Here is a 288,358-nt window from a genome sequence, read left to right on the forward strand (position 1 = left end):
ACAAAACAAAAAACCAAACAGCAACAAGAAAACAAACCAACCTCCAGATTTTTGCACAAACACAGCAGAGGAAAGCTATTTCTATTAAACAGAATTAAATTTATATATTCCTTAGTTTGGGCTTCAAATTAGCTTTGCTTCTGGTTTAAAACCAATTTAAAGACCGAATATGAATTTTTGCAACCATAGCTACTCAAAGATACTGAAGATCCAATATAATGTACCAATGCCAGTTCAAATTTTATTCCAGCACCAGAGCTCTGCTCAGATTTATAGTTCAGCTACACGGTGTTAGTACCAACCAACTCTCCCATGTGCTTGTTATATACTAGTTACAGGTTTCTTCAGTTTAAACCTGGAGAGAGAAGCGGACACAAAGGCAATGGAAATACACATGGCCGTTTTGTGTAAACTGATTTTTGTGCATCAGAGTTCCATGTTAAAAAACAAAAAGCCTCCTGTGTGCACGGGGATAGGTCACGCTTAGTGCTCAGGCCCAGACTTTCGTTCCCGCTTCACAGAAAGCCGCAATAAATTCCCTTTGTACTGAACCCATTGTCTCCTGGCAAGTGAATCCTCGCGTCAGAGAGAAGGGAGTTTGTAGGTAATACAGTATCACGTTATTCCTACGTGGAGCGGTGACTCTTTTCCCCCAACAGGAACAGCTTTATTTAGCCCCAAATTAATGGCATTTTCAGAATCAATTGGTTGATTCATAGGCCATAACGTGGGGCACTCTGTGGGGCGCGGGGAGCTGCAGCATGTCTGGCGAGGCTGCCCGCCGCCAGAGGAGAGGAGAGGAGAGAGCAGAGCTCCTCCCCAGAATCTTAATTAGTCTCCACAATTGCAAAGTTCTGTGGGCAAGCAGCTGGTAGGACTGGATCAGGCTTTACAAAAGTGGCCCTATGTGCTTGTGGGACTTGAATGAACGTTTCCCCCCGCCTCCCCCCAGCATTCTTGTAAACAGAGCACTTGTAAAACAAGATCACACTGTGTAGCAAACCAAGATGAAAGACATTCAGAGGCGAGTTGTCCTCTTGGTCCTTTTTATTGCCTCGAGAATTAAATTGAGGCTCTAATATTCGAGTTTCCTGCAACTTTCCCAAATGGATTTGAGTTTGTTAAGGTACTAAGAAATCTGTGTTGCATTCAGCAAACTCAGAACTACAAAGTGGAAGGTGCAGGCCTCAGAACTTTGCCTTGCGGCTTATTGCGCTACAATGTGGTTGGCAGGGGAAGGGGACAGCGGATCTGCAGTGTGGGAATACGTGAACACAAAACACTGAGGGCACCCAGACATCGCAGGTGTGATGGACAAGCATCACTTAGAAAATCCTCAGGAATTCAGGCCAGAGACCTGGAAGAAAGCCATGCTATCCAGAATTTTATTATTTTATTTTTATTTTATTTTGCTGTTGCTCTGTTTTCTCCTTATTTATTTACTTATTTGTTTGTTGTTATTTTCCACTTCACACAGTACAGATGAAGGCCTGGCTATGTTTTGTAAGAGTGAGTTGCTCTGTAAACAGGTGCAGTTCAAGTAACATTGCAAGGTGGCAGTGCCTGCCTTTCTCTGGACATCTCCAGAGCGACTTCTGTAGCACTTCAGCTCCTCAGTGATGAGCTAGTAGCCAGGTTCAGTTGACACAAACACCTGGGTGTTATGCTCCTTCAGTGTAATCATGAACGCACAGCTTGCATCTATGCAATCCAAACACTTGTTCTCAATTTGGCAGCATTGTTCTGGTGGCACTGAGTGACCCCTCCGAGATCTGAACCTTGTGCTACCAGATGCTGAAGAGCACAGGAGCCTTGGTTCTTACAGTCTCAGCATACCAGAAGAAAGAAATGTTTGAAGCTGTAAAGTGGTAGTATGCAAAAAAAAACCAAACCCCAAAGCTAAACTACCTCCACAACCAGTTTGGATTTGCATGTATGGTACAAATCTGCTCAGAATAGTTTAATTCAGAGGGTGAAAGGAACAGCTGTCCTCATAATAAATACCATAACTAAAAGCTGTAATTTTTTACATCAGGCATTGGAAGATAAATGTTAAACATTGATCAGTCTGTCTAGTTCATCATGTGCTGCAGCCAAATGGCTGGAATGAAAGCGCTGGCGGTGTGTTCCCGGGCTGCCCTGTGCCGCTGCTCTCTGCCTTCTCCTTACCAACACGGTGATTGGTGCTCACCTGGTGGTGGCTTCTCGACTTTCTGCGAGTGTCCTGCCTAGATATTTGTTCTGGTAAAAGGAGGAACCTAACCTAGAAACACAACTGAAAACTGCCTTTTTGTGAGAAAAACTTTCCATCAGCCTGGGCTGGGCAGAGCTTTATCTACAGGCACTTCTGCACGGTGCTGCCGTGGGGCCCGCCTGCCTGCTGCAGGGACACTCGCTGCAGAGATACCCCCACCTGGGACCGATCGAGAGCATCTTCTGTGGGTGCTGGCCTGAGCAAGGCCCCTGCCAACATGCCCGTGTGACCTACTCAACTTCACAGCTTTCTTCTGTGAAGAAAAGCTGAGACGTGGTTGTGCAAGAGGTAGAGTCTCTCCTCCGGCCCTCCCTTAAAGCACTAGGTACAAGGAAGGATGTCACTGTATTTCCCACTGTGAAATAGCTGTTTCACAGCTGAAGTGCTCTTCTTGCCGACATACTAGTCGTGCCCTAAGTTTTTCCTTTGAAGTTCTGAAGATAGACTTATTTTCCTATTAGTCTCTCCTTTTCCTGCGTCCGCCCACCTGCTGTTCCTGCTGCACTGAAGGTCAGTCCGACTCGGACCGTTTGCTTCCTTATTTGTACAACAGCCTGGAGCTCAGGGGCTGGAATGTGCTGGGATCTGCCCAGGGCGCTGCTTCGCCTGCGGAGGCTGAGGTGCGGGCTGCTCAGCCACAGACTCTTCATGAAAAAGCTGCCATCAGGGTTAACGCTAAACAGTAACACAAATGGAAAAAAAAAAACAAAAGCCACAGACTAGAATGAAAAAATGGTGCTTTCCAGGTAATGGTTAAAGCAGGCTGCGTGCTGCCTTCCTGTTTGCCAGTGTGCCTGTTCGTCGCCTGTATTGCAAAAATGTACATAAGTGAAGCAATTAGGTATTATATTTGGCTCAAGACTGAGACAAAGCAATGTAATTCCATGCAACCTTTAAATCCACATCCATATTGCTTGCGTAGGCTGAGTTGTGAGCTAGCTGTCAAGAGGACTGCACGATCTTTGGGTTTGTATTAAAACATTGCAGCTATATGCCTGGATCATACTTCTCCCCTTCTTCTGCCTGAGCTTCCCAGGCTGCCCCATTCAAATGCATGAAACTAAATAACTTTCTGTCCACCTTTCCTTTTCGTAGAGTACAGCAGCCCCATGCAGCAAGCGAAGTGCTTGTGCTGTCCAGGGGTACAGCTTCTTCCCCTATATGTACACAATTTAGTTAAGAGTGGGACAAGACAGTTTATTATAAACATTGAACAGTGGGTGGCATCATTAGCTCATAAAAATCATAACTAACTCCCCAGGTGGTTGTCCTAATGCCTTTTGAGCTTTCTTTGCATCTCTGAGATAAAAAGAAAGCTTGAGCACCGAAGGATGCAGTGCGATACAAATGCCGAGTGCCATTGCTGCTCACAAGGCAAGCTCCATTTTGCCAGGGTCAGCTTTGGATGCAGAAGCGATGCCCGTTCTGTGTGAGCCAGAGGTGGGGACTGGCATCTTTCCTTCCTTCCTGCTGCCCTTCTGATCTGCTGGGCCATGAGCTAAGGCTTGTGGCATGTTGCAGGCTAGACAGCACGACTGCAATGGTCCTCTCTGGTTTTAACGAATCAATGAATGAAGTTGGCATACAGCCTTCCATTCAGCCATTGCCTTCCTTGTTCCTACTTTGTCATTCATGCTCTATTGCAAATGAAAGCGCTTTTCCTGGGCAAAGCTTCATTCCCATTTCTCCCCTAAAGTAACACTGCTCAATGGAGCAAACCCGTCCCATCACCCACGGTGACACCTGCAGCTCCACTGTGCTGGAGCCTTCCTGGGGACTGGGATGGTGGTGGCAGTACCAGGTACTGCCACTGTTCCCGCTAGTGACCATGAGTTCAATGAAGTCCTGATGAAGTTTTCTTTCTGTGTTTTCATCCACAAAAGTTTCCCTCTTAAAAATCCTTTGCACCAGATAAGGAGAAATCCTCAAAGCCGTGAGCCGCTGCCAGGTGGTGTAAACACTTGGTTACTGCTGCTCGGCCACTGTGCAGCACAGCCAGGCACCAACAGGCCCCAGCAGCCCCACCAGCATGGTCCTGCAGCGGGACACGGCACCCAGCACCACAGCCCCTCCGCCAGCCCAGCCAAGAAACCTCTCAGCGAAAAGCAGGCAAGAGGCAGGAGCAGGCAGCCCGCAGAGCGCCCCGCGCTCCTGCCCGCCCGAGCCCGGCACAGCCAGCACGCCCTGGCTCAGCCAGCGGCACCGAAGGCAACTGCAGACACACAAGCCAGGGCTGGGTGACACAGAGCTGTGTCTCTCCCAGGCACAGCAGCAGTTTGGCTGCTGTCAAACACCTCCGCTGATGGAGACAGCACAGTCTCCCAAGCAGTCTTATCTAGCATGTAACTCTCTTTCAACTTAGAAAGTTTTTCTTTTTGCACATCTAAGTAGCCCTTGCTGCAGTTTGCTTTCATCTTTTCCCTTACTCTGTCCTTATCCATTGCTTTTATCCTATTCTGCAATGCAGAGCTATTTTTTCCTGCATCTCTACACACGCAATAACAGCCCATGAAACTCCAGGAAGTTACTGTGTCTCCGTTTTCCCTTCTCTAGACTAAGCAAACTCAATCCTCTTAATCTTTCCTTGGATGTCACACAACCGGCTGATTCAAGCATGGGACAGGGAAGCGCGAGTTCACATCCCCCTCGAGGAGATGACTTCAGCACTCGCCTATGAAATAAAAGCAAGTTGCAGAATATCCTTCACATCCTCTTAACTCTTTGATACCCCCCTCTAGACCACCCCCAGCCTTCGCTTTATAGACTTGCCCAACCCCACTGGTGTGCCCTGGAAACTCCCGCTGGCAGCTGCTGCAGAAACTCTGTCTAGGAATCCCAGAATCCATTCCCAAATCCCCGGTTTCCAGCCACTTCTGGAACTAGAGAGTTTACAAGCCCTGGAGCTATGCAGCAATCAAGGCACGTTTCTTCCTGAAGCAATCAGCCAGCACTTAGGCACCTATGCCCTGTTCCAGACACAGCAGAGGGGCTTAAGGTCAAGTGCTGTAGCTACCGTGCCTGAGCACTCCCCACATGCTGGAGGTCTGTGCCTGCCTTGATAAGGTTTTGAGGAAGAAGGTGTGCAAATCAGTCTGCTTGACAGCTGTAGGGACATGTCCTTGGAAGGCACAAAAACTCAGATTAAGAGCTGATACAGCAAAGTGCTCCAAAAATTACACATCTGCTCAGGAGTGTTGGCAAAGCAAGCTGGCATTAATTAACAGGGAGGAAAGTGAAAACCATCCTGGGCAGCTGCACTAGCACTGTGCAGCTGAGGTGTTTACACTTATTGCTTTCCAGAGAGACAGGTTTGGGTGATATCAACACCCAGGCAGCTGTGAGTCCTGCTGTCATGCAAACAAAAGTTTTGCTGAAGCACTAGGGACCAGCGCACTGGCAGAAAGTGCTGGTCCAAGGGCTGGGCTGAGGGTGATGGCGATGCAGCCTGAAGCGGCACTTGCAAGCTGCCTCCCTGCTCAAAGGGAACACACCAACCCCCCCAAACAGAGACTTTGGAAAGGGAAGAGGAAGAATTGCTTTCAGAAGCTGTCACCAAAAGCGGCAGCCCCTGCACAAACTGCTGCTGCTTCCCTAGGGCGCGTAGCAAAGCCTTACAAACATCCTGGGCAGGGCCAGTGCCACAAATTTGGCAAACCCCAGTGTTCCCCTCCCTTGCTATCCCTCTGTATCCCTCTGTGGCTCCTTCAGTGACTCCATGGTACGCTCAGCAGCTGCCACGTTCTCCTGGTTCTCCTGCCCTAACCTGTAGCTTCTGTCAGGCAGGTCTTCTGGGCAAGGGCGGCCCCCGCCAGCTGCAGACCAGGGAGACAGGGAAAAGCTGGAATTAAGCTTCTACTCGTGTCATGAAAGCCAACACTTGAAGGACAGTGCTGCTAGCTACGTTGTGGCAGCTGGAAGAGGTCTTTGGAGACTGAAATACCAAACACGTTTAGCTTGATTTTTATTTTCAAGACAAAGCTTGTTGTGACAATGAATTATTTAACTTGGGGAGGTTCCCAGCATCTTATAATTATGTACAAAAAAAATCAAGGCTCTGAACATTAAGAACCAAGAATAAAGAAAAAATAAGGTACTAGCATATTTGCCCTAGTCTAGCAGATTTGTCTGTCAAATTAGAAGTACGTACCTCTGTAGTACTATTTCACCTGAGCTGGTGATCAGCACTGCACCTGCATCAGAAAGAACGTGGTAAAGCCTGAATTTCCTTTCATTTCCAGGTATTCATGAAAAGGCTGCACACTACTGAAAAGCTGCAATTTAAATATTGTGAAGCCATGCAGTGGTAGTTCGGGGGCTAGTAGTGATCTTCCCCCCAGCGCGTTGCTGTGTGGAAGATGTGCCTGAATCCCCTTCCTGGCAGATAGCTCAAGGTCTGCAAAGCACGAAGTGCTCCCCAATCAAGCCACAAAACTCTGGATGAAGTTGGAAGAACTGGAAATTATAACCCAGGGCAGAGCAGATGGCGGAGTCACAGTGACTGAGTTACTGCTCCTTTGATACCGCCATCTGGGCCCCCTCCCACCTGCCCTGCAAACAAACCCTGGCAAAGTTTTTGTCCTCCCCCAAAGCCCTATTCCCCACCAAGCTGGCTGACAGCCTCCTTGCCCTATTGCACAAAGCCACTTTTTATACTTAAAGCACTGAAAAGAGAGGGAAGATGTAATTAGGAAGACTTTCGTTCTCTTTTTGCAACCTTAACCCTGCTCCAGCTCGACCCGGCAGAACAGCACTGTCACCTTCCCCCGGGATAATGAACTCAGGTCTGTCAGACTCTTTCCTAGGGAGGTGAAATATCTAACAAAATCTGGCCCCTGTTACCCATTAAGCACAAATCGCTTCAGAATTGCCTTGACCTGATTGCACGGGTTGTCCTTGGTCCTGATCATCATTCTCATCACCTCCTCTGCAGACCACGCTCAGGAATGCTCCCAGGCTGCAAAAACCCCCCTTCTTGTCCTGGAGCTGTACACTGGATGCAGCTCCACGAGGGCAGGAGGGCTCTGGCTCCTCACTGAGCCGGCCACGACAACCTGTGGCAAGGCTCCAGGAGTGGCCATGGCTCACCCCATCACGGCCACCCCGGCTCTGGGCACAAGTAGGAGGCAGCAGCCTGGGCCAAGGGCGGGCTGGAGCCTCTGGCTGAAAAGTGCCGTGGAGAAGATGCACAATGCTCGCCAGCCCAGGGACAGGTGGGTTTTCCAGGGAAATTTTGGCCAAGTCTTCACCTTGTTCAAGACCTCACATTCCTTTTCTATTTGTTCACCTGTCTTGCAGGGCTTATGGTCACAGCTTGGTCTGTTAAAAATACCCATCCAGTTATCTGTTGGGCCATGTTTATCCTTTTTTTTTTGCTGGCTGCAAACAGTCCTGGAAGGCACAGGACCACTCACCTCAATGAAGCCAGCTGGCCTGGGAATATGGTCCTTTTATTCTCACCTGCTTTCTCCCCAAAAGTGCCATGGAAGGGCTCTGATCTCCCTTTTAAAGGGGTTTCGTAGTCTTCCCTTTGAGAGTGCAGCAAGGTCCCCGTCATGCAGCAATCTGTTCACAGCATAATTATTCTCTGTTAAGGTCTCAGGGACTGCCAGGCTCCCGACATTTTTCATTGCCTGGAGAGGGGTAATTTTTCATTGCTTTCCTGAGGACTCTTGCTTTTCACAACAGTAATGGAGCATCCAGCTACACCAAACTGCAGCCCACAGTTTATTTTTATCTCTTGATAGATGTAAGCTGAAGGACTTACAGCTAAGATGGGGAAAATGGGGAGGTGTAAGCAAGGCTATTAAGCAAATTATTGCAGGAGCTCATAGCAAACCACGAAGTCTTTCATGGTGGATGTAATATGATTTTGAAACTGTACAATAATGAGATAGATATGCTTTACCAAATATTAAGATACAACTAGAAAGTAGCGGGAGGGAAGGGATCTCAAGTTACACTAAAATAAGTAAACTCTCAAATACAATCAGCAATATCATACATGCCTCTAACTTTATTTGCCTCCAGCTACGGCTCTAGAGACCAGATCCCCACTGCAGCTGGTATGTGATCATGTCAGCTGAGCTGCTGCTGGAGGAAAGACTTCACTTCATCTCTGGGATATACACTGAGAAAAACAGAGCCTAGAAACCCTACTTTGGCAGGATCTGCACATCTTCAGCTAGTTATTGCATTTTTTTCACATAGTCTGTTTAGAAGAAAGTAATTGTAACAGAAACTGCTCTTGCAAGCAGCTGGTAAACAGAGCAGAAAGGGTTGAAATTTCACTTTAGATTTGAAATGCTGTTGCATGCAAGAAGTGTTTTCACATACTTCTGAAACCTAACATCTAATTTAACTCACCAAAACAGATGAGCAACAACATACGAGCCTGAAAAATAAAAACATCTAAGTTTTGCCAGCCCTTCCCAGTGATCTGCCAAAGAAAAAGTATTTTAGTTTCAAGCTCTTAAAGGGAATTTGCTCTGAGAATGAAACTGGAAGGTAAAAAATAAATTATCTTTTCATTTATTTTTTCTGGTAGCATTCCCAATAGTGCTGAGGAAATGCAGGCAGGCTTGGCTGCCTTCTCCCCCTTATTAAGCGTACAGGGGGCTGGGAGGTACAAGCAGGGCTGGGGGACACTGCCCTGGGCAGGGCAAAGCCCGGCTCCCCACTCAACCAGACACCTCTCTGTTCCGCTGTTACTTCTTCCTTATGTTAGACAATATGCACTTAGGTTGCAGAGTAAAAGTCAGTCAATTTTCTTCAGCACAGTCTAGGGCAAAAATGAGTATAATGCTGCTTTGCTCCAGACAGGGGTCTTTTTTTCTTTTTAAACCCAACCCTAAAATTCAAATTAGCCTCCAGCTCAAAGCCTTTACCACCAGGGCATGAATGCTAAATAGCCTGCTCCCAGTCCAATCTGTTCACTGCCTGGCTAATGATTATTCTCCATAGAAACCCTACCAGAGTCAGTTATTATTCTCTCCTCATGCACTTGTATCTCTCTTGTATTTATATAAGATTAAGTAGCCCTGTTAGGTTTTTACCTCTCCGATTGGAGCTTATTTTAACCTCAATTAAGCCATCAGCCCAGCTTTCTGAAGGCAGAGCAGTAGCATAGCCATTATCATTCTCTCCACCTTTTGTATGAAAATGATGTTGAGGATTGGTTGCTTTGGGGATTGCTCGGTGGCAGGTAACCAACGCCGAGAGTCGGGGAGGATAAATGGTGCCAGACTCCCAGAGGTGCCGTGGCACTGTGTAATTATTGTTCCAGACAGCTGAAAGCAGCAGGGTTTCTGGTTCCCCTGCTTAGTTTCAGTCTGCCATGATTGCTGGCACAGAAAGATGCTGATTATAAGTAAACATTAATTATGCCCTGCTACCCCACTGCTAGCATCGCTGGGCTTGCAAGCAACAGAAGCACAGCACTGCACTCAGCTCCCACGGCTGAAAAGTCAACTATACAGATTTCAACATCCAGATTTTCAATGCTGTTGCTAAAATAATGACTCATGTACTTATTCTTTGAAGAAGGTGAGCTCAGGTGATGCAGCAAGCAATTCTGTTATCTGCTCCGAAGCAGAGGAATCGTTTTAGCACCTTTAAAGGAAAAAAAAAACAAACAAACAAACAAGGCAAAGAAAACTTATAAATCATCATATATGTCAAGGTGATTTTTTTCAGATGATGTGCTTTTTTAAAAATGGCAGCCTATTCCTTCCTCTTTTTTACGTGCCTTTGAGATTTCTTTTTTTTCTCTGCTAAAGGAGGCTTGAAAATGCAGAGCTCACAGCGTTGCAGAGGGCGTACAGAGCTCCTCGAGTCGTGTGGACAGTTACAAAGTGATTTCCATGGCACTCGAAATGCAGCCTCCGACGCTGATGGAATTTCACTGCACTGTGATTGCGCCGCACTGCAGTGAAATAGGTTCAATTTGATTATCTGGCTATTCCATTTCGCCTATATTTACAACCTGCCTGACCTCTGGGGGAAGGGGAGGACGGGCAGCCAATCATGCCGGAGACATTTCAAAAGGTCAAAGCAATACAGCGTTTACCACTATAATTCACAGGCTCTACAATTCGAAGACCATGCTCTCATGACAAAAATTGGCAGAAGAACATAGTTAATGTGATATATTTGTCCATTCCCAGAGCAAACACAAAAAATGGAGAATGTTTTAAAAATTCACCCCTTTCTCCTTTTGGCACATGAAGTGCAAGTGCATAAAAGCAGCACACAGGCAACATCACATTTTTTAAAAGTTATCTTGGCCAATGCTAAAAAGTTTGTGTTGGACTGGCTACTTGGGAGCTGCCACCTTGTGTGTAGCCTTAGCTCTGACATTAACACATTTACAGCTCCATGGGGATGATTTGAATGTGCTGCTGCCGCTGCCACCGCTCCCAGGTGGGTGTTCCACTCTGCACCTTGTCTCTGCCATCCCCAGTCAGCAGCGAGGCTGCGTTATCCCTCCTACATCACACCGGTGGCTTGGGGGGCTCAAGGGAAGAAAGAACTTCACAAATTTTAATTAATCTTCATATGCAGCCCTCCCATTCTGAAGTACAGGTTCATTAAGATCATAAACAACTACCACCCTTTCCAACTGGTTAGCTAATAAATGATAACTCCAAAGCATTATTTTAAAAAATCTTAGAATCTTAGAATCATTTAGGTTGGAAAGCACTTTTAAGATCATCGAGTCCAGCCATAAACCTAACACTGCCAACCTCACCACTAAGCCATGTTCCTAAGAACCTCATCTACACATCTTCTAAACACCTTCAGGGATGGTGACTCAACCACTTCCCTGGCAGTCTGTTCCAATGCTTGCTAACCCTTCTGGTAAAGAAATTTTTCCTTATATCCAGTCTTCTATATTTAAAAGAACTCAAAAGTCTGGAAGGAATAAAAGCAGCTTCAGGCTTCTACTAGTCAGTGCAGCTACCCAGTTCTGATTTTTCCATCTCTCACAAGTCTGGGTCCCAAGTCCGGGTGGCCACACAATCTGGACCCGCATTTTGCCTGTTTGCATTTAAACACTATTTAGTCTTAAATCCCTGCTGCAGTTAGGCTTGCCAGAGCTTTTAGGGCCAGAGGCAGTGTGAGTTATAACAGTTTCATTTTGAAACCAGACTGGTTTTTGTTTGTTTTAAAGTGAGCACTTTGTATGACATCTCCTGAGAACTCCCATCTATCATTTTACACGTTATTGGATTAATACAGGGGAGAGTGGAGTCCAAAAGGCAACTGTAAGACCTACTTCTTAGCGTCTTTTATCTTTGTGGGAAAGATCTATTTGAGGCAGCCTAACAGAGCAGACCTGCACCAGCTCTACAAGTCAGCAGATATCAGAAACATGAAGTGGTTCTTATTGCATTGAGATGCTGCATCAAGTTTGAAAAAGATTGTGCTGCCTCTCTCCATGGCTGCCACAAGTTTCTGCTCCTCTTCTGTGTCCCTGGCAGAGGTAACACTCCACCACTGCACAGAGCCAAGCAGATGAGGTTTCTGTCTGGGACTGGGTGAGCACCGGTTTGACTACTGCTACTTGGACTAATTCGAGGCAGAAAATACTTTGTTCGTGTAGCTCCCTTCACTCTAAAAGTCAGCAACACATCCCACCACCACTTTCTGCCCAGTCTAAATGGGGGTATTTGATAAGACACCAAAACAGTAGCAGCTTGCAGGGAGGGGAAGAAGAGGAAACAAGACCTACGTGCTTTTGAACGTAAATCAAAAGAGCAAGGAAACAAAAAGGAGCATGACAGCGATGCACACCATGCTTGTGAAGCATGTACACGTCTCACACACAGGTTATCTTCCCCGCATACCAGCTCACTCTCACAGAGGGCATTACCCAGCTTGGGCCAAGGTGCAGTTGTCTGGTTAGAGGGTGGTTGAAATGAGCTTTACACCAGAGGTCAATACTGCTTCAAGGTCACAGCACCTGGTGCCAGCTGGATGTGCTGCAAGACCAGGGAGCAGGACACAGGCAAGGTGCGCAGGGGTCTTCCAGCCAAGCTTAACCATTGGCACAGGTTTGGGGTTTTTCATACACTGAAAAGGTTACAATTTGCCTTCACCTTTAGTTCTGTTTAGCCATTCTTGGTTGTTTTCCATCTCCTTCCATTTATTTTTCCTCATGCTTCATTTTGTGTTTCCAAACCTCAGCAGGGATTGCTCATCTTCCCCCACCCCTTTCCCAAAGCATCTCAGTATTTATAACTATGAACAGTGGAGGCTGTCCAAAATTCTTTAATACAATACTATTTTGAAGTGGATTATAAAACCATCAAAAGCAGAAAAGTTCTGCAAGTTTTACTATGTGGTATTTCTGCTTTGGTTTGTAACCTTTGAGAGACACCATCACAAAACCTGCCCAGAGAAGCCTCAGTAGGAGCTCAGGGGAAGACCCTGAGGTAACAGACCCTTCATTAGGGAGCATTAGCACATCTGTTGTTCAAGACAGAAATTTAGAAAGTTGTTGAGAGATCATCCTCATGCTAGCGGTGGCCTTTGCCATCTCTTAGACATGACCAAATTTGGTCAATTTATGAGCATTTGAAAACTCTCAGACTGCACTCAGGCAATCAATGCTGGCTGAAGTTTGCCAGCTAAAATATCTCTGTGCTGAATGTGCTCTGGCTGAGGGGTGGTGAGAAGTGGACTGAGGTTTCCACAGCTCTCCTCGTGGGGCACAAGCAGTGGGGATAAAAATCTGTGGTGTCAGACCCGGGATGGGGACCAGGGGCAGGGCCGCAGTGCTCGGCTGGCGTCCCACAGAGCACTGGGATGAAACTGTCCGCTCAGGAGCATCTTTATTCATCAGTAGCACCTGTTTGTGCCCGGGGTTAATGGGTGATTGTACAAAAGAGGCATTATCATGCAGTTAGTAAGACTGGATTTGTCAGTAAGGGACCAAAGTAAAGTTGTTTTAGAAACCTTGATTTTAGAGTTCCTTTTCTTTTAATGCTCAACAAACCTACTCAAAGCTATGTGAACAGACAAGATAAAAACTCTCGCTGTAACTGGGCTATTGAGAAGTTAATATTCACTTGATTTAAAGTATGCAAAAATTAAGGCTTCTGTGAGAAACATGTTCATGGCACCATGAGTGTCAGAGACGTGTCTTTACTGTTCATCAAAATAGTTGTTTAATTATTTATAACTCCATACCACATTGCCAAGATTTACACACCTGTTCAAATAACAGACTTGCTTAAAAGACCAAGATGATGTATTTATAGAAAAAGCTTGTGTAATTGGCATAACCTCATCTTGGCTGGGCTCTATCATAGATTGTCCATAATATTAAATTACTGGGATACGAAGTAAAAAGGAGATAAGCCCAGCAGGGTAAGACTGGGGGTGGGGAAAGGGGAGAAGTATGGGAGACAGTGCCTGCTGAAGTGAGCTTTTCCCATGAGCAGCCTGGAAAGAAGGTTCAGCAAAAACCTTTGTAAAAGTGAAGCAAAGGATAAAAATAGCAAGGCAAAAAAAAAAAAAAAATGAAAACAAACCAAAAATACCCAGACCAGGAAAAAAACGCATCTCCAAGGCAGTATGAGAGAGTAACTCAGGAAATGTTTCTGCAGATAAGACAGCTCAGTAAAAAAAAAAAACCCGAACAAAACAACAACCAACCCTTCCACCCTGCAACTTGTGTATTGATCATGGGAGGATTGTGTTTACTGTGGTGTCAGCCACAGCAACCAAGGTGAAGGAAGGGCGCTGTGTTGCTTTTACAGCTTACAGAGACCACTGCTGCTGCAGAAACTGGCCTGGAAAAAAGAGTCAAAACGCACAAAACTACCAAAGCCATCACCTGAAGTGTCAGACACACGCGCATTGAGCAGAGCTGGCGAAAGGCGATGGAGGAACATCTGGCTGAGGTGGAGGCACAGCCTCCGGGTGCAAGGTGGCTGGCAGGAGCCGTCCGGGCCAGGTAAATAAATGCCCATATGCAACATGAAGAAATATTATACAAAGTTACTTATAGAAAGCCTACAAAAGAAAAAAATATCCTGTTGCACTTCTTGCTAGCACGCCCCCTTTCCTAATTTGTTTCTATTTAATTCCGACACTGAGCAGAAGAAAAAGCTTTAAGAAATAGGACAAACTTCTAACCCAGCACAGAGTCCTCCAGGCCATTTACAGCCTTCCAGACAACTACAGCTACACAGCCCTGACATTCCTGATCTTTTACAACAAACTGGGCATTGAAACAAGATTTTCCATGTTTGCTTTCTTCATGTTGCAAAAATTAGAAAGGAACAAAAAATTACAGGCTGCACCGAAACACACAGACCCAGAGGGACATTCCTGAGCGTCTGCCCTGCATCAAACCCTGAGCTGGCACATTTAACTCAAGCTGCTCTGGAAATCCCAGTCATGTTGACGACTATCACAAACCTTTCCTGCCATGGCTGTAATTTCAGCAGCAGGTTAGTGAAGAGCCATGGAAGCATTACAGGAGCCCTGTGGTCCAAATGGTCAGTCAGTGCCACCATCCCTCAGAGGCACTGGTGTCTGTGTCTCTAGGGTCCCTGGAGCTTTGCCCTACTGGAAACAGAGCCAGAATCACAGAATTACCAAAGTTTTGAGGTTGGAAGGGAGCTCTGGAGTTCATCTAGTCCACCCTCATGCTTAAGCAGGGACACCTGTAAGAGGCTGCTCAGGATTGTGTCCAGATGACATTTCAATATCTCCAAGGATGGAGACTTTACTACCTCCCTGGGCAACCTGTGCTGGTATTCAGTCACCCTCACACTGAAAAAGTGTTTCCTGATGTTCCAAGTGAACCTCCTATATTTCAGTCTGTGCCCATTGCCTCTGATCCTGTCACTGGGCACCACCGAAAAGAGCCTCGCTCCATCCTCTTTGCACTCTCCCTTCAAATATTTATATACATTGATAAGATCCCCCTGAGCCTTCTCTTCTCCAGGCTGAGCAGTTCCACCTCTCTCAGCCTTTTCTTGTGGGAGAGATGCTCTAATCCTGTAGTCATCTTCATGGTCCTTCACTGGACTGTCCCAGTATGTCCATGTCTCTCTTGCACTAAGGAGCTCAGAACTGGGTGCAGCACTCCAGGTTTAGCCTTTCTACTGCTAAGTAGAGGGGAAGGATCAACTCCCTCGACCTGCTGGGAGCGATAAGGCAGCCTGCAACACCATTGGCCTTCTTTGCTGCAAAGGTACATTGCTGACTCATGTTCAACTTTGGGTTGAAGCCAAGCTGCTTTCCTGCTGGGTGGCCCCCAGCACATACTGGTGCATGGGATCGTTCCTACCAGATGCAAGATTTTACATTTCTCCTTGTTGAACTTCATGACACCCCAGGCTGGCCTGAGCTGAACCCGTAGCCTTGCATAATCTGACCTGAAGTTTCAAATCTGGCATTCCTCCTCTCTACCTGCTACCTTGCAGAAATGTGATCTAGGAGACTTGCTCTGTACTCCGTTTAGACTGTGTTTGAAAGTCTCCTTTCCCACTAAATAAGCACTTCATGGCAGTATCAGTACTGCTGTTGCTTCCCTCCCGTTTCCCCAAGCTTCACCACCGGAGCACTCGCACAGCATGGATGAGCTCAGCATTCAGCTCCTTGCCTGGGTCAGAAGGTACCAGAGACCCCCACGCTGTGGATGCTCTCCACTCACTGATCATATGATGACCACAGCCACACGAGCAGCAGTTGTCCTCTATAACAGGCCACGCAGCCCAGCATCTGTGCTTGCTCATCATCCCTCCTCTAGATAACCACAGGGCTCTTCTTCTGGTGTTGAGGCACCTTGACAGGAGAGCACAGCCACACCGCTGGCTTGAGATGGACCAGAACTCAAGGGAGCAATAGTGGCCACACAAGGTGAGGGAAATTGTCATTCAAACCCCATTTCTTCAACTGGCATGATGCTGGAGCCATCCTGTCTTCCTCTGGCCAAGTGTGGAAAGAAAAGCCTTTACCCTCAGCCCATCATCAGTGACCACTTCAGGAAAAAGTCTCAGCAATGAACACCCCAAATAGCAGGACCCATGTCCCTAAGCACTTCACCTCCTGTATGCCAGGCCATGCAACCCCCCTTGGATTATCCTTTTCTCTGAGGACCACATACCCATCAAAGAGAAAGTACAGTTTCACATTACAGATTGCTAAAGACCGAGTGCTGCAAGGAGTGGCATTGCAGCAACCAAAAGTTTTTGAGCCCATAGGCCTTAGGTTCTTGCAAAGAATCAGCAGCAGAGGGGAATAAGACCCAACCTGCCAGGATTTCCTTGGTGGCTGGCAGGCAGCGAGTCTCCAGCCTCCTCCCTTCCCACCACAGGTTTATTGACTACTGGAATCATGGCTGCACTCACTGCCAAAACAAAATGAACATTCATGCTCAAATTGTTAACAGATGTCAGGACCATCTCAGAAAATACATAAAGCCCTAAATTGGTCTTTCACTAAGAGATTAATACTATAATGTCATCCCGGCGCAGTGCCGCTTACAGGAATCTGCCAAGTCAAAGAAAGTAACTAACACAGTTAAGACTGTGCTGTAAGTCCAAATAAGGGAAGAGGAAAATGGAAGTTTATCTTAAGCTATCCTTAGCTCACCTTACTGTGTCTAGATGTGGCAGGTTGTCAGAGAACTGTCTAAGCATCTTGGGGGCAGGTATGCAGCAGACAAAGTTCTTCAGCTCCTAGCTGAGCAAGACGTGTCTGATGCTTGCAGACTGGAGCTCACTGGGAACCTTGGCAAAGCACAGTTGGATTGTTTCTCAGTCTCCTGAACTATTGGGGCACAAGGTGAATTTGGAAACGAATCCAACATTGCAAGTCTTACGCAGAAAGTTGTGAAACTTTTGCTACTTTGTCACTGTGTCTTCTGGACATTTCAGAAGGGTCTGAAGAATGCCTCGCTAGAAAGACCTCCAAGAAGCATCCTATGGTATGTTAGCTGATTCATAAAATGCAGAGAGTTAAGTGTCAGCATAAGGGCAATACAAAAGCCATGAAATTTTGCATTGACTATGATCTAACACCACGGACCCCCTACATGTACACTCTGGAAGGAAGATCACATTGGTTGAGCGGAGGAAGATGGGTAGTAAGGCTGTGAATCCAATAGTTTTGAAAGGAAATTATCATACCCCAATAAAAGGGCTACTAACACTGAATTATTCAAATAAGAGTTTAGTCTGATGCGCTTGTGCTTTTTTGCTCATTGGTGCAAAAGAATTCCCTTGAGACACAGAGTTTTAAAGGAAGGCTTTGACATGTTTTGCCTTAGAAATTAGTACCTAAGATGCAGTGATAGAAGGAGATCAAGGTAAGCAAGATTTGGTTACAAAGAAGGAAAAAGACAAAAGGCAAATGGAGCTGGGAAGGGTCAATAAGCATGAGCAGAATGCAAAGCAGACTGTAGCAGTTACGTTGTCATCTTGCTCTTATGCCAGTACTGTGTTTTGAAAACAGTGTTTTTCTGTTCCCTGCGGCATAACCCACAAAGTTGCAGGCTTGCTGTGCCAAAAGCCTTCAAGTTAACATGCTGTATATTTACATCATTAAAGAAATAAGAGGCCACTTCATTCATGGTATTTAAGCCTATATATTTCAAGATCTAAATGGATTTTGAGTGACAAGGCTTAGTAAGGTTATTCCGTAATTACCTACTATGAAATTCCTCTAAAGCTTCTGACTGACTGCTGCTACAGGCACATACTGACTTAGCCAGTCTGCTCAGTACAGCAAATTCACCCTCCTGCAAGTCTCCGTATTGCACACATCCTTATGCTTACCCCATCCCTATCTCAGATCAAAGATGCCGCCGTGTCCTGGTTCATAGCATGGCAGGAGCTGAAACTGGAAGTGACATGTTTAGAGAGTGGTCATTTAGCACCAGCACAGTCTTCATGAGTTTCTACTCACCTTGGTATTAAACAGGTGTTAAACAGTAGGCAATTTTATAAGTTTCTTTTAACTGGAAACTGTCTTGAAAGCAACAAAAATCTCACAGAGCAGGTTTTGTGAAGTGTCAGAGGGAAACATCTGTTATTTGAAATCCTAATAGGAGGAAAGCACTTCAGGTAGAAACTTCTTTTTTGCACATTTTTCCCGTGCTGGAAAGCACTCCTCTGGGGCTCTCACTCTCACCTGCCTGCAGCTTTGCTGGCTGAAGGCTTGATTGCAAGAGTGCTAGGATCTGGAGCTGCTAGAGGTTCAGGCAGGACTCGAGCCACCAGAGAGCAGCCAGGGTGAGACAGCTCAGCATTACACAACCCTTTCCCGGCATGTGAGGCCTTGCAACAGCCTAGCACCTTTTCACCTCCCTAATTTGCTGCACTTCCAGTGAAACCTGACTTTTAAGCAACACTGAAGTTCATTAAATTGTGTTGCTTTCAGGAAAGAAGATTGTTTTAGGGCTTGTCCTTTATCTGAAGTTTACTGAGGACACCAAAGAGGACTCCAAATACAGGGAGTAACAGATAGGAATGAATGGCAAGTGCTTACAGTGTATGGGGATTTACGGAAGATTTGGCGAGGAGATTAGTTAAATGTAAATATGCTCAAGTGACTTGCACCTGTCTGTAGAAATAGGACATACATCACGCTAATTGTTTTACTGACCTCGTGTGTTTGACGAGTAGAACGTCTGTGTCAGATAACATAGGCCTGTGAGAAACTCTAGGCACCTTATCACTATGTCTGAGATTCCTGCTTTGCTGTGAGAAAGAGCGGGAGGCTGCGCCTGCCTGAAGCCTTGAAATACAGGCGAGCTCAGCAGGCCCAGTGATCTTCCAGCAGGGCTGAACTGACCAGCGCCTGCGTCCCCGCTGGTGTCACCTCTGCTGGGAGCTCAGGTGTGGATTTGGAGATCCCCCAGTAGAGAGGTAACTAAAATAAAACTTGCTCTTTGCAATGCATTCGTGGCCTCTGGCTCTTCTTGAGACGTGCCTGCGTATGTGTACACATACAGTGTAGACAGATTAATCATATTCCTCCTCTCAGCATCTACTATTGGCCACCAACCACAGGCAACTTAGACAGGCATTATCCTAAGGGATAAATTTGAGGTGGCTTCTGAAAAATGGTGTTTCAGTTGTGATGCAGCCCTGGCTGCTCTGCTGGGGCTCAGGGAAGGACAATGATACTTTTCAGGGCATTATGGAGCTGGTGTTTCAGCCTCCCCTGACATCCTGTCCTTTGCTGCCCCAACCTCAGGCACAAGGGTATTGTGGGTCTCCCGTTTCTCACCTCACAAACTCTTCACAAGAGCAGTTCAGTGGTGAAGCAGTGGCTCCTACGAGAGAGCAAAGGGGTTGCTTTTCTGTCTATACCTGGGGCTCGGGGTATGACCCAAGTCTGATTTACACCTTGATATTATTCTTATGCAAAACCGGGACATCTGAAGTAGATCAGCAGGACAAAATATACTCAGATTTTTGTTTCTACAATAATTTATTTATTCTCCAACTTGGCCTGAGAGCAGTAGGGGCTGGTATCCTCCCATATCAGGAGAGGGAGATATGTAAGAGGAGCCATCGATATTTTCCTCTCTGTCCCATGAACCGGTGATGATCAAAACAGAAAACAAACCCAGTTCTGGGGGATTCCTATTAGCTCTGTTCGCCTTAGGGCGAACTCTCAGAGCCAAAGACACTAGCTGTTTACTGTTATGCTGTCAGCTTTAAACTGCTCAGTGTGACCGTTTTGGGTAGAATAAATAGCTTTTGTTTCACGCCTCCACTGTCTTTGGCTCCTGCATGTACGGGTTTATTGGATTAAAATACACAGATTAAGGGGATAAGCTAATCAACAAACAGGCATTGAACTCCACAAGGCTGCAGCAGATGGTGGTGCAGTGACCCTGCCAGCTCAACCTACACACCTGGGAGCATCAGTCCTCCCAGGGCACACCACTGTTGATGTAGAGACGGGTTTGCCTTACCCATCATGGATGAGCACCATGGCACAGGCCCAGATGAGAAGTCACATCCACACCCTATTCATTTGGACCCACCTTCTTCTAGGTTTGCGTCGTCCCATTTGGTCTGTGTATCCACAGATCTCCTGGCATAATTTTAGACCCCAACCAAGTACTTGCAATGTCTGTCCTGTCAAAAACCTCAGGTGAACTCAGCCCATGGCCTGTGACATGAAAACCTATAAATAGGACATGTAGGCATTTGTTAATTACACATTTTCATGGGACCCTATTTAGCCAACAACAGACAACTGGCACAGGATGAAGGTTACGTATGCAGCAAACCCTTGCCAGGCATCCCTGCACTGGTTTACACAGCCACAGAGACCATGTGCTAGCATGTGGGCTGCTGGCAGGATCGGGGATGCCGGCTGACGCTCGTCTTTACAGTCTTCCAACCTTTAAACAACAACAACAACAACAACAACAAAGCCCCAAAACCTTTTGTTTTTTTTTGGGGAGTGGAAAGAGTGACACAAGTACACACATAGGCACTTTCTTCTCCAGGCAATGGCTCAGCCAGATATGGTCTTTTTGTTTTTCCTCTGAGTAATCTCTGGAGACACCACGCTTGAATTGTCCTGGCTCTTTGCACAGGCTGTTTGTTGCTGTGTCACATCCCCATGGTATTTGCTATAAGCTACGTTCCTAAAAGGCTTAGCATGAAGTCCCAAAGTTATTTGACATTCATCTGCTGCTCAGTTCCAGGGAAGGTTACCTTGAATAGGCTGCAAAGTTATGATGTAAATACATGTAGCTTTACATTACAGAGCTAAATCAGCCCTGCCTGGAGAACTCGCTGCTGAGCCTGTCAGGGAAACCCAGCAAATGCTTCTGCAACCCTCTTGCAAAGTGCTCTGTACTCCCCGGACACACAAGATTCCTCTTTTGGCAGGCCATCGAACCCCATGCCTCATGCTTCACAGGTGGTGCAGTACCACAGCCACCTCTTTGCTGCAAGGTACACAATCAACCACCTTTTCATGTGGCCATCGCAGTCACCCTCTCCTTTCCATCTGCTCCCTCGTGGTCCTATTTCCCATGTCCTCTCCGAAACCACAGTGGTTAGTGATACTGTTGTGTGTCCATCCATAATCCGTTCACATGCTGGTCATAGAAGAAGTACTTCTGATGCACAGCCATTGGCTCACAAGGTAGGCAGTGGCTTTGAGCACCATGGATTAACTTAATGAGTTACAAAATAAGAATAACCATCGTATTTTCGTTATTCTTCTAAAAATTCAGAGTAGAGCAGGAAACCAGACCTCAGTAATTGCCTTCTCTGCAGAAATAATATGAAATAAAAAGGAGACAGCTTCTCACCCAAAGGAATAGTTTTAATCTCCTATGAACCCATAAAGGTTTTGCAAAATGCCCATATTTTATCTCCAAAAATCATACTAGGCTGAAACAGCACAGGCTGACCCAGCTGGGCATGGGCTTTAAAAGCAAATAATATGCCCTGAAACACTATTTCAGCATGTGTTATGATTAGAAATATAACCAGAAGAGAAATCGTAGGCGAACAGATAGACAACCACTTCACGTTTCAGGGAAGTCAAGACTGCCCTTTCCGGTGCCACAGCCACTGCTGCACAGACTTTAAAGCCACAACCAATTCCCACCTGGGCTGTTCAAGCCACTTTCTCCAGCCTCTGTCCCACTTGTCTCCTTTCAATTGCTTTGATTTTGTGGACTGAAACATATGGATGCTTACTGTAGGAGCCTTTTCCCTTACAAAAACGCTAGTCTTGAGTAGTCATGAGCTTTGTGTGAATGCTTTAACCTTCACTAATTAGGAGCACTCTTTTTAAGGATATATTTTTTAGGCTATACTGACATCTGCAGGTGCACCATAATGGATTTTGGAAATTAGACATGCTATGGTTGAAAAATCAGCCTCCAGGTTTGCAAAGAAAATGATGATTGCACTGCTCTGAAGGGAGTAGAGGAGCGGTGCAAGCTCCCACGAGATGGTGCTGTGCAGTTCAGTGGCTGAATTCTGCTGCAAAACCTGCGCTGATGCCCTAAGAGCAGGCTTAATTACTTCTTGCTCATGAAATCGTTCTCAGGCCAGTAAATCACATCAAGCCAACACAGCAAGGCACCTGCGAGCTGCAGGTCCTCAGGATTAGCAGAGCTGCATTTAAGGATATTTTTACTGGTATTCAAACCTATGTTGACCAATGCTTGCCTTAATTTATTATTAAACTAAAGCCAGAGAAATCTACATTTAGAAAACCACAAAAGATTGTACATGAGGATGAGGATCAAGTTACCCTAGGTCATTGTTACTTGAACTTAGAAACACTCATCAAAACTGTATTCAGCCCAGAATACAATGTGCTTTACAAATGTTCCTGTTTTCTACAGTTCTGCTCTTATACCGAAGTATTACCTTTCTGCTTGCTTGCAAAACTGCAGCAATGTGTCATGTGTCAATGTGTCAGATTTGGAGTCTCTTGCCTTTAATGAAGCTGTATACAAAATACCCATGAGAGATGCAACTTGAAGCAGTTGAAAGATAAAAATGGAGCCCAGGTGCCAAGACAAGAGGGTATTTCTGTGGCCTAATGCATGCCTAGAAGTTCCAGAGCTGAAGAAAATTGACTGAAGCTTGACTACCCATGGCAGTAGTACAGTGTAACAGTTTTGCAAAGGTGAGTTGTTCTTAGATGATTTCCTCATAAAGTAAACACAGACACAGAACTATCCTCATTTTCCTATCAAAGACGTTGTTCTTAGACTATTTCCTCATAAAGTAAACACACACAGCACTATCCTAATTTTCCTATCAAAGACATTTCTGGCTTGTAAAAGGATTCTATTACCAATACAGGACTTTCTGCTTTATCTCATCATCAAAGTATTCCACAGCTGGACAGCCATTGAGTTACTTCTAGGTATTCTTGAAGTATCAAAAAATAATAAATCCATGAAAACAACACACAGGCCTTTTAAATAGAGAAACTTCCAGTATCTAAGCTGCGATTTATTTGTCTCACATCAGATTAAAATCCAGGCTCTTCACCCACTGCCTAATGGTCCTCGACAATCCCCCAGACCCTCATGAGCACAGGAGTCCCAAAGGAGAGGGCTGCAGGGAGACAACCTGTACCTTCTCCATCACAAACCACCCTGGTGCCGTCTGTGCTCAGAACCTGCGCCCCTGAGCCCATAGGGCACCTTGCAACTCATCCCTGAGGCAGGAGGGACTGATCCTGGAAGCTGTTATTTTTAAGGTGAGATTGGCGTGGTTTAGTAACCAGCTATAAGAAGAATTATGTGTCATGCAAATAAGCCCTGTCAGCCGACACACGGAACAGCAGGAGAAAGCTGGGGATTAAGACACCCCTCTTTCTTGTGTCAAAGGCCAGACTCTGCTCAGTTTGTGTTTCCAGATGCTCCTGCTGAAGTCAAAGGAGCTACTGGAGCAAGTACAGAGAAGGAACCTGGACTGTGTGTGTGTGGTAACGTTAGATCTTCTCCCCTCTCTCCAAGATACTACTTCCAAGTGTTGTCTTAGTGACCACACTGATACAGAGCTGCCTTTGCACCATTTCTGAGACCTGATCGATCTGGTGGGTACATGGAGCAAACAAGGTGCCTTCTCTCCTGTGAGCAGAATGGAAAAGGACTCAGGCAGCCTCCTCTTGTGTGGAGGGCTAATTATCCCTGTCACAGTGTACAAGAGGAGACAAGTCAGTTAACAGAGCTGTCCTCTGCACTGTGCCTGGAAGTAGCACCACAGAGAGGGCCTGATGCCTTGCAACAGCTCTCAAAAAATTGCAGCGGAGCTTAAATATGACCCCAGCATGTGTCAGTACAGGGGGTTGATCAGTTGTGGATCAGGAGCCTGTAAGCACAAGCAATGAACTCCTACCAAACCATGCACTCTATACATGCCTCTCAGGGCTAGATTAACAAAAAAGGGTTTTTGAGGTCTGAACTGTCAACTAGTATCCACCACCTTGAGTTACACACCTAAGCTTTCTGCACACTGTATGACTGCAAGGAGTCTATGTAGTGAGGAAAACCAGACTGCAGGGTGAGGAGTTAACCTGTACAGCAATTTGGAATTTGTAAACACTCAGGGCAGGTCTGTCTTGTGCACCTCCCTGGGTACCCAGAATAAGATATGTAAGTCCTGCAGTAAGAGTAGTGGTTTATCTTCCGCTGAGATTCACACCCTTGGAGCTATGGAGTCTATATCCCTCCAGGCACAGATGTCTGCAGCCTTTTATAAATCCTGTAATAGCTCGTTCTCTGATGAAGCAGGAGGCAGAAGTACAATGCAGAGGTACAGTTCTCCTCTGCTCCAGTGGCTTCGGGCATGCCCCTCCCAGCCCGTGATGATCCCACATGGGGGTCCGAGGTGGAAGCAATGTAGCTTTGCTAGCCTTGCTAGCAGGAGTCGTCCCTTTTGCAGCACAAGAACAGGACAAGGTTGCAGAGCTGGAGCCAGAGAGGATCAAAGAGATAGAAACTCCCTCAGCAAGTCAGGTACAGAAGTTTGCTGGAGGCTGCACTGAGCATGAACTGAGCTTCTCTTCTCCATCCATTTAACCACCACAATGAACTACCTCACCTGTGGAAAAACTGGTCCTTCTGATTTATCTGTGCTGGAGGGAGGATTTCAAACACCCTGTTAATAAGATGAAGGTCAAAACCACATGAATATGGACAGATCTTCATTGCCTTCTCTCATTTTATGCTGGGCATCTGGACAGAGATCTTGCCCTACATGTGACCAGCTCAGCAGCCCACAGGACGTGCCGCAGAAGTCCTCAGCAGCACAGCATCTCCCAGTTCATCACCTGGCCATAGCTTTGCTGTGTGGATGCTTGCATCCTTGTGGTCAAATTCAATGATACAACAAACCTACCCTCAAAGCAAACAAACTAGCCATGAACCCACCATTTCCATCACAGCTTTATACATCTAGAGAAAACCCAAATCTCCTTGTCTTTTCATTTCCACAAGAGAAGCCCTGGGACAGGTAAACCCTGCAGCACACCTGTCATACTGTGTGTGCAGCACAGCTGACTGCTACAAACAGGAGACATCCATGAAACAGATGAGGAGGAGAGGATGAGTCCAGTTCTTATACTGCCATCCCAGCAATAGTACAGACCTTCAAAAGCAATCCACAGGAGAAGAACACAAGTGCCAACTACTTTCTTCTCTATGTCAAGAGGATTGTAGTGCAAATCTCATAACAGATGGAAGCAAGGTCATAAAAACCATGGCCACAGGGTGAGCCTTCCTCTTCTTTTATGAAGATTGGACATTTAATAAAACAGGGAAAATTCACTGTGAGCAAGACCCACTGAAGTTCCTGTGCTGAGGACAGTGCTTACTTGCTGACATGACACAGTTTAGTGCAGCAAAGAGCAAAATGAAAGCAGATAAAATTCCCATACAGTCTTACTTGCCAAAAAGTGATGAGGAGAGTAGAAAGTAAAACAAACCTGAGTCAGGACCCAGAATGTATCTTTTGGTTTGTGTTTTATTGATGGTCTAAATCTAAAATCTGATCTCAGAGCTTCTGAAATGCAAGGAATTCAAATTCAGGTCCAGACTTCATATTTTAATCCAATCTAAATAAAACCAAAAAGGACAAAGTCTTCTGCTGTCTGAAGATTAGACACCTTTATCTGCCAAAATGTCTGTTACCAAGCATGAGTTTAGCACAATTAAAAACAAAACAAACTAAAAACTAACCAACCAACCAAACCCAGAGGGGCCAGTAGATTGCATTTATTTGATTTTTAAGCAGTGATCAAACAGTCTAGAATGGAAAATGTCACCTATGAGGAAATAGGACACTAGACCAGCTCTGAAACTGGGAGCTTTCCAAACTATTAAAAAAACATGTAACATGTTGTCAAAATAAGCTACAGGTAAACAAGCATACAACAAATGAAAAATGTGACTGCAAGGGGTGTGATGACAGTTCTGTTTGCACAATACATTAATTTCAAGGTACTTGAGCATCTGTTATGCATTTAGTTCCTTTCTGCTAAAGACAGTAAGGCAGATGAGCATCACTTACACCTAAAAGACCATATGTTTGTGAGATGCTGGGACGTGCACTCAGTAGAGAGAGAAATGCTTTCACTTCAGGGCAGAGCAAAGTAGACTGAATTTCCTCTTTGCACAAACTGCTCTTTATTATCATAAAGTTACTTATGCAAGTGATTTAAAATCATGTACACAGAATACAGAACCTGGGCTAAATGTCTCTTCTTCCTTGCTCTCCAGACATTAAACAAGAGTTTTCCTTTGGCTTTTGTGGACAAACAAAATACAGAAAGGAAAGTTAAAATTGGCTCCTTTCTTCCATCCTTTTTACTCCATCCTCTCCTAAATTGTCAGAAGGGGAAATTGGAAATGAAAAGGTGGCTTGCAGGCAGGTTTCTGCTGTTAAGGAGAAGCTCCCAGGTGCTTTGCTTAACCCCTCAGTTTGAGACAGGAAAGGAATAGGCAAATTTGTTTCTAAAATTACTGTTTGTGATGTTCCCATTCCCAGAAACACAATGATGGATGTTTTTACTCCCACTATTTGAGGTATGTTCTCATGTATTGAGGAAGCAATACCTGAGGAAAGCGGTGACACCCCTTTATCCAGCATGCGTGAGGCCACACTGGTGGTACCATGTCCAGTTTTGTACTCTCAAGTACAAGGTAGACATTGATATGGTGGCTCACATGCAATCGAGATGGTTGGAGGCTGGTGCACGTAATGCACCAGGAGAGGCTGAGAGGGCTGGCCTTGCCCAGCCTGGGGAGGGACTGCTGCCAGGGCTCCTGCAACTACCTGGTGGGAGAAAATAGAAGATGGACCCAGACTCTTCCTGGCAGCTCAAAGCAAGAGGCAATGAATACAAGCCAGCACATGAGTTAGCTAGTAATTTGGGAGTTACCTGCCGTGAGTGAGGTTTGGGTGAGATCTTCTCCCGAGGTTCCCTCCTATCTACATCATTCTGTGATTCTCCAGTTGGGTACTGCTCCATGAAGAAACAACCCACCTTCACACTTCAAGTTTTGATAGGATAAGCAACAAAAGAGAGAGAAACCATATAAAAGGGAAGATGCATTTTTACTTGACTACATGGCTTTCAGGACAATTCAGCCAGAAAAGCCCCAGCAGAGAAACTCCCCCACTTGTAACTGCAGCAAGGCGAAGTCCATTCCTCTCAAATAGTGAACGTATCCACTCTTTTTTGACCACTGCACTGCTGAGCCAGTCAGGCCTCACACTGGAGAAAGGTTATAAATGTAGAAACAAAATTTGGCTGCATGCACTAACTGACCAAATGCTTCAGTATTAGTGTAGGTGCAAAAGTAGAGCTTCAGAGGAATTTCACTGCAGCTGAGGAGGCTGGTCAAGTCACAACAGCAAAATCTTGCTAGCTGTGAAGACTGCTAAACTGCTTGCCGAAAGCATTTTGAAGTGCTTAGAAAACAAATAAAATGACACTTTTCCATGTGCTACACATGATTGTGCTACCAAGACACAAAAATTATCTCTGAAAGACATTGAGAGGGACTATGTATATATGTGTGTTCTAAAGTACAGAAGTGCAAGTGTTGTGGTGTAACCTTGCATTATAAGTTTGTGGAATGATAACAGAGGGGAAATTCTGCATGAAAAAAATCAATAGATTTACTGCTTGATTGTGTTTTCTTTACAAGTAAAGCACTGACATTCCAAATAGTACTTAAAGGGTTTTTAAAATATATTAAATATTTGTTTATTAGGGAACCATACAGCATTCTCTTGTTGATGTCAGTGGGGACTATTGACACCTTCAGTCAGTAACTAAGGTCCAAGTAGTGTTTTCTGGAAGAACAGAATTGAAGCCTTGGTTTCAGGAAAGGGTTAAACAGAGATTCCCAGTAAAGGTGAGCTGGATGGTTATACAGTAAGCAAACCTGCCAGTGTCTCAGGGCTGGTGATTTAGGGGTGCCCTTTTAGCATCCCCAGGCCATGGGGAACAAGAAGTGGTCAGGCCTGGGAGCCATTTTTCTGGGCCATGGGGGCTGGTCCCTGCCCGGGGCTCCTCACTTTCCCCTGTACCAGCGCTCCCAACAAAACAGCACTGGTGTCAGGGGGAGCAGCCCTGGGGGGACACATGGCCACTCAGTTGTTCTCCTTGGGCAGGACCCAGGGCTCCTGGAGTGACGTGTTTTGTTGGCCTGGGGCATTTGTTGGGGAGCAATGAAGCAGTATGGACTCCCCAGCAGAAAACCAGTGCTGTTCCCTCTCACTCTCCTGCTGTCTCCTCTCCAGAAGCCCAGAGCCCCCAGGGCCCACTGCCTGGCACTTATTTATTCCTCTTGTGAGTATGAGCTTGGAGCACTTCGCCCTCCAGCCCTTCCTGAGCCCTCAAGGGAGGAGCTAATGGAAGACCTGGCAGAAGATGCAGATGCTCATCAGCCCGGGGCCCCTGCACCGCCTTTGGAGATCGCCCTCCACCGGAGGCTCCAGCCCTGGGAGGAGATCACACCGGCATCAATAAACATTTGTCAGCAGTGCCATCATCAGTGCATATGCTTTTTAAAATAAAGGACGTGAACCTAAATAAAGCCAGGGAAAGTATATATATATAAATAGCAGGAAACACTGGAGACTTGGAGTAGCATCTTTCCTTCTGCATAAGCACAACAATAAACAATAAATGCTTCAACTAACAGCTATAAATAGCATATCATGTGCACACTCAGATGATTTACATGCTTGCCCTGGAGTGATTGGGCTGGAATGAATTGCAGCTTGTTCCTCTTCCTATGTGGCACGAGTTCTCCCATTACCTAAGCTTCATTGTTTTTACATGTTTTATTCGAGGGCTTCACGCATGACTTGTTTGCTGCTCAGTTCCTTCCCATGTCCAGCTTCCCTCCTTGCCAGCATTTCCAGCAACGGAGATGACACCTGACGGTGAGATGATCAATGGCTGGTTTCCTTCCTCCCAGCTCGCCCCATCCCACACACAACACAGCCCAGCAGCTTCCCAGATGTTCCCACTTGTTTTGTTTTCCTAGGATATGTGAAAATATTTCAAATCTACCAGTGGCTGGATGAAAATAATTCAGGCCTTAAGCAACTGCGCTAATTTTAATCATATGTGTTTCGTTGAAGAGAGGACTCACACACACATACTGTACACACTCTTGTCACGCATGAGCATCTATACATGTTTTCTTATGCAAATAACATGTTTCTTCTGTTGGTTATTCTTGGTATGAAACAGTATCTTTTGAGTCAAAAAATATCTCATGGAACCAAAAAGAAATTTGTATTATTTGGATTGTTATGGCAAAGGCACTAATGGAAATTTCCTTTGGAAAAATACATAGCACCTGAAATTTCTCCCTACATTCATGACCATATATAAATGAGTCTTGATTGTATGAACTGGTAATCAAGAAGATACAGTATAACTCCCCTTGCTATCCTGGCTTCATAGCTGTAGAATTGCATCTGTCTTCTTTAAAACTTTCCTGACACCTCCACTAAACAGAGGCCAGAAAAAGGGAACTCCCTTAGTAAAACATGCCTTCGTCCCAGAACAGGAGTTCACGGACTTTAATCCGATGTGCCAACTCTCAGTCTTTTGAACTGCAGCTCCACAGATGAATGCCATCTCCTCTGCAACCCACATGTTGCCGGAGGTGGTTCAAAGACATATGGGGAGTGAGAGGCTGTTAGAAGAAGACAGCACTGCTTCTGCTGGAGGCAGGAAACGAGCCAAAGGAGAGCTTGTGATGCACAGATGAAGTCAGGACTGTGCTTGCTTAGCCCACTGCTCTGTCAGCCTTGGCAGCTCCCACAGAAAACCACGGAGTCACAGCGATCGACTGAGAACTGTTGGCCTAGGAGAAGTCGTCTGCTGCTTCGATATTTCTTGTAGGGAGATGCAGGGGCAGACCTCCTGGTTTATCCCAGCCCCATGAAGATTCAAGTTTCTCAAGCAGCTGTAACATTTGTGAAGTGGATGTGTCTGTGCTGAGGCTCCACGCAGCTGCAGGGTGCCGCAGAAGGGCTGGAGGCACTCCCACTCATGACGGTTGTTCGCCTGCAGCTGGATTATGCACATGGTTGCTTACAATGTCCACAAAAGGTTGAAGAATGCAGAGAAATAATCTCAGGCAATTTTTTATTAGTGTTGAAAAAGGAAAAGAAAGAGACTCTCACAGTGGAGAGCATCAGTTCGTGGCCAAGCATGTGTCTTTGGGACTAGAATAAGTGGTGCCTCCACCAAAGGAGATGGAAGATTATATCTCCTGCCAGGCTGGGACATGACACCACCTTGTGCTTCTGCCTTACCACAAGTGACAGGACAGCGTCTCCTGGAGCTGAGGTCACCAAAATGAGGGTCTCAACCTCTTTGTCCATTTGTCAGTAGAGGGCAATGTAGTTACAAATAACTGACCTGCTCCAGGTCCCCACCCAGCAGAAGACATAGCCCTTACCTAGGATTTTATATTGCCATGTGTGACCTAACGGTGTATCCTGCCGTTATGTGCCGTGTTTAACATACCAGTAACACTATGTCATGCAGCTGACACTAGAATTAAGGTCTAGGGTATTTGTTTATGAAGGCAGGTTCCCTTGTGATCACTGCTATTTGTGTCAGGGGGCAAGGAGGGGACACAGCACTGGAATGGGTTTCCAGTAGGTGTTTGTTTACTGTATGTTCAGTGCACTGGTTTATCAGGCCACAGAATAAGTTATAGCTTCCCCGACTGCCTGTCTGGTTACAAATTCCAGTCTGTTCCCCCAAGCTGAATATAGAGAGCAGCTGGCTGAAGCTAAATGAATAACACTGCCTCACAAAACAATAGTGGTGGACTCAACATGTTGCACAGACACCTATTTTGAGTGTGGATATTTAAAGACTAAGGAGGCATGACAGGCACATTTGTGGGGCAGCAATTACCAGCAGCCTGCAGCCTGTGCCTTGGATGTGCACAGATTAACACCTTCCTCCCTGCGAGTGTCAAATACTCTAGTAAAGAGTTCACCTCAACAAAGAAAGTGTCTCTGAAGAGTTGACAAGTCCTTCCACCTCTTGTGCATCCAGCGTTTGCTCTCTTTCACCACCCGACTACAGCTATGTATCCGTGCATATACCTGTATTCCAGGAGACTGGATTTCTACTTTGAGTAGAACTTGCTAGCTTCTACTCATTACAGAGGAAGCTGAAAGTGTACAGAAAAGTTACTTGTATAACTTTGTAGCCTGAGCCTGCAAAGGATGTTTTGAAAAGTATGGCTCTCAGGACACTGTCAAGACAGATTGACCCAATCTCATGCAGAGCAGTCCTAGGACAAGGCCTTAAAATTGGCTTGTTTTCCAACTCAGTACTATAGAACCAGATACAAGTAGTCAAAGGAACTTGCCAGAGGTTTTATAAGCTTATGGTAGCTTCAGGCACTTGGAAGCTCCAAACTTTGACTATTGTCTTCAACAGGAAGGAAAAATACTCTCATTTAAATGGTGCTGAAGGGAAAAATTCAAGCTTTCTTAAAAAACTCACTGGCCAGTGGTCCTGGGCTTAGAGAAAACTCCCAGTCATAGCAGGAAGTGACACTTTAACCCACCTTTAGGGGCTGAGATACAAATGAACACAGGATAGGAAAGCTCCTGGTCCAGGCTTCAGCTAATTAGCAGTGTGGACTGGCTCACAGATAGCTTGTGCACTGATGCATTAGTAGTTTTATGACAAGTAACTCAAAATACCTAGCAAAAGATACTGGAACAGATTTAAGAAGAACACTAAGAAATTCAGAACAGCTATTCACATCAGCATTTGCTGTCTTTTTCTGCAGTTTTGAAAACAGCACTATCCTTGCATTTTACGTAGTTCTGCATGCAGTAAACAACTAGGACAGTGAAAACTAGCAGTGGACAGAAAATCCCAGTGAAAAATACAGTATGCCACACTTCTGACTTTTGTCTGAAGATGGCACATGATGCAAATGCTTCGGTTTCACCAATAATGTCCATATTAATGAAGCTGAGCATGTGATTAAATGCTTCACGATATTAACAGTATTTAGCTGAGGCTTTTGAAAAGCTTAAAAAAGAAGTGTATAATCATTTTGTAAGATACAAACAGATTAAGGCTCAGGTTGTGATTTCCGGAAAACTAGCACTAGCAGTGCAGCAAAATTAAAAATTCACAGCTGTATTTGTGTCATAAGGCTTACAGTAGATAATTAAGGATCATATTTCCACAATGCAACACTGCACACCTATTTACCTGGCTAATCTCTCTGATGTCTCAGTGAAGAATAAAAGGCTCCTTTATCGGATAAATCAAAGAACCTAACCTGGAACTGCGTTCTGGAGCACAGGCTTGAGGAAAGCAGATGGCCAGTTTCACCTGGGCAGTGCCTTAGAGCCACAGACTCATGTAGGTGGGAAGGGAACTCTGGAGGTCATCTTGCCCACCTGCTGCTCAGAAGAGGGTCAGCTACAGCAAGTTACTCAGGGTTTTGACCACCTGGGTTTTGAATATCTACAAGGATGGAGACCCTAGGAAACATGTTGCAGTGTCAGCACCTTCCCCCGTCCCACTGATGGAAAAGGTTTTCCCACTATCTAACTGGAATTTCCCATGTTCCAGTGGGTGCCTGTTGCCTATTGCCATGCACCACTGAAAAGCCTGGCTCCACCTGCCCTTTTGGGGAACCCCCTCCTGAAAACTTCCTTTCTCCATGCTGAACAAATGCAGGTGTCAGCCTCTCCTCGTGCATCATCTGCTCCAACCTCCTCACCATCTCTGTGGCTGTCTCTGGACTTGCTCCAGTTTGTTGATGTACTGTCTGAAAGTGGACACAGTTCCCCAGATGCAGTCTTATATCCCTCAGCCTACAACCTCTGCTCCCGCTCATACAGCTCAGCATGGAGCCAGCTGCCTTTGCTGCAAGGGCACGCTGCTGTCTCGTGTCACACATGCGGTCCATTGGGACTTCCATCTCCTTCTCTGGCAAACTGCTGTCTGTCCGCTTGGCCCCTGGCTGTCCTGCTGCCCGGGGTTGTTCCATGGCAGGTACAGGACTTGGTGTTTGCCTTTGTTGAGTTTCATGAGGTTTTTCTTAGTTCATTTCTCCAGCTTGTTAAGTTACCCCTGAACAGTGGCAACTCTGGTCTCCAGTATATAAATTATCCCCCCCATTTTGGTATCATCTGCAAACTGTAGGGTATAGGTATAGGAAACAATTAGTGGGAAGAGGTGCATCCAGATCCTCCAACCAAGCAGTGCTTGAAGTTTTCTCTGCACAAGACGCTATGGCAGCTGTCATGCAGAGCCCTCCTGGGAGTCATAGCAGGGACAGACGCTGAGTACCTGGCAGTGCAGGGTCCAACGGTGCAAACTCCTGCCACTTGCAGATGGTCTTTCTAGGTGCCTCTCATATTTCAGATAGGCAGAAGTGTGGGACTGCAGTGACTGAATGTCTAGGTTATGAGTCCTGCTCTATCCAAAGGATTTATTGTTGCAACAATGTAATATTAGGACAATAAGCAGGAGACCAAATGTCATTGTATTTGTTATCAATCCTTTTGCCACCAGCCTGCACTGCTAAATTTTTAACAACTAAGGGCATGGGAAGTAACTGAGAATCTCTAATTGAGCCAACAGTTTCCCCTGATTTCAGCAGTTCCCTATCCCACATCTCATCCCAATTTTAGAGGGCTTTTGCTGGGACCAGCTCTGTCCTCCAGTGACCAGGTTGCAGCTGGTTGAAATGCGGCAGGCTAAGTGCTCTGTTCCTATCTCTGATAATGTTTTACTGCTCTGGAAACTTTGCCAGAGCCGTGTCTCCAATTTGAATTTGATCTAATAAAAGTCACAGTGTCTAGACGGTGAGGCAAACTGCACGGGGAGTGCACCGAGTCCGACCTCCACTCACGGCCGCGGCAACGCAGCGCGGTGCCACACGGCTCCACGCCGTGGCCTCCTGCCCGGGTGGCTGGAGACGGCGCTTTGTGTCCGGTGGAAGATACCAAACCCTCTTCTGTATCAGGGAGAGTCCTCCAGCAAGAACAAACCACTTGTCCTTACCTCATGCAAATGTTATTCAGCACAAAAGGTTACGCTGTTTCCCAGGGATGTGATTACAAAGTGGAGGAGACACACTCGCGCTGCTTGTTGCTAACTGTTTGATTAGTTAGACGACTTAAATCTCCTCTCTGCGTGCTGAGTTTTGGCAGTGCCGGTCGTGCAGGGCCCCCAGCTTCTCCCTGCAGTGTGCACAGCGCATCCTGACTCCACACTAAATAAGCTCCCACCTGCTGCAAGACCTGAGGAATCACTTGGCATTGCTTACTTATAAATAGCATACACCTAATCCGAGTGCTAAATTAAATTAGACTTAAAATATTCACACGGTCTACACCTGGTTCCCGTGAATGGCAGCTAACGGCTACATTAGCAAATGCTCTTTTTCTGTAGCAAAGCTCTCCCCTCCCAGGCAGCTCTGGCAGAGCTGCTGGCTCTGAGGGAGCACAGCGGGGAGGAGGGATGCGCTGCCTCTGCCCCTCGCTGCTGCCACGTCTGCCGTCCAAGGGGCCACTCTTGAAGGCTGCTGCTGATTTTCCTCCCTTCCGAGATTTCCTAAGTTTGCTATTTTTATATCATGCACAAAGTACCAGCTCCTTTTTATTTTAAATATTGAAAAAACAGAGGAAAAAAAGACGTCTTGCATTTTCAGAGACGCTGAGAGAGTGTTTACTGGGCACCTCTGAAAACACAAGCCAATATTTATTCAAGGTATCTAATAAGTCTTTAGCTAAAATCTTTCATTTTCTCAGTGACACACTGCATACAGAGATCGATGACATGGCCTGACGGTTTAAGGATTGCTGCATAATTGTTTCCATATAATAATATGATAACAGTTGCTGTATTTTTAGTACCTAACTTTAGCTTAAATGGCAAATTGCCCTGCTAGACTTCCAAGGAACTACTGCAGGAGACAACAGCTGCTGCTGTGCAAGTGGTTCAGTCAGCAGAGCCTGTATCTGAGCAAGTTATACCCGGCCTGGGCCACCGTGCCTGTCTTTACTGAGCTGGATGGTCCAGAGATTTGCAGGGCAATCAAAGCTGTTAGCAGGTTTGAACAGTGGCCAGCCTGGGCCAAATCCCAACAAAAACCATCTCCCCAAAGAAAACCTTGAAACTTCTGTGGTTTTCAATTAAAAAAAAAAACAAAAAACAACCAAAAAAACCCCCAAAACACAAAACATTTTCATTTTTTATTTTAATATTGACTTATGTTTATCAGAACATAAGGAAAGGTAATTCAGAAAGAAAAAAACAGCACCTTTATCTCTGGCCTGAGGAAGGTATTTGGGGGTTCACTGTTTTGTAACAGTTTTGGCTGCCAGATTAAAAAAAAATAAAAAAAATCCATTATTCATACAGCTCTCTTCAGAATCCCTCAGCCTACATGTCTCATATGGCAATGTTTAGGCTTTGAAAAGTAGCAAATATCAGATATTTGATACAATTTTGGAGTGGGAAAAGGAGAGGACGACTAAGCAAATGTTTATAATGCAGGTTCTGCTTAACCCATGTTAAAAAAGGTCTTTGAAAACCACTACGGAGGCAGCGTTTAATGTGTTTAACTCAGGACTGTATCGCCTGGCAAGCTGGAACTGAGTGAAAGGCATTAAAAACAGCTTTCACAAGCTCTATAAAGCCCTCGTACACTTCCTTTCTGCTGGCAGTTAGGTGCCTTGTTCTTAGTGGTGTGGAAGCTGTCAAATGATGTGTCCCTGTAAACAGGACTTCTGACTTGATCACTTTGGGAATGATAAAATAGCAGTAATACTCAGGGCACCCAAGTAAATGACAGGCAAAGTTACAAATAATAGGTATAAAATATTAATCATTTGTAAATTGCCTATTATATGCTGAGTATTGTGTAAAAACAGAGACACTGCCTGTTCTGACAAGCATATAGACCTTGGTTTTTAACCAGTAACATGCAGCCAGACTGCTGTGGCTGAAGGGTGAACCACTGCTTTCATGTGCACTTTTCACCAGCAAATCTATGCATTAAAAGCTGCTGCCTAAACAGCAGAGCCACCCAGTAGGAAGGATGAAAGGGAAACCAGGATTTTGAAAATGGACTTTCTATTCCCTGCTTTACCTCAGATGCAGTGAGCAAGCCAAAGGCTCATGCTCCCCATATTTGAAAGACTGATGACAGCACTCCGCTACCCTGCAAGGATGGTGAATATATGTACTTTTAAGACTGAGACACTAAAAAGACAGAAATGTCCTAGACAGATACAGAGTAGACAGGCTGGCCTGGAAAGCCCCAAGTGAGGAATATGGCTCAATATTTGCAAATTATAGTTGACACTTGTTTTAGGACTTAGTATTTTCTGGCAATAATAACACTCTCAAAGGAACAGACCCACAGTCTCTTGCAAATCATGCACTAGAGCAGATGTCATACTTCTGATGCTTTGGTCCATTATATATATTTTTGGAACTCTAAAAACTCATAAATCCTCCAAATGTAGATTGAACACCCTATCTGTGTTGCAACATAAATATGCATAGCTGAAACCCTGGTTATGACTGTCGATACTAACCAGAGAACCCTAATGTGCTTAAATTTAAGCCCACTTAATTTGCAGAAAGCTATTCAGGTGCTGTCAATCAAGCTGGGAATTTGAAGAATATTTAAGTTGTTGATTAAGTACTTAACATTACAGGTTAATGCAAAATTGTCTGTCCTACTTTTCATGCGGTTATATGATGACCTGTATAAATACTGGAGTTCTGTCTCATTCCTTCCACTGCAATTAGATTCATGTCACTCTGAACAAGCTAGGATTAGCGGAGGTGCAAATGTGCATTTCCATGTCGGGCTGCCCACTAGTGACTCATTTGTGTTGCTCATTTGTCCTCACCAGAGAGATGCAGATGTTCCCCACTCATGCTTGTGAGACCCAAATAAAGTGGGAGGAAAAAGGTAGAATCTCCAGGGAGCTGCTCTTTCCAGACCTGTCATGAGGTTTCCTCCTGTGGGAAGGGAGAAGGACCGTGCCAGCAAAGGCCTGAATGGGAGCAGGTGGGCTCTTCCAAGAGCCTGGGCTTTATCAGGGCTCCAAAGGGCTCTGAGTCAAGGTGAAACTGGCAACACTAGATCCCTCTCTGCCCAAAACAGCTCTTGACTGAGAAAATCCCAACCCTGTTACCATTTTGCACAAGAAAGCAGGAAGGTGAAACTCTCTCCCATCTAGAGGCTGGGGATTTGTATGCAGGACAGCAGGTCAACATCACAGAGCAGAACAGAACATTTGCACTGCCGACACCAGAGCTTTCATGGTGAGGCTTTGATTTCTTTCTTCTTGAAGTCACAAACTCTGCAACAAGAGTTGCAGGATGTTTTCAGCATGAACCAAACAAAAATACACACAGAAACTCCCCACCAACTTTCTAATCCTTCATCCTTAAAGAGAAATGCCAGAAAAGATGACCAAATGCAATGTAAAGACCTTAAAATTCAGAAAGTCTCCAATCCTTCTTGTAGGCTATTGCAAAATCTTGTGATTTTAGGCAGATGGACACACTGAATGTTGAGGCTGCCAGCATTGCTTTGTTGAGCACCACGTAGGCCAGGGCAATTCTGTATTTCTGAACTTAGAGGTGGAACTGGCCCAGACAACAAAACAGAACTAAAACATACCCCTTACTACTGCAGGAGACCATATCTGTCCCTCCGGACACCGTGTTAGCAGTGCTGTGCTACAAAGCTTCTATGCAGGTGTATTTCTTTCTTGTGAACCTCATTTAGGGAAGAGGAAGCTGAAGACCTTACATGCCCTCTGTCCTCACAGGTGATACTCGACGTGTTTCAGACCAGGAACAGTTCACATTTACCTCCCCATGACGCTGTGTCAAGAGCTGAAAATATCCAGTGCGGGGGTTGAAACTCATTAACTGGTTGGGGAAGAGATCACCCAGTGGCAGTGTCCTCCACCTCCACATACATTCACAGAACCCACCTCATCTCCTTCAGCTACTGACATGCCATCCCCATAGCTGCTGCAATTACCTACTCTTCTATATGACACCGGGGAAGAGTATCATTGATTTCTTGCTTTTTTAAATGGAGTTTAGCAGATAGAAGGAAGGTGGAACAAATGCTGCATTGTCAGCCAGTTCCCACAAATAAGCACCAAATGGTTCTCAAACTGGGAAAGAAGCTGATAAAGATGGTATGCAGTGACATATATATGGACTCAATGTAATGAAGGAGTTCCTGGTACTATTCAAGCATTAGGATTTTTGGGGTTACCTACACAAACCTATATATTTACCTAGTCGGCTTCTCTGCAGTTACAGAAATCAGACTACCACCTGCCCATTTGACTACTAGACTGTAAGGATGCAGTGGGTAATTAAAATAATATATTCTTACAATGTGATACTCATGTTCATAAAAGGCCTAAAAATCTAGGTCTTGTCACAATGACACATGGAGTATGAGCCTTTGGGTTAGTTTAGTTCTAAATGTACACAAGAACTGAACCAGTATGTTGCTTAGTCCAGAGTTAAAGAAAAATGCTTGTGACTTATTTCTATGTGTTTATTTCAGTATGTTTTCACTTCCGTGGGAGCTGGTTTTTTTAACTGTATTCCCAGGGTAGTCAGGATGTTGGTAAATATTCATTGGCAAAAACATCCCCACATGACTGGAATTCACTCTCAGCAGGCATTAAATTGGAACAGAGGAACAAAGGATATGCCAGACTTGATCAGACCACTGGTCTGTCAAGCCTGGTACCCTGCCTCTGGCAGTGGCCCATTCTTTACGCTTCAGACAAAAAAAAAAAATAGGCACCTGTCTGGAAATGCATCACAGATACTTAACTCAGACTTACTACATCATCTTAAAGTAGCTGAGACTGGAGTTACAGAGAATAAAACAACTTCATACAGTATTGCAGGGAAAGATTGTATTCACTTAATTTTTGCTGCACTTTATTGATCATCTAATTAGGAGAGACCTTACTTGCAGAGACCTTGCAGCTTCTCAGTTTCCCTGGGCACTGGCTTCTCAGGGGTAATTCTGGCAGACGAGTGTCTCAGAAATTGGTCAGATTTGACTCTAGCAGTTTAATGCACAAAAACCGCCTTTCAATTACAGCTCGATAGCCCAAGCTCAGGAGAGCTGGGCAGCATTCTGAAGTCAGCACCTTGGGTGGCCTTTGCAGAAACTGATTGCAACAACTAGTATATGCTTTTATTACCATAGTTTATTCTATATTAAGGCTTTTCTATGCCGCCCTGCTCAGGACCCACAGTGGTGGCCCATGCACAAGCCTGTTTCAGATATGATGCTCCCTGCCTTCACAGACTTTAAGGTCCAGAGGATAAATTGTGAGTGAATGAAACTAGTAAGCCAGTAGGAAGGTGGAAAGTGAACTAGTATATTCATTAGGAGAAAGTTAACGTGTCTTTCCCACACTGATACAACGACAGATCTGCTCATTGAGTATGTGGTTTTATTGGTGGTATCAGCAGAAAAGCTGAGGTTTCAGTGACATGGAAACTGAGTGATGCTCTCAGCCCAGATGCATTGCCCTCTGGAGCAGGTCTGGGGCATGTTGATGAAGTAGGCAAATGCAGGCTCTCAGAAAGCCTTAGAGGCACCCAGTGCTGTGTTCTTCATGGGCAACACACAAATAATACAAGCATGCCATATCTTTGCATGCACATGTGCAGGTCAAGTCTCTTCAGGTCTGTAGGCAAGCAGAGCACTTCTGTTTCTAGGTGAGTAAAAAGGGTCTTCAGACACATTTTCTTCAGATTTTGAATCCCCCTGACTCAGGCCGGTCTTAAGCACTTCAGCTGAGAAACCTTTGATCCCCACTGCACTGTAAACACAAGGAGTCTGTGTCATTAAGGCTTTGCTTTTGATCCTAATAAATTGTAAGCACGTATGTTGTGTGTTGGTGCTGTGTGAAACTAGTGCGTGTGAAAAGTGATGCTCACAGAAGACGAATGCAATGAATGCCACTGGCAATAAATGACTGACTGCTGGGGAAGGTGGACACAGTGAAAGGGACCAGTGCCTTGACCTTAAAAGCTGTTCTGAGTACATCCAGTCTGTATGGAGAACTCAGTCAAGAATGGACATCTGTGTTTTCAGTCTGTTAACTTGTATTTGACAGCTTGGGTTTTGGCAGCCTGAAAAGATTAAAAAAAAAAAAAATGCAGCCCAGACGGGGCTACCCTTGCACTAACACAGATAGCTGCGAGAGGATTAGAGATGGAAGGGCAGCTGAGACGCCAGGCGCAGTGGTATTGGTGGACTCAAAGCTCTGTGAACAGCCACGGTGCTCGCTTTTCCTCAACTGGTAGGTATTTCTTTGAGGATCGGAGCTGCCTGGCCTCTGGGCAAGGGTTTGCAAAGTGTTTGCATGGAAAACATTTCCATCTGTGTTTCTGCATGCAGCTGTTGGAGGAGAGGAGCATGGCCTTGCAGTCCAGCAACGCTCTGCACACCCCTTCTCCCTCGGGCATACCCTGGCCTGAGCAGCTTTGCTGCTGATTTTGAGCTCTTCCCAGTGCTTTTAGAGCTGGTAGAGCTCTTCTCCTGGCTCTAAGGAGTGTCTGCTTGCTGAAGGTAATTAAAAAGAGGAGCTCACGTATCTGACTGTCATGGGGTATAAAACTGGATGAAAAATAAAAATGTTGGGCCACCAATGGGGAACATGAATGTCCACATCTGTAGCCGTGGTCTTATTGCTCAATAAAGTTTTTTTGTTTTGTTGCCTTAGGAAAGGAATCAAGATTTTCACCTGATTGAGCCCGTAACAGGACAGCAGATTTAGAGAAAGGGACTTGTCAACTTTTTGCTGCTAAGAGGCTAAGTGTCAAGAGAGATAGATGTATGCAATACTCATGGCAAGACATTTATTAACCCTTGCCACTGTTAGGACTGTGTCAGACCAAAATACCCTTCGTCACACTAAAGTGTCTAATGGTGATATGCTGATGATAATGATACGCTAATGACAAAAGATTTTTCAGGCGTTCTCCTTTCGCCAGCAGCAAGAACCAGGAGACTGCTCTGTTGATTGTAGAAATGCATATATCCTGATAAAGGTGTTCTTCTGTGCTCTGAGACAGGAGCTCAGAGTACTGTCAAATGTCATTCTGGAATAAGTCAATTTGGTGGAGGGGGCAACTGTTCTAAGACCCAGCAGTGCTGTTTTCTGCCAGTGTGGTGAAGGCAGGAGCCAGCTGGAAGGCAAGGGTCTGCAGGCTGCTCTGCTCCAGAAACTCACCCCATAGCTGAGCGGCAGCACTACCTGAACCTTCCAGACCTCTGAGAGCCTGTGACCATTCCATCTCAGCGTCATTTAGCAATAACGGCTGACAGAGAGAGCATTTCTTACAAGCAAACATGAGACTGCAGATGTTTTGAGGCTAAAAAATAATCCAGACAGTAGGCTGGCAATAGGAAATGCCAACCTGGCTGGCCATTGTAAGTAAATCGTTTATTTAAAGTTGTGACTGGTAAGAGGGCAGGATTACATTTCAAACATCTGTAATGTTTATAATGAAGTAAGGAACAGAAAAGCATCAGGAAAGCCCAGTTCTAGTCTCGGGCAAGGACAGAAACACTGACCGTTTGGAATTATTTTTGATTACTTCTCTAGAACAGCATGCACAGCCCTTATGGAGTGTCCAAGCTGCCATGTGGCTTGTTCAGAGGAGTCGCAAGTGTCTGAGCAGACATATGGTGAGGTGAAGAACCAGCTGGTGCAGGTTGACGCAGACACTGCCAGCTCACTTTCTGCCGCTGCTGGGCAATTAGGCACATCAGGACCTCAGTGATTTTTTTTTTCTCTCTGTGTTTGTAAGTGAAAAGACATAAAATGTCTGCATGGCTCACACACACTTTCCCTGCCATTGTCCTCATCTGTGTCCCCCTCCAGCAGTCACCAGAAAATAAGACAAAAATAACACTGTTTGAGCTGAATGTATCTCTGTGCAGAGGGATCGTATAATGCCCTCTGCAGTATTCAAGTCTTGCCTTGGGACTGCATGTGGCTCATGGGTGAAGCAGCTGCACAAAGAGAGTTGTTGTATTGAACAAGTTCCTTTGGCACAATAAAAGTCTCTGCCATAAGAATAAAGCTCCTTTGTGCAGGGAGCAAAGCATTTCCACTGTGCAGCGGCGGAAGGAACAACCCTGGAGACTGGGCAGCATCAGACACTTGCCATCATCCTTTCCCAGCATGAGGCAACTTTCTCTGATGCTGCCTTCTTGCAGCAAAACACACAGCAACACTGATTTCAAAGAAGAAAGCCACTGAAAGATGCCTTCTCCTGCATCTGCCTCTGACCCCAGGCAAAGAGGCCAGTGGTGGTCACACTGTGGTGGGGGGAGCTCGGAGGGTGCAGAGCTGAGATCTCGCTGCTGCACGGTAAGGGTGAGGGGCTGGGAATTGATACCGTTGAATATCTGGAACAACCTGGGATGTTCTGTCAAGGATGCCGGGCATGGCTGGGACACCAGGAGCTTGTCACCCCTTCTCCAGGGCCAGGTTTGCAAATTGTGTGCCAGCTGGAGCTGGAAAGCCCCAGACAAGTGCTTATACTCTGTGCAGAGACGCCCGTTCTTAAATGCTCTCCTGATGCTGTTCCAGATCCAGCTCGTGAGCTGAGGGAGGCCCTGCTGCTGCTCCTTCCCAGATGAAAAGCACTCTGTAAAGGCAGCGGCACTTGTGAGGCCTGTGCTCGAAACCACATCTAAAAACAGACCGTGTCAACAGAATATCAAACCAGACATCAGCTACCTCTAAAACCACATGCAAGGCCTGACTTTAAGCTGAATCTGCCAAATGTGCATGGCAGAAAGGCTGGTGTGACCACATTTCCTGTTGTCCCCAGGCCCAGGGCACCGCGGTGCTGTGAAGCGGAGCTTTCATCCCTGGCAGCGCTGGCTGGGGGACAGAGCGGACTCGTCCGCTTCAGTGCAAGTGCCCCCATCGCTGCTGGTGATCCCCAGCCCCGCAGCTGCTCCCTGACAGGGCATGGGCTGTCCCGGTCCTGGGATGCTGAGCTGGGACAGTCAGCATGACCCAGTTCCTGTCTGCCATCACAAGCGCAGGACACTTTGCTGGCTCCTAAGGCGGGAGGTGAAGAGGAGCGATCCTAAATGAGTGTGGTCTGCAGAGAAACAGGAGCTGCTGGGTGTTTACTGGCAGCCAGCCCTGTGCGCACCTCGGTTTCTCATTGAGCCACACAAATAAAGCTTTTGTCTGGGTCTCTTTGCAGCAGGACCTGTGCTGGGTAGAAGAACCTTTCAGAGAGGCCCGGGCGATGCAGTCAGAAGCTGTGGGTAGAAGCAAAAGGCTCTGGATTTCAGGCTTCTTGGTTTGGGGAAGTGATGCTGATGGTGGGAAAGCCAGGCTGAAGAGAGCTCTCAGCCCACCATGATCACTCCTATTGACACGGCATAAGATGCAGCCCAGTCTCCTCTCCTGGGCTGAGCAGAAGGCTGATGGCTCCCAAGTACCTCTGATGGTGACTGCCAGGACTTTGTCTGTGAGTGGTGGCAGCTCCACTCCACTGGAATGTCTGGGGAACTTGTGCCTTAAAACCCACCCTGGCTCCAGAGCAATCAAGTGCCAGGACGAGAGCAGCCAATTAGAGGGACCTGCGGAGAGTGGGAGAGGCTGCAACGCTGTTCACTCCTTGTCACTTCAAAACGGTTTTCTTTTCTGTATGCTTAATATGCAAATATCTAATGGGGTGTATTAGAGCATAACAGCCATAACTTGAGACCTTTCAGTCAAGATTAAACAGGTGCTGAATCTTTCTTTTCAAGGCCCAGCACAGCTGCGAGCCTGCCCTCCCTGGTATGTGATTATGGGATGCTGCTGGAGACTTTTCCATATCCCTCCCCCATGATGTCTCACTGGCTCCTGCAAAGACCCTTTTTTTGTCTTTCTACAAGAGACTGTCCTCACCGTTCAAATGGAGCAGGAAAAAAGAATTGTGATTTATTAGCTCTGGCGTAGAGGGCAAGGTTTTGACCTCAGGTGTGAATCTGAGAAAAATATTATTTTCCTGACAGCCAGTCCTCTTGGAGTGAATTAAAACTGCTATTGTGAGGAAATGGATTAAAGCCATTTCAGCTTTTATGACAATATCAAGGCGGTTACTTTTAGAGCATCTAGGATGTAGGCTCGCCCCAAGGTGCTTTATAATCATCGGTTTAAAGGGAGAGAATTTGCCTGCAGAGATGAATCAATGGGTGTATTTTATGAAACATTAATGACTGCTTTTGTAAATGTAAATTTGAGGGTATGCGACTGCATCTTTCCGTGCTGTCCTGCAGCTGCAACTTAAGCTCTTTTGCTGTTAGTGAGGATCATAATCCAGCAGCACAGTTTTGCTAGAGGAGCTTTACATCATCTTCTAATGTAAACAATATTGTAAGAGAGCCCGACAGCCCCGCAGGATTTTCATTGAGCTATGATTGATGTGGAAAGGGATGGAACTGCAGTGATTTTGCATCAGTCACAGCTCTCGCTTGGCTCTAAAACTGACCCTGTTAGCACAGTCTGACTTGGATCATTTGTCTCAGAAGTACCAAGGGATTTTAAAACAGCTGTGGATTCAACCATTTCAAATGGGAACATATTTTTGGTTTGTGGTAAGAACAACATAAACCGTATGTGTTTCAGAACTCAGGCCTCAACATTCCTGGTTTGTTTTGTCAGCGCATCTTTGCTCTTCCCAGCAGCATTCACACATGTGGGTCTGCAACGCCTTTTTTTTGGGTTTGTTTTTCCACTTCAGGTCTTCCTCCCTGTGTTTTTCCTCCTGTCCCCAAAGAAAGAAAGAAAGAAAATGCATTCACCTTTGCTTTTTACAGCTAGGCAAGGTTTAAGCTGCAGGAACGCTTTGGCAAAGGAAGTATTTGGTTTTTAGCCTGTGATGTATCCCCCATCTGATGTGTTTTCTCCCAGATGCTGTTGATTGTGCAAGTGCCCACTGGTAAAAGAAAGTACCAGACATCATGGCAGAGCCCTGTGCAGTAACTGTGCACCGCCAGCCCTCTCTCTGTGTCCAGCTGGGTATCCCATTTCGCTAATGCAAAATTACTCTGTTTTTTTTCTCTTCTCCCCAGTCCTTTCCATCACTCCTCCTTTCTTCTTCGGCAGGTTCCTTCCCCACTGACATCTGTTCCAAGGAATGATGAACCAAGCTTTGGAGCAATTACCACAGTTTGCATTTCCTGAACCAGCTTGCAGTGTGTGTATTAAAAACATCAGCACTAAAAGTCAACAGGGTGTAAAAGGTAACAGAATCTCCCACCTCAAAGCTAATGATGTTTTGCCATCTGAACAAGAGCTGTGGATCTTAATTTTCTGGCTCCTTTCTCATTTGTACAATTTTCAGCTGTTGCTTAATGAAGGCCGCCTGGTTCCCATAATGTGATATTATATTATCACAATGCTCGTGCTAAAGGCTTCATATTTCACCCCAAGCACCTGTGGCTGCTCAGCAAGGATGAAAGCTCTAATGTGCCAACTTGCATTCAGATTTTGCATCAGGAAAAGCCTGATTTTGGAAACGTACCTCTCCATTCCTTGTGGCTGAGCGCAGCGGGGGTTGGGGAGCCGGCGGGCTGCTTGGGGTGCCTGCTGTCCGAGGCAGACTCTGTGCTGCAGCCAGCGCCTGGGGATTAATATCACAGAGAGAGCGAGAGCCGAGTTATTTCCGCAATCTGTTCACATAATGGATGTGAATGTCAAGATGCCGCCATCTGAAGTATGAGCACCTTGGAACAAAACAAAAAATTACTGGCGGTGTCAGCTTTCAGGAATGCTTTTCAGAGGAGGTGGAAAGCTGCACACGCAGCACCAGCTCTCTTCAGCATCTTCCTTTCTGATAAAAGGGTGACCTCAGGCCCTCTCCCTCCACAGGCAGTCATACACAGATCTCTCATAAAGTAAACCCTGTTCACACACTACAATGCGAGCAGCTTTTTGGTAGGTGGTGTCTCAGGGTGGCACCCTGCTGGGGCTAGATTTGTTGCTCTAGTGTGTGTGGACTCTGCCAAAGGGCTGTGAACCACAGCATCTACGAACCCTGGCTGAGGTTTGATTCCCCTCTTTGCTGCAGACTGCCTGGAGCTCGTGTCGGACATGAGACATGGGCTGATTTGACAGTGTCCCCTGCACAAACACCGTGTCTGGATCTGGAGCTCTAGGACCAAACTGAAGCTGGAGAAGGGTTTAGTGCTAGCCAGGAGATGTCTGTAACCACCCCGGATCATCAGCTTCTTGGAGGGAGATTTAAGTACTCTCCACATCATCACCATCACTGCAGCTGGTCAGAATAACTATTCTGACTGTTAGCTCTGATTACACTGGAGAGCCATCTGCTCTCTAGCTGTTAAAATAGTTTTTGCTCAGTCTGGAGACATGACTAGAGAAAACTGAGTTGCTCACATGTTGGCCTTGGATCCCCAGCAAACCTCAGCCACAGGGCTGTAGCACTGCTATATGGCATTAGTAGGAAATTTCAACTTGTATTTCCTAGAAAAATGCTATTGACTTTGCAGTGGGTCAGTGTGTGGAAGAGTGTTGTTCCCCATTTGGAAGGATCCCAGCCCAAACCCTGTAAGAGCTTTGTAATAGGGCCATGGAGGGCGGAAAACAAGTTTTCCCAAGGGCTCCTAGCTGTTAAAATATTACTTTTCTCCTAATTAGGCACTCCTGCCCAAAAGGGCCACCCAAAAATTCTGTTGATGGACAGCTCTCAAAGCCTGGATGTCACTCCTTCCCTGCCCCAAGTCAGCTGCAAGGAGATCACCGATATTGACAATATTAGATGAAAAATAAGTATTAGACACCTAGATCTGATCCCACCCATGGCTTATCAGGGTACTTCAAGGGTCGAACAGTATTTCCAGTCTCCTGCCCCATGTCACCAACTTTTCCATCATGTAATGAAGTTTCATTTCTAGGAGAATGGGAGTGCTCTGGTATTCAGACCTGATTGCCTGATTTGAATTTAGATTATTCCATCAAGGTAATAGCAAGATCTGGGATCACAATCTCCTGGAATAATTTAGTAAGCCATACGAGGTCACTATTGCTTCTTACAAATATGGCTTAGACATAATTTACCTGGCAGTAACTTGACCTGGAAGAGAGAGGTTTATCTTCTTGGCATGCTGTGTCTGGGTAACTTGACAATCTCTACATAAATTTGAGATCTTTCATTCTCCAGCTGGTTGTTATTACTTATAATCTCTTAATGCAAAAAGTATTCCTTTCAGAGGCCCCTTTCCCTGCCTTTCATACTTTTTTTTTTTTTTTTAAAAAAAGGATTTTTTTAAAAAAAAAGGATTTATTGCATGTTGTTTTGTCCTAGGACCTCAGGTCCACGCCCTTGCAGCCATTATAATTTGGTAATTGCACTAAAAGCTTTTGTTACGTTTTAGGTGCCACTTCACTTTTAAATGTTAGGCTATATTATAACACAAAATTTCAGGAACCATTGATTAAAGGACCTGTGTGGAAAACCTTTCCTTGTGAATGCATCCTGTAGCATTGTTTAGAACCCCTTTTGTGGGGAGATTATAAACAGAACTGGGGAATTACAGGATTATGGTAGAAAAGGGAAGAACTGCTGCAGGGATTGCTGGGGGAGGCCTGACCCCAGTCTCTCTTGGGGCAGTACAGTGCAGATTGTACACATCCCGCTCCATCCCTCTCTCAGAATCTGAGACCAGCCGTGAGTCACTGCCTGCACCGTGCAAGTACACTGCCCTTTTCCATGCCTTGGGACACCCTTCCTATCCCTTGTGCCCTTCCTTGGTGCCAGCAGGGACTGAGTGACCCCTCGTCACTGACTCAGCCATCTGCCAGCTGCTCCCTTCTGATGTCTGCAGTGCTGCCCCTTCTCCCACACCTACTGCTGTTAGCTGAAGCACCGGGGGATTTCTGCTGCCCTTTGAACCTCTCTGGCTGCTGGAGCATGAAACACCCCCTCAGAATTTCCATGTTCTAGAAAGGGCAGTTTCACTTCCTTTTTGGGTTTTTGGGTTTTCGAACCCTGGGAGGGCAGCTCACTGCAGGCTGCACTTCTGTTCCTGTACCAGAAAGAACCAGCGTCAAAGAGCTGCCCCACCCTTATGACCAAGTGCTGTGGGATGTCCTGCGCTGTCTTCAGCTCCATAAAGGCAGTGGGGGAGAGAGAAAGCGCAACTAAAAGAGACTTGTGCCTCTGGTGTCTGCCCATTGCTGGCAAGATCCACTGTGTGAACTCACTGATGTGTCTCACCTTTGTCAATGAAGGGCCCACAAGCATGTGGTGACCACCCCTGTCTGTGCATCAAAGGCTTCCCCAGGGAACCCCGGAGGCCTGGCCCATGGCCAGGCGCACTCGGGGTGATTCCCATGGGACCAGGGTGCTGGGGAGCACTGTGGGGTCAGCCTGCCCTGCTGCACAGACACAGGCCCTGAGAGACGGAAGACAGCAGACCCTTGGTGTCCAGGCTCAGTGTCACTGCCAAGATAGAGGGTTGGTGCCTTGACAGGTCCAGCACCAGCACTGGGCCTAAAAGATTGGCACCAAAATGCAGTCACCTTAGAAGGCAAGAGGAAGTTCTCTGAAAACGATACTGTTCACTTTTCAGAACACATTGACCATCAATAAGCTATATTGTGATGCAACCATCCAGTTTGATATAGACATTATAGTTGTTGCCTGGGCCTATGCACTTCCTCTCAACAGTCTTTTATCTTTTCTGCTATGATTATCTGGACCTAAATCACTATCAGTGTCTCCTTCATTTTAGCAACATGATGAATAGTGGCAGCCTCAGAAATACCAGTTTTAAAGAGTAACTAAACCCTCACCCACACTTTTAAATTGGGGCAGCTGAGAAAGAGCTTTTATGTAAGATGATGCAGAGCACTACCGTGATGCCCATCAGGTTGGATTTTTTTTCCTCCTCCCTTGCCTCAAGACATTGCAATTTTAGCTTGTATTTGCTTTTTTTTTCCAGCTCATGACTCCACTTCTGACTGCAAGGCACAGCCTCTGAGCAGGGCTCTGCTGATGTCTGTAACATCGGTGCAAGGCTGTCAGGGAGCAGACAGCATGTGATCAGGAGAGGCTAAACTGGGACGCTGTAATTCAGATAACCAGCTTCCCTATTTCTGGCTCTGCTTTGAGGTCCTGGTTCTGCCACTCCTTGTCTCAGAGGCTGGGGTGCAGGGCCACAGCATCCTGCCATGGCCAGCAGCCAGTGCCCAGGACCATATAGAAGCAAAACGTGCACGAAGCAGAGCATCGGCTATGGAAAAGGAGCCAGCAAGAGGACCGGGCTGGAAATACCCCAAGGAACAAACATTTTTGTTAGTCCCGTTGCAGAACTTCCTGCTTCTCAGGTGGTGAGGAGCTCTTGGCCCCGTGCAAAGGAGCTGCTCTGTCCCCTCTGGCTCCTCTATCACTGCCCTTCCTGTGCATTTCTCAGCAACTCTCCCGACAGACTGTCACCCCCAGCTCTTCCTCCAGACACTTAGTCAAGTACCTGTGATGGATGGGAGGTAGAGGGGGGTGCTCCTTGGAAATTTATCCAGCAACCTTCAAACTATGCAAAACTGTACAACTTCAGCAAAATTTTAATAAGCCCCTGGAAACTGTAGGTTATTTTTTATTGAAAGAGAGTTTCAGTTGAAAATTCAGAGCTATGTCTCCTGTTGGACTATCACTTATGATGAGTGTAATCGCTTAAATCACCCCTACATTCATATGGTCCTAAAATTACATTTGGCCATTTGAAGGCAACAGAGAAGCTGATGTGGCCCCTGGTGAAAATGAGTTTGACTCCCCTGCCTTAAAGTGAACTTCACTTTTAAATTACGGGGCAGTGTCATAAGAAAGGAGCATAATTTAATTCCCGTAAGAATTGCCCACACTTATCTGAGAGAGACGCTCTTCCTGCACAGCCTGCCAGAGGCTTGTGTCTGAAGTGCACAAACCTACAAAGGGCAGAAAGCAGAAATGAAACCGTGACAGGCCTGAGCCATGACGGAGGTTGCAGGTGGCCGGTCCCTGTCCCAGCCAGCAAGCCTGTGACGCAGGCAGACTGTTGGGGCTCAACATCTGTGTGAGCTTCGCAGCTTCTTTGGCCCAAACCCTCAGCCTAAAACCTGTGCTCAAAGACCACCCCAGCCCTGTCTCTCTTCCTAGGCCCTTCTACCCACTGGCCTCAACCTGCTCCTGGCACAGGACCAGTTTTCTTTTGCCCTTGTTCACAATTTCTGTGATTTCTGTCTCCCATGCATCTCTCTTGCTGTCTGTGCCCTGCCAGATGTGTCTTCCTCACAGCAACTCTCTGCTTTCCTTCATCCCCTCCCTGCTTTTCTGTGCCCCAGGGAAATGCAGCTCACTGCAGCTGGGCTCCTTCATGCCTTTCCCATCATCTCTGCCCAACTTCTGTTGGTTCTTCCTTCTCACACCTCCTTGTGAACTCCTGCATTGAAGACCAGCTCCACCACTGCCTCTGGGTATCTCCATCTGCTTTAGAGAATCCTCCTGCTTCCTGAAGGAAGTATCAGACTCAAGAAGACCCAAAAAGCAAAGATTTGGGTATTCCTCCTCTATCAGCTGTTGGGAAGAAACTTCTTAGCTTGACCTGCGAGGACTCCTCTATTGTCTTCACCATGGGCATCTGCCCTAGCAGAAATGACTTTCTCTCCTGACTGCTTCTCCTTCCCACTCTCTTCTGCTGTGCTCTTTGACTGTGGGTTCTCATGTCCTTCCCCACCAACCCTTCACCTACCAGCCCTTTTCCCACTGACAGCCTCCTGTACCACTGTATGGTTTGATGGTAACAACATCAGGCGCACCTCCACCTCTCAGTTGCAGCCATGCTGTGCCATGTGTCCTCTGCACCTGCCCAGCGTCACCCCAGGCCTGACACACACACGTTTGCCTCCTGCTGCTGCTCTTTGACTCGGACCAGCCACTCACCAGGGTGGCAGGACACTGCCAGGAAAACATCCCCGGTCCCCACCTGGCCTCCTCTTTGCTAGGCTTTCCTTTTTCTCCACCTTCCCTCACTCCATCACAGATTTTGTGTGTTAATGTGCTCCGTTTTGATTTTTCAGTCCACTCTGAGAGGTAACAGTTCAGCCCTCTTCTTGATCAGGTCTCACTTTATTGAATTTTTGTTTCCTTCTTAGAAATCTTTCCCACTCTCTCCAGCTCATGTTTTTTTCTGTTGGTCCCTGCTCCTGCCTCTCAAATAAATCCTCCTCCTTTTTTTTTTTTTCTACCACCTCTTGCATCTTATGCTGAAAGGCATATTTAGATTGGAAGAGCTGGGGAAGCTTGTGCTTTCAAGTTTCAGCAATGCTCTGGTCTTGGCAGATTTCAGTGATGTTGTAACAGATTAATCTATTGCCCGGGAAACAGAAGCACCCCACCTGTGTCCTGCCCTGCCCTCGGCGGTGACAAGAACTTGGACTCGGCTGGGTTTGATGTAATTATTCCTCAATATGTCTCTCTGGGCTTGTTATTTATCCCATGTAAGATCCACTTTTACCTTTTCATTTCTGACACTGACCACATCTCTCCCGCTGTGCCCTCTCCCTTACTCTTATGTCAGCAGATCGTTTCAGTTCATTTCTTAGCAAAAATTATGTGTCTTCATAAGCCTCTACCACCACTCTTCTCTTTCCAGTCAAAAGAAAACAGAGGTGAAATGAAACTAAATTACTTTGGGTGTTTTCATCTGCATATATGTAATGTCATTCTGAAGAGCACTTCAAAAAAGTTACAGAAGAGCTTGTGATGACGAATACAATGCGGTCAAGCATTTAGTACCATACTCTTTGAATAACCTGTCATAGGAAAGAAATTACCATTATATCAAGAAAATTTATCAAATCCCCAAAAAAACTAACCATCCTGACATCAAGATATCAGTTGATTGTTTCAGTCACTCGCTGCCATATAACCTGGGTTATACACAGCAAGTCCACGTCTGAGCCCTTTTCTTCATTGGAAACAGTGGTTTGCCACACCATTCATCAAGAACAAGCCAGTCCAAGAGCTTTGCTCCAGCGATATTTGCTATTCGAAGTTTCAAAGGAATATCTAAGCTTCAATTGCATGAAATAAGGCAATTTTTTCCTGCCTCTACCTGGCAATGAAGTTATATGCTTAAGGAGAAAGGTTGCCTCTTGTGTAGTTTTACAGTCCCTAGCATAACAGCAGGTACAGATATTATTGTTAGCAGTACATCAACTCTATGCTACTGGTTTGACTGTTGAAAAAAACCACTAAAGCTTTATCTGAGTGGGAAGTTTTCCCTTGTCCCTGTGGTTTTGGGTGCTGTCTGTCTTTCATCTTACTCCATTTCCCCACACAGTGTGAGCCAGGGGTGAGCCGGGCACGTTCTGCCGTGCCTGCAGCACAGGAAAAGCATTTTTAATTCATTGTTCACCAGCATGGTGGTGAGGAGTCAGCTGAAACTGTATCAGGAATCACAGTGATTTTATGTGCCATAACTCCAGAGGAGAAACACATGCTGCAGCAAGTACATGGTCTAAAATAATAGACACTAGGGGGAAATAAAAGCATGTCAGTGGGTGGACTGTTAAGCCCACACAGCCAAATCCTGAGAGGTCTTAAGCCCTCACAAACAACTCCTGTTAGCTTCAAGAGGACTTCAGGTGCTCACCTGCCCTCAGGATCTGACTACAAGGCTTTTACTTAATGAAAAGGTCTCCACTGACTTGGTGGAGAATGAAAGGTTTTTGAGCAAAATAAAATTATTTTCCTGGATTTGTGGAGCAGGTGGCATGGATCGGGGTTTGTTACAGCAGTACCTCTTCCCCTGGAAATGGCTCCTGGTGTTGGGAATACATTGCTGCTCCTGGACTCCCTACAGTGAAACAGTGCATAAAATGGGGAACAGAAAGAGCCGCTGTCAGAAGGGCTCATAGGTAGCAGATGCCTGTGTGGCTCTCTGGAGGGAGGAAAGTCTTTTAATTCATACAGCTTTGGACTCATGACTCTCCTACAAACTGCATGTTGCACAAAACAAAACTTATATTTAAATGAAAGAGACTTCTTTTTTTCCACGTGGTGTGGAAGGATTCCCATATGACTCTTCCTAGAGATGCAAAGTGATTGCTAATAAAACAGTGCTTGTGCATTCCACAAGGGTCAAATCTTTACCATGAGACTGTCTTAATGTTATTACTAGTATTATTTAAAGACACTGAACAGAAGTGCACTAACTTGGAGTATTATTTTCAGTAGTTCCAACAATGTCTGCAGCACACCTGTTCTCCATGGTCATTTCAAGCAAGCTCTGGCTCTGTTGTTATTGGCTCCATATCAAGAGCCAGCAAAGCAAAAAATTTTTCACTTAAGCCCAGACTTACTGTTCTCCTGTCAGCTTCCCTATAATGTATTACTTCACCATGTCCTTTGACCTCTTGAATTTCTTTGTAGAGAAATGTAATTAATTGTGAGCCACAGCTTAGCTCCAGGGGTTCAAAACAGTTTCACGTGTTTACTCAAAACATTAACTTTTTTCCTTCTTTTTTAATTTCCAGGCAGAGAAGGTGATGAGGGTTAAACAAAGCATCGCTCCTTCCAAGAGCTCCAAACCCCAGCAGGGCTGGAAGGAGTTGATTGGAGAGAGGGGAGCAGGAGGGGTGGACAAGGGGCTTTCTCAGGCAGACCCCAGCAGCCAGAGCTGTGCCTCGGAGCTCAGGTGCAGGAAGGAATGAGGGACATCTCTACTGCATAAACAGCCTCAGCCTCAGGGCAATCAAAAGGAAAAGAAGATGATGTTCTAGAAAAAATACAAACGAAACTATGGTCATTGAGTACATAACTACCTAAGCTGTTAAAGATGTAGGGGTATGATGCTGCAGCCCTGTAAGAAGCTCTCACCACGCAGGATGGACAGTGTGGTCCGAGATCCCACCAAGAGAGCCAAGGGGGACCAGCCATGGTGTACAGCACCAGGCAGCCCTGAAAGCTCATGGTGTGGGTGTCTGGCAGCAGCAAATCTGTTGCCTGGGGTTCAGTGCCCAGCCCTTGACCTCAGGCAGAGGGTTGTGATCAGGAGACCCAAGACCAAGCTTGCAATGCAATAACCTTCAATATACTCAGCAACTGGGCTGTGAACACTATCCTGGGTTCCTGTGCTGGCCTGGGGCGCTGGCAGCTGGGGGCTGGGTCATGACCACTGCATCCTTCTCTTAGCACCATGGGGGTGTAGGTGATGGTGGATCTCTGCAGATCTTTCTGTGTTTTGAGGGAGTGTAATAAGTTACTGCTGCCAAAAGTAATGTCATCACTTGCACTTCTTGTGCAGGCTCCCTAGTGGGGAGAACTCACCTAATACAGTGATGTCCCAGGGAGCCAGGTCAACACCACTATCTTTCCTTCTTACTGGGAAACCAGGACACAGAGGAGGTGTTCAAGTGACCTGCCACTTTCCTTATTTGCACATTAATTCATGAGGATTGTCATACAACTGCTGACAAATCTAATCACTGGAGGAAGGTCTTATTCACTCGTCACACTAATAGCACCTCTGTAGCAACTCCATGATACTGTAGAAATCCTGCTTCATTTGTGACTTATTTTCAGAAGACCCAAGGTGTTTCTAGACACCCTGAAGGATGCAGTTAATCTACTTTCTCCATCCTCTTTCTGCTGCAGAATCGTTTCTTGTGTTGCAGAACATGGTCACAGCCCATGTGATGGCAGCTGCTGCAAATCCAAGATGTGGGTGCTGTTAATCCCACAGAAGTTCTCTTAGGAAATGGAAGAGGGGGGGCAGTTGTATGTAGATACAGGAATAAACAAAAAAACCCTCAGAAAGCTTCAGCACGTTTCTATTTTTCAGGCACCTAGAGCTATCCAGCACCATAAGCAACCAATAACTGGAGAGAGAGATATTCAGTAATAATTGGAGATGCGCTTGGGTTTATATTTTGAAAGGGATGTGAAGTTTCCAGTCCTTATGAACTTAGCAGAAGCCTCTGAGCTGATCCTCCACAGACAGCCTGATAAACCTTTGTGAGACCAGCTGGTACCTTTGTAGTCAGTGACAACATTGCCACAGTAAAAGCTTTAAAGAGCTATGTTGCCTCTTACGTTGCTGAAAGACCAACTATTTTGTACCACTCAGGTTCCTTGAACTAACACCTCTCCCCAAGCTTACAGCACCTGACACATCTGCCATCAAGCCTCTTCATTGCTTTCTTATTGCTTTTCCCAAGCAAACTCTCCTATAAATTCATTTTATAATTGACTTTAATTGGAAAAAAAATCTGTCTCCATAAGAAATCAAAGTTACTCCTGTAACTTTGCAGGAGTGTTATACAGTCTCCAGTCACTGGAGATCCATGTCTCTACACCCTTTTACTTTAATTCCATTTCCTCAAGTAGTCCTGAAAACACTCTTGCATGGAAATTAATGGGAAAAAGGTCTAGATCTAATATCAAGAAAAGTGCAAAACTAGTTGGAAAACAGACAGTGGGGTCTGTTTTTGTTTGGTTTTGTCTGTTTGCCTGTTTGTTTGTTTTTTAAAATCAAAATGTCATTGTCATATTGGGAAGATTAAGTAATGTTCCAACAAGGTTTGTCACAAATCTGGTGCAGAGTAGGCAAAGGCAGAGGACAAACGTTACTATAAAGACCGAATCTGGGATGTAAAGCTGTGCGTCAGCTAAGAAAACACAAAATCTCACAGCACAACTCTGATCTAATCGTGGGACATTTGACAGCTGGATGCCAGAAAGTTCTTTGCAGCTTACTTAATGGTGTGACGGAGTACCAAAATGTCAGGGTGACGCCTCGAGTCTACAGCACAAACCAAATGCTTGGTGTTAACTCATGATGCCTCCCAGAAGGAGGATGCAGTAACCTGTAGAAGTTTGCATACCCGGAGGTGCTCTTGCCTTGGTTGCTTTCTGTGCACACCATGAGAAGCAGAGTGCTCAGTCCTGGACACCAGATTAGATCCCAGTGCTCCGTGGCTGCTGCACACCACCCACCACACTGCCCCAGTAACCTGATCGGCAAACCCAGCACTGAACCAAGCTTCAAGGCCGTGTTACATCTGGTCCTTAGTGGAAGTGGATTAACAACCAGTTCTGGTGTAACGGTTGTAGTGAGGGCCAAGGAGAAGCAGCTCAGAAGGCAGTAAACAACCTGCACAATTTTTTTTTAAATCTGAGAACTGTCTGCTAAACATCCAAATAATTATGATATCTAATAGGAAGGGAAACCAATAGTAGTTTATCTGAAGCGTTATGGTCTTTCGAGTAAACTAATTCTCCCTGCCTCTCAAGCAGAAGTCCCTACAGCCAAAGCAGATTGGCTACTCTTTTAGTACCCAAACTAAGATAAATGATCCTCTTGTCCATGAGTCATCTATACCATTTCCAATATGAAGACAAGATTTGAATACAAATTGATCCTGAAAAGCCCAGAGGAACAGACAGAAATCAAATAGATGACAGAAAAAAGCACTTACGAGAGACATGTCAAATGCAAAAGTCCCCAACAAACAAGCCCAACCTGTGGCACCTGCCAGGCAGCAGGGTGCAGAGAGAGACCCACAGCCTTTAGAGATCCAGAAACCAGGGTAGTCCTTAGTCTTTTTTACCCACAACACAAAAAAAAAGGCAAATGTCATCCCCAGATGCACCTGCAAGAGTGTTTTATGTAAGACAGAAGAAATTATTGTGCTCTACTTGGCACTGGTGCTGTTCCAGCTGGAGTTTGGTGTCCAGTTCTCAGCACCATGCTTTAAGGAAAACAAGAGTTGGACAAGGTCCAAAGGAGCTCATATGAAAGACAAAAGGGTTAGAAAATGCAACCTGAGACAAAAAGGTGATGGAGTGGGTGTCTTCTGTGTGGAAATGGGAAGATGAGGGAAACCTCGAAACACTTAATGGTCAGGCAGAAACGTGACTTCTTTCTGCCTGATATAAACTGGGGATGTGAAGTGTGATGTCTACTGCTCTCTGCTTTTGTTTGGTGGGCTTGGTACACCAGGACTATTTTTGCAGAGCAAATTTAGACCACCTGTTAGAGCATTTTCAGGACTTTAATATGTCCTTAGAGGAACCAGACTTCCCTCAGATCAAAGTCCCTCAAGATTCCCCTCAGGATCTGGTTTTGTGGCCAGCGTTCATTACGAACAACTGCTTTTGAACACATCCAGTTGTCTGGGAGATTCTACGGCTTAGTCCTATGATTTAGCTGAGACAAGCTCTGGGACATGACAGTTCTTACTGCACAGTATCAGTCTTTCTAGTGACTTCTCAGTCTAGGAAACACAACCTGGGTAGACAGGGCTTGAGTCACTTCCAGTATGGGCATCTCCTGTGGTGCACCTGCCAGGGCTGGCAGGTACAAGGCAGAACCTACAGAAGACCTGCATGTTTCTGGAACAGCAGTTGGACTCAGGTGGCGTTTCCAAGAGGAAAATGACAACTAGCCTGTGCTCAAGCAGCTGAACTGTGCACACTGCCCAAGGAGGGCAAGCAGCATCGTAACATCAGTGTGTTCATTAAATCACATATAACAGGGGCACTCAGTGCATGGGTAAAGAATTACACCATGCTGCAGTGACACCACGGGGCAGGACATGGGTTTTCTGTCCATCCTACAACAGAGGCTCCCAAACTGAAGCCTGGAGCATCCACAAGCACAACTTGTCCAAAAACCAACTGTAATGTGGTGCCCAGCAGGGCTGACAGCGCAGTGCACGTGTGAAAGCCAAGGAAGGTGGCAGGACAAGGGGGCTGGCTGGGATAGCAGCTAGGTCCCAGCATGTCACTGCAGCCCCATACCCCTGCAGGCACTGCCTCCCCTGTCCTTGCTGGAGCCACCACTCCTAAACCCTCCGCTTACCCAGGGTACAGAGCTGGCACAGACCTGCATCGACCCCAGATCCTGTTTCTGGGCCATGCTGACCAAGAGTGCAATCATGCACACTTCCTTCCACATTTATGCAGAAAGCGTTCACCCCACATGCATTTCCACTGTATTTCAGGCCTTGTGTAGTCTTGGCAGAAGTGGATGGATTTTGCCCAGAATACACAATTTAGTGCTAATTATCTCTTCCTGCTGGGCTTCAGAGCACAGAGCTTTCAGCTCAAGAACAACAGCTACAAGAGCTAAGGGATTGCTCTGTTACCAGGAAGCAAACCCTTTGCAGAGCGTGGAGGATCCTGCTCCACTGCAGGTCCCAGGGAAACTCTGCAACAATAGCAGGATGGAATTTGTTAACTCTTCAGGGAAGGAGAGACCATGGCCAGAATCATAATCGCCTTCCGCTGATACTGCTGGGGGAAACACCCCAACACAAAAGAGCATCTCACCACTCCCAAGGCACAGCAAATTATGTTGCAAAAGTAAGAGAAGAAAACTTTCCTCATTGAGTCAGTGAGAGGCTGTAAAAGAGAAAAGGAAGGAAAAACTGTGGCTGAGATTCATTCCCTTCCATGTCACATACAGTAAAAATCCATATTTTTTGCTCTCATTTAGGGTGAGTATATAGCACATGGATTAAACTGTTGCTTTCTGAATCCCATTTCTCACATACATCTATCTAACATCTAGGCTGGCCTATGGCCTCTCTGCTAGGACTCCACTGACAAACCACTTCTTTTTTGGTGATGAAACTCCCTGAGACGAGAAAGAGCTTCCACCACACTGTTGGCAATTCGGCATATGGGAGTCACTCTTGGAGCCAATAATAATTTAATTCACCTGCACTGGCACTTAACCATCCAGCAATAACTACTGCAGATGTGCTCTCTGCACAGCTAATTTAGGAGCTTTATAGACCTACATGTGGTGATCATTGATTCTAGCACTGACATGTTACCTGAAGGAGAGTCCAAAGCACCTACTAGCATAGCGAGTATTTTGACTGGTGGTGACCACATCTTAGCTTCTCTTTCAAATGCAGTTTTTTAGGTGTAGATGCTCACCTACTTGAATATCCATACAAGTGTAAGAAATAAAATACTGAAATATAGAGCAGATGCTTCAGTACCTTGGACTAGATCCATTATTGACACAGGACCAACATCACACTCTTCTCAGAGACACTTTCTCACTTGTTCATATGGTGCACAGATGCAGGTTGCTGGCAGACATCTCTAAGGGAATGAGGGCAACTTCCAGATTTCCAGCTACCCTTTGTCTCCATTTCTTGTGCAAGATTCTGGACAGTATATTCTGGTTTGGGTCTCTGTGGTTCTCACACTAACCTCCCTGTTGCTGTATTTGACTCCCTCTTGAAAACAGGGTAAGGGAAACACCACTGGATGAATGGAACAACACTCAACAATGGAGGCAAGGAATGATGTCCGGCCCCGGCAGCGTTATCAAAGGCCACTGAGATAATTCTGTGACCTGACTTCCAACTTGCAGAGGTTTTAGTGGCAGCTCTTCTAGCAAGTCTGTTACTACCAGTAGCAAAGGTCTCCACAGTGTCAAATCACAACTACCAGCACCAAAAAGCAAAAGGCTGTAAGGAGTTGAGAATCCTTCTTTGTGAGTCAGTTGAGGAAACAGCTGGGCAATACCTGACGCCCCTTTGCCGAGGTGGTCGCAAGCATCCTCCATCACGTTCAGATGCAGTTTCATGTCTCTAGAACAAGTTGTCCAGCAGTGGCTCACTGGGAAACACCCGAAGAAAGAAAGAGAAATACCTGGTTTATTTCATGGAAGATTTTCATCTGTGAAACAAAGGTAAGTAATTCTGCTGCTTTATGACTGGTGGTTTTACTGTGAATTATTGCACAACAGGCCTAAATAATGCTGAACTACGACTGCAGCCAGTTTTATTTGGCTATAATGCTTCTCCTTAGCCCAGTGCATCTCAGAGAGGTTGGTTATGAAGAACAAAAGCCTTTCAGGATGCAGTCTGCTTGCACATGGACCCTTCCAGCTCAACCGCAGTAACAAGTATGTGAAGTACATATTGAAGTCATTCTTCAAAATGTTTTGTGTCATAACATTTCAAATTGAAGTAAGACTTTTGCTTTTACAAATAAATAGTGAGGTAATTGTATTAATAAACATAAGGCAAAACTGTATATTTTAGCCAAAAAAAAAAGGCAGAATGTGGTCTTCCTATCCTGCATGTGTACAGCTCCAGTTTCCAGTATGAGCAGGTCCACGGGGGACCGGTGTGGGCAGCTGCAGCAGAGGAAATCAAAGCAACTGGACACCCCAACCCCAAGGCCCTGGGAGCCCCATCCTCCGGCCTGCAGAGGCCCATCTCTGCCATGTCCCTGCCTGGCTGGCCTCTCCCTACTTCTGGCACATTTTTAAGAGAGTTTGCTCTGCTCCTTTTCTGTCCAGATGGTCTCTACCCTAGTACTGTCCCAAGAGACAGGAGTGATCCCACCTCAGCAAACCTGCTGCCCACTTGGTCCAGCAGAAAAAGAAGGAGTTGTGGCAATGCCCACCTTTGAAAGAAAAGCATTTATTTGCCTCTCCTCATGTAACACTGTTTTTCCACCAACACCTTCCCCTTCCATCTCCTCGAAGGACAAGTTGCTTGTTTTCTTTCCCTTCCTTCTTTTTTTTTTATTTTGGTTGTAAATGTTGAACAGGCCCAGAGTTTTACGTTTGCTTTTGTGACGTGCTTTCAAGCCCAGTGACCTGGGTGTGCTGCAACCATGGCAGAGTTGTATTGCATGCGTGGGTTTTAACTTGATGCACAAAAAGTGCAGGAAAGCCATGGCCTCCCTTCCCTTCAGAGATCTGAGCAGTGAGTACAGGACAGCCCATATTTCACAGGGCATCTGGTGACAGAACACCAGGCGGCCTCCATACTGCAGGTGATGCTCCAACCTCATCCGCATGGCTACAGCTCTGCTCTCCTGGAGCTCCTATGCTTCACCAGCTCAGCATTGGATGAAATTAGATCCCACAGCATGCCTGTGGATAATAATTTATACTTATATTTCCTCTAAAGATAGGCAAACTGGAGAAGAGACAAGAATTTTTTTCCTGCTGTAGAGATGTTTCAACTGTTTTCACCCTTGAATCTGATGTTTGTGATCCAGGATTTCTGCCTCCCTCCCCACTTATTCCTGCGCTGGGGTAGGATGTGGGCACCTGGCTGGCCCCTGTGGGTGGCTCTGCCATCTGGCTTTGACAGAGAGGGACAGTGTAAGGCAGGAACACCCCCTCTGATCCCTACAAAAAATATGTTGGGTTTTTTATTCAGTAGGGCAGTGCACAACTCACCTGGAGGCGGGAGGAATGAGGCTGATCTTTGGGAAGTTCTTCGAAGCTTTGCTGACCATCAGTGGATAGCTATAAAAGCACTTGTGTGGGGTCAACTCTGAAAACACTGCAGGGGTTTTGTATGGAGACTGGGTGAAAACCAGTGAGGCAATGGACATTGATGCATTTCTTTTTCATTGTCATGGCTGGCAGAACCAGCTGGTTTATTTATTTGCTGACATGACGTAGATAGCAAAAGTTAGGTCTAATGTAAGTGCCTGTAACAGCCCTTGGCCCCTCCAGCAGGCACCCAGAGGTCTGGGCTGCCTGGGCATCCAGGGCCACCCCAGTGCCACCAGGTCTGTTGTTTTTTCCTGCCCAAGGAAACAAGTTGAAGGACATCCAGTTTTTGGGAGGTCCCAAAATCTCACTAAGAGCCTGACCTGCTGGTTGTGCCCAGAGCCCATGTAATGAGAACTGGTGATTTCTGCCCTTATGAAACGCAGGCACAGCCGGTGTTTTCTTCTAAAGCTTGGGTGGAGGAGGCACCTGTTCCTTATCCAGCAGCTTGTAGTGAAAGCACTTGCCAAGAGTGCTGTATTGTGCTCAGGCTGGAGCTTCTTGTCTCCTGTTCCGTAATGGTGGCTGAATGTGCATGGGCATCTGTTCTGCCAAGGGACTGGTCTTCATATGGGATCAGAGACAGGTTCTCTCGGGTGCCTGTGCTTGTTTGTATATCTCCTTTCCCCATCTTCTCCTTTCAGCCAGGTCCCAAAATACTGTCTAAAAAGGAAAACATCCCCAGTAAAAGGAATGGGAGTGCCCCAGCCCTGTTCTGAAATAGCCTGTGTCCACTGTGTCACACTTCTCAGTCACTGAGGTAATGATGGGTGGATGAAATAGGGTATTGGGTTCCTCCTGCTGACATGAATAATTTTAGCTTTTGGACATGGGCAGGATTGGGGTTCGAAGTAGCGCAGTGAGCCCTGCCCAGCTCATGTCAAGGATAATGCAGATTCTCAGGGAGAAATCTGTGTTTTGGAGCATGCATGGACAGAAGGACCAAAGCGCATCCCTGAGCCAAGGCTGATTTGCATCACATTTTGGTGCACCCAGTTTTCCCTTTGCACTGTGTAGCTTCCCAAGAGAAATCCTTGGACTTTATTCCAGGGTCAGACCCTCAAGTCCTTTCTCATGTCTAGCCCATAGTCTCAGCGTGATGACATCCTGCTGCCAGTGGCTCATTTGTAAGCAAGGGAAAAACCAACCCATTCTAATTTTGAATATGCTAAATGACTAATAGAGCTAATTGTGGCCTCTGCTATTGTAACAACTTGAAAGTGAAAAAGAGGTATTGACGCAATAGGGCAAAGGACGTTTTCCATCTCTGGCAATAACTCAGCAGCCCTGTGCGAGAAGGCGCCGTGCTGCCAGCAGCCCGCTCTCGCTGGGGTCTTGCTCACCATTGTAATTTACTTTGGTTTTTGGCCATCAGTATGGTCTTAAATACCATCACTTTTGGCTTCATTCTGGCACCTACCAGAACATACAGAAACCCTGTGATGGATAAAGCAAACCCAGAAGAGTAGAATACTTGTAATCCAGGCTCTACTTGTTATTTTTACCAAAAGCAACAGCATGCAAAGCACAGACATAGGAGTGGGGAAGCACTGTTTTAAGTCAACCAGCACAGGAGGTTGTTCATAGCTCAAAACTAAAGAAGTTTTTAGTAATAGCTGAAAGCCAGTGCAGCCACATACACAGAGAGCAAAGAAGTTAGTTCACACAACACTGTTTACACTGCATTTCAGGGTAACAAATATGAGTGCAGAACTGAGAGCAGAGCAAACCCAGTAGTTTGGGTTTGACTGTGAGCTGTTACTGCTACAGATTGCAATGAGAGACTCTTTCCTAAATTGTTTCCCACCATTGATATTTGGGCATGTGTCTTGGCCAAATAAACTGCACAGGTTGTTGCTCTTCGGCAAACCAGCTTTAAATTCAAGTGGAGAGCATTTCAGAAGGGCAACGTCAAGGGTGTTAAGAAGACGATGAACCTTATCAGTAAGCATAGAACATCTTCAAAAAGCAGTTCAGCCAGATCCACTACCAGGACCAAATTGGTCCCCCTGAGCTAATTCTTACTTTCAGCAGTTGTCCATGACACTGTGGCCCTCAGAAGCGCCAGCCTGGCACTGCTGTCCTCCGGAGGCAGGGGTGCTCTGGGCAGCCCAGGCTGTAGCTGAGCACATGCTCAGCACCTGCTTTACAACCAGGGTAAAAGGAGCAACCCCACACCCACATCCTCCCTCTTGCCCCGGTAAAAGCTTTTGTGTTACTCAGTGAACTGATCCAGCTAAAAAATAACCCAAGAAAAATGACTGGTTACTTGTTAACTGGATCAGTCCTGATGTGGCTGTACCAGCCTGAGGGAGGGCAGAGGATGAACCAGATTCTCCCTTCCAGCAGCAGCAGCACTCGCTAATACTGATTGCAATGGCTGTTGAATTACAGGCTCAGTATTTGGAAAGAGAGTTCTTGGGAGGTTTAAACATATGCTTTTGGGCATTCCCAGATGTCCACCTGCATCAGTGTGCAGACTAATCTATCAGAGCCCACAGACCGAGTCTTCCTTCACCTGTATTGCTTGGGGAGTGTGGTGAAACAGGCTTAAACCCACTTAAACCATTTGCACTGAGCTGCACACTGGTGCAGGAATAACATGGACATAATCCTGGATTACCCTGTTACAGCACTCATGAGGGACATATGAAACTTGTGTTCAGCTTTTCCATCTAAAGGAGGAGGTTCAAAGGCAGAATGCTTTGTTCTGGCCCTCTTGGAAGACACAGACTCCATTATGGGTGAGTTCTACTTTGTGTGACAGAATTTCATATTTGCTTGGCTGGAGAGTAAACAAATAAATATGATTCTTAGCCTGTGACAGAGATGAGGGTGTCAGTCCTGTTGGCAGTGGCCCATGTAAATAACGGCCAGACACTGTATTTGGTACCATAATTCAAGTTTCCTTTTTAAAGGGAGTGCAATAGTCAACTACTAATTAGAAATTCATACTTACTTTTGTGTATTTTTTCTTTTCTCTTTTGTCCTCTCAAATAACAACACTAACAAGAGAGTAACCAAACTAACGAAATCCTATATCCCCTCCCCTACCTTTTTTGGCTAGACAAGCAGTGGCACATGCTATAAATGGTTCAAAACTGCACTTAGGATAGGAAGCGATTGAATAATACCTGTCCTCGCCTAGTGAGGATGTTAGTTTGGTCCTCTGCCCTAGGCAGCCAAGCTTCACAAGTCGTGCAAGGACTTCACATCTTTGACACATCATCTTTTCTGTCAAAGTTGCCCAGGAATAGCCATCAGGACAAAATATATTGTAAGACGAGAGAAGGGAACACATAGCACAGGCTCACAAATGCCATCGCTTAGGAGACCAAGACCAAAACCAAGATAGGTGGTTATAACAGATTAATAACAAGGGAATAGTATTTTGGAAGGATACTTAATTTATTACTGCCAGTTTTTGACTAAGAAGTCTACCATTATTCCAAATTCAGAGCACCCCAGACATTATACAGCAACATTCTTCCACCTCTTAACACTGCTGGGCATTCGGCAGAGCATCGCCGTGTGCTGCAGGACACTGCTGGCAACATGGACCTTTTTGAGGGAGCTCTGCTTTCCACAAGGACACCTGGGCCCTGCGTGCACTCAGACTCCACATCAGGTAACACCACGTGTCTAATCACCTAAGTAGGAAAGCGGGCAAAACACACTTCAGAGGCTACAGAAGACAGCTCATTTAGTAGAATTACAGGAGAAGCCAATTAGTGAAATATGAAGGCATTAACCATGAGAAATCCTACAGAAATTTAAAATTTCTGCTTAGACAGAAGTATATGATGAGATCACGGTTCAATGGTCTGGTTGACTGCATAAGCCAGTTCTGCTATAACAACGAAGCTCAGATGCCTCCTGTTTCGATGTTTTCAAATGCTTGTTTTTCCAGCAGTAGAGACAGTCACTGAAGCACAACCATGACATGAGATTAACCTTATTTACCTACAGCAGTCACAAGGGGTACACACAGGTTTGGGTGGATTTGGCGTATGGTGCAAAACTGAGAGCAGCTGGGTGGAAACCAGGTAGCAGGAGGAGCAGAAAATGAACTTGAACAGCACTTTTCAATATACAGTTTAAAAATTCAAGAACATAGATGGTCGTCAACATATACATGATTTTGGTCATGAAATATTTGCATTTTTGGCATCAAATATTCCAGATATTTTCAATTAGCTTTAAATACAGTGAGCTAAACAGATTCAGATTTCCCTGAACCAAATACATTCCCATTATCAGAGAGCAAGCAAATCAGCACTGCCATTCTTTAAACAGAGATGGCAGGGGCACAGTTAGGAACGAGATCAAATGCTCTAATAAACTACAGTTAAACATTATTTAAGTTTTTGTTTTCCTTAACATTAAAACCATCAGAATATTCTAACTGCAAAGCAGAAAAGACAGATCCTACAATGGTATTGCTTACAGAAATAATCACCAATTGAGCAATTTCTGTAAAGAAGAATTATTCATACATGGAACAATTTGCTGCAGTGAGGTGGGTTTTCCCCTCCAGTCCCCTGGGGGTTACAGTGGGGAGCCATCAGGACCCAGGCAACATGTCCCTGACAGGTGGCCTTCACAGAAAAACCTACAAGGAGCAAGATGATGTATCGGGCCAGCAGGTGCCATAGAGAATCAGCAAAGCTTTTATTCTTTCCCCTCCCCAAGAGCCGCCATCAGAACCTGAACCATCCCCAGACCAACAGCACACCCAGCACTGAGCCCATAGCAGGAGCCCTGCATCAGCCCATGAAGGGGGCAACGGCACTAAAACATTACTGCTTTCCAGGAACAGCTCTGCAAGTAAATTGCTGGTGGCAACCAACCACCAAGCCAAGTGTCCCACCAGCCCTTTTTTGGCATCTGCTGGCTGCGAGTAAGATGCTTTTATTGTATACAAAGTCTGAGTTTTTGCTGCTCGAGCTGAAAGAACAGGCCTTGTGACTGCAGTGTAAGAGGATAAGCTTCTCATGCAGTGGAGCTGCTAAAGTGTGAGGCCGCTAAAAATAGCAGAAATGCTTCATTTGCCATATTCCTTCAGAATAAAATGCAGGGTAAAGTAAAAGGCAGGTGGCTTAGCCACATTAGAGACCTTGGTTCTCTTCCCAAGTCTGCCTGAAAAACCTTGTGCAAGATATATTAATATTAATCAATTCATTTTTTCTTTTTTCTCTCCCCTAAGCCAAGAAAACTGGCCTCATAATCAGGATTGGGAAAGACACAGAAACTGTGAGAACACTCATCACAAGTGTAAATGCCAGAGTTCCTTGTTCCTTGGTTTATAAAGGGCCTCTCACTAAGCTTCAGGAAGTTTTAAGAGCACCTGACATAACAGATTGTCTCAAAGAAAAGAATGCCAATACAAAGAACTCTGATTAAAAAGATTTTAAGAGAGATTCTAAAGACAATGTCATGTTTTGGGGAACATGAGTCACCACTCTCAAGAATTTGTAATTTAGATGGAGGGCTGGCTGTTCTCCATCCTCAGGTGATGCAGGCCAGCAGCTCCTCCAAAGCACAGCTGCTGGCTCCTGCCAGAGGAATTCTTTGGAGCTGTCTAAATAGGGAAAAAAAAGGTGACTCGAGGTCAACTTAGTCAGCTCGTCTTGATTGAGGCCCCTGTTATCACTGCAACCCCAGCTGAGATCATTTGACCTGGTCGGCAGTAACCATGACCACTTCAAACCCTTGGTAGTTGTTAGCAGCAGCTCCACCCACCAGAAAGGTTAAACCTTCCTCCTCACTCCGACACTTACTGCTCATAAGGACTCCCAATGAAGTATGTGTAAGTGAGAGAGTTCTTCAGCTCCTGGTTTGGAGGAGACCAGTGAGAGCACCACATCCAGCTTGAGCAAAAGAAATCAAGGACTACTGTCCACATAAGTGATTTCCTGTTATTGGCTTGATTTGATTGAGGAATGGAAAAAAATTCCAAGTACCCTTTTTGTGTATAGCGATATGACTTTAGAAACCTGTTGAAAGCCCTTGCTATTTTCATAACTTTGCATGAGTTTCCAATGAACTTATTTCTTGAACAATTTGGTCCAACAGGTTTTATTCTTGCACAGTGAAAAGAGTGCAAAATGCTTCCTCTATACCTGTGCAATAGCTTACCTGTCATTAAAAATTCAGAAAGTGTCCTGGAATTCAAAGGTTCCAGTGATATTCATCGAGTCTGTAGGATTTGGCCTAAAGAAAGAGCTCCTGAGCAGTGAGGGATGGAAACAGGACCCAGTCTACAAAGTACAGTCAGACTTGTGGTCTGTATTTGGGCCCAGAATATGCTAAAAGTGAGCAGACTTTCCAGGTAAAAGAGGAACAGAAACTCACGGGGAACGACACAAACTTAGTGTAGGTGTTTTTCAGGCTTTTTACTGTATAACTCATTTGTTTCCTTAATTCTTGAATTAACACGCAATGCGAATCTTATGATTATTATACAAACCCCAATCCACACAAAGATGAGCAAAACCCAAGGAAAGTCCCCAATACAGAAAGGTTAAAAATCTAAAAGCAGAATCAGAGAACTTGAGACTCACCAGAAAACCAAAGCAAAGACCAAAATGGCCTACTCAGTATGTATAAAGATTGCTTCCCACTGTCCTCATAAGTTTTAAAGATCTTTTTTGGGATCTGCTAGGGTAGAGGTACAGCCTCAGAGGATTTTCCATAGTTGTAGATAAATCCTCCATGACTTTCACACTCTGCATGCCACTAGGACAAACTTTGCCATAAAAGTGCTCTTGACATCAGCACATTTCATGCTTAATCCCAACTCTCAGTTTATTTTCTAGGTACAGTTTAAAAGAAGAGCAGATCATTTTTTTTCATCAAGCAATGAAATAGATCATAATATATTGTTTCCCCTAGAGGCAACATATATAAAATGTGTATGACAGGCATAATAAACACAGTTAAGACTGTGTGACAGATTAGTGACCAGAGGTCATAAAGAAGAGAGAGATAAAACAGAAGTTGTAAATATTTGTTCACTTCTAGAGTTACTTTAATCATCAATGTTTTGTATTAATCTTTTTTGTGAAAACCAAACTGTGTTTGAATACCATTTGAACAAGAGTCCAAGAAGAAAACAAAGACTAAATAATAAAATACAGACACAAAAGATACTCTATTATTGAATTTCCATTATGAAATTTAGAGATTATTCTAAGCGACAAATCAACGAGCTGTTCTGCCGAGGAAAGAGAAAAAAAACCCAACAACTTCTGTATTTAAGTACCAGAACGTGAATTGCACAACATAAAACCTTTATCTGAGCATATATTTGTGCACAGACTTATAAGTTGACAGCAAATAAATTAAAAAGAACTCACTTCCATGAAGTGCTCAGGACAGCACAGATCAAGCTCTTTCCTCTCCTCTGCTGCTCACAACCCATCCTCCATCTTCACTACAGCCTCCACGAGCAAAACTGACTTTCCTTATCCTCTAATGGTCTTCTGTACACTAGGAAGTATTTTCATTTCTCCACTATAGATTTCTATGTTGGTTTGTAGTGTGAACTCCTGATCTTTTGTTGCTTTGATGACAAAAGCGCCAATGTAGCATTTTGCAGTGGCAAAAACTGTGCTTTTAGTATTGTGGTATTTTCTCTCTTGTAAATGGCTTTGCTTTCAAATTGCCACTCAGGCTGGTGGCCACCGCCATCCCAGGCACACTTTGTCAGCACAAACATCGCTAAAATGCTGCTTGTACAGACACTGACCAGGGGTTTACCTGTAATAATCGCATTAGAATAATTTTACCCAAGAGTGTGAACATAACACTTGGTGCCAATTTAAGACATTTTTACTCAATCTGTCTGGATAGTGCCTTTTAGGGTAACTGCACTGTATCTGGGTTGATATGCCATGGTACATTCTTCTACTAAAGTTCAAGATAGCTATTGAAACACACTGACACTCTGAGATTAGCCAAACTAGCAAAATTTCCCAATTTCTTTTTTTAGTATCTATTAATGTATGTGATTATTTCAAGCTCATACGTACAATACTGCTGAGCACTGCTATACTACCAATTACACATCCGGATAAGCTGCTCCAGACAACTAGCAAGTAGACAGTGACGTGGCTATGTAGAATTTGAGAGAATGTCACCAGAATCACCACTGGGATGCCACATGAATACTACTGAAAGAGGAGACAGCAGTTACTTCTCTTCAACATATCTTCTATTTTTCTTTGTAGCCTTAAGTCCCTCTTTCTGCTCCTGTTTGCTGAGGACCTCAGAAGTGTATTCCCCATCCCAGGGCAAGACACTTCATATTTACTGCTTCTGTAACGTTCTTCCTGTAGTTATTCTGTAATGTTTTTTCCTATTCTCAAATTACCTGGTAAAAGAGGACATACCATCATCACAAATTTGCGGCTGTAACCATGCTTTTGAAACACAGAAATTATTTATATTCTGGAGTCATAAAACGAATCAGAAGCAGACCAAACCCAGAACATCAGTCTCAGCTCAGTGCTCTGTCCCATGCCGCATTCAAAGGCCACTTTTCTCTTTGTCAGTCTTAGCTGGTGACCGTCCACCCTCACGTTTGCTCACCCAGGATGAGCCAGGCCTAGCATGAGGGAGCAGCAGGCACAGACAACAGCCTGGGCACACAGGGCGACTGACGCGCCTCACGTCTTCTGACCGAAGAAGAGGTCACAGGACAGCGAAGTTTTGTTAAAACTACATTCCACTTTTACAACTCTTTTCAACTTTTATCTTTAAAGGACAGAATATGAAGGCTTTACACTTTTGCTTTCACTTTATTTTCATGCGTGAAACTTATTCGCCTTGAAACTGCGTTGCCATTAACCTACAGCCAAGGTCCCCGTGGCCGCACCTGGGCTGCCCCTGGTACCGGGGTGGCCAGAGCAGACGGAGCCTGTGCCTGGAACGTCCCTGCACTGCATTAGCTCCGCACCAGCTCGGCTGGGGACAAAGCCTCCGCAGCGCCTCTTTGTGCCAGCTGGCTTCACTCTGCCAAATGAAGATGCATCACAGTTTTTGTGCTTTTCCAAATGGATAATAAATAATGTTGTAAGGTCGCAAACATCAGAGCCATCTCTGAGCTTAACAGATGCAAAATTCAATACACCAATTCATTTTGAAGAGGAAAAAAATGTTAATAATGGTTTCATAGTCTAAGTAATGGATATACATTTTCTCCCCCAAACTGAAGAAATTTTCTGAATCAAAACTGCTTGGACTTTGCTCTCTGTCCAAGCACAGGTTTCTCCTGCTTCTCTTCAAGTTCTGGAAACCGAAGTTACTGACCTCTCACGTGCAGCTGTCGCTTCCATGAGTAACCTTGGGTTTATTAAAATTCTTTGCTCTATTACTAAGGAGAGCAAAATATTATTTCCATCATATTTTCAACAAATGTTTCACTGGGTTTATTACTGTAGACAAGTAAGATGTTCCTGGATTATGAAAAATGTGAAAAATCTTAAAATAGTTCCAAAAAGGTGCATTTCATTACTGAGAACAGAGCACAGTCGGTTTTACCTGCAAGAATCCTGAACCGCCTGATTGATCCTGTTATGATATTAATTACGAGGCAACATTATCGATGCAATATAAATGGTTATTTTTTTCAAAACAGCTTTCTCATATCTACCTCAATGATATAATACTGAGTTAGGAGCTCACTCGACTTAAAAATGCAATATTTGTTATATTGTACAACAAACTATAGACAACGTAAAACAATATATGGGATAATTCTTTTATATGTATCAACACTGAGATAATATTCAGAATTATTCAAAACTTAGATATGCATATATAAAATAACATATGATAGTCGTGTCATAAAATATCAAAAATTATTAACTGAAATCTTCTTTTGGGAATCATTAAAGAACAGAACTTTGCTTGAAGAACAGTCTCAAAACTTTGCTTAAACTGCAAAACACTGTAAACAAGTACATATAATATAACTTTCAAGCCTTCACACCTACATGACTGAAATTATATATATCTGCAATGTTGATGCCATATCTTTGGTAAGTTCAACAGCGATATATACATGAAGTTTTGCACGAGCTTATTGCTAAATCAGGAAAACGGTTACAGACTTACTTCCCTGAAAAGCAGTCCTATTGAAAGGGAGGGTTAAACTGTGTGTTAGATAAAGGACAACAAAAATATCACAAAACCACATGGTTCATTTTGAAAACTCAGTTGTTCTACTAACGTTTGGTTTGTAGAATCAATAAACTCGTGTAAACTCACGAAAACGCTTTGCCTGCACGCAGTCAACCCTTCCACCGAGTTTCAACACTGAAGCAGGAACCGTGTCCGAATATCATCTTACAGAAATCATTTAAAACCATTTTCTAAATTACCAGAATAATGACAGTAAGTCAGACTTGTTGACGCATTTTATTGTGAGATGGGGAGTCTGGTAAAAAACTAGAAAATGACCATGATGTAACAAGGAACTTAAAAATGAAGTTTCGGATTTGTAACATACATACATGAATACAGGAACAAATTGGCACAAAAATGTTAAACATTGTTCCCAACACTGTTTATAAGATTATTCTATTTTGGCTTACTAAGGAAATGAGAGTTTTATGGTTAGACTAATCTCTTAATAAAACTGCAGAGCATCATGCTATTAGTCACACAGTGAATTTCAAAATTTAAGAGCTTTATATTAAAAACTGGGTAAAGGTAAAATGAATTGATTGCAATTGTAAAATTAATACATTCCCATTTTAATTCTTCTGTTCTACAGTCCAAGGCAAGTATAAATGTTAACATAACACTGTTAAATCAAATCTCAATGCAAGAGAACCGATTGCATCTCTACTTTAAATCTTATCAACTTTCCAAATTTTCATACTAAAATATATTATTGTATTAATACAAACTACAGTATTATACACTACACTGTGTAATAAATAAAGAAATATAAAAATAAGACACATAAATATAAAAGTTTTCTAAAACTAAAAAGGTACATATGTCAGTAAGAAGGGTATTAATACTGCCAGGTTTGAAGACATACAGTACAAAATGTTGCACAGATCTATAAACTAAAAGAAATAAAATAATACTGATAGGTAAAAATCAGCTAACATTGTTAATAAATGGGGTCCATAATAACTAACATTTGAAAATACTTATGAGCCAAATAACATGTCATGTATGTGTCTGAAATTAAAGTAAACCAATAAAGCAGATTAGAAAATTTCCCTTGTAATATTATTGTAGAGAAATTCTGCAAGTCAGGTATTAACCCAAAATACCACCAAATAATTAAATAATGAAATATACCAGTGTTCTTACTTCTCTGATGGCTGAGTGTTTTTTCCCCATGATTAGTTTGGAAGTTCGATACAAATCAACAAATGCTAGTTATTGTAGGCCACGCATTGGATAAAGGCTGCTCAGAGCCTTTACAATACTGATAAATGGCACTTACAGCACACAGGTCTTGCATAAGGCCAAAGGAGATACAAAGCTTCATATCATATCCTTCATATCGTTACTACATACTCAAAACACAAATACAAACACTGATTTTGACGACTCTGCTGTCCTTACCAGTATTAACACTGTTAGTCCCTGCAATCAGAACTCAACGACAATCTTTTCAACTACATTTTTCATCACATGAGTAAGAAACTTCAGTTCTTCTATCACCTGCTTTCTTAAGGCTAACAATACACTTTAAATGAGAATATGCTCTACTACAACATCTAAAGTCATAAACCGCTACCTTCTAGGTTGAATTTACAAAGGTAGCCAAGCACTGTTCGCAACTGCATTACAGGTTTCTGCAAAAGGGAATTTTGTAGTGCAGAAGTTCTCACATTTTAAAACATAAGAAAATACTGAAGTGGATTTAGGAAATGTTTTACCATTTAAAAAAAAAAAAAAAAAATCATATAAATCTCTCCCAATTGTACAGTTTAAAAATTAATCAACTTAAGAATGAAAATTAATACTGATAAAACAAATGATGCCAGATGCTTGTCTAATAAATCAGGTTTCCTACAACCTGTTGAATCTTTGCTTCCAGAGTCACTGTATTTTTCTAATCTGCTTCATGTTATAAACTTGTTCCTAACTTTGAAAACTGTGTGAAAAATTACTAAGTTTGAGGTTCAGGCACACCTGGATTTCTTTTTTTTTTTTTTTTTTCCTTTTTTTTATATATATATTTTTTTACACAGTAGTGAACAGAAATCACAGTATGCAGGCTACTGCGTTTCCATGAAAAGCATGTATAATATAGAACGAACTTCATTACCAACTTTTTTCCTTATAGAAAAAACTATCATTTAAGCTTTATTTGTTTTTTTCTTCTGACACCTGCCCATTATTCTGTATAACTTCTGGTTCTGCATTGCTTGCTTGATTTACAACTTCATCATTCTTGTTACCTTCAGTTTTCCCTTCTTCTTCTTCTTCTTCTTCATCACCCTCTACTTCTTGTAGTTTTCTACATTCCTTTTCTTCCTGAAGTCCTTCTACCTCCTTTTCTTCCTCCTCCTCTTCCTCCTTTTCGCTGTCTTCCTCTTCTTCCCTGGTGAGACTCTCCCTCTCATCCGAGTCGATCTGCGATGGAGATGCCCTGGCACCAGCGTGCTCATTGCCGAGGGCCTCCTGGCCCGTCTCCTCCTGCTCGGTGCCGTCACGCTCTTCTGCCTCTCTTTTGCAATAGGAGTAGCGATGATTCATGTGTTGAGAGTAAGATCCCGAGTGTGAAAACCGCTTTCCGCATTTGTCACATTGGTAGGGTTTTTCCCCAGAATGCAGTCGCATGTGTTCGATCAAATGGTGTTTGTGTTTAAAAGCTTTTTTACAGATTCCACACTCATGAGGTCTTTTACCTACAAAATAAAGAACAAACAATTGGACACCTTGTAGCTGAAGTTTTAAAAATGTATACTGTTGTTTTCATCGCAAAATACATGTTACCAACAAATAAGAACATTATTTAATGAGACGTTCTACTCCACACATTCTCAAGCTGTGTTTCTCACCTGAGCCCAAAGGGTGCAAGGGTATATTGTCACAATTACATGAGTCATTTCTAAGTTCTTCAGGAAAACTGAACACAGAATGACAAACAGATTCTCAGATGTAACTTTTACCATGAAAAAAGTGCTAATCTAGTATATTAGAAAAGGAAACATTTTTCTTGCATTAAACGTTATTTTTACTCAAAACCATTTTAACTTCCTGTATCAATGGCAACTTAAAATCAGCTAAGCTTTTAAGTTGGTTTTTGTGTATTAAGGCCTTCCATGTTACAGGTAAAAGGAAAACCATTCTAAAATCTAGGTTGGCACAGGTAAGTGCCTCAAGTACAAGATTTGCTGACTACATGTATATTAACAAAAAAAAAAAATCTGCTTTGTTTCACTTTGTTCTCTTTTTGCTCTGTTTTCTATCTTTTTACTTAGTTGCCTTGCTTTTAGCATTTCTTAGCATGAGCTTAGTAATGTCATTTGGATTTCAACACTCAATGTTGTTATGCAAAAGAACTTTGCATGGTCTTAGCCCAGACATAAAAGAAAGAGACAGTAAGACAGCAGTTTTCTGGTCACACTCTCCAGAAGGTCAACATCTCCGTGTCATCTTGTGCCACACAAACAGCGAGGTGAGTGCTGGTCTCTTCTCCCAGTAACAAGGGACAGGATGAGAGGAAATGGCCCCAGGTTGCACCAAGGGAGGTTTAGGTTGGATTTTAGGAAAAATTTCTTCACCAAAAGGGTTGTGAAGCATTGGAACAGGCTGCCCAGGGAAGTGGTGGAGTCACCATCCCTGGAGGTGTTTTAAAGATGTGTAGATGAGGCTCTTAGGGACATGGCTTAGTGGAGGAGTTGGCAGTGCTAAGTTAATGGTTGGACTCACTGATCTTAATGGTCTTTTCCAATCAAAACAGTACTATGATTCTGAGCACTGCACTTAAGAGCAGAATGGAAAGAACAATTGTGTTATGAAAAAGAGAAGTTAAAAGTCTCAGGACAGGAAAGGTATGAAAATAGATAGTCTTAAGAAATACAACCTGAGAAACTTGATCAAGTCGTAAAGACAAAGGGGAATTTTTAATATTTTTTAGTTCTACTTGTGAGATGAAATTAAAACATTAATATGCAGAATAAATAACAAAATCATTTTTAAATGCCTTTTTTTAAAGACATCACAGAAGAAATAGGAGACCAAGAGTTATTTAAAAAAAAAAAAGACAAAAGACACCAGAACTGGAGCCAAAATGAACACCTATGAGAAATCAAAAATAAATATTGAAGCCAAAACAGAGTTCTTTTGGACTTAGATTCCACGTCTAATGAATGGTTGTTAACTTCAGATAATTACAAATGTGGCTGAATTTGAAAATCCTTCATGCCTTTCACATAAGGTATCATTTACATACATGATCCTTTTTTCTTAATTTATAATTTTCATTTTTCTTAATTTATAGCCAGGCAAGGTAAATTAGAAGTAATACATTCTTGATTACAGGCTATGGCCAAGAAACTCCCTTTTTTGTATTCAGGGTTTAGTATTACTGTGCTTGCGTACACTTTCCAAGAACTGGATTCCAGTTGAGATGATCAGTTACACGCTACCAATGAAATAATGATCTGAAACTGCTTTTCCTAGTACATACCTGTGTGTTCATACTTATGTCTCAATAACGAGCTACTCTTCTGGAATATTTTGTCACATAAATCACATGCATACATCCCATTTTCCGTCTTTCTCATCTTTTTCTTTGGGGGTGTTGAATCAGAATCATTTTGATCTTCTACATTCGATACTCCTTCTGAGCTAGTGTCTTGCCTTTCATCCTTAAGAAAAATTACAAAAAAGGTTGAGTTCAATTAAAAAAAAAACACTGATGCAGCACACAATTTATGAAACATAAGCTGAAGCTGCACTGTTATTTCCATTCCGTTTTGTAAACAGTCAAACAAAATTGCTTAGACTTACATAGTGAAAGAAACCCTCTTTTGCTGCATTACTCTGCTTTGCAGTCCCTGCCACTAGACAGATGCAGAATTCTCACTGGGACTGACTTTAATCACATCCAAATGTGACTGTTGGCCAGGTTTAAGCTACACTGACACATCACGTTTTAGGGCCCATAAAATAAATGCAATGTTAGGAAGGAAAAGAACATTACAGATCTATGAAGTACCTCAGTAAGTTGGAAGAGAAAATTCAATATCTAAGTGCATTTTTCAACCAATGTTTGTCACCCACATTTTGCTACCTCATGGATTTCATGGACACGATGATTATTTTTAAATGAAGTTTTCACAAAAAGATATTCAAGTTATCATTTGACTTTGCGTATTTGATTACACTCTTCCTCATAAAACTACCACAATTCCTATTTAACCCCAAATTTGGGAGTCTTCAAATGTTTCATTAATAAAAAGTTTAAAAAATATCATAACTGTTGCCTATCTCTTAGCACTTCAAGCCCTGTAGCTCACCTGTAAAGAAGCACAGTATTTTCTACTGATATCAGCGGTATCACTACACACAGAATTAATTTCATCATAGAATATCAAAACTGAATATAAAAATGTATGCCAACCACCTCAAAAGTTGTCTGTCTCAAACTTTAACATATAAGCAACCATGTAATTCTTCAAGGCTCCTCAGTCTCTGTCTATACAGAATCCTGTATAAAGTGCTGAACAGCCAATTTCTAAGACTTAATTAGAAACGCCAAGTCTTTACAGGAGTCTGTTCTGCTCTGTCCCTACCTCAACCCACACAGGTGTTTCTCAGCAGGACTGACTTCCATAGATCACATCTGGATGCACCCAGGGAGGAATGGGGCAGGATGCAGGAACAGCAGATGAAGGTAAATACCTGCCTGACTTTCAACTGAGAATATATGTGAATTTAGTTTAAAGTGTTATCATGGTGTAGGATGAATTCAGCTACTCTGTTGAGTCAAGAAAGCAGAACAGTGTGAGGGGAGTAACCAGAAGTATCAAATAGTTTATATTCTGGATGTGGAGAAAGAGGAGATAAAGAGCCAGCAAGAAACACTAGCCGTGGCCTTACTTTGCTTTACGTTCAGAAGAATTAAACTCCCTTTAAAATACTGAGCACTAATGTCCTAGAAGACATTTCTGAATGATGGAATACGGTGAAGAACTGACTCATCTGTGCACATGTCAGCCTGGACTCCAGCTGCTGAGGTAGCTAGCTTTGCTGAGGTCTTAACAGTAACATTTATTACACAACAACAATCAAGCCAAATAAACCTGAGAGCTTATATTTACATTTAATTTAATTTATCTTGACAGTTTCCAGCTAGTTCAGCACAGATACAGAACAAATACGTCACACACAACATACAGGACTACAGGGACCGAAGTACCTGATTTCCATTGGCTTGGGTCTGGTTTTTTGGTGGTGTTTCTTGAACTGCAGGACTAACTGTAGTAGAGTATGTATAAGCCACCTGTGGAATCAAAATGGTTTGCTTATTGGCAGCAAGAGCTCTCAAGCATGGAACACTGTTCTGGTCAGCAATGGCAACAATTGTAGGTAACTGGGCAGTGACTGCAGGTATAGCAATATTTATGGGATTGGCACTTGGTGGGATTACATTTACAATAGGATCAGAGTCTGTAACACTGTTGTCCTTTTGTGGTTCTTTTTTTGCACAAGTTAAGTTCAAAGGTTCTTCCTGGACAGAATAAACACTGTTCTGGTAAACACTAGTTATGGTAGATCTTTCCAATAGCTCTCCATGTTGCTTTGGTAGTGAAAGGTCAAGAGGTTCAATTTGTGGCTCTTCTTGTACACCCTCTGCTGTGTACGTATAACCCTGTGAATTTCTTGATGAAGAAAGGTTTAGTGGCGATGGGGATGGCGTGCTGCTGCGTGAACCATTCAGAGTGGATCCCTCTGGTAAAGTCTGAGATTTTGTTGCATTGACAGGATTTTGTAAATTATCTGTGCTGCTCTGGGGTTCAGCCACATTTGTAGTTGCTGCTTGATCATCATTGTTTGTGGGACTGCTTGATTTAACTGGTTCAGGAGAAGACGGTCCAGAAGACTGCACAGAAATTTGTCCAGCTTGCATTTTTTCAAACCACTTTTTTACCACATCGAGTGGTAGGTTCACTGAATCAGCTATTTTTGAAAGCTCTTCTGCGCTTGGTTGTGCATTTAATGCATAATATGCTTTTAGGAGAGATAAAAGGTTCTTTAAAGGTGGCTGACCAGGAGATAAGTTGTTCTCCCCAGTTTCTGATGGGACAGGAGAGTTGGGCTTCTCAGCTTCTGTTCCACTGGGCTGAGGAAGCTGAGGAGGATTTTTCGTTTCATAGTGCTTTAATTCTTGAAGTGCATTAAGATCCCCTGGACAGTCATCACAAAGAAGACAAGTGCTATCATTGGTCTCTCCTTCACAGTTCTTATCTTTCTCAGACTTCACTGTAAGATCTTCCGGTGTTTTTTCATTTTTGCAACTATTTGGAGGAACAGAGTTTTCTTTTTTTAGATTTTGTGGAACAACCTGAAGCTGACTTGGCTGCTCCAAGCTGTAGTTGATGATAATTTTGGTTGTCCCATCTTGGTCAACCAAAGGAAGACTGATGGCTGAAATGAGGGAATGGCCAGCTTGCTGTATAGATGCATTGCTGATTGTTTCTTGTTCTTTGGACGCAAGATTAGCATGATTGTTTTCCAATACTTGCCTTATTACATTACCATCCACTGCCACTTTAAGTACATTTTGAATGTCACTTAAGTTGATGCTTATGGGAGACACCAGACCTACTGTTGGTAGAACAACAGCTTGCACCACACCCTGAGGAGAACTGGTTGCCTGCAATGGGCTACCACCACTAAAAACCCCATTCTGCAAAGGGGTCGAACAATTAATTCCTGAAGCAACCACTATGGGCTTGAATTCATAATCCACAGGTTCAGTTTTAATTTGGTTAACAGGAAGTTGCTCTTGCAAGGGTTTATTTTCTATCTTTTGTCGTATCTGTGGTCTTGCTGGGCTACCTGGTGATGCAGAAAGGGAAGGGGAGGAGCACTGAGACGTCTTGAGCCCTGACCGGGCCCGACCATTCACGGGCATCAAACCAATACACTTCTTACTGCTTATGTGTGAACTGTATGAACCAGAATGGGAAAAACGTTTCTTGCAGTTCGGGCACTCATATGGCTTCTCTCCTAAAGATTTAAAAAAAAAAAGAGAGAGAGAAAGAGAAGAAAAAAGGCATATGCAACAGTATACTAGGTTACAGTGTAACTTCATTAAGCAATAGTAACTAGAAAGGAATACTCCCAAATAACCTCTCAAATAATCCTAGGGAAAAGAAAATCTTACGCCGTGAACTGAACAGTAAAGAGTAATTATATCATCTATAGCTCTGATCCTAGGGCCCTTTAATAAGTTTGTGATCTAGTAGTAGATGTAGGATGGAGCCCACATGATCATGATTCAGTATTTACCAGTAATTGTCTACGTATCACATGAATGAGTCTATATGATACTGGCAGATTTCATTAAACTCCATTCAAGTAGTAGCACTGCTAACTTCAGAAGCTGCATAAACCACTTCAGAATGGAAAAAAAAATACAATTAACCAAAGAAAAAATACAAATGCCATAAATGCAAGTCATAATTATATAAGGAGCTAGGCACATTTTACTGTGGCAAACTCAAATACAACATATCCATATCTGCCTACAATATCTACCAGATGAATAAAAACAGGCAAAGTTTAAGTAAAGGGAAATGAGACACATGCAGAAGACAGATTTAAGTTTGCCTTCAGAGATGAATGTCAGGTTAAATTGTCAGGAAGATGCACACAACTATGTGATTGTTAGAGCCATAGTCAGAGTCAGCTTTTCAGGGGATCTGTACTACAGAGGGAAAGGAAAATCTGAAATAGCTGGCTTGGCTTGCTTCAGATGGAAAAGTACATTGACTGAAGCTTTCTCACTCACAGGCACAGTGCCACTACCCTATGGAAATGAAAGGAAGTCTGCTGAGGGAGGACTTCTACGTGAGGTTCTCTTAATTGCTATTATCATAGCTGAGCAACCGTTCAGAAAGACAAAGATCACCTAAACCTGGTTTTAAGATTTCCGTCAATGGGTAAATTCGAGTTAAAGACAGAAATTGAAAATCTCTTCTGAGTGACCACATCTTACTTATTATAATAGTTTAATATATAATATTATATTTCTTAAAAATGGATACTTTTCTTAGAAATGGAAACTTTTGTGATAGTATATCAATATTGCAGATCTGTGTCCTGAGGCCATTTTAATATGATATTTTAATAATGTCACATCCACAGACAGCAGGAAGCATAGTTCTTATGTCCCAATTATTATAAATCAAAATTTTCTAGCAAGGCTCCCAACATGCTGAGTGGTGTGCAAACACTGAGGGAAAAAAAACAGGTAAGTGAAGAAGGGCCAGAGGGATGCCCCATTTCTTCTGCCACAAGTGAAGTTTTCCTGAGCTGTCAGAGCTTAATCTGCAGCTGTAAATCCTCTTGAGTTATCCTGCGTGTTTCCCACACACTGCCAAAGGCTGCAGTCAGTGCTTACAGAGTCCCAGGGGAAGAAAAACACCAGTGTTCTAAGCTTAGAGTTACAAGACTGATTTCGCATCAAAGTTATAAAGAGTAGAAACGGCAACATTAGTACATAATTCAACACTCGATTTATTTACCACTGTGGATTCGTAGGTGCTCCTTTAGGTGATGTTTATATTTAAAAGCTTTTCCACATTCAGTGCACTTGAATTTCCGATTACCGCTGGACTGCGTCACATGTCTCTGTAAGAAAGAATTCGTAATTATTGCATAGGACAGCACGTTGGAAAAACCTCTTGTATTTTCACATTGTAACAGTGAAAATGAGATACAAAACTAAAAAGAATCAATCATAATTTTAAGAGACTGAAGGTGGTATGCGTTATGCATGAAAAAGAAACAAATTAGAAGTCAGGTTAAAACTGAGCCATATGTATCTTCTGAATAAATCTAGTACAGTAAAAAAGGAAAAAAAAAACCAAACCAAAATGTATTTGCCCCTTGTCCTAAGTCAGATGAAGCTTGCACTGACATGTTATGTGAGTAAGACGTTCCAGGATGCACACTAATTCTACTTGTGAAAGCAAAAAAAACCCAAGAAAAACCCCAAGCCCATCACCCACAGAATATGTAACACAGGACAGAGAAACATTAAAGCATATAAAAGCCTGTTTATTAAAGTTTAATCAGTTGACTTGATTTTTCCATTTACATGCTTCCAGCGCTTACTGTTGGCCTTGGATTCCTCTATGTAATGATGCCAAAGGATTGCTCAAGAGAAGATGGCTCAGTGACAACAAAGGCACTCTCAGTCACAATTAATTCTCAAAATAAATGCAAAAAAACTAAATTAAAACACATAACAATATGGAGGGATTCCCCAAGTACACAACATCAAACCTCTTCTCTATGTGCATTGAAGCTCTGTTGTTATTTTTGTTATATTTTGCCTTGTGAGAACATTTATTGTTAAACTCAAAGTTGAATTTAGCTTTATTGTTATACTACTATAAAAAAAAAAGCAAAAGGTAAGAAAGGTGTGTAAACATATGTAGTATATATGTCATATATACAAGATAAATAATTTAATTATAAATTGTATATATCTATGAATGTGTATTTTTAAAACCAAAAATTACATACATTTTTGAAGTTGAAGCAGCTTAATTACCAACATGAAGTTGAGGAATTAGAAGTTTTTATATTCAAACAAATTGTTTATTTAAAAAAGCAGAGCTCCTTTTGAAATACAGCTCACTTTGCAAAAAGAAACTCTACCACCATTTGGATGCAGCTGGACATTTTTGGTAACTGGGGCAAGTATTTCCATAAATCCAATAACAGGGCTATTCATGCTCTCTGGGGGCGCAGTATTGCGGATGGGCAGAGGAGTTTTCCCCCCAGGGTGAAGCGCGGTGGGGAGCCCCGCACCTCGTCCCGCTGCGCCGCGGCTGGCGATGCTGAGGATGCTCCCCCAGCGCGGACACGGCAGCTGGGGCTGAGATCCGCGCTGGAGAAGTGGGGATGGATCAAAAGGCAGGATGATGTTCCTGCTCTGATCTGTGCCTTTAGACCTGGCGAACCCACAGCCGTGCAGTTTGGTGGATGAAAGTCGGAGCGCTCTGCTATGAGATAGGCTGTCGGAATTATCAGCCCACCCTGTTCTACATCCCGTCCTCCTTCATACGATGCAGACGCTAACAGAAGCCGAATTGAAACAAGATAATCTAAATTGCTTCTAAGTACTCTAATTCGACAGTTCCCTTGGGATAAGCGTTTGGTTAAGCTGCAGTTTTCACCTCTCGCAGATCCTGCTCCCACCCTCCTGGGGTTGGCTCCTTCCCGCCTCCTCCCGGGCTCCTCCACCGGGAGGCCTCCACTCTGACTTATCCCCATTAGCACTTGACCCTTATTGCCGGGTTTGTCAGTTGTCTTTTGCTAGTCCAAACAACTTTTCAGTTTTGTTTAACTAAGTCCCCTGAAGATGATGTTCTAGGTGATTGTGCCTGACTCACTGCATTTCACTTTAATGATCCAACTTCACTGAGTCTAGAGGACCGTGTCAGGATTTACTTAAGCCTGCAGAGAATCAGTTACTACTGTTTGACTTGAGATTATACCAGTTAAAGGATCTCAGCACATATACAGCTACTGCAGATGCTGGACTACATAAATATTCATACTAAATATTAGTGCATGTATTCAACCTGTCAGAAATGTTTCTGCTCAAGTCTTTAAAATTCAATGTTCTGCTTCCAAGCCATGGAAGACCACATTTCTCATATCAATTTTTTAATGAGATTTCCTGCTTTCCTGGTCATAGCTACAAGCTGCTTTGAACTTTCTGCTAGGCAGTGTTTCCATCTATTATACTTTGCCTTGTTTTCTTATATTTTTAATACTTTTTTCAGCTTTCTTGCTGTCTGTCCTATACATTTTTTTTCAATAAATCTGGGACATCCTCACAGTTACTCTCCAGGACGTTCTTTAAAACTAACTGACGAATCATAACTCTTCTCTGAAGTACCATCTTTTACACACTTCCACCTTCATTTTCTTAGATTCAAACAGTTTTCCCCCTTTCAGTAGTGTTAAATCCACTTTGTGTGCCTCTGACATGTAATGTATTTCTTAATGCACTGTATGTAACTCCTGTTTTCTGATAATTAAAGAATTAACTGAAGCATTCAAAGAATCTCCTCTGAGTTCCTTTAAGGACTGAAAGAAGAAACATCAGCATTACGGTCTGTAACTAGCCACCAATACGTCCCTGCACCAAATATTTACAGTGCTTTGGACTACAGTTTACTGTTTTCACACTAGAGAACTAAAACTAATTCAAGGGAATCCTCAAAAATTATTTGGAAAACAGGAATTACAGGTACATCAGGATTTTTTCCATAGACGGTTTGACCACAGGCTTCAAGAACTGCTATTTCTCAGTGGCGCCAACGGCAATAGGAAATTTTAACAGACTACTTATGTGTGCTCTGTAAGTTGATGAGAAGAAAAATACATATAAGAAGGCCTTATTCATACTTTAATATCTTTTTTGGCGCTTCACAAGTGAAAGACACGATACAAACGCAGCCAGGGGAGCCATGAGAGACGGCAGGGACAGGGGACGCAGGAGAAGAGCAGCGATGGCTCTTGGTCTCTGCTGGAGCAGAAGGATCCACAGTTTGACATAATTTCCCCTTCCTCGGAGGGAGGCACAGTGCGCACATACATCTTCCGCTGCCTTTACTACACTAGTCATTATCTTTGCTCGTTTGTGACATGCTGAACACTAACCAGCTAACTAAGTTCTCCAAATAATAAGACATTAAGTTTGGAAGATGCAGCTGTTCAAGATCCACAACCAGGAGGTCTATGCTTTACTTCAGGAAAAAAACTGATTTTCCATGACACCAATGATGTAATCATTTACATGCACATGAAGCCAATTTTGAAGACACGACAACTTTGTAGACATGACAACTTTGTGACAGTAACATCAACAAATACACGTTTCAAATTTACCAAATATCTGAACTACTGTAGTTTTGATCCTGGCTATGGCTCTGGAGAAAAAAACCTATACTTAAATGGGTGTAGTATTGACTTCCGGATACTGCATAGGAACAACATTCATCAAATACAACTGTGCCTTCAAAAGTATAAGCCAATTAAAACATATCAGCAGGAATACAACTTAAGTTTCCCTTTATAGTAATTCTTCTGAGATTATTTACTTACATAGTACTTTTTCTCTTTTCATTCAAACTTCATGCAAATATGGGAAAGGCTTCCAGCCCTTCCAACTATGTTATTCTCTGCTTTTAGGCTTCTAGTTGGAAAAACTGAAAATAAATGTAGTAGCTCACAAAAAAGGGTTAAACAAAAAGCATTCATAGATTATATAGTTTGAAACATAAGCGGTATGGAAGATTTAAAGTCAAAGCCAAGCCAATAAGAGGGCAAGACAGAAATTAATTGTTCATGGGAAATATATTTGAATAAACAAGAACTGCCACCTCAGAATATGCTGGCGAGGTTGTTCCAAACCCTGTGAGACAGCAAAATCCTTGCAGCAGGATGGCTGATACTTGTAACAATTTTTCCTATTTAATTTACCCATGAATGTAAACACTCAGGTATATAAACCTATAGTAGATTTTTGAAGCCTGTTAATTCTTGGTGAAGAACAGAGGTTAAAAGGCAATGTTTAAAAAAGCATCTCCTTTCCTTTGTGTTACAGCCTTTCAGCTTAATGAAAGTTCTGTTGGTTTAGGGCTGCAAGAAATATTGAAGTGCCTTTCCCTTTACATTCTTGTCATTATTTACTGCTTCGCACCCCTCGATGCTGCTTTCTTTTCTCTCTCTGAAAAGTATCAACCTTTTTAGTTTGTCCTCGGATGGGAACACCTTCAAGCCCCTCTCCCTCTAACCTGGTGGCGGAAAATCTGTATATTTTTTTTCTTGGATAATTCCTGACTGTTTCACTGAGTTTCAGTTGGTTCCTGAGCCTCAGAGTGTCCTCTGATAAGCTATGGAAGCATGTAATTGGGAATGGATGACAGGAAATTATGGCGATAAAAGAAGAAAAGAAAGAGTGAAAGCAGAACAGAATCTCAGGACCTTCAGTAGTGATGAGATGGCTAACTCATGGAACACATTTCAAGGAACCATGCCCTCATGAACCATGGAAAACAAGCTCAGAGTACCTTTAGCTCTTTCTATTGCATTACTTAGTATTGAAACATTTTATTTTACGCACAAGTTATTTGAACATTTTCCAATAGCATGGATTGCATTTAAAAACTGCATCTCACAGTTCCAGCAAATGAATCAACACAATGATTCAGTTTTTAAGGGCAAAAATGGGTACAGTAAATTTTGAATTAGCCAAAGAGGATTTATGAGAGAAAAATCTACGTGTTTCTCTAGAGACCTATGATTAGATTTGAGTAATAATTTTTATGTAATATTAGCCAACGAACAGAAAAATAACCCCTATAAATGCAATAAAGCACTTTGGAAAACTATAATTTACACTCAACCATACTGCCTAGATGAATGAAAACACAGGAATTCAGATCTCACTCTTTGACAGCTATGGAAAAATTCTGACTTCTCAGCAAGTTTAAGTCCATGCCCCAGGACTGGGACTTCAGCATGTAGATAATCTCATGTGAACAACTGACTTGCTTTGTACATTTTTGCTCATAATAAATCACAGCTTGTTACAGTGGACAATAGATCCTTAATCCAAACGCCACTTACTTGATCTCTTCCTGATTTGTGTGATGTCATGTGGCGGTCGAGCTGCGTTCTGTACGCAAACGTGTAACTGCACAAGGAGCAACTAAAGTTATCTTCATTTTTTTCATGGCGATATTTAATGTGTTCCTTCAGAGAGGTAAAACGCTTGTACCCTCGATCACAATACGGGCAAGTAAGCAGTTGGGAAAATGCATCGGGCGTTCCTACACAGAAGAGACAATACACCATGTTTAAATAAATGTGTGCTCCAAACTTATTAACATCAACAAACATGCTTTACATTTACATATATTACTGTAAGAAAACATGCAGATGCTAGAAGCTCCATTTGTTTTAGAAAAGGAATAATGATAATTTTTTTTTTCCACAGGTATTACTGTTACTAACAACAGTATGGTACAGTTGCCCCAGTGTACACTGGAGACAGCACAGTATGATCACCCAAGATCTCACCTCTCACAGTGAGTCTGCTGGACTGCTCAAAATAGCACTAGGGCTTCTACATATATTTCTGTTTAAAAAGTGGTCTGAAAATTGTGAGACGTGGTTTAAGATTTAGTCATCTTGTAGATCTGGTTCGCTCAATCACAGGCTATCCTCAAATGCTCTTTATCAACTTAAGTCTATCACTGAAACATTTAATGGCCATCCTGTTTTCAGATCCTAAGGAATAAACAGTCTTTGCGAGCTACAGAGAGCATTTTTTTCTTTCTCTTTATGTAGCACGGAATGGTAAGTGAAAAGAGAACTGAAAATAAATTATTAGAAACATGGTTAATAATTTTTATACCTGGACCTGTTGGAGAGCGTCCATAGGAGGCCACCAAGATGATTAGAGGGCTGGAACAGCTCTGCTGTGAGGACAGGCCGAGAGAGTTGGGGTGGTTCAGCCCAGGGAGACCTTACGGTGGCCTTTCAGGGCTTAAAGGGGGCTTATAAGAAAGATGGGGACAGACTTTTTAATAGGGCTTGCAGCGATAAGACAAGGAGTGATGGTTTTGAACTAAAAGAGTGGAGATTCAGACTAGATATAAGACAGAAATTTTTTACAACGAGGGTGGTGAAACACTGGCCCAGGTTGCCCAGAGAGGTGGTAGATACCCCCTCCCTGGAGACATTCAAGGCCAGGCTGGACGGGGCTCTGAGCAACCTGATCTAGTTGAAGATGTCCCTGCTCACTGCAGGGGGCTTGGACTAGATGAGCTTTGAAGGTCCCTTCCAACCCAAGGCATTTTATGATTCTGTGATACACGGATATGTACCTGTTAGCAGGACGTACTGTCACCAGGACAGAAAGGAGAGAGGACACAGTGTCTGAGTGACAGGAATGAGATCAAATGTGAAGCCATTAATATGATTCTGATGTGATCAGTGGAATCTATTCTGTTGGCTTTCATGAAGTTATTTCTACCTGATTTCACTTTATGCTGTACTGATACAGAAACTGAATATTTCACAAATCCATTTCTGAGAAGTCACCATTTATGAAGGATTGAAAAAAAATTATAGATTGATAAAAGTATGTTTAAATAAATGCAGGGTTTGCTGTATTTCATCAAACTATCAACTTATAAGGTGTGATATCCTTCAGTGACAATACTACTCTTCCATGCTTCAAGGGAAATGGGAAGCAAATTTTGCAAGGATCTACCGACCCACTGTGCTGAGTGAGAGCAGGAGAGGAAGGTGGAAGGTCTTTGCTCTTAATCATTTTATGCTCCGAAGCATGAGGGGCAAATTTGTACATGCTGTCTTTTTAAGTTGCAGAAATATAAACATTATTAATACTCACAAAATTAACCGGTACTTTAGAAAGTACTTCTGAATTATTTATCTTCATGACCTCCTGCAGCAGTTAACAACATAGATTGATTATATGCTCCATACAGTAGCAATTCGTTCTGTTGTGTGGAATTCACTGACTTTATTTGTACTGAACATGCCATTGATCTTGCAACAGTGAAGAAGGAAAAGTCAGACCCATTTTCACTATTACTATAAGTCAACACCTTCTCTGTCATGTAGGTTCTTTTACACTCGTTACGGTAACAGACAAGGTAACGCTCATGTTGCGCTGGTTTTCCTGTTCTATTCCGTTCTGCTTTTCCTGGATTAGCTGGACTGTCCAAAAATGAACCTGTCCCCACACATATAGACACAGTATGCTTCCCTTCACTTCTCATTTTTCCACCTACAATTCAGTTCACCTGACATAAAGAATACTCCATCTCAGCACAAATGCAACTCAGTGGACATGTCACAGGCGCATTAACTTAAATTCTGTTTCCATTGGAGTAAATAGAGAAATGGCAATGGTTTCCCAAAGCCGCTAAAGACTCCAGCTCTCTGCCACTTCTCTTGTCCAGTCCCCCAGTTTGGAAGCATGTATCTGTACCTAATATCACTGTATTTTTTGGCATTTTCTATCCCAGGTGATTAAAGCTCTGAACATTATTGTTCAGCATTGTGATTTTCAGAATACTTCCCTGTGAACTTACTGGGCTAAGTTCAATTTAAATTATTCATACAAATGTGTATTTTTAATGATTACATGGAAGTCATATTTCAAGCCTGTAAAACTAACTTGACAATCCATGCCACTGCAACTACTGATTAAAACCTTAAATTAATTAAACTGTAATTTCTAAGATGCTACTGTTGAGCATGTATCATACTTGAATTTTGCAAAACTTGTAAATGAGAAAATATTAGTAATTCAGGTCCTATTTCTGTATATAAATAGGCATGCACAGAGTTGAAATTTCTCAGATATTTTAATTTACTTTCTTTTTTCTTTCTAAAATCTTTAATAAAGAAAAATCTCTGAAACAGCAGAACAATATCGTTAACATCCTCCTTTCTTTGGCCACTGTTAGACTCCAGTACAGTAACAGAGCTACCTGGGCATGTTTTGTTCAATTATGTACATTTTTTTTTAGTGACTGGAAGACAACAACTTTAACTTTTATGTAGGATGTTACTTTGTTTTGTAAATCTTAAATGCTTCAACAAAGGAACACAATCTGGTTGAAACTGCACTTTTCACAGGTTATGAAAGCTGAATGCTTCAGAAAGCACAGAATGCAAAAACAATCTGAACAGGTTTTGCCTTCAGATACTTCATGATAAGGATGCCTTCGATGTTTCCTGATGAAGAAATGAAGACAAAGTATGACTTCTCACTCCAAAGAACCTTTCTCATTTCATCATGAAACAATACTTTCGAAGTGTATTTGAAAGCCAAATAGTAATTCTTAATGGGCTTTCATTACAAATAATAACAACGTGTCATTAAGTTCTTTCAGAGAAACATTTTTGTATAAACAATGTTTCTTTTTTCTCCACTGCCATCTTTTCAGGAAAAAAGCCCTATACCTGTCATAGACTGGCTACCTAATAAAAGAACTTCTATCTATTATATTATTTTGAGGGTTTAATTTATAAATATTAAAAAAAATTGTGTTATAACTCCCCCTACATTATTCTTATGTAAAACTACACTCTCTTCCTTCAGTGCCATTATAAGTAATAAATGTTTGTTCTGTTCTTTTGTATAATGCCAGTGAATGAATTTATGAGAGCTTCAATTCTTGTTTCCAGTTACCGGATGTTACTATTCAGGTACCCACTTAACTGAATCCCAGGGCATGTTTTCTTCCACAAAATCAACTAACGGTGTTTTTTCCATGATGATCCCGTTCTCTTCTAATTATTTAATTAGGATTTCTTTTTTCCCCAAAGCTACACAGGTATGCATTGTTGTCTTCTAAAACACAACAGAACTTTTGGGTCAAGTAGTTAGCACAATGTATTTGGTAAGAACTGAACTGGTGGCATACTTACCATTTTCATCCTGACCACTCGCTTCTGGCGTGCCTTGTCTCTGGTCCTCCTCAGGTGCTTCAGGGTAGATAACAGCTGTATCTTCTTGTTGCAGGAATTCTTCAACATTAGGGTCATGGTTTTGTTCATTTTCTGCATCAGAATCACATTCATCTTCTTTTACTATGAGTGAAAAACAAGATACAAGATAGGAAACGAAGAGTTTAAAAAGAACACAAATGGGATTCAGTAATTCACATTTTCAAATCGCTCTCTATCCAAGGATTTCAAAACTTCTCAAAAAAACTTGTATAGGTCAAGCCCTTTAAGAGGCAGGAATATGCCAAGTTTTAAAACTGAGAAGTAGTGGCATAATGACATTTAAAAATTTGACTAAGACCACAGTTTGCTTCTTCAACTCAGTGTATTTTAGATTTAGCTGCTCCTCTCAACTTGCCTAAAAATCTTAAATGCAGTATTAATTATGATTTAGCCATTGTAGTTTGAAGGCCAGCTTACAGTGTTGGCTCCTATGTTTGCAAAAGTAAGTCAGTTGCCTTCAAGACATATTTTAAAGAAGATATTTAAACCCTGAATAACAGCCTGGTTGGCTGAAATGCAGCAAACTTGGAGTGGCTTGTTCTTCAGGGCTGGAAACGGCTATCAAAAAGGTTTCAAATCTAGCTAACATCCTTCAACATTTTCCACTTTAAAACTTAAAGAACAATCAATTAAAAACTATATTTCAAAGTTAGCAAATAATTAATTAAATATTTCACTTAAAGTTTGCACGATAAATATTTGCTACCAAGTATTTGCCTAAATACATTGCTGATAGAATTTACTTATAACATGGTGGAAAATTTTTTGAGAGCTCTGCCTGTGGCACACGAACCCATGACAGATCTTCTCCGCTATTAATAATGTGAGCTATATTTTTAATAGGAAGGAGAAGTTTTATGATTTGCATCTCACTGTGAAGTCACATATTCAATTTACAATTTGACGTAGTCTTTTTATGACATAAGACAGTGTTTCTCATATATAGACTGTAATTTAACACATAATGTAGTTCTTTGTACTTATTTGGGGAGACTTGACCTTAGAGCCACTGAAAGGAATGGATGTAGCTACACTTTTAACATACCTCTGTTTGGGTTTTTGTTTGTTTGTTTGTTTTTATTAATAAGGCTTATACCAATAGTATCTAACCATTTGGTGTTCAGGGCATTGAAAAATTACACACAAATATTTTAGAAAGTTGGATGGGCTATATGTTAATTTATCTTCTCAACCAAAGAAATAACAAAATAACAAAGCATCATGTGTTTTGGTTTGATTCTGAAACCAAAGATACACATTTTATTTGGCCTTCTCTATAATCGGTACAGAGAAGCTGATAATAAGATAGAGTATTTAGTTTATTTTGTAGTATTCATTATTAGTTTAAAACACTATCTATTGACATGCACTTGTATTCTATACAAGCATGTATAAGATCAGGGCTATTCTTTGTTTTGCTCTCGCTCCTAAGTCCTCGTGCGAGAGGACTGCTCGATGTCACTGGGCAGCTCCACCACCAGGCCCAGGGTGTCCGAATGGAACCCACACTGTTCTTCTTCAGCTAGAATAGTGTTCACAGTTTAAAACCCCTAGCACGGAATAGCAAAGCAGTTTGTAAAGAGAGGTGGGAGAACTTCAAAGGTTTCAGGATGCTCCCTAGCCAAAATTCAATAGCACTTTATGAATAAGGAACTCAAATTAACAAAGAAATACCTGTACATCCAACTTCATCTGTCTGAGCTTCAGGCCCCAGGATTTCCTTTGTTTCTCTTCCAGCTGAAATTGTACATTTCACAAAAAGAATATTTATAATCAAAACAAAACAAGCCACACACACAACGACAACTTAATATATTTGAGTTGTTTCTTCAGTCATTTTTTCAATTTCTGTATTGTTTAGAAACGCATTTAAACACAATGTTCTTTCAAAAAATATGAATTACACATTATTTCTGCAGGGTGTAACCAGTTGAACAACAAAGATCTTCCCTGGTTAAAGAAACAAAATCTTAAAAGGATGCAACACTAAACACAAACTATTATTTGAAGAAAGGCAAAACAGGGACAGTGTGTTTCTCCAGCAAATGTGTATTCAGCTATTTAAATAACCCTATCTATAAATGCAGCTGAAACACAAGAATAGTATTTGTGGAAGCCAGAATATCATAAAACAAACACATTTACATTATTTTCTCCAGTTAGCAGTTTTTGGAATTGGTTGATGATTTGCCGGTAATGTCTGCAAACAGCTACCTAATGTGTCGCCTTTCTTGTAAACTGTCTAGAAACCACCTAGAGGCTGCCACTGCTTAAGCAAACAAGGGTTTTAAACACATGCTGCCCACTTCAGATAAACCGTGCACTACAAAACCACTTCCCATATCAATTACAAACCCCAGTATGAGTTTGCAGGTACCAGATGTCCGCAGAACTAAGCTCATGGATCCCACCTGCCTGCAAAGCTCCACCAGCTCCTGCTGAGCTGCAGCATTCCAGGATGCTGCATGGAAGTTTTAACTCACTATAGATTGTTGGTTCAAATAAATACATGGCCCTAGTTGCTCCTAATTTACACTCGTTGGGTAGCCTGGGCTGGGAAGTTCCTACTGGAACGGCCACCGTTGCCATTTCTGTCAGTATCCAGCTTACGGCAGGAGGGCACGGGAAAGCTTTGTTGGTTGTTTTGCTCCTTTATCAGTAGTACGTACATTAATAGATGTGAAATCAAAGCATTATTTCATACTTTTATTAAGGAAAGCTTAGATGCTTCAGAGCTGCACTGCAGAAAAAGACTCTTGCGTGGCACAGGGGGTTAGACTGCACAACTGTTCCAATGGGAAATGGCAACGCTTATACTTCTATTTCCCTTACCTCACTCTACTTCAGTAAGGGGAAAAAGCCTTTGGTTGACAAGTCAAATCCCCAGAACATTCCAGCTTTTAAACTACAGGAGAAGCCAATTTCTCCTTTATATAGAAGACAATAAATTCTTGGTGAATGTAAAGTTCTCAGTTAATACCATGTTTCTCAAATGAAAAGATTGTTAATTCTATCTACTTTGACAAAATCCCACAGACCAATAATATCTGCAGATAGTCACAAACAAGAAATACACTTTAAAGGAAACAGTAAATCTTAGATCTTACTTTAATTGTCATCTAAAAAAAACCCCAAACAGTTTGCATTTTATTGGTCAATGGGGGGCTTAGAACTAATTATATTTTTGACTCATGATACTACAGACTTGGTTCAGAGTTTGTAAGACGGACGATTGCATGCAATGCAAATTTAATACCAAAATTTAATTGCTTAAAACCAATCGTGATGCAAACCCACTATTTTTCTTTAAAATGGCTTTGTGGTTTTTCTCCATTATGAAACAGGCTCTATGGAAGAGAGGAAATATCAGTAAGTTATTACTCATAGAAATTTAAATGACAGTGTCTCTAGCAAATTCCATTGGCTTCAGTACAAATAAAAGCTATGCTTCTCAAGGGAATGTCAAGGAATTTATGGCATAACAGATTAACCTCAGTGAAGTTAAAACCCTTTCAATTCTAATAATCACAACCTCTGTTTGGCACTATCTCTTCCCAATATCTAAAAGTGGGGTATCAGACAGGGAGGAGCCCTTATCCACATGGGATGACCTTCCTTAATGCTGTAGGAGTAATAATTTGAAAACTGTTAAGTAGAACTCCATCTTTATAGCTATGTATGGTCCACACAGGAAGACAACTTTACAATTATGCCCTCAGAACCCCCATTACCATGGTGAAAATACAGCTGCTGGGAAGCAACAGAAAGGGATGTGATGATGGAGGAACAGATCTTAGGACACTGTTCCACCAAGCAGAACTCACAGCTCCGAATTCCAGAAGAAATCTGAGCTACCTGCTGAATGACCGCTTAAATACAGGTCTCCACGAATAGCATCTAGGGTATGAATATCCATCTTGGCATTGCATTTGGACATAGCAGATAATTGTAAAACATGTTCTTGGACTACTGTATGTCATCGTCACTTATGAGCAGCTGCTTAGAGATACGCTGGGACTTCCAAGGGTTAAGCACTAATGATTTTCAGATCACAGGCAGCAGTGACACAATCACTGTGTCACAGGCTGACTGTAAAGGTCTCTGCATGGGTAAGATAACTGATCAAATTCAAACCACTAGGAAAATGGAAATTTTGGTTGTAGGCAGAAAGACAAACTTCACTGATATTTCCACTGCAGTCTTATCTTCAGAGAAGGGAATAACTTCCCAAGCCAATCAAAGAGTTTCTAATTTAAACTCTTTAGAGCCAATTTTCTGATATGCGTGTAGCAAGTGCTATTTACAACTTACAGTATTACCTGGTTCTTTGCTTCTGTGGGTAAAAACTTGATCAAAATAATGTCACACTTTTTTAGTCTCCCTTCCAAATGAAATCAATACAAAATAGTGCTGCAACCTTCCTCAGCAACCCACCACACTGAAAGAACACAAAGCATCTCACCGCACATAAACTGAACCTAAAATTTTATGAGTTAAATGAATATTTGACTTTCTGGAGGAGCTTAAACAGAAAACATAACTTCACTATTTTTTTGAAGTTATTTCAAGGTCTGGACGATTTTTAAAGTTTTCAGGTTTTCAAAGACACCTTAGTTCCAGTGTTCAGTTCTCTGGATTTGCTAAATATTTATAATACATAATAGTGCTTTTAAAGTCGATTAATATAATAAGTCATTAACTTTAACTTTTGCTTAAAAAAATAAGTAGTAGTGCAGGTTTTACCTTAAACTAAAGGAAAAAAGAAAAAAAATCATATTACAGAATCATTGCACATATGAATGCTGGCACACTGCCAACAACTTGTGCAGGATACACATGGTTCACTTTTTCAAACCCGTGTGACTGTTTCAGTTAAACCTCTAGAGATAGACACCTTATATTTAAAACACCTGTTCCGAAGGTCTTTTAGAAATTCTGTTAGAATGACTGGAAACGGAAGCAAACTAATCTGATAAATGTTACGTGTGTTGTTTCTATTCTTGGGCATTCGTGAACAGAATAAATACATAAAAAACTCATTCTGTCAGGTTCAACTAAACTCAGGAACTTTCAGTACTACTTTACCCGTGAAACACAACTTACTAAACTGCTGCAGTGTATGTTTTACAAAATAATCCCCAGTCCTGAAGATGGTATTAGTGTTGTATGGACACCTGCCTCAGTACCTTTCCCTGTATGAGAGAGATCACGTATTCAATCTTTAGATTTCTAATGTGCAACCAAGACTGACAATAGGATTTTCAGCTCACACCTTTCATTCTAGGAAAGCTGTTAAAAAGTAAATAGCACTTTGCGGTAGCAAATCAAAGCTCCATAAAACCTAATGTAGCCTTCATTCATCTCATGTAGCCATCACCAGAAATTCAAACAATTTATTAAAAAAAAATCCTTACTAGCAAATAAGAAACCCTCCAGGCTGCTACAAAAGAGGCTTCAGAATACATAATTTTTACAGAAGAAATTTATGGTAGTTTGAACAAGCCTGTATGGCAGTTGTTTAATCTTTTGTCTGTCTAAACACTGATGAAAGCCTGTCTTTGTCAGCAATGACCGACGCAGAGAAAATATTGCCTATATAGCGATTCTACAATCACAGCAGAATTTGGTTCAAACGCTTCATTTTAGCAAACAAATTTCAAAAGGTTAAAAATGGTGCATTTGAAATAAGGAGTCAAAACAGATACCACCACGTGTCTAGAGCCATAAAAAAGCCCAGAAGGTTGTCTGAGGCAAGACGCTGTGTAGTGACTACCTGTGGATACACCTCCAGGAAACCTCCAGCCCAAAGGATCTTGACCCAGCACCTCTGTGAGCCAGTGCTGCTCTTCTTCACTCCCCGCTTCAGGTTTCCTACACCTGTGCTTGATGGGTTCAAGAAACAGTCTACACACAGCCCATTTTATGTAACTGCAATTCCTGATAAATATAGCCTGCTGTAGAGCAAAGATACTATAGGAGAGCTAAGAAAATTACCAACTAATAATTTAGCTCCAAAATACTCATTTCCCTGCACAGCATACCTTGGCAACAGCAGCTATAGAAAACAGGCTGAGTTGATGCTATTCTTTGAACTCTCAGCTGTTCCCTCTCAGCTGGATCACAGTTAGGGACCATATGACTGCTTTCTGTTTATTTAGATGTGAACTCATGCAATTTGTCTTAAATGACCAGTTTTAACAAGGTGGATGCTAAAGGATTGTGGCTGGAGTTCAGACACAAACAGGGTTATGCTGGAAAACATTCTCTATCTTTTAGGGGATTAAGGCCAAATTCTGCAATAAATTCCACTAATTTATGCATTTATCCCAATTTGGCTCAAATGTAAGCACGCTGTGTGACATTATGAAACTCAATATCTTATTCCACAATAAAAAAGGTCGATTTCCTGATTGCTTCAAATTTTCAGCTTCCAAAAACTGCTACATAATACGTGCAACATTTACCTCCTTCCAGGGTTTTCAAACTACAGATTCACCATGAGTAAGATAGCCAATTCTAAAACTAATCACATAAAAATTGTTTTTTTCCGGCTATATTTTCCAAGAGAAATAGCAAAAGCAGCTCATAGGCAGAAATTTATATTGGAAAGTTATTTTGTTTCATGTTTTTTGTCTTACAACTAACTCCTCAAGCTGAGCAAACCTTGAACTTTACTGGGAGCTACAGCAGAGACCTGCCATGGAAAAAAGACTTGGAAAAACTAAAAGCAAGTAACTAGACTCTGATCACCCTTGAAAACGCTGCATCTACAGGTTTTAAGCTCCTTTATAACAATGCCAATGGAATGAATGCACATCCAAATTTGCCTCGAATATTAAATAAAGAACATAAAATATATGACAATAAATACGTTAGAAAATCTGTTTTTTGATTGTGAATATTAGACGTTATTTCGGTAAAATGTGACCAAAAAGTTGTATCAGATCTTTATTTAGAAACCTTCTTCTGCATAGCATCGTCAGTGAGAATGAACATACCTTCATCTTCCCAGCAACTGTTGGTACTCCCATCTCTTTCACTGCTTTCTGGTAATACTGTATGGTCTGTTGGCAAGTCATCATCTGGCACACTGGCATCACAGTCTGCTGCATCAGTTACACTTTCTTCTTCCACTATATGCAATTTATCTTCATCATCTGAATCTGAGTTTGCTTCTACGACGTTATTATAATTGGTGACTGTGGACAGACAAAAAGCAAAAGCCTCATCAATGTACTCGTAATTTACAGCTTGGAGGTCCAAAGCTTTCAGTACTGTGGCCAGATGCTACATCTGGGGCATCTCTATGGAGTCACATTATCGTTTCTTCTTTCCACATGGGGATGGCAGTGGCTTGTGAGCAACTTAGATGCAATGGTGGCACAACAAGGAGGCATCTGACAGCTGCTGGGCTTCCACCACTGCGAGGAACCACGATACCTCTCACTTCTGCACACCCAGCACAAGGCTGCACAAGAAAAGAGGGCGGACAACTCTGGAGTTGTCTTCTGGGCCACACCGAAGCATCAGGCTTCCAAAGCCAGCACTCTAATTCGGAAATCTTGCATAACGTTTCCCCCAGCTACCACAAAACGGTAATAACTCTACTTTTTCAGTCTGGAGAATGTATTTTGAGACTCTTATGGACAAAGAATTATACAACAATATATATGTTTCTGTCATACAGAAGTAGATTATTCTAAAAATAGTCTTCATTTGTAAGCACAGAAAATCAGTTACAGCCATTTCCATTTAAACCACAAGGATTACGTATTAAGAAAAAATTACTTTAATAATCTATTGATATGTCTTGTTACACCAAAGTTAAACTATTAAACACTTACACCTATATGTGTTCTTCACTGCCAACTTTCTTACTGAAATGTTTCAATATACAGTTTGGTAAACAGAATGAATTTATTGATGAAAAACTAGCAAGACTTGTCTTGGCTGTAGCACTCGTTCCGTGGTTATCAGAATCACACCTGGGAGGCACATCATCTTTACTTTATGATACCTGCATCCTGCCACTGTTAGCACATGAGAAGCCAGACTGATTCTTTCATGTGAAATCCTGCCTATTAAGGCAGAGAAATAGCAAACCAGACTCCTGCCCTTCTGAAGTAAGCTACTTTTTTTTTTTAAGTAGATATTCTAGTCATTTAAAAATGCATTTCAGCAGGGAAAGTGAGTAACATTATGAACTAACAGGCTACTATCTCATTTCCTTCCAATTCAAGAGAAAAATGTATCATCTAGAACAAGCATAAGCATGACAAAAGAGCCTTTTGAATTTAAAATAATCATTCCATGTTTTCATATTTCATACACATAGTGTCATTTGAAAAATGCAGTAACGCCCCACTATTCAGGCTATAGACCTCTTCTAAGACAACAAATTTAGGCAAATTGCCTAAGTACTAGTATCTGCTCCATTTCAATCAGTAAATTGATATTCCCTCTATATTCCATAACTGATTTTGTCAAGTAAAATCGGTACTGTAAGGCATGCTGTAATGTTGTGCAAAAGAGAAGACACTCATTTCCCTCACCAAAGCAGAGATTTATGAATTTATTTCCCTGAGAAATGGTAAATCCAACTTCAAAAAAAAAAGTGTAAGACCAGACATAAAAGAGACGGCCATGGAAAAATTATTTTAGCCTGTTGTTTTGACTGGGTTTTACTGTGGTGCTTAGATGTAGAGAATTATCAATATAAAACAACAATGTATTTACCTTTGCTGCACATAAAAGAGAACAATAAGACCAGGGATAAAAATTTATAGGCATAAATTCAGATTTCAGTAACATAGATAATGAATACTTGATTTTTTTAAAGTAGATGTTCCAAACTAAACAGGATATTAAGTGGAATCCCTTATATTAGATTTAGAGTGGTTTTTATGGAAAATTAAAATATAATCAGAAAGTTTGTCCTGAAGAATTACACTTATGGAGAAAAAACATCCCATCTTTTCCTCCTAACAGAGATTTTGATTTAAAATATAACCTATTCTTTATAACCTTAAACATTTTCATACACTCTCACTACACTCACTCATGTGCTAACTCCGCAAAACATATAAACAACTCTTTATCCATAAAAGGCAAAGAACAAAAAAAGTCTTTGGGATTTCAGTTCCCTCCACCAAAGATCAGTTGTCAACAAGGCAACACAACAAAATCAGCAAGAAATCTGGCTCTAACATTCCTGTTTTCCTCTTACAATGACCTTCGAGGGAAATAAACTGCCAAACCTGTCTCTAAAAAGGCCTTGGCACACGTGGGCTGGCCAGGCAACTCAGACACCAAACACAGCTCAACGTTGAGCACTTAAAACGACGGACACATCCATATATCTCAGTAAATGATCACACGCTGTTTCCCTCTACAGGATCCCTGCCTCGTCTAGTGCAGTGATGACAAATACACAGGGAACGCTCAGTTTTATGGAGTGAACTGAGTATTTGTAGGATCCTGCCTCATTTTTTCAGATTTCAAAGTGATTGCTCATTCTTTTTATCCCCATCAGCCAGCAGTGTTCCCAAACCCTCACATATATGATGTTAGCCAACAGGGGTTTCCTTGTTATATATTAAGTATCATATAAGATATTATAGATTTTATATATATATATATATATTTATATACAATATATCATAACTATATGTTACATGATTATATATAATTTCCCTACATGGGATTCAGCAGGAATGCTTCAAAACATATCATTAACTGAACCGTAGCAAGGAGATGGTATTTCCATTTTACAGAGAAGAAACAGGCTATTTAAAAAACAGAGGATTATTTTGCCAATCCTGGCATTGCCACATTGGTGTAAAGCAATTTAGGTCTTACTTTTCAGAGGATTTTGCATTTTTGCAGTGTTTTATACATTCAAAGCACACTTGCATTCATTCCAAATGCAGCTGTGCTGAGAGCCCAGGTACCTCAGCCTGTGTGCCACAAAACACAGAGATCACCTCCAAAGTAAGTGACCTTCCAGAATCACATAAAAACTCCTTGAAAGAGAAAGAATAAAATCTAGTCTTTCAGTAGAGCTTTCCAATGCCTCAGAGAGTGTGCTTTTGATTCCTGCAGCCCTCTACTTAAATTACTATGCTTTCCAGCAATTAAGGCAAGGGTTCTGGAGACAACAGCTTCCTTTAATAAACACCCTGATTCATTCTCCAGGCACCATTCCTCCTGTGAAAAAATTATGTGATCACATAATTAAAGATCTTATCGTTATGCATACATGCAAGGAACAAATTAAAACAGTTTGAACAATCTTCATTCTGACATTTTCCAACTTTTTTTGAATGCTCCACTTTCAAAGTCAAGTGTTTGATTTCAAAGAGTGTGTTAATATTCTTTAATAGAAACGATGGTTAAAAAACAATCAAACCCTGTAATTTACTGTATTTTTAGCTAATTAAAATTAAAATCCCATTACATGGTACCATACTGATGCCTGCATGGCTGCAAAGCTTAGCTTTAACAATATAGATCTGCTCCTGGTGCACTAGGAGACTAAGTGGTGGAAGTAGCAGACGTTTGCTTTTGACACGTTTTGGCTACACGTTTCACAGCTCTTTGAATACATTAAAGAAACCCTTGAAGTAGGGCACCCAGCATCCAAATTCCAGAGGTAATCATGTTCCTTGAGAGGGGTTCTCCTTCCCCTCTACTCTGCCCTGGTGAGACCGCATCTGGAATATTGTGTCTGGCCCCCTCAGTTCCAGAAGGACAGGGAACTGCTGGAGAGAGTCCAGCACAGGGCAACGAAGATGATTAAGGGAGTGGAGCATCTCCCTTATGAGGAAAGGCTGAGGGAGCTGGGTCTCTTTAGTTTGAAGGAGACTGAGGGCTGACCTCATTAATGTTTACAAATATATAAAGGGTGAGCGTCACAAGGATGGAGCCAGGCTCTTCTCGGTGACAACCAATGATAGGACAAGAGGTAATGGGTTCAAACTGGAACACAAGAGGTTCCACTTAAATTTGAGAAGAAACTTCTTCTCAGTGAGGGTGACAGAACACTGAACAGGCTGCCCAGGGGGCTGTGGAGTCTCCTACTCTGCAGACATTCAAAACCCGCCTGGACACATTCCTGTGTAACCTCATCTGGGTGTTCCTGCTCCAGCAGGGGGATTGGACTAGATGATCTTTTAAGGTCCCTTCCAATCCCTGACATTCTGTGATTCTGTGATTCCTGCTCTCCCTTCTCCACTTCAATCCTAGAGCAAATATAGACCTTCCCTATCAGCATGTCATTTGGGGTGTTTTCTCCTCTTGTCCTCAACATTGCCTCAGAATAGCCACCACCGAAAGAAGAGGATGACAAGCTCACACGCTTTGCTTGATGCCTGGCACCACAGCAACTGCTGAAGTGAGGAGGAATACATTTAATTAAACTTTTTTAGATAGAGATTGAAATATACTCAATACAAAAACAATATATAGAGACTACTGCTTACAACCACTGAAAGAAATTCAATTGAACATACATAAATGATGACTTCAAGGGGCTCATAATTTGGCCAAATATTCCATGCAGAAAATAAAATATACAAGTAAAACCTTGCTCAGAAGAACAGCTTTCTTATGAAGTAACTACAAATATTTCAGAATTCAGGAACACATACTTTTAGCTAATGTAATTTAGAAGTAGCATCAACCTAAACAAAATAACACAGCCTGGCTTACAGAAGCCTGGCACAAGCAGCAATCAGTGTCTCCAGGATGAGACACTGCTCTGTGAATGGCAAGGACGGCTGGAGAGGTGACGCCACCTCAGGCAGCACGGCTCCAGGGATGGCCGGCAGCAGCGGGAGAAGCAGCAACCAGTGCAGGTAACCTCATCTGCAACTGGAAAACCCACTTCTGACTCAGAACATGAACCATGGCTGTAAGCCTCGGAAAACAGCTCACCAGAAAAGCACATATGATGTATAACAGACGTACAGGCCTATTCTGTCCACCTTATAGCACGTAACCTTAGCATGAAAAGGTACATTACTATATTAAACGGTTTCATTATTAATGTCAGATTAATTCCATAGATAAACAGAAAAGAAGTCCCCATTTTCAACACATGTATTACAAATTACACTGAAGACTAAACATTTATTCAATAAAAACAAATTTTTATATCATTAGCATGTATCTTCTGAAATAAAGATGAAATATTCATTAAAAAAACAGCACATAAAAATAAATCTTATGAACTGTAATTACTATTTTCCTGTTGATCACTCTCTTGCTACAGTATCCTGCTTCTTAAAGAATAAACGAGTATCTGTAGTTGAAGCTTCCATTGCTCTAGGAGTAAATACACTGCAAAACGGATGGCAGGAAATGAGCTTTGCTTTCTGAATTTTCACAGTTCTAAACGGAGAGAAGATGTATGATGTTGTGTAGTTCTAATTAAAAAACTATATTCAAACGGAATTAGTGATTAAAGAGCTAAAACAGAGACATATATTATTTTGCTGGTTGAATACAGCTAGGAAAGCACAATACATATGTCTACTCAAATACTAGCATGGTATTTAAAAGAATCTTTAGTTCTCTGATTCAAAATCAATGAACCCAGGAAATTTAAGGTGAAGACCATAGGACTCGCTGTTTCCATAGCATATACTATAATGGGACAGTCCCTAAGAAGGTGAGTGACGTGTGTGGCAATAAAAGGAAAGCTTCTCAAAAAGCTGGCAGCAGGTACCCAGGCATCAGTCCCCCCATCCAGACCTGCCCTTAGAATCATCAGACAACATGAAATGTAGCCGTTAGTTTACTTTACCATTTACAAAGAATGACCCAATAATGTTCATATCACTCAAATTCTGATCGGAATTTACTCACCTCAGCAAGAAAAAAAAAAGCACATGATGGAATACGCATTGGAATAATTTGAGGTCAGCTGGCAACAGCACAGAACTGCACTAAACCGAGAACTAATCTGTAATGTATAATTCGTATTACCAGGATCTGGAAGTGTACAGAGGGATGGATATTTTGAACTTGATCTGTTACAACCTTTTCTTCAATAGTTGCCAGTAGTCACTGTCTTCTATGTAGAATCTGCTCCAACATTTTCAGTACCTGCCTCTTTTATACCTCTGCATACTTAATCCAACATCCTACCTACTTCCAAAGTAAAAAAATAAACTATTTGGAATTTGTGAATTAACACAAACTCCCTAGAATTTTTAATGAAGTTGACTCATGTAAACAACACATTTGAGTTGTCTGGATTCAGCATCTTAACACAGAAAAGCCTGGAGATCTAGAACAGGTGTAATATATCAGAAATCCTACTTCTATTCATTCTTCCAGGTTCTAATAATAAACTCTGAAAACTTATTTGAGATGCTGTTAGGAAAGAAACCTCTGATTCTACAAACTGGAACAACTCCTGTGCCCTGTGAAATGCATTCTTGGTTCACAGATTTCTGCTCTGACAGCCTACAATCATCCCTCGGAAACTGTTTACTCTGTCAGCTCAACTGAAAACCTGCACCCATATATTATTTAAGCAAAATATATTGCAAAGGCAGAAACCTGATAATTTAGCATTCAGTATTTTATATTTAGATTTTGGGGTATACTATTAATTTTATTGCTACTCCAAAATGAAATGTAATACTTCTGCCTCCCCGCTGACAAGCTGTCCAGTATCTTCAGTAAAAGTTAGACATTTATGTTTTTTCCACATTTTTCCTCTCAGTTTAACACATACATTTGAAATTAACAAGTAACTTGCATGCAATAATATATACAATATATTATATATATATATATAATATATATATATTTTATATATATATATATATATATATATATATATAAAATATATATATTTACCTTCTGAAATAAAAACACAGGGAAGAGCTTAAGAAAAAGGAAGGCACGTGTTGATGCTTCTCTGCCTGTTTCCAGGAGGTTTCAGCTCCTGGAATTCCTAAACGAGACATGTTGCCTTCATACCTAATAGACTCATTTTCTATGAATTTGCCTAGTTACTCTTTGCATTCATGAAAATTTTGGCATCTCCAGTATGTGAGGCAAGCAGTTTCAGAGCTCTGTGTTGGGGGAAGAATGAGTTTGTTCTGTTGATTTTGAACCTGCTCTGCACTAGATTCAGGGGGTGCCCCCAGATCCTCCTGACTCGTGCCCTCTGTGCTGTTCATGACTTCACAGTATCACAGTATGTTTGGGATTGGAAGGGACCTCAAAAGATCATCTAGTCCAATCCCCCTGCTGGAGCAGGAACGCCTAGGTGAGGTCGCACAGGAACATGTCCAGGCGGGTTTTGAATGTCTCCAGGGAAGGAGACTCCACAACCTCCCTGGGCAGCCTGTTCCAGTGTCTGTCACCCTCACCGTGAAGAAGTTTCTTCTCAAATTTAAGTGGAACCTCTTGTGTTCCAAGCTTGATCCCATTACCCCTTGTCCTATCATTGTTTGCCACCGAGAAGAGCCTGGCTCCTTCCTCGTGGCACTCACCCTTTATATATTTAGAAGCATTAATAAGGTCACCCCTCAGTCTCCTCTTCTCCAAACTAAAGAGACCCAGCTCCCTCAGCCTTTCTTCATAAGGGAGGTGCTCCACTCCCTTAATCATCTTGGTTGCCCTACGCTGGACCCTCTCCAGCAGTTCCCTGTCCTTCTTGAACTGAGGGGCCCAGAACTGGACACAATATTCCAGATGGGGTCTCACCAGGGCGGAGTAGAGGGGAAGGAGAACCTCTCTTGATCTACTAACCACTCCCCTTGTAATACACCCAAGGATGCCATTGGCCTTCCTGGCCACAAGGGCACAGTGCTGGCTCATGGTCATCCTGTTGTCCACCAGGACCCCCAGGTCCCTTTCCCCTACACTGCTGTCTAATATGTAATTTCCCAAGCTATACTGGAACCTGGGGTTGTTCCTGCCCAGATGCAGGACTCTACACTTGCCCTTGTTAAATTTCATTAGGTTATTCCCCGCCCAACTCTCCAGCCTGTCCAGGTCCTGCTGGATGGCAGCACAGCCTTCTGGCGTGTCAGCCACTCCTCCCAGCTTGGTGTCGTCAGCAAACTTGCTGATGGTACACTCAATTCCCTCGTCCAAATCGTTAATGAATATATTGAATAATACTGGCCCCAGTACTGACCCCTGAGGCACTCCACTAGATACTGGCCTCCAACTAGACTCCGCACCATTGACTACCACTCTCTGGCTTCTCTCCTTAAGCCAGTTTGCAACCCACCTCACTACTCTATTGTCTAGACCGCACCTCCTCAACTTAGCTGTGAGGATGCTGTAGGAGACTGTGTCAAATGCCTTACTGAAGTCAAGGTAGACCACATCCACCGCTCTGCCATCATTCATCCACCTTGTTACATTCTCATAAGACTATGAGGTTGGTCAAGCATGACTTACCCTTGGTAAAGCCATGCTGACTGCCCCTAATAACCCTCTTATCCTTGAGGGTTATTAACCTTGAGATGGCACCAAGGATAAGCTGTTCCATTACTTTCCCAGGGACAGAGGTGAGGCTGACCGGTCTATAATTACCCGGATCCTCCTTCTTGCCCTTTTTGAAGACTGGAGTGACATTTGCTTTCCTCCAATCCTCGGGCACCTCCCCTGTTTCCCAAGACTTGGCAAATATGATGGAGAGCAGTCCAGCAATGACTTCAGCCAGCTCCCTCAGCACCCGTGGATGCATCCCATCTGGACCCATGGATTTATGGATGTCCAGACTATTTAATTGCTCCCTAACCCAGTCCTCATTGACTAAAGCAAACTCTTCCATTGACCTGGCTTCATCCGGGGTCTCAGGGGTACAGGGCTCCCCAGGACAGCCTCCGGCAGAGTAGACAAAGAAGGCATTCCGTAATTCTGCCTTCTTGTTGAGCTTCATTGCACAGACCTGCTTTCCAACATGAACAGTCTTTATCCACTTGTTATTCATACAGAAGTTGTTCTATTGATAATTTTGCTTCATCTCTCTGGACTTTCTTCTGCTGCATCCTTGCTTACATGAGGGAGAGATGATAACCTAGAACCGCACAGAGTATTCGGGATGCACACACACCATGGATTAGAACAGCAGCATAACAATGTGCTATTTTCTTCTTTGTCTCTTTTCTAATAATATAAGGAATATTCTAGGACTTTTCCTGACTTTTGTAAGTAATGAAACTGACACAACTACAGGTGTATTTTCTGTAACCCCAGAAGTGCTGTCCCTCGGTGGTAACAATCAGGTCAGAATCCATCACAGGACTCCATCCTCCCGCCACATACATTGCTCTACTTTTATTTACCTGGGATTTTATCTGCCTGACTTCTGCTTGGCTATTTGCAAACACTGTCATTATTTCTCTAACAAAAGCAAGTAATCCCTAGTCAAAATATTCGCTGCTTCCCAATGGTGTCACAGCCTCCACCAGGCAGCGGGGTGACATCCCATAGTGTGACAGCCGGCAGTGCTACAGAGGGGAAAGGAGGCAGAACACCTCACATTAGGCAGCTTGTTGAACTCAGTAAAAATACACTGCAGTGAGATCTCGTTATGTGGAAGGTGTGTGGAATCTGTATTATACCCTTAATTAAATCATTTAAGAAAACAAAAAAACCCAAACAGAAAACCCAAATAAAAGCGAAACAAAAAACCCCACAAAAACCCCCAAAACATACTACCAGAGACTAGTTTCTGAAATAATCAATTTTAAATTTAATTTAAAAGCACACTTGTAATTTTCAGAAAACTCATTCTTCTTTTAAGAGCAGTACATGTGCTTCAACTGTGGAGAACAGAACTATATTGTACATATAAAAGATGGACTCACTGCTTATTTGGACATACACACATGAGCCTGCTCACAAATGAAAAGTGGAACTGGATTCAGTCCTTCCTCTGCCTGAAGGGATCAAACATGTCCCACGAGTGTTTATGTAAATATATGAATAGTTGTAAAAATGTAAGTCTAAATATTTACACGTACCAAGCACATTTCTGATAATTTTATTTAACTAATAAAAATCTCTTTCAAAATGTTTTTACACCTCTTAACTGAATGCTAACGTCCACTCAAATGCAGTTTGACACACATTTTGATTGAATACTCTGACATAATAAAAAACATAAAATTCAAGAATCTGAATATGCACAAAGCTACATAAATCATCTCAATACACATGGATTATTTACTCTTCTGATCAACTCAAAGAAACTTTGATTTTAAAATAAACGCTTTGCAAGTGGACTGCATACTAAAACGTGCCCTAAATGCTGTCCCAAAAGCTAGACTGAGTGTCTGTTTTGGCTTACACACCACATATTAAAATCAACAGTGCAAACACATTTTCTGCTTGTCAATTTTAAATCATGGCTTTAAAATCAATCAGTATTTGACATTAGAAACAAACTGACCCTCAGTGTTGAATTTTTCTATGGATATGGCAAAGTCAGAAGCAAAGCCTGATGACTTAAGTCAGCACCAGTTCCCCAGCATCAGGGTAATGCCTACAGCTTTACCACTGGACTCCAAGATGACATACACAATACCTGGAGCAAATCGGGAAAATATTCCAGCCTCAGTGATTTCATTTTTTGCTGCTTGCCTTTGCTCATCTGATCATCAGTTTGATTCAGGGTTAACTTAGTCCCATACGCACAATTCCACTGGAACAGGACAGTTTGTCAGTGTGCTACTGAGTAACCCGGCAGCAGCTCCAGGTCTCCCAGCAGGGCAGACACGGTGGAGTTTCTGCCACCAAGGTGCACAAAGACAGACAGCAGAGCCAGGCTGCTGCTGCCACCTCTGCCCGCTGCTTCCGCAAGAGCAGCCGGGAATCTCTGCTCCCTCGGCTGCTCCTGGCCAGCGGCTGCTGTAGCCAACTACCTGCTTTGCCTATGACTAAGATGAGTTCTGGGCAGAAGAATATATGTGCTCCCTCTATCCCTCCCAAACTATTCAAACTACATACCTAAGGCATTAGATTTTATGTCTGTTTAATTTCTGGGATGCTGAGCCCAACACTGAATCTGGAGAGGGATCCAAAACCAAGTCCCACTGATTGTAAAGGATTTGTAAGAATGGTGGGTGCTGACGACAACGACAGCGAGCTTGCACCCACACTGACAGGCAGAGAAACAGGAAGAGAAACAGAATTACATGGTGAAGCCACTGACACTGAGAATGCAATGTTCACACTCTGTTTCCAAGCAGTCTCTTAATAAAACTAGCTCTGCTCTGGACTTCTGGAGTAAATTTTTGCTAGTAGCCGCAACACACTTAAGAGCGCTCCCAGAGCACTTAGTTTAAAGAAATGGCATGCTCCCAAATCAAAACACAGTAAGTGAGGACAATCAGAAGATTCATTTAAAAAACGCAGTTCTAAACTGAGTTAAGACACTGAAGGATGTGCATCTGCAGCCAGACACCTCTGGAAGGATACACACTTCTTGCCTGCAGAGTCTGGAGAATAAAACTTACCATTGCTCATTCCACTATAAAAATGATCAAATGTGTGCACCAAAATCTCAGCCTGTATTGAGGAGGGACCTCTTGTGTCATATGCCCTCTTCCTCCTTCCTGCCGGCAACCAGGTCATATACTCCCTTTCACAGGTCATATTCTCTCTTTCACAATTTTCTTTTCAAAAGGATCAATCAAATACTTCACAGACTCCTGAGTGCAGGACATACCAGCAATTGAAAGGAAAGCTATACATGGTCTTTCCAGACAGACATCTGTGGTGACAGATGTGGGCCAGAACCAGTAACCACCATCTGTTAGTGATGAAAGTGGATGAAGTCGTGTGACAAGTTCTACGGGTTGAATCCCATACTCCTCAGAAAGAGTTTGAATCTGTACTGCTAACAAACATTCTGAGAGACAAGCTGCAATAGCAACACAGCAAAGCTTGAAAAGGACACTTGGGAGAGAGAAGAATGATGGCACAGAAGACACGGATGCCAGCAAGTACCCAAATAGCTCAGCACTGCCATGTGGGATCGAAGACGAGTGAATGACAATGGAGCTCTAGGACTGGTAACGAGCTGTCACACACAGTACATACAGTCCAGTAAAAAAGAGACCACCACCACCTCCTCCCTTTGGGTTGCTTCTTGAGTGAAACCCTTTTTTTCCAGGCTCTTGAAAAATCTTAAGATCATAGGCATGGTTGTTTCCATCTGCAGTACTGACGGGCATCATCTCTGAACATTGCCAAGCATCCTCAAGTAAGACGACCTGCCCACAGCAAGCACATGTGTTTAGGTAACTCCTGAGACTGCAGATGACAAGCTCAGCTGGGGACACTGCTGTCACACTCATCAGAAACGATCACCAAAACTACACGGGCAGACCGCTCACCAAGAGGGCTGAGTACAGGGGACTGTTGGGTCATGGAGTGGGAGCTCATAAGGCACCCTCACATACCTTGTAATGTTAACTGTCCATCACCTGAGAAATACAATCACAGCAGTTGTACACTGGGATACTATAGAAGCCTTTCCTAGAAACACTGGTCTCCAAATGGAGGCTACTTTGAATGGCTTTCCAGCTGCTGCAATGGTGCCTTAATGCTGCATGTTAAATGTCTATAGAACTTATAAGAGTGGGAAACAACTTTAAAATCTACTCCAGCGCTCATAAGATAATTTATTTGCATATGGAATTGACACAAGTCCAGAGATGAGAAGTAGAGAGCACACAGAAAAGTATTTCAAGTATTTAGTCTTGATCCAATAATGATTTTAAAATACAGCAAATATGTTTATATATATACTTACATATACATACTTAAATATATATTTTCAGATTTCAGAACCTAAAATTAGATTTTGAAATGTATACCTATACCATCATATAAGAACAATATAATTTTGAAATATTTCTCTTATTAGGCCTACATCAGAAAAGTAACTTAAATGTCATTTTCAGCAGACTGCTTTGAGACTCTTCATCGTTCTGCAGCTCTTCTGTGCTAAAAATGGAAGCTTTACAGCTTTGCAAAATGAAGGCTTTCAGTCTTTCAGTGAGACAGAGGGACATGCAATAGTAATTTCCCTGTTGGGTTTGCAGGTGGTCATGCCTTTTCTAATGAAAACGCTAACTATTGTCTGGATATTCTCTCCTAGTCTCTAGATTGATGTAAATTCTACATGCAAATAGAAAAATTATCAGTGGCAGCAAAATTTGAAAAATGGTATTATTGCATGGTGCTTATAAGTTTGGAAATACTGAAATAACCCCATAGGAAAAAAAAAATTAACATTCAGAAACAAGACAGCCAAGGGTATATGAGATAATTAACTGTACCCTTTGCCTATTATCATCATTGTATAAGCCAAGGTTGCAGAGCTTCCTGCAGCTGAGAACGTCACTCTGCCTGTGTAATTCCATGCCAACTGTTGCTCTCAGGAAGTTTTACAAAAACTTACTCTAATATTTTAAGGAAATATTTACAAAGCCTTAGAGTAGTGAACTTAAAGAACCATATTCCCTTTCCATCCCTCTGCATGTTTAAAAAAATCTACCAGAAAAAAATAATCTCAATAATTTTATTGCATCTTTAAATATCTGGCAAGAGAGAAGCCACACTTTGGTTCATTTTTGTCTCTCGCAGCTCTCCCATTTGCCATGCTGTCCCTCAGGCAGCCTCACAAAATGCAGAAAAGGCTTCACTCATTAGAGGTGACAAAACCTCTCCTATGAAACATGGAAGTTTTAAAAAGTATTCCAATTTGTAAATGCATGTGGAAAAAATAAAGATCAAATAGGAGGTAGGAATAGCAATGTAATATAGAAGCAGGAACTTCTGACTAAATCTCTTCCCATTTTTTTTTCTCCTAAAGAACACACATAATTTTCCCATAAAATTATACCAACAAATACAAAATAGATAAAATCCTGATGTTTATGATTTTTTTAAAATCTCGATTTTCAAAGAATAGATTATGGGGACCAATTCTAAACAGGCGGCAATAATCTAGTCATTCTCCACTCCAAATTAAAGAGGCAAAAAGTAGAAACTTTTCCCACATGTCTTATTTCATCCCAGGTAAGTTTGTATTTCTGTCACCAGTATTAGTTGTACAGTCTATCATTTCACGCAGAAGCCTGGAAATCCCAACCTACACATCCGATTGGAGTCCCTCACAGCCAAGGACAGCCTGACGGCCACCACGGTTTGCTGTCTCTCATTAAAATTAAGCACGAGATGTATAAATATCTGAGAAGCCTTCATCTTTTAATGCCTCCAATTACTGAACAACTGGAAATAGTAAACTAATCTGAGGAGAGGCCGAGAGCATTTCCATGGGTTACATATTATGTAATTGTTTTACTCTTCAAAAATTATCTGTCCGCTGGTGACTGTACCACTCCGTTGTATCTTCAAAACGCTTTATTTATAAGATGACCACATTGTTTCCACACAGTTCCTATTCCAGATGCTTAATATTTTTTTCCTTTATAAACTACAGTTGACACATTTACAGAAATTTATATAATATATTTCACAATATTGGTGATTTTATATAACATCATTACCTAGGTTTATATACAGTAAATATTTCATGGATAATAAAAAGACAAATACAGGAGTACCAGTTTGGCTTATAAAGTTTTCAGATCCTCCTAGATACAAGGGAGAAGAACGATACTTCAAGAGCCACATTTTATATACAATAATAGCCTATTACAGCAATTCTTTCTTGCCCCCGAAGTTTTATGACTATCATAAGGTACCACTGGAAAGGTCTTCAATATTAAGAAAATTATACACATGGTAGAGATACCACTGTAATGAATCACACGCCTTATGAAGCCTTTACTTTTGTTTCCTCATTCCTAAATTAACAGAACAATAAATTATGCAACTTCGAACAGATGTTGCATAAATACAATCTAAATTAATAAATTATTGAAATATTTTTAGGAAGTATAATTTTATTTTCATTTCATATTTCATAACATTTTTTCTTAACCTCTAATTTCTTAAATATACCTCTTGAAAGAGAGATAGTTCATCAAATCCATAATGGTCAGTTATTTATTCCGACTACAGGTTTAAACACTCCAGTATTCAAGTAACTCCCCTGGCTGTTCCCCACTTGTGCCACACGAAGATTCCCCCCTGCCCCCTTTAAATTTGTCTTTTAAGTTGACAAGCTACATTTTGGCTTCACTCTGATTTCACATAATAGCAGGAGAGTATTTTTAATGGTGTTCCAGGTTTCAGTTTTCAAAATACGGGTCCTGGCTTTTGGATTCAAGGTAACTAATTTGTAGAGATTACATGTTGTTATTATCATGACAGATTGTTATATCAAATATTCCTAATTCACTTTTCCTGAAAACAGAGATTACAACAAAACGTTAGAATAGCAAGATGTAGACAGACAGAGCTTTAGTATGTAATCTGGATGTTCTGGTTTGCTTATATTGCTTTGCATCTTGAGTAACATGAGTTTATTAGGCATGCACATAATTTTTTGCATTTATATTCACAGCTAATCAACCAAAACACTGGCAGTAGAAAATTACTGTCTGGGAGTGGTATGACAAGTTCCAAGTCTCTTCAGTTTTTAATTATCTACGACATTTTTACTATACACTCTTTTACATTACAGATTTTTCACCTTACTGATTTTCAATTATTTTAAAATATTAAATCACTGACCATTTATATACTTTATTTGTCTGAAGTGGGAAATAAAGCACCACCTAAATTCAAAGTGTGGCTTATTCATTTTGCAAGCTAATGAACAGGTACCATTCTCAGGAACCTACTGCCGTGTAGGAGCACACATAAAGAGACAGTAAAAAAATAAGCAATGGATTTACAGTGTTTTACTGGATTTTAAGTCTAGGTATTCCTTGGTGTTTTATTTAAACAGGTCTCATCCTGGTCAAATGGAAGTACAAAGACTAAGGAAAAGGTTAATTTTCAAAGGATGCATTCCAGAGGGATAACACGTTGCCAAAATGACAACAGGAAATTACATGATAGTGAATTTTTACACATTAAAATAAAACTTAGTATATTTATACAAATCAGATATTGATATTTCTGACATCATGTTAAGGAAATAAACATGTTTTGCCATACTAACCCCTTTGCTTCAAAAGGCTGTGAACATAGTTCACAGCACACTTTATGATAGATGCTTCCAAAGGCAAGGTTGTTAACTTATTTAAAACTCTATTCCGGATTTGTTCAGTTCCACTGCTGTACACAAATTGTTCACAAACAGCTACTATGGCTCCCTGCGAAGGCAATTATACCCAGATTCTTGGACTAAAAACTGGACAAAGCAGCTCTTCAGCCCCCATGTCAAACAATAACCCTCACCTAGTCATCACACTATTTTACAGACATAGTTAGCACATGCTTCAGCAGAAGTGGGGTTCAGGAGAAGGCATGAGAAGAGAACCCCATGAGCTCCCAGGACTGCACAGCTGTGCTGATGCTGTAGCTGCTCTGCCATCAGAGAGAGACAAAGATTCAAACCAGCATTGAGAAACTGCTGCACAAATGACGAGAATATAAGAGACCCTCTTGCTGGAATGCAGACTCACAAATGCACTCTAACACAAAGAAATACTAAATGTAGGCACTAGCCTAAATTAAAAAAACAAAACAAAACTCATTCACCTCTCAATAGAACTATTCAGAAAAACTAGCAAACTAACAGCTATACCAGCAAACTATTTCAGACTGTTTTCCCTAAGATGTGGAATAGCATCCTGAGAAACCAGCACTGTTGGCCTTAAAGAATGATAGCGTATCTCTCCAAAACAGTTTTAATGAATAAGAAGATCTCTTGCAAAGCCAGAATTTCAGAGCAGATATAACACGATGACATATTATCTGTCTGAACTACTTATCACAGTATCACAGTATCACAGTATGTTTGGGATTGGAAGGGACCTCAAAAGATCATCCAGTCCAAACCCCCTGCTGGAGCAGGAACGCCGAGGTGAGGTCGCACAGGAACATGTCCAGGTGGGTTTTGAATGTCTCCAGAGAAGGAGACTCCACAACCTCCCTGGGCAGCCTGTTCCAGTGTCTGTCACCCTCACTGAGAAGAAATTTTTTCTCAAATTTAAGTGGAACCTCTTGTGTTCCAGCTTGATCCCATTACCCCTTGTCCTATCATTGTTTGCCACTGAGAAGAGCCTGGCTCCATCCTCGTGGCACTCACCCCTTTATATATTTATAAGCATTAATAAGGTCACCCCTCAGTCTCCTCTTCTCCAAACTAAAGAGACCCAGCTCCCTCAGCCTTTCTTCCCAAGGGAGGTGCTCCCCTCCCTTAATCATCTTCGTTGCCCTGTAACAGAAAATGCTGCTACTAAGGAAAGAAAGATCTTATAATCTTAAAACTATTTTGGTGGTGAAAATATTGAGTGCATACATGATACCTAGTAAAGCATTTTTCTTAACTACTCAATTCAACATGTAGATACTGAGCACGCAGTTCTACTGAAACACCGCCAATGGCTCTGTCCTACTTGCACTCCTCACCACGGCTTTGTGCAGTCAAACTCCGCAGCTCCCTTCCCCCTCCTAACAGCCACACTCATCTACGGAGAGCGTAAAACACATTTTCACATAGACTTCGATGACTTGCCAGTGAATACGAACTTGAAATCTGACAAGTTCGATTCTCTGAGCCTGAGCACTAGATGAGTGAAGTGAAGAACAAGTGGAGCCAGCACAGAGCCCCTGGCCCACCTGCCCGCACCAGGTACTGCTCCTGCTCTTCATTCCTTCCCTTCCCCAGCACTAAGCCACATTACAAACAGCAACCAGTGCTTCTGAGCTTTATGTAACACTGATTCAAGTTCACTCTCGTATTTCTGAATCCTAACAGCAACTGCGACTCCTGTCAACTAGTGAGAATTTGTATAGTCAATGACTTAGGAAAAAAAAGTCTGTGTCTCCCTCAAGACAGGTGTGCACTTCACAAACAAACCCAGTACGGGAAGAAGGGGTTATAATTGGCACAAGGACAAGGATTTCCAACATTTTTATCTAATTTTATCCAATTTAAAGAATTTATCTAGTTTAAAGAAGAAACCATTTTTCCAATCCCAAGAGAAATAGCTTTAGTTACTAAACAAAACTACAGTAACTGGTTCTGTAACACAATCAAGCTTAAGATTCTGTCCATTGTTCTCTGCTGGGCCTCTGGAGAAACTCCCTCAGCTGCTTTGCTTCATTCAGGCGCACATTTGTTTCTTTATAAACTCCAATGTGAGTTATTCCTTAAGCTATTACAGATTTTCCTGTCACAAAAAAACAAAAACAAAACCAATAAAACAGGGGCAAAAATATTTCTAATCTTTCATGAGTTTGCTGCTGCTTTTTTTTCTTTTAAATATAAAAAAGTGACTGAAGATTATCTATAATTATTATTTAGAAGGGCAAATGAAGTGTTGGCACAACATAGTAGAAGTGAGAACTGAGAGATTTTGACATTCTTCAGTTAGTGTAGTGTTACTGTAATATGAGCTGAATGAATAGTAGCTAATAAGCTAATGCTAAAACCTTCCTTAAATATTCACAATTACTTTTTATAGTATGCAGCTATACGATACACTGAATTTCCAAGAAAGCATGCACTCATGTTTGTACAGGATCAATACACAGCACAGTAAAGCCTGTAAAAGGTTCCCAACAAATAAATATTTCAAAAAAAGAGTCCAGAAAACACAGAGGATTTAAAATATCAGTCCACAAAATACAACTGTGAGATTTTAACTATGATATTGCAATTTACTGTACAGCAGGTATGTTCCAAGGCTGGTTAATGGTGATGAATAACTGTGCTCAATTTAGTCCAACACCTCCAAATTCTCGCTGTCTACACAAGGATGAAGTTAAACATTTTGAGACTTTAATTTAAAAGAGCTTATCTGTTCCATTTGACATTGAAATTCATATATAAGGTGAATGAACAGCAATAAAGAAGAATCTAACAAAGGATCAGCTATGGAGTAGCTTAAATGAAGAGACAGGTTTCCAAAGAAAAAAAAAAAGACAACTCCATATTTATTCATGTAAATGACCTGACATGCATTACAGGCATTCTTACATTTAATTTTGCTGGCCTTTGGCAAATGAATGGAAAAGATAGTAAGAAAGTAAGACAGACATGCCTTATTTCAGATGAATACTGAGGACAGTAAGACACATCTGTGAGTCACCTCAAGACAGAGAATTCCTCCTTGTAAAGGCTACTACAAAACCAGCCGAGCGCCAACAAAACAGATAGGAGGGTTTGGCTTAAAAAAAAAAGTTTTGTTTGGGGGGCAAATTATTTTCAAGCTTACTGCATCTGGTCTCTGACAAAGAGACAGAACTTCTAAAATGGGAGAAAAAACTTTGAAATGCCTTGTGGATTGTTTTCTACTTCTTCATAACCAGTCTGGTTACAATTACAAGCCAGAGAGATACTGAGGATTGCAAAGGCATAGTGTTACCTGTAGCTATTTTAGCTTATGTAATCCTTTACACACAGGATTTCTATAGGAGATTTTAGTTTTTAAGCATCTTATTTACTCTATCAGTTCAGTCCAACTGCAATTCATTGATATGCAACAAAAAGGAATAACAGCAATAACAATAATGCTAATAAATATAAAACATTTTAACCTAGTTACTCCATTTGTAAATCTTAATAAGGGATAGTTTGCTGTTAATATCTCAGATGTTAAACATCTCTAGGCTTACAACCCTTTATTTCCTAAGGGAAGAAGAACAAGGAACCACTGAATTTGAAGAAGAATGAGGCATTAAAGTATTATCAGACCTGACTTTTTGGATCTTCTGAAACGAGAAATATGCTTTCAAACCTCTGATAATTTTTCCAAGATGATACCCACACCCATTTTTAAGGTCTCTCTAATCTTCTGTTTCTCCTAAAAATAGCTGAGACATCTTTATGGTTACAAATATAACTAAAATGATCAGGTAAGGGGTTACATCAATCCCTGACTGCTTCTGCAGAGGAACCGAGTATTTTGAAAGCCACGATGACACTATAGAAAGGGAGGTGCAGGGAAGTGCGCTGAGGATTACAACACAGTCGGTGAGCAGAAGGCTACGTAGAAGTCCCTGAATAGGAAATCAATATGTCCATGAGAGACAAATGGCCAAAATGAAGGTAGAAAGATGAGATGAGCAATGTTTAAAAAGAAAAAACACAACTCTGCAAGGTAGGCTGACAGAAATAGCACTTCCGAGAAGGGCAGGAGTGCAGGGAAAAAGATCTGCTTCCACCATGCTGAGGATTGTGTGGAAAGACTCCATGTCTGGTGGTTGTCTGAACTTCCCTTCACTGCAGAAGGTGCAACACTCAGACGTGTTACAGCCAGTGTGAAGCAGTTGAAAATATTATTGTATATACCAGTTATAGTCAGATACATCCATACTGCTCTGCTCTTGGGATCAAAAGTCAGATCAACAACTTTTTTCAACTCAGGGACTGTTAAGAAAGAGAAGTATTAGGATGAACCTTTATAGTTAAAACCCCTGTGTAGAAGCTTGAGACATCTGTTGTGGACTGGTGAAAACTGAGAGACACATCTATGAAATCTGTTCCCACAATTTATTTTTTAAAAGCTCAACTTGAGATATGTGAGGTGAAATAAATATTCCTCCCTGAAAACATGAGCCAGTAAATTTACCCTTGCCTTCAGAACACCCATCTTTTTGCAAGCTGATATCAGTGACATTTTGGTTCTTTTTGGAGGACGAGCAAACTAGAGAGATAAAGAACAAAAAGTTAAGGACAGAGTCAGAAGGCTTCACATTAAAATTTAAATACTACATGACTTAGACAACTCTTCGGTGTAAAAGTGAAAATCAACTTTTCTTACCAGTTAAAGTTAGACCAATTAGTAATCACTGAACTCTAATAGGAAGCAACTAGTTTTGGCCACTGCAGGCAATGACTGTGCTCCGGAAAACAGCAGCTGTAAAAGGTATTGTAACAATACATCATCTGGTGCACTTATGAGGTCTGTTGATTAACACACTCAAGGCCACACAAGTATTCAGTAAGGAAAGGGGAAAAAAAAAGGAAACATGAGGGAGTAGAGTGGGTAATTTAACTTTTCCAACCTCAATGTTACTGCACGGTGCACAGAAACACATGAACATTCCCCACATTTGCTTGAGTCCAGGTTCCTTCTCTGACTTATTACAATGTCATATTACCACTCATATCCATGTAAAGCCATGAAAAACCATAAAAGGAACCAAATTTCTTTAACACAAAAGTGATGTAAACTCTTTATGACTAGGAGTTTTGAACAATGACAGGTGACTTTTGAGTTACAAAACTTTCATGCTGGTCAGGATGACGAAGAATTCAAGATAACTCCACTAAGTAGTTAGTGAAATCTCACTGTGCCTGCAATACATAGCGTACAGGAAGGCCAGCAGCACTACATTCCCAAGTAACATGGCAGTGAGGTTAAAAATACGAGAGGAGGTCAGGAAAGGTAGGAACCTTGAAAAAAAAAAAAATAGACGTAAGAGTAAATACTAAAGCCTATGGTCAATCAAACAGCAAGATCTGGTAATATTATTTTAGCTGAAACAGTACAATCTTAAGGCATTTTTCTGAGAATACGCTATAAAAACTATCAGTGCAATATAAAGGATTTTATGTCTTTAGAAATCTTACACAGTTCCAGATTTTTTTTTTTTTTTTTTAAAAAACCTTAATTCTGTCTATTTTGCAAAGTTACACACTCTCTTCTTCAAGCCACATTATATTCAAAATCCTTTCTCCGTGAGAATTCCCAGACTGACTACCTGTGGAAATTCAGTGCTGCAAACCAGCCAAGTCCTGAGCTGAACATCCCGTGCATTTGGGGCCAGCTAAAGCAGGGCAGTGTTCTGAGGAGGGTGAGGCAAGTCTTGTTATCAACCAGAACGGCCAAAAGAATATATTGTTAGCATTTGAACACACCTAGGAAAGAGCATCCCTGCTCTGCACAAAGCACAAGCTAGTTCTTAGGAACAGAAGTAATGCAGACTAATCTTACCATATATTTATTTAAACAATATGTAGATCTCCTTCAATTACTTAGTGCACTTGGAATACTAATTCTGCACTGTCTCACTTTACTGCCTGATGGGGTAAAGCCTGTGAAATTATGAGCTGACACAGAGATCCTGTAAGATAGCATTTTGTCAGTAAGCACTTATTCTATTAAGAATTTTTAAAGGATCTAACAAGATTATAAATTCTTTCTATAATTCTACTGTGATTTGTACCAGTAAGCATGGCAGTGCAGTAATATCAGTAACATGTTCTTCGTAATAAGCAAATATGAAACTATTAATTTCTGCATCACTTATTAAACACTTCGAATAAACAGTTCTGATGTGTTCAGTAAGATTCAAAGTATGGCCAGGTTACTACTAAAAGAAAACACTGTAGTGAAGAAAAATGACTACCAATTTCCGGTTACAAGGAACTCAAGATGCACATGAAAATCCTTGCAAATTTCTGACATAGACACTCCAAAATAATTTAAAATGTCTTATGTTTTACACTGTCACCATGGGATGTACAGACCTACAAGGCATTATTCCCATAAAACAAGACACCAGAGTGAACAGGGGCTTTAATTACTGTTCACCTTTAAAATGGGTCCACTAGGTCAAATGAGATACCAGTAACAGCAGAGCATAAGCCGTTAAGTTACTTGTGTTTATCAGCTGTACGGATAAACACTGAGTATTATCTGATTATCAGTCTTATCTACAAGCTCATTGGTATTGATGTATGCTGCTACAAAAAACTGAATTACTTCAACGTGATTTCCAACTAGATAAGCCACAGTCCTTTCTTCCTTTATTCCTATTTTTGAACAGCAATAAAAAACGTACCCGATCACCATTCTGGAGTTAGAGAGATTTAGAATCCTAATGGAAGATCAAAAACATCAGAGACCAGTCCTGCTCTTGTTAGAAAGACTGATGTCTGACTGCTTGATCAAATTCATTTGGAGCTACTGTTTCTATTATCTGATTTTTCCAAGTAAAAATGGATTTGTTTACTCTTATTTAAAATAACAATACACTCTAGACAGATCATTAGACACAGGGTAAGGCAATTAAGTAACCTTATACAGTTAAAGAAATACTTTATTTTTTTTTTTAAATAATAAAAATGTCAGCCACATATACCTGTTCTACACACTTGTCAAAATGCAGCTTCCCCTCAGAAAAATGAGGTACAACTGAGCAGCATAAACGTTCTAACAGTGGTTTAGTAAACAAGGAGCTGTCAACTTCCAATAAGCTATTATTCACACCTCTTTAATCACTGCCACAGAGTCGATTATAAATAGCCTCATACATTTTTAAATAAGGTCATTCTGAAATGAAACAACAAAGAGGGTAGTAAATATTCCAGTACATAAGCAATTTAAATTCTACAGCATAACAGAAGTGTGCGTTCTCAAATATTAAGTGTAAAGAAAGCCAACAAAACCGTTTATTAACTGGTGCAGTGTCAGATGCGTAATCTGTGTGAGATCAACAAAACCAGCCCAATTATGTGACAGTTTGCAAACAGATCTGAAAGAAATGAAACTATTAAGACTTGCTCATAAAATCCAGCTCCAACAGCATTATTTACAAATATACACTACTACAAATTAAGTTAATACAATACATGCATTGCATGAGTAAATCTACTGCACAATGATTTTACACGAACACGAAACAGCTCCTCTGTGCCTTCCCAGAAGCGAAACACAAATAAACAACTTATATAGAACCCTGATTCATGAGACCCCGTTTTCTACTTTTCTGATATTTTAAATAATTAGAAATTAATACATAAAGAAAAACAAGAAAAGAACTGCACAACTCTAGTTTTTCTCAGGTCCAAGATTACTTGATATAAAGATATGACAAGATAGTGCTAGTATCAAATCTTTACAAATTAGCTTAGGAAAAAAAGGTAAAAATTAGAAATATTTATAATTATACAGAATTTTTCTCAGAAATATTGTAATAATTTCAGATGTTAATTTGACAGCAATTTAAATAAGTTACTTTAGCACTACCAGAAAAAGAAAGAATTGGAAGACAAAAATAACGAAACAGTTCTCATCTTACTGACCCCCTACAGAGTTGTTACTGCGATAAGTACTGGAATGCTCCTTCCTATTACAGGTTGGGATTTTTGGTAACTTGATGCTCATATTTGTAGATAAACACCTGTGTTTTTTCAGATTAATGAAATAAATATCTTCTGATACATTGTGCTGTATTCACTCAAACATCAACAGTCCCTATTGCTCCATTATGGACAGCTCATTCCAGAAAACAGTTTCCATGATGAGGGGATCCCAATACCTCCCCACACACCTTCCTGAGGTATTGAACAACATTACAATTCAAGCCACACTTATTTCTTAGATGTAGCTAAAAGACATTTTGAGCATGAGGTAAAGTTTACCTTGTTCATAGGCTGCTGTGCATTTGATTCCTAAAAACCTAACATTTCACATGAGCAGCAAACACACCTAAACCTTCCTGGCTAGAAACATACCTTAATATTACAAAGTCATGTTTAAGTACTGATGCATTAGGACAGACACAGGTTCATTCTGCCTGTGCTCTGCATTGGCCATGCCCAGAACCTGTATCCCCACAGCACCATCCCCAGCCCAGCAGCCCTGTCGTGCCTTCTCGCCTTCTCATGTTCTCACCATAAAGCAAGAGTGACCTCCTGGGAAAAGGGCATTCAGATCTATTATGAATTTCATAATTATCAAACCCTTTACCTACCCCCATAAATACCCTAGAAATCAGTGTAAAGGATCCATTGATGGCTTGTTCTCACGGTCATTTCCACAGTAAGGCAGTACTGCTATTCTATGTGGCTATACCTTCTAACTGAATTCTCACGTCCTAAATAAAGCATATTACAGCTGCTTACGCAGTGAAGGGATAAAATTGCAGCTGACCACAGCAAAATCTACATAAAAGCAAAGAATGACTTCAAGGAGCAAACTTTGCTATTTCAGTTCCCAGATAATACAGAAGTAGAAAAGGTTGAGATGTCAACAGGCATCTCAGAACATGTCCATTTCCACAGAAGTCATGTTACTTTTTCTCCTAGTTCAGTGTCATCTCCCTCACAACAGCCTGTACTGAATACTTCAAAAAGGAAAGATACCAGTAACATGTTGGGAGAAAGCTTACACAAAGAAACGCCCCATCTCAGCCTTAACACCAAAGTCTAGTTCATGTCCCAAAGCTTGAAAATTTTCTTAGGTGTACACTCTCCATCTACCTTAAGTTCCATAATTCGTTTCTAATAGCTAGGACAGTATTCCAGATAGGAATTTCCCTATGTCAGGGAAATGGATGATTGACTGAACAGAATCTTTTTTTTTTTTTCCTCAAAAAATACACACTATTTTATACGCTTTAAATACATAATCTTCTATTATTCTGCACTAATTGATAAACCACCCCTGATTTTTCCATTCATTCAGTAGAAGACAGTTTTTCTACACTTCCATCCTAACAGCTTCTAACAATGACAAAGCTTCTTACATGCTGTTTACCATACATTCACATCCAGTGTTTTCTGGAAGAAACAGAGTCAATTATATGTGATTTCTTACTTGCAGATATATTTTGGGAAAGGGAGTTTCAGGCTCTTAATATTGAGAGAACATCTTCATTGAACTATCTGCAACAAACCAGAAACCCTTCTTCTCAGTCAATATAGAACTAGGTTTGTAAGCTGGTAATTGTGAGAAAGCAGTTTCAGTGGTTGCTGCAAGTCTCACCACAGTTTGTTTTCAGCTGCTTCACAACATTGGAGAAGCCATGGAGGAATATTCAGTTCTGATAAAAAAGAAAGAATTGTGACACATTTCCCAGAGCGCACAGTTCAGATCCACGAAGCACAACAAACTGGAGAGGTGACAAATCTGAACTGCCAAGATGTTTCAGGGCAAAGTTACTCAGCACCATCATCAGAGATCAAGAAAGTCACAGTCCCATAGTGACACCCCGCTAGAAAGTACGAAAGGATCATGCAAATAAAATTGGTCAAATCTTTTGGTACCAGTAATAATGCTACATATTCCCAATACCGAAAAAAACAAATGTACCCCTGAAGTACAAATGGGCCTAGAGCAAGGTGAGCCCCAAACCCAATGAAAAGCAGAAAAGACATAAAACATAAGAAAACTATACATGCTATTTGTATTCATTAGTATCAGAGGTGACCTCTATGAAGAGTAAAAAGGAAAAATACAGTTTAAGGTTTATAAAATATATACAAAGAATGCACATATACATGTATATTTACACACATGCATACATATAAATAACGATAATTATTTATGAAGTGCCTAACAACCTTGAGAAGCATTGCTACTTATTTGACAGTCAGCTAACCTATAGAGGACACAATACTATTGTAAATCCTGCAAGGAGGACCCCCACTCCTTGCTGTGCTTGTACTCCAGCTATCTGAGCTGAGAGCAGAAGCAGGAGTGGAGAACGGAACACCACATCAGAAAAGATACAACTCAGCTAAGAACCAAAAGACTTGAAAAGAAACCAAACTCCCACATGGCAGAAGATTCTTCAATATGTCAGGAACACAACACAATAAGCAGAGAAGAATGTGATACACACGCACAGATGAAAGCAGCGCAACAGCTATGCCTATATGAACTGTAAATGAGAATGAAAGCTGATACTTACATAGTAAAAACTTCAAAAACTAGCAGGTGGGCAGCCCACGAGATGAAATCTCATCTGACTCAATTTAAGTTTAGAGATAACATTCCAAAAACGATCTTGGGGCACAAACAAAAGAATCTGCACATGACCATGAATTCACAGCAACAGGAACACTGCTCAAAAGCACAGCCTTCCTTGTACCATAATGTAATAAAATTATTTTTAACTATATAAATCAACGCTACTAATTTAACCTAACCTATTCACGATAAACACACAAGCTGGTTTGTTGACCTGCTTATAAAAAGCCCTGCTTCATTTTGCACTTGGGACTTGTCTTGCTTCAAACACTTCCATCATCCTACCTGCTCGTAGCACAGTTCAAGCCAAGCTGTTGTTATTATCAATAACATATACCTATGCCTTGCTAAATGCCTATCTACATCATTAGAAGTAATTTGGTTCAGTTTAATAAATATATTAATATAAATTACATAGAATTAAATAGTTGAAACACAGGTATATGTCTTCCAGTCATGATGCAACGCCTGACTGAGATATAGTATGTCATCAATTACATCTTAACATACTTGTGCTCCATTGGATATGGCATCAGGGGAATCAGAAGTAAACAACATCTAAAATTGTGTTTTGTTGTTTAATCTTCCTCTTCAGTGGCTATGCAAACAATGAATTTCAAACTTCATTTTTTAACAGACTATATTTGGCGCTTCCAATGGATGCCCAGTGTGCTCTGACAGCCGTCCCCTCAGGAGAGGTGGGCTGCCCTGAGGAAGTGCTTATTCCTCTCTAAGACTATGTGGAATGGATGCGGCAGGACTAGCCCAGATTTCAGCATCTAAAATGCTGACAACTAATTAGCATAGGTGACTCTTGCCCAGTATGACAAAGTACCTAAGAAGAACACACTTAGGAGAAGATACCTGGCAATCACCTGAAGGGAAACAGATGCCTTTAGGATTAAGGTCTACTTGAATATCCACCCAGGAGGTAGCAGGTAATCAATGTGTATCAGCAAACCGAGATAACTTCCCTTGCACAAAATCCATTCAGCTTTCAGTTTACTCCTGGTTTTCTCCAACATTCTAATTTAAATATATTTGGGAAGAGATGTTGAACTTCCCCAATTGTGCAGAAATTGTGAGTGCCACCTGCAGAAAGTATGAGGGGAGACAGCATCAGGGGAGAGTAATCCCGGCCAAGTTTAGCTCATTAGCAGCTACTATATAAGGCTGACACTATTAGCATCACTGTGAACCAGCCCCGCAGAAAACTCAGGCGTGCTGTGTACTGCACAGAGGTGCCTAACTTCATATACAGACTCTTCTGCAAGCAGAAGTGAGCTGCACCTCCCCACGTTCCAACTTGGCCTGATAGAAGCCGATGTCAACCCAAAACCTTTGTAGGTGTCGTAGCATTGTGTTAAGCCCAAGCAAATCCATCCCATTCTTTAGTCTGGCTTATTAGGTTAGGTGTGATGTCATAGAGATATAGATCACCCATTTGAAACAAATTCAGAGCAGTGGCACAGGAAAATTGGAATAAAAAAATAATATGTAACTGAGAATAACCTTAAGGATTTTTTTAAAAAGTCAAGACTGGCTAGAAGCTCCAAAAGCCTGCGAACAGCAGCCACTCTTCAGCTGCTGGTGCCATTCTCTGGGCAGAGAGCTCTCTTTGTAAGCCAAGATTTGCCACTCCAAACCCTCTTCAGACATATTTACAGCCTGAAAGACATACAACAAAACAAAAAGGTGTCACCTAATCTTCAGCTCTGAGCTTCGCTCTTCTGCCCTGAGCACAGGCTAAGCTGGGCTGTGCAGAGCTGCCCTGCACAACCGGCCGCGTGGTGCCTGTCAGCCATGTCCAGCTGTCCTGTCGCACTGAGTCCGTCTTCTCTCAGCTCACCAGCAGCGAATTTCTGAGAGGATTTGTAGTTTACCTTGCTGAGCAAGGGAATTAGAACGAAGAAAAAAAGGATCAGTGACAGAATGGTTTAATGTGGTTCTTGCCAATAACCTGAAAAGATGAGCTAGTTGTCAGAAAGTATCTATGGAAAGATCCATTTTGCTTTTTAAAGTCATTCTGAATTAGCTACACAGTGGTGCAGCTGGTACGTCTGTCGAGACGCTACATGACAGGACACTTTTTCCCTACTCTGTATCTTAGAAGTTAGGTATACCCAGGTCCATATTTCATTCTCAATGCCTAAGATGAAAATACATCAAAGGGTGATTTCTATACCCATTTTAATTTTTTAAACTTATTATTAACTGCATACACTGAAGACATACTACAAAAAGCTTATTATTAGTAGGAAAGATCAGTGAATTTGCATTTAATGTACAACTTCCTGGAGAAACACTAAACAATGTCAGCAAGTGTTTTAGGATCCTGATTGCATGAGGAACATAAAACGTGACATTGCTATGAATAAAAAAGCACTACAATAGTAAAAGTAATTCCTTTAGATCAGGGGTGTCAAACTCATTTTCACCGAGCCCACATCAGCCTCACAGCTGCATCAAAGGGCCAAATGTAAATTTTAGGACTGTGTAAATGTACCTACTCCTACGTTTATACAGTGCTAAAATTAAATTCAGTCCTTTGACGGCAACTGTGAGGCTGATGTGGCCCCAATGAAAATGAGTTTGATACCCCTGGTTTAGATGAAGGCTCACCTCTGCAACTACACAGAGCTTCAACTAATGTATCAGAAAATATTTCTGTTCTTTAACCTAATAAAATATTTCAGACAGCAAACCTGATAACTTTCAAATAATCAGCTACATTTGAAATTACTTCATATGAGTGGAATTGCACAGGTTCCCTAGTTGTTAGGCTTGCAAGGTATGATGATAAACCGCATTCACTTTCAGAACATAGAAAAGAACGTTTCAGAGAAAGACAACTTTTTCCACCTTTGCTTTTTTACAATCATTCTAAAAGAAAAGGATGGTCTCCTTTGACGAAGGGCAAAGAAAAGCATATATTTACAAGTGGCAGCGAGTCTCTAAGCTCTCCTCACGCGGCCCACGGGAGGCGAGGGCTGTGGACACAGAACATGGCACTGCACGGGGCTCTGCCAGGACCAGGACGGTCAGAGCGGAGCTCCGGCCTCCCGCAGGTCCACCCCGCAGGTCCACCCCGCCGGCCACCCCAGAGCGAGAGGGGCGAGGGGAAGGGGGCAGCTCTGCCAGCTAAGGGCTCACGAAATCACGGGGCAGGTGGAGATGGCAGAGTCAGGAGAGGCTTAGATAATGAAAAAAAATAAAAAAATCCAGAACCTACATCCATTGGTGTGCATTTATACTTTATTAATTAGCAGCTTAGACTCTGTTTTGTACCCATTTGGCAGCCTTGTGTACTTAGACTAAAAATTGTTCTTAAGACCATCCTTTTACTTCCTCTGGTGGAATTTTTTTAAGGAAGTAGTTACATGGCAACTCCTCTGCCCCCAGGTTAGCTAACCAAACCTGTGCACAGGAAAAAAAACACATTTAAAATGTTCTCTAAAAGCAAATTTGAAATAGTCACATTTAGGCAAATAACAAATAGACAGGTCTGAAGGAGAGAAAAAAAACTCTCAGAACACAAAGTCAACTTTAAACTTGAAACTAAGAATGGAAACTAAGAATTTATCTTACAGATTAGAAAAGAACAAGTGGAAAGGTATTTTTGCATGGTACCATGTGAAATTAAATGTTTTATTTCAGAAATGCTTCTGCATTAACTTCAGATCTTAAAAAACCCCATTATTTTACAAGTTAAATAGGAAGTTTCTAAAAATAGATTAATGATAAAAAATTCCACAAGAAACTTTTTTCCTCTGACATCAGTAACAAGCAGCTAAGAGACCAACAGCCAGAAATGTGCCATCTGCAAGCTGTGACAACTACATATCGTTTGCAGTAGCATAATATCCTCTGTACTCCAATCACTAGGATCTTTCTTATTTCATCTAACTCCATAGTATCTCAATAACACGTTATCGTCACAAATCAGCTCCGTGATTCAGAGCATCTCTGCAGAAGTGGCTGAAGGCTGGACACCGTGCACCCTCTCCTTGCCGTGCCCTCCACCCGCTGAACACCCAACACGTGTACAGGCATGTGCCCATAAATTTAGAAAACAAATCATGATAGCGCTTACAACTCTGAAATCACAGGTAAGAGACCACAAGAAATATTTAAATTTTCAATATTTTCAATAGTAAGGAAAACAAAACTCGCCACAATGCTGCTCTTCAGGTGTAATAGCAATACCAAAGAAAAAAGGAAATCATGACCATCACCGCAACAGATAGAGTCTTTCCAGCACTCGTTAGGAGCCAGCTGTGCATTCAGAGACACAGAAGTCATTTCAACACAGAAAAAATGTTTTCTGCAATGAGTAAAAGAGAGATGGTAACGTAAGCACGTGCATGACTAAAATAAGAAAATTTGACATTTTGTCTAGGACATCTTTATGCTTCAAGCAGAACAGGAGAGTAGCTAGGTATTTTTACTTGTGCGTATCTTCAAAAACGCACTGTTTGTCTTCTAATGCTCACCATTTTGAGTTACATTAGAAAACCCATTAATGAGCTTCAAAGAAATTAACGTTACAGAAATCTTATGCCTTCTGTTCCAAAGTTAAATTGTGAGAGACATTTTGTTAATGTAAAGACTAATTTCAGTTGTTCCACAACATATGAACGCAATATCCTTATGATGATTTCATGATATAATCTGAAATCACTTGGAAGAAAATAAAAAGTACATAGATGCATATCAAAACCCTGAGACTTAACTCATTGACTGTCGTTCCCTGAAACATTTGGTGAGAGTTCACTGAAATAGTGTGTGGCTTTTGATGTGACAGTGCAACTTCATGGGTCAGCATACCTGGGAAAAATAAAGGTTTCAACCATATGATTCCATTCCAACAAAAAGATCCAAGTGACAGACCTGATAGCCTGAATCGTCAACAGTTAAGGATTTCACTGATAGGAGAAAGAGATTGGGTGTCATGAAGTTAAACAGTGAAAAAACCCTGATCTGGTGACTGTAGGTCCTACCGTCTATGCACACCACCATTCCAACAGCAAACCATAACAGACTTGAGAAATGCACTTAAAGACATACTTTCTCCTACCACTTATAGTTAACATTTTACTGCTAAACTATAAAGCATCTCAGTAAGGGTAACAGAACACTGAACAGGCTGCCCAGGGAGGTTGTGGAGTCTCCTACTCTGGAGACATTCAAAACCCGCCTGGACACCTTCCTGTGTAACCTCATCTGGGTGTTCCTGCTCCAGCAGGGGGATTGGACTGGATGATCTTTCGAGGTCCCTTCCAATCCCTGACATTCTGTGATTCTGTGATCACAAAACAGGCTTGAAACATAATGTTGCATTAGATACTTGGGATGGAAACTGTTTGATCACCCAGCTGACCCCACTGCAAAGCAGCAGCTTATGGACTTCATTGCAGGGATAGGTGGACATCGACTGGATGGCAAGAAGAGAAGGAGTTTCCCGTGGCACTGCTCTGCCAGCTCCTCAGCCACAGGTCTGCCAGCCTCCCCCCACAACAGCAAAGGACTGCTTTCCTCTCAAACCTTTACAGTTTAGGGCCTTATTTATTTCTGTATTTTGCTATGAGCATAGGAAATTGTTACAGCCTGAGACACATTACTCTCCCTCAAAGCAGAAGAAAACAGAGACTATGGGTGAAGAAGTAGCTGGACAAATTCCCCTGGCAATGGAGTGGGCAGTATGCTGGCATGAAGAAAGTAAAATGCTCCTTACTGCTGCTTCTTCCAGGCCTCTGGCTAACCAAATATCTTCTCCATGACATTAAGTGGCTTTCAGCAGCAAGATGGGTATCAACTTCAAATGCAAGCAGCTTTTCCTGTGTTTCACTATTCAATGAAATCTATGCTGTCCTGCTCATTGACATTCTGTCCAATTTCCAAGTTTTTAATTAAATTAAAAATTACTTTCAGAATATATTACATTAAAAAAAATGTGTCCAGCAGCCTTTGATGAGCCAACAACATTGCTATAAATATATGTTGGTCCCCATTTTCGGAATGAAGAAAGAATTCCACGTCACAATACAGAAGAAACCACACGCCCACTCAAGGAGCGGCTGACAGAAGTGCTCCTGGAGGTTTCAACATTATTAGTATTCTGTTTGCAAAACAGCAAGATATAATTCTTATGTTCCTTTTCATGTACAAAGCTATTTTAACATTTTCTGGTTTATTACAGCAATGCATTAATGTCCTAGATACTTATCAAAAGCCAAATCCTGTAACCAGTTGCTGTGCCGCAGCCGTTAGGTGAGCAAGCTGTACCTCAGGAGGACATGAAGCAGTCTGCAATTTCAGAAGCTAAAAAGAGTTGGCAGCTTAAAGCAAAACCAAAATTAACAGTATTAAAACCATTTTTAGCATGTGAAGAATATGTCATATCTCAAAACATATGTTCTAATTTAGATACTATACTAAAGCTGAACATCGCACACATGAAAGGAAAAGGAAGTTAAAGCAGGTCTAAGTTGTTGGGTTTTTTGTAAGACTCGAAATCTACCTTAAATAGTTTTACTTTAGGTCAGTGCTCCATTTCCCCACTTTAGTTAAGATGTCTTTAGAAGTTGACTTTTTGAGCCTTTCTGCAGAACAGATTAAACTACTATTTTAAATAAAACTATATTTCTACAGGTGTACAATTTCCAGGTGTATAGGACAGAAGCAGGACAATTTTAGAAAGAGTAACAACCATTAGGTTTTATTTTATAGATCAATTAAATTTTTAAAAATTCTGCTAACAGTTATCTAGGAAAATGTATTAATGAATTTAAATTCATAATACAGTCATCTGCGTCATCCTCAGAGAAGTTTTAGGATCTACAACTTGAAAGTTGAAAGCTACTGGCAGATACCCTGTGCGTGGCATGTGATACATCAACATCCTGACTAATACACAGGGACCAAACTGAAATCATTGAGACTTATAGAAGAGACAAGAGTGGACCCAGCATATAAAAATAACTCAGCATGAATTACATAGAAAACATAATCAGAAGTTAAGCAAAGAAGATAGCACAGTTGAGTCAACTGAGGGGAAAACAATGTCTCACGCATCCTCAGGTTGCCCCCAAGACATTTTACTACACAAGCTACACAGCTACCTGCTCTTTTTCCACGTGACTTCTGTCTCATTCAGTGTACAGGATAGGCCATGCTCTCCCACTACACAGTCGGTCAGATTTAATTTGCACAGGTATCACTGAGTGATCATTCAGCCCAAAACTTCTTGCATTCCTTCTTTGTACACGTATTTAAACTTCTTCACAACATCCTGCTGACAACTGGCTCCACTTGACCAAAAGAGACCAGATTAAAAAACAAAAACCAAAACAAAGTGCTTAATAATCTGGAGGTTCAAGTTGAAGTACTTATGTCCAAGGTTTTAAAAGTATTTGTGGATGTGCAGATGAGAATTTCAAGAGAGCGCAGCTGCTCCTGTGAACACCAAGTGCTTCTGCTGAAGTGACCTGCGCAGCAGCGACACAGCCAGGGCAACCTCTGACTGCTGAAGGAGGGACAGATGTGACGGAAAGTACGCAGCTATAATTAAAGACCATCGTAACCACTACCATCCCAAGCACACATTTATGTACGCTCTTCTTCCTCAGCTGGTGACCAGGCTGATCTCTGGATCTTGGCAGCTCGCTGTAACATCGCAGTAACTCAGGGCACAGAGCTGCTCCTTTCCTTTCTTCTCAACACTGTGGGTCATGTTGGCAAATTTATTTTGGCTCTCCAGAGTTTCCACCCACCTGAAATAATCTTGCATTGACATCTTCAAAAGATGCTATTCATTAAATGCTCAAGAGTGCGAATGAAAGCAAAAGTTGGAAGGATGAACCTTTACCTGTACAAGTACCTTAAAAGCCTCTGCAAACATTTATGCTGGTCCTGTCTGCCCCAGCCTGGCAGATACCAGCCCTGGCAAAGAGCCGCCGCCTGCTCCGTGATCGCTTCCTTAAAGCCTTCTCCACCCCATCGGTTAGTTTCCAGGCTTACTCTTTACAGTTCCTTTTCATTTGAAACCACAGAATTCAAACAGGTTAACATAATATTAAAATTATAAAAGTAATGCAAGAGCCACACAGAATATTCAATTAAAAAATAGCATGCCAAGGGTTTTCTCAAGTGCGTGCATCATTGGGTTCAATCAAGGTTTTGCAGGCAGTTTTTCCGCGATTTTTAAAGCCTTTGTTTTTGAATTATTTTTCTTTTTAGATGATATCCCAAGACTATAAGCAGTTAAGGAAACCATATTATATTGAACCACACTCATCTCTGAGGGTCAACAGCAAAATCTTGCTGAGTAGAGTGGTTTTTCAGCTATAGATTCAATTTGAGAGATACTAAGGAGACCTAAAAATGATTGTTTCAGGAATTCCCATAATTATGAGAACTATTATTACTAGCAGCAAAAAAACACGTATCATCTAACTATTTAGGATGGAACACACCTTATTTAACAACATTCTGATGATAAACACATCTTAACAACAGTACACATTTATGAACTGCACCTGAGGATCCTGAATTTCAAATATGGTATCATTAAAGGTACATTAATAGCCATATTAGAACCCTCTTTGCTGACCTTCAATCCGCAATAATTCGTAACGTACAGATGCCTTTTTTCAGATAAGAAGCAAAAAAAAATCCTTGATCAAACCTTGCAGAACGTTGCATCTTGAGGTTAAGACAAATAATTTGCTCAAATTTCACTTCATCAAACTTCGTGAAGTTGTGTCATAGCAAAAAGGAATTTTTAATAGAGACATGCACGCTAAGGTGAAAATGTAGCACAAACTACAGCATGAACACTGAAGTTGTCGCACAGGAATAAGCAACCAAAAAAAAAAAATCTTGCTTTTACACTGTAAAGGGTTACCCAGGTGCTACATATATTTAATGCGTATTTTAGACTATTCGTCAGATGTTGGTTTTAAAATTAAATCTTAGCTGGTGAAGCAGATGTTTTAGAATAAAAAGGAAGAGAACAGATGAGGGCAGTATAGATTTTTGTCAATTAATACTTTAGAAGATAAGGAAATATTCATTTTTGGCCAATGCTTCCTGCTGTTTTCCAGACTTAGAATGTTTAAATCAAAGTGCCACTTGCAGGGTAAAGCTGCAACTATGACAACTTTCACAAGCTCAAGCTGTTCCAAGGAAAGGGGGAAAAAAAGTCCAAACAAGATCCTTCTAATTCCTCTTGCCTAAGTGATTTGTTAGCCAGGAAGGATCTCAAAGGGTTTTGTCTTTACTGCTTTACTGTAAAACTAGACACTGAAAAACAGATGAAAGCAGCTATTGATTTCTACAGGTTAAAGAGGAGCAAAGAAAATTAAAGAAATACACAGTGTTAAGAAAAAAATAAATTAGCAATATTTCCGAGCAGAACAGATTAATTTGACTAGTCACCACACTACCTAGTGAAAAATAGTCTATATTTTGTCTAAGGATGTGCAGTGAAATATATTCCATTTCCATTTTACAGGTGTACCTAACTTAAAACAGCTTGAAACTGATAAATCGGCAAAATCAAATAATCAATTTCCTCAGGACTGCTTCGTCACTCCAGTCGTCACAGCCAATTCCACCTCGTATGTCACACTAGGAAATCCTAAGTTACTACCATCAAGTTTCGTTTTGGTTTGTTTTTTATTCCCCCGATTCACTGAAATCAGAAAGAGAGAATATCTATGGTTTTTTGTACAGTCTTAAGAAAGAGGCAGAGAAATCCAGAAAAGTAACAATACTTACATATCAAAGGCGAAGATATAAAGATTTGCCGAAGTATTTTCTATGTAATGGCACGTGTTACTGGGGTTTTTTTGACAGTTTTACTTACTGAAATTAGGTATTTAAAGAACCATAATTATTAAAAAAAAATAAAATACAGACACACACATAAATACCCATGCACCTGTGCATTAAGGGGGTAAAACTAAAATCAGTGTAGTGAAAAGCTAAACTAGTTTTACACATAGTGAAACATAGGTAAAAGCAAGTATCATTCAAATAAAGGTATATAGAAACGACCACATCAAATGCCTTTCAAGTACTGCTATGGGCTGCTGGTAAAAATCAAAACTATGTTAATGAAGTTTCTAAAACAAAAGGTTAAATATGGAAAGCAACTTTCACACACCCACATTAATATAGAAAATGAAAATCTCTGCAAGCATGAACAAAGTCAGTGCTTAATTCATTGAGAATGTTTTCAGTGCATTTCATAATAGCTATTACACCTTTACAGAGCTCTAACTGAAACCAGATGGAGAAGTCGCTGCTTATTTTAACATACTAAACAGAACAATTACGAAATGTGTGACAGCTCAGGTAGAAATATCAGTTGTTATCCATTAAAACCAAAGTAAGTGTCATTTCAGGTAATTTACTACTCTACAAAATAGCTGTTATTACTGTCGGTTTGCCACTACAAAAATCTCTCCCCATGAGCTACACCCAACAATTTAGAAAAAGCAGAGTGAAAAGCAGGGAGAAAACCAGAAGAACTAAATAGAAAAGCAACACCTTTACACGAGGATGATGAGAAAACTTCGTAGAGTAACAAAATGCAGCATACTAGATCATACAGAAAACATTTCATAGAGCAAAGACATAAATCCTTCTAGCCTGACTTTTAATGTATGCAGAGGTTTTGATTCAGGAAGTTACTGCTGTATTTGGATGGCTTGGTGTTCTCCATTTTTCATGCTGTTCCCTTAGCATTTGCTAAGTCACTATCTTTCACATTCTTCTCCATTTATGGTCGGGTATTAGCCTCACCATAGCAAAATCAAACAGCCCAAGTGTCATAGAGTAATAATAAATTAAATAATTGACAGGGTTTGGAGGCTGAAAGATGAATGGGAAGGAGATACCAAGCAGAGCAGACACCCGCTGATCCCTGAAGGTGTCCAAGGAGATGTTGGAATATGCCCAGTGATACTCTGCCCAGAAATGTGAGTCCAGGAGGACTTGCTTGAGACAGAAGATTGCAAGATGTAAGGCAGCCCTCGAGTTCTGCAGCAGAGGGAAATGCAGTGGGTGAGCCAGACAAGCAGCATGGGATCCTCCAAGGCCAGCTAAATGTAGCTGTTGAGCTCTCTTGCCTTGGAGGTACCCACCAGAACCAGCACGTGGCATGGCTGGGGGCATTCAGCCCTGCATGCAGGGATGGGCACTGGGCGGCAAGGTTTCCCCCCAGTCTCTCTGTGATCAAGGGGGATCCAGTTGTTCTCAAAAGCTTTCAGGTTCTAAAGTGGTTTTGGTGAAAGACTGGCAGCTCAGAGTAAGTCTTGGAAAAGATCTTTCGATATAAGGGTAAAAAGCTGCTGGTCATATTGGAAGCCTCAGAGACGCCAGAGGAAAGCCCAGGCCAGAATGCTTCACTCAGTAAAGCCTTCACCACACAGGAGTCTCGGTGGAGCCTGGAAGAAGGTATGAACTTGAAGGTGGATGCACACAAGGTCCTGTTTCCACTCTCCATTCAGAGGGAGGCTTAAAAATAATAAAGAGAACAAGTTCAGGATCCTCCCTAGCTAGATCCTTGGTCTGACTCAGTGCAGACAGCCCTTATAATCAGATTTGATGACTGAGTTGCAGAAAAAGAGGCAACAGTTTTGATGACTAATTTTTATCCTACGAGACACTAAAAATCCAATTCCTAGACCAGATTTTACTAGTTTGGCCCTGGTTGAATTGCACTCTCTCACCACTAAGGGTGCAAGAACAAAGGGACAGCTGAGGTCAAGAGGCAGAAGAAAGGCTTTAATTATCTTGTCATCGTGGTTGAGGAATAGCTCCCTCTTCTAACAGACCAGCGGGGAACCAAGGCATTTGTTGTTATTCCAAGAGAACTGTTTAGAATTATGCAGTATAGAATGAAACTTCAAGATTGCTCAATACACAAGTTGCTATTAGAACACTGTATTTTTATTTGCTTATAAAAGTAATATCAGCCAACTTCGTTAAGAGTTTTGACATGTAATCTAATTTGAGGCAGATACTCAACATGGAGCTTATCTGTCAAAAACCAGCTCAAATTATTTCAAGAAACCTGGATATAGGAAAAATTTTAAAACCTGAGCGAAACGCATGAGCACACACACAGAAACCCCATCACTGAGCATGTGGCACCTCCACATTTAGTAGAACGAACTTGATAAGTTTAACAATGTGCAATTTATATGGCAGAAATTTGCCTTTTGCTGTCTTTGTCCCCCTGAGCTGGCCTAAAATACATCTTCAGGGCACTGTGGGAACAGGAGATTTGTCTATACTATTGACATAAAAAAGCTGAGATCCACAGCACCCCAGAGTGAGCCTCTGTAGGATTTTTCAACTTTATCAGCTAAGATTTCTAAAAACTGTGGCCACCCCCTAACTTTGTCTGGGGTCTCCATGCTCCGTTTTCCCCAGAGTAAAAGTTTTCAAGTTACAGTACCCAAACAGTTTTATATAGTACCCAGACACAGCCCAAACAACCGAGTATCTTTTGTGCATTGACATTATTTGGAAGAGTACTGGCACAGTAGCAACAGAAAAAGTTTTGGAACTTTACCAAGGAAAAGTTTTACAATCTTTAACAAACATGACTTCAAGGATAAAGTTGGTCTTTTTAAAAACGGATTTTCCCCATGGTTTTAGCCCTTTGGTTAGGTAAGCACTGAAAATACAATCCAGAAGCCAGAAAGTTTCTCCTATGCTTTCAACTGCTCTGTGCTGACACCTAGGCAACACAGAGAGGAAAATGTGACTAGAATGCAAAGGGCATGAATGAAGTGAGGAAAAGGAAAGAAGTAGATTGTAGCAGACGTCCAGAGAGGGAAGCGGCAGGAAGTTGGCGAGGGAGCAGCTGAGCCCACTTGGCAAGGCCAGTGGGAACTGGAGGGTCAGTGAGAAGCCAGATCCTTCGGGCAAAGAGGATGGAAGACAGAAGAGGTGACTGATTAAATAACATGGAGATAAACGGTAGATAAAGGACTAACAAGCAATCGGATGAAGAGTGAGAACGGGAATGCTGAGAAGGTGGGAAAATTCTGGGAACAGAAGGAAAGGCACAAGCAGGGACTGTCACCAGAGCTGGGAAACTCCGGGAACCCAAGAAAAGGGACACGGAGACACCACCACCAGTGCTGAAAGGCAGCAGGAATAAGATGGATTCATGTAACTCTTTCCCCATTCTCCTGATAGACACAGGTGAGTTGGGGACACAAGGAGAAAAAGATCAAAAAAGAGAGGAAAAAAAAATAGGTCAAAGGAAGGAATTAAGAGAACTGTAGAAAAAAGAATTAAAAGAATTGTAGAAAAAAGGAAAAGGGACAAAAGAACTGGAAAAGCTTCCATGAAGATACTGGTATAGACTGAACAAAGACTGCAATTGACATAGCAATTCTGGATCACACAGTATCATGAACAAGATTAAGAAAAGCACCCAAAGACGAATCAGGGGTAGGGGGATGAAAGCAAGATAGAAAAGGGATATTTTCATGCTCAGAGCTGCAGGAAAAGAAGCAGAAGCATCTATGCCTTTGAGAAAGACTTATACATTCCAGTAGAAGCTTTGAAGAACTCCTAAGTGTTATCTTTCTTCTGTCTTAGCAAACACTATACAACCTGCTAGCAAAACACACCTCCCTCCCGTTCTAGGATGGTCAGTGTAACTAGTAGCAATAGCCCAAGTAATATAATTCATTGTGGAATTTAAGGGCTTGCAACCTGCTGCGGAACTGCGTACGGGCTGACAGAATGAAACCGAAAGTGAAAAGGTATCAGTTGAGGCTGCTAAACTTCAATTCTCACACCCCACGTGAAAATGAAATAATAGGAAACCATTATTTATGTGGCCCTTCCCACCAAAACTATATTACTATTCAGTGTAGAGGATGCACCTCCACTGGGAAAGAACAAGGATCTGTACATGAATTTGGCATCTTTGGCTTATTTATTGCATAATTTGCAAAGTTGTGAATGACACAAGGATTGCAGTAAAACAGTCTCTTGGCTCATTACAACCGCATGCTGTTCCTGTCTTTGCTACAGAGTCTCTGTTAATGCCAAGCAGACCACTCAGATAAAATTTCTTAAACCTTATTATTATAATTATGCTACTCTTTCAATTTTTCAGCTATCCAACTTAATTTGGTTCTAAAGCAAACAGCTAGTAAATAATGAGCTGCAGCTACAGCCAGTGGGAGCTGTTCTTGGTATTACACCATACCTCTGTGCTTAAATCACAAGTTAAGCAGGTTTAAGCATTGGAATACTAAGTATGCAAAAAATCACCCCAAATTGATGGAAAACCTTCCCTTTACAATCCCACCTAAAAGATGCACTGGAAAAAGAGATGACAATTGTGAAGTCTTCTGAACACCCATTTAGAAATCATGTTTATTTCAGAATAGCATTGAACACTATACTGTGAGACACAAAGCAACACATGGAACAATAAGGTGGAAAACCGTTGCGACTAGCTTTCAGTTAAATACACACCACCCATCTGCATTGAGACTGCAGTTCTGTGGAAAAAATGCATACGATCAGGGAATTAACTGCAATTATCCATACACATACATGCACACACACTCACTGAAGAATATGCACATCTGCGTTTGGAAAAGAAAGAAGAGAGGGGAAAAGTAGTGAGATAAATTGACTGTGTACGTTGCCATTTTTTAACCTCTGGATGCTTACTTAAAGCTAAAATTGCTTTTAAGATATAAGAGTGTGTAGATCAAGAAGGACAGCAATTTAGAGGGGTCTTTCTTCAAGGGATTTTTTTGCTTTTTAATGCTTTCAGGTCCTAGAATACAATCTCCAGGTACTCCATTTGCTGCCATGCTTCTTTCAAAGCAAATTACATTTGACAAAATTTGGTTATCAACAATTAATTAAACCCAAACTGGCAAATGACGTTCAAGGCCCACTCAAAATATTAAAAGCTTCTTTTACTGCTAAAGTTTAATAAGTAAAATTAACAGGAAAAAGCCACCGATTTTTAAATGCAATGCTTTTCTGGTCAGATGTCAGTATTTGTTTCTTGGTTAAAATATCCACAGATCTGCAAAAGGCTGAGAAGAAACTAATGTTACTCAGGGAATAGGTCATCTCCTCTACCTCTACACCACGAATAAAGAACGAGCGATGGTGATTCATTTTATATGCATATCAAAGGCATGACTAAGGATGAATCTCCCTGCAAAATATAGTAACCTGTAGTCCAAAATAAACTTCAACACCTGTCAATCATTTATAGAGAATAAATATAAATTAAGAGAATTGCTGACACATTCTCTCCTTCCCTACAGGCATTCTCTTGAGCTGTATTGGAAATGCCTGGTCTTAAAGGTACGAACTAGCATAAAAAGAAATCCAGAGAAAGGTTGGAATGGAACTTGTAGTGCATATTTAGAGTGGGTGTGCTTCATTTAAAACAGAAGTTTCCATTCCTGCAGTTAAAGACCGAACAGAGAATGCATTTTAAAAGAAGTCGTCTCATAGAAGAGGTAACAGAAAAGGGAATGCCAAAGAACAGTATGGCCTGTGCTGGTCTTGAAAAAGGAAGAATTTATGGCAACTAGATGGACTCCAGTTCAGATGGAGGGCCGCTTAAAATCCACTGTTCCCATTTTTAATGTTATGTGTAGTCTCACGGGGAAAATTTGATTTGACAGTGAATTAATCTGTTCTTTTGGTTCTTCTTACCAGAGAAGTAATTCTGTGACAGCAGCAACTGTGTAAAGCAACTATATTGCAGGATTTTTCTTCGTTCTTGCACAACACTTGCCCCTTAGACTGTAATTTTTATTGTTCTTTCCCATTCTGTATTGGTTTTTGTATCATACTCAGATTAGATTATGCTGGCTACAGATTTGATGAAATGTTGGTATTTTCCCTTTATGTAATTTGGTAAATGTGATCATCTGAGATATATAAGGAACTATAAAAACCTTTTCAGAGTGTCAGTATCAGAGTTTTAGTTCAGTTCCATGGTGTGTTATGGTATTCATATCATTGGAGATGGAGACTAATCACCACCGTAGGAACTGCAATCATATATCCCAAATAAACGCCTATATAAGAAGTCAGTTTTCCTACCAGAATTTCTATCACGTTTCACTCCGGTTCTCCCTCTCCAATTCTCACTTTCTATGCTTTTACAATTTTTCTTAACATTGGCAGCAGCTATATTGTTTACTTCTGAAAATACGTTTTACATACTGGATCTCGCAATCAGTTGTTCAAATGTTGTAATATTAAGTTTCAAATATTAGAGCAAAAATGAACTTTACTGAAATGGCAATTTTACTTGTGTCTAAGTACAACTGTTTTTCGATTCTGCATTCTACTTTTATCTATAGATGTACTTTATCTGCCATTTTGAATTTTCAGATTGCCATTCCATGTCTTTTGAACTGTGACTCTACTTCTCATACACTTCTTGCTTAAAACTGTGCCTAACTTGGAAGAAGAAAAAAACGGCCCTGTTTTTATAGTACTACATTTAATGCTTATTTTCTTGATGTAGCTGCTACATCACTTGACTCTTTTTATTGCATGAATGTCTGCTGAGAAATACATTATTTATCATGTTAGATTTTAGTCTCTCTGAAAGATGAGACAACTGCTTGTTCTTTTAATGCATGTATCTGGAGTCATAGATCAGCTACTTGTCCTTTATAGTAGGACAAATACTCTTCTTTAGTATCAGAGTTTTAAATACACTGAATTTCTTTTGACATTTTTGCCTTTCTAGCAGGAAGTGTTTCTGCAACTTCATGCCATCTGATTTCTATGATTCTGAAAAACTTCACATCCTTAGCAGGAATTATGTTTTTGCTGTCCACTCCCTTTTCCAGATCATTTACAGCATTAGCAGTGCATTGAATAGTGCAGATTCCAGAAGGGGCACTCGCACAAATACAGAAAACTGTTTTATCACCACTCCCTTTTTGCTGGCATGCTGAATTTTAAATTAGTTTCTCTATCCAAAGCCCTTCCTTATCTTACTGCAGACTAGGAGTCAAAGAACCTTTAACAAGGGTTTTTGTGGACCATGCCAACTGCATCCCCGTTATCTGCCTGCTCTGGGACTCCTTTGGACAGAGCTGGCGTTACATCAAACCTGCAGCTCCGCAGCTCTCGGGGCCCGCACCCCTTCCCAGCCATCCCGGGCAATACGTTATATACCACAGACAGTTCAGCCGTGCCATTCTCCTGGCACTCCTGAGGAAGATGACGCTTGCTCTGGGGGTTTGTTATTCATTTTGCTCACTGTCTGCGCACCTCCCTCCCCGCCCCCCCCCGACTCTTAACAAGTTGTTGTAAGGCAGTTTCCTTTTGCAAGGCAGCAGAGCTGGACCAAGGGACCTTTCCCAACCTCCTGCACTGTGAACAAACACAGTTACCTAAAAGCATTCCTTTTTTTTCTTCTGTCACCTTACTTTTTCAAGTGCCACTTCCATACATTAATCAGTTTCTAGTATTACAGCAAGCTTCTTGTTTCTGATGCTTGAAAAACAGGCTTTATTAGTTTTCAGGCACCTTGTAAATTGTTCCCCAAACTCTTGTTTTGGCCTCCACCTTGGTGTTTTTAGATTAAGCTTACCAGAACCTAATATACTTTCTATTCCCTATGCCAGGCACCATTTCAACCTTATGAAATAAGGTTACTTTCCTCTTTCTGTAGTTCCATTTATTGCACTAACCATACAAACTCTCTTGAACTTGCACAAGAGTCAACCACTTGCAGGTAACATGGCGATTTCAAGGCTTCAAGAAAAATCACACCACTTGCAGCTACCCTTTTTCACTACTTTTTAGGGTTAAATAATATTCTTACAGACTTCCCAGTCAGGGGCAGCTTCAACACAGCTACAAAGGACTCATTTTGGGCAGCTGGAACGTCCCTGCAGGAATAAAGTACGGTCTGATCGATGTTAGAATAAGTCCCCAAGAGCAGCATCTCCAAGTGCTAATTGGGTTCAGCACATAGTTTAGGACAAGTCAAAACCAGTTCCCTTTGCAGTCTAGTCCATGATATTTTTGCTGTCTGATTGAAGTGTCAACTTGTGTACTGGGATACTGACGACTTCTTGTACCAACTTCGTAACCTTTCTAAAAGAAGGACCAAGCATGTCTGTGGGCTGCAGGAATCAGAGTCTTACAAATGTACTTTAAAAGAGAGATCTGCACCCTTCAAATCATCGCTGTGGGCAATGAATTTATTGTGACCTTGAAGGGACAACAAAGTTCAACTGAGAACAATGTTATTGTCTCCATGTGCATATACTTACATTTTAATACCAGAGAATGACAGCAGCCTGAACTGAAAGCTCTGTCACCCCCTTCAGCAATCACAGCTTTTATTTTTGCACTTGTGCAGCTCACTTGTGTGTTGCATTCTCCACTGTAAGTACCTGATTAAATACATTACAATTTTTCCGCACTGTATACTCTGTTAAAAGATTTTTCAGTTTGTGAGAACTCAGCAATGTTTACAACCAAATTAAACATTCCTTCTGAAAACAAATTGGTTTGGGTTGAGTTCAGGCATTAAATAATTTATTATTTAATTTTATTAAATTAAGCACAGAAAATGTATGAGTAAGACGACTCAGATGTCTTAACACTGCCTTTTTTTTTAAATCATGATTCCTATTGAGATATGCAACTAGAATTTGCTTTCATATTAGAAATATCTATGGGAAGGTCCATCCACATTCATTGTTATCCAGGTCAGTACTGACTCATAGTGAAGTCACAATGACTGAAACAGAATTTTTTGAAGTAATAAGCTCATTATACCAACAACACTTGTAACATATACATAACTGATTTAAAGATCAATACATTGCAAACATGTTTAACCTGAATCCTACAAGTGTCAGGCTGCACTTTCAAAGGAAATACACAGTTATGTCACCTGGCAGAGATGATAAACAAGTCTCCATGTACACATGAAAAAAATTCCTTAGGGAAAGCTGTATAGAACAAACTCTTACGAACAGCCATAGTCATAAACCACATTATTTGTATGCATCTCCACAGTGTGCACTGAGGTTAAACTGTAAATAAAACAGCCTGTCAGCTTTTCTTAAAAAATGTTTAAAGAACAAGCGAAAAAAATAAATTAGCTACTGTAACTTTACAGAACTTCATTTTTAGACATTGTTATTCACATGCATTTAAACATTTCCTTTGGTTTCTTCAGGCAATGAGGTAAAACAGGCTGCCTAGGGGGGTTGTGCAGTCTCCTTCCCTGGAGACATTCCAACCCGCCTGGACGCCTTCCTGTGTAACCTCATCTGGGTGTTCCTGCTCTGGCGGGGGGATTGGACTGGATGAGCTTTTGAGGTCCCTTCCAATCCCTAACATTCTGTGATACTGTGAAAATCTGAAGGGATTATTTGCATTAAAAAATAAAAACAAAAACCAAAAACACACACCAAAAAACCCCACACAAATCAAAGCAATTTTAAGGCAAACCCACATTTAAATTAAAGGTATTCATGGCCAAATCTTGAAGTTATACACCAAGGCAATAAATACGCAAATATTTCATATCCATTTTGACAGCGTATCTTGAAGCTGAAGAAACTCTGAATTTCATATTTTCAAATATCTGAATCATCAAGGCTTGAATATCGTACTGAACTCTCAGGCAGGTAAATATTTTCAGCACTGTATGAATATATAAATATGAAGAACTATAATGTATTCATTAATCCCTATAATTCTGATCAGCACTGCTATTCATCCATCCCATATTAGCAGTAGGAAACGTTTAGCATACAGAAAAACTCCAATATGATATCCAGATGAAGAAAAATATTGTTCTGATTAACTAGTAAACAAGTTAGGAGAACATCATTCTATTAGATTTTTCAAGTTACCTTGATAGCACCAAGTTGCACTGTTTTTTTCCTCCCACTTCTGAAGTGTGCATTTTCATACAGGGCATTTCTAAATTTCATCTTGATTAAAAGAAAATTCCATTAGACTTACAGTTATGTCACTAAATAAGGAAACTGATTCTGCTTGGCGTTAAACACTGGCAGCTGTATCAGTTTCAGTGGAAATTACAGACACTCTTCAGTTGTGAAAATTAGAGAGCAGTTTTAGAGACAAGTTCATCTATTTTATTGTATGTCTTTATTTGCTTTTGAAGGATCTTGCCATTAATATAACTTTTTCTTTTCCTGTCAGAATAAAGATTTTTGGTTTTTGTTTTAGACAAATTTTTAAATCTGAGTTTATCATGCATTTTTCACCAGGACATGCAAGAGTTCACCAGCTACTGCCGCGAGGAACCAGCCGGGCTGCCCCAGGCTGTTCCCTGGCAATGACTGAGCATCGGGCAGCGGCGCAGGAATGGGAAAGAATGGGAGACCCGTCTGGGAGGGGGGAACATCTCAGCAGTTAATTAGCAGGGGTACAGTTGATGCAGAGCACACAGCAATGGGTGTCCTGTTCCAGCACAGCAATATCAGAGCAGGAAGGTAGTAGAGAACATTTGGCCAGGTCCAAGGTCTTGTCACAAGTCCTACACAAAACCATCCCGTGGTCTTTCTGCACAAGTAATTCTAAGATCCCACCTCTGAGGCTTTGAATGTAGCCCACGGGACATTTGATATGACACTAAGAATAGGTGAAGCTATTTATTACACACATCCCCTCAAAAAACAAACCACAAAAAGCCCAAGCGCCCCCCAAAACAACAAGACTATACCCGATTCATGTATGCAAGAGGGTTTAGATAGAGCTTGCAGTTTTGGACAGAAGCCTGAAAGCCTGTTGTTAATTTTTGACGGGCTTAAGAAAAGAATTTAGACTATTAAAAACTAGAAATAGACAAGAATATGAACTGAAATTTAGCATACAGGAGTAAACATTACAGGCAGTTTATGTTAACTTCACTGTGTTTCAGGGGTTAAGTAGCCAGAAGACAGTGGAGACATAGGACAAAAGTTGAGATTTTCTGTTGACAAGAAGTCAGAAGAACTCCTCTTACTCAAAAATAGGCAATAAATGCCTCAGCTGCTTTGTACCCGTGCTTTACTATTCATTATAGTGCATGCTTTGATAACTATATCTAGCTACTTAGATAGAAATACTTAGTAATACTTCTTTACCTATTGCCATGAACACCTAGTCTCTTCGATAATGGTTTCTTGAACACTGTTGGTTCCTATCTAAACACTTGGAAGCCATCAATATGCCATAGCTGTGCAAAATTACTTTTCATCTTTAATTTGAAAACAACAAGGAAATAAAAACACTGGGGTTATAATAAAAATTGTTAGTTCTCAAGATTTGCTTTGGATTACTTCAAAGGAGGAAGAGGAGAAAGAACGATCGTTTTCCAGTGATCAGGGTTTTTCCCTTTCAACTTGCAAGACAGGAATAGAGAGATCTTTCGCAGTATCAAAAGTAGTAACCAGGCATTTTATAAAACTGTTTTATGAAGATTTAAAAACAATTTAATAATAGAAAAGTATTTTACAACCAGAGCTTAGGAACAGTTTCATAAAGGGCACAGGAGAAAGAGGAAAAGGTAGGAAATAAAATAAGAAATGCTTCTTTAAAAAAAGGTGTTTGGCTAAGGGGACCAAATGCAGTGGCATCTGCATTTTCATAAGTGTGTAACAGGACTTGTGATGAGCTGATGTTCTTTACCTATAAAGTATGGTAAGTCCCTTCTACCTGACCTTTCTAATTTCCTTTGAGTTGCCTTATTTAACTCTCTATACGCTCTGCACAGATGTGCGTGTGGAGGAACTATGTAGGTCACAGAAATGTACTGATGTGTAACTTCAGTACTCAAATTCTGAAGTACTTTGACGTACTACATTTTTTTTACTTGCCTTTAATAATAAAAGTGTAGGACAACAGAGTAAAATCTGTTCACATTCATATTATACACAGGTATCAACAATTAAAATACAAGTACTATGCACTAACAAGCTTTTCTACTTAGGGCCTATTTATGTGGTATCTGTAACACAAACCAAGAAAGAATTCATAGGAAAAACCATACACAAAGTAATGTAAAACAAATGGCATCTATAGAGTCATACACACAGAATCCAAAACTGCAATATTTATAAGTTTTATAGAAATTCAGAGAAAGCATATAGACATCACGCCAGTTCTAACATGACAGTTACTGCTGATGGCAGAACATCTGCATGCCTCCTCTGTAAGGTGCATTCACATTAGGTATTGGCCTCCATAGCTTCGCTCTTGAAACTGTATTATGCAAATAATGTCATGTGCATTTCCAGGAGGCTGAACTCTTAAAAGAAAAAAAAAGGGGGTTTACTTTTAATATCTCATTACCAAATCTCAGCTAGGGCCTGATTGGCTTGAATGCCTTTCCAATATGAGTATTGTAGGTTGCTTAATTACCTAGGATAAACAACATCTGCTTAAATAATTGCCTTACTTATACCACTGTTTAAGTTTATCATTCCCAGTTCTGAAGAATTTCACGCTGCTCAAAAATATACTCAAAACTGTAAAACAATCCCATCACTGAAGTTATCAAAGTAACAACTGGCATCAAAGATTCGGACTACTAGTTTGAAATAACAGATGAGAAAAGCATTTACTTTTAAACCACATACTAGTTTTAGGAAGAAAACCAACAAATCTTAAGACCAAACAAACACAAAAAAGCTTGCTCAGCACGCAATTAAATGCACCAACATAACAAAGAGACCTTTGAGGGTTAGAGTCCCAGACACAGCGCCCTGATACAGACACAAGCGCATACAACAGCAAAGTTTCCTGTATCTCCGCATAGGCTGAGGAAAGACTTATATAAATATTTCCATACAATTCTCTAAGTAGGTCAAGACAGTATAGCTAAGCATAATTACTATTCAAAACAGCTTGAAACTTCCTGAAAAAATCCAAATTGTATTTTTTTTAGCACCTTAAAGCTATGAACGCAACTTGTCCCCAAAACAAAGTAAAAATATATAAATCTGGAAGTAAACTACAAAACATTTAAGACAGTCAACAGCTTCCTTGTGTGTAACTACCAAATTCTTAAATGTCACAGAAGCATCAGAACTTCTCCTTCAGTGTAAGATCAGCACATGAACACCTCTACAACTCTGAATCTGTTCAAAACAGGTAAGTTCTCTCCCCCCGCCCTGTACCTGTACTTTACCAATAACCTCTTGTAAAGGTATATGAAAAGCATTTAGCATTTGAAGATTAAAAATACTGTTTGCCCAAAAACTCCTTCCATCTGAGTACTGGTACAGGAGATATCTCTGCAATGCTGTCAGGGATGAACCTTTCATCCTTGCAGAGATGGCTTAGGCATCTAGTAGTACAAATGTGAAACGTGTCTTTAAAAAACAGTTTTCTAACATCCTCCCAACACCCCAAAAAGCATAATCCATGCAGATAAACCAATGTGCAAACAGGAAGAGCTACAAGGTTTGTCTGAGTGTGCATGTCTTTGGGGTGAGGGGCGCAGGTAAGGAAATAGGGAGGAGGGAAGCACAAAGAGATGTTATTTTAACATCAACCTGCAGAATGCTATGTCAAACCTGAATCAGACAAAAGTACCTGAACATCATTAAAAAGAGCAGGCATCCCTTAAAACAGATGAAGTAGAGAACCAGTGTCATACTTCAGAAGTTCTTAGGCTGCAAGGGACGTTGCTCGGTTATTCTAGTTTCAACTATTCTTCCCAGGCCCTAAGTAAGGGCTTATTGCCTGGATCAAGTTTGTTGCCACCAGTTAAGACTTGTAAGAAAACTGATTGTGAAGCTGTAAAGACTTCTACCAATAGAGTAAATAATTTTTTCCTGTCTCTGGGAGTACAGAGAACATCAAGAACTGTTCCCTCCATACAACTCCAGGAGAAACTGGTTTAGAGTCACCAAAACCTTCCCTTTGCACTGAACACCAATGCCGTCAGCTTCTTACACGACCTGCTGACTGTTGAAACCTAGCCAGTAGATTTTTCTGAGTTTTATTTTATTTACTCAAGCTTAAACATGTCTTTTACTAAAAAGAAAGAGTAGTAAAAATACCTTTTTTTTTTATGATTAAGTGTATGTGTGCGTGGGATTAAATAAATAAATCCACACAGTGCAGCCTACACCAGTACAAAAGGAAATCATATGTTCTGTATCTCCTAACACAGAAAAGATGGTTTCCGTAGCCTTCCTCCTGAAAGACTGATGGCAGGGAGGAGACTTCCAAAAAAGTGATTCTGTCCATACCTATTCATTCAACCACCACTGAAAACCTCCCTGCATATTTCTTCTACAATGTGCCAGGTGAGATTGTATTGATTTATGATACTTATGTCCAGAAATCATAAAAGCACTAACACTCCAGCTAAATAATGTACAATTGATAATTTTGGGAACATTGCTAAGATTTCTCATTATAAAATTGTTCAAAGTTTGTAATATCAAAAATATTGAGCATAAAAATTCTAGATTTGTAGTTTGTTGGGTTTTTATATAGACTTTTGAGCTTATTTTGGATCTTAGAGGCCCAGATACAGACAGCAGCTATGGGGAAAAGTCTGCGAGGAGTGCACCTTGTTTTCAGCTTATGCCAACAAGATGCCCACAGACTCGAAGAGCTGGTAACGTGAACACTGACAGCACCCCACCTGACCCCCCAAACACACAAAATTCCTTCACAAGGAAGTTGCATCCAGAAAGACAGGGTAGAAAGCTAATAATTTACAACTCATTTTCAGACAGCTATGTGCTATGAAATAGTATTTAGGGAAAACTGATATCCCCTTGCAAAACATTACAGATTAAGTGACCAAAAGGGAGAAACCAGAAGTAATTAAAAAAAATTTACACTGACAGTTTGGAACAGAAACACCTCCCCTGACTCTGACAAGTTCATGATCTCTGAGAAGCAAATCCAGGTAAAACCAGAGCTGTCTTCAGCAGAAAAATCAGGAAAGTAACTGATCTTTACTGGCTGGTCACAGCCCTGGCCCATTCTGTATCTCTCACGCCCTACACTCCCATCTTCTAGCTTAATTGACACATGCGGCCTTCTGGCAATTCTGTTTATTACATCTGTCCATGAGCTTTATACATTTTGAATCTTCTCATGTTCAGTAATACCACTCTATCCATGCATTTGCCTACTTCGTTTTCTCTCCTACAGAGTGTAAGCCCAACTCCCAAGCCCCAAATCCTAGAAAGATACATAAGAAATTTCTTTAAGCAACAGTTTCATTTGAAGTTTTCTTAGAAATGCATTAGCCTATATAAAAGAATATCTATACATACACATATGTATATACTTAGGTATTTTTAAACCAGTAAGCATACGGAGTTCTTGTTTAGGATAGAAGTTATTCTGAGAGGAAGAGTCAAATGACTTATTGCACAAACTTTGCACCAGGATCCAAAACTGCAGACTTAATAGGATGCTCATCTGGGGATTTTTACCTCTTCAATGTAGCACTAGAAAACTAGGAGACAACAGAGAAGGTGTGAGCCCATTGTTCAGAAGTCACACATTGTCTCCAAAACAAAACCTGTGCTGAAGCAGGTATATCACTCCTCACATGCGTATGGAGTAACTATTTCTGGCTACACAGTCAGAATCCACTGAATGTTTAATGTTCTTAGGAAGGCTGCATGGCTTAACAGCAGTAACGTAAGAGCAAGTCCATCCTCATTGACTGGACACTGCTGCCACTGACATGCTACCGCCAGCCCAGAAAACAATTATTTGGAGTTTGAAGGTATAGCCAGAACACCACAAATAGGAGGAAAAAGGAGGAGGAAGAAAGTTCAGGACCTGCATCATGTAACAACGATCCTGTTGGGGTTTTTTGTTGGTGGGTTTATTTTTTGGGGGGGGAAGGGAGGGGGCTGTTTTTTTTCATAGTTTTTTTTGGTTTTTCTTTTCTGATTATTCTCCCTAGCCACATCATCCAGAATTTTAATCTGAAATGATCTTGGTTCCAAGCCTTTTCTAAACCCATAAAATGACCATTTAAGTATGCTAGGGGCAGGGGGTAAAGGAAATCCCTCAACAACAATACTAATATAAAAACACACTTGTGGAATTACTGTTTTAAATGTAGCCTGTTTGGTTCACTGTTTGGCTAAAGTGTTCCATATGAGATATGAGGAGCCATCAGGATCATGACCTTTCTGATCCAGTTCTGTGTAACTTCGCATGACATAATGGCATAAGGGCAACAAAAGGAGTCAACCTGTCTCTTTGACAAGGACTGTGGCTTATTTTGTATTTGTTAGCAGGCTCAATAAATATCTGAAATGGGACTGGAAAGCTATGCTAACAGTCTGACATTCTTCCCCACCCTTCTGTCCCTTCCAAACAGAGGAGATTGGCGGGTTTATTGTTGCTCTGCACAGTAGAGTAATAGGAATAAATGCCATCATTGCACTGGCCTTGGAACAACTTCATTTCAACGTTTTTTAACATCAGTATGACAACAGCATTGCAGTCTCTTTACTTGCACAAAACTTTAGCCAAATATTCTCGTCAACTATGAACCATTAGAACCACAGATATGCAATAAACTCTTACCTCTCCATTAACAGTGAATTTAGAATATACTTTCTACAAGATTATGCATTTTAGGTGTCTCATAAAGAAGTATTTAAGTGCAATAACTGCATCCAAGCCTGTTCCATAGAAGAATGCATGGTTTGCTACAAGTGTTCACAAGTTCAATTCAAAATATATGAGTTATAAAAATTTCACTGTGTTGGTGGCAGTCTGAATTTGAGATCATACAGGGTAACACGCGTTCCAAGTGTGCATTTGATCCATTCCCAGACAATGACAACCAGTTAGAAATAAAATTTCACAAGCAGAAATGCATCAGCCGTCTCCAGTGGATGTCCCTCAGCAACAGGCAGATTACAAAGCAAAACCCACGAGCTGCTGTGCCAGGTTGTGCAGGACAGAATCGCAATGCAGCAGTTTCCATTAGCACCAAGGCCTGCACACATCTTACACAAGCAGAGCCTCTTTAAATAGCTCACAAGGACATTCTGCAATTTGTTCAGCAACTATACGTCCAGCTTCCTATCCCTCTCTTCCTGCTGCTGTTCTACACACTGACGACAGAGATGCAAGAAAAACAATGGAAGCTAGCACAAGGGATGGTAGTTCACACTGAGACAGCTGATAGTTTGAAAGGACTTTTTAAAATCACTCATAGCACCAAACCGACAGTAAATATACATATTGCAGACTTACATCACTAACTCAGAACACCACTTAGCTGTTGACTGTGTTCCTTCAGTAGGGAGAATGTTTATGGAAGTCAAAGAGAACAAAGCTTTAATTTGACCCAGTAGCTTTACATTTTACACACTACGCGTTTGTACTAGTAACAGACTGAAAATGCACTCAACATTTAAACCTACATTAGATTAACTGTTTGTGCCCCTTAAAATGAAGTATTGGAAGTTACATAAAAGCAGAACAAATGCCATTTTCTAGTTTGTTTTCAATCTCCTTTTCATTCTTAAACACTTTTTTTAAAGGTATGAAACCATAAGCATTTTTTCTTCTTTAAACTTAATTTTCATGTGTTCTAAAAATCTGTTCTGTTTAGTGCAGCTGCTAATTAGCAGCCAGACAATATCTGGAAATACTACCAGGAGCAGTAGGTTAGCTCAAAGAAGCACAAACATATGGATGAGGAAAGACTGCAACAGAGACAGCTGACGAGTAACAAGGGAGAATAACTTAACCAAAACCACACCCCTTGAATCTTAACCACAGCAGCATCTTCACAAGGTATGGGATGGCAAAATATTATACTAATAAGAAATGCATGTAAAGTTTAAAAATCTAGTCAAACTGCAACTGTTTATGTTTTCTTGTTATGATGGGAGGTAGTCATACTTTTTTACAAATGGTTTTGAATCATTTCAACTTGCTCTTCTTTCAATTAAGAGGCATGCAACAGCACTTGCTTGTGTACAGTGAGTACAAGTGCTCAGGAAGGATACCAAAACATGTGTTCTGTACTGCTTTTTAACTTTTTGTAGCTTGTGATGCATTCACTTTTCAGGAATTTGATTTGCAGCTGTTATCTGAGGTGAATATGTAGTTATACACTTCTCTCTGCAAGGACAACTGCCTTTTTAAGAGCAAAATTTCCTACAGCAGGCCACAGGAGACACAGCGTTCTCATCATGATGCTCTTAACTTCAAATGACTGCAGAAAGACACTTAAAAGTATCACTCTTCAAAAGGATAAACTGAAAGAGCTAAATAGTTAGAGATAAGGATAGGTTACCTAAACCAAGAAGATGTCATAGTAGATGTCAATAAATAACATCACTTGAAGATCAAAATCACATTCTGAATTGATTATATATTGGATTAATTTTTATGCTGTTAATTCTCAGTTTCCCTGTGAACAGTGCAACTTAGTTAATACCTGGATGGGTCTTCCTAAATGCACAGAAGGACATACCAGGTTAAACACTTACGCCCACGCATACAAATAGAAGTATCATGGACAGCGTTTGTAAAATATTAACTGATATGAGATTTTTACAGCATCAGTTTTATGGAAACACCCTCTCTTTTCAACTTAAAAAACCCAAACCTCCAAAATACCCCCAAAACATCACCATAAAACTAATGTTAAATTAAGATCAAAATATTTTGACTTTGAAGAGAGAAAAATAGAAGGCTGTAGTTTAAAGAAGAAAAAAATAGAAAGGTCAAATATCAGTCTGAATTTCAGTATCTAAATTTAAGTATTAACCTTCATTCCACCCTCTCATTCCTGTATTTCATCTAAATCAGGAGACACAGATCATCACTATTTAAAATGGAGCTACCGAGTCCAAAACCAGTTAATTATTTCAGACTGCAAAACACATGCTCTTCTGTGCCAACTAAATACCACAAGGACTCTTCTACTGGCATTGGCCCACAACCCTGTCAGTTCCCAGGGCTCTCGGGAGCACCAGGACAACGCACTCAGACCAAGGCCACCTCCACATGTAACCACAGCAGTGGTCCAGTATCATTACACTCCTACGCCTCACAGGTGAAACTTCTTTCACTTCCAGTATGGTGTAAAGAAACATCACTCTGCCAACAAGGGTCTGGGGTCATTATAAACAAAACCTTTTCAGCAAAAGGGGCTGTTATTAATGCCCCTGAACTACTGGAAGGAGGAGCCACGTTAATGGGAGGCAGCATTAATCTTGCTGAGAAGCTTTTTTCCTCAACAGAATCCCTGCAACACAATGAGACTTTTGTCCATATTGCTTAAAGTCAGGCCTTTCCTCTCTTCAAACCTTCCTTACAGAACATCACAAGACATAGGGAAGTGCTATTTTTATTTCAATAGGGGGCCTATCTTCCCAGAATGTGAAGATCCTCTAGTATATTAGGACACAGATCAGTGTTCAGCTTGTGCTCTCAGAATAGGGGACATGCCTAACATGTCCTGCTTCCCAGCTCCACTCCCATCCTAGATGGGTGACTACTTGCACACCCTTTCTGCCTCCTCCTTTAATAAGAAGATCCCTTACACTGTAGAAACTATTACTGTGACTGCTTTTCAACCAGCAGTTCAAAAGCAGGCTCCCAAGCACAACTTCAACTTCAGTGAACAGAGACCAGATGGCAGAAAAAACATGAATTACAACCTTCCCTGAGGACTGCCAGCACTAACTTCATTCATGAGCTGGAGTCTCAAGGACAAGCAGAAGCTGGTGGACATGACGTCCCGGGGAATCTCCACAGCGAGGGGTGCTGCAGGACATCAAGTGAACATGGTTCTGCCGTGAGACTACACAGTCTCCTCCAGAAGCATTTTTCTTTCATGAACTGAAGTGCCTTAGTATGGTACTTGAAAGCTTGACAAACACTATTACAGCTTGAAGAACTTGGATAAGCTGAGTATTTCTCTTAACGTTTTGAACAACTACACGGCCCAGCTTTCAATGACCTTTACACATATTAAAAGCTTTAAAGCTGCCAGACTTGATAGCACAAGTATCTAAAGTTATTCATCATTATTATTTCAATAATTTACCCATTCGGGTATGCCATCATTATTTGTCATCCTGCACAGGGTGAGAAGAGGTTATTAATACAAAAATGGTTCATACATACATCTCTGCATGTGCCCGTTTTCATATTGCTCTAGCCAGAGTATTTCTGGATGTGGTCTCACTATGAAGGTCTAAATTTAAAAGCTTGACAGGTATGGTTTAGATATATTAATACCATAAAAGCCTTAATTATACTAACAAAGGCTGCCTTTCAAATTTACTTTGTTCAGGAAATACTGTAACATGTGCTATTATAAATTATTATTTTGCTGATAAGAGATTGAATTTAATTTAGAAGCATTTGCAGCTATTAATAACACCACTTCTAGTTATGCCCCTAGTGTACAGCTGTTCTCCAGCAAGAGAATTACTCTGAGTTACACAGTACTTCACAAAACTTCTGCAAAACATTCAGAGGAACCCACTGCAGCTCAGCATTTACTAAAACATGAGCATAAGTTGCTTTGACTTCTCTTCTGAAACTGCATTCATGGAGTTAGTTGTGTGTGTCCCAATAACTTGTGTCCTTACTGTATCACACATCGCTCAAATGTCACAGTTGAATTTAATACTAATAAGAAGTATAGTTCAATTTCTTAGTTTGTGTTTCATTTGATAAATAAACTGGTTCAAGTGCTTTAGCCTTATTTTTTTAGGTAAGCAAAATAAACTAATAACAGTCTTGGGAAAAAGCTTAAAATAATTATCATCAACTTTCAAAATGGCTCTGCTTGAGGGATTGCTCTCAATAGCTCCTGTCCATCACCACCCCTAAATAAACATCAAAGTTCAATTTCCCCATCACTTTATGGCAGCTTGAGTTGAACTTCAGAGAACATTTACTGTATGTACCTACCATATCTTCTACAGCCTGTGAAGACTCCACCATCTCTTGCATATGCTTCCTAGAGTAGATTAAAGTCATAATACATCCTACAACTTTGCTCTGAACCTTCAACAAGGATATCCAGACACTGAGAAGGAATCGGGGTAGCCTAGAAAACACAGTTCACCAAAACAGAGTTTTAATTTCTGATCCTGTATTTACCTAAAAGGAATCTGAAGTCAGAAATGAAAAAAGTCATCAGGAGCTAAACACTGCTAAGAAATTTTGAACAATTTCAGAAACTCTTGATAGAAAGTCATGTGGTCCATACTATTTAAAAGAGTTATCGTAACACTTGTTATTATCCTAATCCATGGAACTAGTAGTATAGCCAAATCAGTGAGCTATTTATGAAGTTACTAACCAAAATGCAAGTCAGTGTGAGGAAACTCTAGCAATAGGTAAAATTACTTTGGATCAAGCCTTAGAAGAGCTCTCTGTAGAGTTCTGGAGAAAGCCTTCAAATTTAGCCTTAGACACACATAACTTCCTCATCATCTACTGTACTGCAAGAACCTGGTGACTATCTTTGTTTACCAACAAAACAAAGTGATTCCACATTTACCTACATGGTACTTTTAAAGATGATATAAAAATGGCAGTCAAAAAAAGCAACAAGTAGTATCCTAAACATTAGTCACGTATGTTCCTGAGAAGTATAAAAAGCAGATTATCATTATTGTACAGAATTTTCCACAGTAACCTAATGCCTAATGGTCATCTGCTGTAAGGGCCTGGATATTGCTGACAATGCTTGGGAGCTGCAAGTTACCTAAATGGCTCTAAGTTAGAGAGTTTTATCCATAGGCACAGTAAGTGGGAGATGCTGTACATAAAGAGTCCGTCAAATAAAACAAACCAAACAACCACAAACAAAAAAACCCCACCAACAAACAAACCACAAAGAAAATCCAACAATGACTCCACACTTCTCATTTGCCATCAAGTCAGTGTCTACTATTATCCTGGAAAATTATTCAGTCATTCAGAAAACCCTGGTCATTGATTAATGGAGATTGATAGCACCAAAAACCCAACACAACCACTCCATTTGTATCTGGTGACAGCAGAGGAGTCAAAGACACTAAGAAAACTGAAGACAAGATTTATTTTTGCTTCACAGGGTAGACAGGTTCTTCCTCACTACTCTTCTTTCAGGATAGCAAGGAAGAACAAGTGTGTAATTTATGAGTCAACACTGAGTGTTTATTACAAGGAGGACACACACCAAACCTCAAACTCCTTCAAATTAGACAGTTCAGAAAGGTTAAAAGCAATCACCTGTTTCACTTTGTCAGCAAGCTCTTCACCCACACTCGCACACCAGTGGAGGAAAAAAAAGAAAGAAGTGGAAAAATGACTAACAGAAACAGCAGCGAGATTCAGTGTGGAAATACTGAAGTGGTTAACCAGAAAAAGTCAGGCTTCCTTATAGCTCACTACGTTGAGCTCAACTTCTGCACCTTGTGAAATTTCTTGAAGAGTATACTATGAGACAGGCATTAATTTATTTGAGAAAGGTTATTAAAGATAGGTTGGTTATGATAACTTTAAAAGAATGCTCAGCTTACAATTCCCTGAGGCAGGATTATACAAGAAAATAAAAAACCCCTTACTTTAAATTCTCCACATGATTTAACATTTCATGATTTCACAAAACTCTGGCTGTGGCATGCTTCATCCTTCAACTTACCAGTTTTCACTGTAAAATGTTAGGTGAGCCATGAATTACCCCTTTTCAAAATCAAAAACTTAACTATCTTATTTCCTTCAGCTTGGGAACAAAGGTAAGTTAATTGAGTATTTTCTGAGACATGGCCTTTTCTTTTGTATATCCTCGCTCAAGATGCAAAAGCTGTTCTGCTCAATACATTTAAAAAAGTGTTTTAACTTAAAGTCGGGTATAAATGGCTGTCTGGTTGAACTGAGACAGGCTTCTAACCAAGCAGAGGCTAACAAACAACAGAATTGTTACCCTCCATCCTCAGGAGCTTACTGGGGAAGAGCAACCTACTTGACAACTGGAATGATTACAGGAAGCCTAGAGGAGCACACAGATTAAAGCAAAAACATCACTTCTTAAACATACATACACTAATATTCACATAAAACCCCACCACTTGCAGGCCCATCCATTCAGACAGATACCATAAAATGCACTCAGGCTACAATCGCTCAGTCACAGACGTACCTGATGGACTGCAGTAGTACGTGAGGAACACCACCAAGAACTCCAGAACAACACCAAGTCTCATTTCAGTCTGTCAGAGAAGACTGAGTTCTTCTGTGCACCTGGAACCAACTTTTCTGAAGAGCTGCCTTAACAAGTATTCAAGCGCTGTACATTCTACAGATCTTATACAACAAAAATTTATGAACAGAATGTGCATTTCAATTATCTACTAAAAACCTCTGTCTAATCCAAAGACACAGGTAAACCATACTGCAGGAGCAGTTGGCCTCATCACTTGAAACACTGTACACCTTCCACAGTTATGCAGAAGTCCTGATGGGATCAAGGCATCTGTGCCCCTTTAATCCCTCTGCAAAGCCCATTCAACAAAGACACATGCACTGCACAAGGAATTCCTGTTCTCAACACACGTTAGTGTATCTGCACAGTTTGTGGGCACATGATACCTCACAGTGCACAGAAAAAGGATGAGATACAAAACTCTGCTCTAGTTCTCTAAATTCAATCATAAAACTTCTAGAAACTCAAGTTCAACATTAAAGTGAAATGAAAAATGACTATCATCAGGTTAAATTATGTGGTTGGTGCATGAAAAGATGTCTAGATAAAACACTATATCTGGTATTGAAATATAGACCTTACAGTTAAATATAGATGAGGTTTCAGTTTCAGAAGAAAACATTACCAGCTTTTTTCTGCTGAGAAATAGAAAATTAAGTAGAAACAAAAACAAACAAGAAAACTTAACTCCAGTTGTCTGAAGATGCTGGTCTCTGTCCACCAGACAGAAATTCCTAAGCTGAATTTCTTCCTCCAATGAGTTCATTTAGACAAATTCCGTCAGACAAAGACGTAGTTAACATGCAAAAATACAAAAGTTTAATTGTTTCCATATTCCCTATCCATAACCTCCTGTGAAACCTTAAACATGCCCATTTCTTCAGGAAATGGTGCAACACATAAATCGGTGCAAAAATGGTTCTGGATACATGGCAATCCCCTCAGAGTCAGCGCTGTTCTAATGCAACAAGCTTTCAGCAAGGTGTCAATAGTCAATGGTCCCACTAAAGATTTTACAGAAAACAGATACAGCAGTGGCAGCCAAAAAACCCTAACAAAACCTCACAAAGCTAATCTTTATATAAAATCAGAAATACTCTGGGACTTTACTACCCCTCTAACTTTTTTCTCTATCGTAGTCAGAGAACAGTCTCCACTTCTTGTAAGTGTGTGTCATAGTTTCTAGATCTTAAGTGATAAATACATACACCAAAGACTGTAAATTAAAGGAACAAGTCTCAACTTCCTCAAGGTCTGATGCCATCTTAAGTTTACGTTTTTAGCCTTCAGAGTTTAAAACACAGAGTGGGGGGGGGTGGGCAGGGAATCATTCTTTTAAACTACTACTCTCCTCAGGTAACCCAAGTAACAGGCTGATATTTAACAGAAATTACCTCCCAATAATGATATTCAAACGGTCTCATAGCTTCCTCTAGCACCCCTTGCTCTCAAATTCTTAGATGCTTTGCATGGCTTTGTTCAAATAGATATAAAGACAACGTTACTCCCCAGCATATAATAGGAAGCTGCGTGCTCTTCTGGAGTCCAGACCTCTAGGCTTCTAGATCTTGTGTGTTTTGCACTAAGATGTAAGATGAGGCCTTGCACTGTTCCCTGGGAGAGAACAAAGGCTTCAACATGAAGTCCATCACAAGCTGAACAGAGGTTGCAACAGTGAATAGTCACAAGGGCTACAAACATCCCATATACTTAATTTTCCCATCATGATTTGGTTTGCTATACAAGGATCCTCCGTGCAACGGAAAATACAAAAGTCCTTTGTGCAGAGGGCAAGTGTAGCTGAAATAGTGCCAAGAAGCCTGACATGCTTTTTGCTCCATCTGCCTGCTAAAGACCACACCAGCAATCAGCCAGCTGTCCATGCTGTCGATCTCTAACTCACAGAAACTCCTGACAGACACACAAAAGTCCCTAAACCTCTACCCGCGTGAAAAACCACAGCAAGGAATGCTGTTTTCCAGAAGAAACTGGAAGACAGCGGAATCAAGGGGAAGATTGCAAGGAAGTCCAGGCAATTATTTTTTTTAGCGAGGATGAGAGGCAGCCCTACTCATGGCACAGTGGCAAGTCAGCGTCACAGCAGAGTTTGACCAGCAGTGGCAGTACTCTTACAGCCAAGGAGATCCAGCATAAACCCAGCATGACATTAATAAAAGAATAAATGCAAGCCACTGTTTTAAAAAAGCAAGTATCTCATGGGCTTTGGTAAATGCTGCCACTCTATCAGCAAACTCTGAAGTAAACAAAACAAATACAGGGAGGGGTGGGGGGAGATACAACAAAAACACTACTGTCAGCTTTTGCAATACCATAGAGTATTAAATAGAATAAAGCCTAAACAGACATATATGTAAAGTAAATCTTAAAAACTTATTTAGTCCCACCTCTATAAAACCATATTAATCCACACTGCTTTCATCTGCATAAGTGAAAGATATACTTAGCCACTGGAGGGCTCTTAAATCTTTTAAGATGTATATATTGCTGCTCTAGTCCAAGTATTTTTTACTTAGCTTTTCAGACTTGAGAAGCACCAACTGTGACCCTTCAGCATTTACTTAATGCTAATATTACACTTTGATCTCAAACTTATATACATACTTTGCTTTAAAATGAACATTATCCCCTACCCCCCAAAAATTTCACACAGTTATATGTCATACTATCATGATTTGTGGTTTGGCTTTTTTAATAAAATAGGAGTAGAGAGTGATCCAAGGTGCTGCATGTTAATGAAGCTGGAATTATGTCTCAAGACTTGGGGAAAAAAAAAGACAGCTTTACTTTTTCTAAACTTACTTTCAGTTCTTGGCAGAACATTTAAAAAGGAACACCAAGGTATAACATGGTCTGTTTTCTTCATCCCTTGAGGTTCCTTATTTTTCAGCTGTAGTGGTTTCAGGCTCTATTTGCTGCCCAGTTACTGGAAATCAGATTTCTTCTTGGCAGCATGTGCCCCAATTGCACGTTCCAATATAAGGCGGTGCAAGCTTGCCCACTATACTGGTGATTAGAACCGACTCTCCAATATTTAATATAGACAGCTTGGGAAACCCTCACAAGAACGTCTATTTAGAACTGTATGTTCTAAACAGACATTGAGACAGGGAAAGACCACCTAAGACATCCTTGATGTTGATACTAAAAGTAATTTTCAGGCATTTGTTAGGCAAAGGATTTCTGAAAAGGGAAGAATGACATTTTTAGATAAAGAAACTGAAGTTATCTGTTTTGATACTGCTTCTGAAATGCTACGCACAAAACTGATCAGTGTAAGAAATAAGAAGCCAACATACAACAAACCAAAATGAAAATCAAAATCTGCCCTCCAAAACCAACCAACCAAAAAACCAGAAGCATGTCAACAATTATGTCAGATTTGGTTGTAATACTTCATTTACTTTTTGCTACACATTACATTTCTTTATATGACCAAATATGATTAAAACATTCAACTAAAGAACAGCACACCCCAACTAGCAGCATGATTGAAAGTACTTTATATTTTCTTCCTCCCTCTTTTTTCTAAGTTCCCTGCTTAATGGCTGGGGTTTTTATGCGGGGGACACTCATTTGAGATCCACTTACCAAATAATTTACAAGTTCCTAAAAGTCTTCAGAAGACTTAACTTCCATAAGAGAGTTAAGGGGGTAATTTCTAATCCTGTGTTTAAACCAGTCATGTGCAACTTTTTCAGATTCATGACTTTGGAACAAGCATGGTTATCTAAACCCTTTTCACAGAAATCACATTATTAATGCAGAAGTTTGAAAAGTCTATATAATATTGAGTTTTTTACAATTCAAGCCTTCTGACTTCAGAGTACAAATGAGAGTTTTATTTGGATGCGAATTACGAAGCAGCACTGTATGTGCTTCTGTCCGGAAACTTCTACATGTGTTGTTATTACCATCCCTCCCATGGCAGAACATAGTAAAGTATTCTATTGTGACTGGTTGCATCTGAGAAAAAAAGAATGAATAAAAGCAGAGAGAAAACTAGAGGATGTTGGTTTCATGCTTTTGAGCCAATTTTTTTGAAGTGGACTAAAGTCTAACTGACGGGGTTTAGCTCTTGCTGAAGTTCTTTGTTGTTCAAAGTCAAAACTCACAAGTTGCTTCCAGTAAGCATGGTGTGTTAATTAGTTTTAAACAGGTCATAAAAGAGTCATAGTGCACATACAAAGCAATTTAACCATTCACTAAAATCCTATTCAATAAGCAATGAAGCTTAACAAACTGCTTCTTCCAGAGGTCTAGCAAAGACAAGTTCCAAACACTCTTGAAGTGAAAACGTACACATTGACCTTGGTTAGCAAAATACACCCAACACGGAACTTGCAGTCAAACTGATTTCCCCCTTTGGCCGCTGCTCCCCCAGCAAACGGAGCATTTGAAAAAGAATTTAAAAAAATCACTGTCAGAGAACTTAAGTGAATTTTTCCACAAGTTAACCAACCATAAAATGTATTTGAAGGAGGAGGCCATCATTAGCAGTTAACATTTACAAAAAGTTACTGCAGATCTATGCGTATTAAGCCAGTTTCAAATCCATAAAAGTCATGTAACATCTCCCTCCCCCAAAAGAGGGGAAGCAAACAGAAGGAAAATGAAAGAATGTAAGTACGGAAAACACACAGGGAGAGACTTCCTTGAACATAATAGCCACTTCTTAGATTTCTGAATCATACAAATTCAGTTGCTTTAATACCACTGACTGTGCTAAGTGCTAGTTGTGTTAAATTTGTCTGCTTGCTGAAAATCTCATAGTAATGTTTTATTCTGTTACATAACGCTTCCTTCACACAAAGCTAAGTTCCAGAATCTTATCCCTTTATGTAATACAGAGCTTGCAATCCCTCTCCACAACCTTCCCCCACATTTCACATTATATTAAGATGACACCAGTGCAGCCCATCCCACAGGACAGACTCTGCCTGTCTCCTCTCGTTCCTGTGCACCCTCTCACCACAGCCATGTCCCTACAGCGGGTGCAGCAGCTCAAAAACACAACCCAAGGCCACTCCTGGCTGAATATACCTCAAACACTGGAAAATACTCCTACTTCTTCACCCACAATATTATACAGAAGGAGATAAGCAGTTGAGGAGAAGGCCCACTGTGGATGGTAGGGGATGAACCTACAACAAACAAACAGTTACACAGAAACATCTTCAGCCCAGGTAAGTGCAAGGGAAGTGGTTGTTAAACGCAGACAATAAATGTTTTTGAGAACACGGTTCCTTCTTTCAGTGCTTTTCAGCCCCTTTGCTGCTCTTTGACTAGCATGATGGCAAACAACGCTGTCAAAGGAACACTAAGACTTCAGTAAAGTCTACAGCCTCTCAAGACAGTGTTTATTGACAGTTACATACATGTTTTCCTTTAGGGTTTTTATGTTGCTATCATGCCTGGGATCAATTCTTCAATGTATCATGGAGGCAGGAGGTCCTTACAAGAGACTGAAGAGCATGGATCTGCTTGGCTTGAGGTTTTTTTATTATTAACTGAAAACAAATGACAATGTTCAAATATTAAACTGTGAGGTTTACTAGAGAAAAATACAAAACCAAGTTGGGCAAAGAAGCAGAAAACATCTCATTCCAATGCCTTCAGTTCTTGCTTAGGATTGCTCTTCCACATTCAGGCTTCATAGTGTATGTTCAAACACATAATGAGTCCCTCCACTTATATGGGAGTGCTTTCATTCTGCTTTTAGCTGCTACTATTCCCGCAGAAAAAGCACCACACCAACCACCTGTACTTCAAGTAAGATTTCTGATCATTCTTCCTGTTTTTCTGAAGCGCCTTTTAAAAACAACTTAGAACTGATTTTCTCCCCTTGAATTAAAGCACAGACTTAAGCCACACCAGCTCTCCTGTGACTAGGCAGTTCCCAAAAGCCTGAAGCTTCAGCCCTGGGACACCTCCATCCCACAAACTCCCTTATATTAGCAATGTCTGCCAGCTGCTCTTCTCTTTTCATATATAAAATAATCTTTAAGCAGCATATGGCCTTGACTATGCGTGTATGTTCTGGCAGGTTCAGGCTAAAAGGGTTTCAGGCCATTTGTCAAGCCGTCTCACATTTCCTCCACACCCTTCCTCTCGTGAGGAACCCAACGCCGCTCACAGCTTTGGTGGGATGCAGAAGCACAGCCATGGCCAAGTAAAGGCTATTATTTGAACCCAGCAAAATATGCTGGTGCACATGCAGTGAATCACAGCTATGAAAACAAAGGGCATGACACAGCAGAAGTCAAATTGATGGGAGATTAATAGTTAATCAGGCTTGAGGAGAAACCAGTTCTCTAAAATCACAGGTTCATTGGGGTACAGCCCCCAGTTCTTGCATTGGAACAGTGGGTTATACAGCTGCTGGATGCCGCACACCAGCACAAAAGTGAGGTCGCACTACATCATCCTTCAGACTCACAGGCGAGGAAACCCGTGTTCTATGTGATCGAGAATCCTGTTCCACTCTGTGCAGCATGAGATTTGTAACTGGAAGGCTTTGCCAGTACAACACAACCAGCCAAGTGCTGACCCGCACGGTCCCCTCAAGGAAAGGAACGTTCTAATAATATTTACAGATTTATCTTAGCATCTCCAAAGTGTTACAGACAAATTAGAGTTTGTCAATATAAAGTCCTATGTGATTTAGGGAACTTTTGCTCCCATAGCTGCATAAGTCACAAGTCGCACTGCCAAACCACTTACCAACACCACTGAAACCTCTGCAATCAGGACGAGTTTTCACTACACTAGATCTTGGCTTTGGTGTCCTGCTTTCTCTGCAGTACAGTAGTGCTTTGGGACGAGGTATCAACGGACGCCTGGAACGTCAATTTAATTCACCCCATCCACAGCTTCAAAGACAAGTTTTCTGTACTCCTCAATAAAGCCATCTACTGAGCCAAGCCTTTCCCCTTCTAAATAGTACATTTAAGGTGAGTTAATTACATATAACAGCAGAAATCTCTCTTCTTTTTCGAAACATACACAATAAATCACATACAGAATGAATCTTCATATTAACAGAACAGAGATGACAATTGTGAGGGATCACACCGAAAGCTTTACCAAGAGAACTATTCTGTTGAACACAGGTCCCTGAACAGGTACTTTACAATATACACTTCAGTATAAGGACTTTTTCCACTTCCAGGCCAGATGTCTTTGGATAAAAACAATTAATCCCCCCTTAGTATATTTAGCTGTAGCTGAGGAAAGTCTGTGGATGCTTCCACACTGGGGAAAAGGCCAGCAAATTTTGCAACTTGAAATGTACAGGTATTGCAACCCTACAGGAATGAGGAAATCTATCTTGTTTATTACACTTAATGCCTCTGAATTTGACAATTCCTAAATGACCTACAGGAACACTGACGGAAACAAAGTTCATCATAACAATTGGGTACTACAGCAAGAATAGGCTATATAAATCTGCTTGGATATCTGTATGTGTAAACATGAAATAGCTAGTTTCATAAAGCTATTTGTGAACGGGCGGTCATGATTCAAACCTTTCTATCTAAAAACCGTAGTGGCCTCATGCTTGAGAGACAGAGCTAGTTGCAGGACACAAAAATGTTCAGAACACAGACCTATTTGAGACTATACAGCATACACACTAAATAATGAGACACAATCAACATGCAGCAATAGATTCTGGGTTTAGAACCTATTTTACCAACTGCTTTCTTATTTCTTTTTCCAGGTGACCACATAACACTACTTGGACAATGAGAACGTTATTACAGTATCTACTTTCCTGATCTTGCTTAAAGGTACTTCCGAGACGTCCTAAAAGAGGGGGTTCCATGCCTGACACAAGACGAAGCAGTTATCCACAGAAAATACTCTCACCTTGGGACACGCTTCTCTTGGAGTTGCTTACCCGATGTGCAAGAGAACGGTTTGAGCTTAAAGAACAGAAGCAAATTACAAAACTTGGCTTCTCAAGATATTTCTGTGCAGAAAGTTTGTCACAAATTGTTAAGTATGCCCTTAAAAGCATCTAGAGCACAATAAAGGAACCACGGGAATGCCCACTCAAGATAAGGCTGAGTATCACTGCTACACCTCCAGAAGTTAAGAGCTCAACAGCTAAAGCAGAGATAACTTCACTCCCCTGCGGTCCTCTCTCTCTCTCCTCCCTCCACTAACATTCATAGAAGTGGAATAAGTTGAGGGAAGAGCAGCAAACAACTAAGGCCACCCATGCCCAGATCAGTGTTGTCTGGAAAATACAGTCCTGCAGTGATGTTTGTATGTGCTGAAGAGGCATCCACACAAATATTTAAAGTGCCAAAACATAACCACATCAACTGCTCAGGACTGCAATCAGCACTGCAGTGATCCTCTCTACTGAGACCGTTGATGGCACAGTGTCACACAAGACAGTCACTGATTTTGCCTGTCTTGTTCCAGGGATACGCTGCAAGGAAGGGATGGAAGTGGGACAACATTTATATAATGCGGTAACACAGGAGCATTGCAACATTTTGGGAAGTTTGGTCACATTACACATAGCTTAGTAGCAAGCTGCACTACAACCCCACAAAAGCTGCTAACTCAACAAGGTAACAGCTTTCAGGTTTGAGTCACTGAAAGTACAGCAACAAAGTTGTGTTCTCCAGTTTGAAACACAAGTTGAGCTCTTCTTTTACAACTCGCCTCCATGGATAACAGTGGAAGCCTTTAACAGTTCCTCTTGCCATACCTAATATATTTTGTTGGCTGTGCTATTTATTAATGTAACAATAGCATGTGCAACATGGAATCAGAAATAGCAAAACTAATACCACTGACATTTATTTCTAAATGTAAATATCCAGATTCTGAAACCCTGAATTACTGAATCAGAGTCTGAACAGCTTCTTACCACCAGCTAAATGCCACACATTCTGCCTGGAACTGAGCCACAAAACAGACGGTCTGACATATTTGCATTAGTTTGCTTCATGGTTTGTTTCACCTATCCCAAACATATTTTAAATTGCTATTGTGCTCTCTTGTTTTGTTTGTTTGTGGTTGTGGGTTTGTTTGTGGGGGTTTTTTTGTGTGTCTTTTTGGTTTGGGTTTTGTTGTTTGGTGTGTTTTTGTTTTTGTTTTTCTTTTTAAATTAGCTACAAAAATACTCCTATGGGGACTTTTTCCAAACACCTACACATTGTACACCTGGGGCAAGAACTGCACTTGTTCCACACTTCTCCTACTAGTTACACAGGAGGCTGGATCTGTGGCAGTGCTAACAGTTTTGGGATAAGAAATTCTCATCTGAATACAACTTTTCACCTCATTTTTCCTCCCCCTTAATGTTCATTAACTTTCCAAACCACACCTGACAGTTGCCTGCTTTCTACAATTAAAAGCTGTTACAGTCCTGGGTATCAAAAACATCAGTAATAATTTGTAAGAAATTCATTCTGGGTCTTTTCAGAACTTACTCTTCAGGAAACACTTCGAACCTACCCGAAAACTGCTCATTTGAAGCTGCTTCACTTGACTAAACAATTCTACTTAAGTGAGTGCATACCAAACTGGTTCTAAATGGTGCCTCGTCATATAACTGCTGCTTTGGTGGGTCAAAATAGCCACTGGAGAATAGTGACCAGCAGTCCAGACTCTAGCAGACACCACAGCAGGGTCTTACTTAACTGAAAATTGCTTGATATACCTCAAAGGAAAACACTGACAGATATGATAATGTCCTTAGCAATTAACCGAGTCACAGGACAAGAGATGCCGATCAGTTACCAAGACTGTCATCACTTTTTTTTTTTTTTATCTTGATTCCACAGCATCAGGAACTTGCTGCTGTTACTTGGCAGCAAGGAAACACTGAAATACTGAAGTTGTTAAGCAACAGGTTTGTTTTTTACTTTAAAAACAACATACGCTTTCCTGACCTGTTCAAAATAATGCCAAGGTACTTAACTAGTTCAAAGAAGCTCCCATTACAAAAAAAGTTATTTAATATGGATATCCCTGTCCCTAGCCCTCCACACACAAATACAATTCTACATTATTATTATGGGACTGCTCTGGGTCATTACTGACCTTATCCAAAAGAAGTTTAACTCCTGAGCCCCATCCTAAAAGAAAGCAAGGCTCAATTTCATATTTGTGTATTTGGTATGTTAATGACATTTAGCAACTTATACAGCTCTTCTATGTATGCATAGCTGGCAGAAGCTTTCCCCTACTTCACCAGAAATTAGGTTCAGACCACTGCTAGAGCTAAACACCCCAGTTAGATTTGGGGGGACAGAGGGAAGACTGGGGAGAAGAGGAAGGAAAGGGAAAAAACCCCACACAGTTCCAGAACTGGTAAGGTCCACTTGGATTCCAAAGCCGAATAGCATCCATCTCTCATTATCTTTGCAATATAAACAGAAAAAAACCCCACACCAACCCAACCCCAAAACAAGCAAACAACAGTGAAAGAGCATATCAAGAATGCAAGAAGAGGGAGAAAAGGAAAAAAAAAAGGGGGGGGGAACAAAAAGAGACACAAGGAACTATGTAATTAACTCAAAAGAAAGTTTGGGATGAAATGGATGTGACTTGGTCTAAACTTGATTTCTTCTAGCACAGATTATGGATCTTTTTCCTTGTACCTGATCAACATCTCAGTGCTGGAGTGATACCAGACTTGTAGCACTGATTTGGTTCAACTACTGTTACACAGTACTGAAACGGGACTGCACCAGAACAATCACATCCTCCAAAACTGGAATAAGTCTAATCAATTTACAAAAACCAAAACATTTTCCTGTCATGTATGTCCATACACTTGTGAGAGAACAAACATTAAAATCCCTACAACATCCAGAACTTTCAGATATTTTTGGTTTATACTGCTGAAAACAAGTTTTTAGCTGAGAAGGTAAAAGAACAATCTCCCAAAACTAAAAGAAGATTCAAGTAGAATACATTTCCTACAGAAATTCCAACTTAAACAAGATGCAGTCACAGAAAGCATATAGCACATATTGTGTGGGTTAGACTAGACCTTAAGTAAATCTGTTCTTTTCAAGAGTTTATCAAGTTAGGAAAGAACCCGATTTCCTGAACCAAAGTAACTATAACTCTGTTGCTTGCGGCAAAGTAATTTGTAGAGCTGCAACCCATGACTGAGATTGTAACTCTTCAACTTCTGCTAAGAGCTACATTCTACACTGAACAGAATTGCACTGCATCTGGATACTCCTTATTAAGTAACTCTTCCTCTCCAAACACTCTGCTCTGTTTCATTTACAGGAGGATATTATTAAGTCAAGTTATGAAATATGACTTTTTCATATTCAGTAAAGCGGACATTAACCGATCCATGGGGACTAGCCTCATACAGTATTACTGTCACCAAGTAGAGCCCCCCCCGACAAGTCCTGCACAATACAGAAAGCAGATGGGCTCCTGGGGCTGGCAGCATTTCCAAGCTGAGCTTGGCCAACACCAGAGCCATTTGCCAGCTGTGCAGTGAAGGGTCAGGGTGGGCTGTGCTTCCAGAAGGCCAGGCACCTTCGGCATGCTGAAACACATGGTACCTAACTGAAGAGTACACACATTCATCAGAAAATCAGCTCTGAGGAAAAGCAAACACGCTGCATCTGCTGCACCACGGAAGCCGACATCCCTGGTTACCTCCATTATATACTGGCCGCCAGCTGCACTAGGAAGAGCCTACAGAAAAGTGCATCCAAGAGACGAAGGGGAAAAAGAGATGATTTCACATCATGACCCCTACTTTGCAAAATAGCTGGCAACTATACATAGTTGCTGGGATGCTGGATACCAGCAGACTTCCTCTCTCCTTACTGATCTATTTGAAGCACAACTGCTTTTCTCCCCGTCTGTAAGACACAATATCTAACTGATATGATATGGGGGGCCATGGTAGTGGCATTTGCTTTAAAACCAAAGGTACTAGATCTGTACAGTGCTATAAAAAGTGAAATTGCAACCCTTCCTGGTAATGGCACAAGTTTAAGGTGCACTGGCACATGAGCAAGGATCAATCACCTTCATCAGTTATTCCATACAATAAATAGCAGAAAAGAAGACCTGCAGTATTAGCAATGCATGCTTTCCCCTTCCGCCCCAGGAAAGGGCATGTCATGTTTGAAGCTATAAAAAATACTGTAAACATCAGGACGGGGGAGGCGGGGGGGAAACAATCTTGTAACAGAGGGATGTTATCAGCACACTAACTCCTTGCTGAGTTTTTAGCAGCCAACAGCAACTAACACATTGTGCAGTGGGACTATCTATTTTTCTTCCCAGTACCACAATCTGGGATACGAGGTGCAGGCCAAGAGCATCTCCAGCTCACTGCGGGCACTCTGCTGCACTTGGGACTCAGAGAGTGCATCTGGCAGCATCCAGCCCTTAGAGAAACTATGGCCACGTGCATTACTCAAAAACTCAAGAGGTCTGATATTTGAACAGATAAGTAATGCAAATAATCTACAGTTCTACCTGAGTAGACTTTCATTTGCTGTTCTCCTGATATGACCCAAGGAAACCAGGCATCCTCCTACAACCCTTTAGACATCACGCACAACTCAATAGCGGAACTGGTGTAAGAATCAACTATTAATTCACTTCCCAATTTGCCTGTTGGGGCAAATAACAGCCCCCTAGCAGCCCCCAGATTTCCCCAGTACTATCTGTGGAAAGTTATCACAGATACCAGTGCTACACACCAACTCTTTCATAGCAATGTACTTTTGTCAGGGGAGAGGGATGCAGGCATACTCATTTTAAAATAAGTAAACTCTTAAGGCAGAAGATAGACAGTCATAATCTAAAAGACTAGTTAAGAAAGAGGCTGCATATATTCTTCAAACTTCGATGATATATTAACTAAACTGAATCCAAGTAAGATTTTCCTAACTTTTCTTAAGCAACCAGTATTTGGAAAAGTTTCTCAGAACACAAACACTGAAAATTTTGTAATTAATTCACCAATGTGTAAAGAATTGTGTTCCCCCAAGCCCTGATTAAAAAACAGATACCAGCATGATGATCTAGTCTAATATCTTCAATAGCACGTATCACAGAAGTTTCACCCACCAACTTGAGAAGTCCACACTCTCTGGTTCATCTGGAACCGACTATTTAGAAAGGCTTTTAAAACCCATTTAAGGAATTCACTTCCAGACATCACAAGCCAGCTTTTGGTAAATTCCCCAGTTTTAATTGTCTTTTAAGATCTGGCACACAGAAGCAGAAGCTATGCTTAAAGTAGCTACTGAGAAGCAATACATATGCACCTTTGTGCCTGCTAGAACTCCCCAGGGTCAGATTTCACATCTGCCCTTGAGCTATGAGACTCACCACAGCACTTCCTATCCTTCTTTCGGGTAAAAAACTATGCTGCTTTATTCTCAGCACTAATAGTTTTATTGCAATTTTTATGTTAGTTTCTTTCTGTTGGTGGTGGTTTTGGTTTTTTTGTTGTTGTTGGTTGGTTGGTTTTAGTTTTATTATGAGCGCAGACACAGTCTTTCCTGTACATCATGCTATGCTGGCAACCATTCTGAAGAGCTGGCACAAGAAGCAGACATGATATTCTAGCTCTGGTCTTCACTAGTGACATACACAACTGCAGCACCTTAGAATTTTCCTGAAAAAAAAAAAAATGAGCCATTTCTGAAGGTCCTGGATGCTCACAATCAGTTCACCACCATGAACCACAACATCTTTCAGGACCACTCTTTCTAATGTGTGTGCACATTGACAGCAGGGGGTAACTACAGTCTGAAGAACCTTCTAGTGTTTCCTGTAATTACTTTCTAACTGAAACGATCTATTCAAGACTGAAATCTCCAAAAGAAAGGTCAATAGGAAGAGTTAGCAAGTGAAGATTCCTTCTGAGGAGATAACCTCACTTATTGCTACATATTGGAGAAATTATTTTCAGGCCACCAGTTTCTTTCATGTTACATTTCATAGGTTTAGCTATCAAACGTGCATTTGAATTCTTCAAAAGGATATTTGGAACAGCTAAAAATATGCTTTTGAAAAAAAAATATTTCCTAAAGACTTCTCAAACTTTACACTAACATAAAAGGATCAGAAGATAACAGTGCATTAACCATTTTCACTAAAACATCACATTTTCCGACTGTTGAAGGAATGTGGTGACTTCTAATAGATCTTCTTGTATAACTAAGAGATTTTGATTTCTACAGAAATAGATTAATGTAATGTTTCATCCATGAAAGTAAACTAGTTGTTTGTTTTTTTTTTTTTTTTTTTTTTTTCAGTGGCAATTCAGAGAAATGAATGTAAAACTTCTAATACAGTTGTGCAGATAGTCTTATCTCCTCTGTAATCTTAAATCACCTGACAATTCTCCAGTGAAAGCCATGACACAAGAAACAGATACAAACTGCTGTTTCAAAGTAGACAGATACCACTCTGATACAGTCATGGGATGGAAGAGATGGAAGCACAAATGTAGTTGTCAGACTGCATGATTTTGTGTCTGCTGAACAAGATGCTGAAAAACACAGAATGTTTTTTCAGAGAAATGGGAGTTACAGTCCCCTCTTAGTCGCCTCCTGAGAAATCTACACCTGAAGGGATGGTTCAAACAATCCCATCACTTGACCTCAGAATCTGAGATTTTCCAGGAGACGGTTACAAGCTGAATTCCTACAGAATACCTCCTGTGAGTTTCAGTGGTCCACTAATTTACTGCAAGGATACAAAACTACTCTTGTTCTTACAGAAGTGTCTATCTCCATAAATAAAGTCAAAAAGACTGTAAAAAAAACACAGTACACTATGAACATTAAAAAATGAACGAATTTCAGCTAGACCTCTGCACAATGTGGCAGACTTAACTAAAGCCAGCTGGTTGTTTAAGAACCGTTCTTCAGGTTCTTGTCTGTGTCCCCCCACCAGCCACTTCACTAATTAAGCACAGAATGTATGCTGTGGTTAGCGAGCACTCTCAATAATCGAGGGCACAGCAAAACCTGAATATCCAGAGAGATGCTCTCCAGTTATGTAGAAACCTTCAAAAAGGAAGTATTAATATAATATGAAGAAAGAACAAGGGAGTAAGAAAAGGCACTTTCGTGTCTAAGTTGCTTAGTTACACAATTGACTCTTCCTTGATCTGAAACAACTAGCAATTACTCTAACCACATTGAACTCAAGGCCATTGCACTGAAAAATTCACTGCTATTATATTAAAAAAATATATATACTCTTAGCTCTTCATAGCAACATCTCATACTTCAAAGCAGCTTTTCCCATTATCAAACCTCACCAATCCAATGCATCACGTATCAGTTTCACTTGTGATGATCAATGCAGTACAAAAGCGCTATTTAAGTAATGAGAAATTAACAGGTTAAGTTAAAAGCTAGTTGTGACCAACTCTGATAGCATATGCAACTGAACAAGAGAAAACAGAACAATTTCATTGCTGTTTCCTAACAAGACTTCAAGATAACATACTGGTTCCAAGAAGCTTATTCGTTTCCTGTTATGAGACAGCAGAAACCTCACCTGAGTCAGATAGGTCCAGCTCAACACCAAAATGTTCTGAAGGGAGGTGCCTGGGGCAGGGCAGGACACCTGCTTCCCAGCTGAAATGGGACACCAGTCTCTGAGTCCCGGAGAACTGGAAGATACTTCAGATCAGACTGTCAGAGACAGCATTCAGACAGGTATCATCTTCAAGATGTAGCTTTTAGCACTCAGGAATTTCACCAATTATTATAATTTTCAAAAGAAAGTAGCACAGGAAAGAACTCAAGGGGAGTTTTAATAGCAAAAAGAACATCAAATGATGTTTTAACTGATAAAAATGCATTAGGGTGAGATACAGCTCACAGATAACAAAACCTAGATTTAGGAATACGTTACTTAGCTGCCTAAGTTCCTGCTGTAATCCATATCATCTAAAGAACTATTCTGCTCATCCCAAAGCAGATAGCTATGTTCAGTTAGCTGAACAGCTCTCCAGGCCCACTGACTGGGTCTCCGCAGACTATAATGGGAGCACAGGCAACGAGCTCACACCCTGGCATCTAAATTTAGGTGCTCTAGTCCGTGAGCCAGCTCTACAGTTTAGAGAGCCAAAGTACATAGGCCAAACATACACACGCTGGAAGCAACTGCTGGGAGAATGGTCCTTTAAAAAACCCTACTCAAACAAGGATTCTCATGAGAAGACACGAGTCTGTATAGTAAGAAAGCCTACTAATAGGGCACAGGTTGAATTCCTGAACTACGTTCCATACAAGTTTCAGCCTGCATGAAAAGCACATGGTTTCTAGATAGACTTAAGGAGGGAGAGATTCTGCCCTACAAAAGTTGTCTTTAAAAATAGCAACATGTCTGAATGATTTCCAGCACACAACTGGTCAGGAAAAATATCCCTCATTCATGAACTGTGTGAGCAGGGAAGGGCTGACAAGGATTTCTCTTTTTAATAAGTGTTATAGTTGTGCCACATTTTTTACCAGCTGCTATATGTGTGTACTGGACTTACAAACTAGAAAACTAACTAAATAACGATTGAGTAAAAGAAAATAATCTGTTCTTTAAAAACAGAAAAAATCCTACACCACAGAAGCCAGGAGAATTTGAGTTAGGGCATGCTCAGACACTACAATATGACGATGAAGTACCACTTCCCTAAATTGCTGTAAATTGACTACTTGTTCTTAATCTGTCCCAATTGTGAGATAAAATACATATAGAGGATAATCTCTGCATCCTACGCCTTTCATAGATCCACTTGTTGACAGAGCCAAGGACCACATCAATTGCTTGCCCATAGAATAACGCTGGGACCACATGCTCAACAATTATGCAGCCTAAAATCCTTCTCTCTCTTTCTCAGTCCCTCAGTATCACACAGTCACAGAAAAAGGCAAAAGAGCAGAAGCACAGGCTGTGTTCTTGACCCCTGAGATACCACCAGTTGGCCTAGCAAGGGGTCCACCTGCAGTCAGTTTTCTTGGTGAGCAGGATTCTCCAGGGCAGAGGATGACTGACACCTGCCTCTACAATTCATTAGTTCTTTATCCTTTGGGTTACCTGACAGCTTGACCAGGAATTATTTTCAGTCAAGGACCATGATGTAAAAGCATAGATTCAAGCAGCAGTTACAAGGAGACCTGAACAAAGTACTGCTGTAAATAACATGATATCGGTTCTGCCTTATTCTGTCCTTTTGAAATTTCACAAAAGCCATCACTTCCACACTTTAACTAATATTGCATCATGACTACCAGAGCCAATTCCATAATACTAATAGTGCAGAGCTGTCACCTTGTTTGAGTCCTTAGTAATTCTCACTTAAATTGGATTAAAGGCAGCTTTAAATTAACAGGTAAGGTAACTTGTAGTTTTCCTTTCACAACGGCAGTATTCTACAACATAACTAAATTATAATATTTAGCTAGAGGTCAAATAAGAATAAAAAACTTGAGGCTGTCAGTAGCCAGACATGCTAGAGGAGTCAACTCCACTGTCCCCAGTGGGAAACTTTGGGCCAAACCCACTTGTTTCACATTTTAAGATGAGGCCGCTCACATGTTCAACATACAGATATTCTTTAAGAGCTAAAAACCATATTGGGGCATAGTGGCGTCCTGCAAATGCAGACTTTGGTACAGACTGGAAGAACGCTTTATGCCAGCAGGCTCCAGGCCTCGGAAGGGAGCTTTCCACATTAGTAAGAAGACTGTTGCAAGTGTAGCAAGTCGCAGGGGCAGCTGAGCTGAAGAAACCCCCATGGCAGGCTTCTGGTCAGCTATTCTGCCAGGAACTGTGGCTTTGAATTCTGCCCATGCCTTCGTGGGCTAAACTATTCCACGTTAGACAGCCTTTAAGGCACAATAAAGTTCATCTTTTCTCCCAGCACTTGTGTTTAGGACAGTAAGACCAGACATGTTAAGTTTACATTCTAGAATTTCAGCCGTTGGTATTACTGAAGTATATAGCTGCCTCTTTAAACTAAACTGCATTTGTGATCCACTGTGAAACTAGATCAGCAGCACACAGCTGGATTGTTTTGCTGTTTCTGTGATACATTTTTAGCATCATCCGAGTTCTAAAAACAAGAGCACTATTACCTCCTTAATATTCATATCACTTTAAAGCAATGCTGCTTAATAGCAGGCTTGCCTGTCTGTTCTCTGCTCTGCCACTAATTTATTCCCTTGCTTCTTCTCTCTATTGCATGTCTTCCCACCTGAAGCTGGCAGAAGGAGAACAGTTATTCTGACCTTCTTGGAAGACCCTCAGAGCAACTAGGGGTGGCCTACTTCACAACTAGGTACAAAACAGCAGGTTTGTGTTCTTCAGTATTGCTCCTCCAGTTCAGCCTTTTCGCTTCACAGCTGGTACAGCTGCTCCTCCAAATCCCACCTTCACACTACTAGAAATTAAAAAACCCCCAAGAGAACACACCAGATTCTGCAGGGAGACTAACTATGAGAGCATTAGTTACTGGAAAACCTCCCTTAACATCTCTAGACTGAAACAGTCTCGAAAAAGAGAACATAAAGAAAAGAGAAACTCTTACACAGCATGTAGTTTCATAGCCTGACAGAAGAGGAGGGAGGCAGAAATAAAGGATGAAAAGCTGCCATTATATAAGTGGCATTTTAAGAAAGGGAGGTTTGATTTACCAATTAAAAAAACCCTCAATATTACAAAAATGAATATTTGACTGTTGCCTTTTAGCTCTGATTCATTTAAGCAAAGGATTTTCTGGTACTATTTACAAGTATCCAAGATTAATAGATGAGAGCTCATAAACAGCTCTGAAAAATATGTTTGAGTTTCACTCAACTATGGTGGAATTGTTCGGAGTTTCGCTATACTGTGAAACAGTAAATGTTGTGGCATTTGTAGGTGGATATCCTAAATATAACTAAGTAGTTTACAGCCTGCAAGAGTAGAGGAGTTTTAAGATGCAAAGCTCTTGCTGCTATTGATGTTATACAATTAAACTAAGCATGCAAAGACACCACAGTCAGATATGTAGGCTTCAGGATGCACGCTGGTGACACTCAGATGGGTAAATGCAACATCCAAAGGAGCAGAGTACGGCAGGTTGTGATGGAAAGCGGGGGCTTAACAACTAGGAGGAAAACTCACACGGAAAACGTACCTTGCTGCTCAGCCTGTCTGAGATACTCAGCAAAATTATTTTGACAATGTTTAACAAAGGCACTAAACTTATTCCTTAAAGCAGCAGGAGATCATGATGAGAGTAGGTTCCCCAGAATTACCCTCCTAGAGCAGTTATTGGTAGCACTAAACAGACTGGAGGCTGAAAATGTCTCTCTCCCAGCACACGCAAAACTTGAAAGGAGGCAGCCAACAAGGAATGAAAGCCATTACTGAAACCCTATCAGACTGCTTCCTAACCCCAAATACCTCTCCTGCCAGTGGCTACTGCCTCCACAGCACAGACAGCTACCGTGGGCATAGGTCCAGGTCTCTGCTACTTCATTTTAAAATCGCTCTGCTGGGTTGGAGCCTGTTCCAGCTCATGTGCTGGGCTGTGACCTGAGAGGCTGTGCCATAGAAGCAGGAACCTGCACCGGGTGTTCATCATGTCCAGCCAGCCCAGCCCAGCAGGGCCAGGGCGAGAGGGGCCGAGCCCTGCTCTGCACAGAGCACTCCTCCTCCTCCTCTCTTCCTAGGGACTGAAATAACCCAATTCTCCCTTTAAAAAAAACAAACAACAAAAACCGCAACAACAACACAAAACCAAAAAACAAACAAACACCCAGCTCATCAGCAAGTCTTTGTGTGAAAGTGTTTTAAAGCTGAAAATTGGGTGCTGAGTGAAGCATGTTTGTTTTCAAGCAGAATGAACAGGCTTTTAAGCACTTATCCCCTAAGATAAAAGAGAAAGTAAACAGTGAAAAGCATGGAAGAAGCCTAAGGGAAGTGCAGATTTAACACAAAGAACATCAAGTTTCAAAGTTTTGTTTTAAAAAAATAAATATTAAAAAGCACACTCACACTTTCAGGGTGAATATTACTGGGTTTCTTAAAAAAAAAAAAAAAAAAAAAGTAAAATAAAATCTCCTTGTTGCTTAATGTTGCTTTTAATCTCCAAAGTCAATGAGGGCGAGTTATTTCCTAGCTCAGAAGCCCCTAAAAACCAATAACCCCCCACTTTTTACTTACAAATAAACTTTGCAAAGTTTGATTAAAAAAAAAAGACGCGAGCAAAACCCCAAACAAGTGCACATGTAAGGTGGAAAATACTGGCTGAAGTGTCAGATCAGAAGGTTCTCACCCCGCAAGGAGTAGGGGGTTCAGAGAGACGTGCTAAGCCGTTTCGGGCAAAGCCTCAGAAGGCACAGGGTAAAGCTACACAGGCTAAAAACCCACAAGTCGGAGAGAAATTTCCCACAAGCCTCGTGTGAAAGACTGCCTCCTTCTACTCAAGTCTTTGAATAGTGCTTTTCTTCTGAAACAAAGTGTATGAGGTACAGCGAACAAACTGTAAAGGTAACTAGGCCTTTTGTCATATAGTTCCTCCACCCACTTGTACTTTACCGCACAATAGCTCGTTTACAGATTCAGACCACTCCAGCTCCACACAGAAACAATCCTGTATTGTGAAGTGTATCTACCACAGGAGTAAAATCTAAAAATACTGCAAAATGTCTATAACAATCATTTAGTAGAACTCTACGGTTCTTCCCTTAGAGACAAAGGCTTTCCCAATTTGAATGGGTAATAACATACTTAGTCACTCCTTGCTCGAGTATGACTAATAGCCTGCAAAAGCAAAAAATACATATGTGCTGTACAGTATATGAAGCTGTTCGTCTCTTCAAATAAAAAGATGATTTGCACTGTAGCAAAAGTAATTGCAGTATATAAATCCATGTTATTTCCTCTCCCATCTCCACTGGGGAGAACAAAGCACTATGTAACACAGACCTATTTCTGCACATGCTGCCCAAGACAAGCTGTATGTGTTTGTTTACATCAGTGGGTAGGTGCAGCACTTACAAAACAGCGACGGGTAGAACAAACAGCAGATCACATGGATCAACCAGCAATCTGCCTAGTCAGTCATACATTAATGCAACTAAATCAAGGGAGACCGGTTAGGTTGTTGGGAAAGTGTGGAAGAAAAGATGGATAGCCTACCTACACTCTACTTGCACTTTCACCTCATAGAGAATAGTTACTCCATCCCCCACAAGCCACTATAATAGAATAAAGATAAACGCAGGGATTATGCCAAGTTGACCCCAGGCTTTGTTCTTTCCCTCCAAGCACATTCAGTGAAAAGGTCTAAACACACATCTGATTTGACAGGCATTCAGATTCACAAAGAACGTGGTGAAAGTGAAATCATACTTGGGGCATTCATGGGTCCCTATGTCAAAGGTCATTCAGCAGCGTTTCAGCTGCTGCTTGCTAGGATTTAAAATGGACTAGTTTAAACGCCCATCAGCACAGACACCAACATATAGTTTATGCCAACCAAGAATATTTCATAGCATGTTTAGCAAAATTTAGCTCAGAGATACTGTAATTTCTGGACAAAAATTTAATCCTTCACAACTGGCACTTGTCTCATCTGGAAAAGACAATTTTCATTTTCAGTCAGATCCCTGATGTTAACTCACATAATGCATCTGCAGAAGACTACATTATTATTAGAAAGGTCTGAACAAAGCATTCATATGCCTTCTCCCTTTAAAAAAACCACCCCACAGTTCTTCTACTTAACTAAAGGTTCATCAGTTGATTTAAGCAGAACAAAACTCATGTTTAAATCACTTAGCTAAACCAGAGAGCTCAAAAAGCTTTATTAAATAACTTTTCATTTATTTTTCTCAGTTTATCAAATATTATTCGAGTCTACCCACCTTCACTAAGGATGTTTAAAGAAGGTGCATTAGAAACTAACTTGAAGCAGTAGCAGGCTGGGCAGCTTCAGGGCTATGACAAGTGGGGGAGCAGCAACTGAAAACCTGCTGAGAAATAACAACAGCGCAGGAAAACAAACGTATTCTTCCAAAGCCTTTGTGAAGCGTGCTCTCAGCTACAGGCAGCACAGTGGTAAGCCCAGCTGTCGATTCAGCAAGCTGCAAGACTGTCACTCCAAAACAGGTCACAGCTCAGCAAACAAGCTGTTTGTTTTTACTGCAGATGAAGAGGTTTACTTGCTAAAAAGCAGCACGTCTGAGGCAATGTTTCCTAGGAACAGGTATATGTCTTTACATATTATGGACAACATAGCATGTTACCACCAGCAGACATCAGTAGACTTCTTTACTGGAGAAAATCTCAAGCCTCACTTTATTACAGGAGGTGGTTTCACGTAAGGATGCTGGTTTGCCATAGCTGGCAAACAGACAGGTCTCTGTCACTTTGTTAGCAACATGGACCTTCCCAAAGTTGAATGGTAGGAGATGAGCCTCTCCTCCTCCTACCCCGGCTCTTGTGCAGAGGTATTTTGAGTGCACCTGCCAAAAAGCAGCATCTATTCCTTGAGGTTTCCAAAGGCAGACAATTTGGTAATGACAGGCATAGGACCCACAACTGACTGCTGCTCAAGGAAGCAACAAGCCAGCCCATGCTTTGTGGGACATGCACCATTAGCTGACAGGAATTAGTTGAATTACATGCTCTCATCTCATACACTCAGGCATCAATTTAAATAACTTTTGGGCAGAAGACAGCCTTTATCCTTTTGACAAATGAGAAAAAACAAACAAACCCCACCACCACAAAAAACCCAAACACAACTCTCAAGGAAGCACAAAACATGCTTGTTCTTTTTGGCTAAAGAAATAGGTCCTCTCAAACCTCCAGTTGTTCAATATGACTTCTTCATCTGTGCCTTTTCCCCATGAATAACGAAGAATCCAATTTAAACAGAAGGTTGACTTCCTCTCAAAAACTGCATATTTTTCTTCCAGAGCCCTCATGCCTAAATGGAAACCCACGTGTAACAGGCTTTCCATTAGTGTCCCACTTGCAGAAATGGAGAAAAACATAAAAAATAGGGACATACTTCTAAAGGGTTTTGGACAGGAGAGATGACTAAAAAACACCTTGTTCTTCCTCACATGATACTACGAGGATGACAACACAGACATCACAAGGCAAGACAGGCCTCGCTTTTCTCCAGATCCTTTCCGTCCCTCAGTGGGAACAAAGCACATCGCTTTCCTAGTGTCTGGCAGGTCAGTTCAGGATAGGCTGGAAATCCCTCCTATTCTATCATGCTGTGTAAGCAAACAGATTTGTCATGTTGGTGCAGTTTGCTTACTAGTTTTAGAATATTCTGAGTTCTGTAAATGGCTACCAGACAGTTTAGGAATCAGTGAGGTACAGAGGAATAAGATTCAATTAAAAAAAAAAAAATATATATATATAAAAACACACCAAAAAAACCCAAAACAAAAGCCACCACAAACAAACAACCTAAACCAAACAAACAAATGACAGATATATTGATATCATTAATATCATCCAAGGCAGTCATACCAGCATGCTTTGGTACGTCCTTATGAATCAAAAGGAAACCTGAGGACAAGCACATGTGAATGAATCTGAAAGATTTCAAATACACACTTCCTCGAAAACAGAGTGTGACACTCATTTTTCTCATCACTACAAGCTGATCTGCTGAGGATTACATTTCAGTCTTTGCAAGTTACACAAATGAAAGAGTTCCTGACTGTAACAGACTGTCCACTGAAGTACTCTGAAATAGTCACAAAGGTTTTGCAGAATTGCATGAATTGCTCCAAGAAACCTAACCCACCTATTATTACAGCATAGATAATCATAAGCCTTATTTAAGCTCAAAAAGCATCAATTAGGCTTTTTTGTTAGGTTTAAAGTTTTTTGGTAGTGGCTTTGTCCCTTCTCTAAAATAGTCTTGCTTGAAAGAGAAGGAGAGGGATGAAAGGAGATGAAAACACACTGTAGCTCTGCATATCTTAAAATCTTGAAGTTCTTGGGCAGCTAGATGAGAAAGCGTGACACAGTTCACTACCTCATCTGGGAGGGAGAGCAACATTGTACCGACACCTTAACTTCTCATAAGAACTACACAATTTTAGGATAAGGCAAAAATATGAGGTTTTTAAACATTTGTCTCTGAAGCATGTCTAAGAGACTCTTCTTTCTATTCACAGAAAAGAAATCCCACAAAACTGGAGTCACCAGGACTCACATAGGGCCTACAACAAATAGAAAAGATGGAAACAATACCTCAGATAACAAAAATACATACTCTAATTCTTCTACTTCAGAAACACACTTCTGTTCTACCTCTGGAAAGCAGCAGACAAATCAAATGGAGGTAACTACACGGTTCTGGACTGAACTAGGGAGCAACAGCAAATCACTGTAAAAACTACAAGTTTCCATATATCAACAGTACTGTGTTTATCAAAGCTTAAGGTAAGGGTTGGCCATCAGGATTCAAGAAAGCAGAACTGGTGAGAGGACACAAGAACACACCTTTTCAGGCCTGTATCCTCCACACCTCATTTTGTGACAAGCATTGTATCTTTAATTGTACAAGGCCTTCTATAATTTCATATTTTATATATTAGATACTTTACAGAGAAGACATTAAGATCTTGCCTCCCCCTCCTCACTACAACCAACCAACAAAAGACAATTTGTCCATAGGAAGTTTTAAATACATTGTACTTCCAGTTAAATCTAGTGATAAATATCCTGAATAGGTTACCATTTAAACCTGAAAATATGCATTTCCAGGTCTGAGATTTCTCCCCTCACCACCTCAGGCACTCCAGAGCTCTACTGCTCGTGGCCATAATTATGGTGTCCTAAACTTGGGATTCCAGCTCTGCTACACCAGTACTTGCCAACAAGAAATGACAAAGTGATCTTAAGTATCAACCCAAAAGCTGTTAAAATTGAAATATAACCCTCTTTATTAGTACTAGGACTATATCTTACTAGTGCATTTTTAAATACAAAACCTCAATGACACTAGTTAACTAAATGTTTCTTTTCAAACTAGCAGATATGAGACCCAGGTGAAGTTATCAAAAACTCCTGGTTGCAGTGATTTGTCTGAAAGGGACATTTGGACATGGTTTACAGTTTGGTCAAACAGATTGACATAACATATAATTTGCCACTGATTAGGAGTAACCATGCAACTTTAGGAAGCAAAAATTTTAAGTTTCCTCCCACTCATGTTATACCCCATTACCACACTTTTATTTATGTTTGGAATAATTCAGCACAGATTTCATACCCGCAAACTTTCCTCATACATGGTATTTTACCCAGCTACTCCACTGTTGTAGTCTATTATAAGCACCACAAAAGACAGCAAGTAAAACTATGTACCAAAATAATAACTTTTTCTCTTATTACCTAAATACCACTACGTCAATAAAAACGTTTTCCCACATTTCCTTTTGGTTAAGTGAAGCTGAGCTTTTAAGTGTTTTACCACTCTGTCTTTGGTATTCTGCAATGTTCCCAAATCTGTCCTGAAAACCAGCCATAGCACAACACTGTAGTCATGTCAGTGCAGGTCAACCCAAGGCAGCACCAGCCTTCTCAGTATGACCTGTGGTTATAAAAATCGCATACGAGGCAAGAATAGTTCTAGATTTTTAATTCGTATTCATGAATGCAACTTCCCTAAGCTGCATTAATGTACAACATACTGCTTTCAGTAGTGCCAATTAAGTCACAGATGTTGAAAGATTTGTAAAATATGTAGCTACCTCCTTCCCCCATAAGAGAGTTCACTTTCTTATTTTTACTCAAATTGCATTACTTACCTGTGACTATCTCCCTTTCCACTTGTGACTGCAGAAACTAGTGACTTCCTACTGTAAACCACAGCAATCACATGGGGCAAGGAAAGAGGAGAAAACACCCACAGGCCCTCTCTTAATTAACTAGCCTGGAACGTATTTTACTTGTCACCATCTACAGGCTGCCCACTGTTAGTTAACCAAGCTTTTGTTTTATCAGCAGCTTTCTTCACAAGCAGCCACAGTCTTCAGCGCCATAAAAAGCTCATATGATCATAGGAACAATTCTGAACTGCAAAATAAAAATGCAGGTAAAGTGAATTAATGCTGCTATCAAGGGAGCAGCATCCGTGGAGCTCAATGGTATGATCGGTCTCAAGATCACTCTCAGTTGTTTCCTTTTTATTTTTGGGGGGGGGTTTGGGCAGGACAACTTTATTGGAGGAGAGAAAGAGAGAGGCAGAAGTACACACAAAGTACACATTTTGAGGAAGGGTTTCCCTTAAGGAAAACTATTCCAAGAGACCGGGGAAGAGTTGGAGTGTAAAGTGCAGCTAAAAGGAGATCTCTAAGGGACACTGTCCATATAACAGATGGAATATACATCCAGAACAGCCACAATGAGACCTGGCAGAAGCTGACAGAATGACAAAAATAACACACAAGTTACTCAAATATTATTCCCATTTTATTTATTACAAGTTCTAATCTGTACATTTGGTTGCTAAAGCATAGATTTCCAGACTTCACTTATGTTGTATCAACAGTGACATACTGAACAGTTTCTAACAGGCGAAACAAACTAAACCAAACATCAGCCAAGAGATTTCTTTAAAATTAAGAATTTTAGGACAAGTTTTGTGTGATATAACAATTCCTCCATGTTCTATGTACCTAATTGTTTTTATGCTCACTTGTCAGTTAGTTTGGAAGCCTGTGTTTATTAGAAGTTGTCTTCATTGCAATCCAGGAAAATCCTCCATTTAGCATAAATGAAAGTAGTATACCTTTTTTTGGGGGGAGTGCACCTTTTAAAGCTTGCATGACATAAAACAACAACAACAAATATTCTTGAAATCTGTAACTGGGAGTTAGGAGGGCAAAAGCAGCCACTACTGTTTATAGATACAATAAAGTGTAGACAATCGAGAGGTTATTTTTAAACACCAGCTTCTTACAGTGGGTAAGTATAGCTGTCAAAGCTTTGATGGGAAACCTAGATATTTTTCCTGCTACTGCTTCAGTGCACAGACTTGTGCCTCTGCTTGATTCCACTCACTACAGCTTTACATTTTATATCCTCCTCCAACATCTGGATTCCCTCTGTCTCTGTCAGCCATGTTTCTGGCCCAATTTCCTTCAAATCTATATTAGCATATCTTCCAAAAGACTTAATAAGCCAAACACACTTCTGCAGGGCAGATTATGTAACCCTGTAACTAACTGAAACACAAGAAACAAAAAATTGAAAAGAAAAAAAAATACACCTGCACAGCGAAAATGAAACTGAGCCATCATGCTATTACTCCCTTCCTTCCCCCACTCATATATAGCAAGCAGGAACTGCAAGTAGCACGTCATCCATTTAGATCATCAGTATTTTGCTGCTAGAAGGATCTTCAGCACTACTCTGTAAAACACCTAAGAACACTTTAGACAGTTGAAAAAAAAATTAAGTTTATTTTACACCCATTAACGTGCTCATAAACCAAAGGCTACTCTCTCCATCTCCCAATACAGATATCCTTCACGGCAGGCTTGTCATTTTTTTGCTTTATAATGGAGTCATTTTATTGTATGCAAGAAGCCTCAGGCATTTTGTGCAGCCCATTACTCTCTGCTGCCCACATTCAGATGGCTAATCTGCTATCAACCAGCAACCTGACAGACAAAAGGAAAAGGCAGGAAAACAGCACACGCGGTTGCTTGTGCGCACACCCTTCAGCTACAGCATCTTTCAACAGGAGACCCAAGAACCAACAAGACACACATTCGATTGCAGTCCTACTTAATGCTTCTGTGGTTGAAGGAAGATGTAAGAGTGCTTTAAAGGCAGATGAACCGGAGAGACATTTAAAAAAATGAAGCTTAATTAGGATGCCTCTTAAGATACTTTAAGGCACAAACTGGGAAGGCTTTACTCAGTAAGTGTGCATCTTGTAACTTGAAAACTCAAAACATCTTTCTACTCTGAGATTTTGCTATGCAAGACCTTCAAAATGCTTAAAAAATATTGGCAGAAGTTAGAAAGATGAAATAAAGACTAAATATAAGTAACTGTAAACTATTAGAATAAGACATTTGGCAAGTTTTCAATTTCAGCACTTCTATTTTATTACCTGTGCAGAAATTAGATTTTTTTTTTAAAGTTGTATGTTCTTTCCTATATCTCAAACTATGGTGATATCATACATATGCAAAAACAAATGGAGTGAAATGATTTGCATATCATACTGCATTACAAGGAATATATATATATTTTTAAGAGGTTGGTGTAATTAAATGGAGAAGGCTTGCCACTTCACACCAAAACAAAGAAAATGCCTGTATTTGCTGGAGTTCTTAACTACTCTAGTAATTGTGTTTCTGAAGGAAAGCATCTCAGCAGAGTCACAGGCAGCACTGCCAAAAATATCTTTTGAGCATCGAATCTACAGGGAATAGTTTGCATCAAAAAACCTTGTAAGAATTTTCTGTCAGGATCATAAACCTCTGTTGTGCATCATAGTTTTTATTCAGTTAAGTCTATTTGTATCCTTTTCAGCTGGAAAGGTAAAACTGACCCTGTTATGTGAACTGGCTTAGCTCACAGAAAGTCCACCCCTAGTTTTAGTCACTCACATGCTGAGGTACAAACCTGGCTCATCATTTGGAGGAGTCTGTCTCCATCATGTAACTACCACATCAGCTGTGCAGGCTGACCCCTGAAGGCATGATTAATCACATGGTGAAATTCAGAGAACTACGGCATGTTACACTGCACTATGTACCACTGGAACTATTCCCTTTTCCTACGCTACAACAACCACTTCAATTCTGCTTCTCATTTCTGTTTGTTATTATTTCACTTTTGTGCAGAAAGAGTCTCCCAGTGTTTTGAATGCCAAAAAGAACAGATTCTACCTTACTTCCATACTAGTTGTTGTAAGACATATTTAGGGTTTCAGGAATACAATATGGCAGTCAATTTAAAATCTGGAAAAAGTACAAAGTACGCCTTAATATGAAGAGCAGAAGTTGTCAGAATAATATTTTCTGTAGAATTAGTTTCTGTGGTTTTAGTACCATTGCAAGACTGCTAGGAATGATAGAAGTTTACCTTATGTTACTACAAGGAGCATTCGTGCCAACCTAACAGATTAAATTATTGGGTATAATAACTATACATATGAACGTCTACAAACCAAATTCCTATTGTTAACACAAATTCACTCTCAGCACTCAGTAGCTAGAATGTATCAAAACAGGTTATTATAACAAGTCATCCAACAATCTGCTCCTATTTAAAGTTGGCAAGAACGGTATTTTCTTGTTGCCTTTGAGTCACAGAAGTTCTGAAATCCCCCACGAGTCTTGTCCTGCAGAACATACTTCTCTCCTTCTGTGGCCATCTGCAGCACCTTCTCACCAGCAGCACCATCCCCAGTGGTACTTTGCAACCTTATCTTTCTCTCCCACATGTACAAGGTAAGAGGGGGGAAAAACACTACATTTGCATATGTAATTATGCTGTAGCTCAGCAGTGAGCAAAAAATTACTGGAAGTTGCAGACAGATATGCCCGATGACCACACCTTAGTTTTTCAAATGAAAACGCTTTGCAAGGAAGGGGAAGGGACAGCGGCAGGGAAGGAAGCCAGTCATTACAGCTCCAACTCTGCTTCAAAGGCCTTTTTCACCACCTCGTGCTCTTTGCGGGGCCAACTGTACCTAGGTCACTCCTGTGAACAATAACACAAATGAATCCAGTAGTATGTGACTGGTTCTATTTCGCTTGAATTTACCAAACAGCTGTACCAGAAATAGGAAGGGAGAAAAGGAAAGGAAAGGCTATGAAAAGACAAAACCAAAACAGGACGGAAGATTAAACAGCAAACAGATGCTGAATGGTACTTCCTTTTCCAGTCTAGAACTTCTCATGACTTACAGTAGATAGCATACAGGAACTTAAGAGAAAGAATAACATGGACTAGAATGTGGGAAGAAGGAAAGTCTGATGCATACCTGGAAGGACACGAGGCAGAAATTCCTCAAGGCATTGAAAGAACTATTTAAAAATATGTGTATTTGGGAAAAAGGGACAAATCATCTCCCTTATGTTTTTGAGCATTAAGAAAAATGTTATGTTAGACTGGGGTAGGGGGAAGGTGTTAGAAAGACAAACAAAAAACACAACCTCCCCCTTTAAGTCAAATCTACCAGTATAGCAAACAGCAGCCTAGTCCCTGTAATTAAGGTCTGATTTTTCTGTTCTTTAGTTTGCACTTTTTCAGATGGAATAGATTTCCCCAGGCCTTTTTCAATCACACCACATTTGTGATGTTTTGTAATTTCATTTTGCTTTCCCCCATACACACTCTGTGGACAGATGTCTCCATAAAATGGAACAGAAAACTGCCCTCAGTGTCTGTCAGACAGAATTTGAAAAAGGAATTTTGCTGAAATAATGAAAACATTTCATATCACAGTAACTGAAGGTGCTCCCTAGCATCACTGGGCCAAGTAGCATTTGATCCTAATGAGGACAGGCACACTAGTTCATAGGTAAAAATACTCTCTACCACATGTGATTCTTTTAACCCCTTTATTTCAAGTGTTGTCCATGAAAGTCACTCTCAGAATCATGTTGAAAGGCCAGGTTTATAATCCATCTATCTCCAGCACTCTTGCCTGTTCCTCCAACTTTCCTGATCTAACACTTGACTTGTGAGAAGCTAAAACACAGAAGAGCTTGAGAAAAGTCAGAGGATGTCCAAAAACATACTTAAAAGAAGTTCATAAGAGACAGTTAATGAAGAATTGTTTCTTTTCTTTCTGACACACAGCAATATCAGATGGGGATCTTAGCACTTCAGTAATTTTACACGTCCTTTCACTCAAGGACTGCTATTCATGCTTACAGATCCTAATTGGATAGGATGGAATGTCATCTCGGCACAGGATTGAATTTATCTTTTTTACTTTCTCTCCTCAGTCATAATTGCACCCTCTAACACATCCAGAAGAATACATTCATCATTAAACATAGCCATTTGCTTTACATAGTTCTCCAAAAATAGGATAGATGGAACACATTGAAGGCAGAGCAACGACAGAGATGCTACCAAACCGAAAGCAAACATTTGTAAGGGAAGCAACAAAGGATGCCAGCTACAAGATTTTAACCTTTGCGTGACAGCAGTTGTTAACCAAACTGCTTTGCAACAACAGGGGTAAAGTCCTCACATCAAGGAGATTGTGACAGCTGGGAATGACAGCTGAAAAGGAGAGAACTGAAACAGGCTGCTTTCAAACACTGCTGACTCCTCAAAGATGAGAAAGCATATTTTTAGTTAACTTCTGTTGCTCTGAAAAAGCATGTTAAAATAAAAGATATAGTTACACTACAGTAATAGCATCAGAAACAATCACAGAACAAGACACAGTAAGAAAGCCTCCTTTCTTCCTTCTTTGGGGTTACTTTGGGGACAAATGTGCAAGTCTAAAGAGCCCTGGTTAATATGTTCAGCACTAACCAACTGAAACATTTGAATCACTGCCTGGCTGCTCCACACATAAAGATACAAACTTAACAAGTTTCTTCTTTCTGCTCTACCACCACCTATCCTCCTAACATGTAAATGTACGCTGCCGTGTACCCACAGAAGGAATTAAATGTACAGGCCCAAATACAGGAAGAAAAGACTCAGTACATGTATTTTGACTGTCTTAAAGGTGCTTACATACTGTGGTAATAGGGGTAGTATTTTTCTCAGGAGTACTGACATAGATTTATGAAGCTATGCTGCATTTAAGTGTAGCCAGTATTTCACCCATTAAGTCTCAGTCTTCTTGACTAGGCTTCTCATTTTCCTCAACTGTCACACAGGAATACTACTTATCTATGCAACAGAGTGACAAACAGATAATTAAATAAACAAACTGCAGCTCAATACAAAATGAAAACTTAAACCTAGTCTTTCTTTAAAAGAGAAAGGTGCTAAGATTGAAAAGCTGCAACTGTCAACAGGTTTTAAAAATATCAAACTTCTGTTACTTAAAATTAAGACCCTAAGAATTAGCCAGAAAAGCAAAGCAAGACTGAGAAATACCCATGTACTTGACAATTAGCTCAAGAAACTGATTAAATCAGAACATCAGAGGCAAAGGCTTAGTGAAAGGTTTAAAAAACTTGCCAACACTACCTGGAAGCAGAAAGCATTATAGAAAACCAACCACAAAACCCTATAGAACCCCCCAAATATCCAGTGTTTCAAGACATCACCTAGTCCACTGAGATCAAAGCTCTTTCCTGCTGTGATCTTCTTACACAGCCAGCTAGGGAGCAGACCCATCGCCCTGAAAGGCCACCAAGGTGCATCAGAAATAAGGGACCAGACCTTCCATGAGCAGCAGACTGCTCCCCTCCCTTCCCCTTTCATCCTCCCTGCTTCCACACATGCTCTTTCCCTCGCCAACGCACCCTTGCCCATTTAGACACACATCCCTCTGCTCTCCACGGTGTGCTTGGGGTTTTGTTGATTTTTATTTTAATTATTGAAGACATCAGACATCATTTCCCCCAATAAGAAAGAGTGCCTGTCATAACTGGTCCATCGCACTGTCTGGTGACCAGACGAAGCACCCATCTCCACTGCTGAAGACACCAGGCCGCTCTCCACAGGGGCCTGTGAGCCCCCGGCCCCCCCATCCATGCGGTCTCACCTCGGCAGCCCCTGTGACAGACAGGCACGGTCATAACACCAAGACCTGGCACAGGCTTGTCCTGGTCATGTAGACTTTCCAGGCTTGACTTTATTTATGCACTTCTGTGAAATTTATGCTTTTTAATTTACTTAATCATTTTCAGACATTAGAAACACCAGCCACATGCTGATACTCTTCTTTAGTCATTACTGTCCCAGCAAAACCAATATCTGATTAAATCATCTCTGCCCAGATGTCAACCTCTAAGAAAACAGTCTTCCAAACACCCCGCACATTGGAGTAGGGAGGTTGATGTGAGCAGTGTAACCTTTAAGCCAATTCCCTCCCATTGTGTTTTACTTTTGTCTACCTACACATCACCGAACTTCTGATTTGGGAATATAAAAAACATCAGAAGACAAAATTGTACTTCTCTGGCACATCATGACATCGACTACATAGACAGGAAACATCACCAGTGAAGATACTACCTCAGTACCACCTAAAAATGACTGAAGAGAAAATTGATTTTTGCATATTGCCGCTTGTTTGTTGAAAGTACAGGTATTTCAAGGCAACAGATATGGAAGAGTTTAAATACTTAAACTGAGAAGAATAGTAACTGCTGAATGATAAATCTGTTCTTTCTCTTTAAGGCTCTAGATCAAGTCAAATGCAAAGGTAGTCCCAAGGATTTAAAAATGGATTGAGACTCAGTCTTGCTATGGACTTCCTGTGTGACCTTGGGTAAGTCACTTGAGAATTTAGTTCTCAAAAATAACAGGCCTGTTATAGCTGCCAGAATGAAGCACCAAAGTTTCTGAGACCACAGATACAAGCCAGGTCCTGCTTACTTGCCCATAACAGAGGAGATCCTACCTGGTGAGCCCTTCTGAAAAATGTAGATAAGTATGACCAGAACTTCAGAAATATTGATATTAAGCACTTGAAAGTTCATCTGGAACTGTACTTTGAAAACTGGTATGAAAGCCTACATAAACTCAGAATTATTTCAATTTTTTTCAAGCTCTTGTTTTATGTATTTGTGTGAAACCTATCATAAGTGAAATCTTAATGATCTCCAGAGATGCAGTATGTACTGTTAAATACTGGATTTACAGTCAACAAAGCACAACATATTCTAATCAGCTTGCAATATCAATTAGTTAGAGTTTTTGAAATTACTACAAACAGCTAATGAGTTGAAAGCACTGAGCTTATATTTTTGGTAAATAGCAATGACTGAATTTAGAAGTAGGGATTCTTAACAGCCATTTGGCTAGGTAACGTAATTCCAACAGTTTCCCTGCAATAGAGAGCAGCTGCTCAAAAAATTAGTTTAAAAAAAGGGGGGAGGGGAAAAACCCCCACAACCCAAACTTCACAGAAGTTGGTCTTATTTCTTTAACATAGTAATAGAGTCCCCTGCATGTTAAAAATGTCTGCCATCCCTCACTGGTATTTTTAAACCCTGTTAAAACAGATGTTTCCACATGAAGACACTGCACTGATATTTTTACTTCAGATTACTCCAGGCTCTCTCTCCCCCCAGTGAAAATTCCGTAAGAAGAAATGCCAGGGTGGTACCACCACCAGACTCCGGGCGGGGAAGGAGGCAGAGGAGGCTGCAGCAGCCCTACCTGGCCCAGGGAGGAGCTCACCTGCGGAGAGCTGGGGCCCCTACTAACGGGACCTGTCCTAAAGCCCAAAGCCGAGAGAATGACTCAGTGGAGAGGGACAGCCAGTAGAACAGAAAACGTTCAACAGAAAATTTGGGCTAAGTTCAAAGAAGTCAAATCCTCAGACTTTTAACTAAAAAAATTAATCTGAATGACTTCTGTGACAGGGAAGCCCATATCAGAGGGGAAGTTTCATCTGCTTGCTACTTTTCATCAACTGTTTCAGCAGTATGTTTGCCAGAGTCCTAGAGACAAGGAAAACTGTTTCAGGCAACTGATCGCCTTAAGAAACCTGCCTCAGGTAGCTAATTACCTTAAAACACTCTGCTTCACAACTGTTAAAATATCAACTACTGAGAGAAAAAAATGAAGGAATAATGACATTTTAAAGTGTATTCCCATTATACTTCAGTAGCTAACATTAAAACAGAAGTATTACTTGTTTACATGAGATATTTCCCTGGACTCAAACAGTTAATTCAGTTGTCCATGTAGACCTGTTCACTGTGCCTGGAATTTTAACTCAGGCTACATTCCTCAATTCCCAAATTGCAAATTTAAATTAATGCTGGAGTGAAAACATGATACCTAGTGAAAAAGAAAGGGAGGGAGGCAAGACAAGAAAGGCACGACAGGGAATGCTGTATCCCAAGCGTCACTAACACCTGACATCCTGCCAGTAGTTAACACCTTGGAGCTAACAGAAATATGCCATGCTTTTGCCTTATTCAAAGGCATTTATGATCTTCTTACGGTACTTAGCTTTGTAACAAAACTTTGTACAAAATTATTATCTAATAAAAATAAAAAGAGAGGAAATCCAACTGTAAAGCAACTGAAATGGCACTCTAACAAGTTGATCTACATAACCTTTTAGCAATGAATCCACTGCTAACAGGGAGTAAAGTAAAAGCCTGCCTCATACCCTCTTTTCACATATTCCTGACAGCATGCAGAATTTACTCAGTTTCATACATTCTTCTTTTTACCATTAAATATGCATCTGAAGACCTGGGGGCATACTTACATTATTTTCAGAACATCAGTATAAAAGGTTGATAGCTTTTTAACTCTCTAGTAAGGGAAGTTTAAAACATTTGGCTTGCTTTACTTGTCTCACAGCATTGCTGAAGAACAAGATGTGTTACTTTTAGTTTTGCAGTTTAATTAGAGTTAAAACAAGCCTATAATATATATAAGAGACGCTAAAAAGGCAACTAATCCTGATGCTGCAAGCCAACTCAAAATAAGAAAACTTCTGCTAATACTGAATCTATTCAAAGTCCACATAGGATTCGCACAGTGTGGCAATGCAGATGACTGGCAAAAATCACATCCCTCTTTTTTCCTCTTCATTTATACATCAAGAGAGGGGGAGAAAGGAGGGGGGAGAAGGGGAAAAGGTGGATAGGATGAGAGACTCCCAACCAGTGCGTGTTCCTGCTTTATCAGAATAGTGCTATGGTTCCAACACTTTGCCAGCTCCTCTGATTTAGCGGATGTTTTTGCGTACTGGCCAGAACTAAGGACAATGACACAGGAGAGTTTTTTTTCAGGTATGAAGTGCCAGATTTTCTTTTAAGTGAAGGCTTTAATGGCAGCACCAATCTGCTCTTTTTGCTGATCTCCTGTAGGGGCCCATAAACAAGGACGAAAAGGAACCAGCTCTAGAGTTAAGAAGATAAGGCTGTCTTTCCACCTAATGCATCAGGGTGGCAACTGTAAGTTCTGGCTCCCAAACACAGAGAGGGAGAGAGAGAGAGAGGAAAAAACAAAAGTTTATAGTACAAGAATAGCTGTGTTAAGTTTACCAACAGATAAACAAAAGGAAAGTTTAAAATATAACAACTTGATGCCACAGTCCATTATCATTAACTGACATACTGGATGTCAAGTGCATGTCTCTCTAATCATCTCACATTCTATGGGAAAGTGGAGGAACTAGAACAGCATAAGATTGATTTAGTGTATGCTATGAACAAGCCAGTTGCTGGACCATCTCCTGTATGCTGATCTCTCATCAACATAAGATATTCACATTTAGAAGTACATTTAGAAGAAAAGCCTCATACCTATTTATTTTAAAGGGTTAACATTTTTCTAGTCATTTTCTTTAGTAATATTTGCAAGTCAAACAAAAACCCACTGCTGAGAAATCTCTATTATCCAGAATCTATTATCTAACCAACCCTGATGCTTCAACGCACAATGACTTCAGTTGGTTTTAATTCCTTAAAAAAAGGAACCAAAACAAGCCTAAACCAAAACATACTACAATTCTACCTTGCAGAACTAGTTGATAAAAAACACAAAGTGCAGCGATGAGGTCCAAAAGTGATGAAGACGAAAGACACCTGGAACGATACCACGTCTTATACACCTTTTGTTTTCTGTGAGTGATACATGCTGCAGACAAAACGAGTTGTCCTAAAGAGCCTCAAATCTGGTTTTCTAATATTAAGCACAAAGGAAAAACACTGACAGCAAGCGTGGTAAATAAATCCCTCCCTTGAGAACGAAAGCAGCAGACAGGAGGGGGCTGACATGCATGCAGGAGAAAACTAAACACCATCTTTTTTCTACCTGCACAAGTTGCCATTTGCTGCAGCGATCAAGAATCTCTTTTCCCCGTTGATTTCAAAAGACAGGTTTTCAGAAAATTTCTCTCCCAACTCATCTGTTGATATCATTTAAGAGTATGATATTCGTATCACTGGATCTTTAAGAGAAAAATCCATTTTCTTTCCTGCTCAGGTAAACATGTTTACAGCTCCTGCACAGACGCTGGGTGGTTCAGACTCACATGTCACACACATGTCGTCAGCAACAAGAAAAGCCCCTTTCTCTGATCAGCAACATTTTTAATAAGGTAAAGCAAAAAGCACTCTCCAAACTTACCTTTAGCACAGCAAAATCATGAGCTAAATATAAATATTTACACTATGACAAGGAATTAATAACGTGAACGTGCAAACAAAAACACTTGCTAGAAAACGCACACAGCGAAAATAAGAAACCCCTCCTAAGTTCAAAGCAATGAAATCAACTCGTTAGCCCCTGGAAAGGCTGTTATTTATCACCACATTACGCCTGAAACAATCAGGATCACAGAGAAGGACCGATCGTGACTCTGGTCTATTTCAGAGACCGTCCACTGCGTATGAAAACATCTCAGATCGCTGGCGAAAGCCTTCCTATCTGTGACCCTGCACAGGAAATGCCACATAAAACCTAAAATTGCCAAGGAAGGTTACAAAATCTCCTGCTTTAGATCCTATTGCGAAGAGTCGCTACAAGAACCGAACTACTTCCCCATTTTCCAGAAAATAAGTACAGAGTGGGTGTTACGAGCGTTTATTCCCCCTGCCGTATACCTTCCAAATGCATCTTAAAGTAACACACATACCAAAGGGAAAGGAAAAAAAAATAAAATAAACCAACCCCACGGCAGCCCTTGGGTCTGAAATGTAAATGTAATTCCTTATATAGACTGCAGCAGTTGGTCACACACGCACGGAGAGCAGAGCGGGGGCCCCCGGCCAAACCGTTACCACCCATTATTATACAAACAGGTACCTCCGAAGCCAGAGGGAAGGGAAGAAACTTCGCCGCCCGCCCCCGCCGCTGCCCTCCCTTCCTCACCGCCCCGCCGGGACCCGGCCCGGGGAGGCAGCGCGGCCGCGGGGCTCCGCCGGAGACCGACTCCCGGTGGACAGGCGGCGAAAGCAGCGAGCGGGCGGCGGGGGCGCCGGTCCCCTCCCGCCGGCCCGGGGCGGCCGCACCGCGCTGCCCCCGCGCGAATCGCTGCCCGCTGCGGCGTCGGTGCCTCCCCCGCCGCCCGCAGCCGCACTCCCGGGTGTGCCCCCCTCCCCCCCAGTGACGGCCGGCGTCCCCCACAGCCGCCCCCCGAAAGGCGACCGGCAGCCCGCCCCGCCGGCCGGGAACGAGAAGCCGGCCCGCTGCCGGGCGAGCCACGGGAACTCCGGCGGGCAACGAAGAAGTGCTCCCGGGCGGGTGGGGAGGCGGGCGGAGAAGGCTCCGCTCCGCCGGGGCGCGCAGGTAACAAGTTTCGGAGTTGGGGTTGCCGAGGCTGGCCGGGCGACAGAGACTCCCGCGCCGCTCCCCGCGGGGCTCAGCGTCCCCACCCGGACCGGAGGGCGGCGGCGCGGCCCGGGGGGGGGCCCGAGCCCGCTCCCCGCAGCGGTGGCGGGGCGGTCGCGGGGCGTGTGGAGGAAGGCAGCGTGTAACGGTCCCGGACAGGCGGCGGAGTGCGGAGGCACCGCTAGGCGGAGGAGGGAGGCAGGCAGCAAGGCGAGGGAGGCACCAGGTAGCGGATATAACGGTGCGGAGGGAGCCGGGCTCCCGGCGAGGAGCGGCGGGGAAATTACTTTCGCGCCCGCCCGACCTCCCCTCTCCGCGCTCGGGACGGCTCTGCCCGGCCCCCGCCCCGGCCCCGCCGCCGCCCCGGCGCGGCCCAGCCGCTGCCCCGCGGGCTGACTGACCGTTATTGCGCCTCGGGTTCGCCTGCTTCCTGCGCTTACACCTGGGGCCATCCGCCATGATCCTCTCGCTTGTGTCTAAATGCTCCAGTCACCTCCTCCCCCGCCCTCCCCCCTCCCTCCCCTCCCCTCCCCCCGGACCTGGTTTACGACACTGGGTGGTTTTACTTTTACATCACCTTCCTACACCTAGTGCTCGGCCGGAACCTTGTTGCCAGGGGAGACGGGCGCTTTACGGCAGGACGTTTGAACGGCGGCGGGGGAAAAGTTGCGGCCGCAGGTACCGGGAGCGGCGGCCGCGGCTGGGGGGGCTCCCGGGGCGGCTGCGGCGCTGCCCGGGGACCCCCCGTCCCGCCGAGGGGTGCGCCCCCCCGGCACTCCGCCGCCGGCAGCAGGGGGGGATCCCCGCGGGGCGGGGCCGGCCGAGGGGGCGGGAGCGGGTGGGGGGACGCAGGGAGGCGCAGGGGGATCCCGGCCCACGGGGGAGTTCCGCCCGCCCCGCGTCCGCCGCCGGCATCGCCGCGTTGCGGGACCAGCCCGCCTCCCGCTCCGGGCGGGCGGTCCCGCTGCCAGGTGCTTCCCGGCCCACTGCCCTGCGGCCTGCTCGACGCAAGGTGGAGCGGGGGCGGGCGGGGCCCAGCCTGGGCCGGCCCAGCTGCCCCTCGCCCCCGCGCCGCCACCTGCCGCCCGCGTCAGAGCCGCCGCGGGGCTGGCACCGCCGCAGGGTCCGCCGCTCCCCAGCGTCCGCTGCTCCCCAGCGTCCGCAGCCGGAGCCCCGCGGGCCGCCCTCCCGGCACCCGGCCGGGCTGGGGGCAGCGCGGCGTTGTGAGCGCGGGCCGATCGCATCGTGGCAGAAATCCTGCGTTACGGGTCCGAGCGAGAAACCGGTAGCTGGGCCGGAGGGGTGCAGTTCCCACCGGGTGTAAAAGCTCTCGTTCTCTCGTTCCGTAATCATACCTTCTGCTTTCAGGAAGAGGAGACCTAAAAGGAAAAAAAAACAAAAAAAACCACTTTTTTTTCCCCAGATAATCAATAAACAACCTACACTGGGCTTAATAAACATATTTAATGTATTAACAATGAAAACATTGCCATCAAATACTTGCTTTTCACTTCAGGCAATAAAATAATTTATTAAGTTTCCATTTGTTTCTAGGCTTTCTTATTTCCATTTTTTTCTTATCTTGAGGTGATTCTGTAGAATTTGTAGTTCCCTGCTTCTGGGGAATGCTTTTATCCAAACAAATTAGATTCAGTCAAAGCATTTCTGTTGATGGAATACTTTTAACAAGTAATTGACTGAATTTGAGGCCTTTACATATCCTACATTATCTCCATGTGCTATAAGTTCACCCACTATAATATATCACCTCATCTCGTGGGAGCAGCATAACATCTCTAGAAAGTGCACTATGGAACACTGGCAGTTTGGGGAAGAACCTTGCATCTGAAGTTCGACCAGAAGTCAGTACAGTCAAAAATGCTTAAAAACAGGTATAGGGCAGAGTTAGGTAAAGGTCTAGAGGGATTTTTCAGAATTAATTGTACCGTCAGAAATCTACATGAGTTGTGGATTTGTGTATTCATGTGAAAACAGATATTGCCATTCTTTACAAGTACAAATTGTCTAGTATCTCTCAAAAAAATTATTAAATTTAGGTTTTTACATATGTATCTTTACCCAGTGTGAGCTGGCTGCTGACTTGAACAGTTTGATGAGGATCTATCTGAGAGTCATTAAAGAAAGGTAACAAATCAAGCAGTACAAAGTGTTCAATGGACTAATAGAATTAATTTAAAAACATTAGATTTGGCATTAGCTGGGAATACTGAAACCCAAGTACAAAGGTAGCAGAGAACCGTAACATAAAACCAACTGCAAGATAAAAATGAAACTTGTCAGGAAAATTATGAGTGATTTGCAAAGTTTGAGGCAGAATCTCCGTTTTGTCCTGCTTTAATAGTTCAACATTCTTGGTTGTCAACTCTATGTACAGAAGATTCCCATGGCTGTGGAGCTGCTCGCAAACAAGGGCTTAAGGTGGTTTGGAATTCTTGGATGTTTTTATCATTCTGTGGATTAATTTAACCAAAATATCATCTGCAGGTTTTCATGTTAAGTTTTCAGTTCCTTAAAATTTGTCATGTTTCAGAAGGTAGTTGCAAAACTACAAATATTGATAATAACGTATCTATAAATACGTTTGTACATTTCAAACAGTATTCCCTTGCATGCCCCCACAAAATTCCAGGCCCCTCTTTAAGTGACTTTCAAGCAGTTTGTTTTCATTGAGTTTTGTCACTTTTCACCTTCAGATGAGAATTCTTGTCTCTTCATTTTGAGCAATGTATGTTTCCTAACAAAATGAGGAGAGAAGCAGTCTCCTGGTGTTTGTTACGGCTCTGTTTCAAGCAGCCATAGTGTCTGTTTGAGCATTAGTCTTCTAAGATTTCCAAGCAGCTGGGAGAAACTGGTGACAACTCTTGCTGCCCATTAGTTTCTGAGAAGCAGAACTGAAACTGGCAGGAACGTTGCTGGCTCTACACTGCTATGGTTTTGATAAATCAGAAGAGAAAACCAAAGCAATCTTTGTATACGTTATCTTTGATACCAAGGAAGTCTAGAAACTAAAAATGCAGAGGACAGTATTTTGCATCCCGTTATTGATTACCCCAGTCATTGTGGAAAGTGTCTCATTCACAACTTGGAAATAGATATGTGGATGGGTTGCATTTTTGATTGTGTTTTGTTTTGTTTGTTTTTTTTTAAACTTTGATATATTTAATATAAGGAACTGGACACTTCACATCTTTGTGTACAAAGTTTTCATTATTTACTTGCTAAAAAATCATCACAATTAAGGATGCGGCCCCTGTCAAAGTGGTTTGACCTAATACATTCTTCTGATCCTGGATGCAAACCCGCTAGTTAAAATTTCTTCTGTCTTTGTAGTGTTCTTCAATACAAGAGCACATTGTATGTATGATTTAAACTGATTTGTGCTGCGAGAATTAGAAATCCTGTTTTCCTTTGTGGTGCACAGCTTTCAATCTGACTCTTCAATCAGGGATGCAGGAGTTAATGTACTAATTTGCAAAATCTCAACAAAGCAGTACATTTCTGCATCTTCCTACATGTGGCAGGCTTGCAATTACGTTTTTTTAAAGGAGGAAGTCTAAGAAGATGGTCATCCATAACAATTAGTTTGTCTCTAGTGATGTAATTTGTGGGGGAATTTAGGCAACCTAAATAAGCACAGTGTAGTTGAAATGTCAAATTGCATAGCTGCTGTACTTCACCTTCTTTGAAATTTTTTTCCATTGTCTGAAGGCAAGAATTAAAGTACTTCCATAGTCATACTGGAGTATGGATGCCCCAAAACCAGCTAATGATTATTACAGGCAGTTTTTGCCATTTTAAAAATATGTTGTGTTATGGTTTGTGATCTCCTGAGTATGTATTATTAAATAAAGGCAACCAGTCATCTCTTTGTATGCTTACTCCTTATTCATGTTTATGAAATGAAATTTCACATCCAATCTTGAGTATTCTAGATTTAATGGTGTTCATTCAGTTGAATGAATTTAGAATTACAGTGGAAAATGACTCAGTGAATTGTTTCTTTTTCCATTTCTGGTTTGTGAAGATTCCTTTTCCTTTTTCCTTTTTACTTTTTCCTTTTCCTTTTTCTGATTTCCCTTAGTAAAACTTTTGTTTTCACTTCTATATATTTTATTGGAATGTCAGTTCCTAAAACTTACTTTTCAGATGATGCTTTTTTCTTTTTGGGGAATACACTTTTGCTCCTTTATAGAAATTGTAGTTGAAAGATTTACTAGGAGAACAATGACCCAGAAATATGCAGCTTGACTGCAGCGAGCTGAGGAACTAATCTTGAATAAAACGTGGATTTTAGAGATATCAACATACGGTTTTAGTCCCCTTCCAGATGGCCTTTCAGTTTCTGGTTTTGCTTCCAAGTGTATCTTATAAGTCTTGAAGGTGTACCTTGGGATGCTTTAAAGTCTCAAAAAACGTTAAAGCCACTTGAAATTTGCACATTCACTTAGAAAGGCGTTTGTAAACATTTATCAAGAGAAATTACCCTTTTTTCACTTCCTCAGCTTTTGGTTTTTTTTTTTCTGTTTCTGTACTTGACCACGAATTTATTTGTTCACTTAAAGCTTGAAGCTATGATTCCTAATAAATAGTTGTGTCTTGCACAACTTGAGAAGGCTGCACCTGCTTGAAAGATTTAAGGATAAGGATGTAAACTGTGATAAAGCATCAATGTGTACATAGTTGTATATAGCTATAATGACTTGTGTATATGCCACTGACTTTTCAAAACTTCTGCTTGTTATGAAAAACTGTTTGTGAAGATGACAAAAGCCTTCAAAACCATTTTGTTTCTCTTGCTCTCCTTTTGCCCTACTTGTTGCATATTGTTTTTCTCTTGAAAGCAATTAACCTGTGCTGATACCTATGTCAGGTAGGCGTGCTGTATAAAATAAATGTACAACAACAAAACCACGACCTGAAATTCCATTCTTATGCTAATTTTAACTTTAGATGTGATCTCTGTTTCAGAGACTTCACACAAGCAAAAAATTATTTTAGAAAAAGGAAAAACCTGAAAAGGTCATTCCACATTATTCATCCAAAAGGCAAATCTTGTGTGTTCAAAATGCAATTGGAATGCAAATTTGGGTACAAGCATTAGATTGTGAACAGATGTGATTTTTTTTGTTTATTTTCAAAGTACCTGGAACTTTAGTTGAGAACATCTCCTTCAATCCTTTATTTTCTGCTACTAGATACAGTAGCAAAATACTATATCAAAATATTATTTTTTTGTTTTAAATTACATCTGAACTCGTGACTGATCAAATTACAGTTGTAGTGCAGTTAGATTACCTGGTTTTATTAGTAGCACATTTTCCATTTGTCTTTGTTTATGATGACTCTGCATAAGTGTCCTTATCCATTATATTATCTAATTAAATGTATTGTGAATATTTTCCCATATGGTTCATGTTTGTTTCCTTTTGTAATTTACCCTCTGTTTCTGATTTAGTTCTGTTCCCCAGCCCTCTTGCAGTTTGCTGTCTCACAGTTTTGTGCAATTGCTCATTTGGCTCTTGTTTGGACTTACTCTCTTTGTTGTGATATCTGTACAGCTGGCTCACTCAGCTCTTTAAATCCCAACTTAAAATTGATTTCTTAATTGTTGCATACTCTTCTCATTTATATTTGGGGGTTTTAATTGCTGGAACACGTTCTTATATTAGACGATATTCATTTTTTATGTCTCATTTGTCTTTTTTTCCTCACTACAAATTGCATAGTACTTCTGCAGGAAATGTTTGTTAATACATAAAGCAAAGCTGTTGTTTTGGGGTGGCTATAGTTTTGGAGCTTGCAGTGTGTGTTCTCAATATACAGAATTAACATCAAGAAAAACAGAAAAAAAATATTAGAGTCTACCAAAAGAAATAAATACAATTAAAAGACTAATTTTGCTTAAGAGACCTAAAAAAATCATCATGCCATAAGGAGAAACACAGATACTGTAATAATTATTTTCTGAGATGTGAACTGGAGCTTTGGTGTACTCAGCATAGCTGGTCTGATTCTCTTGTTAGGCAAGATAGGGATGTATCTGGTAGACACAAACATATGGTATTAAAATGCACAATAATATGTTTGAAACTCAGATGCACAGACCAAATTTATTGGCACTGTAGAGCTGTGTAAAATCTAGGGTAATTATATCTGAGTTCAGTTTACTGGAGCAGGGAACAGGAGTTCAGTGCAAGAATGATCATGTGTTGATAAAGAATTGGAAAGGGATTACGAGTCTCATGTAAGGCTATGCATATCAGGAATTTTTGGTTGCAAGATCAAACAAGGAAAGCCTAGTTTGGTTCCATCTAAACATAAAACTTTTTTTTTTTTTTTTTCCTTGTGGAAATAAAAGCCTAAAAAGATTTTATGTGGGATCAAGTAGAAAATGTCTTTTTTACCCATGTATTAAAAGCTTGGATTAGAGGAGTTGTTACAAGCAGAGCAAGTGGTCCAGGAGTTTCCATGAACCAAATGGTTTGAGTTTGGACAGAGGTGTTTGTGGTGGGCAGTACTGTAAATCTCTGGGCTTTAGATATGCTGAAGAACCCTCACTTTCTCTTACTGATGCTGACTGACTGTGCAAGTATGGAAGGAGGACAAGAGCCCCTGTGTTGTCTTAAGAGAAGTACTTTGAAATACTCTCTACTCCTCTAACCACTTGGATATTCTGGCCATTACGTTACAATCTTCCTCTAGTTCGATGACTGTTTTAAGTATTTTGTACAAACAAAAAACATTAATCAGTACAGATGAAGACCACCTGAACTGTTTTCTTTAGGAAGGTGAATTGATGTAATTGGTGAATGATGATGATGATTCAGATTTCTTTGAGGAGAGGATAGAATCAAGCCTTGGTTTTTAACATCCTGGAGGAGCTCAGTGACTACAGGACTTTCATATTAAAGATGGATTGCACCCAACATTTCATATGCACGGGGCATGTTCTGAATGGCCCAGATCAGTTTCTGCAGAGCACCAGGTAGAGAATAGCCGGGCTTGAAGATCTGCAGATGGTTAGGGAGGGTGAAGAGCTAGGCAGTTGTAGGGACAACCAGAAGCAGATCTTCATGGGCATGGATAATTTAACTGAAAAATCCTGAGTAACTAGGATTAGCCAGAATCTGGAAGTGATAATGGAGAGCTTTGTTTGGATTTAGATGCCTGCAGGATCTTGTCTGACCACTGTTTTGCAAATACGAAAGCTATCTGGAGTAATAAAATTTGATGTGCTTTTAGGTAATTTTATTTCTGTTTAAAAGATTCATTATCTATTTCAGTAGCCGTTGGTAGGCATTCATTGGAGCCGTCGATTTCTTGCAGGCGATGACTAATTCGTGTTTAGTAACTGTGGTAGGTGATCATTTGTGGGAATTAGCTGCCTTGTGTAGAGTTTTACATCGGACTAATGTCTCCAGACGGCCTTTGTAGGATCTAGTCAGTAGAGCCTGGTACCCCTCACAGGCAGCTGAAGTTAAGGGAGGTAAACCCACACTGTCTCTTACTCTTGATATCAGTCCCATGAGTGCGATGTGTTTTGCTGTCATGAGGTTGTTGGGGTTTATGGACATAATTCATCTCTCTGCTCTAACTTTTACTCCCAGTTTTGTAGGGTGAAAAGTCATAGAATTTGTTGCCTCACCTGCAACTGGTGTCTTTTTTGCTGAGTATCTTTAGACATCGTTCCCTGGTAAAGTCATGCAACCTCTGTGGATTTTCGCACAGTGTACCATATATCACGCAACACTAAAGGCAACAAAAGCATTTGTTGAATTAAAGAAATGGTTTGGTTTGGTTTTTAATATTTGTAATCCAGCCAAATGTTTGTAAAACATGTGGGCATTCCTAGCATAGAGAGCAAAACTGTGAAAACTCTATTCTGCAAAGATGTATAATTCAAAAGCTCAAAGTTTGTTCCTGCAGCCAGGTGTGCTTGTATTTGGATTCATCGTTGCAGCATTTTGAAGACGACAGAATTAATTTGTTATTAGTTGTTATTAATAATAGTACCTCGGTGCCATGGCATTTATTCTAAATAACATCAAGAACTTTGTGAGATTCATTGCTAATTTTAGATGTAAGATTAATTTGCTTTTCACTACAATAACAATCTTCATCATGAATCCAGGACTATACTTGCATGCTTCACCTTAGACTGCTTTATCTTTAGTTGGTGATAGCTTCATAAAGACTGCTCTGCTCCTAAATAGTATTTATAGTGTTAGAGAAGCAGACATTTTTATCTTAAGATTGTTGCTTGCTTAAATGTTTATTCCAGAAGGTCTGAAAAAATATGTTTGTAACTACTGTTAATTTCCCCCCGTGAAAAGTAGCTTATGTATAACTATTTTTCAGAGTCTATTTTGAGACATTTTAACTACAGTCTAGTCTTAATCTGAATCAGACTATATCACAGTCACATTTTCTCTTTAATAGTGAAGCGCTGCATTAGTTTTACAGCCTCTGAAACTGCATTTTAAGGACATACGCGTTGCTTGGGTCTCCATTCTCCTCAAACTGATACATACTGATATGAATCCTAAGCAAACAGTTTTGGTGCTGTGTTCCCAGGCACTTCCCTGTGGTATGGGGATGGATAATGCTTTCTGTTGACTTGGGCAAGACTGAAGCAAAAAAAAAGTAGACAGAACTGACCATTGCTGCGACTACCTAGACTGAAATGCCAAATTCGGCAAACAGGCATAGGAGAAAAGACTAGACAGAGTATCCAGCCAGCCATGGATCACCAGATGTGCCAGAACAAAACCCATGGCTAAACTGACATGGAAATATTTTATGTAAATTTAGCTGTGCGCCCTTTTTCTTGCTTGCTTCTCATTGCTGTCTCTCATGTCCTACCACACGAGAGCTCAGGGTGCCTTTCTTCAGTACTTTTTCTTACCTTTCAGAATATTAAAAAATATACAAAGCAATTTTAGATAACGTTTATGGTGTATATCTGTTATTTATGTTGCATCTGTTTGGATACACACACCCATGCATAAAGCTATTTTTAAAGATTAGGAAGGTCACAAAGGCATGGGCTTGGCCTAGATTTGTGATCCCTTGGTTATACCCGCATCTGCCTGCCCCATCCCTCCCCAGGAGATTACTGCACCACAGCCGAGGCTCCTGTTCAAATCCCTGTGTGTTAGCAAACTGAAAACAGCAGTAGTTCAAATTAAAAGTACTACACTGGACCAGTAACTGCAGACCCAGTCTTTCTCCCGTGTATTTGAAGTGGCTGAAGAGGTTGTGATTTTCAGTTGTATGATCAATGCTGTTTTCAGCTGTTCCAGCTCTATCCAGCATGGATGGCAACACTACAGAATGGAATATTAATGCTTCCCTTTTCAGTCATAGAGTTTTAATTTTTACCCATATTATGTTAGCTATATTACTCCATCTCTTCCTGTGCCTTGAAAAGATGTGTCACTTGGCAATGTATTAATATATCTTTCCTCCTTGTTCAAAATAGTTTTCAAATCCTGATCATGCAGGTTATGCAAAGCCCACTCAGAATACATTATTGGGATTTCCATGGAAGGCAGTTCTAGACAGATACTTATGTTTGATTTTGACACATATGACATGCGATATATGACATGCAATCATGTCAGACATATTTCATTCATCAGAGGTGGCTTCCAAAATGCTTTTAGAAGCTAGCCAAAAATTCCTTAACCAATAAGAGTGTTTGAGGATTTGTTTGGACTTTTTTGTTCCAACAGTATCTGCTTTCATAACTACCAGGTGGGGGTATACATCTCTGCGGGTGAGTAGTACAGGGGAGTAGGTAACAGAAAAGCTCCAAGTACTTTCATTCCATGGTACTTCTAGCAAAAGATTCAGATTTCTCCAAACCTTTTGCTCTTCCCCATCAGAATCTCAACAAACTCATCGGGAAGCTCTGTCTTCCTCAATTAAAAGAATGTTAAAGACACTTAATTTCCCTTTTGCAGTCCTACTCGGATCTAAATCTGCATTTGACATTTTATGCTACGCCCAGTTCTGGCAGATGTAGGCTCTGTGGCCTTGCAATTAGCTACTGTGTTAAGTGATATCTAATTTTAGGAGATGCCATATGGCTTTCCCTGCATTTTCCAAGGTAGTTTATGAAAGGTAAGCATGCTGTTTAGTGACAGAGATCCATCACTTCCTGAAGCCGTGGGAGGGTTTGTGCTTCCTCAGGAGGATCCAGTGCTCCTTGGAGCACAATCCACCACCAGACTATGTGGAGCCCTTCCTACCTCATTCCAGATAAGATCTCAAAAAGAAAACATAGGGGCTAGTTAGTATCAGGACATTGATCTGGAGCATGAGAATGTAAGTTTCAGGATGATGGTGTAGCAGTAATTTTTATTCTCTCCCATTAGAACAGGTGTGTAACTACTTCTACATTAATACAGTCCTACAATTACATTCGGCCCTTTGAAGGCAACTGCGAGGCTGATGTGGCCCTTGGTGAAAATGAGTTTGACTCCCCTGCATTAGAAGATGACATTTGATTTTAGGGACTAGAAATCTCCAATTTTTAAGTTACTATTCATTGTGGTGTAAGAGACATCTAATCTGTTATCTGACCATCTGGATTGCTTTTATAAGAAAAACATCATTCCAGTATTGGAAGGAATATTTCAGCTTGCCATATTTAATCAGAACATATTGAAGCAAGATGCAAAGTAGTATCAGATGAAAGCTGAACTCCTCCGTTAGATGCTAAGTGAGTATAACCTTCCTGTCTAAAGAGAGAATCAAAGAGTTTAAGAAATTACTGGCTTAGTGTTGTGCAGAAAATAATAAGGAACAGTCATGTAATAATAACAATGACATAGTTAAATATAATTATAATAATAAAACACACAAAGATTAAGTTACGTTGATTATGATATATGTTAAGATATTTTAAGGGTTAAGATATACAGTGAAGAGAGTGTCAGGTTTGTCTCCGTGCCTCTCCCATTAGGGTTTAGATCACATTCCACGAGGCTAAATGTAATCTCCTTGTTATCATTTTCCTTTACAAAATTAGTGATGCTGCTCTGTCAAGCTCTCACCACGTGTTTCCTAAGCAGAGTCTGTCTGAGCAGTTGTCAGCCGCTCTGCTTGCTGGCAGTGCATCCGTCACTCGGAGCGTGTTCCCTCCTCGACTGTTCCCAGAGAGGGAACCTACAGAAGGCACTAAAGGAAGAGATGGAGGCTCTTCCCCAGAAAGCAGCACTCTGAGAGGAACACAAGGAGGCTTTCGGCTGGTGCCTCACCACATTCTGCTGAGTCAGGTCAGCAGTAAGTGAATACTAATTCTCCTTTGGGAGTCCTAACTACAGCTGAGGATCTGAGGAAATTTTGGAAGGAAACAGGGGGGCTGGAGTGCTTTCATAGCCACTTCCTTGGAATATCCAGGAAAAATACAAAGAGAGACCCATGACCCACAGCATCCAGAAACTGCAATCGCAGGTCATACCCATGTTCACCCATATTGATTTCACCTGCAGGACTCCTATTGGAGAAGGATTTTTGGAGTGACCTGCTCATCACTAGCAAGTCCTTACAGGGCTGCCTGTATTGGGCACTACTATAAGATTTGGCAGCATCAATGCTGTACCTCTGTACATACAGATGCAGGTGCGTGGTGTCCGTTTCTCCTGGCTTAAGCTGATGTTCATGGTATCTGATTATTTTTTCAGAGCATTTAATATTTTGTAACATTTTATATAAATGCAACTTGTTGAGGAGCAGTGACCCTGTAACTGCCCTTCATTCATCTAAGGGCAGTAAAAAGTAAAAAGCAGTTACAGTCCTCTCTTGGAGTGATACATCTGAAATAAATCTATCACCCGTAACTTAATGGTAGGTAATATTGTCTGGAGTCAGCTGTGTAGATGGAGGGAGGGATGGGCGGCAGTGGGTGTCACTGGCATACAGCCTGCAAAGCTGCTCACAAACAGGCAGAGAGTAACAACAAGATGAGAAGTAAAAATGTGCTTTGGGGAGAAAGTCCCGCAAAAGAACTTTTTTGGCAAAGCACTGGCTAAAAACAGGCTTGAAATGGCAAGCAAAGAAACTGCTTTCTAGTGTTTAATTCCTGCTTGGTTAGAGGAGCCATAAGCCAGAGGTTCCTGAAGACTCATTTGATTAGTGTTTGGCAGCCAACAGCTTCAAGTGCAGGTCAGGGCATGGAAGGTTTAGGTCAGCCCCTGCCTGCTGTACCTTGCCTGGCTCCATGGGACACCCCGCTGGCACCCCGACATGCAGAGTGGGGACAGCACCCGTGAGTGCCTGGTCAGCAGAGCAAAGAAGCAACATGAGGTTGGAAGACTTCCTAAAGCATCAGGCGGTAATTAAGGACCGTCGATGAGGAAGAGCCGTGAGGCCTGGGAAGAAAAGGTTGGGCTTCGAGTCAGTGTCGGTAGCCTGAGACTTCCTGGGTTGGGTTTTCTTTAGGTTTGGTTGTGGTTTTTTGTTTGGTTGGTTTTTTGCTTGTTCATTTGGGCAGGGGGAGGGTTGTGTGTGTGTTTTGTTTTCTCTCTCATTTTAAATAACCTTAATTTATATTCCTAAGTGGTTTAGAATGAATTGTCCCGAAATTGTAAAGCACAGTTAAGAGTAAGAGAATTTCCAAATATTTGAACTAGTAATCATCCCCAGAATTTTGAGTACTAATTTTTGACACACAGTTTATACAAAAAAATTACAGATCTACCTGTAGTGGGACATTAGGGAAACCTCTCAGAAAATTATCTGTAAATGAGCAGTCTGGAATCTATTGAAGGTCCAATGGAGTAGGATCTTCATGTTCTGGCACCAACTGCTTTGCTTTCAGCCATTTTTTACACTTTGTTTCTGCCCATCCACTTTCAGATGTAACTCATCTCCCCTGGATGGTGATTCCAGCACTGCTGCAGAGACTGTCCCACTGCACATTCTGTAATAAAAAATACACCACAACAGGTTATATTTAACAAGGAAAAGAGGAATAGAAAGTGGTACATCTGCACAATGAATATAATATAGCATTGACTTGGAATTTCCTGACTTCAGCAGTCCCTCCAAAATAATAATGCATTAATAGAATTACACTTAGCTCTCTGCTTTTGAAAGGAAAATATTTGAAAGCAAAAGTCTTTTCATCTTCCAAGTTCTTCTGGCTCTATGTGTGAGATAGTGGAAATAACACAGGACTGTGTAACCACAGCAAACAAGTGGGGGGAATTCTGGAGCTGCTTGGCTGGCCCGAAGCAGAGTGGTCGTGAAAGAGCAGCCTGGAGTTTGGATTTAATAGGTGAATTATTTCCACCCCTCTAAACTCCATTCATTTCTATGGATGAAACTAAAATTATTCTCTTGTATGCAGAACTCATGGTGACCTATAATTAAGGATGTCTGACATTTCCATTATAAGAGGCAGGTTTTAGTTGGCTATAATTTCAGCGTTTGGTTGATTTAAATTTTAACTGATTAGGCAGGAGTTTCCTTTTCTGGATATCTCCTGCAATCTGACTTTTTTGAGAGGGATGCAGTAGAGAAAGAGCAAGAAGTTCAGCAAATAGTTCATCAGTATTTATAAAACAATTAAACAAAAATACATTATTTTGACTATGCAGAGAAGCTCTAAACATCTTGCTTAAAATTTGGCAAAGATGTCACTCTCTTTTGGGGATGTTTTTTCTGCTTTCTGAGGAAAATATCAGCAAATTTAGCACATGTAAAGGCCAAGGGAAAAAAAAAAAACCAAACAAAATTATCCCGAGCATGCTCCAAAGCAGGGACAGAATTAGCTCACTGAGGAACTCTTGATTGATCCACCAGTAAAAATGCTGAGAGGGAGCAGAAATAAGTACATATTTAACCTCCCAGCAATTATAACTTTAATGAGGCTTAGCTGATAGAATGTATAAAGTTATTTTGCTAGTCTGTTTTACCAGCAAAATTCTGTAATATAGACAAAACTTCAGAAGCGTAGACTTTATTCTCTCTCTTATAAATGAATTCTATCTTTAGCATTGTTGTAAAACCAAACACATGAACCTCTGTCTCACTGACTTCTTCCTAGGCGTTTTCCTAGAAAGCATTACCAAATGCTCTTTGTGGACTGATATTTTAAACCATATCAATAAAAATATCTATGATGTGTAAAGATGACAGAACTTTGGGATCTCGGTCAGTGGAGATCAATCAACATTGTTTGTGTACAGCTCTATGTCTTAACTCTATTCTCCATTAAGTTCAGTTTTAATATCCAGCCTGTTGCTGCCAACCAGGGATATTGTTGATGTGCCAGAGATGTCAGAGACTTTGGTTCTGAAGCTTCCTCAGTGCTATACTGAAGTGGAAATCCCTTCTGCTCTTCATTGTCCACATATCCTCAGAATACATTATTACCAGTAGTAATACAGAATACATTGCATTACTACTAGTAAAAAAATGGCCTTACTATTGTTTACAGAAACAATGCCAATCTTTTGTTTTCATGATAAGGGAGCAATTTGCACTTGTTTTCCTTCGCAGGTTATTCTGTATCTCGACAATTTAAGATATTAGGTTTTGACACTTCACTGTTTTTATGTGGGTGTATTTGGAGATAAGTTCACAAACCAAAAGGCTTTACTGAAAGATGCTGCTCCTGCTTTGGAAACAGCTCTGGGAGCTGGGGGTGCTGTGCACGGAACGCCAAGGGGCCCGGCTGACAGGTTGGTGCCACCACTGCCAAGGACTCGCGAGACACTGGTGGACATTGGGTCAGGCCCTCGAGGTTTTCTGTCTCCTTCCATTTAACTGCATGCCTGAGCAAGCCTGAGCAGCTTGTCCTGCAGTGAGCCTGAGCGTGGGATCAGTGCAAACACATATGTTCTTGTGGCTTTGTTGGGCCTTGAAAATCCGGTGGGAGTATGTAGGCAACTTAGTCGTGATTGCAGCAGGCTGTGAGCATGACCAGGGACATCGCAGAGCTTCAAAACCTTGCTGAAGATTGTGTTAAGGTTAATGACATCGGGTATGCAGCTGATTTACAGCGTGCTGAAAGCTTCCCTCCTGTATAAGATATACAAGAACAAACGATGTGAACTGGGAATTTTTGATGTGCAAGTTTAACATATTGCTGCATCCTAAAATCACCTTGGAGGTTTTGTTTGTTTGTTTGTTTTCAGTCCAAACATCTAATGCTGATTTTCAGTAATTAAAAATCGCAATGTGTGTGGTGTTTACAAGTTCTAGAAGCTAAATCCAGGTTTTGTCTACCGCTTAGGTGGTATCTACCTACTGCATGTCCTATGATTTAGGTTAACGGGAAAAAATGTACTGGCATTATTTTTTTCCATCTGTTCCTTAACCTCTGATATTGAGCTTCTAAAAAGCTCAAAGCAGACTAAACAGATCACAGTCAAAACAGTAAGGTTGCTTTTCATGCATTCTTTAAATCAGATGTTTTAATTATAGTTTTGGGTTTGTTTTCTAATTAGAAAACAGGTTCACAATGTGGTATCTATCTTCTTCCATTTGAATCAATAAACAGAGAAGTCATGAGAAAGGGACCTCTTCTCTTCAGGGAGTCTTGTTAATGTTGACTCAGGTTGTTAGTGCTTATTCTTTTCTCTTTTCTTCTCCTGCCTACTTCCCAGTCTTTTCTCTTTCAGTTCCCCCTCTTGTTTCCCAATCTGCTGCCCTACACATAACATGTATGCATTTGTCCTTCATATTTACCTGCTGTGTTGTGAATGTGCTGTATTTTTTCAGTCTGCATTGCAAAAGTAAGCTCAAACCAGGCTAAATGGTGCTTTTTAAGCCTATAAAATTTCAGACGTTTCACTGAAAGTGAAGCAAGATAAATACTTCAGCTATAAATAGTGGATAAGGACTTCTAAACAACTTGTGAGACCTGTTTGGAATTATCCTGAAGGTTTGCCTCCCACCTGAAAATCACAGAGCTGGCTGAGAAACGAGTACTTCATGTGCTTGCAACTTGATTAAATTGAGATCAGTTACTAAATGGTCTCACTCTTTTGTTTGCTCTGTGCTTTGGATGGCATAGTCAGATTTCATAACTTCTCTTTTATGGTTAGCTGAGTCCAATTCCTGCAAAGACTTAACATGTATATTTAACTTTATTTTGGTTAACTGTCTGTGTGAAAACTTTTTACGTTTGTCACGCCGATTAGTTTCTTCCTTGCTGAAAAGACCGCTGTAAATTTCAATAGGGAAACAGAAAAGTCCCTTAACAATTTTTAAGGAAGCTTTTAAAACAATAATTTGAGGATGTACTATTTGAAGTGAATTGTATCAGATACTGCATTATTTTGAAATAAAAAATGCTTGAATAACAGTGACCTGTATGTTTATGTGTTGAGACTTGCTACTGCACAGTTGGAAGTTCAGAAACTGTTTGTAAGGGAGCAAGTAATCAGAAATTCAAGTATAATGAAGTGCTGTGGGTCCAAGGCCTGCAATTCCCACTTGTTTAACCAGGAGCGCAGGATATTTTGGGTCCCTGAAGACTCCAGACACATCTTGCTTGTGCTCCATATTGCTCCTGTGTGTCAGCTCTGAAGGGCTTCTCCTGGGATCTGGAAACAAATGAGTTAAGTCAGTTAAAACAGATACCACAGAAGGACCGGTAGAATTTTTTAAATTTTAAAGCCATTATCTATCTTCAAATCCCTTCACTAGACCTACATTAAAATAATGATCGCAACCCAAATATAGAACATTTGAACTGTCCTTTTCCAGGCCAGATGTGCTATGTTATGTAATGCCATTTTAGGGTGATTGCTGGAGCTTGGAGTAAAAGGAAAATGAACATATTACAGATATTGTTCCAAAAAGCAAACGTCATTAAAAATGTTATAAAACTCAAGGCCTCGAGCAAAAAAAAATCTAGAAAACACAAGTTCTACACAGAGCCTTGCCTCCATTAGGCTGAACTCTCCAGCAAGGTGCAATCCAGCCACAGGCCCCAGAGGTTATGATAAACCCAGAGCCCAAATACACTTGCCTGCACAAGCACGCTTTATCAGGATACAAAAGCATTGTAACTCCTCAGAGCTTATTCCTGCAGGCACGGCACATTTCTAAGTTAAATGCACCAAAGCAGAAATTTTCTCCATATGCTTTTCAAAACCCTATTAAATAAAAACCATCCAAGCAAGTAGTTGTCGATACGTATGTGCAACAGGCTTCCCAGAAATTCTTTGTAAATAGAGCATCAATGTTTTCCACTGTTCGCAGGGAGGAAATCTGCTGAGTTCAGACTGCTGTAATCAAATCCACATTGCAAAGTCACAAGTAGAGAAACAAAGGACAATCACTGTCCATTTTTTGCACTGCGGATGCATTAATCAGACTCCATTTTCTTCACTGCTTTGGATTGCGTTCCCACAGTGACGTGCCAGTCTCCTGCCTCCCTTGGTTATGTAGCTGTCCCCACCGTCACCGCAGCCAGAGCTGGGGACAGCACAATTGCCACTTGAAGCATTTCACAGCTGTGATCCAATGCAGAAGGCCGACGTCTCCACAGAGCACTGGAGAAGCAGACATAGCAGGAGAAAGGCTTGTAGTGTCTATGTTGAGTGTCTAAACACCTATAGGGAGCATACCATGAGAGCCACAGAGCTCTGTTGGCTCAGGGAGCATTTATTCTCTTTCAAATCTTTTTTCACTATGAAGAAAATGTTGTTCCTTTTCAGGCATTCTGGAGCAAGAGCGAAAGCAGGAACCCAGTTGTGCCCGGCCTCTCTGCAGGGAGGTGGGAGCGGGGAGGACTGAGGGTGCTGTGCTGCGGTAACGCCCAGAACACAACCTGTCCCTGATGAGAAACGGGGCCTTTAGCCATCACTTGTTGTCGATGGAGGTGGCAGAGCAGCTACACCCTGCGAGAGCCGCAGGGAGGATCAGGTCCCGAAAGGGATAAGCCTTGGAGTGTTTGAGAGAAACCTGCTTCCCTCTGGGAGAGGGACTCAGCAGTAAACGTGCAGCATTTGTAGGCCATTATAGTACCCCCATGACTTCAGACTCTTTGTAAGGCCTACTAAGGGGCAGGAATAGGCAGGACTAAGGGGTAGGAGCAGGCAGGAATAGGTAGTTGGTTTGGGCACAGCAGATACCAGTAATGTACTGCTGTATGGTCCATGCCTAGACCCAGGTAACTGGGCCTGTCTGGGCCCGGTCCCAGATCTCTGACTTGGTTCTGGGAAGGCCGGGGTGCCTGCACAGCTCTCAAGTGTTCAGAAAAGCCAGTATGGGTTTTCAAACCCATTTAGTTTTGCAAATCTGTTTCATTGCTATGGTGTTTCTAGATCTGTGCCTTTTTTTCCCCTTTAGCAGCAATGCCATCAGTAAGAGAGATTTAAAGAGAGCAATTATATCTCCTCTTTGGCTTTATTTAGGAATTATTTTTAGTCTCATAAGGTAGTGCACCCATAAATTAAACTGCTTAACCTTGTAGCCTTCCTCTGCACCTATCCCAATTTGACTTTGTCTTTTCTGAATGTGAGTGACCCAGTTATTCAAAGGATGTCAGAGGAGGTGTCATCAACACTTTGGACAAGGGCTTGAATTCTTCCCACACTTTTTTCTATCCTGTGACCGCGTTTTGCACCCTATATGTTTGTCATTTCCCAGGACCGCACTGACGGGTAGGCCATGGTAATCCTGTGATCAATCAGCATCTTCATGCTTATCTCTCTCTGTTGTTTCCGTTTCATTCTTGTTGTTAGCTGAAGCTCTTGATCTCATACTTTTTAGTTTTCAGTTCCAGCTCATTTCTATTACCTTACTCCCCCTTTCTGACTCTTTCTGAAAAAAAAAAAAAAAAGTTATATTGATGATTCCACCTTATCCTGATTATTAACTACTCATATTCTTCAAGGCACTGCTATTTTATGTAAAATAATAATGTAAAACTGGGAGAATCAGGAGGCCTTGGTCTTTTTTGAGTTGGATAACGTCGGACAACATGTGCCTGTCACCGCACCAGGGCTGGGAGCTTGTGGAAAGCGAGTGTTGCGGTAGCTGGCAACACACACAGAGTCTGCGGCTCACAGGGAATCACTGTACGGTTTTTATGCAATTGATTAAATGATGTTGTGCACAGTCATCAAAAATGGAGCTTCATGATATATGTAATGATGTGCTTTGTTCTAATCTTTGCCTGAATGATATCAGACGAACATCAATTTCTAGATGAAATAAATGTAAATGAATGTAACCAAGCCTGACAAAGTTATCAGACATTCCAATTGCTGGAGGTAAACCGAGAGAATATAATTTCCCCATCCTGCCCCCAATAAAATCTTCTAAAAACTCACAGGTGGAGGATTTGCTCCTTTAGGAGGCCAGTACAGCTGGTCCCTGAGTGGTCCTGGAGCAAAAACAGCACTGATCCCCATGTCCTGCAAAGGTGGGCTTAATGAAGCAGTAGAGATTTTACAGTGGCTGAAATATAAATAAAGAAGAAAGGCAAATGTCTGAGGATGAGTCAGCCAAGAGGTGAATCTGTTTACTCAAAAGTGGGCTGTTTTGCAGATCACACCGAGACTTAGAAATGAAGATAAAGCTGCAGTGCTTGAACTTTTTAGAAATGTTTGATTAATTGCTAGAGGCTGATATCTAAGGTGTCCCTGGCCCTTTTTTTTCCAGCTCTTATTTCTTTAGCTTTCTGTTCTGCTGTTTCCTTTTTCTCTTTATTTTTTTTCTCTAATTAAATATAAATAAAAAGGACTGCATGTTCTGTGCTGTCACTTATGATACATAAATTCTCACCAGCAATCCCAGATTCATTAGTGATTTTAACTGACAGCTTGTAATTAAATAAAGATAGAAGGTTTATAGGTTTCAACTGCATATCTGTATTTTTTCTCTTCTGGTTGTTTTTGCAAACTTATCAGTATGTGAATCAGGGCTTTTTTTTACATGTCTACATGTAGAAATATTTCTGCTTTTGTATCTGATCAGATTAGAATTAGGTCACTTCCAGTCAAGAAAGCTGCGCTGATATAGCTGATGTATCAGCTAGGAGAGTCATTTTTTTGTTTGGTTGGTTTGGTGGTTGGTTTGTTTGTTTGCTTCCCTTTCTGACAGGGGAAAATCCAAGTTTAATGCGCCGTGAAGCCAGGAGAATCACCACAAGGACTTAACAAAAATTCATGCTTTTTTTCTGGAGAGCTTATTTTCCTTCGGGTGAAGCTCTGCAGGTAAGATTACTCCTCTTTTTTTTTTTTCCCTGCCCGTTTCCAGCACGCCGGTTCCGCCCGACCCGGCTGCCAGCGCGGCGGGGCCAGCGACCGTCCTGCCGCGGCCGGGGCGACGCTTGGCTGCCTCGGCTGGACCTTGGGTACGAGCCCGCTCCCCGCACGGCCGCCCGGCCAGGAGCAGGAGGAGCGGCAGGACCAGCTCTCCGTGCCCCCGGCCGCGGTCCCGGCTCCCGGCAGGGCCGGCCCGATGTGTTTCCCCGCGTCCCGCCAGCCCCGGGCAGCCGGGCCGGCCCCGGGAGCAGCTGCCGAGCGGGAAGCCAACGCAGCAAGCGGCTGGTGAGCAGCAGCGGCCGGGCCGGAGGATGCCCGGTGCAGCTCTGCTCCCCGGAGCAGCGGTGGCTTCCCGCCCTTTGGTGCTGGTTGCCCTTGCGAGCAGCTCGGTTTGGGGCATCCCTGGGCAGTGTAAGAGCTTCCCAGCGGGACCCTGCTGCAGGAACGCTCTGGGCTACACGTCAGGAAGCAAAGCGGAATGTATTCACCTGTACTGCAACAGGCGAAAAACCTCTGGGCAACTCGTCCATTTAAAAACAAACAAACAAAACAAAACAACACAACAACAACCAACAAAAACAAAAACACACAAAACCCCAAACAAACAAAAAAAACCCCAGCACCCCCCAAAACAAACAAACAAACAAACAAACCAAACCAAACAAAAACCCACAACGCTATAATTTTCACAGCGTAAAATCCAATGATCTGATGGTGAAAATGTTTTCTTCTTCAGCCATGTAGCGAGAAGGCTTTCTGAGGAGAGGCCCCTTCTCTTGTTCTTCAATGAGACAGCTGGCATTTTTTATGGAGGTGATCTGCATTGCCAGACCAGGACACCTGAAAGCGGTGTCCCCCAGTTCTGCGTGGGAAGCCAGGCCGCCTTGGCTCCAGGCACACTTTCCATAGAAGAGGGTGCTGTGAAACAGGAAAATCAATTCCATCCTGGGTCCTATTCGCACCTAACTTGGCAATCCCTCTTCATATTAGCAGAAGTACTGAAGGCTGGGAAAACTTAGTTTATGCTGTTCGGCTACAGACCCTTCCTATTTTGTCTGTATTTACTCCCTTTTAGTACCAGTACTGCTTACTGGGAATTTGTTATGAAGTAAAAGCCTTAAATGCAAACTACTTCCCAGGCCAGTAAGAAATATTTAAACACTTCAGGCATTTAGTCTGTGATTCAGAGATTTATTTATAAAACTGTTGATTTTGGGACACTAAACCGTTGCATTTAAACTGCAGAAATGAGTCATATTTGTGGGAGGTAATTACTACCAGAAAGTACAACTAACTTTTGTAGGTTTCTCTGTAAAATGTCCACTTATGATCTGCAACTACTAAAAATAACATGCTTTGTTGAATTTTAGTACAAGCTATCTTCACAGAACTTTGTGGCTTTATACATGTATTCTGTTTTCCTGACATATGATAACATAAACGACTCAAATGCCTGAGAATTTATTTGAGTGTTTTATGTGAACTGTCCTGACCAGGTAACTTGTTCGACTTTTACACTTTTCATGAAAAACAAATACTTTGTTTTAACAAAAAGGGAAAAGCCGTTTAACAGGGGAACAGTTGTAGCTAGCATTTACAAACAGTGTTGGTTCCTCAGAAAAGCCTCTGATTTCTTGAATCACCCAAAACCACAATATCTACTCAATCTGTTCTCTCCTGTGCGGTTAGCGGATCTTGGGAGCTGAGGGACTTCCAGATGTCCAACACCTGCAGAAGCTACTTGCAGAGCAGGAGGGAACTTTCCTCATTATCCCTCAGTCATGACTGAGGAATTCAAGTTTATTTAACTTGTGGTCACTTAGCAGCACTCTCTACTAGCAGATGAGTCAGAAGCTATGCCACCTATCCCAAGAGAGTACCCTGCAATGGGGTTCAGAAAAATAATGTCATCTCTCCTGGCATACTAGGTTTTGAACAGTTTTTCCCATGTCAGTCACAGAGACCTTAAGGTGCACCATAAACCCAAGAGGCCTTTCATTGCCAGCAGACCAAAAATGGAGTTGCTATCCAGAATTTAAACTACAGTCCTCTGAAAATCTCCTTCCCCTCCAAAATGGGCAGTTATAGAAGAAGGCTTCCTTTAAAAACTGCAATTACCCGTGTGCGTGATTTGCCAGGAATCAGTTATTCTCTGCTACATTTCCCAGGAATCTTGTGATCAGATCATGGTCAGGAAGTCGTTGTCCTGTCCCCCCTGCTCATCCAAAGTGAATCCAGCTCCCAAAAACTGCGTAGTTCTGTGAGGTGATGGGGGTCAGACGTGGGGAGGATGGGACTTGCCTTTCCATGGCTTTGCAAAGAAGAGAACTAAATATTATTGTCCTTTATGCCTGGTTGGGCAGCTCCACCCTTTTCTACCCATGGTTCTCAGACAAATAACAGTTATTTTTCCTTGCTTTCCCCCCTGCCTTTTCTAGGGTCAGGATTTAATTAACAGCTGGTTCTGGGCATTGTGCTGCACTTGGCCATGGCAGTGGTGCTGGCTGGCAGATGATTTGTCCACATCAAGGGAGCTCCCCATGCTGCTGGAATGTCACCCTGATGTGCCCACACAGGAGAAGGGCTGCGTGAGGGACAACCTATGCTTTGAGATACCACGCGTAGCAGGATGTCAGCTGGCGCTCAGGGAGGGTCAGGACTGTTGCTCATCGGCATTGAAGTGGATGTGTGTACACTTACATTAAGTTACAAATTGCATCTTTGAGGTGTTGTATCAGTACTACTTGCTACAGCAAAGTAGTGTTGGAAGGCAAATTGCCTTTTCCCTTGAATTCACTCTACAAGAACAGTGGAATTATGACTTCAGATTGATTAATGGCCTACTCACTCTAGTGTCTTCAGCCAAGGAGCAAGAGTCACCAAAGCTTCAGAGAAAGAGATAAAACCTCATAATAATATTTAGATAATAAGATGCTTTTTTTTGGCAAAATACTTCCTAATATCAAAGTTATTTTTGCTTGAGAAGTTAATGAAAGATGCACAAAACCCTCCTCTTCTGATGGCTTCTTTGATGACTTTAAAAAAGGAAACACTTGCCTCCCAAACAAAACAACGATGGCCACTTCAAAACAGATAAGCCAGGGACAGAAATGCTGCTGGGACTGTGCTGCTAGCCCTCAATCACTAGCACCGAGGCCAAATACAGTTTCTGGGGGATGCTTGCTAAAATACTGGGCTGTTTGCACCTCAAACAGGGGGATGTGAAGCCAGACCAGCAGAGCTCCCACTGCCTTGGTTTCTCCAGAAAGAAGAGGCAAATACAAAGGACACTCCTTCTGGGAGGACTTGACCGGCAGCAATGAGGACTAGCCTAGAGGGTTTAAAGTGATTGCCAGTATAATGGTGCCCCAGGCCCAGCCCTTGCTGCAGGCAGGGCAGGAGTGGCGTGGGGCTGAGCTGCCCAGCCACTTCTCCGACCAACAGCTCCACACAGGCAGCGGTGAAGGGCTTCTCCTACTTCCCAGCTCACCCAGCCCTACAACATGGCCCCTTTCTCTTGTTCCTTTCACCAGCTGCAAGGTATTGCTCTGGTTTTGGGTGAGCACCCTCCTGGGCTTTGCTTCTGTGGTGTTTCCTGCCACCATGGACCAGCTCTTTTTAGGCCTCCTGTAAACCACCGCAAGTAGAAACTCCTTTATGGCCTGTCTCCTTTTCTAACAAGGAATACCCCACCAGAGGAGCACTGAGGTGCCCAAGCCCAGACCTTGACCCAGGAGAGATTTATTACATGCTTTCTTGCTCCTCTGCCCTTCCAACTTTGGTAAGGACTCTGCACCTTGAAGCTTCTGCCAAGAGACTTTTGCCTGATATGGAGAAGCATTAGAAAGGCTGCCTGCAGCCAGACACATCTACAGAAAGAATGGTAACTGCACTTTGGTACGGAGCTTGGGCTCTGCAGTCTCTGGTTTAAGTGTAAGGGAAGTCAGCAGCATTTTCAAGCCAATGGCTTCCAGTCATTCACCTTCAGGGATCCTAGAAGTGTAGTGGGGATTGCAGGGATAAAGACTGGTCATGGATTACTCATAAAAAGAAAAAAAAAATTAGTAGAACTATATAAATGCTAGCTGACAGCTTGTTTGCCAAGTTTTAGTCCAGTAGAGTTGAAATGGCCAAGTTTTTAATGCCAAAAATTGAGGTTTGTAAAGGAAATACCAAACCAATCTTGGCAGAAAAAAAGAGTTGGACATTAAACTACAGAGCATAGACTGCATTTGCTTCATAGGTGGAGAAATAAACAAGTTACAAAAAAGAAAATCAGCTTGAGTTCTTCAGTTTGATTCCTGTGCCTAAGCAGAAAAGTCTAAGATTTACCAGTAAAGGCTGAGCTCAAGTGGACGGTCAGCAAAGTACAGAATTGTCATTGAGGGAAACAGGGAAGGGGACAGATATAGGGAAGTGCTGCAAAAATGCTCAGAAACTGTTGCTCAGTCTCATCATGTAAAGACTTAAAAAGAGCTCAGACCACAAATGCTTGACTGCCCTTATTTCAGCAAGTGCCAAAAAGACACACTCTTTAATGTATACAATGGTTTTTCTCGGATACAATGTCGACAATATACACTTGTCATTGGACATTTGTGTAATTTTTCCTGCATAATGTGTAAGAGTGTGCCCCTGAATTCCTGCAGCAGCAGCAGGCCAGCTAAATTCACCGTGAGCCTTCTCTTCCATCCAAAAGGCATTCCACTGAAGTTGGAGAAACTATTCATGCTGTGGGGACTGCCAAGGCACACTGGAGCAAGGACAGCGAAATCTTCTCCTGAAATATTATTTCAGTCATTTCAGTTTTATAAAGGACAAAAGAAAACATTACACATTGCATGGGTAGACTTACTTGTCTACTCCAGAAGGCTGAATGTATTTAATCCAAAAGTGACAGCAGTGCCTGAAAAAACACTTCTCAGAATTAGTAGGTTTATTTTGTAGTGCAGTTTGCCAAGCCCGGGTGTCCAGGCACAGCCAAAGCATAGGAGCTGATTCTCGTACAGGACCAAGCTAGAGATAACTTGATTGGGCAAATTCTGCTCCATGCACATCCCTAACAGATGTGTTGTATGTTGTTGTCAGGGGCAGAGGCTGGAAGTCAGTGGCTAGAATTTCCAGATGACTTTCATCAGATTGCTTATGAATGACTGTCCATGTTTTTAACTTGCTAGCGCAATGTCGCGCTTTCCTGTTCAATTAAGCAGATGTCATGCTACAGGAGAGTATTCTGGGGTTTCTGCTGTAAATTATTCATACCTGGGAAAAAGCAGCACCAGCTAATATTTGGGTACCCAATCACATACAGCAGTCATCTATACACGCCTTTTGTAATTGTTGTAGTCATTTGCAATAAGCTGCTGTAGTTTTGCTTACTCTGTGCTATGCTTCTCTGTTCTTCCTCATTTTCTTTTCTGTAAAATAATGTTTAATAAATTTTAAGTGAACATGGGAGTGCTTTATCACGTGTGAATATGTAAATCTTGCGACGCGTAGGAACATACAGACTACTGCTACTCTTCTTTAATCTATGCACAAACTTCGTAGTTTTAACCTACCAAATAAAATCAGAGTTAAGTTTTACTGGTTAAATGATCTGTTGCAGCAGGAATGCATTATATAGTTTTCCTTATATGCTCCTTGCTAGAGGTAAATAAGATATCATTGCAATACCATTCACTGTGTTATAGCTCTGAATGTGTCAGCATTTATGTTACAAACCTCTTCTTCTAGGAGTTTATAACTCAACCGTAAAATGTGCAAGTCTGAAACTTGGCACACAAGGTCTCAGTCTGGCAATGAATTTATTTTACAAAACGTGAGAACAATGCAGTATCTCTTTGTCCGTATTCAAGCTGTGGTTGTTCAGGTTCTTAGCAATGGAGTGGGCCCACATAGAGAAGTATCCACCTGCTCAACACATCACTCCAGCCTCACCCTTTTAAGGTCACCATAAAATCCAAGTGTGTCAAAACCTAAAATGTTTCATGAAGCTTTTCACACTGCAGAGAGTTTAATTCAAAAGGAGAAGTGTTGTGCATTGCACCTCTCCAGGTAGCGCTCCCGCTGCGAGCAGAGCTCAGCGGAGCTCCCAGGCAGTTTGCCATGCGTTCATAACCAAACCCCAGGACCTCCTCTAATGGCGTGGAGTGATACCTGTTTCTCTTACCTGTGTACCTTCATTTCCCAGAGTGTGAGCATTGCCTCCTATGTCCCCTGCCAGGGCCTGACTCTTCTCTCCCCTTCCCTTCTCACACCATGGCGGGTCCCTGGGCATCCCTGCAGACACGAATCCCTGCTGCCTCCTGCTCAGGGGCCTTGTGGGCACAGCTGGCCTTTGGTTTCCAATCCATCATGTAGGACAAGGTCCCATAACAGCAGAGCTGTTAAAGTCATTTGGTTTCACGTTCAGAGACTGAATTTGCCATGCCCTCCCCTTGGGCATTATCATAAGGCTTTCTTCTCCTACTAGTACTGGAATATAACTTGGGTAAGTTTACATCCTTGCATATGCCACAAAATTACCGTTTCTAAAGACATTGCTGTATTAGAAGGTGAATACTATTAGAAGAGCAGCTCCAATAATGTGTTTTGGCTCTTTTTTCATCCGCAGTCAAACTGGGGAACTGAGTTAGCGTGAGCTGAGCTTGCCAGGTTTGATATTCACTCACCAACTGGCTATTATAAAAACCATTTAGACCATGCAACATATAATAATATACAGATTCTGAGTGATACTGTTGTTAACCATCAAAGAACATGCTTTATTGAAATGAGAATAGAAAGGATGATGAGATTTTATCTAGAATCCATCTTCAAGGCAGAGATATGAGATGTTGTTTCCAAAGATTAATTCACTCTCATCTTATGATATTTCCTTTTGGAATTAAAAAACCTCAACCCTCCAGGTTCTCTCCATTTCTGCACTGCAGATGGTAGAAGATTGTGATATTGATTGCATGTGTTTAAAAATGAGCTGTTTGCTCTGGTATATTTAATCCAAGTACTATAAGACTAGTTTAGAAAAAAAAAAAGTAATAAATGTGGTTTTGAGGATATACATGTAAAAGCATATTATTAATAATGCCATCGTCTTAAAATATAACTCAAATAGTATTCTACAAAAATCAATGTAAAGAAAAACAGCAATGGTGTTCTGACTTGTTTAAGCCAAAGTTTGCATTGGATGTACATTCAGGGCACATTTTGCCTGTATTGTTCAACTATTTATGTCATTTGGAAGGAGATTATTTCCAGTCTCCAGCAATGTAACTGATCTTCCAAACTCACTGACAATCTGTATCACTGAAATAGAATCCCAGGAATTAGATGATTAAGTCACTGACATGACCAATTCAATTAAATATTTGGACTCTGTTTTGAAATTCATATTAACTGACAGTCAAGTTGTTTTGTTGTCATTGGGGAACATTAAGAAATGGGAAGGAAGTAAATCTTTATAATAAAGTATGCAAGCTGTCATAACAAGGATTTTTGGAGAAAAATAGGCAAATAAAATATGTGATTTGATTTTTACAAAATGGAGCCAAAACTGTACATTGCACACCCACAGAACTCACCAGAGTTCCAGTGATGTACAACCTGCCCTGAGTGCAGGATAAGACTTCGTTTCTTGTTTTTTTTTCCTTCTGATCAAGGAAGGCGTATACATTTTGGGAGCATAGTAAAGGCATACACTGAGCAAGTATCTTCACCCTTACATTGGAAAAGCTGGACAGACTTTTCTGAAGTGGTCCCTTTTTTAGAAAGAATACAAAAAAACAACAAACCAGAGATATCTGAAGTGCCCATTGTCACCCACTTCCATTCCTGAAGGAAGGAGATAGCAGAAGCATCCCCCTAGCAGACAGCATCTGCAATGCAACATTAGCAAAAACATTGAACCTGTGAATCTAAATAAGAAAATAATTTCATGTCAGCCAGTCACTCAGAAACCTTATAAAAGATTTGCTCTGATAAATTATTAGACCGAGTCTGAAATTGGAAGAGGTATTTCCTTTGTTGTGATGTTTTTTGTTTGTGGTTATGGAGACAAGATTTTTTTCCCTGTCCCGAAACCCTTGAAATGACTGGCAAAATTCAAAGAATGAAAATATGGGTCTCAAGCGACAAATTGTAAAAAACAATCTCATCAGCTTTCTTGGAAATTTTTCTTGTAATGTATGAGTTCAGGAAACAGTCTGATGCTCTGAAGAAAAGGAACTGGACAGTGTCTGCTTTTCTACCTAAGGCTTCCCCCTCACCGGACTTAGTGGTCATGTAGAACTGAGCTGGAAGGAGCATTCTCAGGGACAGAATTTTCCACCCATCCATGAGCAGCTGCAGTGAGTCCCATCCTTTTCCTCCCTGTCCCACAAGCAGCTCCAGCCCGAAGAATCAGCATCATCAGGATAAAACCTTGTGGCTTTTGTGGCCTAATAAATGTTTGTTTTTATCCAGACACCCAAAGGAAGCCCATCTAGGCTATGCCAGCTCCAATTCATGTATGCTGTCAAATGAGCACAGCCATCAGTTGAGAACAGCTTTTGATTGCTACCAGTCCTCACTATGTGACAGGTTTTCTCTTAACACTTCTCTGAGTCATCCAATCCTTCTACTTTGCCTTTGGCCCTGTTTCGGGGTGATGTATGTAAACCAGAATGATTTATCTTGCAGAGGTTGGCTCTTTCTGTAGCACCTGTAGAACCAGATTAACACCTTTAAAATCATGTTGGCTAACTCATGCCGCGTGCCTCTACCAGGATCAAAAGCTATGGTAACACACCTTCACCCGTCACCTACCTATGATCTCTCCTTTGCTTTCTCGTCCACGACTTCCAGGAGGTTTACTTGTCACAGAACTGCTATCTGAACCGTGGTCTGACCTGACCAAAAGATAGCACTGGTTTACACATGATTTTATGCATCAAAACCAAACATGGGTCAGAGAAGGGAAAAGAGCTTCCAATTATTATTTTCAAAGTTGGCAACTAGCTTTGAAGTCTAAATGGGCAAGTTTTTATTTTAAAGGCAGTCTCAGCTAAAGATTGCCTTGCTGCAATGTTCAGTGAAACATACCTAAGCAGATGCTTTGTGGTGCGAATCACACAAATTATGGGCACACTCTGTGAAAAAGTTTAGGTCATCAGCTTGGTGAAGGTACTAAGTATCTACCCAAAAGATACCATCACAGTTCATTCCTATTTAGACAAGAGTGAATTAAGCTGAGTTTGGACACAAATCCCCTGTGAAAGGTAGCATTCACATCACCAGCAATCAGGTGGAGTGAGGAGACCAGTTACAGGGATAGGCCAGCCCTCCTCTCCCTCCAAGCTCCTCCAAACCCAACATGACTGTAGTCTGTGCATTCACTTTTGAACCATGAAGATGTTCACATTATTGCATACCAGGTGGCCAGCTGCCTATAGTTCTCTTAAGAATATGAAAACTAGCAAATTTTGGCTGGATCAGACGCAGTCCTTTCAGCCACCAGTCCTGTTCCCAGTGTAAGAGCCATGTTAGAGCCCTGTGCAGAAAGACGCAACTACAGAGTGAGTGTCCTTAGTATACTCCCAGTTTATAAAAATAAATGGTTTAAGGAATTTTGTAGTAGAAAGTTCAGTCTGGAGCACTGGGCTCATCACCCATAGATCAACACATCCTCTGTTACAGTTTTTAATTACAAGCCATAAATAATGTTTTTGCACCCAGCTACACTTTCAGCTATATCCTGTCACAATAAATTTCAGAGATTAATCATTAATTGCAGGAAAAAGGACGAACACATTGGCAGTCCCCTGTCCTATTGTGATGGATAGTATCTAATTGTCCTCTTTAATTTTTTGTCTACAAACCATTTGTAATTTCACAGATTTCCACTGCAACCCTCTACAAGAGGAGTCATCTGATCTCTCAATTTGAAAGTCCAAGCCACTGTGGGTTCCCTGTACAAATGCTGTTCCATACTTCTGATCCTCATCATACACCCTTTATTCTACAGAGTTCCGCCGTGTCCTGTCTGAATTGAGATAACCAGACCCGCATGCAGCATTTCAGAAGCAGGAACCCCCTGGACTGACGTGGTGGCACACCAGTTTCTGGTCAGCTTGCTCTTTCTCCCCTAATAACTGATAGGCTGCTTGTCTTTTTGGCTGTTGCAGACCATTATGCTGGTGTGTTCAGACTCAGCCATCTCAGAAACATCCCTGGTTTTGAGAGACACAGGCCTGTTTTCTAGACAGTAGAGAGCTTTCTGCTTGTAGAGCCGCCCTTTAACTTACTGTGATTGCTAATTTCTGCCAAAAAGTATGAGGCCAATATATGGCTACAGATGCAGCAGCATATTGAGACTAGAGCAAGCTTCTTGCTAATAAAGTTGTAGGTGAAAAATGCAGCTGTCGCAGTTAATCCCTGTGCACCAGTGGGCAGCTCTGGACGCCCAGCTGGGACGGGAAGGTGCATGGGGGAGAAGGATGCCAAAGAGTTGAAGGAACAGTCATTTATTTTTTTTTAAATTTCAGTTTGTACTGCAAAGCAAGTGTGTTCTTACTTGCTTTAACAAGTAAACATTTCCGAGAGAAATGGCTTCAGATTACAATGAGAATTTGATCCTATGAAAACATTTTATTAATTTTATTTGTTCAGAGAGCTTTGGAAAGGTTACTGAGCCTGTATTCTTGACCAAATCAGCCTATCGTTAACCAAATTTAACCCTTCACCCCAGTAAAAAAGAAAGGGTAATGTAAACACTGCTTAGTCTCATTTTCCATATTCCCAGTGTTAGTATTTCAGTGTCACATGGGCCCTCCACATACATTTAAAGTGCATATGCTGAGAGGAGCCCTTTGCTCTGCCCTTTTTGTTATTTCAGTGTCCAGGAATGAAATGCACTGTTTATGTGACTCCAGGATTGCACTTGTTCATATGCTGTGTATACTGTTCATAAGCTGGGTTTATAGAATGGAATGACCTCAGCCACCTAGTTTTCAAGCCCCAGGTCCAGATGTTGACACAAATCCTTCAGTCTTAAGCTCATTTCTTTCTTTATGTTATTAATATTTTTAATTTCAACTTTGTATTTTTTTCTTACTACTTAGAAAAATGTGTAATTAAAATTAAAGAATCTCGATATCCAGCCTTGTCCTTCACTGAAACTTTATAACTCCCTTAGAGGCCACAATTCTTTCCTTCGTTATTTATTTACTTTTCCAAAATATGCTTCTAAGAAGTTGTGGTTTCTCCTCATTGCGGCAGACAGACAGAACTTTATTAGTTCAAGATACCAGCCAGATTCTGCTCTAATACCACACATGCAATACATTTGGAGTGGGACCTGCAAGCACCTGCATTGCCTAGATGGAGCGAACACAAGAGCCTTGTGGAAGTAACTTTTACTCTAAATTCCTGAGTAAGGAAAGGTTGTTATCCTTGTTTTATATTAAAACAATTATACTATTACATTTGCTCTTAGTGCGGGATCGATTAGAAATTAGAAATGTCTGATGTTCTAATCTGCCATTGCACTAGATCATCTAAAGTGTTCTCTTCTCTGCTCTTATACCATTGTATAGGAATAAAATATTCTTTGCCTCTTTCTTATTGCTCGCTTTTATTCAAAGAAACCTTTTTGGTTTCGTTTGGTTTGTTTTTTTCCCCTGATGAAAGAGGTGAACTTCTGGAATTTTTGGTTCCCTGTTTGTGAAATAGACCCAGACTACCTTGGAGGAATGTTTTAATCAAATGAGTGATTTCAAGGTAGGAGGTCATGCTGGTAGGAGGTCTTGAGCTGGGCTCTGGATCTATGAACCTTCACGGAAGCTGGGGGAGGAAAACAGCCTGCAAGGCAAAATATTTTGGAGAAGGCAGTAAAAGGTCAATCGTTATGCACATGGGTCAGTGTTTGCCACAGGTGCAACATCTTTGTGTATTATCCCTTTCATTTTCCCAGTTTTGGCCTCAACACTTGATATGTGTTGTTAGCAGGTTGTGGGATTAACAAACAGATTCTGTGAGTAGATAAAGCAGGTCAAGATGTATCAGTGCTGAATTTCCAGGCAAAAGATACTTCGAGTAGGGGGCAAGTGGGAGCAAAATCTGAATGCTTGTACAGAGCCATGACCACAGCTATGAAAAGAAGAAATTCAAGGTAAAGTTTTTTTATCTACTTTCTTTCTCTTGCTCTCAACACAGACACACAATGACAAGGAGTGAGTGAGACTTCAGCAAAGAATAATGCCCAAACCACAGAACCAGTGGATAACAAAGTCAGACGAATAGCCTGTTCCAGGCAGATGAGACTGCCCAAGAGGAAAATAGAGATTTATACTATGCAGATGAGAGATCTGGCATCCTCCATGAATTTGGAGACACTAAAGATTCCATAGTTAATAATGGGGTCAGTTGTGAACATGTGCTTCCAGCTTGCAGGAATGATCAATGAAAGAAACAGTTCCAAACCATAGGTAAATGCCTCAGAATAGTGAGGGCCACTAACCTGTCCTGGGAAAAAATGGACACAAGGACAGACAGATACAGGAAACCACAGTGGGTCTGCCTGTCCTCTCCTGCACGATCAGAAAAAAACATTGATTCTGGTTGTGGGTGCAACTGGGTGAATGGGCCACTGCTGAGCAGCAGAATTTGGTGGAGAAAAGCCACCAAGTGCTGGGTCATACCACAAACCCATTCTCTGGCCAGTAAGAAGATGCAGGTGGCTGTTGAGACATCTAGAGCCAGAGCTGTTGTCACCAGGATCACCCACTGCTTCTGTGGGAGCAGAGAAGCTGGGTGGATCGCTGAGCAGCACCGAAACAGTCCTCCTGGAACTTCATCCTTTCAGAGTGCGAGATGTGGCTGAAGCTGGATAGTCTCCCCTGCCCCACTTCACAGAGTGCACCTGTGACTGCCGAGCTGCAGACCATTTGTTTTGGCCAGACAGTGACAAAGGACAGGCAGGCCTGCAAAACCAGGCATCATTCATCCTCTAATCTCAGCACAGAGTGGGTCTGCCTGTGGCTGGGAGAAAACTGACAGGTAACCAATGCACCTGCACTGGCCAAAAGCAGTTAAACTGAATATTGAAAAGAATTATTAATGGCTGAGGAATGCTACCTAAGAGTGTATGGAATAGCATGCACCACTGGTGGCACAGGAACAGGTCACCGCTTTCCAAAACAGATGAGACATTCAGCCACTTACCAATGCTGGATGCAGTTCCTGGCAAGTAAAGTTTGGCAGAAATGCCCCTGGGCATCAGGCCAGGTGAAGAGGTGCTGCAGCACGGACTGACCTGCACCAGCCACTTTCAGGCATCACAGGGTGTTGCAGATAGAGCCACATGCCAGAGGATGCAGGCAGGAATGTGTCGCTGTGCTCTGCAACCTCAGCACAAAGGTCAGAAGGGGAATATTAGGGCAAAATTAGCCCAATGCTAATCCTCTACATCTGATGTCTGTTGACCTCTGAAGAATGCCGATTGACAAGCCCCAACCGAAAAAAGAAATCTGGCCATTTGTGTGGACAGACAGCTGTCTTTCCTTGCTCTGGAAACTCCAGGAACAGGCATGGGGAGATCTTGGGGGTTCCTCAGTGAACCACCTGCTTCAGTCCCTATGGGACAACCAGAGCCCCATCCTGCTGCCTCGGGAGCACAACTGCAAATAAGGCAGAGCAAAATACAGCAGCCCTGGGCATTTGCTAGCAAAGTCCCAGCGTACCCACCAAGACCGCAAGATGGAGAAAAGAGTTTCTCTCCTCTAGTTTCCTTGGGTCTATTCATTCAGCTCTGAGTTTTTGAACATCACTAGTATCCAAAGAGGTCCTGATGACACATACAATTACACCAAGCAACTACATGAATATTTTTTTTCGTACTACAGTGGAAAATCAGGTACTGCACTTACAACAACATCCAAAGTGCATTTCTCTTAGGAAAAGAAGTAGTATTTAACACATGATGACAATGTGTTGGGAATGTCTAGGCATCTAACAATGCATTGAAAACTCTGGGTGCTGTAGAGAGTAAGGCAGCTCATGGCCCCTTGTAAAGGGATAGTGCCAAATAAACTACTCATGCTGCTTGGGAGGAGACCATCCATGATCACGACAATAGACAGAGCAGTAGTCATCAGGAGATGTCATCAGGAGATGGATGTGCAGGCAAGCCAGTGAGTATCTCTGCCAGCCAGGCTGGGATGCTCACCTGAGGTACATCTAACAATATGAGCATTTGAGTGATTAGGCCAGGAAAATACCAGCCCTTAAACAGAGTTAGAACTGACTTGTTCCATTTTAAAGACAGGAACTGCATGGCCGTATACAATTGCTAGATCTCTTTCTAAAAAGTGGGCCATGTGGAGGGCATTCAAGCAAGAACGGAGATCATGAAACATAAAGTACATTTTCTCAGACAGTCGGCTGTAATGCACTGCAGCAAAATTCAAATTATTCAGTACCACAGGAATCTGAGCACAAGACCTCTTCCCCTGGGTGCTTACAAAACAAGTGAAAGGCAGGAATGACAGTAAAGAGCCAGGAGCAAAAACTGCACAGACAAGAAGAGATGTCTACTTGGAAATGCTGTGTTCTTGCAACAAACCTCCCAGGAACTGAACACCAGCTCAGCAAGAGACCAGTGAATGGTGAAATTGAGACCCCAGGGTAAGCTGACAGAAAGGCTGTCAGCAGCCACAGGCATGACGACACTGGGGTAGACCAGCGGCTTGCAACAATACAGGGAGCTGAGGGTGAAGCCACTACAGGACAGTGACCAAATGGAATACCAACCATCAGGCAAAAGGCAACACTGTGTCTGCAGTGAGACATGGGGCATAGCGGGTAGTCAGGGCAGCAGCAGAGATAAAACTGAAGAAAGATAAGCAGAAGGGAACAGGAAATCACACAAGATGACAAGGAAGACATAGAAAGAACTCAGGATTAACTGATTTGACACAGGAGTGCTGAGGAAAGTAGTGTCCCAGGAAGCCAGAGGAGCAGCAGGGCACCAGCCAGCAGGACTGAAGCAGCTGAGGAGATTTGCAAAGCCCCATCAGTAGCAATAACACAAACGAGATGTGGAAGGCTGGACCGAAGGGGCACACACTTGAAAGATAACAAGGCTCGAGGTACTGCTGGGCAGTAGCAGTAAAAGTCAGAGCCTGGTTCAGGCTATGCGGAGGTGACTGCGCACTCAGCAATAGCTGCCAACATGGCAACAATAAACAGCTAAGAGATTAACGACCTTCATGGGTCTGGGAAGGAGCATGCGTGGCCATGGCAAGGGGCTTGGAGGGGGCACCAGGAACTGCATCTGTGTTTGCTTCACTCAAATGGCTGCGGCAGTTCAGGTTTTACAAGGGCGGAGGCCTTTCATGTTGTTGTCCAGCGCCCAGAACATGAAACACTTGAGGTGAAATCCTGCCCTCACTGAAGTTAATGGGAATTTTGTCTTGAGTCTGGTTTCTCTCTGCTCACACTGTCTGGTATAAGGAGAGACAGATCCCACCTTGAGAGAAGGAAGGGGGAAAAAAGAGGCAAAGAAAAGCACTAATGCAACTTTGCTGGTGAGTTTGTGTCGGGGGCGGGAGGACAGGGCTGGTGTCCCTCACTGCCGGGGAGAGGGGCAGGCCTAGGGCTTACTGGGCTGAACAGAGACCAGGAGCAGGGCTGGGAGGGCAGGAAAACCCTCAACACCGAGGGAAGGAGATGAAGGAGGGAGCTGGCAGGAGAACAAAAGAGCAAACTCAATTAAAAGCTGCAGCAAGGGGGGACCAGCTCCGTAGGGCAGGAGGGTGAACAGGGGCAGGCCACCAAAAAAGGCACCAGCAGCACCAGCAAAGACACAACAGAGTTGGGAAGAGCGTGTGGACAGGTTTTCTGCGATGCCTCGCTGGTGTCTTAGTTTTGCTGCTGCATGGGCAAGGCAAAACACACTCTGCTGTAATGCCGGGGTAGGTAACTTCAGGGCTTTGAAAAACGAGAAATCAGTAAGTTTATTTCTTCATGGTCATCATGGGAGGAAGGCAACAACATTACTGTGAGGTCTCTGTGTACTTCAGCGAGAGACCTGAATCCACACACAAAAGGCAGTTCAGTGTCTGGAAGTTGTGTAAGATGCTGCTGGAGGAAACGTAGCAGCTGCATGCATCTGAGCTGTGCCAATTCCTATGAGTCAAGCAAGTAGTTTTCATTATATCTTTAGAAGGGAGACTACAGAAGACACAATGAAAGAGCTTGCAGAAGAGGTCTTTCCCTTTAGCTGAAAGCTACAATTGTGACACATACAATTCCTGATTGTCACAGTGCTGCAAGTGCTACAAAAAAATCTGAAAGGAAATTCCCACAGCAGAGCTGCCAGTGACAGATGACAGGAGTGCTGAGGCAGGTAGAAAAAGAGCCAGAGCAAGAGAAGTCTGCAGGCAGACCTGCTTAGGGCTTTCCCCCGCCACCGCCCCGCTTTGTCTGGAAAGTTTTCTGATGGGAAATGCCCACTTGACTATATTGACATTTCCGTTTTTCGTTTCCTTCACAAATGCATGTCTGAAGCCAGTTACTTGCCTAGAAGCCTCTTGTCCCTCTCTGGCCAAAATGGACATGAATTTCCCAGGAGGCTGCAATGACCAAATCCTTGCCCCACAGGACCTGGCAGTGGTGCCAGGGGCCCCATCCTACCACCCTCAGAACCAGCGCTGGGACAACAGCCTGGGCTGGGCCACCATGAGCCCTTGGCAGAGGGAGTGGACAGGCACTGAGGAAGCAGAAACCTTTCAGTTTTCACTTTCCTTGTTCACTCAGAAAGTAATTTGTGGGAAAAGCCTGTGGTTTCTATGCACTTTCCTCCTGGACAAAAAGGGGACCATCCTTGGTGCAGATCCAGCTCCCAGCACCCCATGGCCATGGGCTATTGCATGTCTGGTTGGCAGCCCAAACCCTGCCTGTCTCTACACAGCCTCTGCTCATCCCTCTGCACCTCCACAAAGAGTTGTTCCCAGCTTGTTGGTCTGTTGTGAGGCCTAATTACTGAGTGTTTATGAAGAACCTTATTCATTAGAGGAGCTTGAGCTATATAAGTGCATATTATCGTTTAAGATACTTCAAGATGAAAGGCACTTAAGTGCTTGACAAACTGAGAAAGCAAATGTATACAGGAATCATGCCATTCACCTCTGAAATGAAGCATCTGGGCTGAGACGTAACAACTGCTTCAGGCGAGAATGGTAAATCCCTGTGATTCAGCTAAATGTTCCAAAGCAGCATCGACGCCACTGCTGGGGGGCTGGCTGGGGCAGGGGGCTGCCAGAGGGACCTGGGCACTGGGGCTGGTGTCCCTGCATGGGGAGTCTGAGCCCAGGAGCAGAATGGCTCCAGGTGGGTCGTGCTGGGCCACTGGACCCCGTAGGGGCTCACCCATCTCGAAGGATATCGCCAATGGGTTTGCAGCTGAAAGCTTCTCCTCAGGGTTCTTTCCCCTGGGAGAAGAGGAGAAGGGAGGAGGACAGGGATGGGAGAGGTTGTGCACCTCACATCTGTGCCAGAGCGGGTCACCTAGGAAGGGCCGTGCAAGTTCAGAGCAGGAAAGATTCATCAAGAGACACTTTTTATGGCTATTTTGCATGCATAACTTTGAGCTGAAATAAATACCAGTGGATGATTTAAGTCCCCTCCAACAGGCCCTGTAGCCTTTCAGAGGTATTAGCACTGTGTCTCCAATAAGAAGTGCTCTGTTTTTCCATGATAAATCCATGCTACACCATGCCTCCCACGTACACAAGTACTCGGTTTCTGCAGCAAGTAGAGATAGCAATGAAGAGGCCTGGAAGGAAACCAGAAAGTAGATTACTGCATAGTACAGACCATTTAAAACACATGCTGTAGTGAGAACGAAGCTTTCTAGAGTACCTTAATGCACTACATCCTTGCGTTTGCTTTGCCCAAGCTAGGAGTCTGGAAAAGTATGTATTCAATAGCATTTTTGCCAAGCTCCTAAACAGCATAGTATCAGTATGTATTTCTGTCTTTTTTTTTGTTCGTTTGTTTGTTTTTTGTTTCTTAAGCTGTGTACAACACCCTGATATCAAAACACTGAGTGAAAAATATACTGGACTATATTTTCAAGACTTGTTAGGGGAAAAAAGACTGAAGAAAGACTTCTTAGGTGCTTTCTAAGTTGCTGAACTCTAAACTATGTGTGGCCATACACAAAGGCTAAACGAAAGGACTCCACTCATCTGACTTGTGTATTGTTTCTTAAGATACAAGACAGACTGTTCCATATTTACCTCACAATAATCATGGAGGTCTCTATTTCCCAAATGTCAGTGCTCAAATTTATATCTTAAATCTGAGGTCATCCCTTTGTCTCTCACTAGTTGCACTCTCAGAGGAGATTTTGTAATTTGCACTGTCCACCTGTGCATGATTGCTGGTTTTTGCATCCTCTGCTCTGTTCTCCTTTCTCTTCCTAGTGACCTCTTGGCCTGAGTCACATTATTACCATAACTTCTAAGAACATGTGTGGTCAAATCCCAAAACCTTCGTTGGCCATTTTAGCCAGGATATAATATATTTTGGCCTGTGTCTTTATTTTACTTTTTGCACGAAATCTTTCATCTCCCAAAAAGAGCAGATGCAAGTTATACAAAACATTTAGAAGGAACTAGACCAATTCTTTTTGGTTCAGGAATTATAAATAATCAAATCCTGCTGACAACACTTTGTAAGTCAGTAGATATTCATGACCTTGGAAAGGATCAGGAGGGCTTTCCTCTTTTACAAACTCCAAGCTGTGCGAGTGCCACACGGCGTGAGCCAAACTGAACTGGGTCTAGGACTGAGGAGAGGGAGAGTGTAGGGATCCCACCCCACCATGCAGGACAGCTGAGGGGTCTCCTCCCATCTCCTGCCACACACACCAAAGGGCTTTGATCTTTTGCTGTTGTATCCCCCACTTTTATCATCCCTGTGGCATCCTCTGCTGGCTCTGACATGCTCTCACCAGCCATTGCTGTTATCTTCCTCTAGAGATGTAGCACAGAGCAGCTCTGTTCCTGCTTTGCGCAAGCAGGGGCCAGGGCCGTTAGTTATCTACAGGACCATACGTGAGCAAGACACAGTTATCGGCAGGTTGCTTTGCAGCTCACCAGCCAAACAGAACTTAAGCCTAAAACAATGGTTAACATTAGCTGGCATCTGTAGTCTCCTTACATCCATCTCTTTTGAAAAACATCCTCAACTGGGAGTCTGGAGAGTCTTAAAGCTTCCCAAGTCCTTGTACTGATGGACATCTCCACTCCAGATGGATCTCAGGAGAGGCATTTTGCTCTCCGCGCCTCTAAAAGTGAAACTGTTTTTACTCATATTGCTGTATTTAGGACCAAAATTGTTGGCCCACGCTGATAAAGACACATTGAGCTGATCTGATGCTGACATGACAGTATATATAGCAGTAAGAAATCAGTATTGCTAAATGCCACTTTTATGTGAATTTAAGGTTTCAGAAAAAGCAATTCAGCCTTATTCTGTGCTGTATAAAATAAGACTGTTCTTCTATAATGAAAGAGTGTAGCACAACACAAGGAGGCAGAGTACTGTCTAACTTGTACAAGCATATGGATGTATCTTTTATATTTTATTCATATTTTCTTATGAAAAATCAGTGATTTGGAAGATTTCTAATGCAAAGGATCCTGTGATGCAACCATTACCTTCAGCTCCTTGGGGCAGAACTGCAGCATCTCTCCCAGCAATGCCCTACACAGACAGGGACTTGTTCTGAAGAAGACTGAGCTCCCTCCAGCATCATTGGCATTGAGCTTAATTCAGCAGCATTCTCAGATAAAGTTAAATTTCAGTGATGTAGAATTTCTTGTAGACCAAGGCTGAGGCTTTTGAGCACTTCAGCATCATGTAAAATAGTTCCTGAATATGTACAAGGTGGACACAGGGGAAGTACGATGCCCTCCTCATACGTGTAGAGATTAGCAAGCGTCTGTGAACAAAGATGAAAGTGGAGAAAGAAAGGGTGAGAGGAAAAATCAGGCAAAAGGCAAACCCCAGACAATGTATTAGGGCTAAGGCAAATTCACAACTAGTGTATGAGGCAGTATGGAACCCCTAAAGCTATAGAGTCCTGAAAGTCTGAAAGTATACAGCTGAAGGCACAAGCTGAGTGGACTCTCGTTAAGACTGCTGAAGTTGGAAGATATCTAAGTCAGGCTTTAAATGTTGACTATTCTGAAGGGAGATATGAGAAACACACTATCTAACATAGAGTTTGATCTGCTGTGCCAGTTTCAAAAGAACAGCTGCTGCAAGTGTGTTTCCCAAGGGTTGATTAAACATTGGAAGGAAATTTCCAAAGTCAGAATTTACATTGTGGAGAAGTAATTTTAAAAATAAAACACAGCCTAAGTTTAACAGAATGTTTCTGTACCAGCTGCTTCTGGAAACAGTCGCTCCAATGCAGAAAATATTTCTTAATAATATGCTCTTCTGTTGCATAAGAACAGGAGAGGGTTACTAAGTAGGCAGAAAGTCAAAATTGAAATTGTTTCTTTTCCTTTACCCAACTTCACAGATACACAGGATGGAAACAAGCACCAGAAATTGCTCATGAGTGAATGAAATGTTAGAAGTTTTTCTTTAGTGGTAATAAAATAAATGTTATTCTGTGCTTGTCATAGGGGTAGGAGTAAGGAAGGATGAAGAATGGAGGTGCTGAATATAAAAACCATTCCACATCCCTCACAGAAACCAAAGAAATCTGAAGTGGCAATGAGACTAGGTCTGCTAGAGACAACAGGGAGGCATCATGTCAGGGTGAGGGGCAAGAGGAGAAGGGCCTTCATCCTTTTATGCCTTCTAAGGCTGCCCTCCTTTGCCAGGAACAAGACTAGTAGCACAAATTCACATCCAGGTTGGGGAAAGATACATCCTTTTGGTGTTTCCTTCAATCCACCTTCATTTACTTCATTTTACATGGATGGAAATGTGTGTATCTTATATGTCAAGATGCTGAAAGATGGTACATGCCAAAGCAACATGTAAATCACAGCAATTAATTTTCTTTTTGTCAGGTGAGGCCAAGAAGCAAAGAGGAGTCTGATTTAATTTAATGGGGAGTCTAATTTAATTTAATGGGGTCTAAGCTACGCTGCTATCATACAGACATGGTCTAATCTTGCTCAAGGTTTTTCCAATCAGTGCTATTACAAGTGCTCCTTGGGCACCTTTCCTCAGCATGACCAAGGATGATAGGTCTTAAAAGTAACAGAAAAGAACACTTTTCCTAAAGAAAAGGATTTTTAACCTTACTGCAAAATCTGCTCTGGTGTATTGCATTAGAGAATCTGTGAAAATATTCGGTGAAAACAGGAGCTAGAAACCAGCCTCCCTTTAAGCTGAATGAGACCCTTTTCTAATGGATTAACAGAGGAGTTTGCTTTTCTGCCACAGGGCTGGAGCTGCTTGTCAACTATTTTATAGAGTGACCTGAGGAAAGCAGACCTTCCTGCCTTGCACACACACAGATTTCAGGAGGGGGGGACTCAAAAAGGAAAAAAAAAAAAAAAGAGAAAAAAAAAAGGAGAAAAAAAAATACATTTGTCAGGCTTTGCTTAAGGGCAGGCCATTTTCTGTGTCACAGCTTCCTTCTGTGCTGCGAGCACATGGAGGATTTTGTCACGGCAGAGAAGGGTCAGAGGTTCTGACAGCAGGAAAGGGACTGTCAGGGCCTGCTCTTCCCCTCCTGGACGGAAAGATGGACTTCTCCAGGGCCAGACACTCGGTGGGCAGGCCAGGCCATGCGTGCTTGCTGAAAAGCAGTCGACTGTGTTGCTATTCGAGGTGGCTCCATCTTCCACCTGCCATGTCCCCACAGAGTGATGGAGCCTGCTCCTGCTGCCACCGAGCCCTCCATCGGGACCCCACCACTGCGGACAGCTGGCGTGGAAGGGCTTTAGCAGCTGCTCCTGATGCAGGCAGCAAATTTTAATTGTCCAGGGTCCATCAGCAGAACCTCTTCCATGGCATGTGAGAAACAGCCAAAAAGGAAATGGTTTGCAAAGCCCAGTTTGCAGATCAGTGGGTTCGTTCTTGGTTTGAATGGCTGAGAAAGTAATGTGGGATTTTCTGTGCAGGCGGGAGGAGCTCAGTCATATGAGGTGGAAAGCCATGCTGGGGTGTTTCCCAACTTTTCTTTAAATTTAAACAGCAAATAAAGCCATTATGGTCATGAAAGGGATTATAGTCACAGTATAAATCACTCCTTCAGGAAAACACTGGGAATTTTCATGTGTATTCACGGGAAGAATTTTAGGGCCTGTGTTGAGGCCCTAATAAATAAAGCCCATCTTTTTAATTTTATGACAAAATGAAAAATCTCTTGAAGTCTCTATCTGCAATTGAAGGGCACTTGGAATATTTACCACACAGAATATTTACTGTGCAGAAGATGCCCTTAGCTTTGCTGGTGATTAGGTTCAAATCAAATACTGCAAATCTTTCAAAGATGAATAAAAAGCTTTGCACTCTCTTCTTTTCTTACTTACTTTGGGTGTGAATAAAAAGTAACTTCATTAAAGTCAGTGAATTACACTGACAACAATTACCAGTATGGGAGGAGAATGGACTCTCTGGATAGACTCCAAGGTTTCATCATACTGGTTTGCAGTCTGTTTTCTCACTACAATCCCTTTTCTGTTATTTTGTCAAGTCAGGCTGAGAGAGTTCAAATCCCAGCTCCAATAACTGTTCAATAGTTTAAGGTCTATAAAATATTTATGCACTCAGCAGTTTGCTTCTGCATAATAACTTTCAAAGATTGATAATGTTCCATCTCTGAGGTTTTTGACTGATGGCGTTAACTTTTAACATGCACTTATTTACTGCCCCTAATGCTTTCCTTTTCCTTGGCTATCTCCAGTGAGCACAGCCCACGTCACCGGCACATTGCAAGGAGAGGTGGAAAGTGTGATGAGGAAAGGGCTCAGAAGGGACGTGCAGCTGAATGGAGCCTTTCCTGCTGCTGTCATTTGCGTCTCTAATGAGCTGGAATCCTGGGACCAGCCTAACCTGAAACGTCGTGATGTGGGTCTGCCCCTGGGAGGGTGGTTATCCACCTGCCACTGGAGACGGCCACCAGCTCTGGCAAGCATGAGGTTTTCCTTTTGCTTGACAAGCCTCTGGCCCCCACAGTTTCAGAGACCCCCTGGAACTCTTTTCACATTTGGGAGCAAATCAGCATCATGTACTGGTACAAAACATGGCCAGGAAAAGAAGAGAACCCCTATTTTGAGAGAAACAAACCAACAATGGGCTCAGCAAGTCATTTGTGGTCTGCTTGGCAGGACCGGGATCGCTTTTCTTCCCCAGCTCTGCGCAGCGATAGAAGCAGGGCTGCAGCACTTTAAGTCTTGGCACCGTCATCTCGGTTGGGATTTGGAGTTACTCCAGGAGGCCCAAGAAACCCGCACCTCAGGCCAAAAACTGGAGGCTGGGAGTACATGGGGCTGTTCTGGAGGCTGGATGATTTAAGGTAGATAGCAGCAATTTGAGAATGCCTATTGCCTGGCTGCTCCTTCAGCCTGTGAAAATGTTTGTGGATGGCTCCAACGTTTCAGCTGCTGCAACAGTGCAGTTACTTTTCTTTAGGACCCTTGTTTTTCCCAGAAAATACTTTCATCCAAAAAAAAGCTCAGAGGAAAAAAAATGCAAATTCGAAGGAAAATCTGCAGAGGCAATTAAGAAGGAGCATGAAAGCTCCTCACTCAGATGATTTATTCTGAGAAATTCATTGTATTGGTTGTTTCCCAGTTTTATGTTGGGACAATGACAAGATCAATAAAGGACAGGAATGTCTTTGACCCTTTTCCAGGAACAAAACATGTAAAGCTCAGCTATGTCCTTGGACTCACAGAGTTTCATCTCTGTCACGGTGGTTCCATGGTCATGACAGGGTTGTCTGGATGAGGTTCAAGCAAAGCATTGAACCTCAGGTGGCTATAAGCAAAACTGCTGTGCTTAAGGTATTTGTCCTTTCTGATTACTCAGCCTTGGGTTGCTCATTTCCAGAAAATTATGAATCATTGTGGGTCACTTTGCATTTTGTGCGTTCACTTTTAGAATAGACTATTTGTTTATTAAGACTGGGGGTGTAGAGCAGCATCCTCCTGGTGGGTTGTGTGGGAAAACGACTACACTAATGGATGTGTTCTTCAAGCAGTGAGTAAATTCTCCTTCCTGAACAACACTTTCCCATAGAAAATTCACACTGCCACTGTAACTTCTAAATGATCATCAGCAATTGGAAGACTATGGGAATTCTTCAGGATTAAAGGAGTCATTACTTTGCATATGAAACTGAAAGTCTGGAAACGGCAGAGTTCTGCTTGTAGATCACGGAGTCATAGTGTCTGGAATCCACACCTTTCATATATACATCAGAAAAACAATGCAGGTATCCCAAGACATTTCCTGCCTTATTCTGATTCATTCTGCTGATGCTGATTCTGAAAAGCTCAAATGTGATGTCTGCCACAATGATAGGTTGGTTTTAAATTAAATTCTTAAGAAACTACATTATGAAGAAATGTGTTAGTATTCCCCTGATGGACAATGGAGGAATTACACGGACAGTTTAAAATCACCCCATGCCCATACAACGTTGGTGTTTGATGATGGAAGCGGAGAGGTTATGAAAGCAAGACATGTGATGGGAGCTATGGCATCAAGGCTGCAGTGCTCACATGCTTACAGTGGAGACCTTGATGTCTGGATCTGCCTGCTTAGTCCACAGCATTTACCAACAGCTCTTCTGCTTACAATCACACATTCCATGTAAATTCTGCATTGCCAGTTCCCTGAAAACATCACCCTGATAGCTTTAACTGTGAGACAAAAGTGATCTTCTTCAGATACAAAATATGATGTCATACTGATGGGGTTGCCTACAAGGGAAAGAGTAAGTGTGATGGCTGGCAGCACTGACTTTGACACTGTCAATGTGCAGAAATCCAGCTCTGGAGGACGAGATGTATGTCTCAACTCACATGGCTTTGGAGATATGTGTTATCTGGGATGTTTTCAGCTACAGTGAGTGAGAATTCACTAAAGAGACTGCAAGCTCCATGTCTATCTTTTTCTACCGTGGCACTTATGGTCAGTGCTCAGCAAATCCGAAGGTCTTTCTGCCTGTTTTCAGTCCAACATTTTTACAGTTCTGGGCAATTTCTAAACTCTCAGTTGTGACACTGATTTTCTTGACATTCACTATAAATGTGTATGCATGAGAGAGAAATGGAAAGAAAACCCAGGGAATATTTCTCTTCTGGCAACACTGCTGTAACACTCCCCATTGAAAAAGGGAAAATACATTATGTTTATAAGTCATGGCTGCCATAAATATTTTATGTACCAAACTAAAAATAAAAATCTTTATGTTCATTAGTTCAATAGTAACATTGTTACTGAATTCAAAGGTGCAGACTTATGCCCTAACTAGGAAAACCTCTTGCAGGTTCCGTGGATAAATGAAAAGAATAACTGTGTTCAGCATAACACTCTAACATGTATTGGAAAAATGATAGTCTTTAGAGAATTGCTTCAATAATTTCAGGATTAGCATTTGGACAAGCTGCTGATGTTCAGAAAATCCTTCTTTAGAACATCGAGACTGTGCATCAGTGGGAAATGTGCTCCACTCCTACAGGGACAAGGCAAACATATGTTCATCCAGAGCAATGACTGTACCCACTTCAGAGAGGTTTGCTTCAAGTGACTCATGACTCTCAGTAAATTGTGCTTTTCCATCCTACCAGACTCTTCTACCAGCTTTATTTTCAGCCACAGCTTCTCTAAGGATTTAATAAAATATTTGAAGATACAGCAAACTTCAGCAGACAGCTGTTTTCAGATCTGTACAGTAACAACACTGCTGGACTCCAGAAAGTCTCCTGGAAGGATGGCTACAGTGAAGGGTGTCATCATCTCTGTATGTGACCCTCATGGTCAAGAGCATATTGCTTGAAGTCCAAGGAAAAGATACATGCTTGTCCACAAAAGCTGTTCATCTTGTACACGAATCAGACACTTATTTCTCTAAGGGATGCCTGTAGCTGCAACTAAAGAGTAAAGCTCTTTTTCAAATAGTTTGTGAAAGTAGGTAGAGGAGCTGAGTTCAGTTCTTACAGGGCAGATGAAACACTGGTAGACGCGAAAGGCTATAAGGCTCAGCGATGCATTATGGTGCCATCCAAAAAGAGCCATTTTAGGTGCCTCTGGTTCAGGCAATACTTTAAAGTAAGGTGGCTGGGACAAGGAAGAGGATGCCAAAGCGAGTTAGATCTAGCCTGTTTACAGGCTCGAGAATGTGTGATAGGGTTAGGTCCTCAGAAAACCCTGGCTGCTGCTGAGGGAGCTACCTAGAACAAGGCAACAGAAAATAGTGGAGATGCCTCTGCTCTCTAGGAGTTAGAGCTGGCTCAGAATTTTTGTGTCCCCAGTCTCTGCCCAGCCATGGCCCAGAGGTGGAACCTTCTCCTGAGAACCAGCGCCCAGCTGGGCAAGGCTTGAGAATGAGGTGGCTATGTTGCCCCATGACACCTGGTTTACCTGTTGTGGGAGGACCTTCCAGATGCTGTCGTTGCCTGAAGGGGTTGTGAATATCATGTCCTGCTTTGAAGTGTACCCAGTCAACTCAGGGTGACTGAGAGTATCAGGGAGGCTGTGGAGTAGAAGTGGGGTGCAGAGCATTCCAGTGGCCATGCTACACTGTGGATTTACCCCTCAGTCACAAGGGATCAGAGCCTCAGTTTGAGGAAGGTTATTGAAAATGTTTTTCTCCCAAACCTATCAGAAGTTAGGAGAATTAATATCTAGTTGTATGGCTTTGAACAACATGGGAATCTGGCCTTGTGGCAGTGAGAGATTGTTCCCTGCAGGGTATGTTCTGGAACTAACGCAATTTTCCTGCATATTTGAATGAGATGCTATTAATATGTATTGACTGTTCACTTAGCAATAATTGTATCTACTTAATTACTAATGTCGGTAATGTTGCAATTTAGAAATTTTATTAAAAATTTGCAGCTGAGAGGGGATCCCAGTTTAAATACTGGTTTCCTAATAACAGAGCTTAGATCAGAGACAGCCTCTTTAATGGTACTTGAATGCAATGGAGAAAGTTGGATCCTCGCAAATCATTAATATTCGAAAATCTCATCCAAGCTTATTTAATGATTGATCCATTCAGCGATTAAAAGAGCTAGAGTAAAGGTGAAACTCTTTTTGTAATCCTGTGCATTGGCTTGGCGGCTCCACAGAGCTCCATCTAATTTGCAGAGTCAAGGGCACTTCATACCTCCCATGTCTAGCTACACAGCCTGGTGAAATCCTAAAGCCATAGGGGGAGGAGACCTGGACGCACACTTTGTCTGCTGTGGTTTCCAAAGAAAGGCAAAGGTAAAAGAACACTGGCTCTCAGTGCCCTGGCTGATAGATCATGAATGCACCAAGGAGCACGTCTGCCTACTTTAGATCTAGTTGGCCAAGCCTGCAGCTGCTGATGTCTTCAGGTCTGGGTCCAACCTTAGAAGTGTGAGACTGAATTACTAATCTGCTGCTCCCCATATTTCTCCAGATTGCACGGTCCAGTGTGTCTTGTGTGTGTGATCACAAGAAGTAAAACACATCAAGAATATTCTTGGTGTTCTTTGAAATTAAGATATCTTCTCTTACCTGGCTGACTGCCTGCATAGTCCTTTCTACAAACGGTGGCCAGTACTACATGAATTTTGTGGCCTTCCACCCTTCAAATAGCATCTACCCTCCTACTAGTAATAGCCTTCCTCTAGCTGACAGAGCCTCACAATGTGCTCTGAAATTCTAACTAACATCTCATATGCCTATTAATCTCATGACAAATCAAATAAATTAATGGTGAAATGAAATCTTGTGCTCTAAGTGGATGGGCCTTGCAAGGCTTAACTCAGCAAAAATACATTGAGATGTCAGTCAGGCAGGCACTGCCAGGATGATGGGGGACTTTCTAATAGGATTTCTCTCACTCTTCAGAGTTTTCTCTAACACTGGAGTAAGCGTTTTACTGGTCTTGCTGACTAACACCTTTAATTAGGAAAGAGCAATGTTTTCTGTTCTCTGAATAATATGCTTAAATAAAATGTTACAAGTACTCAAACATATTAAAATATTTAACAAAATATTCCATAATTTAATGTCATATATATTTCTTGGCAGCTGTGAACTCCAAGAGCCTGAAGCTGTAATTGAACAATAAATTTAAACCATGATTTCAGCCCATGTATTATAGATGTGCTTGGGGTCTTTACCAACCTCCTTGCTGATACCATGTCATCAGAATTCCTGTTCTTCAGGCAAACTCTTTCTGTGCATTTTTTATAGACATGTCTTAGTGTTGCAGTGGTAATGCCTGCAAATTCATATTTGACTGTAATTTTGAGGTCTTAACATGTGGAAATTGGATAAAACTATGAGGCCCTTTCCTTCAAAGCTGAAAAATTTCCACTTAATTTATTTTTCTGGCCTTAGAGTTTTTTGCGTAGGTTATTTTCTGACTTACAAATAGCTTAATACTTTATTCACATACAGAAATTGTCCTCTGCACACCTTGCTAGAACTTGATATTTACGATATTTACCTTTTCAGTCCTTCAGAGATGTTTATCCACTGTTTATGGAATCAGATTTAATCATTTCACATTTCACAGTAATCTCTGTAGAGATTACTGAAAATAGCTATTCAGCAAGCTAAAAGAAAGTTCCTTTTCCTCCAGCCCACTGTGCAAGAAGAACCAGATTGTGGCTCTGTGCTGGATCTCTAGTCAAGTTAATCCGAACTGCCTCCATCCAGTCTATGCAAAGTACGTCTAGCTCTGGGAAATGTGTTTGTTATTTTTCAAACATGTATGCTTTGATCTGGATTCAATTGCTTGCCTCTGTGATGGCAGAGCAATATGGCAACGGAACAACTTCAGAGTCTGCTTCTGCTTGTGTTTTGGCCAGTGCTTCTTCTTGAACCTTCTCAGGGCCTCAAGAGAAACTGCTCTGTGAAATGTCATCTGTGCCCATGCCCTCCATGGCACATGAAAACCGATCCAAAAAGAGTGCCAAGCAATGAAGTTTGCCAAGTCCACATTGGGGGGAAAAAAATAGCTACTGCTGTTTCTTACTGAGGGATTTGGGAGAGCTCTGCTCCAAAACGGGTCCCTTGAGGTTCACCATCTGTCATTACTGTGCTTGCTTCAAACCCCCTGTTCCTGAGCACGACTGTCGAGAAACTTGTGGTCAGACAGTCCTTGCAGTCTGGACACCTTGCCATCTCCTGTGACCCCGTGCTGCCCGGTGCCCAGCGGCAAGCTGTGACAGGCTGTCCTGTTTGGGCAGGCAGCAGCCAGCAGCAGGGTACCTGCTGGCACAGGATGCTCCAGCGGCCATGCTGGTCCCGTGTTTGAGGTTGTGATTCATAGGAGGTTTTTAGGAAGGTGCTGTGCATGGGGCGCCTGTTCATCCAGGAGCAGAGTGTCAAATGCTACCTCTTCTTGCTTTGCCTGTGCAATGTGAATTTTGCCCAAGAAAAGGACTGGTATTTGATGTCTATCTGCTTTATGCTCCATAATTTAAGGGTGTTTTGGAGACTTCAGTCAATGAGAATTAGATACGTCTTGCGTCAGGCTGGTGCAACTGAGCAAATTCCTTAGTTTGAAGCTAGCACTGGGTCTGCATGAAGACCTTTTGTTCCCAAGGGCATAAGCTCATTTTTGGTACTATAGGATTTAATCCCTTTCCTTTACTCTAGCCCCGAGGGCCATGGTATTCTGCTGTTCCTCTGTACTCAGGATGTTCCTTAACATTAAGTCACCAGCTAATTTATCAGCACAGTTATAAAGGTTTTGACATGGTCATTATCAAAATATTAAGACTTTGGAGTCTTGCCTGGTAACCTCCCTCCAGCCACATACTTTTTGCAGGATTACTCATTGCCTCCTTTTCCTTCCACACTCCCATCTCTAAGCCAGATTCTTACTCACCTTTCATTTTCCCAATTGACCCCAGCTTTTCCAGTTTAAAGAAAGGATTTCCATATGACCTATAGCAAAATATCCTACTAAAGTCCACAGAGGTTGACTGGAACATTTTCTTTATTAGATAAATGTAATGTCTTATCAAAGGCAATCTGGCAGAAGCTACCTTAAAATCACACCTGTTGTGTTTTATCACATTTTCCCTTCACATTCATGTCTTTAATTATGATTTTCTTCAGAATCTTTTTAAACCCTGAATACTGCTGAGACAGACTAATGGGTCTAGACTTGATGTGAGCACTTTGTTTTCTTTCTGAAGCACCCGTCTTGCCATTTTTTGTGCCAGTTTTTTTTTTTTTTCAGAACACGGGGATGAAATAATCCAGTTTCTCTGAACCAAATGCATTGAACTCCTTGAGGTTTCTTTCCACCATGATTTCCAGCTCTTGTTCCCATTGTCTGTCTTTTGCTCTCATGTTTGAGCTCACCACCCTTGTGGGAAACTGAGGCAAAGTCTGGATCCATAGTGCTTCACTTCTGTTTTCCCTGTTTTATGCTGCTGAAGAACTTCTGCTCTTTTGCATCAGGCTTTGTGAGATCAATCTGTTTTCCTCTGGCAACATGAAGACTAGCTTTGTTCCTCTCTTTTTGCATGTTGGTCCTCTTTGTACAGATTTATCCTCTTTCTTAAGGCTCTCCCTCCAGTCTAGTCTCACATTTTACCCCATTTGGGATACAGATTTCTGACGCAATCCCTTGACATGCTTGTCCCGAAAGTATTTCCATCTTCTCCACGTTGAGGGCTCAGCCAGGTTGCCAGGGGATGAGGGATGCAGCTGCAGCAGACAGTGGTGTGTTTCAGCTCTGCTGAGTACCCAGATTTCTCTGTCAGGGTTGCAGGCTGGAGCATCGTGGGCAATAGCTGGAGAATGAGGTGACTGCTGCAGGTGCCTGCTGGAGGAATCAGCCCTCGCTGTGATTCTGCCACACTCCCGGGTGCACATGCACAGTCCCAGTCAGTCCTCGGCTTTGAAATGAAGGCAGAAGCCCTGGCAGAGTATTTTCCCAGCCACTAGTACTCTGTGTTTAGACATGACAGAAAGTGAGAACTGGGCAGAGAACACAAGGTTCACCAAGATGTGGGCTGGGCATGAGACACAAAATAGTCACGAACCAGCCTTTTAACCCACACCGTCAGCAAGGATTGTTGCAGGTGATCATCTCAAGCTTCCTGACAGGGAAAACAGCAGGAGTTCATGCCGAACCAGCACTCCATAGGCTGCAGGTGAAAGCTCAGCAAAGGCCAAGGTGGCCTCAGTGTAGCTGAGAATGAGGAAGAAAATAATGGAATGGTGCCATTCTTGATGTATGTAAAAGTAATCCTGAGACTCTTACTGGTGCTTTGAATGTCCCAAGGCCTGAGGTAGGAGAAGGACATTGAAGGGATTATAGCTAAATTCTCAAGACCTCTCTTCCTTAATCATCATCCCTGTTCTGGGACTGGGAGTAGAGATGGTAAAGAAGCAGCTTTTCCTACTAAATAACTCCCCCACTGAACAAGTCCTAGGCAGATTAAAGAAAGGTTTCCCCCGATAAAGCAGTACAAATTATCCTAGCGCTGTGACAGATTTGAGCCTTTCCTGGATTTTTGTTCCAGCATTTGAGTCATTTATACCACAGCTGAGAGCTGAGTTTACTTTAATTTGGGGTTTTCATCTGTCTGGGTGTCTAGCAGCGTATGGTAAGTGAACAGAGGCAGGAGGCAGGCTGTGCTGTGGGGGTGGCCGCCACCGGCGTGTGCTGCGCACAGACACTCTTCAGGCAACACCTGCCATTCCCTCAGTGCAGCCCTTGTTAGTTTAGACATGAAAAATAGTTTCCCATTGAAGGAATGACACTTGAGAACTCAGGAGCTTTTGCAGAATCTCTGGTTGTGTCACCTGGCATGAGCACAGCTTTGCTAGGTCACCCTTGTGCTACAGGTGGGGTTGGTGTAGGTGCTGGTCGCTGTGCCCTGGTCCTGCGCTGTCAATGCCAGCTGCTGCACCCTGGTCCTGCACACCCACAGAAGAGCTACAGCTGAGCAAGCAGGGGGAAAACACACAGCAGGAAGCAAGGCGGGCAATGCCCACGCCCCCAGCATGAGGCTCAGATGCTCTCAGATAAGTGACTTGAGAAAGCAAACCTGCCCTACCTGTGCAGCCCTGTGGTGGTCGTTCTGTCAGGGGTCGCCACAGTGGCCAAACAGGGGAAACGTCTGTTCTGTAGAAAACATGCTCATGTTTCAACACGAAGCACTTTGGAAATATTCATGTACTCAATAAAACTAAAAGTATTTCTCACCTGTAACCCCCTATACAGCACAGAGACTTCATTAAAGTTATGAAAGCTGAAGTCTCAACTGATATGAACTGGCACTGAAATCTGGGGTGGCATGCTGACCTGAACCAGGTGCGGGTCTGACCCTAAAGCCTTTAAAACATGATGATGTGTATATCTGGGAACTGTGCAGCACTGAGCGCTTATTTCTTTGTATCTAATTTTTTGGGAAAAGGCATCTTTCTACAAAGCCAGTATTGCCAAAAGGAATAAAAAAGTACAGCACACCACTCTTTACAAGGAAAATCTTACACTGAGCCCTCAAAATATTTCTGTATCTTCTGTGATCTTTGGATGCATATTTACCGATAGGGTAATCCCCAGACCATTACTGCTCTGATGGAAAGTGCATTTTTTTATTTAAGCACCTGTGTTTTTACTTTAGCAAATGAAACTTCATGTGTGTCACTGGCATGTTTTGATCACAGCATCATCTTTGTAACACAGAGAAAACTGAGATTTTTTAACGTGAAAAAAATCAAAGAAGAATGAATGATAAAATGGTTTTTAAAAGCACTTTATATAAGAGAGATAACATAAACCCCACAGCAGTGTCTTATATAAAGTAGCAGCAGGAAATTCTTTCCCTGGGACAGAGAAGTGAAAAAAATCCAGTTGCATAAAGCTGTTTTGGTGTTCATTAGGTTATTATTTCTTTGTCTAGTGCAATACCAGTCCCTGTTTGATAACTAATACAGAATGAGAGCTGTGAAGATGACAGTTCAAATTCTCTGAAATAAAACACAAATAAAATTCTTTAGTTATTCAAAAGCCATTGGACTAGAACATCATAGTATAGAATATTACATTTTATCATGATTTATCTACCTTTTAAGCAAATTTATTGTTCTGTTCATTAAAAAAAAACCCAGTCCTCTACTTGTCATATGTGATCATACAGTGTATTCTTTAATGCCAAGCGCATTGCTATGAGTGCCTGTAATTTACCATCATCCCTGAAGATGTTCTTGAAAATGAAATGTTTCATCTCAGTGGTCATACACTGCTGACATTTTTGAAATAAATAAATTATCATTCTGTAGTGCAGTTGTCAAGGTTTAAGAGGAATTTACATAGAATGCTGTGCTTCTGTGGGAATTGTCAAATCTTAATCTTCCAGTAAGCTACAAAACTATTATTAACATATCTCTAGGTAATGTTGTTTAGTGTTAATACTCAGTGGAATATACCTTTCATTAAAATATGAAAGCAGTCCAAACATGTTCTACCCTCAGGCATAATATCAGCTATGCTGTTTCTTGGAATGACTGCAATATAGAAATTAATCTAGTCTTACTTCAAATGACTTTATGTCACTGTACAAACTCTGGATTCCTTTCTAGGTGGCAAGATGAGCCAAGATAGGAGAAAAAAACCTGGCAAGCAAAGCCAATGAAAATGTGTATTAAAGCCAGAAGTTTTCAAAGCAATGAGGTCTTCCCAGTGATATGCAGCGCAGCTTTGCTCTCTGTGGCACATTTCATCTGATCTAGGGGTTCCCTCTAACACGTCCCATTTGGTGAATGTTTATCTCAGCCTCATCACATGGATGAGCCATGAGAGTATAAATATGGAGCTCAGGTTGGCCCTGGGACATGGCAGAGTGATTCCCACTGTGAGAACAGCAGGCACTGTATTTGGCAGAGTATGAACATGCAGTCTAGGGCTGGGTTGTGCAGCTCCCTCTGCCAGATGGCTGAGCAGACTGAGCAGGTTGTTGGAGCCATCCAGGTATCCTTCAGAAAATGGAAATCCCTCCTTCATGTATCCTCAAGAAGAAATGTAAACAGTCTCAGATTTAAAAATATAGTAAATATGAAACGATTGTAAGGTGTGTTTGCAGCAAAGGTAGCCCTAGAAATAATAATAATTAAAAAACACACAAAAAAAAGAAGAGAAAAGGTTTTTTCTCATTGTGTTGACAATAAGGTGCCTTCAAGGGATTTGGTGGATTCATTGGGAAGTGAACAGGATAGCTTGTTACTAGGTGGATATTGAAGGTATAAATTACATGATAATGCCACTTTAAGTTAGGAAAAGTTTATTCCTAACCGATAGTTTCATCAGTGCAAAACTGGCGTGTGTGAATTCAGCCCAATAAAAAATAACAAATGGGAGTAAATAGATAATTTTCACTTGGGCAAAAATTCACACATTGGGTTAAGTTGAAATACTGTTCTAGAAAAAGGCACACTTGAAATGTGCATTAATGATGTAACCAGAGAGATGGTAAAAAGTAAAAGGCAGGGTACAGAAGAGACTGCAAGGAGCTTGAAATATCTGAAGACAGTTCATGGGCAGCCCTAGAGAGGATGAAAGTCGATCCCAGTGCCCCCAGGGCTGAGCAGTGTTAACAGCAGACTCATTGCTGGGCTCTGAGTGCATCGCAACCCATCAGAAAATAAAACCTGGAGTGAGGAAGAAACCAATGAAATCTTTGTAGGAAGAGTAAATTCGCATGGAAATGTGTTTTTGAATGTCCTGAAGCAATTTGTGAGTTTGATTTGAGGCACTCAGATAGTTTTGCTTCATTTATTTCTTTTTGTTTTGGCAAGGAGGTAGGGAGAGGGAGGGAAGGAGGGAGAGAGAGGGAGGGAGGGAGGGAAGGAATGAATGAAGGAAGGAAGGAAGGAAGGAAGGAAGGAAGGAAGGAAGGAAGGAAGGAAGGAAATGGAGATGTCATTTCATCCTCTTTTGTCTTCTACCTCACCTTTGCCTTTTTCAAGCACATGAGAGACTCAGCTTTCAATCATTTCCCCTTCTGAAAGGTCCAGACCTCACAGAAGTGCCCAAAGAGATGGCCATAAAGCACTCAAGGGGACTCTCAGCTTCTTGCATTGAAAGATCAACGAGACTGAGGGCTCAGGAAGGTATCTGACCAGAGGGTTAACGGATTCTCCTCCCACTGTCTCTGTGATGATTTAAAACTTTTATACAAAGCAGAACTGCTTCAGCAGCAGAGAAGCCCTGGGGAAGGTTACAGGCCACGAGTCAGGAGACCTCTGTCATGTTCCTCCTGCAGATCAGGGCAGGAGCTGAGCTGATGCAGGTCTTTCTCCTCTCCAGTGACATCTGGGACAGCATTAGCCCTTTCACTCTGCACAAAACACACAAGCGTGTCTCCTGATGGGAGGACACACCAGTGCCCATCACCTTCCAGCGAGAGCTTATTTACGAGTGGTGAGCAATGCTGCAAGAGACATTGCTCCTCTTAAACTGCACATGGGGAAGTTTATGGAACTAAGTAATAAATACAGCCTTTGGGCAGCTCCAGCAAAAGAACTAGGATGGCTGGAGTGATCACTCTGAGGAAAACACAACAAGAAGTGAATGGACATGACCTGGAGGGAGCACCTGAAGCTCAGGGTCAGGGTGACTCTGGGTCCTCTGTACCATTTGTTCTGCCCAGAGCCAGCTGGGTCACTGCATTTCTTGAATTTCTGACACTTTGGTGCTGTTGGGCATCTGGCCAGGCAGTGGGAACTCAGACCCCGGGTGCAGGTCAGGACTGCCCAGCGATTGCCTCGACACCAGGGGTTTGATGAAAAATTGCTTTGTGTTGTGTGGGATAAAAGCAAGGGAGAGGAAAGAGGGTCCATTTCTTCAGGAAACAAACAGTTAGGAGCTTTGTGTCTGAGGGATAACTTATATCCCAGCCTCTCAAAGGAGAAGTTTTTCATGCAGACCGGTTTTTATCACAGTCTTTTGGAGGAAGATAATCTTCAGATGTTGATTAATACCTTTCTGAAACTAAACTGAAAGACAAATTAAATATTTGACAAAAGAATATGCCAGACTTCCTTTTTTCTTATTTTTCCTCCACTGCTCTGAGTGAGCACTTCAGCTTTTCTTTTTAAATCTCACAGCCTACAGCCTGCAGTAATAGCTCATTCATTATTCAAGTAACTGTTTCTGTAACTGGGTTAATAATAGTCCTCATAGCTAAGTACAGTAGTCTAGCTGGTAGAGTTAAAGATCCCGCAGAGCTTTTGTTTTCCTCAGTTTGCAATAATATTCTCAATAAAGCCGTTCATGAAAGCAACTGTGCCACAGCAGCTTGTGCATAAAACCCAATGAATTACTATAATAAGCTTTGTTAAAACTGTAGAGGATATTTGTTGTAAAATAGTTATCTGCAAATGATCTTTCAGAAACAATCATTGAAAGCTCTCATTTCAAGCTATGCTGCTTTCTCCACTGCAGTAAATTCCGAGAGTTGACCGGCTTACTGTAATATCTGAAGGTAGTTTGTGATTAAAAAGCTGAGAGTATTTTCCCTCACATGAAGCAAAAGCTAAGGCACTGATACAAGTAAGAGTGCTCAATATGAAGCCCACATTTAAAAGAACAGTTAAGAATAATTCTTGAATCAAACACTTCAGTATGTAGAAAACTGAGAAAATCATTAGGGTAATAAAGCACATGAATCTTTATAATTTGATAAGGACACATTGGCATGACATACATAGAAGTAAATTACACTTCTAAACTGGAATTCTCTGAGTTAAAAAAATAGTACATGAAGGCAAGATGATGGATATAATTTATTTAGAGTGTTGAAAAGCTTTCAATAGGATTCTGCCCATGAGACTATGAAAGAAGCCCGGTAACAAGAAGGTGAGGTAAAACCTTGTCCTGGATTAACAAGTGCTGAAGAGACAAGCTGGCAGTAGGAATAAATGTCTGAAGTCTGAGGGTGAAAAATACTAAGAGCGAAGTACCCTAATGATGTCTATAAGGACTATTTTTTATCTATCCATGTGCAGGTGACTATGTTGCACATATATTACGCTGATTTTCTTCAGTTCCTATGAGGATCTGTTTACAACAGATAGGAGACAAATACAGACTTGCAGATAAGGAATGTACCCATTAGGTTTTTTAGAGATTTTTAGGATTATTTCCTATGTCTTAAAACTGTGATCATAGTTTCAGTGAATTCGCTAAGTACTGCATTTCCTAATAACACTAAGAGTTAGATGAACAATGAAATGTCAAAATATGCTTCTGATAAAGGCTTCATCAGAAAGGAAAAGCTGGAAAGGATTGTTTGAAACACCAGACAACTCTAATACCACCAGTGGTTGTCCTAAGATGATGGCAGATGAACTTGAACTAAAAGGTAATGGATTTGAAAAAAAATAATTTAAACTACTCTGACACACTCATGGCTTCTGAATTAACTGTAATCTCTGGGGAAAAGAACTGAGCATTATTGTGAACAGCTCAGTGAAGGTACTAAGCAGCAGTAGCAAAAATTGTGCCTGAGACGCTGAAGCGGGGGGATGCATTAAGAAGAGAATAAGAACATACCTGCCCTGGTGCGCAGATGTGGCTGCACGTGTAGCCACATGTGCACACAGAGGGGTGGCTCATCAGCCTTATTACTGCATGTGACTTCAGATACTGCATGTAAAACGTGAGCTTGGCAAAAGAACATCTGAATAATTGACATTTCCCAAGTGAGTAGATGGGCTGAGGATGATGAAGTTGGTCACTTGCATCTAGGAGCCGACCAGTCTCTCTGGAAATGCACCAAAAGTTGGGAGCCTGGAAAGATTTGAGTTGGCATAACGGGTGCCTAAGCACTCAGATTTCTCATTAGCATTGGCCCTGCTTCTCCTTTTCAGGATATTTCCAAATGCTTCTGCCAAAGTTTCCCCCTCTGTCATTTTCCAACCAGGATCATGGTGTATCTGGCCTCTTATATTTATTAATTATGGATTTACTTATGGTCTGGGTTCATAAACCCATATGGAAAAGGGAAACCATGTCTATCAGGACTCATGAAGAAACCATGCAAGAAAGGGCTGAGGGATGAAGCTGGAGGAGAGCGATGTCAGTGAGTAATAAGAAGCCGAGAGGAGGGAGGAGGAGGCAGAACCACATGGGAACCCCCATCCAGGCTGGACTAAACTCTCAGACAGCCTTACTTCAGCATAGTTTTTCTCTGTCTCCATTCTGTGGTGCACCAACATCTCTGATGCATCATTTTACAGTTACCTCCCTTCTGGGATAAATAGAGGAAGCTCATAACTCCATGGCTTAGTTGGAATTTCTTTGGCTTTGACACAACAAGATAACCTCTGCAAAACACAGACTGAAGCATGGTTATCTTTGCAACCAGAAGGGCTAAATGCTTCATTAGCTTTTTAAATGAAAGCTTAGGTTCTGGAGAACGCAGTCAAATCTGCAGGAAGGACCTAATTCCTCCCACATTTTTATGAGCACAGAGGATCAACATCTTTGCCAGTCAAACACTCTTGTTTTGCCTGTCCCAGAATACAAGGAAAAGAGGAGGCTTGCATTTACAAGACGACATGTTTAAAGCAGATAAAGAGAACCATGAATAAGAAAGATAGAGAAAACCTGTAGAATTCACTGATGAAAGTTTTTACTGGATTCTGCAGGATTAGGAAGGCACCAGCCATTTATACAAATGACGTTTGCAGCTGCACTAGTTACAGTGGCTGCAAATGATGTTAAGAGCAAAAATGTTTTCCCTTGGAGGCAGCACAGGCCTGGCCTGGTGTAGTGGGTTGGGTTCAATTCAAGCTGGGGGGGCACTAGGAGGTACAGTCTGATATGCAACTCTCCTCATTAATTAGGAAGCTCATCCCTGCGTTACCACCTTTCCCAGTGGTGCTAATACTGTGTGAAAATCAAAGTTTCTTCAAAAGAGGGAAGTTAATTGCTTGCTTTCATACCTGTAGAAACAAGCTTAAAAATCTGGCTCCTGAAGTCTCAGAAAAGCAAAAAGAAAAAAATTAATGAAATCTGCACCTGTTTAGTTTTGATAGGTCATGATATGTGAGTGGTTGAAGTTGGCGATACTCAGAATAGCTCCTGGCACGAACAGGAGTTGAGAGGAGTGTTGCAATAGGCATGAGGAGGTACAAATAGTCATTAACACCAAGGAGGGACTGAGAAAAAGGAGTGAAGAGATAGGAAAGAGAAAGTAGTTCTATATCTCCCTATTCTAAAATTCTCTGAAGAAGGCAGTGAAAAGGCTCTGGAAGAGGCTCAAATAACTCAGCAGACAAGGGAGGCTGGATTTCAAAGGACTGCTGAGAGTGAAGAACAATAGCCCCAAGAAGAATCACTTAGTCCTGAAGAAGAGCAGGCAAAGCCTTCAGAATGCTGGATTATTTAATGTTTTGAATGTGTGTTCATTTGGAAGGCATCGAGTTTCTGATTTAGTGGGACAGCTAAAATATCCTAATAGGGGGAAAAAAGTAGTCATTGGCTACGCTACCATTATAAGAACATCACTGTGTAAAGGTTATGAGATCTTCTCTTCTAGAACCAGCAATATGTATTTTTTTTCCATTACTGGTGTGACAGGAGAGCGCTGGAGATAGTGTGGTAGATTAGAGGGTCCCATGTCCCCACGGATCATCAACAAGGATCTCTGAGACCTTTGAAATCTGAAACATCATAACTCAGGAGCTGGATGTGTCCTTTCCCATTAAAGCAAGTGAGGACCAAGGGGAAAATGCTTGCTTTCTCCTTTAAGTTCTTTAGCAAAAATCTAATGAGGAATTGACATAGGACCTCACTTTGAAGAATAACTCAGATAAAACCCTGTAATTGAAGCTGAGTCAATGGGAAATGTCATGCTGGCTTTCATAATGCAAACCATGCACCTGTCTCTATAATGCCGTACCCCACCAGAAGATACAGTGGTGGAGTCTGATAATGAGCCAGCATCACACAGCCACATAGCTGCTTGATGTACTGCACAAGGTGCCAGCATCCTGCCAGACTTATTCCCTGAATAGGCATGGCTGATGCTTCCAGGAGCTGTAAGACATCTAGGAGAATCGCCAGCGGGGAGCAAAACCAATGCTGCCAGTAGCAGAATGAGATAGTGCCAAATTAGTACAGAAGTTCCTGTATGTGCCAAATAGCTTTCTGATTACAGTGCGATCAGCAGGACAAAATTGTGTCTCTTTAAAAACGTATGTCTGTATTCACAGCGGGTCTTCAATGCAGAAGGGGAATTTAGAGGCAAAATGGCAGACAAGAAAGACTTGTTTGTTTTCAGATGTGTCTGGGCTTCCAGGATCCCAGCCCCTGGGACTGAGCCCCTCCACTCCAGGAAGAGTAAATGAGAGGATGAAGAGGAGGCGGGATCTAGCAGATTAGAAAGTGGTAGGACTAATTCAATGTATGGGCACACACTGAAACGCATGCAACTCTGGCAGGTACCTTCCCGCTTCACATCAAACAAAAATATTTTGGGTTCTGTCAGACTGCTTTTAGGTTGAATAGCATCTTGTTCTAAACATAGCACTGGACCATTCGGCCCAGTTCTCTTTGTGCTTTTTATTTCAGTGTCATTTTCTTCTCAAATGAATGTAGAACATACTTCTAAGAGTTCGGTTGCAGCAGACCAAACTTGAATGAGCTGGTCCAAATTACCGGGATGCATATGATACTCATTAAAAAGAGGATACAACAGCTTTTGGAACAGATAGTGGACTCCTAGGACTACATCATGGAGGAATTTACAAAGAATGAACAGTGAATCATGTTGCTGTAGAAATAATTACTCAAATATGTGGTAAGTAAAATTTCATCTGGATCCTTTGCATTCTCTCAGACCTTCCTTGAGATCCTCTTAACTGGTAATGTAGCCACCATGCAACAGAGTGAAGATGGGGCTGGTGTGCACATAGGCTTAAGCATCTGCCCTCTTCTTCAGGCCATTACCCTTGAGGCCAAGGGCACTTTGTATCTAGCACAAAAAAATAAGAGGAGAAAATGTGGAAATATTGACTGCTCTGTTGAGTTGGTGAGTGGCTATACTGTTTTTGACTTGGGGAGATTAAGACAGAGTGAGCTATGGTGTAGATCTATGCTACAGTACCTACACTAGCTACCTTTCCACGCTCCTGGAAGTGACACTAAGGCAGAGGAGCTTTCTCCACTATCAATAGCCCATAAATTCATATAGGACAGGCCTAATGAGGTCAGGGGAGTTGCACAGCTGGGGAGTTGCTCCTGCCCCACACACCTCCGTGGCTTTTTGGGGCAGTACTGGCCAGTCAGGCTACAGTATATGGGCACCCCCTTGAGCTGATCATGCATGTTCCCCCTGTGAATTTGAGTCCTTTGTCAATCAGCAGTACCTGACTATGCTGAAGCTTCAGCCCTTTCCTACTTCTCCCTAAATCCTTGGTTTCAGTGGCCTGTCCTTCTTATAACTGCCTCTCCAGAACCTCGTTCAGAGCAGGGCTGTGTTTGCCCTGAAGTGTCCTTATGAGGGACAGTCCTTATGGGCAGAGGTGTCAAACAGCCAAGTGTGAAATGCACAGTCGTGAGTTTTGTTAAGATAAAATGATAACTGTGCATTTAGAAATAATACTAATAAATGTATTTGGTATGGCCATTGCTATCTCTGGGCATACAGGGTTTGTGCAGGACTGCTGAGTTGTCGGTATCATTTAACACACTCCAGTTTCCAGCACGCTCTTTATTCTGCAAGGCAACTATGCAGATCTAGCACCTTGCAGCAGATGCACGCATAAAAAATAGCAGAGAGTTTAGTTTATTTACTTTTTGTGAGTTTTGTCAAGTTTGTCATGAACAGTTAGCATGAACCTGCAGTATAAAGTTCTGGATCCTCCATAATTAGGGAGAACTAATTCAGCAGGCCACCGCCACCCAAACCCAAAGTGTAGTGCTCTGACCACCTGTTTTCTTTGAGATTTCATACATTCCAGTATTTTGAGCCATTTATTGTAGAAGTCTCCTGGCTTCTGTTTGAGAAACAAAAAAAGAAATTTACTTCAACAGGAGGTAGTCCCTTATGAGATACATCCAGCTGGCCACAGCAGGGGCCGACCTTGTCGTCTTTACAAGCAGGATATGTTCACATGCCAAAGTCAGCAGAAACAAAATAGATGACACATCCACCGTCTGAGGGTTTGTATTCACAACAAACCCAAGCAGAAATAAGACAGGATGGGGAGCCAGGTCCAAATCAAGCATTTAGTTCAAACATTTACATGCCTGAGATCAAACTCTTGGATTATGGATTAAATCCATAAAATGTGTTGGAAGGCGGGAGCTGCCAGTGAATTGTCTCTTAGGCATGTCTGGGGACGTTTTGTGACATCTGTTGCACAAGTTTGGGTTTGTAAAACCCACATGCAAAACAGTGGGTTTAGAACAAACTGCTGATGTCTGAAATTTTCACTCTGTTTGACACGAGGCACTGCCAAATCCCCAGCAGTATCTGTGTCTGGGGCTCTTTCCCTCTCATCCCACACACCTTGAGCTGACTGTTACTTGTGCAGCCTCTCGGTCTTGATACTTTGGGAGCCTTATATCAAGAAGAGACCTGTTTGGGAGGAGAGAACAGGGATTCTGTCTGTTCTCTGATCCTTAATGCAGTTTTCAGCTTGAGGTAGTTTAAGTCTTTCTGTTCAAAGAATCTCACATCAGTCATGCAGCCTCAGCCATGTGAGGTTACTCAAGGTTTACAGCTTTCTCTTGTACGACCATTCAGTTTGGAGCAGTTTTGTTAGGGTGGTGTTTACTGCTGTGTTTTGGGGATACTTTTGACTCACTTTGGTTCCTAGGATTTGGTGTCCTCCCATCTTTGTGCAGAAAATGGAAGAGCAATGTAGCTCAATAGCACTGTGCAGAACATGCTCCCATGACCTGCTGGTGAAACTGCTACAGAGCACCAAGCCACCTTATCTGTCTTCTCCTGGCTGTTTTTGATCAGGAACATGCCCCTTACAAGCAGTTTCAGAATTCTCACGGAAGTTTCTTGCAGCTTTGTGGAGTGAAGCCTGAAGCACTGACCAGAGAAAGCCCTCACGAGGTTCACTCCTACCGATGGGTGCCAAACGGCACAGTATGACCCAGCCCTTCCTCCCACCCCTACACAGCTCCAGAGTGGCAGCTCTGAGAGTGCAAAACCACACAGTGCTAGAAGGAGGGAGTTGATTTCAGCGGCACCCGGAGAAGCCAAAGATATCTGCAAATCACTGCTGAGGGCACTTTTGTTTCTGTTCTGAACTAACTGGAGAAGACTTTCTCTTTTACCACATAGTTTGGTTTGAGGAGACAATGTCAGCAGCTGTCCATCACTGAGAGAAAGTGCCAGATCAGGCCTTAAAATGGACTTGTCTGTGGACCTGGCATTTCAGCTCTGAATTCAGTGGGGAACAATTCAGAGCTTCTGTACACTCAGTGAAATACAGCACAGGAGAAGGTGGCCTAGCCCAGGCTACTTCGTCCACCCATCACATTTGAAAGGCTAGCAGTGATATCTTTTAGAGCAGTTGCACATGTTTGGGAGATCTGTCTGATATAAAGGTTCAAACAGAAGAAAATATACTATTATTGTTGGGGGACTGTGGTAAGGCTACTTGTGACAGTCATGAAAGCTATGTCAATGTTATGCTGCTACAGACAGCTGCCCCACCACACAAACTCACTGAAAACAAGGGGGCTTGAGGTTAAGAGGTGCAGAGTTCCACGAACACCAGTTTCATTGCTTGGAAATAAAAAGATTGTTGATTAATGGTCACAACAACCCCCTGCAGCGCTACAGGCTGGGCGCAGAGTGGCTGGAGAGCAGTCAGACAGAAAGGGACCTGGGGGTACTAATTGACAGGAAGCTCAACATGAGCCAACAGTGTGCCCAGGTGGCCAAGAAGGCCAACGGTATCCTGTCCTGTATCAAAAACAGCGTGGTCAGCAGGACAAGGGAAGTGATCCTTCCCCTGTACTCTGCATTGGTGAGGCCACACCTGGAGTATTGTGTTCAGTTCTGGGCCCCTCAGTTCAGGAAAGACATTGAAGTGCTGGAGCGGGTCCAGAGAAGAGCAACACGACTGGTGAAGGGACTTGAACATAAGACCTATGGGGAGAGGCTGAGGGAGCTGGGGTTGTTTAGTCTGGAGAAGAGGAGGCTTAGAGGTGACCTCATCACTCTCTATAACTACCTGAAGGGAAGTTATAGCCAGGTGGGGATTGGTCTCTTCTCCCAGGCAGTTAGCAATAGGACAAGGGGGCATGGGCTTAAACTCTACCAGGGGAAATTTAGGCTGGATATTAGAAAGAAATTCTTTGCAGAGAGAGTGGTCAGGCATTGGAATGGCTGCCCAGGGAGGTAGTGGACTCACCGTCCCTAGAGGTTTTTAAACTGAGATTGGACATGGCACTTAGTGCCATGATCTAGTAAACGGACTAGAGTTGGACCAAGGGTTGGACTCGATGATCTCTGAGGTCTTTTCCAACCCAGTCAATTCTGTGATTCTGTGATTCTGTAATGGGACCTCTTTTATATAGTTTTTACAAGTCAAGCTCCATGCTTGCTATTTTTGTAACCTTCACTGCATTCGGTCCAAGTATTTGTTAACACACTTTCCTTTAGATTAGCTAACAATAAAACCCCTTGACTTGATAGAGCTCCAAGACACCATCCCACAGATAACCTGCCATGCAATATGTGGCTGTATGTATATAAATGTATATAGGTAGTGTGTGGTGCCCTCCATAAAGGCAGGACCGTATGCATTAGTACTGTTTAGCATCAGCATGAACTTGGGCAACAGATGTTTTTTGCATTTTATTTTCCACTTCTCCTCTTCATCAGAAAGAGACAAAGTAGAAATTGCTCATTTGAGCAATTGTTGGATCAATACTTTACTCTGGGGGTACGTGAACTGTGAAAGCTCAGACCTGGTGTTGCTGCATTTGTGTAAATCAGGCACCATGTGCAAGACAGCCCAAATCCCAGACCAGCAGATCTGGGTGGTGAGCTCAAGTAGAAGTAGACAAAGTTGGCCGAGGCTGTACACAGAGCTGTGCTGGCACCGTTGGTGGCTGAACGCTGCCTGGAAGGGTGGGCTGCAGGCAAGGACATTGCAGGGGTGCAGCATGAGGCTGCACCCCACCAACACCCAGTGATGGGTGCAGGAGTGGTGCAGTGTCTGCCCATGGGCATGAGACCAGGCAGCATCCTCCCCTGGCAGGATGAGGATGACTGGTGCCCACAGGGATGTACAGCTCTGCAATGCTCACAAGCACCAAGGAAAATTTGCACCTAAGACATCTTCTCCTTCCAGTAAAAACAAACGCAGCAAGCAGTGAACTGAGTGAAGGGTGAATTCCTAATGTACACATCTCACACCTAACTGTCTATTGAAGGCTTATAACTATTTGTTTCCAGTCCTGTTACTGCTTTCTCGCACCCTCCTTTCCCCTTTCCTCATCCTCTGAAAGTTTCTCCCGACTTCCCAGCAGATCGAAGCAGCCAGCTCCAGCATCTGCTCCGTGGCCACCTGGAGGCATGCAGGGCCAGGCCTGAGCTAAGAGCCCTGGCTTGGCTGAGCTGCACAGAGCTGGCTCAGCTGGCTCAGGCCTGGGATGCAGCTTACCTGCCAATGGAGAAGCCACCCATGGATAATGGAAAGTGACTGTAGCAATGGAATGTGTTACAAAACTCCTATTGACTTCATGGGAGCCAGCCGGCAGAAATCACTGTGTACTTACACTAGGGAAGTAATCTGGGACAGTAAATTAATCTCAGCAGTTTTAGCTTCAGGGGTTCTTAAAGCTATTTTGTGCAGTTTGGTTTGCATGGATTTGTTCCCTATTAAATTCATAAGGATGGAGCCAAACTTCTCTCAAACTGCTGAGCTGTGCTTTGTTTTGGGATTTTCAGAGAAACAGACAAAACCAGAGTTTTGTCTGACTCCCACCTGGAAGCAGAAATTGGTCCACATCTGCTGAAAGGCTTGTGACTCTCTGCAAACTTGAATCAGACTTGGCCTGGGACACATATCTGTGTCCACCTGGCTTCATATCTCATTACAGAAGATCCACCCAGCTGGAGCTCAGGGGTAGAACAAGTCAAGCTTCGTGTATGAGCTGGACCACCTGTGGTATTGGTTCAGTCAAAATGCAAAAATAATAGCCGTAATCACAACAGAGAGTGGAAATGCAGTTTTTCCTCTTTAGTAAGAGATGTGTGAAATTCAGGGGAGAAAAAGTAGTATGTCTACATGATGTAGGGAACAAGTATTTACTCATTTTACTTTTTGCAGTTAAAAATTGGCCCAACCCAAGCATCTCCAGGGAAGATCAGATTTTTGTCCAGACCCATGTTGGTATTCCATTTTTGAATGTCAGTGGAACACAAAACAGTGTTTTTCTTTTAAAGTTGAATTTCCAGCTACGGTGCTGTGAGAAGCAACACTGTGGCGAGCGAGAGAAAAGAGAGGAAATCTCTTGAGTTGCTGTGGATTATCAGCCAGTACAGGGAGGGAGCAGATGAATGCACTCTTTATAAAGGAGCCTGGGCACAGGGGAAACGGCTTCCCCATGGGTGCAGGGGCTATATTGACAGCAGCATTAGCCGGGCTGCTGCTTAAGAGATGCCCCTCACCTCCTTCCTGCCTGGCCTGACAGGGAATATGGGCAGAGAGAAGATGCTGCTCTCCCACTACCCTGGCTACTACACAGAGCAGTGCAGCACCTTGCAGCCCAGTGACTGGTAGGAGATGCTCCTAGAAATGCCAGTGGCACAGGTGGGGAGCACGGCTGCAGTAGGGACACCATCACCTAGGTGGGACGCTGCTAGGGCAGCCTCAAGTCACTTGAGAGAATTCTGCTCTGGACCTGCAGCCCGGTGTACACAGCCCTACCTGCAAGAGCCACCAAAAGCGGCAGCACCACGGCCACGGAGAACAGGATCATTGCCACTTGTGTGAGCACTTAGGAATTGAGCCCATGCAGTCAGGGGTCTCTCTCCCTCTGCCTCAATTCATCTCTCTGTGCTGCCAGCCTGGAGAAAACTCACCTCCCTCAGGGCTGCTAAGAGCCCTCCAGCTTTCAGGAGTGCAGCTGTTTTGTGACCTCACAAAGAAAAAACAGATTTGTTACACCTGTTTTATATTTTTATTGGCATTAGAACTTCTATGACAGGAGAAAGGGAAGGTCGTACCTTCTAAGAGACTGAGAAGTGAAGAACATACTCATATATCACCACTGGTAATGGTGGAACATGGCCACACTCACTACATCCACACTCGCTACACAGCAGCCCAGTAAGTTGTAGGGGAAAGAAAATGCACTAACTGAAATGCCTTTTTGCTTTTGCTTGAGAACTACCAGCAAATCAGATCTGCTCTTGCCTGTGTACATGCAAATGCTTTATTGCTTGTAGAATTAAGTATAGGTTTTGGATTGCTTTTCTTAAAGTAGTCGTTTTCCCTCCTACTTTCTCAGCTGCTCTCAGGATGGTGCTGCCGATCAGATGTGCATATTGCAACAAGCATGAATGTCTGAGAGCTGAGACACATTTCCCTTCAAAGGTTCCCACAGCTGATGCTCAGTGGCTTCCCCTCTGTATTCCTGTGCCAGTGAATCATTTCCCTGTCTACCTTTTGCCTACACAGTGTCCAGGTGCTGAGCGCCTCACTGGGATGTTGAGCATGAAACCAAAGTGATTTGCTGAATCAAGACTACATTAAAGTATTTCCTTTTTGTTGACTTTTTTGAACATTCCGCCTCACCCCCCCCTTCTTACTGTAACGCTTCATCACTTCTACAAATTAGCTTGGTCTGCAGACTGCGTTTGTTTTCCATCAATAGTCAGGCCAAAGAAAAGTGCTTTCAAATAGATTTTTTCCACCCCTCTCCAGTGGGGTAAAGCGATGTCAGCTGGGGACCAGGAGGACTACACACAAACTGCTGAAGGGAAGACAGGGAAGACACCCATTGAATCAGGGCTATGAAGAGGTAAACAATAGCTAGAGTTTTGAAATGTGCTGTTGTGAAGTCTGTGCACTTAAATGGAGGATCTAAAGGAACCATGACAATAAGGTCCAACCTCAAACACTTTGGTGCCCCTACATCTGTGTCTGGTTTGGGACTAGGAGCCAGCTTCCAAAGCCAGCGTCCCAGTTGTTCCCACTTAACTGTTCTGGTCTGGAAGAGATGAACCTGATGCCTTTCAGATGAAATACACATTCAGAGAGCCCACCTGGTGCACTCCAGGTAGAAATGCATATTCGGTCCATCCCACACTTCAAGTAGCACATCATTCCCATGTGGCAGTTGCTAAGGGGCCTGAATTTCAGACTTAGAATAACAAAAAATCAAGCCTTCAATAGGAACAAAGGAACAGTGGTCACTGCTCCACTGTGCATCATAAACAGAAAATCAAATTATATTTGGGAATAAGATCATCTATGACCAATAACTGTGTTTAGAAAATTGTACAGAGACGTTTAATAGATGCTACATACATTGCATATGAAGCCCTTTTACACATTTTAGTCTTTCTGAAAATATATATTAATATCTAATCTATAGGTAAGAAGTATTTTTAGTATATCTATGGATAAAATAGTCTTCTTGTGTATGTTGTGATTTTCAGTACAACGGATCTATTCTTCAACCATTGTAACCTCCCTAAAGGAACCATAGGTTCTTTAACATGCTGTTTTGTCCCAGTCCTTCCTTTGTATACAGAAACTCTGTAAAATTACTGATGTATAACCTGAAAGCAAATAAATATTAATATCTGAAACATAAACTTTGTTGCTGCTACTGTATCTTGCTCTACAGGATACAAGGATCATGAAAAGCAGTTATAGTAGTGACAGCTTAATTATTCTTTTCTAATTACTGGCTGAAATAAGTTAAACGTCAAGGGCGTCTGTAGTAAAAAATGACATAATGTATGATATAATTAAATACACAAAACTATGTTTAAATAGCTGTGTCTGGCTAAACCAAATCAACCAAAAAATTCAAAGACAATATTGACAAAGGCCATTACATCACACTGTTGTGAATAAAACTTCGTAACAAAAATCATGGTAGTTTTAATAATGATTTTTCTGGTAGGTCAGGGTTTATTTTGTGTTTTTATGATTATTCGTTTTTATTTCAATGGCAATAAAAGCCAATGAGAATGTTACATTGAACAGTTGGCATATTTGGGGGGGGATAAAAATGAGTTGATCAATGTATGATACCACTTTGTGATATAGATATAGGTATAGATACAAGTTAGCTTAAGGCTCTGGGAAGAGCCATCTAAACCTGTAGTGTCACAGCTATCAAGTGTTGTGTCTTCAGCAATTCTGACCTCATGTGATCACAGTAAGATGTCTCCAATTGGATGTTCCTGATGTTAGCATGACTTGAAAATGTTCATGTGCTCTGACCAAGGTGTGCAAAAGCCTGCAGCAGAGCAGGAACTTTCTGTGGCTCAAGGGGCAAGTTAGATGATCAACTGGATCTTCTCCCTTCCTGCAGCTTCAGAGAACCTCAGCATTGCTCTTCCCGACAACTTTTATCCTAGGCTTCAGGATGAAGCAGACATTACCGAGACTAACATAAGGACTTAGTGTAAATGCTGACAGTTCACCAAACAAGAGCAGCAGGAGTGCTTACTGTAATGAAAACCCTTAGAAGAGGCGTCACAACTCTACATTATTTAATAGTGTAAACCTTGACTTACTTATACTACCCACTGACACATTTATTTTTTAATACCAGGTGCTTTCGGCTGATTTGAGATGAGGAAGCTCAGCCGCCCCAGCATTTCGGCTGAGGTCACGGTGGCAGCAAGGCGGCAGAGCCGGTGCGTCCAGCGGCACGGGCAGCGCTGGCTGCTGCCCGCGGGATCTGTTCCTTTGTTCCTCAGCCCCACTTCCCCGGCCAGACCAACCTCCACATAGCCTGATCGTGGCTTTGCTTTTTTTCCCCCCCTTGCTCACCTGCAGTCTCCGTTCATATTGTTTTATGGTACTTTAGACAACGGGTTTTAACAGCTAAACATAAAAGCCACTGAGAGCATAAACAGGAAACTTGTGTTTAGGTGGGAGTGCCTAGGAATTTTATACTGCTGACCACAGAGGCCATGGGAGAAAGGAAATAGGAAAAACACTGTAAATACCTGGGTGACTAATGACTTGTGCTGCTCATCTGGCTTTTCAGAACATGAAAAGTTCAGCCTTTTCCAGGCAAAGGAGCTCAGGGCACGCATGGTTTCTCAGGACAATACTCTCCATGCCCCTCTGCTGCCGTTTCCTTGCTCTGCTCCCACCACTGAAAGTGCCTTGTTCCTTTAAAGTCAAATTAACCCGCAACAAATTGTCACCCGGCAATCGAGGCTGCATGCCTCGGTGGCAGAGGGAGGGAGCATGACACCCGCTCTCCGCATTTGCACCATCTAAGAGGATTTAGATGAAAGAAGACAAATTTGCACCCCCCTGTTTTGTGCTGAGACAGCAGCTGGAGTTTAGTGCCGCACAGGCCTTTGTCCGGCCTTCCGTCGCCAGCTCCCGAAGGGGTTGCCATTGTTCCTGAGGGGCCCGCTCCCTTTTGTCACCAGCTGCGTGGTTTGCGAGAGGTTTTGTCTTTTGCTGACGGCAGCAGATTTGGCTGGTCGGCAACTCCCACGCAACAGCTCTGGGGCGGGATTTCCAAGTTGTCCATCTGCACAGGGGCACTGGCAGAGAGGGGTGTTTTTGGGCCTGACAGTTCCCCTCCCAGGGCTGGTGCTGCTGGTGAAACTGCAACATCTGGTCACCTTCACCAGGAGCACGGGGTCCGATTTCACTGGAAAGCTGGGGCGGTTTCTCACATTGTGACCAGCAGGGAAAAGCTGAAAGCAAATGAGGAGACTCTCCGAGGGCCATGTTTCTGGGGGGAGCGGCAGCCCCTCGGGAAGGCACCGAGGTTGGGCCCTTCAGCTGGGGTGGGGGTGTGAGCGCAGCCCCCCAGGGACCACAGGGCCCACCTGTAGCTCTGGCCGATGCTTGTCCTGGGGAAAGAAGGAGCCTGATCCCAAGGGTCAGCACGGCAGGCAGGACAGGAGAGGGCTCCGTGAGCAGGGTGCAGGGAGCCCCTTTGGGGTCCTTTATTCAGTCCTTGCTGCTTCTATCTCCCACAGCACAAAATCTGATGCAGAATAACTGGCCTGCTTTTCATCAAGCTCCCATGCAAAACCAATAACCTGCAAGTAGTACTGCTGTGCCCAGGCCGCTTCAGACAAGGGCCAGCATGAGCAGGAGTGGGGGTCCTGGTTCAGCATCTGTGTCTTGCTGAAATCCAGTGTGTTACTAAACAAAAGTAGGATTTCACTCATGGAAAGCTGAGCACTTCTGTAAGCATTTCTCTGAATCCAGGCTGGAGTTTCATCTGCAAGGAACTTGTTTGACTGCTGAAGTGATTCCATAAGCTATGGCAATGTTTGACAGGGAGCTGGGGAGGAGAGCCTCTTCAATGTCCAGGCATGATCACTTCCAGACTGTATAAACGTTACAGTTCTATTGATACAGGTGTATGTATATGCTTGTATGCATATGCTACTTGTATGTATACATGTATATGTAGGTTACATGGACACAGGTGTAGATATAAATTGATTCAGTCTATAATAACATAGTTACCATTTCCTATGCAATTATAAAAATATATAGGAAAGGTTGCTGTGATCACAAAGGAGAAGGCCAAACACATACAATTATACTACTTTATTTTTCCATGAATATTGTAGTGATGAAAGATCATAGAATTGTTTATGTTGGAAAAGACCTTAAAGATCATCGAGTCCAACCGTTAACCTAAAACTGCCAAGTTTGCCCCTAAACAATGTCCCTAAGTGCCACATTTACCCAATGTGAAAGTCACAGATGGACTTAGTGACAGCAGCACCACAATGGTGAATTTTTCGCTCCCTGCTGCAGCTGATGCAATGCAGGTGCCTCACCTGGAAGGGATTGCAGTGCTCACAGACCAGCGAAGATGATCTCCAGAGGTCCCTTCCAACCCTAGCCATTCTGTGATTCTGTGAAGCAGTGTGGCACTGCCCATACCAGCCTGTGGAAGATGTGCTGCATGGCTGATTTGGGGTGGGAAGGACATCGTTGCTTCCTCTCAGCTGAGTACCTGAGCTGCCTCTCGCCCATCAACCCTGAAGCTGTGTCCAGAAGACTGTAGTGGCCAAAGCACTCCTCAGGGTTTTACTTCTAAATAATACTGAAAAGGGGCTCCTATCCAAGACTCTACTTGGTTAAATAACCAAGCTGCCAAGCTGCAGATTTCAGCGATTCCTTTTGAAACTTTTCCACTTTGTACAAAGTGATTAAATATCCATTGGTGCAGGGACTAGGAGCTGACCTCCTGGATGAGCACCCCCAACCCAAGCCGCAGAGCCCTTTTTGTTCCCATCCTCTGAATATTTAATCAGCTCATACAAAGCCAAACGGCTTGATCAGGGGAGCCTAGGAGAGACTCGGGCAGTGAGATCCACTGATCTCTGTACGCAGCAGAAGGACCTGATCCCAGGCCCCTGCTCCAAAGCAGACAGGTGAAGGGTTTAAGAATTCAGCTCAGCATGGCTGAGAGCATGTCAGCTATTCACAACAGAGGATGTGACACTTCCTCTCTCTTCTCTCCCTCACCCCATCTTTCAAGCTGGTTAGATGTGGTTTAACCACCTCAGAGGCCAGCAGGAAGACAGGATGAGGAATACTTCATTGGTGTCCTGAAAACTGTACAAAATGAATGGATGAAGATTTGATGAGAAGTTTTTCAGCTATTCAAGCACCTCTCTCAATAATTCAGATGTTTGATTTTCTTCTTCAGTATGCAGTAAGGATTAATGCACTTTGGGGACAATATAGAAACTTCAGTTTTGAGAATGGAAAAAAAGCCTCAGATTTTGAAACAAAAATAGCACAGAGGAGTACAACACTATTATATGAGCTCCTGTTCTTCTGATTCTCTTAACTAGTGACTGGCACAGGCTTCGCACTGAAATTTCAGCACAGAGAGATCTTTGCAGCCAGACTCTAATAAACAAAGTTCACAGCGGAAATGCTGACAGGCTGTGATCAAAGTTTCACCCTCAGGTGTTGCTGTGATATACTGCTTGCTTACTAAAACACAGCAGTTCAAACAGCCTGGCTGTATTTAATTGGGATATATGGTATTTCCAACTCAGCTCTACACCAAAGAGGGTTTCCCTTAGATCTTTCATGCTGCCATTGTTCTGCCATTTGCTCAGAAAAAAGACATTTAGGACACCAAGTTTTAGTGGCACAAGGACTCTAGGACTATCCATAGCATCACCATGAGCTTTATAGGGGGCTACCCTGTGAGCACTCATCTGCTGTTTCCACTCAGAAGACCATTCTCTCCTCTTGACAGCTGTGTGGAGCAGCTCTTCCCCAGTGGCAGATGAACACAGAATCAGAGAATCATTTAGGTTGGAAAAGACCCTTGAAATCATCAAGTCCAACTGTAAATCTAGCACTGCCAATTCTACCACTAAACGGTGTCCCTAAGCACCATGTCTACACATCTTTTAAACACTACCAGAGATGGTGTCTCAACCACTTCCCTGGGCAGCCTGTTCCAATGACTGACAACTCTTTTGGTGAAAAATTTTTTCCTAATATTCAATCTAAACCTCCCCTGGTGCAATTTGAGGCCATTTCCTCTTGCCCTATCACTAACATCTTTACTTCAGTCACATCAATTGCGTGTGCAACAAAGTGACACTAACAGTACACCATAACGTAGTCTTAGTGTCTTCAAAGTATCATACGAGAGAAATAGAAAACCATCCAGATGATGAATTCTTGGAATGACCAACACAATCTCTACCAGCCACCATTCAGGACTTTCTAGAATCTGGAGCAGTGCTTGGCTCCATACTCGAAGTCCACAAATCATTCTCTGAAGTTCAGATGTGTGTCTAAAACTTTGGCCCTGCCTGACTGTTGGAGATACAACCTGTGTCTCAAGGATGCCAACTGGATCCGAACTGCTCAAATGGTCAACCTGGGACCAGAGCTGAGAGATTTCTCTCTTTCAAGAGACCTCTGTGGCAGTTAAAGGGAATAGAAGCAAAGTCTTTTGGGCAGCAGGATCTGGTCCCATCTCAGAGAAAGCAAGGGAAACCTTGCCTGCCAAGTGCTACAGACTAAACATGGTGCATCCAGGTTTGTGGTGAAGCCAACTTATTTTGAGTATTGTCGTCTCTATTCTCAAGACCATGCTCTTGGATGCTTCACATGGAACAGAATTCATAAGATGGGCAGGGCACAAGCCAAATGCAGGACCATGGATCAGCAGGGTTCTCTCCACACTCTTTCACCATTGAGTCGGGTAGGGGACAGACATTGACATCTAAAAGGAAAGTCTTGGGGAAGACGATAGTGATGTTGCACAAGTGAAATGTCAGAGAGAATAAAGGACTTCTCAAGAAAGAATATTTGTTTCTTGCCCAGTTCTCTCACAACACCCCACCATAATTCCAGATCCTGGCTCTCAGCCTCCGTCTTCTCAACCAAGCAGTCCAGACCACACCACTGTCACCTCCCTCCATCTTTGGTCAGTGAATTCCCATTCCTAATCTGTTTCTACTTCTTGGTCCCACTGTCTATTTGTGGTTTTCCTTTAGTCATGTTCTTGCCTTCTTTTGAGTCACTCTGAAGAATTCATTGTTTACATTGTCTAGATTCCGGCAAGGATGTTTCTGAGATCTCCCATCCTTGGCTTCTACCTGAGGCAGCCATTACTGGAGAATCCACTTTCTTTGATTTTGGACAGAGTATGTTCAGCCCGGGGTGAAGATGATGCACACATTATTTTGGTCCCAGGCAGGAGATGTGAAGGGACAGAACATGTGCAGTCACTCTGTGTGGATGAACAGCATCTTCCCTGCTCCACTCCAACAGCCCTGAGAAACCTTCACGGCACCTTAAATATGAGATGCATAGAGATATTAGTTTCTAAAACAAAAATGTCTCTACTCAGCATGGGAGAAGTAAGTGTTGTTTCAAAAGTTTCTAACCAGACCTAAATGAGAGAGTTGTATAAAAACAGCAAAAAGCAATTCACAACTGAAAAGATCACTCTGCCTCCACTCCTGCATTTTGAGTCGCTGCTACAAACTCCTGAGAAATCAGACCTTTTGGAAAAGCAGTTTGTTAGCGTTTTTTGTAATATGAACAACACAAAATGTTTTCTCAGTTCCTGTTCCCAAAACCCGCTAAACTGTTTTGACATTTTTTTTCAAAAATTTCAGCCTTAGGCATATACCTGGAGTATAAAATATCAGCCCAAATAGTTAAAGTTTGACAAAATCTCAAAATGTGGTTTTATAATAGGAAATGTTGGGCAAACTTCATATTATGCACTATTAGCCCCATCTATTAAAAATATTTCCTTATGTGTAGCAAAGATCTTTATACAAACTAGCATTTGTAGATGTAGTCACTATTTCCTAGTGTGAAATAGCTCAGTAATTTTAATTTTTTCAAAATTACCAAGTGCAACAAGACAACATTAATAGAATAATCTCTTGGTGAAATCTTTTTTTTTAATGAAAGCTTGCTTTGAATTATGCTGAAGAAAAACGCATCTTTAAGTCAACTAATTTCCATTTAATTACATGGATATTAGTCAGAAACAGCTGAATAGACTTTTTATTTTTTAATTGTGAAAATTCTCTCCCAGGTTGGACTCTTCTATGCCAAGTTTCTGTGCCGAGCACATTTTTACGGTCTAGTTATAAACCCTAGAAAAACAACGTTTATAGGAAATGTTGACACAACCTTAACTAAAGTGGTGCTAGCTGACACCTCTATATTTTCAATTTGGGGATTTCTACTGGGAAAATATAAACGCTAATGCAGTAAAGGAAGCCAACTATAATAAACCCCTCATAGTCTTCCTGTTCACCCCATGAAGACCTACTTCAAAAAGCACCAACCCAGACTGGAGATGAGTTGAAGTTAACTGCATTCCTCTGAGGGTACTAAAAATTACCTGCAGGTAGTTCAGCCTTACAGTTACTTGCGAGATTTCAGTTTGGTCAAAGCCACATGAATATCCATTAAAAAATCCTGAAAAGAAAATGAGAATGTGCATAAGCTTAAAAAAGGGTGCTAGTCCATTTATATCCTTCCTAGCACAACATAAAAAGAGGAAAATGACTTTATAGATTTCAGTGAAACAAATGTAAGTACACACAGGGGAAAGATACAGAGATGGGAAGTGAAAAGTGAAGTTAGCTTTCCTACCTGTAACTTTTAAATTTGGCTTGCCTAAAGTGAAATAATAAAGGAAGGGCTGGGGCCTCTGCTTAGCCTTCTTTTAAAGGTGTTTGCGTGTACTCATGAGCCAAGTAAGATTGGGATGATTGTCAGGACGGCTTCTGAGTCTTGGTGAATGAGATCTGAAAGTCTTGGGTAGCTGCCTCAAGAATGAAAACTGATGATGTTAGTGATATACTGGAAGTGATAGACAGTGAGACTGTGGTGGAGGAAAAGGTGCTAGAGTCATCTTAGAACTTAAATGTGAAATTCAGAAGGAAAAAAAATTATATTGTTTATTGGTAAATTGTGCTGAACCAGCCTGGTTGCCTTCTGTGATGAGATGACTGGCTCTGTACATGAGAGGAGTACAACAGATGCCATTTACCTTGATTTTTGCAAGATTTTGAAGATTATTTCCCATAGCGTCTTTGTAGCCAAACCAGGGAGATACGGACTGGGTGGCTGGGTTCGAAGATGTGTGGTAAACTGGCTGAATCATCAGGCTCAAAGGATAGCAGCCAATGGTTCACAGTTGAGGGGTTTTCTGGATTTAACAGTGGGGCTGACACTGTTTAATGTCCTCTTTAGTTATTTGGGCAATAACGTATAATGCACTCTCAGCAAACTTGTAGATTATATCAAACTGGGGAGAGTGGTCAATATGCGGGAGGGCAGAGCTATCATTCAGAAGAACCTTGACAATCTGGAGGAATGGGCCATGAGGAAACTTGAAGTTCAACACAAGGAAATCCAAGCCCTGCACCTGGGCTGAATTAACCCCCTGTGGCAGAACCAGCTGGCTTGGAGGTGGCTCCCCAGGAAAGGAGCTGGCAGTCCTGGTGAACATCGTGTTGAACCTGTCAGTAGTGTGCCCCGTGGCAACAAAGGTTCGCCTGCATACTGGCCTGTATTAGGAGGAGTAAAGCCAGCAGGTCAAAGGAAGTGACTATTCTCCTCCCCTTGACGCTCATGAGACATGGTATGAAATTATGTGTCCAGTTTGGAGTCCCCTGGGTAGAGACATCAATAAGCTAGAGTTGAGAAGAAGGCTAGGAAGATACTCAAGGGGCACACAAGGTCAAGCTAAGAAAACTGGTTTTGCTGAGCCTGGGGAAGAGAAGGATAAGGAGAAATCTTTCCGCTGTCTTCAATTACCTAAGGAGTGGCTGTAGAGAAAATGGGGCTGACTCTTCCCGAAGCTGCACAGAAGAAAGATAAGAGGTAAGCCAAACATCAGAATGGGAAATTCCAATTGGACATAGGAGAGAAAAAATCCTAGTGAGAATAGCTGAACAATGGCCAGGTTGCCCAGAGAGTTTGTAATAATTCTGTCCTTAGAGATATTCAAAGCTCAGCTGGACAAATTAATTCTGCTTTGAAGAGCAGGCTGGACAAGCTGACCTCAAGAAGACCTTTTCAACCAAGACTTTCCAGTGTCACTTCTGGCATTTACTTACTCAGCGGAAAAGGAGCAAGTGGGACGGTGGCACTCTGAGCAGCAGCCTGCTGGGTTTCAGATGCCATTCAGATTCCTCCTTTAGACAAACTGCCTGTTGATGGAGCTGGACACTTGCCTGCTTCTGAGAGTCCAGCCTTCTCCGTTTCTGAAGAGAGGCATGCTGAACTCTCTAGCAACTTTAGAAAGTACTGACCGGACTTTTTCTTTAGTTGATAACATACATAACCTTCACCGCTTCAGAGGCAAACACTAGAAAGTTATGTAAAAAGCCAGACTGAAACATCCCAGTAAACAAATGCAAAACATATTGACGCTGTCTTGGGCCTGTAATGACCCCCCCTTACACAGCTGTAACACACTCCATTTCATGCAGTTAACAAACTGTAGTCCTTTCATTCAGTGAGACATTTGCTGCTTCTACCATTACTTTTGTGCTAAGTCTAATTGTTTACTAAGAAGGTAATTTGGGTTATACCCCAATTAAAGTCAGACATACCTAACCTTCTGCAGCTCCCAAGAGACCTTTCATCAAGGTACCTTTATGAGCAGAAGAGCTTTGGACGATGTTTTCTTTAACCTTGCTGACATTTCAGCCATGCTGGCAGCAATTCATATAGTTTCTGCCCACTGCCACCTTCTTCTGTTTTCCTCAAAAGGTTTCACAAGATATCACAGTAACCTTGGCAAAAATGTGAAGTCTACTTTAAGGTTAATGCTAAGCTTCTGTAGTACCTGTCAGTACTAAATGATTGTTCATTTCCTGTGAATTGGGAATAAAGTAATAACATACATCTGGTGAGCAAAGACACGTTGCTTATTTCTTTTTCTTCTCTGAGCCGTATCCTTTACCAGCTGTGAAACATCACCATGCAGAATCTCCAGATACCTTTGAGGAAAATTAAAACAAAGGAACAGAGGGCTGGTAGGGACCCCCTGTGTCTCAGAGCCCAGTCTCCCGCCAGCCCCAGGCCACATCACACGATGCCTTTCATCAGCTGTTCGCACTCCATCTTACAACCCCTTTTGTGCCCCCATACTTGCACTGGAACTCTGTTCTCTCCAGCGTTGATTGCTCAGCTGGCTGGATAACATCTTTCAGTTTCCAGTTAAAATGCATTCATGGGCAGTTTATGCCCATTTGTTCTTGTGCCAACAGTGTACTTTATCTTCAAAAGATCTTTTCCTCCTTGATGTTTAACCTCTTGGAGTATTTATAGTGAGCAATGACATTCCATATTAGCTTTTGTTTTGCTACACTAAATAAGTCAAGATCTTCTGGCCTCCTTATGCAAAGTAGACTTCCCGTTTCCCATCGTCACAGTCCATCTTTGCTGCCTTTGTTCCCAGGTCATCTTTGACCTAAGGGGCTATTGCTGGATGCAGTGTTCCAGATAGGGTCTTACCAACTTATTAGTTGCTAACCATTTTCTCATGTAAATCATGCCAGAAGACTATATGCTAAAAGGTATACATCACCAAATGTACTAAATACACTGAGAAAAATACAATTATAAACCTTCTTCCCTTCTTTAATGTAATATTTCTAAATGTCACATGCCTGTGGGCTTTGCAAGACAGTGGAGTTTTGATGGCAGATCCTGAAGCACACAATGGAGCCTAGAAAAGGAGGCTGAGGTATGAAAACAACAGCCATGGAAACGCAGTGACCAGAATGAAAAGAGTCCAAGGGAGAGGTGAAGTAGGATTTATTACTGCACTGCAACGGATGATAAAGGAGGTGATTAGAAATTAACTGTCAAATTCAATTCTTTATACTCTCTTGGCATGAAAAACACTTGAAACATAATGATACATATTTACATGAATAAAAATCTCAGCCTGCAGCATTTTCACAACATCTTCCGTTTGAAAGCGTTGAGGATGGCAAGTGAAATTTACTTTACACTGTAAATACTGTTTGCTTCTTGCATATCTCCAAGTCAGAACAATAAAAAGATGTAACCAGCATGACTAGGTGGAGAAAAGATCCTTTGCATTTTTCTCTACATGCACAGTCTACTCAGCTCTTGAGTAACTCAGCATAAAAGTTTAAATTTTATGTTCTCATTGTTCTTTCCTGAGGCGTGACCTGAATAAAGCACTTGGGGGAAAAGACCTGAAACGAAGGTCGTATTAATTGAAAGTTAGTATATGGTCTTTTATGGAATAAAATTTAAATGTATACGTTGTTTATTATGATACTAAAATAACAAATTTCTTCAGTCTTTCACAGCAGTTCCAGAAATTCTTTTTCATGATTCCTGCCAGCACTGAGATATGCCCCAGTGGAGTAATTTTATTTAGTATCATACACCACATAAATATCATAGTTTTATCTGATGGTAATGAATCTTAGAAGCAAATAGTTCTTTTTCAGCCCTTTCATATTATATTCATAAAGGTATGAGGGCAGCTTGAATCATTAAACATTAAACTGAAGGCGGCATTCAGAAGAGATGTGAGTGGGGACCTCCCCGCTGGATTAAATGTAATGTTCTCCTTGCAGAAAATGTCTAACTGGGCTGCACGCAGGAGGTTGGCTCAACCGCTCCTTTAGCTCTCAGAGAGAAGACATTGTGGTTTGTGCAATTCTGCTTTATGGAAGAAGCAGATTCCCAGTCATTGTTCAGATGCAGTTGCATTAGGCAAAGTCTTTGTACCTTTTCTGCCCTTTGTGGTTCTCCAGACACAAGAGCGTTGTCTTTCTGCATGTAAATCTCTGCGTGTTTTGAAGATATTTTTCCTCCGTGACCTGCCTACTGGACTGGCTATGGCTCAGATTACAGTGGTTTTCAATGGACATTAAGCACATGCTGGTTCTTTTTCAGGCAGGAATGACCTCTTGAATTCGGAGCTGTAAAATGCAGCTACTGTGTTTACTCAGTTGAGGGACAAATCGTGCTCCACAGGTCTCATATTCTCAGGTTGGTCGTAAACCTTTTTGTTTTGCTTATACTGTGTTCTGGGACTCAAATTTCTCACCCTCCTGGGGTCACTGCCTGTATGAGACTCTTGAAAAACACGACTGATTCAGTCCTAGTTCTGTGTCAGTCACACATCCAAATTCCTATGTCACATTGCGCATAATGCCCGATAATGGAGAAAACTCAGCTGCACTGGAACAAAGTTGCTACACGGGATTGTCTTTTTTATCCCAATATCTTCAAATGAGGCTATTTCAGGAATTGAGAATAATTCCCTTGGAGCAACAAAGTTTATATAGCCAACATAAACAAACCTATGCCTGCTTCATGCCAGGGGAGGAGAGAAGGAGGTGATATTTCTTTTGCTACCAACATAGGCTCTTTTGCTTGAATAGTATTTTTGGCAGATGCTACCATATTTAACTTCCCACAATGGCACTGTTTATTTAAGGCCAATATAAAACATCCCTGGCCCTTCTCTTAGACTTTTCAGTCTGTTGGTTCACTTTCACGTATCCTTTTAAGCACATTTTTTGTGGTGCCTTTGGAATCGCTACTCAGTGCCTTTAAATGAAATACTTCCAAGCAACAAGAACTCCATCTTAGCAGAGCAGGGAAATGAGCTGTACCAGCTACACCATTGCTCATGGATTTCACTGCTTTCTGTACACCCTGTTCTCACGAGTAATTCAGAGGAACAAAATAACTGTCAGACCAGAGGTCTACCTAGCCAAGTACCTCATCACCAGCAAAGCACAGTTGTGATTACTTAGAGAAGAGCGTAAAAAAAGTAGTGGTGCTCTGCCTAATATGTACTTGAACTTCTGGCAATTGCTGTGCCCAAGGCTGCACTGTTTTGTTTTATCAGGGTGACCTAGGAGAAATTCACTTCGGGTTTTTGCTCTCTGCATTTTTGTGGCATAGAAAATGTACTTGCAGCTATAGATCTTTCCCAGATTTGCATTTGATATTAAATCAGATATCTGTAGCTGTAAAAAAACCTTTCAAACCTTTATACAAAGTTTACCAGGTCCTTACAGATAATGGCTTACGGTCAGCCTCAGCTTCCTACAGAACATTGTTATTTCATGTTGAAGATTCCTTCTCTGTGTGAGTGCAGTGATACCATTTCTGTTTGTACCTGTTAAGTGTAAGTTGCTGGTCTCTGGCTTCGCATACACCGGAGCAGAACCGTGCTCACAATCAAAGCCGCTACCTAACAACACCCAGCTGCTCTGCAAGCTGCCACAGCTGCTGCTGAGCCACCACAGGCTGTCTCCCGTGAGTCACTGTGGCCACAGTCACAGGACACCTCTGTCCAGGAGCACCCTGAGGTGTGGGGTTGGGTGGCTGGAGCAGCCAGCGCTTCCCTGCCAGGTGGGGACAGCTGGGGATTGCAGTCTTTACCTTTCTCTCCTATGGAAGCAAACGTGTCAGCGATGGCCTTATAGTGGCCTGTCTGCATCCTGCCTAATGTTTCTCCCAAATGTGTTATTTCTGCTAAACAGTAAATACTGTAGGTATTTAGGTAAAGCTCTGGCTTTTGATGCGCAGAGCTTCCAGTCATGCTCTTCTGTTGTTTTCCCCAGGTAAAAATATCGCCTATTACTTTAGCACCCTCTCCACCACCATTGCTTTTTTCCTGTGTTTCCCTGTGAAATACCGTGGGTGCCAAACACAACCCAAACAGCCGTCTGCAGAAACAGTGTCTCCCAGAGGAGGTGCAGAATGTGCACACACATGTGCTCTGTTTTCCTAAGGACACCTGCCAGAATCCTGCTGATGCATCAAGCATAGGAAAATATTTGGCACAAGCCCTGTCTCCAAAGATTTCTCTCCTTGTAGGTAGTGGAAAGTATTCATTTTTTAACATTCTTATTTCATTTTTTTGGTTGTCTCTATGTAAGTGAATGCTTCTGTCTTTCCCTGCTGCAGTGTCCAACAAGCACAGCCACTCGATGTTTTTCCGATCTCTCAGAGCACTTACCCAGTCCCATTTTAGCTCCTGCCTCAAGGTGAGTGGTGTGAACTGTTGTCATGCTGCACTCTGTCTTCTCTGTCCCATGCTTCTGAATTTCCTTTGTCCCCAGAAGACTTTCCGTAATTCTTTTTCAGTTTTTTAAGTCCCTGGACTTTCCAATAAATGCATCTCCTTAATAGCGCTAAGGTTTTTTTAACCCATTAATGAGTACTGCTTTCACCGGTATACTCACAAATTGTGCTGAGGTGGTGGCATGAATAGAATATTAATAAACAAAGCATTAGCTTGGTCAGGAAGGACAGGCAAGATTAGACGGAATGAGATATACTGCTCTGCATTGAAGGGTACATATGTATGCTGGGAGATCCAGAATGTGGAGTAAGTTACAATTGCTCAGAAGGTAAAAGGGGAAAAGAATATGAGAGGCTTAATTGCGAGGATTGCAAAATACCAGACAACGAAGACCTGAGGCTTTTGTGTACAAAAGCAGAATCAGCCAAAGGATGACTTTATATTAGAGATTTTAACAATCCAGGTATTCATTGGTGAAAGAATGCAAGAGAATGTCGATGTCCAGTGAGTTCCTGGAATTATTGGCAATGTCGTTTTAAAAAGTGGAGGAAGGAGTCAGAAAGCAGACTCTTCCAGATTTGATGCTAACCAGTAAAGAATTGTGTGAGAGTGCGAAGGTGAAAGATAACATGTGTAAGAGTAACCTTGGAGTCACAGGATATATGATCCTCACAAAGGAAATGAAGAAGAGCAAAAAAAGGTAATGGACTAGATGTGTGGAGGCTTCAATAAAGTATTAGATAGCTGGTAGCTAAGTGAACGTAAGCAATAAAGACAGCTGTAAATTCCTCAAAGTGTTTCTAAGGACAGTAGTATACATTATTCCACATCAGAGAAATGATGTAAAAAAATGTGTAAAAAGAGACCAAACTGGTTAAACTATGATCATTCCTAATGTATGGACAAAGGAAGTAAAATGAAACCAACTCAGAATACTCAGAGCACTGAAAAATAGTGGCCTGATCATGTAGGAAAAAAAATCTGTGCTTTGTCTTTCATGATTTTGTTTCTTCTGATCAAAAATCAGACGCAAAGAGCTAAAGGCACGAGGCCAACAAGTCCAGTAGTAATGAGGGTGAATCTGAGGAAAGTGATTTTTTCTACTTAAAAATGAAGGAAAGCTATCAAGCCAAGAAGGCTGAAGTAGATAATTTTGTATCAGTTTTCACTCAAATGATCAGCTCTAACCCGCTGTCTAGCACAATTAAGACTGAGGATTGCAGGGCTTAGAACAGAGAATACACTGAGGAATTCTTAGACAAGGTTAGGTGCTTGTAGATCATTTGCACCTGCTTGATAAACTCCATCTGTGGAGTTAGAAAACTGTATCTAGAAGAAAAATCTATCAGCATTTCTCTGTTACAGTACAGGTACATTTCTGGAGGGCTTCCACAAGAATCTGTTCTGGACAATTTTCTGCTTGATGTCTTTTCTGAGGACCTGAATAATGCAATATATTTAATAAATCTGCAGAGACTACATGGGGCTGGAGGGACTGAAGATGGACTGCACAATGGGATTAGAATTCAAAATTATCTTGAAGAAATGACCTGCAGTAAATAGAATGAAAATGAATAGGTCCAAGCTTAAAGCCCTACACTTGTGCAAGGATGATCACCTAAGAAATACAGGTTGCAGGGGCCCCTGGCTACCTATCGGCTCTCCAAAAAGAAGCCTGGAGTTGTAGTGGGTCATGAGCTGAGCAGGACTCAACACAGTTGTGCTGTTTCAAAAAGGCAGACTCCATACTGGACTGTGTAAACAGGACTATACGTTACCAGGCACAGGAGGGTTTTCAGCTGCTCTAGTGAGCATTGCGAGGGCATCAGCTGGAGCATCATACCCAGCTTTAACCAGTGCTCTTCAAAAAGCGTGGAAACTAGTTCAGAACAATCCAATGGAGACCCACATGAATGATTAGTGGTAGGAAACACAACCTGAGAGGAAAGCCCAAGAGAAACACACTTGCACCACCTAAGCAACACAGAGAGAAGACAGAGGGTAAAGTAGTAAATATTCTCAAAAAGATAAAAGGTCCCATGAAAAAAAGTAATGCCTTTTTTTTTGTTTTTTTTTTTTTTTTTTCAAATCCACAGGCTTAGATTCTAGCAAATTTTATAACTTCAGCATTAGGTAAAACTTTCCAGTGGTAAAGTAGTAGAGAGCTAGGTTTGTTTGTGAACAGGGAAATCACAGAATTTCCATCACTGGAGGTTTTTAGGAACAGATGAGACAGAAAACTGTCAAAATTCACCTAGAAATAGTTTTTCCCATTAGTAGGTAAAGTGAAGGGCTACATGACTATCTTTCTCATAATATGTTCAATTTTATGGAACTGTGCTGCATTTATAATTTAATTTTGCAATTTGTTTACATGCTCCCTTTAGAGGGAGTTCATCACATAGAGGCCTAAATCTCACTTGTTTATCACTTCCTTTCTGTGGATTTTTAGTGTTAAAATGCATGACAGTCCTCCTTTGACTAGTGTACCTCTGTCCTCCTTAGGATTTGGAACTGTCCCACTTGCTTTCAGGTTTATAGTTCCTGCATTTTTGACGCCAATATTTTCCAGTGATCCTACCAAAAAAATCCTCTGAACTGGAAGTTCTGTTATTGCCCTTTCCATCCCTGCTGGGCACATTTTCCTGCCACTTGGAAACTCTTACACAGCGATGCTGTCCTTTAGATCTTGCATTTTATTCCACGGATCAGCATTACTTTTCCCCATGTTGTCTGCACAGAATACAGCTCTACAGACTGTTTTGAGGGACACTAATTCTTAGCATCAGTCGTGACTATGTTACTCCTTTCACGTGGTCAAACCTATTCTAACTGTGGTAAATAAAATCAGGAAAAGATTACTTGCATCACCATTTCTATCCCTATGCTATCATTCCTAGACAGATGATCTTGAACAGGTATTTAAAAAAAAGGGGTATTTTGAGACTAGATTAATGGTAAGCATATTCAAAATTTGAAGATGATGGGTGTTTTCCTTTTAAAATATAAAGAGGAGAGTGATTAGAAGAATGAAGGGTGGTGGCAGGAGCACATGGCTTGAAAGCAAATTAACAGCACAGGGGCAGGTTTTGTTAATCTTTAAGATTTTCACTGGAGTAAGCTGCAAGGTAAGAAAGAGAATCAGGAGGACCTGGCGACTGAGAACAACTCCTCCTTTTTTCCTTAACCCCACTCTTCTTAGCAATTAATTCTCAGGGATTTTGACTTGTGCTCAATTTCCCTAGCAGCAGACTTCATATGTACTTGATTACTCACACAGGAGACAATTTAACCATGAAAACCTTGTATGTGAGGGATTAGCTGAGGGCAAAGTAGGGCTCTTAAACACTTAACATAAGTATAGCCATGACAGCACAGTTTGATTAAATTGAAACATTTCACTTGGCAAAGTATAGATTTAATTCTAATAATTTGAAAGGTGTCAAAAAGGAAGGGGTACACATTTCACTCAGTGCACAGTGTCTGCACATCTGTCTCCCCGAGGGGAACAGCAAACAAACCCTGCACAGAAAAAAACATAAACAATTACCCTCCTGTACATCATTCATCTTCCGGTACTTGCAATTGTTATGGACACATCTTCATGATTTCCACAAATCCTATTACACCTCATATAGAGAAATGAGGTTAGTGATACAAAGTTTTATTTGAGAAGCAGGACATGCTCTTTGTCTGCAGTAAGATAAAATATACTCATAAAAGTGTTAGAAGTTCTCATTTATTTCCTGTAGATATAAAAATAACTTATTTGTAATGTCATGCAAATGTTTTTCAAGATACTGCTGCCATCTTTTTCGCATTGTAACAGTTTCTGCACTGACCACGCTTTTCATGCTTAATTTTTATGTTTACCATCAGTCATGCAATTCCAATGGACATATGATTTGATTTTTCTGCTACATAAACCAATTTTACATCAGTGTGGTTCCAGTAACTGAGGTTACTCATGCCATAAGAAAAGCGCCAAGCCCTTTTAAATTTCCTTTAGTTTTTCTTTCCTAAAGTTCTTTGGCCAGGTTCTTCCCTGATTTAATTTTTCTCTGCTGTCTTCGGCACAGCTTTTTGACTTATTGTTTTAGCAAAATTTGCCCTTCATTGTTACAAGTCAACTTTTAAGTGAGGCAGTTAAAACTTCTGTTCTGTTTCACTGAACTCTTTCCTCTGGGTTGAACATTTTGGGCTCTCGTCCTGCCCTCATGGGCACCCATGTGCTTTGCTATAATAATCTGTGTGAAATTGCAGGCCCAACTTGCAAGATAACTGCCTAAAAATAATCACCTTGAAATCAATGGACGGTCTTAAGAAACCTGGTTTATACGTTTTATGTGACGTGATAAATTACTGCTGCACTGCATTAGGAGTGAGTGACTCAGGTGGATGGTATGAACTGCTTTATTCACCAGCTAAAAAATCTGTTCTCTTCTGCCTCACTTCTGCCTCGTAGAGAGGGGAAAAAAAGCAAAGTAGATTCCTGACTAGTTCTGGCTCCTGTAACCCAGAGAACAGCCCCGCAGGTGTGTGCGGAGGCTGAGAAAGTGTGCAACCCTCACCCCTTTACAATTGCTCACAATTTAAAAGCCAGTCAGCAGCAGGAACAGGAAAAGAAAAGGTCACAAGAGGACAGTGTCCATGGCCAGCATCAGGTTTCAGAGTAGGAACCATAAGGGAGAAAATGAAAAACATTTGGTCTTAATTAAGGCACTTATCTGGAAAAATGAGGAACAGTTGAAAGCGGCAGAGTTGGGGCATTGAACAAACTTATTTTCTTGATTGCAAAGTAACCTTGCAGTAGCTTCTGCTACTGAGAATGAGGAAGGAAGAGGTTGGTAGAAACTATGTCTCCGAGGTCTACCCTGGAGCGCCGGCTTTATAGTGCAGTAGCGCCAATAAAGGCAGAGGAGGGAGGACAATAGGAAAGGGGTCTGGGAGAAAATGACATACATTGCTCAGAGCTTTGGCCCTCAACAGATAGTGCTTTCACATCTCTGAAAATGTGTATTTCTCCTAGAAGTAGCTTTTCAGTTGTCACCTTATATTTTCTGCTAGAAAATTCACCTTGTCCTTATATGTAGTGTATAAATAGCCAGTAAATCTTGAGTTATATAAAATAACATTGTGGATAATATGCACATATATTCACTTGTATTTATCTCATAAAAAAAAAAAAAGAAAGGTGATAGGGATAGCTGCACAAAATGAGGTGAGAGAAGACAAGATTATGGGGTACCGCCTACCCTCTGCAAGGCCTATCTATACTACAGCTTTAATGAGCTAAAGGCAGTGATATCTGACAGTTCCAGTCCTCTGCGTTTTGCACAGTACAACACTGCTGAAGAAGAAAATCAGGGGATTTCCTTACACTTGGTGGTCTGCTCATGCTTCAACATGGAAAGCACATCAGAAAAACTAGAGTTCCGGGCATCCCAGACAGGCAGGCACTGAAAATGTTCAGCTTCAAAGGTTACCCTTTCATCTGCTGTAAACTGGCATAGCTGTTCCTCTGAGTAATGTAGTGCTGCTCAGTATGGCAGTGGTATAAATTTACCCATTAGAAGCTGTATGCACATGTATGAGGTAATTGAATAAACAGGGATTCCACCTAAATGAGAGTCAAACTGGATGTCGTGTGTCTAAATGCATGATTTCTTTTCTTCTTTATGGCCAAAACAAAGACTAAGAAGAAATATATTCTGTACATCTGCAGAGGGTAGGGCAGATTTGCTACAAGACTGGGTAAACATGGCTTACACAAAGCTTTCTATGGAAAGACAGATTTCTAGCCCAGAATTCAGGAGAGAGTGATGCTCATGAGTAGGAAAAAGGAACACAGGTGTTTTTATTCTATATCAGCTGGTTTCTTCCTTTTTTGAGTCCTATTTAATGGAGAAAACTAATTTTCAGTATAATCAAATGAAAAGTTGGATATTAGACTTTTTATCCTGTTCTAGTTTCCATCTGAAATTTCTCAGCCTTACCAGTTTGAGGACCCCTGTGGTCACAACCTTATCTACTGAAATCTAGCTCCATTAAGAACGGAGTGATGCTGACTTATATTATATAGGGGTATGGCCCTCATTCCAGATATGTCTTCAGTTGAGTGTGGGGCCCAGATTCTCCAACACATTTCTTCATATGCAGCTGTCTGGGCAAAACAGTTGCAAACTGTGCATAGAAACCTGCTCAAGTACCTGATAGTAGCCTCCATCTATTTTGCATAAGTATAACACCTAAAGACAAGGTAGCGCAGAATCAAAAGCAACCTCTTGTTCCCTATCATGTCAGACAGGAAAAGCATGGAGCATGGTTGTCTACTGAGGTAAAAAAAATGTGTAATAACTTGATATTATTAAGAAAAATTAAATATAGCTCAATTTTTGATAGAAATACGTACTATTCAGTAAGCATATTTAGATGCTTGTGGGTCTCACATGAAAGTTCCCTTAAAATTACATTTTGTGGCAATTCTTTCTAAAAATGGCTGTGGTGTGCAGTACAGACTATAGTTTTTCCTTTGAAATATCTGTGTCTGCAGTGGTATGAAAATAAAATCCCACATCAAAGAATACAGTACATGCTAGCCCTGACCCACAGACAAAGGATATTTATGCAAGGGGTGCGTGGGTTTTTTTTCTAAGCAATGCTTTTCCATTTTGTTCTTTCTGAATTGAAAATATTTTTCTCTTGTCTTGTTTTCCCATCACTGGTGAAAAGTGTTCCCTTTCAATCGTGGCAGAGAACTGGAGAGGTGTGCCAAAAGTCCCAAACTTGCAATTGAAGAGTTGCTTTCATGGTTCACTAGAAGTTGGTAGAGGTTATTCTGGTATCATTTAAGCCAGACTTAAGCCGATGGAACATCTCTGGTCTTTTTGAACTCAGGGCAAAGACTGACTTGAAGAATGGCCAAATGAAATCACCTTACAGAGCAAGCATTGGAAATACCTTTGTTATTTATACATTTGACTTAAGCCAAGTGATCTAATTGTTCATGAATTTCGGTTAAGTACGTCCCAAATGATGCCACTGAAGTCAACCGAGTTAATCTTGTTTTACACACGTGGGATTGGGATCAAGATGTGTCTGAAGACTTTTTGTGTTCATTAAACTGGAAGAAGTGAAACCACAGGTTCTTATTTACAGCTGAATAAGGATGTAAAGACAAGAGTAGATGTGAGAAAAGAAGATTACAGTGAAGCCCTCTATAATGTCCAGACTACTATGGAGCAGCTTCTGTTGCTGCTGCCTCTGCCAGCCTGTACAATTACATGGCCTCCTTATGTTTCCTTTCCAAAAGCCGCATCAAGGAAGTTTCTGCCTTTTCTTATGTTACCTTGTTTACCTAGAATATCACCATGCAGGTTTTCCAGTCCTTTTTAGCTCTTGAAAGGGTTGGCAGCATTTTAATGTTTGTAAGTGGCATCTGTGTGGGACAGCTAGATGGGAACTCCTGTTTTTTTAACCTCTACTGCTGTGTGAGGCAAATTGAGCCATATGTGCCAGGCAGTGATCATTACTGCCCTGCCATGCATGTGTGCGGACTGCTGCTGGGGCCCTGGGTTCCGTCCTGTCCTTCAGAAGTGGTACGTTTAGTTCCATCTAGGAGTCACTGAACACAAACACCTAGAAGGCACCGTCAGAGCAAATGAAGTGGAAAAGGTGCTCCCAAAAAACAGTGGACACAAATATCTCCCCTCTGCCTTCTGAAGAGATGCCAGTTCCTCCTGTGTATACACCTGGTAGAACAGCACTTCTCTGAGAAACATCTCAATCTTCCATGGCAACCAGCCCAGAAGCTGATCTGCCAGCCCTGACCTGCTTAACCACCAGCTGGCAGTAAGTGGGGGCAGCCTGCTTCCCAAAGAGCAAGAGCAACCTATTTCTTCTCCACTGTGGGCAACCTTCACACTGCTGCTCTGGCGCTGCAACTCTTAGGTGACTTCTAGGACACGGATTTCTTGGAAGTGTCCTTTGCCTTTCTGACAATCTGCTAGGAGGCCTGGTCACCTGAGTTTTGCTTCACCACCTATCCCAGGAGCCCTGCTAGCTGGCCGAGTCCTCAAGCGTGTCTCATATCATGTGCAGTGATTCCAGAAACACAGCTCTTCAGTCTTCATCTTCCTGCTCCTTGTCCATTAAGCATATTCCCAGATCCCCAGCAGCCCTGCGAAACTATATGGCCAATTCCACCTGCCTGTGCGCGTGCCAAGGCGTGTGTGTCCTGACAGATGCTGTGGCACCCAGCAGCAGAAGTGGCACTGGCAAAATCATTAGATGCCAGCAGAATAATCATGGGAGTTGTTAGTTTTTCGTCCAATCCCTGAATTCCTGCAGTTTGTGGTAGGTGTCCTGGAACTGACTGTTAGAAAAAACACTATGGAATTGCTTCATGGAATAGTAAAGTATTCCTTGATACAGACACAGCACTGTAGAGACTGCATGATTAACAATAAAAGCACCTTTGACTGAGGGAAAAAAAGGGTGGTATGGGTGCACTTCTGCTTAATAAGGTTTAATTATTGCACTTTCAATAAATGAATAAACTAATCCAATGGACCAACCCCAAGTAGACATATCCATGAATAGAATATCCCACTGATGTTCCCCATGGCATACCCACTCTTTGCATCTTTCCTACCTATCAGGACTTCTAATTTTGTATGCTTTATTCTTCAGCCTGTTACGACTAAGAGTACCCCTAAAATAACTTTTATTCTCTCTTCTGTAGAGAGAAAAGCTTTTACGTTAAAAGTCAAAGCAGCCCTTCTCCCATATTCTTCTTTTGTCTTGTGTATATTCTGGTGTCTTGAATTTTACCAACACAAATTGAGAGACATAATCTCTCTGCATGGGGGAGAGATGTAGTTATTTACACATAGCATAGAACACGCTTTGGTATGTGTTCCTAGATAAATACACAAAAAAGACAACTACCAACTCAACAATATCTCTTGAAAAATTAACATCCTCAATGCAGTGACATTTTTCATTGTGCACCTTCATTTGGCTTAGTATGCTCTGCATGACAGCATCAGACAGTTACTAAACTTCAGCTTTTACTCCCTGTCCCTAGGTTGTTG

The 288,358-nt window shown here is 41.9% G+C and overlaps 1 protein-coding gene and 3 long non-coding RNA genes across 7 annotated transcripts; 2 read left to right on the forward strand and 2 right to left on the reverse strand.

Annotated features, from left to right (window-relative positions):
• Window positions 1–41,252: 41,252 nt before the first annotated feature.
• Window positions 41,253–49,736, reverse strand: LOC135578833 (uncharacterized). The gene is made up of 3 exons (XR_010470964.1): window positions 48,593–49,736; window positions 45,878–45,976; window positions 41,253–45,118 (listed from the first exon to the last, which is right to left on the reverse strand). It is a non-coding gene; the product is annotated as an uncharacterized LOC135578833 (long non-coding RNA).
• Window positions 49,737–72,079: 22,343 nt separating this feature from the next.
• On the reverse strand, window positions 72,080–196,769 carry ZEB1 (zinc finger E-box binding homeobox 1). Of its 4 annotated transcripts, XM_065050588.1 has the most exons (10): window positions 196,442–196,513; window positions 155,261–155,399; window positions 97,466–97,666; window positions 92,142–92,204; window positions 90,387–90,548; window positions 86,544–86,746; window positions 81,416–81,521; window positions 78,082–79,895; window positions 76,348–76,528; window positions 72,080–74,560 (listed from the first exon to the last, which is right to left on the reverse strand). In XM_065050588.1, the coding sequence occupies exons 6-10, from the start codon at window positions 86,571–86,573 to the stop codon at window positions 74,016–74,018; spliced, it is 2,676 nt and encodes an 891-aa protein (XP_064906660.1). In that variant the 5' UTR covers window positions 86,574–86,746; window positions 90,387–90,548; window positions 92,142–92,204; window positions 97,466–97,666; window positions 155,261–155,399; window positions 196,442–196,513; the 3' UTR covers window positions 72,080–74,015. The 4 variants fall into 4 exon arrangements, with proteins under 4 accessions (XP_064906660.1, XP_064906661.1, XP_064906658.1 ...); XM_065050589.1 differs by lacking the exons at window positions 155,261–155,399; window positions 196,442–196,513 and adding an exon at window positions 196,618–196,769; XM_065050586.1 differs by lacking the exon at window positions 155,261–155,399 and having other exon boundaries at window positions 196,442–196,590.
• LOC135578408 (uncharacterized) lies at window positions 75,255–89,730 on the forward strand. Its single transcript, XR_010469945.1, has 4 exons — window positions 75,255–75,333; window positions 77,470–77,556; window positions 86,914–87,004; window positions 89,592–89,730. It is a non-coding gene; the product is annotated as an uncharacterized LOC135578408 (long non-coding RNA).
• A 211-nt stretch (window positions 196,770–196,980) lies between the features above and the next one.
• Window positions 196,981–220,573, forward strand: LOC135578409 (uncharacterized). The gene is made up of 2 exons (XR_010469946.1): window positions 196,981–216,247; window positions 217,035–220,573. It is a non-coding gene; the product is annotated as an uncharacterized LOC135578409 (long non-coding RNA).
• The last annotated feature ends 67,785 nt before the right edge of the window (window positions 220,574–288,358 follow it).

The sequence above is a fragment of the Columba livia genome, chromosome 2 (assembly GCF_036013475.1).
Source record: "Columba livia isolate bColLiv1 breed racing homer chromosome 2, bColLiv1.pat.W.v2, whole genome shotgun sequence".
NCBI lineage: Eukaryota > Metazoa > Chordata > Aves > Columbiformes > Columbidae > Columba > Columba livia.

What these genes read in the sequence shown, in the direction of transcription:
- ZEB1 (XM_065050586.1), bottom strand. Translation starts at nt 196,499, where the DNA reads ATGGCGGATGGCCCCAGGTGTAAGCGCAGGAAGCAGGCGAACCCGAGG. An exon ending in CCCAAGCCAATGGAAATCAG is followed by an intron (nt 76,529 to 78,081) that starts GTACTTCGGTCC and finishes ATTTTTCTTAAG; the next exon opens with GATGAAAGGCAAGACACTAG. An exon ending in ACATAAGTATGAACACACAG is followed by an intron (nt 74,561 to 76,347) that starts GTATGTACTAGG and finishes TTTATTTTGTAG; the next exon opens with GTAAAAGACCTCATGAGTGT.